This window comes from Mobula hypostoma, chromosome 3 (genome assembly GCF_963921235.1).
Source record: "Mobula hypostoma chromosome 3, sMobHyp1.1, whole genome shotgun sequence".
Lineage (NCBI taxonomy): Eukaryota > Metazoa > Chordata > Chondrichthyes > Myliobatiformes > Myliobatidae > Mobula > Mobula hypostoma.
Window position 1 is genome coordinate 53004522 of NC_086099.1, and position 245351 is coordinate 53249872.

Here is a 245351-nt window from a genome sequence, read left to right on the forward strand (position 1 = left end):
GAAATGATGGGAGACCAGGAGAAGCAAGGCCACTGGAAAGGTTTCAGAAGATCGTATCACCCTTGATCACTAATGCTGCTGTGCCTGCAAGACCCTGATAAAACATTGATCTGAATGCTGTAATTAATTAGCGGCAAGGTTGTAGAGAATAAACAAAAGAATAAAGTGCTGAAAGGCTTTTCCATGACTGTCTGTTCTGCAGTCATAGTTTTTCTATTCCCATAAAATTATACAGGTAATTTTAACTGCACTTACTGTCACACTGAAGTAGAAGAAGATGGCACTGCAATACCGAAACGGGATGCTCGAACTCTTTTGGCAACATTTAATGAGCAGCTTGAACCAATTTATGCACTTTTACAAGAAGCTGAAGATATCGCTCTTCCACAGGAGCTCCTGGAACCACAACCAAGTGAGATTCCAGAACTGGCAGTTGGGTAACGTATGTCTGATGAATCTAAAAGTGAAATTCTTAAGCTTTTCTATCCTCTGCCACAATATAATAGATTACATTTCAGCCTTTCTGGTAAGGGATAGGTAAGTTTTATTTGATATCCATGCTTAAATCTCTTTGAAATGGTGACACTTCAGTGTCCCTGTAAACCTGAAGCAAGTTCCACATGTTACCAGATTTAGTTTAAAATTAGTGTAGGGACCAGCTAAATAGAAACACAGAAAACCTACAGCACAATACAGGCCCTTCGGCCCACAAAGCTGTGTCGAACATGTCCTTACCTTAGAACGACCTTGGCTTGCCCATAGCCCTCTATTTTTCTAAGCTCCATGTATCCATCCGGGAGTCTCTTAAAAGACCCTATCGTTTCTACCTCCACCACTGCCGTCAGCAGCCCATTCCACGCACTCGCCACTCTCTGCGTTTCTTTTTTTTAAAAAAAAACAACTTGCTTCTGACATCTCCTCTGTACCTACTTCCATGCACCTTAAAAATATGCCCTCTCGTGCCAGCCGTTTCAGCCTCTGACTATCCACATGATCAATGTCTCTCATTATCTTTTACACCTCTATCAGGTCACCTCTCATCCTCCGTCGTTCCAAGGAGAAAAGGTCAAGTTCACTCAACCTATTCTCATAAGGCATGATCCCCAATCCAGGCACCGTCCTTGTAAATCTCCTCTGCAGCCTTTCTATGGCCTCCTGTAGTGAGGTGACCCCAAAATCGAGCACAGTACTTGGAGCAAGAAGGTTGCGAGTGAACGGCTGATTTTCAGAGCCAAGGCAGTTTTTACCACTCGGGGTAAAAGAGAGGCAAGGCTGCGCAGGCGTGTGCTGCCAGCCAGTAGAGCGCGAAAGATTCAAAAAGAAGACCGCCATATCCAGCGGGCAGCGGAGTGAGAAGCAGGCAGAATGATAGGGGCTTGGCTCAACAATCTCCCAGCCTCCGGGACGGCCATATCTGCTCCAGGCGTGTCAAGCTGCAGCTCCTAAGGAACCGAGTTAGGGAACTGGAGTTGCAGCTCGATGACCTTCGCCTGGTCAGGGAGAGAGGGGGTGATAGAAAGGAGATATAGGCAGGTGGTCACACTGGAGCCACGGGAGACATGAGGGTCACAGTCAGGAGGGGGAAGGGGAAGAGTCAGGTACCAGAGAGTACCCCTGTGGCTGTACCCCTTGACAATAAGTACTACTGTTTCGGTGGGGGGGGGGGGGAAACAGCCTACCTGAGGGAACCGACAGTGGCTGTGCCTCTGACACAGAGTCTGGACCTGTGGCTCAGAAGGGTAGGGAAAAGAAGAGGAAGGCAGTAGCGATAGGGGACTCGATAGTTAGTGGGTCAGACAGGTGATTCTGTGGACGCAGGAAAGAAACTCAGATGGTAGTTTGCCTCCCAGGTGCCAGGGTCCGGGATGTTTCAGATCACGTCCAAGATATCCTGCAGTGGGAAGGAGAACAGCCAGAGGTTGTGGTACATATTGGTACCAATGACATAGGTAGGAAAAGGGAAGAGATCCTGGGAAAAAAAAAGTACCGCGAGTTAGGAAGGAAGTTGAGAAGCAGGACCGCAAAGGTAGTAATCTCGGGATTACTGCCTGTGCAAAGTGACAGGGAGTATAGGAATAGAATGAGGTGGAGGATAAATGTATGGCTGAGGGATTGGAGCAGGGGGCAGGGATTCAGATTTCTGGATCATTGGGACCTCTTCCGGGGCAGGAGTGACCAGTACAAAAAGGGCGGGTTGCACTTGAATCCCAGGGGGAACCAATACCCTGGTGGGGAGGTTTGCTATGGCTACTAGGGAGAGTTTAAACTAGAATTGTTCGGGGGTGGGAACTGAACTGAAGAGACTGAGGAAGAGGAGGTTAGCTTACAAATGGAGAAAGCTTGTAGACAGTGCGAGAGGGAGGATAGACAGGTGATAGAGAAGGGACGCGCTCAGACCGAAGGTTTGAGATGAATCTATTTTAACGCAAGGAGTATTGTGAACAAAGCAGATGAGCTTAGAGCGTGGATCAGTACTTGGAGCTATGATGTGGTGGCCATTACAGAAACTTGGATGGCTCAGGGACAGGAATGGTTACTTCAAGTGCTGGGTTTTAGATGTTTCAGAAAGGACAGGGAGGGAGGCAAAATAGGTGGGGGCGTGGCACTGTTGATCAGAGATAATGTCTCGGCTGCAGAAAAGGTGGACGCCATGGAGGGATAGTCTACAGTCTCTGTGGGTGGAGGTTAGGAAGAGGAAGGGTCAATAACTTTACTGGGTGTTTTTTGTAGGCTGCCCAATAGTAACAGGGATATTGAGGAGCAGATAGGAAAAAAGATCCTGGAAAGATGTAATAATAGAGTTGTCGTGATGGGAGATTTTAATTTCCCAAATATCAATTGGCATCTCCCTAGAGCAAGGGGTTTAGATGGGGTGAAGTTTGCTAGGTGTATTCAGGAAGGTTTCTTGACACAATATGTAGATAAGCCTACAAGAGGAGAGGCTGTACTTGATTTAGTATTGGGAAATGAACCTGGTTGGGTGTCAGATCTCTCAGTGGGAGAGCATTTTGGAGATAGTGATCATAATTCTATCTCCTTTACAATAACATTGGAGAGAGATGGGAACATGACAAGTTAGAAAAGTGTTTAATTGGAGTAAGGGGAATTATGAGGCTAACAGGCAGGAAATTGGAAACAGCTGTTCTCAGGGAAAAATACAGAAGAAATGTAAATGTTCAGGGGATATTTGTGTGGAGTTCTGTATAGGTACGTTCCAATGAGACAGGGAAGCTATGGTAGGAACAGGGACCGTTGTTTACAAAGGCTGTAATAAATCTAGTCAAGAAGAAAAGAAAGCTTACAAAAGGTTCAGAGAGCTAGGTAATGTTAGAGATCTAGAAGATAATAAGAAGGAGCTTAAGGAAATTAAGAATGCCAGATGGGGCCATGAGAAGGCCTTGGCAGGCAGGATTAAGGAAAACCCCAAGGCATTCTACAAGTATGTGAAGAGCAAGAGGATAAGACGTGAAAGAACAGGACCTATCAAATGTGACAGTGGGAAAGTATGTATGGAACCGTAGGAAATAGCAGAGGTACTTAATGAATACTTCACTTCAGTATTCACTATGGAAAAGGATCTTGGTGATCGTAGTGATGACTTGCAGCAGACTGAAAAGCTTGAGCATGTAGGTATTAAGAAAGAGGATGTGCTGGAGCTTTTGGAAAGCATCAAGTTGGATAAATTGCTGAGACTAGATGAGATGTACCCCAGGCTACTGTGGGAGGTGAGGGAGGAGATTGCTGAGCCTCTGGCGATGATATTTGCATCATCAATGGGGATGGGAGAGGTTCCGGAGGATTGATGGGTTGCAGATGTTGTTCCTTTATTCAAGAAAGGGAGTAGAGATAGCCCAGGAAATTATAGACCAGTGAGTCTTACCTCTGGTTGGTAAGTTGATGGAGAAGATCCTGAGAGGCAGGATTTATGAACATTTGGAGAGGTATAATATGATGAGGAATACTCAGCACATGGCTTTGTCAAGGGCAGGTCATGCCTTACAAGCCTGATTGAATTTTTTTGAGGATGTGACTAAAGACATTGATGAAGGAAGAGCAGTAGATGTAGTGTATATGGATTTCAGCGAGGCATTTGATAAGGTACCTCATGCAAGGCATATTGAGAAAGTAAGGAGGCATGGGATCCAAGGGGACATTGCTTTGTGGATCCAGAACTGGCTTGCCCACAGAAGACAGAGTGGTTGTAGACAGGTCACATTCTGCATGGAGGTTGGTCACCAGTGGAGTGCCTCAGGGATCTTTTCTGGGACCCTTACTCTTCGTGATTTTTATAAATGACCTGGATAAGGAAGTGGAGGGATGAGTTATTAAGTTTGCCGATGACACAAAGGTTGGAGGTGTTGTGGAGGGCTGTCAGAGGTTACTGCGGGACATTGATAGGATGCAACACTAGGCTGAGAAGTGGCAGATGGAGTTCAACCCAGATAAGTGTGAAGTGGTTCATTTTGGTAGGTCAAATGATGGCAGAATATAGTATTAATGGTAAGACTCTTGACAGTGTGGAGGATCAGAGGGAATCTTGGGGTCCGAGTCCATAGGATGCTCAAAGCAGCTGCGCAGTTTGACTCTGGTTAAGAAGGTGTACGATGTATTGGCCTTCATCAATTGTGGAAGTGAATTTAGGAGCCGAGAGGTAATGTTGCAGCTATATAGGACCCTGGTCAGACCCCACTTGAAGTACTGCGCTCAGTTCTGGTCGCCTCACTATAGGAAGGAAGTGGAAGCAATAGAAAAAAGGGTGCAGAGAAGATTTACAAGGATGTTGCCTGGATAGGGGAGCATACCTTATGAGAATAGGTTGAGTGAACTTGGCCTTTTCTCCTTGGAGTGACCGAGGATGAGAGGTGACCTGATAGGGGTGTATAAGATGATGAGCGGCATTGATCGTGTGGATAGTCAGAGGCTTTTTCCCAGGGCTGAAATGGTTGCCACAAGAGGACACAGGTTTAAGGTGCTGGGGAGTAGGTACAGAGGAGATGTCAGGGTAAGTTTTTTTTTTTACTCGGTGAGTGCGTGGAATGGGCTGCCGGCAACGGTGGTGGAGATGGATATGATAAGGACTTTTTAAGAGACTTTTGGATAGGTACATGGAGCTTAGAAAAACAGAGGGCTATAGGTAAGCCTAGTAATTTCTAAGCTAGGGACATGTTCGCACAACTTTGTGGGCTGAAGGGCCTGTATTGTGCTGTAGGTTTTCTATGTTTCTACTCCAAGTGGGGTCTGACCAGGGTCTTGTATAGCTGTAACATTACCTCTTGGCTCTTAAACTCAGTCCCACGATTGATGATGGCCAATGCACCATATGCCTTCTTAATCACAGAATATTGCAAGAACATTGAACAGATTTTAATGTTGCCGGTTAAACATAATACTTCCATGACCTTCAATGTCCTTATTTAAGAGCAGTCAGAAGAAAAGGCCTTTCTACTGATGGAAACATTTTTGGACTATTTCCACCCAGTGTTGTCCACGTCTAGGATTAATATAAATGAATAAGGTGTATTTCTAGCCAGAATGGCTGTGGAAGTAATTCCTTAAGACAGCACCATAAGTAAAACATAAAAGGCTTGAGACTGATCTCTACCACCAGTCCTCCCTGTTCCCCACAAGCCTTAACTCCCTAAACAATGTTTGAATTCAACTATATCTATTTATTGGTTTATGTCGATTATCTTAAGCTAAAAAGAACAACAACTTTGCAAGTCTGTTTTGTATGTACTTGCAACCTAGGTATGTAAAGACTCTGGCTATACTGTATTTGTAGTTAATTAATAAAAGATGCTCAACATGAATACTTACAGCTTTTGTTATGATTGCATTTTTTTCCTCAGTCAGGGACAAAAAATGCAATGTCCTGCAAGTTATGCACATCCAGAAAGATGGTCAAATAAAACAACTTGCAGTGACCTCTATGAACAAAACATTATGGTGAATGCCCAGGAATTTGAAGCAAAAACCAAGAAGCAACCCATTAAACCGCAACCCATCTGGTTGACCACAAGCACTGTTGAAAGAACTGGTTTGGATGTGGCAGAATGTTCAATTGGTGAGTCCACTTTGCATTTTCCATAATGTATACAACACAGGAATGTAACAACACAAAATCACATCTTAGAGCTTTGGAAATTATTTGAAAATGTAGGCTTATTATTTTAGCAACTTTAAAGGAAGTCTTCAAATGTTCCAAAAGAAATCGAGACCCAATAAATTAAAGGGTATAAGAGTTGAACTTAGTTAAATCACTTCCTTATTTAGCATGTAACTTTCTGATACAACTTTCTTCTATTACGATTTCTGAGCGGACAGACACTTGACGACATCAAAATATTTCTGTTATATCACTACAGGAGAGATTCAAAGCATTGGAGATGCTACTCCTGAATCTGCTCCAAAAATGATTAACCAGCATTTGCTGAACACTTACAAACTATCCCCTCCCCATCCAATTTGTAACCATTCAGTGTAAGGGGGGAAAAAAAATCCTTTTGCTTCCATGCCCAAATGCCAAAATGGCATGATTTAGAAAGTACACACATAAAACAGTATAATACAAGAATGTGCTTATTGGCTAATAATGTCTATATCAAGCATGATGGTAAAATAAACTATTCCCTTAGCCTGCACATAATCCATTTCCTTCTGTTCCTTGCATATTCATGTGGCTATTTAAAAGCATCTTAAACCATTCCATTATAATTTTCTAAGCTCCTATCTCTCTTTTAGCTGGGGAGAAACTCTGTGGCTTTCTATTCAATCCAGCTTCTCAAACTTTTTAAACTTCTATCAGGTCTCCACTCAAATACAAAAGAGGCCAGGAAACAGGAATCAGGATGACCAAAGGAGGCCATCAGATGTTCTTGCCAAATAAGATTAAAGACTTTGTGCATATATTATAACAAGTATGGTACAAGAATGTACTCCTTGGCCCACAATTTCTATGCCATGCAAATGGTAAAATGATAAAATAAATTGTGCACAAGATGGCAATGAGGGAGGCAGTTGGATCACTCAAAGACAAAGGAGGGAATTTGTGCCTGGAGCCAGAGAAAGTGGGCAAGGTACTTTTTTTTTAATTAAAATGATTCTGTAGATGCTGGAAATCCAGAGCAATACACAAAAAGCTGGAGGAACTAGGCAAGCCAGGCAGCATCTATGGGAATGAATAAACAGCTGATGTTTCAGGTAGAGACCCTCATCAGGACTGGAAAGGAAGTGAAAAGATGTGAGAATAAATAGCTGGGGGAGGGGGGAAGGAGTACAAGCTAAAAGGTGATGCCAGGTTGATTGGGGGATGAAGCAAGCAGCTGGGAAGTGATGGGTGGAGATGTAAAGGGGTGGATAAGGAATCTGATGGGAGAGGAGAGTGGACCATGGGAGAAAGGGAAGCAGCAGTGGCACCGGGGAAGGTGATAGGCAAGTGGTGCTAAAAACATTCTTTTCATTAGTGTTCATGATGTGGAGTTTAGCAAGATCGGTATGGGTTATGTTTACATTCTAGGGCATCTTGTTACCAAGGAGCAGATGCTGGGTCTCTTGATGAATAAGACCCCAAGGTCTGATGGGATCTATCTCAGATAGAGAGACCAAGAGAGGAGATTGCTGTGGCCTTGCGTCCCCTCTTTAGCCACAGGTGAGATCTGAGGACTGGACAATAGCTAATATTGCCCCTCTGTTTAAGAAGCACAGTAGCAACAAACCAGGAATTCGTAGGCTAGTAAGCCTTTCATCAGTGGTAGGGAAATTACTGGAGAAGATTCTTGGAGGTGGAATTTATTTTTATCTGAAAAACAATAATTGGCATAGTTTTGCATGGAGAAGGTTATGCCTTACAAACTTGATGTTATATATTTTGAATTTAATCATACAGATTAAAATCTGTATGGCAAAAACTGTACCATGTTAACCAAGATTCCCATCCATTTGCCCATACTTTGTCCATATCCTATAAACCTTTCTAATTCATGTACTATCTAAGTGCCTTTAAAAGTTATTAAAGTACCCTCTTCAACCATTTGTTCTGGCAGCTTATTCTGTATACACACCACCCTCAGGGTGGGGTGGGGGAAGTTACCCCTCAAGTTTTTTAAAATCTATCTCCTCACCCTAAACATAAGCCTTCTAGTTCTTGAATTTCCCCGATGCTGGGGTCAATGTGTAGTCTTTTTTCCCCCATCTATGGCCCTCATGATTTTATACATCCTGTTAAGTCACATTATTTGCCTACATTGACATGGGGTAAAAGGTGTGTAGAAGTCTCAACCTGCTGAATCTCTCCATAAATTCAGTTTCAAGTCCCAGCAACATCCTTGTAAATCTCCTCTATACTCTTTCCATTTTAATATTTTTCCTGTAGCAGGGTGAATAAAACTGAACAAAATATTCCAAACGAGAAATTCTGCAGATGCTGAAAATCAAAATAATACACAAAATGCTAGAGGAACTCAGCAGGCCAAGCAGCATCTATGGGAAAGGGTAAACTGCTGACATTTTGCACTGTGACGCTTCATCAATATTCCAAATGTGGCCTCATCAATGTCTTGTACAATTGTAACAGAAAATCCTAACTTCTATACTCAATGCTTTCACTAATGAAAGCCAATGTACCATAAGCTCTCTTCACTACCCTGTTACATTACAGTTGTAATATTTGTTTCAGCCAAGTTGGAGGTTGTGGAGCTCTGGAGAGGGAGCAGGAGGAGGTCACCAGGATATTGTCTGAATTAGAGTATTGGCTATAAGGAGAGACTGGACAAACTTAAAATGTTTCCTCTGGAGTGTCAGGATGAGACACCTTCTATTAGAAATGTATAAAATTGTCATACTGGAGGGCATGAATTTAAGGTGAGATGAAATGCTTGAAGGAGATTTATACCTGTACATGTATATGTACACACAGTAGTAGGGATCATGCTACTTGGGGAAGTGGTGGAAGCAGACATAATGGCAGCATTTATCATGCATTTAGACAAGTACATGAACATGCAAATAATTGAGGCATGTAGACCATGAGGAGGCTGATGGGATTAGTTTAAACTAGCAACCATTGTGAGCTGAAGTTTCTATGCTGCTTTATTTTATCCAGTATTTCTAATATGTAAACTAGCTGGTATTGCATCATGCCCAGCTCTTCAGGTGGGCACGCTGACAATCAGAAAATAAGGTTTTAATTGGATGGCATTACTTTGTGAAGATCAAGTAATCACAGTAACATAAACCTAGTAATGGTATGATACTGGTATGGACTACAAGTACAATAATCTCAGAGCACTGGCACGTAACCTTTTTCCAAGCTTCTATTTTCCCTTATTGGTTAACAAACAAGTCTTGTGATGTGCAATAGCTTTAACTGTACCCCAACATAGTGATTGGTGGTGGGGGGGGGTGGGGGAAGAAATAGTCTGGTTATGTTTTCTGAACAAAACTCCCAACAGGTTTAGATGGCTATGGGCCAAATATGGGTAGATGGATCTAGCTTGCTGGGCAACATAGATGTCATGGACAAACTGGTCTGTAGGGCTTGTTCCCATATTTTGACTTTGATAGTTAGTTTCTTCCTCATGCCAATGCAAAATACAATGAATACTGTGTGATTTTTTTAAAAAAAAAAGCTAGCTCTGCCTTGAAACTGAGTTAATCTTTGATTTTGATTTCTCTCCCCCCCCCCCCCTTTTCTTCCAAAGAAAAGCCAGGCACTGTGTGACACCAGGTTTACTTTGATAATTTTTGCAGATGGGTAGGGGGAAAAAAAATGAATTTGGATTGTTATTAAGTATTGGGAATGTGCATGTGCTATCCAACTTTTTTTGAGACTGATGAGTCAAATTCACTTTCAAATATTTTAGAACATGCCAAAAATCTTCAAAATACAAAGAGAGAGACTCTCAATTGTGAAGTAATAAAAACACTTATGATTCATGAGAAAAGACAACCAACTGGAGCAACCTTCACTTCCAATCAGACTGAACCAGACAGTGATACTAGTGAATCTGGAGAAGAGTTCAAGAACAGAAAACAAGCTACACAACGAGAAATTCTGAAAGATGAATCTGAGTTGGAGAAACCCATGGTTATGGTTGCTGGAAAACTATATCTCTATAGTGAAGTTAGTCAACAGCCTGAATTGGTATCTTTGATGACTGAAGAAGAGAGGGAGAAGTACATTTCTACTTGCCAAGAAATGTTCCATTTAATGTATGATTAAATACTAGCATTTAAATTTCATTTGTAATGTGCATTTATTTTGACTAGTTAGCTCTTATAGGGGGGAGGGGAATTTCAAAAGTAAAACTATACTGTAAAGCTGGTTTGCCCAAGTGCTGGACTTCAGTGCTATGAAGCCACTTGTAATAGTGGAAAAACCTGAAGCTGTAGAATTTGAAATGTCAGATTATACTCTGAAGGAATACTTCCTCTGAATTGCTAAAATGATGCTATAATCAAGAAGTCAGTGAATCAAAAAATAAATATCTACTTTAACTTCCTTGGTACACTGAGCTGAAGGGTTATCTACTTCAGATAGGTTAATTTTATGGATTTCCTGAAAAATTGTTAAATTTTGCCATGCCAAGGTTTCCTCCTGGTAGGAGCTCAATGTTAATTCTGTTGCAATCTATACAAAATTTCTAATCAGTACTACTTATTGAGTTTCGTAGGGCCTTTGAAAAGGTTCTGCATGACAAGCTGACCTGGAAGATTTGGGTCCAAGGATTTCAGGGATAGCTACTTGAATAAATTTAGAACTAGCATGTTAGGAAGCAGAGGATGATGAGAGGTTGATTCTCTGGACTACTTGCCTGGTACAAATGGGGTGGCACAGGGGTCCATATGACATAGGAGATGAATTAGGCCATCTGGCCTATCAATTCTGCTCCCCCAATCATGGCTGATCCTTTTTTTTTTCCCCTCAAACCCAGTTCCCAGCCTTCTCTCTGCCATCCCCACCAACAGCTGGTGTCATGTCCATTCAAGAACCTATCAATCTCTGCCTTAAATACACCCAATGACCTGGCCTCCACAGCTGCATGTGGCAACAAATTCCACAAATTCACCACCCTCTGACTAAAGAAATTTCTCTGCATGTTTTAAAAGGGTGCCCCTCTAGCCTGAGGCTGTGCCCTCTTATCCTATACTCTACCACCACAGGAAACATTGTTTCCACAACCACTCTGTCTAGGCCTTTCAACTTTCAAAAGGTTTCAATGAGATCCCCCTTCATCCTTCTGAGTTCCAGTGAGTACACACCCAGAGCCATCAAATGTTCCTGCAATCCCTTTCATTTTTGGAATTATCCTTGTGAACCTCCTCTGGACCCTCTCCACTGCCAACACATCTTTTCTAAGATGAGGGGCCCAAAACTGTTCACAATACTCAAGGTGAGGCCTCACCAGTGCCTTATAAAGCTTCAGCATCACATCCTTGCTCTTGCATTCTAGGCCTCTTGAAATGAATGCTAACATAGGATTTGCCTTCCTCACCACTGACTCAACCTGCAAGTTAACCTTCAGGGTGTTCTGCACAAGGACTCCTAAGTCCCTTGGCATCTCAAATGTTTAGATTTTCTCCGTTTAGAAAATAGTCCACACATTTATTTCTACTACCACAGCGCATGATCATGCATTTTCCAACATTCTATTTCATTTGCCGTTTTCTTGCCCATTCTCCTAATCTATCTTTCTGCATCCTACCTGCTTCCTCAACACTACCTACCCCTCCACCAATCTTTGTATCATCTGCAAACTTGCCAACAAAGCCATCTATTCCATCATCTAAATCATTTATATACAGCGTAAAACAGTGGTCCCAACACTGACCCCTGCGGAACACCACTAGTCACTGGCAGCCAACCAGACAAGGATCATTTTATTTCCACTCGCTGCCTCTTACTAATCGGCCAATGTTCTAACCATGTTAGTAACTTTCCTGTAGTACCATGGGCTCTTAATTTGGTAAGCAGCCTCATGTGTGGCACCTTACCAAAGGCTTCAAAGTCTAAATATACAACACCCACTGCATCCCCTTCATCTCTCCTACCTGTAATCTCTTCAAAGAATTTCAGCAGGTTCATCAGACAGGATTTTCCTTGAAGGAATGCATGCTGACTTTGTAGTATCTTGTCTTGTGTCACCAAGTACTCCATCACCTTATCCTTAACAATTGACTCTAACATTTTCCCAACCACTGAGGCCAGGCTAACTAGTCTATAATTTCCTTTCTACTGCCATCTTCCTTTCTTAAAGAGTGGAGGGATATTTGCAATTTTCCAGTCCTCTGGCACCATGCCAGAGTCCAATGATTTTTTTGAAAAATAATTTTTAATGCCACCTCAAGCTCTAACGCTACCCCTTTCAGAACCCTAGGGTGCAGTTCATCTGGCCTGGGTGACTTGTGTACCTTTAGTTCTTTCAGCTTTTTGAGCATCTTCTCTCGTAATAGTAACTGCACCCACTTCTCTTCCTTCACACACTACAACATCAGGCATCCTGCAAGTATCTTCCACAGTGAAGACTGATGCAAAATATTCACCTAGTTCATCAGTTATCTCCTTGTCCCCTGTATTATTTCTCCTGTCTCATTTTCTAGTGGTCCTATATCCACTCTCATTTCTTTTATTTTTAACTTGAAAAGAACTTTTACTATCCACTTTGAAAGTAAGCTAGCTTCTTTGTTCTCTGTAGGTTTTAAAAAATATCCCAATCCTCTATCTTCCCACTGTTTCTTGCTTTGTTGTATTTACTTACTTTTGCTTTTACAACAGCTTTGACTTCCCTTATCAGCCATGGAGTGGTGTTGGGACCTTCTGTTATTCATTATGTGAATTACACTGCATGATTAGGTTGATGATACTAAATTAAGATGTCTTGTTGATAGTGAAGCAGGTTAAACTGAATTACAAAGAGATCAGATAGGGAGATGGGTTGAGGAATAGCAAATAGACTTCAACTTCAGTGAGGTGATACATTTTGGATTTACTAACCAAGTTCAGACTTGTACTGTGAATGAGTGCTGCAGAACAGGCTCGGGAATACATGTGCACAATTTGTTAGAAGTAGCCATATGAGTGGACAGGGTAGTGAAGGAAGTTAGCATGTTGGCCTTCAGTTAGTATTGAGTACGAATTAGTACGAATAGGGACATTATGTTGCAGTTACATAAGACATTGGTGAGGCTACGCTTAAGGTACTGCACAGAGTTTTCTGGTCACCCTTTTACAGGAAATATGTTATCAAACTGGAGGGTAAAAGACAAGAGGTTGCTGCTTGGACTAGAGGACCTGAATGATAAGAGATTTGCTACACTGGATCTTTATTCCTTGGTGTAGAACCACCACCTATGGTTACTTTACTAAGCAAGAAACTATCAAACTTTGCTTTAAATATACTCAGTGACGTGGCCTCTACAGCCAAAGGTAGCAATGAATTTCACAGATTCACCACCCTCTGGCTAAAGAAAATTATTCCTTATCTGTTCTAAAAAGACCCCCTTTTGAGCTTGTGCCCTCTGGCCCTAGACTCACATTATTGGAAATGTCCTCTCCAGTCCACTACATCTAGGCTTTTCAATAGATGCTAAGTTTCAACAAGATCCCTCCACCCCAGCCATTTTTTCTTTACTCTAGTTAGTACAGGCCAAAGAGTAATCAAATAGCCCTTGTGCATTAATCCTTTTATTCCCTTAATACTCTTCTGCATCCTTTCCAATACCAGCACATCCTATGGGGCCCAAAACAATAATACGCCAAATGTGGTCAACGAATGCCTCAAAGCTTCAGCATTTCATCACTGCTTTTATATTCTAGTTTTCTTGCAATGAATCCTAACATTGCATTTGCCTGCCTTATTACCGACTCAACCTGCAAGTTAGCCTAAGGGAATTGTGCACCAAGCTTTCCAAGTCCTTTTGCACCTTTTAAATAGTCTACATCTTGAGTCCTTCTACCAAATTGCACAAGCCTGACTTACAGGGCACAGAGCAAGACAGAGATTTAAAGACCTGAAGTGAGTAACTGTAATGAGCTGCCAAAGGAATGGTTGTGGTGTGCATTAAAAAGCAACATCTGAGGCATTTGGATAGGTACCTTCTGGGTGAACACAGGCAACTAAATCCAAGAGGGAGGATACTGTGGTCAGCATTGACCAGTTAAGTCAAAGGGCCTGTTTCTATGCTATATGACGCTATAGAACATAGATTCAATCATAGTCATTTCCCCACATCATAACTCAACATTCATATTTACACTACACTCAGTGGCCACTTTATTAGGTACCTTGTACCTAATAAAGTGGCCACTGAGTACGTTTATGGTCTTCTGCTGCTGTAGCCCATCCACTTCAAGGTTTAACGTATTGTGCATTCAGATGTTCTTCTGCACACCACTTTTGCAATGTGTGGTTATTTGAGATACTGTCGCCTTCCTGTCAGCTTGAACCCACCTGGCCATTCTCCTCTGACCTCTCTCATTAACAAGGTGTTTTTTTATCCACCAGAACTGCTACTCACAAACTGTTTTTTTTGTTTATTGCACTATTCTCTATAAACTGTAGATACTGTTATATGAAAATCCCAGGAGATTCGTTTCTGAGATACTCAAACTTCCCTGTCTAGCACCAACAACCACTCCATAGTCAGTCACTTGGATCACACTCCTTCCCCATTCTCTATGGTCTGAACAATAACTTACCCACTTGACTATATCTCTGCTTTTATGCACTGAATTGCTGGCCCAGAATTGGCTGAATAGAAATTTGCATAAACAAGCAGGTTTAGTTAATAAAGAGGCCACTATTTGACAGGAATTATACGAGCCTGGATGCAACACTTCCATCTTCAGAAGCACTGTACATTTGTATAATCTTACAGTACTGAATCTCACTGAACTGGCACAAATGAAATTTGATTTTATTTTGAAATTGCATAGTAAACATTTTAAAATTGTACATTAAAATGCCGATTAAGAATCAACTACACAACACAGCAACATGCCTGTCAAACCAATTAAATTAAAATTAAATGCAAAACATTTAAGACACAAAAATGCAATGTGCTGAAATAGGGCTGAGCATATGTAATTCTACAAAAATGTTTTGTGCTGCCACTAGCAGAAATAGTATGTCTATTCTAAATGAATAGTGTCAGAAACAATTTTTAAAATCCCATTTCATGTAAATTCTTTTACTGCGAGTCATTCCTGATCATGCTCAAAAGTCCCCAGAAATAAAAGCAAATCTACTCCAACTAGTGTAGTTTAGCATGCTCTAGACTCTAAAATTTTGTTTGCCATTTTCATTATAGCAAACTTTTTTTTAGAAAAATTCAAGGATGGAAGGATGATTATGAATGGAATTTCTAGGAAACTGCAATTATTTTCAGCATTTTTTTTTAAACAGTGTACCAAAGAGAACAGTTCCATTTAAAATACATTCAAGATACATTGCGCAAGACTTGGCAAGGTTATGAACAGTGCTCCAAACTAAAATTAATTCATATTTTATTACAATCTCAGATAAATACATCTTAAAAGGGTGCATGTCATCAAAGCACAAGCCTCTTTAATGACAACTGAGAAAGCATTTATCAACACTGCAAACATATAAAATGCATTTTTGTTAGTTATTAGTCATTATAATATATGGAAATATAAAGAAATTTGTTTACATGTGACTTTCAATGAAAAATAATACAAATTTGTTTAAAATTGTTTGAAATACTGCTTACCATTTGGAATTAGCTTTCCAATGATGCCAAATATAGAACTAAAATCTGGCTTTGGACAAACAGCCTTTGGTATTAATGTGCTGAACAAGCATAAATGTATTTGAGTGGCTATAAATGAATCTCACCTGCTTAGGGGACCTGCTTAAGGGTCTGCTGACTTAAGTGAGAATCTCAAGCAAATGCCAATACAAGAATGGGGAGTCAAATTTCTAAGTTCCATTTAATATCAATTTTGGTGTCTGTACTGTACGTAATTTATTTCTATCGTAGAATATGAAAGCCAAAAATCAGTAATTCTATATGAGATCAATTAAAGTAATTTTTACCTACAACATCTGCAAGTTCTAGGGATTTCTATTTTGCAATCGAGTCGTCACAAGCAACCTATATAATCTACTTACCAATGACATGTACCAAATTTACAGTTTAAAAATTGTATATATAATTAGTCTAAAGGAGTTTAGCTACAACAGATGAATCCAGTAAATTTAAAATACTATTTTCAATGTCAAAACACTATTCAGCATTTTGACCAATCAAAGCAAAAATATTGGAGGTGGATCTCAAGTCTGAAGATAGCAAAGGGTTGTTACAAACAGCTTGTATATATGGTACAGAGTCACAAAAAATTGCTACACCTTGGACAAGCACAATTAGGCTTCATCTTAAATGGCAATGGTTGATAAAGGTCAAATTAGTGTAGGTAAATCAATGATAAGTCTCAGAAGATAGTGATGTACTTATTAGTGGCAAAATATAGCAGTATTAGAATCAGAGTCTCTCATTATAAAAGAGAATATATTTCAATATAAAACAGAACTACATGTGTAATTTTAAAAAAATCAGACTATAGCCAATTCAGAGATAGAAATATTAAGTTACTATGATGTATTGCCACAATACTAAATGTGGACCAAGAAATGCTGGTCAGATGAGCAATGTAGAATAGACAACAATTCTACTGAAAGTCTACTCGAAAAAATAACTATTTTATCAATTAACAGGAATAAAATTATTAACTAATTCCAAACAAAAATGGGAGTGATGAACATCAATATGTTGCCATTCATGCACTTCGGGCTCCACTGTTTTCTGTAACAAAGGGGGAAAAATCAACATCAATGCCACTGTATAATCATCAACATGAATAAATATTGGGCTAAATACACATTTAGTTACTGAATTTAGTAGCAAAAATTATTCTCACCCCTACTGTTAGACCCCTCCGGTTAAAGTGATATAAAAACAAAGCTGAAAGACTATCCTGAAATATTATGGGTCCTATCAGCTCCAGATTAATTCACAATGAAAACCTCAGTGTAACACAGTGAGCCAATCCATGGTATATTTTTCACAATACATGACAAATTAGAGCTTTACTAAAGCAAAGGAAGGCAAACAAAAAGACACCATTGAGGCTAGAAATTTATACTTTACAAGTTAAAAAGTTAACTTTATTTATATCTTGTGTCATAAAGACTTTTAAATTTTTAAACAAAAAGTATTATCCCAAGACTCTTTTCCCAATATACCACACCTCTAGAATTAGATCTTAATTTCCGAGTTTTTAGAGGAATGTACTGAGTGTGCAAATCTTCCAAAACAGCAAGATTAAAAACTGAAAACATCTTTTTTAAAAGTGTAAATGTATGATTAGTTTTTAGAATTATAGGGAAGGAAAATAAGTTTGTTTAAAAAAAAATTAACTGCTTTAAGAACTATTGTCACCAAGAATTAAACCCACTTCCTTTTATTCCAAATATTGCACATTCTGCCCTCAAAATAATTCTGTAATTGCAGGTTCCTACAATATGTACAACTTCACATTTGTATATCAAACAGACGATACTATCTAGAATAGTACTGAATGATTAAATAAGGAAGATGTCAAACAACTGCAAGTCAGTTGTAATTTCTCCCAAACCTGGCTCTTTTAGAGTTTCCGAGCTGCCAGCAAGTTCTTGTGCTCCATCTGTATCCAGCAGCATACTGGTTAAATTGTTACTCTGTTCCTCTTCAGAAATTCTCTTCCTCAAATCATCCTGTGTAAGATATCATTAAAAAAAGATGGAAGAAATTATTCTAAATTCATGACTTCTTCTTAACCAAATGTACAATTTCTAAATAACATACTGTGAGAAAAATTGTAACTTCAGGACTGATTAAATATAAACCAAATATGAATGCTGATAGAACATCTCAGTCTGAAGCGTTAACTGCTTATTCCCCTCCATAGAAGTTGCTTGACTTGCTGAATTTCTCCAGCATATGTTGCTCAAACTTTTCAGCATCTGTAAAAATCCCTTTGGTTTACAAATCAAATATATTAGCTTTCAAGATAATATAAATAGTGTTAGAGTTATAGAGCATCAAAACCGGTCTCCTGCCCAACAAATCTGATCCAACCATTGAGCACCAATTCCATTTTCTCCCCACATTCTGTCAATTCTCCTAGTCTCTACCAGACACACACACTCTAGAGGCAATTTATATTGATCAATTAACCTACCAAAGCACATATCTTCTGAATGTGGGGGAAACCTGAATACCCTTAGGAAACATGCAGAAGGAACGTGCAAGTTCAATACAAAAGCACAGAGATCAGGATGTAACATGAGATGCTGAACCCGTGAAGCAATAACACCAGTAGCAGCTCCATTTAGCCAACAATTTATTCCATCCAAATGAAGTGCACATATAAGGGCAAACAGATACACAAACAATAGCAGAATCATAGCTAATAGGACAATGAAAACAGCAAGCAGTGAAAAGCAGTAATGATAACAGTAAGAAATCTTAGAATACTGTTTTCTCCATATTATCAATGCAACTCATACAAAAAAATTAAATCTTTTCCAATAAATCTTTTGGATTAAACAGGAAGATCCTTTCTCTGGAGAAGACATGAAGTAACCTGATGGTAGTTTATTATTACAAATGGTTATTGGGATAGATATTATATTTCCTTTTGTGTAAGAGATAAGAGGTAGAACCACATCGGCCAAAAAATATCAAAGGAAATTCAAATAAACTTCCTTTTCTCAGAATTGTTAGAATGTGGAATCAGCTATGGTGTAGTTGTGGCAATTAGAACAGTACAGCACAGGACTAGGATCTTCAACCCAAAATGTCTGTGAGCATGATGCTAAATTAAACAACAGTGCCTTGTAAAAGTATTCAGCCCCAAACCCCTTGTTCACACAAATGAATATTACAATCAGGGATTTTGAATGCTCTTTTGTCTTCATTTTGGTTTTGTCTGTTGAAAATTTATCATACTGTTGGACCTTAGAGAGAGGAGATACTTATCCTTATGAACTCATTGAAAACAGGTGATCTTCCAAATTTCTACATCAACAAATTGTGAGAGCTGGTAGGGTAATATATTGCTACTAAGGAAAGTTAGCGTAGTAAATACAAAGGGGATAAATACTTTTTCAGCCTCATTATTTTGGTTTTAAATTTTTAGTAAGTTGACAGGTTTTGGAATTTTTCTTTTGATTTGACATGATGCACAATGTTTTGTGGATTAGCTCAAAAATCCTACTTCAATATATTTTAAATTTAGAAAATGAGACAGTAAAATGTGAATAGTTGTGTTGGCTGAATACTTTTAAAGCATTGTAATCCCTTCTATCTACATATATTCAATATTCTGCCATTTACTGCATATTCATGTGCCTATCTAAAAGCCTCTTGAACACACACCACCATCACAACTGCTATCACTACTACAGTGGCAGCACGTTCCAGGAACCCACTACTCTGTATAAAAGAACTTGCCCTGAACATCTCTTCTTACTAAAAGCTATGCTCTCTAATATCCAAATTTCTACCCTGGGGGAAAATTCTGGCTGCCTACCTATCCTGCCTCCCTCTAATTTTATAAACTTAAAAGGTCTCCCCTTGGTCTCCAAAATGGGGAAAAATGGTGGCACAGTGGAGCAGCTGTTAGAGCTACTGCTTCCCATGTCTAGCATCCTAAGTTAATCTTGATCTCGGGTTCTTTTGCTTGCATAAATGCCTTTTAAAAGTTTAAAGAGCATGAAAACAAAAGGAAAGAAATAAAATGACAGGGCAGAGCGTTTTGCTTTGGCCATAAACAACTGTCAGGCCCTGTAGTACTGAATAATCAATTTCTACTGCCAAAAACATGATATAATCTCATTTCAAAATTTACCTCAGAAAGCACAGTGAGTCTTGAAGGCAAGTTTTCTACTTTAACAAAATCATCTTCATCTGATTTTTGACTCAAATTGCCTGATCCAGCCTCCTGTTGAGTATAAAAGAAAAATGAATTCTCTAATTTTGCTGGTCACAACCTCTGAGCACGAATGAATGCGGCAGGAAGTTTGTAGATTTTGGAATAGAACAACTTCGTTTCAAATCTACAATTTAACTTTAGCAATGGAAACTAAAAAAGAGGGACAATCTTGCATTAACACTCCATTTTTGACTACATGGAATACAAATCCCATTTTTAGTTCTATAAAGGAAACTAAACATTAATGAACTGAAGTGTAGATATCCTGGAATTTCAAAGCTGGTGATTTTCTTAATGAATCTATAATCATCTTCATATTTCATAATTTTTGATACTTTTCACTTTAAAAGAATGAGAGAAATAGCAAAATCAAAAGCAATTTTTAAAAGTAGTAGAGCCATACATTTTAGGGGAAAAATAGACTCTAGGTCATTAAAATTCTAATGAGCCAACACTGATGAAGTTTCCCAAATTATATAACCTATGTATATATGCATAGTAAAGCAAACTCTAACCCTAATGCATGGTACTGTTGAGCAGGTTATGTAATTAGGGTAACAATGAGCCACATCTAAAATTTGTAATCAGAGGTTTTCCTAAAAATGCTGGAACACTGTCAGGCAACAAAGGCCATGTAAAAATTAGAACCAAGTTATATTATAATCTTTGTTTCAAATGTAAAACCATCAGCTCTTGAATTTCACTTTATCACAAAAGAGTTGGGACTGCTTTGTCTAGAGTATGCCCATCTACGTTGAAACAGATTGAAATAGCACCATAGCAAGGACCATTGGACCCCAAACTGCAACACTATTGTTTCCACTCTGGATTATGAAATTTAGTTTAATGGTTTTATAATTCTTTATTTTACTTATTGTTTTTAATTTCTAGAATGCTTTCAAGTTTTTCATCCATTTACAATTTTAAAACTTATTTAAATATAATTGAATAGTTGATAAATCTTTCTGATTATTAAAGACATTAAAACTTTTTCTATGTCCCTTGAAAGCCCCAGGTGTCAAAAGGCTATTAGGGCAGCATAGAAACAGAGCCTCAAGATTCTGTACTGAATCCTCATTTAATAGCATCTGTACCTGGGCTAGTACAATTACACCCATGGCTGTAGGAAGAGCAGAGGTGAGAACAGGCTAGATCAAGTCCTGGTTTTGCAGGTAAATCTCCAGATTTCCCACATCCCACAATACTATGCATCAAGTACAGATGCAAACCAGCTAATACAAGTACCCCAAACTCTACTAGCTCAAGGATCATCAAACTTTGCAGCCTCCAGATTTTGGTTGATGCTCAGCATTTCTGCATACCAACCTAAATGCTATTTGTGAATAAGCAAGAACTAAAAATTTCAGTCATACCAAAGCCACTTCATCAGTTCACATTTTTTCTCTCTCATACTCCCTCCTCTCTCATGACATGCCAAGTACATCAAAACATGTTCTGCATTTATTTCAATCAGGTTTATAGTATCTGCAGCATTTTGCTTTTGTATTGACCCATTTAATTTGATTTTATCCTTGTGCTAGTACCAAAGTTTACTTTCCAACACAGCTCAGACGCTACCTTGAATGAAAAATATACCCCAGTATGCCAATGCATTTGTTTCTGGCTAACAAGACAAGGATTGTTTGATGGCTCTCCTGAATGCTTTTCCAGAACAAAAATATTCGGCATAACCCTTCCTGAAAGTCGGATACTCTCAGTGTTGACACCTTAAATTCCAAAATGACCCACAAAATATGGTTAAGTATTCCGCCTACTTGCTTTATCCTTTGCAGGCTAGTAACATGGAACTAAAACTTTAAGAGAACTGCTGAAAGTAATTAGGGAAAAACAAATAGCACTAACTGTTGAAACTTTCCGCAACAGAGACGTTACGTTTTGCATAGGTGGTGATGTAACATCCTTAGCTTTCTAAACTTAGCTGAATACTTATGGAAGATAGAGATGTGAAGGAAGATATTTTACATGCTTACATAATCATTAACCAGCACAGGGGACTCTGTGTCAGGGCTGGCAGCCAATGAGCTTTCCGGTGTCCCTTGCAAGTCATTTTCTATTTCCATCTGCACTGGTGTTCCTGGAATAGCACAGTCCAACAATGGTACCGGCAGCTTTAAATTCTCAATGTCTTCATTAAATAATACTTGATTTGATGATGTTAAAGCCTCAAAAGCAAGATTTGCAGTCTTGCTGCATTCATTTTCAGCTACAAAATTTTTAAAAATAGCAGTTGATTACAATTATATGTACAACAATCCTGTTTAAAAACATCTGATAATAAAAGAAACATAAATACGGTCAATTCCACTGTTGGTTACTTTCAATAAAAGAACATAGAAGGTCAAACTCTACCTGCAGTAACTGTGTTCTCAATTTGATTAACCGCATTATCTTGACTAGGTTTGGAAAGAACATCCTAAAAAGAGAAGAGTTCTGATTAGCATTAAGCACTATACAAAATCTTAGAATCTAAGGTGGCAGAAAATTATATGACCACTCAAGTCTGCTCTGCTGTTCAATAAGGTCATAGCTGGTCAAATTTTATTTATCACAACGACATCCACAACCTTTTGGGTTAAAGAATAACCTTGATATTTTACAAACCAGTGCAGAAAAATCTTTTTTTCTTTATAATTCTAATTGGCTGACCATGGCTCAGTTATAGATATTAAAGCCTGAAAAAATTGGTTCATGAGCCTATATCCTGTCAATTCCTTGCAGAATCTTAAAAAAAACACCCTCAAATCAACTTTTTCTCTCTCTCTTCTTAACTGGTGATTTATTTTAACATTACTTTTATTTTCAGTGAAGACAACTTTAATATATACAGTGAATTCCAGTTAATTGGGCCATCAGTTAAGTGGAGCAGTCGCTTTATTTTGGACAACTCTTAAAGAACAAAAACTAATCAAGATAATAGCCAGGCTTCCCTTCATTTATTTGGGACACAATGCCGTTTAAATGGGGCAGTTGACTGTTGCCAAATATTTTGTAACTAGCTTCACATCATGTGGCCATTAAGACATAACACCATGTTTAGACGAAGATTTTAGGTAGCATCATTTGTGAGTTTGTCACTGCAAAAAGCAGTGATTTTTGTCACTTGATAGTTGGTGAGTAATAAACAGCAAGATAATCCATAACTATTTTGTTCACTGTGTTTCAAGTATTCAGACTTGGAGATGCCAGAGATGGCCAGGAGTGAAAATGAAACGATCTCACAACTTCAACAAATTAGGAATTATGAACAATTTGAAGGCATTGACAATCATCTTGAATCTTACAATGAAAATGAAGATTTGGAGGATGCAGTCATCGAAAGCACTGTTTGAAAGCAGTCCATCAGGTGTTTGCACAAACTTTATTCATTTACCATCAATCAAAAGAACACGTCAGCGTACACTGAATGAATCCCTCTGTCGATGACTGTTAGGAACTAATACAGTTTTATAGTGCTGTAGTAGTTTTGGTAGTGTTCTATTTTTTTCTGTATTTCATTTAAATACATAATTTGTTACTCAGTTAAATGGTAGCTTACTTTTTTAAAAAAAAACATCTTTTTAATTATTTCTATGATATTTCGGCTAATTGAGGCAGCCGCTTAATTGGGCCAAAAGGTACTGGTCCTGATGTGTCCCAATTAACCAAAATCAACTGTATTTGGTTTTAAGATTTGCAATCAATGATAGCAAACATGGGCTTTTGAATAGAAATGTTCCATCATAGCAACAGTGTGAAAGCAGCAAGTTGCTATGACATAAAACACTACGATTGACTGCTTCAATCATTACAAAAATCTTCAGTTCAGAAAAAAAAACAATTGACAGAAAATAACGTTCTGACCTATAAAGGGATGGAAGCTTACTGTTGGGTAACTAATAAAATTTGAGCAGTCATAACACTAGTAGCATTCAACAGGAAGGAAATCTAAAAAAAAAAATGCAAAGAGATACCATATTTTTATGTGGAAAAAAGACCTTTGCAGCTAGAGACCAAATTATATGTACAAACTTAGAAAAGTTGTTGTTATAGTCCCTCATTAATAAACACACAAATTTATCCACAGGATAAATAAGCATTACTTAATGAAAGGTGAGAGCCCCAGTTCTCAATATTTCAAATAGGTTGTAAATTAAAATTAAAATGAAGTATCATTTGAGAGTAACATGATTTCAAATAAGTTAACTAACATTTTTATGGTTAATTGCTTATATTAACAGGCAAAAAGGCTTTTACCTTGAATGTCACAATGCTGCCCCTATACCCAAATAATTATATATTGTAATTCTGAACAAACATAGAAACGTATAGTTTTTAATTTCAATTCAAATTATCAACTGATAAATGAAAATGTCTTGAGACATCCTCCTAAATGGAAATGATTAAATCTCAGCAGTTCTCAGACTTCAGAAGACATTTTAAAATCAACTCAAAACTACATAAATCAAAGACAACAATATTCATTAGAACAAACATTACCTGCTCATGATCAATCTCATCTGCAATTTCAGTATTAGCTTGAAGAGATGTCTGCACATCAATATTACAAGCATTGAAGTCCTCAATTTCCTCATCTTCAGTCTCATCCTCACCACTGCCATAATTTGTCAATGCTTGAGTTTCAGCTTTTGATAAACCTGATGGTTACAGTAAAAGAGCTCATCTTTATTTGCCTTCTATAATCTGAAAAAAATTGTTTGACAATTGTAAATTTGCACTATAGTTAGTTAACTATTGCGAGAACCATACAGGTGTTGAAACTTGGCTAATTGGATTCAGAATTCTTTGGGTTCTATTCAAGGGTGCAATTTCATTCCACAACCCAACCCAAATGGCCAAAATCTAATTTTTTATTTCTGCTTATTTACAACTAAAACAAAACTCTTCTCATAACAGTTTCACCAGTTTTTGCTTAATTTTCAGATCTGGGGACATTTAAATATAAATTAAATGGAATTACACACATAGGTGAGCTCAATCTCATTTATCATTCTCAGACTATTTTCATCAACTGATCATATCTATAATTGCAAACAACAGGAATTCTGCAGATGCTGGAAATTCAAGCAACATACATCAAAGTTGCTGGTGAACGCAGCAGGCCAAGCAGCATCTATAGGAAGAGGCGCAGTCGACGTTTCAGGCCGAGACCCTTCGTCAGGACTAACTGAAGGAAGAGTGAGTAAGGGATTTGAAAGCTGGAGGGGGAGGGGGAGATGCAAAATGATAGGAGAAGACAGGAGGGGGAGGGATAGAGCCGAGAGCTGGACAGGTGATAGGCAAAAGGGGGTACGAGAGGATCATGGGACAGGAGGTCCGGGAAGAAAGACAAGGGGGGGGGGTGACCCAGAGGATGGGCAAGAGGTATATTCAGAGGGACAGAGGGAGAAAAAGGAGAGTGAGAGAAAGAATGTGTGCATAAAAATGAGTAACAGCTGGGGTACGAGGGGGAGGTGGGGCCTAGCAGAAGTTAGAGAAGTCAATGTTCATGCCATCAGGTTGGAGGCTACCCAGACGGAATATAAGGTGTTGTTCCTCCAACCTGAGTGTGGCTTCATCTTTACAGTAGAGGAGGCCGTGGATAGACATGTCAGAATGGGAATGGGATGTGGAATTAAAATGTGTGGCCACTGGGAGATCCTGCTTTCTCTGGCGGACAGAGCGTAGGTGTTCAGCAAAGCAGTCTCCCAGTCTGCGTCGGGTCTCACCAATATATAAAAGGCCACATCGGGAGCACCAGACGCAGTATATCACCCCAGTCGACTCACAGGTGAAGTGATGCCTCACCTGGAAGGACTGTTTGGGGCCCTGAATGGTGGTAAGGGAGGAAGTGTAAGGGCATGTGTAGCACTTGTTCCGCTTACACGGATAAGTGCCAGGAGGGAGATCAGTGGGGAGGGATGGGGGGGACGAATGGACAAGGGAGTTGTGTAGGGAGCGATCCCTGCGGAATGCAGAGAGGGGGGGAGGGAAAGATGTGCTTAGTGGTGGGATCCCGTTGGAGGTGGCGGAAGTTACGGAGAATAATATGTTGGACCCGGAGGCTGGTGGGGTGGTAGGTGAGGACCAGGGGAACCCTATTCCTAGTGGGGTGGTGGGAGGATGGAGTGAGAGCAGATGTACGTGAAATGGAGGAGATGCGTTTAAGAGCAGAGTTGATAGTGGAGGAAGGGAAGCCCCTTTCTTTAAAAAATGAAGACATCTCCCTCGTCCTATCTATAATTGTAAATGTTTGCTCTTTGCACTAGTGATTCTGGTCACCTACATAGGAAACCGATGTAAAGTTAGTTCTTATCTTCAGTGTGTCGGAATAAAGAAAAAGACACTCTCACAATGAATTTCTTCATCCACCTATCCATGTTCCCCCTCACCTGGTTTTAGCTATCACCTTCCTGCCTTCCCCCCATCCCGCCCACCTTCTTATTCTGGCTTCTGCCCCCTGGAAGACAGAACACAGAAAAATGTCAACCAACCTTTGATGGGTTTCTGACAAAGCCTACTGAATGAACCGTTGGACAGAAAGCTTGGAAACTCATGTCTGTATTCATTCAAGATACAAGTAAAGCAAGTCTGACATACATAACCCTCAGTGATGTTTGTGGGAGCCATTAAAAAAAAAACAGGAAATTGGTCAGGGTCTCACTTCAAATTCTGTATCTTATTTGTAACTTAAGGTCACCTCCTGCTTTCATCTCATAGCAATTTCAGATTTCTCATCTCTAATAGATCAAATTTCAATTGGATAAGAGAAAGACCATTAGAACATCTGTACATACATGGCACAAACTTTTAAGGCACATGGACAGAATATCACCTAAGACTACTCATATGAAGAAATTCACAACAAAAGTTTTTAAATTATTCAAACTATGAAATTTCTTACTGATGGAAACACATTTAGCAGTTATGGCTTCACTTTCAGCATCCTCCTCCTCTCTGTCAGATAAACCACCTTTCATTAACTTCTCAGCTCCAACAGACTCATCTCCTTTGAGATCATCTGTAATAGCTATCTCACTTTCATCCTTGTCCTAAAGGTAGAGAGAAAATAATAACTTAAGATGGGAGCATATGAACGTGAGTTATCTGACATGAAACTATCAGTTAGAAGATAATGGTTTCAGACAATTTTTTTTAAAAATTCTGATCATTACAAACTTCCAAAATAAACCAACAACCTGGTGTACTATTTTAAATCAGGTAGTATTTAAAACCATTTGTGAAAGATCAACAGCCACACATGAAATAATTATTTCAATGGAACACTTGGAAAATTGGAATTGGAATCATTTTTTTTTAATGTATGAGAAAGGAACAGTGCAACTGCAGATTCTCTCCAGACCTCATACTGTTTTGTATACACTCAGACTTACTTTGTCTTCATCTTCAAGCTCTTCCACAGAGGATTCATCGTCTTTAGAATGTGTCTTCTCCTATTAAATAAGAAATTTCAGAACAAGGTTGTATTGAACAATTTTAACATGAAACACAACAATTCAAGTTGGTTACTTACAAACAATTAATTTACTAACTTTCCCTTCACATAGCTAGAAGAACATTTCAGCAACAAAATATACTTATGTGATTTGAACACCCACAAAAGTTAACACAATGGCAGTGAAAAAACTGCAGAGCTTGCACATCATACAGAGCTATTGCAACAATTACTGTTCTGTTTTTCAAAAGTAAATCACAGAATTTCTTACTTACTCATTAAGACATCAGAGACAGCTATTCAGCCCATTGGGTCCATGCCAGCTGCCAGCAAAGCAATTCATCAGCCATGTTTTTTTAACTTACATATTCATCAACTCTCAGTTGATTCTAATGTACATTAAGGGTTAATCTACAGTAGATAATTAATGTATCCCGTTTTTTGGGATGTGGCAGAAAATTAGATTAAAAAAACCCACATGTGCATGCAGAGAATGTACAAACTCCACATATACTGCACCCAGGTACTTGGAGATGTGAAGAAACAGCTTTAGCTGCTGTTCCACTATACTGATCCACAAACAGTGATTTTCTTATAGCTACTTCAAATGGTCAACAAAATTCACACTAGCAAATCATAATATTTGAATACTTAAGTATTTAACATATTACCCCACCTCTGTTGTACAATGATGTTTAAAAGATGCCACTTCTTTTAGTCTTCTTTTGCACCTTTGTTTTGCTGCAACACTGCTGTTATCCAGGTCTTGCATGAGCCTAAAGAATGCAAGCTCATTGAACAGGATCTCTGAAATCTCTACCAGCAAATCCTCCCCACATTCTTTGAGCTTTCGACCAGCAAACTTTGCCAGAGAATCCTACAAGGACAAAAATCAAAGCCTCAATTACAGAAGAGATGATCAAGAATGGGCTAATGTAGCTGCTCAAACATTTCACTGAACTTTCCCTCAGTATCAACAAAAGAGCTGCACCACTTCAGGAATCTGAGTGGTGCATATTCTCCTGTCCATACCAATAGTGTTAAGGTTGAGAGGGTTGACAGTTTCAAGTTCCTAGATGTGAACATCACTAACAGCCTGTCACGGTCCAGCCACATAAACACTATGGCCAATAAAGCTCACCAATGCCTCTGCTTCCAAGGGAGGCTAAGGAAATTTGGTATTTCCCATTGACCCTCATCAATTTTTATTGATGCAACAAAGAAAACATTTTGTCTGGATGTCTAATGGCTTAGTATGACAGCTTCTCAGCATGTGACCACAAGAAACAGTAGAAGTTTGAGGACACAGCTCAGCATATCACAGAAACTAGGCTCTCCTCCCCTCCTGCCTTAGCAAAGCAACCAGCATAATCAAAGGTTCCACTCACTTTCTCACATTCTCCCTTCTCCCCTTTTCCAACAGGCAACAGATACAGAAGCCTGCAAACAAGTAGAACTACCACCAGGTTTGAGGACACTCTTATAAGATTATTAAGTAGTTCCTGAGTACAATCTATCTTTTAGCCATGTCCCTTTTGCACTACTATATCTGTTTGGCCCATGTATCCTCCCTTCCTCATCTCACATTTTGGTTTACAGCAAGGATTTAGTACATCAACCAGAATAACCCTAATGAACATACTAGCACGTCTAAAAATAAAAATTCAGTTAAGTACAAACCTGAAGTATGGCACCTAGTTGTTTATGAAAGAACTTGACAAATTCCTTGCTTTCATCATTCTGCTGTGTAAGTTCTAACACCATGCGCCCAATAGTTGTGAGCAACTGTGGAGAGCAGACATCATCCATGTGTTCCTGAAAAGAATCAACCAGAAGTAGAACACAAATTTTCATTTTTTTGCTAATTAGATGTGTTGTTTAGTTTGATTAGTTCTATCTGGTTTTTCACTGTCCTCCCTTCCAACCCACTGTTCCTGGAGCTTGAGCATAATTCTCAGATCTACATCACATTCATCAGGACAGAATTGACAATTGGGAACAGTGCTGACATTTTTTCTGGACTCTAATGATTTGAACAGCACAAGTTAGCACAAGTGATTAAAGAACACTGACTCAAAGGAAAAACACAGATTTCATTAAGGTACTATGGATGGAAAAAGAATAAAATGAATGGCAATTCACAAATGTTCTCCCCACAAGGAGTGGTGATTGAAATTTCTCCCTTTAGACAGTAGACATTGCAAGCATGTCAATTTGCCTGTACTGCAGCTTATATTAGGCAGGCAATGGTGTTGGATAGACTGTTGGGTCCGAAGGCTGATAAGTCCCCAGGGCCTGGTGGTCTGCATCCCAGGGTACTTAAGGAGGTGGCTCTAGAAATCGTGGACGCATTGGTAATCATTTTCCAATGTTCTATAGATTCAGGATCAGTTCCTATGGATTGGAGGGTGGCTAATATTGTCCCACTTTTGAAGAAAGGAGGGAGAGAGAAAACAGGGAATTATAGACCGGCTAGACTGACGTCAGCGGTGGGAAAGATGCTGGAGTCAATTATAAAAGATGAAATTAGGACACATTTGGATAGCAGTAACAGGATAGGTCCGAGTCAGCATGGATTTACAAAGAGGAAATCGTGCTCGACTATTCTTCTGGAATTTTTTGAGGATGTAACTTTGCAAATGGACAAGGGAGAGCCAGTGGATGTAGAATACCTGGACTTTCAGAAAGCCTTTGATAAAGTCCCACATAGGAGATTAGTGGGCAAAATTAGGGCACATGGTATTGGGGGCAGAGTACTGACACGGATTGAAAATTAGCTGGCTAACAGGAAACAAAGAATAGCGATCAACAGGTCCCTTTCAGAATGGCAGGCTGTGACCAGTGGGGTACCGCAGGGTTCAGTGCTGGGATCGCAGCCGTTTACAATATACATTAATGATTTAGATGAAGGGATTAAAAGTAATGTTAGCAAAGTTGCAGATGACACAAAGCTGGGTGGCAGTGTGAAATGTGAGGAGGATGTTATGAGAATGCAGAGTGACTTGGACAGGCTGGGTGAGTGGGCAGATGCATGGCAGATACAGTTTAATGTGGATAAATGTGAGGTTATCCACTTTGGTGGCAAGAACAGGAAGGCATATTATTTTCTAAATGGAATCAAGTTAGGAAAAGGGGAAGCACAACGAGATCTAGGTGTTCTTGTACATCAGTCACTGAAAGCAAGCATGCAGGTACAGCAGGAGTATTGTGTGCAGTTTTGGTCTCCAAATTTGAGGAAGGACATTCTTGCTATTGAGGGAGTGCAGCGTAGGTTCACAAGGTTAATTCCTGGGATGGCGGGGCTGTCATATGTTGAAAGATTGGAGAGACTGGGCTTGTATACACTGGAATTTAGAAGGATGAGAGGGGATCTGATTGAAACACGTAAGATTATTAAGGGATTGGACACGCTGGAGGCATGTTCCCGTTGATGGGTGAGTCCAGAACCAGAGGCCACAGTTTAAGAATAAGGGATAGGCCATTTAGAACAGAGTTGAGGAAAAACTTTTTCACCTGGAGAGTGGTGGATATGTGGAATGCTCTGCCCCAGAAGGCAGTGGAGGCCAAGTCTCTGGATGCTTTCAAGAAAGAGATGGATAGAGCTCTTAAAGATAGTGGAATCAAAGGTTATGGGGATAAGGCAGGAACTGGATACTGATTGTGGATGATCAGCCATGATCACAGTGAATGGCGGTGCTGGCTCAAAGGGCCGAATGGCCTACTCCTGCACCTATTTATTGTCTATTGAATGCTGAGCTGTTCAATGATGGCAAAATCTAATACTTCCAAACTCAAGAATAGTGTATTAGGAAAATATCTTCATAGTGATAACTAAGCATCCATTAAGCATACAAATGCCTTCATTTTTAGACAGTCTGCTGTGGTCACCATATTTCATCTGATATACCTGACTGACTGATTGTCTTGACAGGTTAACCATCTGGCCTTGATCCTTAAGTTCTAATCAGGCTCCTAGACATACTGTGAAGCACAATTACAGGAGCTGCCATACAGACACTGGAATTTGGCACAGAATGCCACCCAGTGCCTTTTGGTTCATCCTGTACAGGAAAATCCAAGAGAACAATATTATGTTTCACTGTTGACAGAGATACTTGCATCGCACCTTCAGAAATGGGATTACTTCCGTCATGATTGCCTTTATTTGCTTGTCCAGTTGTTGAGTGTCTATGCGAGGGCAATTAATGTCAGAAGTGTCAGTGTTGTGATCCATCACAAAGCTACTTCCAGCTACATATCCACCTAAATTCATAAAGGAAAATAAAAATTTGATATATTGCATATACAAGCAGTTACCAAGAACTCAAAGCAATTGAAAAGATTATTTCCAAATTACACCTGTACAAAATCTGCTTTTACTGATCCAGAAAGTGACCCCAATCCTATTTTTATGCATATAATCTTGACACCTCACCACTTCTGCACTCAACCCCATACATCATCATTAGATTGGTATATGGCTTTTCTAATGTCCAGTACCGGGTGAACCGGAATTTCCTCAACATAACATAGGATGAACCAGACCATTAGTTATCTTGGTATCCAGCTGATTACAAGTTTTGAGGAAGTCATGATGTGAACTATTGACTACTTTCTCTTCCCACAGATACTGCCTGACTGGCTGAATTCTTCCAGCACATCTGCTTTTGATCCATAATGGCACCCTTCTCTCCCTGCGTCAACTCTACTGCTTCTGAAATGACTACTCCAACAGATTCTGAGATCCAATGGTGCATTTAAGAAGTACAAAAGCAATTTTCAGAAATCATCATAGTTGTGCTTAGTCTACACAGATTCCCAGTTCATTCACACCTCAGTTGTAAAATCCATATCTTTCCATTCAAATTACTTCACCCTTCTGCTCCACAGCCAAAGGGCACCCAGTGAACTCTGCAATTTTCCAATTTTGGGCTCCTGCACAAAGCTGCCAATTGTAGAGCAATTATGACCAGTATGCTTTCAGCAGTAAGGGTATCAAATTCTGGTACTTTTATTTCTTCCATCAAAACACCCTGAAAACAAACATTTTGTTTTATTTGGATCTTCAGTATAGATCTTGTCCAATGCAGAATCCACGGAACTATTGAAAAGCCTGGTGGTATCACCAACAGAAACAAATTAACACAGCCTAAAAAATTTGTTTGTGTGTGGCCTTCCTATGCTCTTGGAAGACAATAGACAATAGGTGCAGGAGTAGGCCATTCAGCCCTTCGAGCCAGCACCGCCATTCACTGTGATCATGGCTGATCATTCACAATCAGTACCGTTTTCCTGCCTTCTCACAATATCCCTTGACTCCGTTATCTTTAAGAGCTGTATCTAACTCCTTCTTGAAAGAATCCAGAGAATTGGCCTCCACTGCCTTCTGAGGCAGAGCATTCCACAGAACCACAACCCTCTGTGTGAAAAAGTTTTTCCTCAACTCCGTTCTAAATGGTCTACCCCTTATTCTTAAACTGTGGCCCCTGATTCTGGACTCCCCCAACATCGGGAACATGTTTCCTGCCTCTAGCGTGTCCAATCCCTTAATAATCTTACATGTTTTAATCAGATCCCCTCTCATCCTTCTAAATTCCAGTGTATACAAGCCCAGTCGCTCCAATCTTTCAACATATGACAGTCCCACCATCCCCGGAATTAACCTCGTGAACCTACACTGCACTCCCTCAATAGCAAGAATGTCCTTCCTCAAATTTGGAGACCAAAACTGTACACAATACTCCAGGTGTGGTCTCACCAGGGCCCTGTACAACTGCAGAAGGACCTCTTTGCTCCTATACTCAACTCCCAACATGAAGGCTAACATGTCATTAGCTTTCTTCACTGTCTGCTGTACCTGCAGGCTTACTTTCAGTGACTGATGAACAAGGACACCTAGACCTCATTGTACTTCCCCTTTTCCTAACTTGACACCATTCAGATAGTAATCTGCCTTCCTGTTCTTGCCACCAAAGTGGATAACCTCACATTTATCCACATTAAACTGTATCTGGCATGCATCTGCCCACTCACCCAACCTGTCCAAGTCACACTGCATTCTCATAACATCCTCCTCACATTTCACACTGCCACCCAGCTTTGTGTCATCTGCAAATTTGCTAACGTTACTTTTAATCCCTTCATCTAAGTCATTAATGTATATTGTAAATAGCTGCGTCCCAGCACCAAGCCTTGCGGTGAATGGCAGGCACTAGTCACTGCCTGCCATTCTGAAAAGGACCCATTAATCCCTACTCTTTGTTTCCTGTCTGCCAACCAATTTTCTATCCATGTCAGTACCTTACCCCATTTGCTCTAATTTTGCCCACTAACCTCCTATGTGGGACCTTATCAAAGGCTTTCTGGAAGTCCAGGTATATTACATCCACTGGCTTTCCCGTGTCCATTTTCATAGTTACATTCTCAAAAAGTTCCAGAAGATTAGTCAAGCATGATTTCTCCTTCGTAAATCCATGCTGACTAGGACCTATTCTGCTACTGCTATCCAAATATGCCGCTATTTCATCTTTTATAATTGATTCCAGCATCTTCCCCACCACTGATGTCAGACTAACTGCTCTATAATTGCTTGGATTCTCTCTCCCTCCTTTCTTAAAAAGTGGGATAACATTAGCTACCCTCCAATCCGCAAAAATTGATCCTGAATCTATAGAACATTGGAAAATGATTACCAATGCGTCCACGATTTCTAGAGCCACTTCCTTAAGTACCCTGGGATGCAGACCATCAGGCCCTGGTGATTTATCAGCCTCCAGTCCCATCAGTTTACCCAACACCATTTTCTGTCTGATGCGAATTTCCTTCAATTCCTCTGTTACCCTAGGTCCTCTGGCCACTATTACATCTGGGAGATTGTTTGTGTGTTCCCTAGTGAAGACAGATCCAAAGTACCTGTTCAGCTCGTCTGCCATTTCCTTGTTCCCCATAATAATTTCACCCATTTCTGTCTTCAAGGGCCCAACTTTGGTCTTAACTAATCTTTTCCTCTTCACATACCTAAAGAAGCTTTTATTATCCTCCTTTATATTCTTGGCTAGCTTACCTTCGTATCTCATCCTTTCCCCCCCGTATTGCCTTTTTAGTTATCTTTTGTTGCTCTTTAAAAGTCTTCCCAATCCTCTGGCTTCCACTCATCCTTGCTATGTTATACTTCCTCTTTTATTTTTATACTGTCCTTGACTTCCCTTGTCATCCACGGTCACCCCTTACTCCCCTTAGAATCTTTCTTCCTCTTTGGAATGAACTGATCCTGCACCTTCCGTATTATTCCCAGAAATACCTGCCATTGTTGTTTCACGGTCGTCCCTGCTAGGGTATCTTTTCAGTCAACTTTGGCCAGCTCCTCCCTCACGGGTCCACAGTCCCCTTTGTTCAACTGTGATACTGACACTTCCGATCTTCCCTTCTCCCTCTCAAATTGTAGATTAAAACTTATCATATTATGGTCACTACCTCCTAATGGCTCCTTTACCTCGAGTACCCTTATCAAATCTGGCTCATTACACAACACTAAATCCAGAATTGCCCTCTCCCCGGTAGGCTCTAATACAAGCTGCTCTAAGAATCTATCTCTGAGGCATTCCATAAACTCCCTTTCTTGGGGTCCAGTACCAACCCGATTTTCCCAGTCTACCTGCATGTTGAAATCCCCCATAACAACCGCAGAATTACCTTTGCGACATGCCAATTTTAACTCTTGATTTAACTTGCACCCTGTATCCAGGCTACTGTTTGGGGGCCTGTAGATAACTCCCATCAGGGTCTTTTTGCCCTTACGGTTTCTCAGTTCTATCCATACTGACTCTACATCTCCTGATTCTCTGTCCCCCTCGCAGGTGACTGAATTTCATTCCTCACCAACAGAGCCACCCCACCCCCTCTGCCAACCTGTCTGTCCTTTCGATAGGATGTATATCCCTGAATATTCATTTCCCAGCCCTGGTCCTCTTGCAGCCATGTCTCTGTTATTCCCACAACATCATACTTGCCAATTTCCAACTGAGCCTCAAGCTCATCCACTTTATTTCTTATACTCCGTGCATTCATATATAATACTTTTAATCATTTTAAAGTAATACTTTTACTCCCCCTCACCTTTCACATCGATTCCTATTGCACTTGGCCATACTCTCCGATCCGTTCCTGAGCTTTTTGTCCCTTTAATTCTGTTGTCTTTCTTAACTTTTCTTATTCTCTTTCCCTTTAACTCCATTCTTATATTTCCAGTTCGTCCCCTGCCCCCCACTACTTAGTTTAAACACACCCGTGTAGTCGTGGCAAACCTGCCTGCCAGAACACTGGTCCCCCATCTGTTAAGGTGCAACCTGTCCCTTCTGTACAATTCATCCTTACCCCAAAACAGATCCCAGTGGTCCAAGAATCTACATCCCTGCTTCCCGCACCAGCTCCTCAGCACACATTCAGATCCCCTATTTCCCTGTTGCTGCCCTCACCGGCACAAGGAACTGGAAACAAACCGGAGATAACCACCCTGGAGATCCTGCTTTTCAGCTTTCTTCCGAGTTCTCTGAAGTCTCGCTGCAAAATGTCTCTTCTTCTGCCCGACGTCATTTGTGCCGACATGCACCACCACCTCCAGCTGATCACCTTCTCCCTTGAGGATGCCCTGCAATCGGTCTGTGACGTCCTGGATCCTGGCACCAGGGAGGCAACACACCATCCTTAAATCCTGCCTGTTGCCTCAGAAACCCCTGTCTGAACCTCTCACTATAGAGTCCCCTATTACCACGGCTCTGCCTGACTTCTGTCTCCTTGGCTTTGTATCAGCGCCAATTTTTGACTCGCAGACACGTTCGCCTCTCAGATTGGCACTGTCTTCTGTCCCGACAGCTTCCAAGGGGGTGAACCTGTTTTCAAGAGGCACATCCCCCGGGGTCTCCTGTACTCCAAGCATCCATCCCTTCTTCATCGTCGCCCCCCCCTTCTCTCTTCCGGTATCTTCGGTGTAACAATCTCTCTGCAGGTCCTGTCCAAAAAAATCTCTGTTTCCCGGATGAACTTGAGGTCATCCAGTTGCCTCTCCAGTGCCTCAACACAGTCCTTCAGGAGCTGAACCTGGACACACTTTCCACATTTGTAGCAGCAAAGGCCTATTTGAAGGCCTTTCCTGTAATAATGTCTGAATCAAAGTCAACAATACAGCAAGCAAATACCTTCCCAAATTTGATAACAAGTGAATTCTGAACTCTTCTAACTTCAAAATCACCTCAGTTAGCTTCTGGTATTGTTCCTTAACAAATTAGTCAGAATGGATCACATCCTGCTCCAAATTCTCATGTGACAAAAGACCCTCAATCTTATGACTTATATTTTCCAATGGAACATATCACATTTCTAAGATTTATACCATTCTGCTCTATCAATATACTCAGACAATTGATATCTAGGACCATTATTCCAATCTAGGTTTATAATCCTATTTCAAAGACATGAATATGACTGAAATGATGCCAGGACAACTAAATTACTTACAGATGGCTGGAAACAAGAGGCCATTTACAATTTAAAGCTACACTGGCACCAAACAATACCACTTTTGATTTACAGACACTGCCTGAAGTTGAGTTCTGCATGAAGAAGGCACTTAAGTAAGGGAATTATTAAACTTCAATAATTCAAGGGGCCACCAAAGTCAGCATTATATTCTAGATTATGACACTGTCTCATCCCAACATTTCTGTCTAAATGTCATTAAATGGAATATATTCAATGCTACCCATGTTGTTACTTTTACTTCTTTCTCTCACCTATTTTTGTTCACACCACTTTGAGACAGACCATTTGTGATTAACAAACCTTCGCAACCCTCACTCAGCAAGCACCAAAAGTGTGGGTCACTCACGCTTGGTCTCCATCTTATCAAACATCTTTTTCATAGTCTCCACCACCCTGCAGTCCTGTCCCTTACTCTTTTCTGCAACATAAAACATGTTATTGTTTCTTCATTCACTCACTGAACAAGTCCACTAAAGTCTAGTATTTACCAAATGCCCAACTAATTGATGAAATGAGCATAAATGACTGCATATTTTTCATTTGATATCATTTTATTCTTTCCAGATTACCGTCAGCACATTCAATGGCATTGGTGCAGACTTCTGCATTTTGATTATTTTGGCCTTCAAATTTCACACATTCGTACTCCTTTATCCTGGACAGGGCCTTGTCTAGGTGTATGACAGTATTACCTGCATGCATAAAAAGCACAGTATAAGAAAGGAGGAAGTGAACATTTCCACCTCTGCATATATTAAAAATCATAGAACATGGAACACAGAAAACCTACAGCACAATGTAGGCCCTTCGGCCCACAAAGCTGTGCTGAACACATCTCTACCTTAGAACTACCTAGCTTTTAACCATAGCCCTCTATTTTTCTAAGCTCCATGTAGCCATCCAGAAGTCTCTTAAAAGATCCCATCGTTTCTGCCTCCACCACCGCCAGCCCATTCCACGCACTCACCACTCTCTGCGTAAAAAACTTACCCCTGACATCTCTTCTGTACCTACTTCCAAGCACCTTAAAACTACGCCCTCTCATGCTAGCCATTTCAGCCCTGGGGAAAAACCTCTGACTATCCACACGATCAATGCCTCTCATTATCTTGTACACCTCTATCAAGTCACCTCTCATCCTCTGTTGCTCCAAGGAGAAAAGGCTGAGTTCACTCAACCTATTCTCATAAGGCATGCTCCCCAATCCAGGCAATATCCTTGTAAATCTCCTCTGCACCCTTTCTATGGTTTCCACAGCCTTCCTATAGTGAGGCGACTAGAATTGAGCACAGTACTCCAAGTGGGGTCTGACCAGGGTCCTATATAGCTCCAACATTACCTCTCGGCTCTTAAACTCAATCCCACGATTGATGCAGGCCAATGCACTGTATGCCTTCTTAACCACAGATTCAACCTGCGTAGCAGCTTTGAGTGTCCTATGGACTCGGACCCCAAGATCCCTCTGATTCTCCACACTGCCAAGAGTCTGTCCATTAATGCTATATTCTGCCATCATATTTGACCTACCAAAATGAACCACCTCACACTTATCTGGGCTGAACTCACTGAAATCGTTGAAATATGTTATTTTATCAAGATAGAATACAAATTGAATGGTAGTGAATTTATACAAACAGTTAAAAAATGTTTACCTAGATCATCATTGGCAAAAGGCTCTAAATTAGAGGAAGTAGACAATGAACTGGCATTATCGAAAGATTCAATGTACTCTACATTTTCATTCTGCTGAATCCCTGCCAGAGGTTGTTGCTCAGTAGTCTTGTCACATATCTCCTAAAAATTTGAAGAAGAAATTAAAGATCTCTCAAGTGCAGGTATTATGTAATAATTGAAACTATGTACATCCTATTTAAGATGCAAATAATCCCTTTGTGTTTTGGCTACAAATTTGCTCTCATCTATTATCAAAACAGATCAAAATAGTTAATTTAACTGAATGCTTGAGACTTTGCTATACATATATCCGTAGGTTACAGCATTTGTCCAAGTAAAAAATAGATTATGAGCTAAGAAAATCAAAAACTGCAGACACTATAGGTCCACAATAAAAACAAGTGATGTTGAAAGGAAATAGAAAAAGAAAAATCTGTGGAAAGACAAGCAGAATTAACAATTCAGGAGACATAAAAGATTGCATATACATGAAGCACAGAAGAAACTGCTGGAAGAATTCAGCAGGCCAAGTAGCCTCTGTGGAGATAATAATAAAAGGGTCAAAGTTTCAGGTTGGGAACTTGCATCAGGACTGGAGATATCAGACTTCAGGATATGAGGAATTAAGGTTTCAGTTTGAGACCCTTCGTCTAATTTCAAAACCTGTTCATTTAATAATTTAGGACAGAAATGCAAACTTACTTTTCTTTTCTGCTCCAATCCCCTGTCCTAAGGCACCCCTATACAGACACTGAAGCAGATTTTCAAGGAGATGTAGAAATTCCTTTCTTTCTGCCTAATTTCTTGCCTTTTGTTGGAATATTATAATAATTTATTTCCATTTTCCCTATTGATAGGTTTCCTTTCATTCCTCCCTGCTGCAGAGGCTATATATTGCTGACTACGCTAGACTATCATGACACATTCAAAGTTTTCTTTCTTTAATGCATCCAGTTTATCTGCAGCACACTGGTAAAGTCATGTTCCTTTTTCACTGATTTTTAGTTGCTACCTTTACTTGCAGTTCACATGTTTTCTTCCATTCAGTTTTCTTTATCCCCCATTCGTTTTCAGCTGATAGCTTTTATGTTGTTGTTTTCCAACATCATATCAATTCTTTACAATCCTACTATGAAATCTTCATCTGTGAAGCAGCTGCTTCTACAAACTTAACTATTCCAATGCTCCCAAGTTTAACTTTTCACCCTTCATAAACAAAATCACCAAAAATTCTATTGTCACTATGCTAAACTTGTATTTCTGTATGCTCATCACTTCTCTGCTTAACTGATCTGATAACAGCTCTAAATTCCCATCCACATATTTAAACCCACCTATAACCATATCCATTCCCCTACCTTCAGCAATAATAAAAAAAAATGAAAATTATAGTGTTTCTTCAACTGAAGATTGGAAATGTGCATCACAGCTCGGGTATTTCTCTAATAACAATTGGGTATTAATGAGCTCTAAACCATAGAATTCTCACTTTCTCCGTAATAACACTAATAAGCATCTTGAATTATTTATTAACATGGAAGACATTATTATTGTACCCTCATTATTGCTTCAAATTATTTTCTCTCTCTAATCCCATCTCTTGATTACTTGGCTTGCTGTTTTGTGCTCCACCATAATTGATTTTATCCTCTGAAATATTTCTTGTTTCAGTTAAACATTTCTAACCTTCTCCTTTCCACTAACACATAACTGCTGAAAAGTTGTCCTTTGCAGCAGTCAGCTAAAATCTAAAGCACAGTTCACAGCGGCTAAGCACAAAAGCAGCTATATACATTGTTCTTTGCTTTTACTGCTAGCAAAGGTGCTTTCTTGCACTGTTAAATGCAACCCATAGATAATTTTACTAAAATGGCCTGACAATAATTGTTCAAAGATACCAGGAAGCAAATATGTAGAATTTTTGTCATCTTAAAAAAAGTCCCCACAGTAGACTTGCAAGAAAACCAATGGCCATTTAATCTTTTCAAAGCAGTATCTTCACTTTAAAACAATTAATTAATCACCTTATATTTTTTGGCTGTCATCATCTATATGTGTCCCACACAAGGATCCAAGATCAGTGACACAAATCTTAAACTCAGCATAAAAGTAATTTATACAGAAAACTAATGCAGACTTTTGTGTATTTCTGGTATTCACATTAGCCTTGTATTAGCCGGGTGTTCTGAGTAAGGATTCTGATTCTGCTTCTGATTCTAAAGCATTTACTTTTCTGTGGAGTGGAACTTGGAGACAGAAGCAGCAAGGGAAGCTGTTTTATTTTTTCAATACGATAGATTGACCAAAATATTAAGATTTCACCCATAACAGCAGAGCTGTTAACTTTTTCATGATGGAAAATAAAATATTACAGGTACTTTTGGGTGTTTTCAGTAAGTGTTAAAACCTATTGATTAGGAAGTAGCAAAACTCATTATCTTTTGCTTAAATTACAAATTGCATATGATTTCTGATAAAGTAAATTTAATATGCTGATTTTTCTTCTTTGCTCCTAACTTTGTTACATAACCAGCAATGTGAAACAAATTTAAATTTCAATAAAAACACTTCTGAGCACCCAAGGAAAACCAAGAAAAAAAATGCACTGTGATTTATTTTAGTGCTGGATTCCCAAATCCTAATGTTGAATTCAAAAAGACTCATTTCAAAACCTAAATCATATCACCTTATTTAACTCGATCAAACTTGGCAATGTTGGTTCAAGACATCTTCACAAACCTCATCATCACTTGTAGCCAAACTTTCGCTAGGAGTCAGTTCTGAATTGCATGTCATCCATATAGGTGAACTCTGGGATAAAGTATGCCCTCCTCCTTTGCATCTCTTCTCTGAAAGATGTTGTGTTACTATATCCTAGAACGAAACAACTTTTTAGAAAGAATGAAGTATTATAATAATAACGTAGGATTCGTTATTTAAATATACTGTACCTGTAAGACATAAAGAGCCCGCTGTCGAAGATAATCAGTATTAAGCAACTGAAGTTCATGGAACAGTTCAATGAGAAAATGGGGCCTTGATTCATTCTGGGAAATTAAAGTTGCCACTTCAGAATATATATTATCACGCAGAGCTTCAAAAAGTGAAAAGTCACTACTAGTTTCTACAACAGGAAAAAAAAATCAAAATTTCACTGAATTAGGAAAAAAAGACAAATTAGGGAATTATTATTCAAAAAATTGTTGATCTTAATTTTACTCAGTAACTGATTTCCACATTAAAAGTTTGATATTTTAAACCTTCAAAACAAATTAACCAGATTAATATTTTCACATCAATGATTGTTCCTTGGAACTGTTATCAGTTCATCAAATTTTACATGCTTTGCTAAGTTTTACAGATATTTTAATTTCAGCATTTTCCCCATCTGCCATACTCCATTATTGCAACAGATCTTTCAAATCAGTTTTACTTTGTGTACTTCACATCAAATTGTTGCTACCAATTAATTACAATTAATTACAAGACCAATATAAATTTTGCTCCTAAAAAAAACTCAGCTCCTGGTTAAACATACAGTCATTAGCAATATGAATGAATGCCAGTGGTCTTGATATTTAGCAAAAGAGAAGGTGCCCACCTTTAAACAACTTAGTAACCTGAAGATATCAGCTGGATATATTTCAACATCTAGTAAGCACTTGCACAGTGTTATTTATAGTGCCCTATGTATTAAACATTCAGAATGACAAAGGCAGGAGATGCAGGGAACAACTAGGCCAAATTACCACAGGTCATATACCATTTTAATTTGGGAAATCTACCGTAGCTGTGACAGAGTCAAAATCAAGGAGAGTGCTATACCACATAGACTCAAGGCGGTGGCTCATTACCATCTTCTAGGATAAATAGGGATGAGCACTAATGTTAATGACATCCTTATGTCAGGAACAAGTTAAATTTTGTTTTAGTAGAATAAGCATTAATATCAAAAATCTATGGAATTCCCTGCTAATTCTGTTACTTAAACAACTCAAACAAAATTAGAAGCCTATTTAATCAAGCCTCAAGTTTAAAAATGGTTTGATGCAGCTGCTAGTCATAGAAAAAATAGTACTTCCGTGTGAGGTGGAACTTCATTTACTATTGAACACATTTATTACAAGCAACGTAACTAAAGGAAAACAGAACAGACCACAACCTAAAGCAGCTACTTTCTTCAGTTATTTGCTTAAAAGGTAAATTACCTGGTGCTTCACTGCATGCATTTCTGTTAGATTCGAACAGTGCTCCCCTAGCATGTGCTGTAGGAAAGGGGGACATACAGGTAGTAATTTGTACTAAACACCATGTACTTATTGGAAAAATTATTGCAATACAGAAAAGGGATCAAGAGTGCAAAATAAACCCTAAGCAAAAGAAAATTAGAAACATTACATGCACACACAAAATTAAATGAAGCTTGACTATTCATTTTGAAAATTATGCAGCAACAGGAAAGAGCTTTTAAATAATAGTCTTTAAACATTCATTACAGAACATTGTCCAAGTGCACTGTTGGTAATACATATTTCCTACCCGAGTATAAACTACCAAGTAATTTTTAAGCTAAGCCCATTCTCACACCTCAAAGTACCCATTTTCTTCAATTTCATATGCGAATTATGAATTAAGATGCCACTTTTAAGACACTTAAATTTGAAACTTGCCAAAATATTTCAAATTAGTTAGATATACTTCTTAGTGTAAAGAGGATGAAATGAAATGCAACATTCCTTATATCTTTCTTCCCATCTTTGTTGAAGTGCAGAATTCAGTAAGAAGACATTTTTCAGTCAGCCAGATATGAACAGAATGGACTTTTTGTACGAAGAGATTGCTAATGACAGACAGGAACAACTGCTAACATTTAATCCACCTTGCCTTTTGCACGTTTTAAGTCTGAGCTCACAGGATTCCCCTAAAAGTGGGTGTGATCTTTATTCTCGTTTTTAAATACAAAGTTCACATTTTTAGCGTTAATCACTTTAGCGTAAGACACTCCACTGAAGTGTTTTATTGAGGATTTGCACTAAGAGATAAAGCAAACTGTAGAGTCTACATACTCAAAACAATGTATTTTTAAAAACAGCGATGAGACTATTTTGAACATAATGTACATTGCTGGATTTTTTTTTACCCTTTCATATTATTGAAATATAAAATCTGTAATGAAGTACAAATGTAACATTTATCCCATCAACTGTTTCTATTGATGGGCATTAACACACATATGACATTCTGACTAAAGCTACTCATCAATTACATTTCAACTTAACAGAAAAATCAACCTGCTGTAATTACTCAAGAAATTTAGCTTGTTTTTAAGAAGTTATCCAGAGCATGCACAATGCATATTTAAAGATAGAGTAGCTTATGCAAATTTAACACACTCTCTCATTGAGGCATTTTTGTTTCCTTTCATGAAATTTTGGAGCTACACAACTTGAATTACTCAAATGACAATTTCAGCAGAGCTTCAGATTGCATGGGACATTGCTTGTGATGAGAAAGCACCAGAATTAAGAAGAGAGCAGAGGCTGTCAGGTCTTGCTGCAGAGCTTAAGAGCCAGTTTCTGTGCTGTACTGCCCTATAATTCCAACAGATAGAGGCACACTTCAAAAATGGCAACCCCTGACGCATGTGGGAAGGCATCAGGTCCATCACTGACTATCAAAAAAATATCTATTTATCTGCCACACTAGCTGAGGAGCTAAACAACTTCTTTGCTCGTTTTGACAGGGACAATAATGAAGTCTTGACACCTGAGGAGGTCACAGCACTGAAACTGAGCACACGAGGTGAAACGTACTTTCCACAGTATCAACACATGCAGAGCAGCTGGACCAAACGGCATACACATGAGGGTCTTCAAGGACTGCGCTGACCAGCTGGCAGATGTTTTTACTGAAATCTATAACTTTTATCCATCCCTTGCTGTGGTCTCTGCATGCTTCAAAACACCAACCATCATACCAATCCCAAAGCAGCTAGTGGTAATGTGCCTCAACAACTACAGAGTGGTAACACTCACCCCCATTGCCACCAAGTGCCTGGAGAAATGCCATCCCTGCTACTCTGGACCAGCACCAGTTTGCCTATAAGGCAAACAGATCAATCGAAGACACCATCTCCATCACTTTCCACATCATACTGGAACACCTGGAGTATAAGGACACCTATGCCAGAATGCTTTTTAAATTGACTACACTTCAGCTTTCAACACCATGTTCGCTAACAAGGTAAATGACACAAGCAGGTACTGAATACATCAGTTTGCAACTGGATTCTGAACTTTTTTACCAATCACACCCAGACAGTCAGACTAGACAAGTACACATCAACCTCCCTGACCCTGGACACTAGTACACAACAGGGATGTGTACCGAGCTCACTCCTTTACACTCTTTTCACTCATGACTGTGCCCCTGCCTATGTCACCAATTCCATCACCAAATTTGCTTTCGACACCACAGTGATTGGATTAATTACAAATAACAATGAAACAACATACAGAGAGGAGATGCAGAAACTGTCTGAATGGTGCAAGAACCACAACCTTTCACACAACGTTGAAAAAAAAACAAATGATTATTGATTTCAAGATACCAAAAAGGTATGAACAAGCTCCACTACTCATAAATGGTGAAGCAGTGGAAAGGATCTCCAGCTTTAAGTTCTTGGGAGTGAACATCACAGAGTAGCTCTCTTGCACCTCCTTGATAGTGAGGAAGGCTCAGCCACACCTATAGTAACTGTCCCAAAATCTTTATTGATGTGTAATTGATAGCATACCTACCTACTCCATGACAGTATGGTACATTGGCTGCAACAAGATTGACTGCACAGTACATCATTGGGACACAACTACCAGCTATGGAAACCATCTACAACACACGATGTCTATGGCAAGCTTGCAAAATCATGATGGACTCATCCCACCCTAATAGTTACCTGTGAAATCTCCTACCCTACGGCAGGAGATATGGAAGCATCTCTCCACAGACATCCTGAAATACAGCTCCCCCCAACCCCAGGACTGCCATGCAATTGAACAATGCCGCAACTTAGAGTTGATTGTTTTTAATTCAGTTGCAACTTCGATGACACTCTAAATAACTCAGACATTATTTTAAATTTAGTCGTCGTGTTTTTTAGTAACTGAATTACCAGCATACAGTTTGCACCAAATGAAGTAGCACTGCAATCTCAGTGTCCTCAGCAATGACAATAAAGCTTTAACTAATAGAAAGATACTTAGATACTGCTATGTATTTGCAAAAGATCACTGAAACAACAATCAGTAACTTAATGTGCTGAAGTACTTTAATGCCTATATCACAAAATTTGAGAAAAAAATTTTTTATAAACCATCAACTTATACTAAATTTATAAACATTTCAAAATCAACATCCGTTAAATAGTTTTTGCACCAAAAACTGCCTTCTAATGTGAAGGTTTCAGTTACGGAACTTATTGGTTTTAAAATGCCATGAACATTACCATGTGGAATTGCTACAAAAATAATTGTATTTTTGACTGTAGAAATAATTTCATAACATTTTCCAATTGAGACTGTTGTTACAGTAGTTATAAAACTTATTTTTACAGATTAATACAAGCAAATATTTTAAACAATTATATAGGATCTTTAGAAATATGGATAAAGGAAATATGAACTGACACCAGAAGGCCTGTCATAATAACATACCAGAGGAGCCATCATCTGATTTCTTTCGCATTGACTTTTCTTGCAATTCATCTTTGGTTGTACTGGAGGTTCTAGGTTTCAATAACTCTTCTGTCTGTGTGGCGTGGCAGACTTTTTCTCTACAACACTCACTAGCACTGGAAATGCTCGCAGATTCAAAACCTAATAGAAGAGAAATACATTTAACAATGAAAAACCAGGAAAAAAACAAAAAAACAATTTTCCCACAAAGTCTTGCAATGTAGCATTTCAAAAGAAGTTGTGAGTTTTCCCCTGGTGCTCCTATTTTATTCCACATCCTACGATATACTGCCCCCAGTATGTGGGTAAATGGTGTGTGGGGGGGGGGAAGGTGGGGAGAGAGCTGAATGTAAAATGGGTGTTTGATGGTCATTGTAGACTTGATGGCTGAAGGGTTCGTTTCCATTCTGCATCTTTCCACAACTATGATAAAGAGAAAAAATAATAACTAGCTTAAGTATTTAAAATATTAGCCCTTTAGAACTGGCACAAGTTATACAAAGGGCATTTTATACAAAGTTGTATAAAATGCAGTGACACAGAAAACAATTTTGTTCTTAATTCACTCAATTCATCCATCCTTTAGTGCTCACTAAAACTTAAGACCTGGCTTAAAACTGAACACTGGAAATTAAGCACAATTTTGCTAAAATAGCTTTGCTGGGATTTGAGCCGTTTTATTATTATGAAAAAGAATTAACACCAATACAAACAATGTTTGTTTGCTCCATTTTACTAGATTAGCATTGTTCAAATGAGATCAATTTCATGTTCTAAAATTCTAATGTATAAAGAGGAGCAATAAAGTAAACTGGCACAAAAATTAGCCCTGTGATTTGAACACATTGAAAAGAACTAAAAGAATTTCCTCAAAAGTCAAAAAGTAAAAATGCAATTCATCTTTGAATCAGTTATTCTATTTTAACATGTATATGAGATTGGATTCTGCCAAGGCTAGACCAAATCTAAAGCATATTACAGATTTCCTACTTCAAAATTCAGGAAAGGATATTCCTCTACTACAAACAACAAACAGTGAATCCACCAATCAATCAACAGCATAATACCTTCGCCTATTTCCCAATGGTTCTTCTGATAAAAGGCCTTTTTAATTTTTGATTTTGGAGTTTTGTCTTTTGAAGCTAGATTGGCCTGTGCACAGGCTTTTCTGGATTTAAATGTTTTTGTTACAGTTGTAGGATCAACAGGATCTGGCATACTACTAAAACTTTCCAAGGATTCTTCTTCAAAATTCTTCCTATTTTCCCCTGGAGCCTGTTGCTTTGGGTTGTTTACATTTATTTGTGGTAGAGAAGTGGGTGGCTGCCCTTGTCTGGGTGATTGTCTCAATCGATCTTTTGTATCATTCAACCATAGCATTTCACTCTGCTGTCTTCCATCATCAGCCTGTTTCTCGATCCTACTTCAAAACAAAAGCAATTAAGTTTTTGCAACTGATAGGTTAAGTGAAAAATTACTTTTAATTGTTAAATCTGAAACATGTATTACCTCTATGATCTCAAATTAATGTTCACAAATAAAGGTAGGTCAAAATGCACAAATGGGATGAATTATAAGAATACACGAATTTGGAACAGTCATTGACAATTCAACCCTGTTCTCCCATTGATAATAACATGATTAATCTACAGTCAGAGTCATACAGCATATGAGTAGGCCTTCAAACCCCACCATGTCTATTCCTGACACTATGTACACATTAGGTACTTATCTCATGTCCCAGCCCTTGGCCACAATTTGCAAGACTTCATCTATATATTGATAGTTTGAGAAAGAACTGGTCTCTAACAAGTCCTCAAGATCCCAATCACTGCAAAACTGAAGTGTTACAAGGTGCTATTAGCATTGCAATCAAGTGCTACTTACTCACAGTAAACTCCTTATCTATTATAAAACCAGAACTACTCAGCTCCAAATGTCAGACTTGGTTCACAATTTCCTCCACAAACATTCCAATCTACTCAGTTATCTTGATTCAGACAAACCAGTCTACTCTTTTCATCAAATCTTTGTGCTATGCAACCATCTTCTTTCCTGCCCAAGATACCCCATCAATAAATCCCCACAATTAGCCTTTGCCCCATTTTCTTCCCTCTAGAAGATTAATGAGACAAAGCCACAAATTTCAGGCAAAGCAGGGAATGTAGATTCAAACATAATAATTTTAAGATATATAACTAAATGAGTGTCTAGTGAGACTATGAGAAAGGACGGGCAAATGACAAGGCAAAATTGCAGTCAGTGGGATGAGTTAAGCTGTACAGGGGGTCAAAATCAAAAAGGGAAATGAATACAGGAGATTATCTTATAACGCAGTTAGATTGACATGTATGATGTTGTGGGCATCTCCGTGCTGTGGCTTAAAGAAGATCACAGTTGAGAGCTTAACATCCAAGGATACACATTGTATCAAAAGGAGGGGAAGGGGTGGGTCTGTTGGTAAAAAATGAAATCAAATCCTTATAAAGAGGTGACAGAAGATATAGAATCCTTGTGGGTAGTGTTAAGAAACTATAAAGGCAAAAAGACCCTGATGAGAATTATATACAGGCCTCTGAACAGTAGCCAGCATCTGGGCTACAAATTACAACGGGAATTAGAATTAGGGAGATCAAGGTAAAGGAACCCGTTGGAGACAGTGATCATAATAGGATAGAATTCCCCCTGCAGTTTGAGAAGGAGAAGATAAACTCAACATATCACTATTACAGTGGAGTAAAGGGAATTACAGAGGCACGGGAGAGGAGCTGGCCAAAACTGATTGGAAGGGAACACTAGCAAGGATGACAGCAGAACAAGAATGGCTGGTGTTTCTAGGGGAAATTCAGAAGGTGCAGAAAAAATTCTAAAGGGAAGATGAGGCAACCATGGCTGACAAGGGAAGTCAAAGACAGCATAAAAACAAAAGAGAGGGCATATAATATTGCAAAAACTAGTGATAAAGTAGAGGATTGGGAAGATTTTAAAACAACAGAAGGCAATGACAAAAGCCATAAAGAGAGAAATGATGATGCATGAAGGCAAGCTTAGCCAGTAATATAAAGTGTTTCTTTTCCAGCTATATAAAGAGTAAAAGAGAGACCACACTGGATATCACATCACTGGAAAATGTCACTGGAGAGGGAGTGACAAAGAAATAGTGGACAAACTTAAGTATTTTGCATCAGTCTTCACTGTAGAAGACACTAGCAGAATACCAGAAATTTGAGAGTGTCAGAGGCCAGGAGTGAGAGTCATTCCTAACGCTAAGGAGAAGGTGCTTGGGAAGCTGAAAAGGTAGCCAAGTAACCTGAATCAAATGGACTACACACCAGGCTTCTGAAAGCCGTAACTGAAGAGAACATGGAGGCATTAGTAATAATCTTGCAGAACTCACCAGATTCTGGAATGGTTCCAGAGGACTCAAGAATTGCAAATGTCACTCCACTCATTATGAACGGAGAGAGGCAGAAGAAATTATAAGCCAGTTAACCTAACTTCTGTGGTTGGGAAGATGTTGGAGTCCATTATTAAGGATGAAGTTCGGGGTACATGGAGGCACGTGACAAAATAGGCCAAAGTCAGCACGATTTTCTCAAGGGGAAGTATTGCTTAACAAATCTGTTGGAATTCCTTGAACAAATAACAGGCAGGATATACAAAGGAGAGTCAGTGAATGTTTACTTGGATTTTCAGAAGGCCTTTGACAAGGTGCCACACATGAGGTTGCTTAACAAGGTAAGAATCCATGGTATTACAGGATAGGTACCAGCATGAACAGAAGATTGGCTAACTGGCAGGAAGCAAAGAGTCGCAATAAAGGGGACCTTTTCTGGTTAGCTACGACTAGTAATATGCTGCAGGGGTCAGTGTTGGGACTGCTTTTCACATTATATGTGTGTTATATGTGAATGATTTGGATGAAGGAATTGATGGTTTTTTGGGCCAAGTTTGTGGATGTTACAAAGATGGGCAGTGGGGCAGGGAGTGTTGAGGAAGCAGGGTAGCTGCAGAAGGATTTGGACAAATTGGGGGAGTAGGCAAAAGAAGTGGCAGATGGAACATAGGGTAGGGAAGTGCACGGTCATGCTCATTGGCAAAAGGAATAAAGGCATAAACTATTTTCTAAACGGGGAGAAAATTAAAAAATCTGAGGTACAAACGAACTTTGGGGTCCTCATGCAGGATTCTTTAAAGATTAACTTGCATGTTGAGTTGGTGGTAAGGAAGGCAAATACAATGTTCACATTCATTTCAAGGGGACTAGAATATAAAAACAAGGATGCAATGTTCAAGTTTTACAAGGCTTTGGTCAGACAACATGGAATATTTTGAGCAGTTTTGGGCATGTTATTTAAGAAAAGGTGTGCTGGCATTGGAGAAAGACCAGAGGAGGTTCATAAGTGATCCCAGGAATGAAAGGGTTAACATATGAGGAATGTTTGATGGATGAGGACACCTCTGAAGTCCAGGGTGAGAAAGCCTCATCCTGGGAACATATGTGGCAAAGATGAATGATCTGAGAAAGGGAATGGCATTTTTACTGTAGACAGAGTGAGAAAAGGTATAGTCAAGATAGCTGAGGGAATTAGCAGATTTATAAAAGATGTTGGTAGACAGTTTGTCTCCAGAGATGGAGACAGAGAGATTGAGAAAGAAGACAGAGGTGTGAGAAATGGACCTTGTGAATTTAAGGGCAGGGTGGAGTTGGAAGCAAAGTTAATGAAATTGACAAACTTAGCATGGGTGCATGAAGCAGCACCAACGTAGCTGGCCATGTAGCACAGAAAAAGTTGGGGATCATTACCAGGGAAGGCCTGGAATGTGGACAGTTCCACATAGCCCATGAAAAGGCAGACATAGCTGGGCCCCATGCGTGTAGCCACTGCTACCCCTTGAGCTTGGAGAAAGTGGGAGGCGCTGAAGGAGAAATTGTTGAGGGTGAGAACCAGTTCTGTCAGACGTAGGAAGGTGGTGGTGGAGGGGAACTGGTTGGGTCTTTTGTTGAGGAAGAAGCAGAAAGCTTTAAAGCCTTCTTGATCGGGGATATGTGTACAGCCATGGTGAAAATGAGGCAGTCAGGGACAGAGAATTGAAAGTTACTGAGGAGTCAATAGCATGTGTTGATGTGTTCAGGAAAGTTTTCTAAATCAATATATAGAGGTACCAAGTAGAGGGGATGCAATATTGGATCTCCTGTTAGGAAACGAATTAGGACGAGTGACAGAAGTGTGTGTAGGGGAGCACTTTTGTTACAGTGATCATAACGCCATTAATTTCAACTTGATCATGGACAAAGATAGATCTGGTCCTAGGGCTGAGGTTCTGAACTGGAAGAAGGCCAAATTTGAAGAAATGAGAAAGGATCTAAAAAGCCTGGATTGGGACAGGTTGTTCTCTGGCAAGGATGTGATCGGTAAGTGGGAAGCCTTCAAAGGAGAAACTTTGAGAGTGCAGAGCTTGTATGTTTCTGTCAGGATTAAAGGCAAAGTGAATAGGAATAAGGAACCTTGGTTCTCAAGGGATATTGCAACTCTGATAAAGAAGAAGAGAGTTGTATGACATGTATAGGAAACAGGGAGTAAATAAGGTGCTTGAGGAGCATAAAAAGTGCAAGAAAATAGTTAAGAAAGAAATCAGGAGGGCTAAAAGAAGCCATGAGGTTGCCTTGGCAGTCAAAGTGAAGGATAATCCAAAGAACTTTTACAGGTATACTAAGAGTAGAAGGATTGTAAGGGATAAAATTGGTCCTCTTGAAGATCAGAGTTGTCGGCTATGTGCGGAACCAAAAGAAATGAGGGAGATTTTAAATGGGTTTTTTGCGTCTGTATTGACTAAGGAAACCGGCATGAAGTCTATGGAATTAAGGGAAACAAATAGTGAGATCATGGAGACTGTACAGATTGAAAAGGAGGAGGTGCTTGCTATCTTGAGGCAAATTAAAGTGGATAAATCCTCAGGACCTGACAGGGTATTCCCTTGGACCTTGAAGGAGACTAGTGTTGAAATTGCAGGGGCCCTGGCAGATATATTTAAAATGTCGGTGTCTATGGGTGAGGTGCCGGAGGATTGGAGAGTGGCTCATGTTGTTCCGTTTGTTTAAAAAAGGATCGAAAAGTAATCCGGGAAATTATAGACCGGTAAATTTGATGTCGGTAGTGGGTAAGTTATTGGAGGGAGTACTAAGAGACAGAATCTATAAGCATTTGGATAGACAGGGACTTATTAGAGAGAGTCAACATGGCTTTGTGTGTGGTAGATCATATTTGACCAGTCTACTGGAGTTTTTTGAGGAGGTTACCAGGAAAGTGGATGAAGGGAAGGCAATGGATATTGTCTACATGGACTTCAGTAAGGCCTTTGACAAGGTCCCACATGGGAGGTTAGTTAGGAAAATTCAGTCGATAGGTATACATGGAGAGGTGGTAAATTGGATTAGACATTGGCTCAATAGAAGAAGCCAAAGTGTGGTAGTAGAGAATTGCTTCTCAAGAGTGGAGGCCTGTGACTAGTGGTGTGGCACAGGGATCAGTGCTGGGTCCATTGTTATTTGTCATCTATATCAATGATCTGGATGATAATGTGGTAAATTGGATCAGCAAATTTGCTAATGATACAAAGATTGGAGGTGTGGTGGACAGTGAGGAATGTTTTCAGAGCCTGCAGAGGGACTTGGACCAGCTGGAAAAATGGGCTGAAAAATGGCAGACGGAGTTTAACACAGACAAGTGTGAGGTATTGCACTTTGGAAGGACAAACCAAGGTAGAACATACAGGGTAAATGGTAAGGCACTGAGGAGTGCAGTAGAACAGAGGGATCTGGGAATACAAATACAAAATTCCCTAAAAGTGGCGTCACAAGTAGATGGGGTCGTAAAGAGAGCTTTTGGTACATTGGCCTTTATTAATCAAAGTATTGAGTATAAGAGCTGGAATGTTATGATGAGGTTGTATAAGGCATTGGTGAGGCCAAATCTGGAGTATTGTGTTCAGTTTTGGTCACCAAATTACAGGAAGGATATTAATAAGGTTGAAAGGGTGCAGAGAAGGTTTACAAGGATGTTGCCGGGACTTGAGAAACTCAGTTACAGAGAAAGGTTGAATAGGTTAGGACTTTATTCCCTGGAGCGTAGAAGAATGAGGGGAGACTTGATAGAGGTATATAAAATTATGATGGGTATAGATAGAGTGAATGCAAGCAGGCTTTTTCCACTGAGGCAAGGGGAGAAAAAAACCAGAGGACATGGGCTAAGGGTGAGGGAAGAAAAGTTTAAAGGGAACATTAGGGGGGGCTTCTTCACACAGAGAGTGGTGGGAGTATGGAATGAGCTGCCAGACGAGGTGGTCAATGCGGGTTCTTTTTTAACATTTAAGAATAAATTGGACAGATACATGGATGGGAGGTGTATGAAGGGATATGGTCCTTGTGCAGGTCAGTGGGACTAGGCAGAAAATAGTTCAGCACAGCCAAGAAGGGCCAAAAGGCCTGTTTCTGTGCTGTAGTTTTTCTATGGTTTCTATGTGAAGTGTCATGGATGTAAGTGGGAAGAGACTGAACCAAGGGAGGAACTCAGCAGGTCAGACAGCATCTATATAAATAAACAGACAATTGCTGTTTCAAGCAGAGAACCTAAATGCTATAGCTCATAAGCAGCTGAACATAACAAAAAAGTTCAAAGGAGGTAATTAAAGTCTGCACAAGAGGGAATATAATTCTACAATCTCCATAATACTACAATTTGACACTATTCATGCTGTTGTTTTGAACCATCGCTCATGTACGAATGGCCAACAGACACAACTTACACAATTATTAAAAATATAAAACTTTTTTAAAAATCACTGACCTATAAATTCTATTGCACAGTACAACATCCTTATACTCCTCCTCCGTCTCTCTCATTCAAAGATTCATCAAAAACCTAATCACATATGGTATGCATTTGCAGAGGTTTGACCTGGATCCTCCACACATGCTGGGAATCTGCAGAACGCTTATTTGACCTTACTTGAATGGCATCTAGGACACAGATGCATGTCTTAACTACAAGATTAAAATCTACTTTGACTCATTTAAGATGCAACAGGCCCGAGCTACTACTGGTGAATTTTATGCATTCAACATCAAGGAAAGCTCTAATTTTTATTCTTATTCTTACCACTCCAAATTCCCATCTCAGCCGTGTCTATGCCCTTATTGCCCCTCAACTCTCTCCCGAACCATCTTCACCCTCAGAATCCTCTCCCTGTAGATAACAATCCTTTTCTCAATGCACAATTCCCACTCTCTATTCTCTGTGATGGAAGAAAAGCAATATTTCTTGCTCAGTTTCATGAAAGGCCTATGGCTTTGGTGCTTTTCTTGAAGGATGTCCTCAGATTGAGCTACTTCCCGAAACATGCATATTTCTTTAGCTAACATACACATTTATGGAAAAGAAATTCAACCGTATCCATTCTACACCAAGTAAAAATACAATATTTTTATTACCATATGTGGAAACAGACTGAAATTAAATACATACCACTTATTCTCTCTGCATTTTGGAGAATTACTTTCAAACGGCTTTGGAAAAGCCAAATACTCTGTTTTTCCAGAGACATTGTTCTCATTTACAAGTGGCTGCTGATCACCACTTTGGGCACTGACATTTTGTGAAATATCACTAAACCCAGGAGGGAATATTGGATTAACATTAAAACCTGTTTGAAACAAAGGATAGATTTATTATTGAGAACTTAACTATAATGTCGTCACAAGGTGAGTAATAGAAAATAGAAAATAACGTTTTTTTTGACTACTTTGCTCACTTTTTACTCTGCTAGTTTGTTAGAAACAGCTAGACTCACCCCATTATTTTCTTGAATTAATTGTGCTTTGACTATTAAGAGCACTGGGGGACATGTGGTTGAAAAGATTAGGGACCTTTGAAATGAGAGAGAAACCCACTGCCACAACTAAATAATTTGATAAAAGACAGATTCATGCAGGGAAGAGTTCTCTATGCTAGAATCCACTTAGGTCTCCTCTAAGGAATGAAGCAGCAGGCATTGCAGGAGAGGTCAGCTTCTCAAATCATGGAAATAATGTTAGGTGGGGTAGTAGGGATCTTTGAAATGAGAGAGAAACCCACTGCCACAACTAAATAATTTGATAAAAGACAGATTCATGCAGGGAAGAGTTCTCTATGCTAGAATCCACTTAGGTCTCCTCTAAGGAATGAAGCAGCAGGCATTGCAGGAGAGGTCAGCTTCTCAAATCATGGAAATAATGTTAGGTGGGGTAGTTGATGTAAAGATAAGATTCGGGACGTAGAGAGACTGTGTGAAAGGATAAGCAATAAATAGGGCATAGTCAGTTAGATGTGTTGACACGTGTCTATTTTAATGCAAATCATATCAGGAACAAGGGTGATGAACTTAAAAACATAGATCAATAGATGGAACTACAACATTGTGGCCATTATGGATACTTCTCTGCCACAAAGGCAGAAATGGTGGCTGGATATTGCAGAGTTTAGGTATTTCAAAAGGGACAGGGAGGGAGATAAAAGAGGTGGGGCAAGTGGCATTGCTAATCAGGGATAGTATCACAGCTGCTGAAAAGAGAGGACGCCATGGAGGGATTCGCTACTGAATCAGTATGGGTGGAAATCATAAACAGTTAGACCTATTAGACCTCAGTGGAACAATCATTCCACTGAGGTCTAATAGTAGACAATGAACCTGGTCAGGTGACGGATCTCTCATTTCAATGCTGGACATTTCAGAGGAAGTGACCATAACTCCCTGATCTTTAGATCTTTAGACAGGGATAGGGAGCAGATGGTATGGTAAAGTATTTAATGAGGGGAAGGCTATTAGGCAGGAAACTGAGAGCGTAAACTGGGAAATGCACAACGGAAATGCAGAGGCTACTTAGGGAGTATTTGCATGAGGTTCTGGATAAGTTTCTCCAGGTGAGACAGGGAAAGGATGGTAGGTGGAGGGAACCATGGTTAACAAAATACGTCAAGCATCCAGTAAAAGGGAAGAAAGAACATAGCTTAGGAGGCAAGAATCAGATGATGCTTTGGAGAGTTTACAAAGTAGCCAGAAAGGGGCTGAAGAATGGACTTAAAGAGAGCTAGTAGGGGACATGAGACGGCCTTGGTGAGGAGGATTAAGGAAAACCCCAAGGCATTATACCTATATGCAAAGAACAGGAGGATGACTAGAGAGGGTGTAGGACAGATCAGGGATAAAAGAGGGAACATATGCCTGGAGTGGGAGGAGGTAGAGAAGGTCCTTAATGAAGAAATTGCCTCAGTATTCACCTGTGACAGGTACCTTGAGGACAATGTATAACAGGCTGGTACATGTCGACATTAAGAAACAAGATGTGCTGGAACTTCTGAAAAGCAATAGATCAGTCCTTAAACTAGATGGGAAATGTACCAGTTTACTACAGGAAGTGAGGGAAGAGACTGTTGCACCAGTGAAGATGATCTGTGCATCCTCACTGGCCACAGGAGTAATACCAGAAGATGGAGGGTGGCAAATGTTATTCCTTTGTTCAAGATTGATAATAGTGATAACCTAGGGAACTATAGACCAGTGAGTCTTACTTCAGTGGTGGGAAAACTATTGGAGAAGATTTGGAGAGGCAGGATTGACAAGCATTTGCAAAAGCATAGTCTGACTAGGGATAGTCGACATGAGGCAGGTGGTGCCTCATGAGCCCGAATAAATTCTTCAAGGGTTAAAGTAGAGCAGTGAATGTGGTGTATATGGATTTTAGTAAGGCATTTGACAATGTTCCCTACGGTAGGCTCATATGGAAAGTCAGGAGGCATGGGATCCAGGGAAACTTCACTGTGTTGATTCAGAATTGGCCTGACCACAGAAGGAACAGGGTGATAGTAGATGAAGCGTACTCTGGAGATCGATGACCATTGATGTTCACAGATATCTGTTCTGGGACCCCTGCTCTTTGTGATTTTTATAAATGACTTAGATGAGGAAGTAGAAGGGTTGGTTATTAAGTTTGCAGATGACACAAACTTGGTGGTTTGGTGGTGTGGATAACATAGAAGGTTGTTATAGGTTACAATGAGACATAAATAGAATGCAGAGCTGGACTGAGAAATAGCAGTTGGCGCTTAATCCAGAAAACTGAAGTAATACACTTCAGAAAGTCAAACTTGAAGGCAGAGTACAGGGTTAATGGCAAGATTCTTAGCAGTGCAGAGGTTCAGATGGATCCTCCGGGGTCCACCTTCATAGAGCTCTCAAAGTTGCCAGGCAAGTTGAAAGGGTAATTAATAAGGCGCATAGTATATCGGCCTTCATTAGTCAGGGATTAAGTTCAAGATATGTGAATTAATGCCGCAGCTCTACACTTGGAATATCGTGTTCAGTACTGGGAGCTTCATTATAGTAAGGAACCTTTAGAGAGGGTGTAGAGGAGATTTACCAGGATGCTACCTAGATTAGAGAGAATCTTATGAGGCCAGGTTGAGTGAGCTAGGGCTTTTCTGTTTGGAACAAAGGAGGATGAAAAGTGACTTTATAGAGGCATACAAGATGATAAGAGGCATAGTTAGAGTGGACAACCAATTATTTTTGGAAATAATTCAGTAAGTGTGTAACTCGAGCAATCGAAGGTTGAGTTAAGTTGTTCAGCAATCTTGGTAACTTACTTTAGTTAGCATATGAGAAGACATTATCAGTGCGCTGTTAATGGTGTTCTCTGAATGCTTGACCTTTATATTTATCAATCAGCTGATTGGTCGTCATCAGAGACATTTTCCCATAGCGGAAATGGCTAATAAGAGGGGGCATAATTTTAAGGTGACTAAGGAAAATATGGGACGGGAGAGTCAGAAGTAGTTTTCTTCATTATAGAGAGTGTATGTGGAACGTATTGCCAGGGCTGGCAGTAGAGATGAATATATTTTTTATTCTGAATTTAAACTCTGCAATGCAGAAAATCACTGGACTATGCCGTCCAATTAACAACACACATCAAAGTTGCTGGTGAACGCAGCAGGCCAAGCAGCATCTATAGGAAGAGGCGCAGTCGACGTTTCAGGCCGAGACCCTTCGTCAAGACTAACTGAAGGAAGTTAGTCCTGACGAAGGGTCTCGGCCTGAAACGTCGACTGCGCCTCTTCCTATAGATGCTGCTTGGCCTGCTGCGTTCACCAGCAACTTTGATGTGTGTTGCTTGAATTTCCAGCATCTGCAGAATTCCTGTTGTATGCCGTCCAATTTCTGGGTTTGCAACTTCAAGCATTAACTTCACTTTGAAAATTTTGTTGGAACTGTCTAAATGGAAGCCAAGTATTTTTAAAGGTCATTCTTTGGCCAGTTTAAAAAAAAAACTTGAGAAAACATTCTTTACTCGCTTTTTTTAAAATCAAATGTTATTCAATCAGAATGTGGAGCTCAGTCTACACAAAAACAACTATTTCTTCTAACACCAACACTTACCATGAACAAAAGGAGAACAAGTTGGAAATCTTGAGGTGCTTAAAGTGTTAAAGGATGGAGAAGGAAAAGTAAATGGAGGGAAGACAAAACTGGGAGAAGGAGGAGGCACACTACTATCTCTTTGATTTTCTGACTTCTTGTCTTGCTGTTGTTGCTGCAGAAGGTCATTCAGCATCTGCCTTAGTCTATCACGATAAAACAATAAGCAACTATTTAGTATTTGCCAACAACAAATCAGGTAGATTACAATGGTTCTCATCTTATTTTAGGCACAAGGGCAAAACAAAAGTCTAAAATGCAAATAGCTTTCAGCTTTAGGCAACAATAACTTTGAAACTGGTTTGTTTAATAAAGGGTTATTGATATTAGTCTCTTGATGCTTGCATTTTAGACAGTAACAATTATAAAACTAATAAGACAGCTTTTTTGAAAATCCCTGTAGTTTTATTGAAACAGCAAATCCTGCTGAACATTTGTTGCCTAGTTTCATAAAGTCAGCATAGCAAGAAGACTAAAACAAAATATAACTGAAAACACAATACTCCCACAATAACATTAGATATGGAAGGTCAAAATATGACCCATCTGCCATGAGAAGTGACCCATGGTGCATAAATATTCAATGAGCAGAACTGTTTACTTAGCAAGATCTGGCAATATTTAGGCTTTAATGTTAATCAGTTCATTGTAGCTGAACAGTAGAACTGTCAGTTAACAGTTCTGCTCATTGAATATTTATGCACCATGTACAGAGCTACGTCAGCAACCTTTGTATAAAGAAATTTATCCCAATTTCCATCCTAGAGCTGGACACAAGTCTGTGATTGTGTTCTGCAGTTCAGTAAAACTCAGTCAAAGTATTTATCTTTTCAGTATCTATACTAACTAAAAGTAGCCAGCCTCCTAATCAGAAAGTACAAGAAGTCAATCAGGAATGCAAGACTGGAGTTAAAACAGGGCAGACTAGCCAGGTTCCCTTTCCTGAAAGACAGCTGTGGAGCTGTGAAAATAATCAATAAAATCAACTATTTGAAATTTCATACTCCAATGCACAAAATGATCAGAATTTTCTCCCTGCAGATCGCAAATGCTTCTTCTTAGCTCACCATAGTCAAAAAGTAAATCAAGTAAAAGCTCGTTCATAAGAATCTTTAGTCCTACACACTTATTTGGCAAAATAATTTATTTTATTATAAAATTGTAGCATATTGCATTTTCCAGTAAGTATCATAATAAATAAATCATTTTGATCATCAACACACCTTTGCACATGGTTCTGTTGCCAGGCCAACTGAGTGTAACATTGATTTAATTGATGCATGATGATGTGAACTTGTGGCGATCCAACATTGCTGGGCATTACACTGTAGGGGGCAGTAAGAAATGTCTGCAGAAGATATGAGAGTGCCTGGACAGAAATAGAAACATTATTTGTATTTATACTAAACAACATACATCATCCTTCAGCCAAACATAAAAATCTACAGAAAAATACAACCAACCTCTTAGACATGCATCTCTCACTCAGCTGAATTTAAAAGTTTGCTGTCCTTTTAGGACCCAAATGACTCACAGCATGGCTTCATTATTTCCTTGGTTAAGTTTATCATAATCTTTCTGCTCTTCAAACATATGGTCTTTATTATAAGGATCTTTGTACTGTACTGCTGCCACCAAACAACTAATTTTGCATTACACAAGTCAGCAATAAACCTGATCTTAAGTCTCTTCCAAGGAATTTTATAATTTCAAACATTCGGTGCTTAGAACAATCCCTCAGTGCTTTGCTGCTGCAGAGATACCCCACTTATGGATCATTTCTCCAAAATATACGGAGAAGCCTCTCTCATCTGATTGTATTTTCTACAAAAAAGTCCCATATTCTTCAGCAGTTGACTACAGTTTGCTTTCGTTTACCAGATAATTTGGAACTATTATTTCTCTCAATTCTAAACCATTAAAAACATTCATCATTCTGTTCTCTCTCCAATCCCCATCTATACTCTAAATCAAATGACAAATTGGAAGTTGCTGGCAAAAGCTTGCCTCTGCTCATGGATAAGCATGATTTCCCAAATATATTACCTGCTGATCTTGCATCAGGCTCTGGCACATATTCGTACTAAATTCTAACTGCCTGGTAAGTTGGTTAACTTGTTCTTGCCAGTGTTCTCTTTCTTCCACATAGGAAAGATCAGCTGCCCATCGAAGATTCTCCTGTCGACGCACACCAACATTCTGTTGTTTATATTTTAGAAATCGATGATACTTCCCATCTGCAGATGTTCGTTTATCCCTGCATCTACAGAAATGATGCAATAGAAAATTATGCATCATAAAGCTCAACATTTGTTGGAAGTTTAGACTAAAAATTTTACACTTGAAGAGTCAGACATAGGAACTAACTTAACACTGCGACTATACTTCAAAAGTACAACACTGAATGAAAAATACTCCAGAGAACTCCTAGTTTGTGAAAAGCAAAATAAAAGCCTTCCACCATTTCCTTCTTCCTTAAAACCGTAAATAATCAAGAACAATATTGAGTGTATTAACATTCTCTGTGCTAACAGATAATAGTTCAATTTTAAGATAATTTACTGAGAGTATGTATTTAATTGGTAAAATCAGTTTCTGGATTTGAAAACTTGAGGAGTAGATCACTTTACCAAGTACAGGGAGAATTGCATTCATTCCTTTTGCAACAAATTATTACTGTGGCACTGGGTAAGGAATTTCAGAAATATTGATTAAAGTGTAAATCACAATAGTGTCTGATCTACAAGGAGTATATTCTTCCCTCAGTAACTTTGCTAATATTCTTGTTAAAAATTGAGATGTTGTCAAAATTAACATTGGCAAGCTGCTACAGTGCACCTTTTGCATGACATTCCCAAGACAGTGAATGACTTACTTCCGCTCTAGATTTGTGTGTGTGTGTGTCCCAAAATGACTACTGAGGCTGATGTGTTAACTGGGCAGGTGGATGCCCAATTAGTTTGAGAGGTGATCCTTTCCTTTTGCAGGGCACAAGTGCTCCTGAATTCCTTAAGACCATCTGAAATGCTCCTTCTCCACTTAGTGGTCATTGGATTGAAATTCACAGGAGTCAGCATGGATACTGCATTTCTTCAAAAGTTTATGTATTGAGTCTTGGCACCTTTGTAATTTATAGACAGGGTAAGCAGCGTTTAATTTGGTCATTTGAAGATGGAGTGGTGGAATTACTGAGTTCAGAAGAGAAGATGTAACAAAAAGATTTCTTTTCCCTGGATCCTATCTGAAGGGATTATTGCATGCAGACTCCCAGCCTGAGGTTTGCAGACTGCACGGGCAAGAAAGTCAATATGGGCTGCTTTATTATCCAAGTAGTTGTATATAGAGTTCAGCATTGTATAATTATTTGCATAAAGCACACTTTTTTTTGTTAAAGAAAATACCTTATGACACAGAAAATAAAATCTTCATTGAAGATGCTAAAATTGTGAGCATAATTCCCTAAGAAAATGGCCTAATATTTATGATATATTTGATGACTGCTATGAATTCAATTTTCTCTGATGTTCATGTTTCTCATGATCATCGCCATTGTTAGTTAAATGCTGTGATAAAAACAGGGAGAATGCCTCTCATTTTGCCTCACACCTTCCATCTAGATCATGGCTATGGAAAATTATCCATTTGGAAATTTCTAACAGAACACGGTTTTATTTTCACACACCAACTGCCCTCATTTCTTCACTTTGTTTTGTATTGTGTGCAAAAGACCAAGTTTCCTCTCGCTATCTGCTCCCCTTAATCCAGTGGCCAGATGACCGTTTTCAACCTTTTCCTAGATTTTACCCTGGAGATACTCCCTTTGTCTCATTCCTCCCCAACCCTCCCTGTAACTTGATAATATAATAAACAATTACAGAGAAAAATAATTCCCTACATTTTTCATTTTACCAATAAACACATTTGAATGAAAGGGGCCATGCTTGCGGCAATCATGATTGGCATAAAGATGAGGATGTGTTGAGGACTCCGCAAGGGAGCAAGGGGAACAAAAGATTCTCTGCATCTGACCGTGCACACTGTACTTCTGTTCCAATAACTCATTCCAGTCCGAGATTTTTACATAAACAGTGAAAATCAACTGTGTCATTCTTTGTGGTAGGGCTGTAAAATGCTATCTTGAATTAATGTATAATTTTTTTTTGAAAATCAGAATACTACAGCATTTTAAAAATTGGAAGTGTGGTAAATAAATTAAATATGATTGAGCGGGCAAAATACAGCAAATTAAAATGGCAACATATATGACAGCTGATATTATCTTGTATACCTAAAAACTTAATCTTTAGGGCAAGACTAACTTAAGACAATTTAGGATCTTAAAACAGCATTAAGTTAGATTACACCAGGAAAAGTTAAGCATTCAAAATACTGGAACTATATCCTAAATTTTTAATTAACTTTCTGTGAATTAATTTTCAGACAAAATAAGTATCTTCCTCTAAATTTTACTTTCTGGGTCATCAAGGGAATGGCGGCGTAAGGAAAAGGTCTCTCGACAAAAAAAGAAAGTAAACTGCCCCAAAATCGAATTTAGACAAATACTTAATATTGCATAACTATATTAATAAAAGGGGCAAGGATGATGTCTAAGAACAAGAATAAAAAGTCCGCTTCGAAGGCTGATAAACATAAAGAGAAACATAAAGAGATGCAGCAAGGCGACGGGCCTAGCTCCCCCACGGCAAGCCAGGACGGAGATAATGAGGGGGAATCGGTGACTCTGTCTTTGATTCTCGGAGAGATTCGCGAGTTCCGACAAGATAACAGCAAACAGCTGGAAGATATTAAAGGAGAAATAGTAAAAACTAACTCGCGGATAGATGAAGCCGAAGCAAGGATTGTTGGAATTGAAGAGAAGCTACAAAACGCCGAGGAAGTGATAGCAGAAATGCTGAAGCTACAAGACCAGCTCCAGTGGAAACTAATAGATCAAGAAGGCCGCTCGAGAAGGGAAAATGTGAGGATCTACGGAGTTCCCGAAGGAACCGAAGGTAAACCCGGATTGATGATTCCCTTCGTGGAGAAGCTGCTTAGACAGAACCTTGATATACCGGCCGCAAAAGACCTACAGATAGAAAAGGGCTCACCGCGCGTTGGCACCACAGCCTCCAGCAGGCGCCCAGCCCAGATCGATTCTGATCAGATTTCTCAGTTACAGAACGAAGGAAGAGGTGCTTAAAAGAGTATGGCAAAAGAAAAGTTTCATGTGGAACAACTGCAAAATCAGTTTAGACCACGACTACGCACCGGGGATTCTTGCCAGACGGAAGGAATATACGGAAACACAGAGAGTCCTGAAGGAAAACAACATCAGATTCCAGACCCTGTATCCAGCTCGGCTGAGAGTCTTTTACGACAAAGGGACAAAAACTTACGCTACGGTGGAGGAGGCAACGTTGGACCTGGCGGACCGGGGACTACCTATTAAAGTTATCACCCAACCAGAGTCGCTACTGGAGAGGATTCGGCAGAAGTCGTGGCAGTTAGTGGGGCGAGGACGCTCCACTCGAACCAGAGTGTCAAACTACAAGGAAAAGCTGCAAATATTCAGACGCGAATGTACAGAGAATACAGATTAATTAAGAGAAATGACTGAAAAGAGTAAATCGGACTTAAAAGTAAAATGAAAACTGGTAACTGAAAATAAACTAGGCGGAATAACTTGAATGATAGCAATATGGTCGAGACATAAATAGGAGAAAATTCTCTATGATTATTCAAACTGCTGAGGGCCCTCTAACACAGGGTGAAGATAGAGGTTATCCCTCTGAACTGAGGCGGGTCGGTGCTCAGGCCTCACTGTGGGAAGTCGGGAAAAATTTTCAAATGTTATATACTCAGAAATGTCTAGGGTGTGGTTATATGTCTTGGTTTACTGTTGAGAAGGGATTGCTTATTGTTTGGTTAGAAAAGGAGAGTGCTTTTTTTCTACTAGAGAAAAATGCAAACTGAATTGGTAAAAATAATTTCCTATAATGTTAATGGGGTTTTGAATCCAATTAAAAGAAATAAGATTATGTCTAAATTGAAAAAAGAGAGGGCACAAATAGCTTTCCTCCAGGAAACACATATGAGCCAATCTGAACATGGAAAATTAAAAAGAATGGGCTTTAAGCATGTATTTTATTCATCATATAAATTGAGTCACAAAAGAGGGGTAGCTACTTTAATATCAAGTACTCTTAATTATGAACATATTTCAGAGACTAGAGACAAAGAAGGACAGTTTGTAAAAATCACAGGAAGAATAGAAGGTACAGAAATAACATTGCTGAATGTTTATGCTCCTCCAGGTAGTGAATGGTCATTTTATAGACACATTTTTGACCTAATGGTCAGTTCTCGAGGGGTAGTAATTTGTGGAGGGGATTTTAATATGAGATTAAATCCTATATTAGATTCTTCAAGAATAGTTACTCAGAATAAACCTCTGACTCGGAAAGTGAATTCATTGATGGAGGAGTTGGGAATTATAGATGTCTGGAGGGAATTACACCCTACTAGTAAAGATTATACATATTACTCTTTCCCTCATTCAGCCTATTCAAGGATAGACTATTTCTTTATCTTTAATACAGATAGACTCAGGATAAAAAACTGTAATATTGCAACAATTGATCTGTCGGATCATAGCCCAGTCTCTATGTCTCTAATCCTGGAAAGGAAAATGAGGAAAACACTGTGGAGGCTAAACTCACATATACTCAATAACCCGAAAGTAATGGAGAGATTAAGGGGAGAAATCAAAGAATATCTAGACCTTAATGACACGGGAGAAACATCACCAGTGATTTTATGGGATACATTGAAAGCTGTACTGAGAGGGAAAATTATTTCCATTACTACTCACATGAAAAAAGTCAATGCACAAAAATTAGCAGACCTTCAAGGAAAATTAAAACAACTTCAAGTTGTAGATAGCAACAAAAGTAATTCAAATCGAAAACAGGAAATTAGGAAATTGCAAAGTGAAATTGATGATATTTATACGTTGGAAACTCAAAGAAATTTTCTTTACCTGAGACAAAAGAATTATGAAGTAGGAGGTAAATCAGCTAGATTATTAGCATATAAATTACGAAAACAACAAGCAGACAATACAATTCATAAAATAAAGAATCCAAAGACAAAGCTTGTGGAGAGTACAATAGGGAAAATTCAAGAGAGTTTTGAAACATATTATCGAGAGCTGTACTCCCAACCCCGGGCCCCCAATGAGCCCTATATAGACAGTGTATTGAATTTTCTAGATCTATCTAAACTTACAGATTTACAAAATGAAAGTTTATTAGAACCAGTAACTGTCAAAGAACTGAACGTGGCCATCTCTAGGTTAAAGGCTGGAAAGTCCCTGGGTTCTGATGGGTTTACCTCAGAGTGGCACAAGTCCCTGAAGACACAGTTAGCCCCATTACTACTTAACACCTTTAATTGGATCTTGCAGAGAGGAGAAACTCCACCTTCCTGGAGAGAAGCGATTATTTCAGTTATTCCTAAAGAGGGTAAAGATAAACTAGAATGTGGCAATTATCGGCCAATTAGTGTTCTTAATTTAGATTACAAACTATTTACATCTATGTTAGCGCGCAGATTGGAAAAGCTTTTACCTGGCCTAATCCATTTAGACCAGACTGGATTTATTCAACAAAGACAAACACAGGACAACATAAGGAGAACTCTGCACATATTAGAACAGGTTAATAAGAACGAGACAGAGACAATGGTAGTAGGATTGGACGCTGAGAAAGCTTTTGATTCGGTTAGTTGGGCATTCCTATACAGAGTGTTAGGAAGATTCGGCTTTCAAGAAAGGTTTATTAAAGTAATTCAGACTCTATATGACAGCCCTATAGCCCGAATTAAGATAAATGGGGACCTCTCTGACTCCTTCAATTTAGAGAGAGGCACTAGACAGGAATGCCCAATTTCTCCTCTCCTTTTTGCGCTATATATTGAACCACTTGCCCAACTAATAAGACAGAGCGAAATCGTAAAAGGTATCAAGGTGGCAGGGATTGAACAGAAAGTGGCGTTATTCGCAGATGATGTTTTGGTCTATCTGAGTGAACCAGAAAAATCATTTATAGGATTGTTTACACTGTTGGATGACTTTGGGAAAATATCAGGTTATAAAATAAATGTAAAGAAAACGCAGGTTATGTCCCTAAATTATACACCATCCAAAAAATTGCAGGATACATACGATCTTAAGTGGGAAGCTAAATCATTAAAATATTTAGGAATAACCCTGCCGAAGGATCTTTCAACACTGTCACAGGTAAATTATCGGCCATTAATCTCAGAGATAAAAGCAGATATGCATAGATGGAATCTTATCCCCTTTTTAAGTTTAAATTCAAGGATAGATACTATAAAAATGAATATTCTTCCTCGGTTATTATATCTTTTCCGTACTTTGCCAGTGGAGGTGGATGATAATCAATTCAGGGAATGGGACAAATGGATTTCCCGCTTCATTTGGCAAGGAAGGAAACCTAGAATTCGATATAACACCTTACAGTTAGGGAAGGAAGGAGGAGATATGGTTCTTCCTTGCCTGAGAAATTATTTTTATGCCTCACAGATAACCCCTCTGTTATATTGGTGTAATAGGGAATATAAGGCGAGATGGAAGGAAATAGAATTTGGATTAGTTGACAGTTTTCCTCTTCAGGCCTCAATAGCTGACAAAGGATTGATGGCCCAGTTGGAAAAATTTAATAATGCTTGGATAAATCTTACATTAAAAGTATGGCAGAAGGTGGTTAATTCATGTGGAATTAATAACATGTTAAAACTCTTTAGATGGTGTGCATATGATACCAAATTCCTTCCCAACCGAGGAGATAAAAGATTTGAGCTATGGATAAAGAAAGGTCTTACAACCTACCTCTCATTTATAGATAAAAGAGTATTACAAAGTTTCCAAATCCTGCAGGACAAACATGGCCTAGAACATAATGACTTTTTTAGGTACCTTCAAATACGAAACTATGTTAACCAGAGTTGTAGATATACAGACCTATCAACAGTAGAATTAGAATTTTTCAAGATTCTGAATTCGGCTTGCAGTTCAATACCTAGTAAATCAGTTTCTCGCCTATATAATGCACTCTCCCATGCTAAAAATGTAAATACACTGTTTATTAAAGAGAAGTGGGAGAAAGAAGCGGGGTTGGTACTTTCAGAGGAGGCTTGGGGGAAAATCTGCAGCTTTCAATGGTCCTCGATTAATTCTTTGACTTGGAGAGAACATTGTTGGAAAAACATTATAAGATACTTCAAGACCCCATATCAGGAAAAATATAAAGATACAAATGTGATGTGTTGGAGAAGGTGCGGCTCCAAGGAGGCAAATCATTTTCATATTTTCTGGGATTGCCCTAAATTAAGTCTATTTTGGGAAGGTATTCATAGAACATTAGTTAAGGTACTTAGGTCCCAGATACCTCTGAACTTTGAGACGCTCTATTTGGGGCATGTATTGCTCCTTGAACAGAAGGAAGATATAAAGTTGCTGCATGCCCTCTTAGCGGCAAGTAAGAAATCAATCACTAGAAAATGGCTAAATCCAATACCACCTACATTAGAAGATTGGTACGAAATTATCTTGGAAATATTTAAAATGGAAAAGTTGACTTACTCCCTGAGAACTCAAAAAGAAACATTTTATCAAATCTGGAATAAATGGATTGAATATATAACCCCAATGCGAGCAGACTTTAGATGACTCTCCTAATGATTTATATTGCTCTTCTCATCAACACAGTAATATTGCTAACGTAAGCACCCCTAGTCTAAATGTTTGTTTTTTTTTTGGAAAATAGAGAATTAACACAAGTAAAGGGAAAGATTTGGGAAAGGGATAAAAAAAAATGAAAAAATCAAGTAAATAAGTACATAGGGATTGGATAATTATGCCCGCAGGCAGGAACAAGCACGAACAAATTGGGATATAAACACCTACAATGGTTGGTATATAGGCTTGTATGCAACATTTTGGACCAGTGGAAATGGTCCAGAAGGGTTGTATGGAAACTATTATTACCAATTTTCTTAACAACTAATTTCATTACTTAGCCTAATAGGTTAGATTTACCACAGTACATAATTATCTATTTAAATGTTTATTTTCCTTTTATATCATCTCAATGTTGTGACGAGAATACACATAAAATTAAGATGTTTGCTGGCCTGGGTTAGCATCAGTGACATCAGCAAGTGGTCTGCCACCTGTCCTCAGGGGAAGGAGAGATAAGGAACAATGGAGCAGCGTCTGGAGATGTGTAATGAAGGGACGTGGGAGAGAGCTGTCTGGAGCGGCTCCCCCTTTGAACCCTGAACTGTTTGAAGTGATGGACAGGCGATACCCCAGCAGGGGGATAAAAAGGGACCGGTTCGCTAAGGCAGCACACACACGCCACCCGAGGTAACGAGACCCTGGAAGCGGTACGCTTCTCACGAGTCGGTGAGAAGTACCAGACAACGGCCAGGGTGGAAAGGTACGATCAGCGGGAACCCGGTGTGTGTCCGCCCTTGCCTGGGTGCCGGGTTCACTGCAGAGGATCGACCGCATCTGGAGGAGGGGTCACAGTCGGTGACCTCAGGTGACATCACCAAGGACCCGCCCAAAAAGCTGTTTGTGAGCCATATCGCCAGTCTGTGAGTGAAGCCGTGTCTGAATGATCAGTTGTTCCTGTTCTCTCTCTCTCTCCCCCCACGCTGTCCATCGCCATGGCAACGATTACTGCGAACTGAACTACTAAACTGGACTGAACTTTGAGTCACTTTGAAATTTGGTCATTTACCCCTAGACAACGATAGAGCTTGATTGATGCTGTTATCTTAATTCTGTGCACATGTGTGTTTATAATCGCTGAACTGTTGCATTTATTATCCTTTCGATTACTGTGTTGCTTGTTTCTTTAATAAAACTTTCTTAGTTCTAGTACTCCAGACTCCAACTGAGTGATCCATTTCTGCTGGTTTGGCAACCCAGTTACGGGGTACGTAACAATGTGTACTTAAGAATGTATAAATAATTGTAGTTTTATACATATAAAAAAATGGAAAAGGTTATATGTGTGAAAAAAGTACATGATAATTGTGAATTCCTTATCCAAATAAAAATAAAATTAAAAAAAAAATAAATTTTACTTTCTGAAAGTTACATTGAACAATAAATTAAATATAAGCTGTATTCCATGATGAATCATAATCTCATGCAGATCTAGCTGGAAAACTGTCAACCTTCTAATGACATTTACAAAATGCACAAGTATTGTTAACCCTTCTCTCTTTTCAGAAGTGAAATTCTCACGATTCTTTTGTACACATTTCATCAAATAGTTTTTAGAAGCAAAGGAGTCATCCTATATCCAACTTAATAAGATTTGTATTTACAGTCCGATGATTCACTACAAAGTTTTTTAGGCTGTTCCATGGTTAGCAGACATTAAAGCAATATAATTTTTTGAGGTAAGTTAAGATTCTCTTAGTTATATGCAGCGATTATTTATTTGTTAATGTGCATTGTTTTTAACATATTCAACTACAACCAACCTGTTCTTGCTCTCTCGTGCATTGTGTGTTCTTTGACATCGGCTACGATTGGGATACGTTCTATACGTTTCATGGGAAGTTGTCTCAAGAACTTCTTCTGGTTGTGTGATCCCATCAGATTGATATTCATTATCATCTTCTTCATCAACATCGTTATACACCTCCTCTTCATTGTCATCCTCCTCATAATCCAATCCACCTTGAGTAGAGCCACCCCAAGTGGCCATTGTCCTGTTAACATTAATGGCCTTAAGATTATCTGGAGTTTAAATCATAACGTAGAAAATCCATTCAATATTCAAGAGAAGCTCTCACGGCATCAAAAATTATGCCAGTAGAGACTATCCCCCTGCACTTTTCACAATTTTCTCATACAGATCTCGTACAAAGCAAAAAAGCTAATTTTTCCTGAAATTTTGGGGCTTCACCTTCATTGGACGGAATGGTGAAATGTCCTGAGCATTTGGGTATTGGGATCTGGTTCATGAATTAAGCCCAATATTATCCTTTAAAAGCCACTTTCTTCTTCTGGTCACAAAAGTTCCAAACAAAATTTCCGGTTTTCAGGCAGTTAACGATTCACTGGATAGATGAACTCATTTCATGAGAGCAAAAGATGCCAATCATCTACACAAAGACTTACAGTAAGAAATGAATTTAATTTGACTCAGTTTCTAATGACTGACTAAAATCCAGAAGTATTGAATTCTCACATTTACCTAATTTCTTAATGCTTAGTTCAAATTATTGACAATTTAGAATTTCTAAAAGATATGAAATAATATAGATGCAAGTGTTTTTAATTACTCAACTTTATACTTCCAGTACATAAAAAACTAGCTCAGTGTCCATGTCAAGCTATATTTAACAATGGCAAAAATATACATGTCACTGACACTGTGATCAAAAAAAAAGTCAAGAATTTTTAAAAAGTGGAATACCACATCAACACCATCAGCCCACACAAGAGTTAATCGTTGGTAAAATTAAATATACACCTATTCTATTTACTTCTCAAAATGACATGTTTATTTTAACTACAATTAGCAAAACAGATAATACTTTTGATGGTTTATTTTCAAAAAATTGTATCTTCAGTAGAGTGATCAAATAGTTAACAAGCAATTTTCAATGACTGGGAATTATTCAAAGTAGAATACTGCAAATGTTCTTAAGTATCATGATCTAACCTTTCAGTTCTGCTAAGCTGATGTGTGCCCTGTGTCTCCGTCTCTTCACTCCTGACAGATGCAGCAATAATGGAGTTACTATCAGTCAATGTTTTTTGTCGTTGATGCTCAGCCATCAATGCTTCAAGTTGTTTTCTTCTCTGGCGCAATTCTTCTCGTAGAATTTGGTGCTTACGCATCTCCGACCACAGCTAATCATAATTTATAAAAATAAATGCAACAGTAGTCACTCAATACAAAGCTATTTTATAACCATCTTTTAAAGAGAAAAACATTTCAGATGCACATGAACCCGAGAGGAACCAATATTCTCGCCGACAGGTTTGTTAGAGTTGCTGGGGAGGGTTTAAACTAATTTGGCGGGGGGGTAGGAACCGGAGTGAAGGGACTCGGGATAGGATGGGTGGTTTAAAAAAAAAATCAAATTTTTACATGCAGTCAGACTGTCAGGAAGGGCAGGCAGATGATAGGACATAATTGTTGCCAGCAGGATAAGCATTTGGGATGCAGCATCAAAAAGGGTAGCAAATACAGTACTCGAAGTGTTGTATCTCAAAGAATGGAGTACAAAAAATAAGGTGGATGACCTTGCTGCACTTTTACAGATTGTCAGGAATAATGTTGTGGCCATTGCTGAATCATGGCTGAAGGATGGTTGTAGTTGGGTGACGAATGTCCAAGGTTACACATTGTATCCAAGGGATAGGAAAGTCAGCAGAGGGTGGCGTGCTCTGCAGGTAAAGAATGGCATCAAATCAGTAGAAAGATGTGACACAGGATCAGAAGATGTTGAATTCTTGTGGGTTGAGTTAAGAAATTGCAAGGATAAAAAGACCCTGATGGCACTTAAAAACAGGCCTCCTGACAGTAGCTAGAAACATGCAGGTCGATTGGGAAAATCTGGCTGGAAATGGATCGCAAGAGAGTGAGCTTGTTGAATGGCTATGAGATGGCTTTTTAAGAGCAGTTTTTCACAGAGCCTACGAGGGGATCAGTTATACTGGATTGGGTGTTACGTAATGAACCAGAGGTGATTAGGGAGCTTAAGGTAAAAAAAACCCTTAGGAGATTGTGATCACAATATGATTGAGTTCAACTTGAAATCTGATAGGAGGAAGTATAGTCTGATGTAGCAGTATTTCAGTGGAGTAAGAGAAATTACAGTGGTAAGAGAGAGGAGTTGGCCAAAGTAAATTGAAAGGAGGCAGTGGCAGGGATAGCAACAGTGCAACAATGGCACAAGTTTCTGGGAAAAATGAGGAAGGTGCAGGATAGATGCATTCTAAAAACAAAGAAATACTCCAATGGCAAAATAGTACCAACCATAGCTGACACGGGATTTCAAAGCTAATGTAAAAGCAAAAGAGAGGGCATACAAAGCAAAAATTAGTGGGGAGACAGAGGATTGGGAAACCTTTAAAACCCTACAGAGAGCAACTAAAAGAATCATTAAGAGGGAAAAGATGAATACAAAAGCATGCTGGCAAACAATAACAAAGTGGATAGTAAAAGCTTTTTCAAATACGTAAAAAATAAAAGAGATGAGAATGGATATAGGACTGCCAAAAAAAGAGAGCAGTGAAATAATAATGGGGGACAAGGAGACGGCAGGTGAACTAAATTAGTATTTTGCATGTCTTCACTATGGAAGACACTAGCAGTGTGCCAGATGTTGAAGAGTGCGAGAAAGAGAAGTGAGTGTAGTTACTGTTACAAGGGAGAGGGTGCTCAAAAAGCTGAAAGACCTAAGGGTACACAAGTCACCAGGACCAGATGAACTACACCCTAGGGTTCTGAAAGCGGGAGCAGTAGAGATTGTGGGAGCAATAGTAATGATCTTTCAAAAATCATTGGACTCTGGCTTGGTGCCAGTGAACTGGAAAATTGCAAATGTCACTCCACTCCTTAAGAAAGGAGGAAAGCAGCAGAAAGGAAATTACAGACCACTTAGTCTGACGTCAGTGGTTGGGAAACTGTTCGAGTCAATTGTTAAGGATGAGGTTATGGAGTACTTGGTGACATTGGACCAGATAGGACAAGGTCAGCATGGTTTCCTTAAGGGAAAAGCTTCTGAGGCAAACCTGAAGGAATCTTTGAGGAGGTTAGATAAAGGAGATGCAGTGGATGTTGTATATTTGGACTATCAGAAAGACTTTGACAAAAGTGTCACACATGAGGTTGCTTACCAAGTTAAGAGCCCATGGTATTACAGGCAAGTTACTGGCATGGTTAGAGCATTGGCTGATTGGTAGGAGACAGTAAGTGGGAATAAAAGGACCCTTTTCTGGTTGGCTGCCAGTGACTGTGGTGCTCCGCAGGGGTCAGCATTGGGACTGCTTTTTATGCTGTATATAAATGATTTAGATGATGGAATAGATGGCTTTGTTACCAAGTTTGCAGATGAGACAAAGATTGGAAACAGGTAGGCTACAGAAGGACTTAAGACAGATTAGAAGAATTGGCAAGAGAGTGGCAAATGAAATACAATGCTGGAAAACACATGGTCATTCACTTTGCTAGTAGAAATAAATGTGCAGACAATTTTCTAAACGGGGAGAAAATCCAAAAATCTGAGATGCTGAGGAACTTGAGAGTACTTATGCAGAACATCCTAAAGGTTAACTTGCAAGAAGAGTCCGTGTTTAGAAAGGCAAATGCAATGTTAACATTCATTTCAAAAGGTCTTGAATACAAAAGCAGGGATGTGATGCTGAGGCTTTATAATGCATTGGTAAGGTCTCATCTTTGGTAAGGACCCGGATCTGGGCCGTACCCTCCAAATATCCGGACCTGCCTCTCGGCTTTTTTTTGCACTACCTTACTTTCTCCTTTCTATTTGTGATTTATAATTTAATTTTTAAATATTTACTACCGATTTGTACTCCAGGGAGCACAAAGCGCAGAATCAAATATCGCTGTGATGATTGTACATTCTAGTATCAATTGTTTGGCAACAATAAAGTATAAAGTATCTTGATTACTGTGAACTGTTTTGGGCTCCTTATCTAAGAAAAGGTGTGCTGGCATTGGAGCGGGTTCCGAGGAGGTTCACAAGAATGATTCCGGGAATGAAAGGGTTATCATACGAGGAACGTTTTGATTGTTTGGGGTCTGTACTCACTGGAATTTAGAAGGATGATGGAGGATCACTTTGAAACCTTCCGAATGTTGAAAAGCCCAGAGTAGATGCGGAAAGGATATTTCCCATAGTAGGGGTGTCCATTCAAAACAGAGATGCAGTGAAATTTCTTTAACCAAGGGTGGTGAATTTGTGATTTGTGGAATTTATTACCACAGGGAACCGTGGAGGCCAGGTCATTGTGGGTATTTGACACAAAGCATTACAGATTCTTGATTAGATATGGCATCCAAAGGTTGTAGGGAGAAGGCTGGGGTGTGGGGCTGAGGAGGGGAGAAAAGGATCAGCAATGATTAAATGGTGCAGCAGACTCGATGGGCCAAGTAGCCTAATTCTGCTCCCATGTCTTATGGTCTGAGTGTTACAGCATATTACAATCCATCAACTCCCCTTTAATTTTTACCTTGTATATATCAAGCATGTTTTACACAATTACCATACCAAATCTGCTACTCCTGCCACAAGAAACGTGCTCCACCCCTTTATGCCCTAACCCACATTCTTAAAGCTTGAAAATTGATAAACTCCAAGGACCTGATGTCATATCATAGGACAGAAAGTGGCTTTAAAGATACCACATGCCCAAACTATCATCATCCAAAATTTTAGAAATTGTGGAATAGCTCCTGCAGGTTGAATTTTAGCAAATATGACCCAGCTGTTTCAGAATGAAGGGAGAGGAAAAAAACACTAAAAATACTAGTCTGTTGTATCAGCAATTGGGAAATAATAGAACCAATAAAAGGCTCTTGGGAAATTATATATTTGAGCTAACATTTCTGATTCTACTGGAGTGCTTTGAGTGTATATCTCAGAAGAGACTAGAGAAAAGCAGTGAGCATGTTATATTTGGAATTTCATCAACCCATGCACACTACCGCAATGTTCCTTTTTTTTGCACTATATTTATTTATATTTCTAATTTTTAGATTTTTATGTCTTGCACTATACTGCTGCTGCATAACAAATTTCATGTCATATATCAAAGATATGCCGAGGAACAGAAAGAGCTACAGAATGTGGCGGATACAATGCAGTCCATCACAAGCACTCCCCACTATTGAGTACATCTATGTGGAGCACTGCTACAAGAAAGCAGAATCCATCATCAGACTCCCAGCATCCTAGCCATCTTGTTACTACCATCAGGCTGGAATTACAGAAGCCTTAGATCTCACACCACCAGTTATTACCCTACAACTATCAGGCTCTTGAACAGGCATGGGCAACTTTCGTCACACTACTCTGAACTAATTCAACCTACAGACTAACTGTATTCTTCTGAATACAAGCCCCGAGCCATCAAATGCTCCTCATAGGACAAGCCGTTTAATCTTTGAATCATTCGTGAACCTTTGAACCCTCTCCAGTTTCAGCAAATCCTTTCTAAGGCAAGGGACCCAAAACTGCTCACAATAAGTGAGGCCTCATCAGTGCTATATAAACTCTCAACATTACAACCTTGCTTTTACCTTCTAGTCTTCTGGAAATGAATGCTAACATCACTTTTGCCTTCCTTACCGCAGACTCACGTTGCAAATTAACCTTTAGGGAATCTTGCACAAGGACTCCTAAGTTCCTTTGCGCCTCAAATTTCTGTTATTTTCTCTCCATTTAGAAAATAGTCAACCCTTTCATTTCTTCTACCAAAGTGAATGACAATACATTTCTCGAAACAGTATTCCATTTGACAGTTCTTTGCTCATTCTCCTAATCCGTCTTAATCATTTTATATTTCCCTCGGGATCAATAATGTCTATCTATCTATCTACTCAAACTACCTGCCCTTCCACCCATCTTCATTTCATCTGGAAACTGTGCAACAAAACCACCAATTCCATCATCTAAATTATTGATATATAACGTAAAAAGTATCAGTCCCAACACAGACCCCTCACCGTCACCGAACTAGAAAAGGCTCCCTTTATTTCCTCCCTTTGCCTCCTGCCAATCAGCCACTACTTCATCCATGCTAGAATCTTTCCTGTAATACCATGGGGTTGTAGCTTGTTAAGCAACCTCATATGTGGCACCTTGTCAAAGGCCATCTGAAAATCCAAGTACACATCATCAAATGAATCTCCTTTTGATATCCTGCTTGTTATTTCTTCAAAGAATTCCAACAGATTTGTCAGGCAAGATTTTCCCTGAGGAAACCATGCTAACTACAGCCCATTTTATCATATGCCTCCGAGTACCCCAGAACCACATCCTTAACAATTGACTACAATATCTTCCCAATCACTGAAGTCAGACCGACTGGCCTATAGTTTCCTTTCTTCTGCCTCTTTCTCTTCTCGAAGAGTGGAGTGACATTTGCAATTTTCCAGTCATTCTGAACCATTCCAGAATTTAGTGATTCTTGAAAGATCATTACTGATGCCTCCACAATCTCCTCAGCCACTATCTGGACCAGGTGACTTATCTACCTTCAGACCTTTCAGTTTCCCAAGAATCTTCCCTCTAGTAATGGTAACTTCACACATTTTCTTACCCCTGACATCTAGAACTTCTACCATACTGCTAGTATCTTCCATAGACTGATGCAAAATGGCTGCCATTTCCTTGACTCCCATACTACCTCTCCAGCATCACTTTCCAGAGGTTGGATATCCACTCTCACCTCTCTTTTACACTTTGTATCTGAAGAAACTTTTGGTATCCTCTTTAATATTATTGGCCAACTTACTTTCATATTCCATCTTTACCTTCTTAATAACTTTTTAGTTGCCTTCTGTTGATATTTAAAAGCCTCCGAATCCTCTAACTTCCCACTAATTTTTGCTCTATTGTATGCCCTCTCTTTGGCTTTTATGTTGGCTTTGACTTCCCTTGTTGGTTATGGCTGTGTCATCTTACCTTTAGAATACTTCCTCTTTGGATGGTGTATATCCTGTGCCATCCAAATTGGTTCCAGAAATTACAGCCACTGCTGTTCTGCCATCATCCCTGCCAGTATCCTTTTCCAATCAATTCTTAAACTCTGCTTTTGAAATCTCAATCGCCACCCTGATTAAAAAGTAGCTCTTTTCACACGCCCCTGGTGTGGATTGTCCAACTGAATGTACATGATGTATTTATGTAGTTTTTCACAAGATGTTATTGCATTTCTTTTTCCTCCCATTGATGCCTTCAAGAAAATTAATCGCAAGTAGTATATAGACCAAGTAGACCATCAAACATTGACACCAGAACTTACCAATCCTGGGGTTTTGAACTCCAAACTTGCACTGACCTGGAGGTCAACAGCGCCAACCTGAGTCAATCACTGGCATTCTACTGTGGAGCACTCAGATCTAGCCTCTGGCCCGTGCCCTGACTCTTAATTTACTACCCCTTATCTCTATCTTCCCTCCCACCCCATCCCTGTCTTTAAACTCTAATCTGTCTCCCGTGCTGCCCCCAAAAGCATCCCTACAAACCTAAAAAGCAACTAATTTTCAGCTGCAACTTTGACACCATTGTACAATTTTTGTTCTTCTCACCAAAGGATGCACCTTTTATGCATCAGTGCCTTTTATCCATAGTTTGAAAGGAAGAATAAAACTTCAGACATGAGGATCTCAGCAGCACCCAGTGACTCTGTGATCTCTATCAAACTGTCCTTCAAGAGATTGAACTCTTGGAAGGCGACAAGCCCCAGTGGAGCATCTGGTAGGGCTCGGAAAACATGTGCCAACTAACTGGCAGGTGTATTCAAAGGCATTTTCAATCCGCACTGCTATAGCTGGAAGTTCCCGCTTGCTTCATCAGGGCAACAATCATACCAGTGCCCAAGAGCAGGGCGAGTTGCCTTAACGAGTAGTATCCAGTAGCACTCACATCTAAGGTGAAGTGCTTGAGAGGTCGCTTATGGCTTGAATCAACTCCCATCTCAGCAAGACCTGGACCCACTGCAATTTGCCTATAGCAATAATATGTCAATTGCAGATGCAATCTCACTGGCTTTTCACACTGCCTTGGATCACCTGGACAATACAAATATCTATGTCAGGCTGCTGTTTATTGACTATAGCTCAGCAATGCAATCATTTCTACGAGTCTGATCAAAACCTTCAAAACCTGGGCTTCTGTACCTCCTTCTGCAACAGAATCCTTGACTTCCTCACTGGAAAACCACAGTCTGTGCGGATCAGAAATAACATCTGAACCTTGCTGACAATCAACACTGGCACACCTCAGAGATGTGTGCTTCACCCACTGCTCTACTCTCTATACCCGCATGACTATGTGGCTAGGAACAGTTTGAACCATCAATAAGTTCACTGATGACACAACAATTGGCAGAATTTAATATGGCGACAAGAGGGCATACAGGAATGAGATACAGAGATACATCAGCTAGTTGATTGGTGTCCTTGCATTCAATGTCAGGAAGAGCAAAGAACTTACTGTGGACTTCAGAAAGGGTAAGGCGAGGGAACACACACCAGTCCCCATAGAGGGATCAGAACTGGAAAGAGTGAGCAATTTCAAGTTCCTGGGATATCTCTTAAAATCCATCTTGGACCCAACATATCAATGCAGCTGCAAACAAGGCACGCCAGCGGCTATACTTCATTAGGAATTTGAGGATATTTGTTATGTCAACAAAGACACTTGCAAATTTCTACAGATGTACCATGGAGCATTCTAACTAGCTTTCCATTTTCCTAAATACAATTCAACTTCCATTTCAAAACAGCCATCTTCCCAAAGTAATTAACTCTAATCTCTGCAGGACTACCATCGCAAATCTCATACAATCTGTTGCTCTATGATATTCCTATGTGTGAACTTGTTAGTTCGCAGCTCAATGCTGCAAACTTCTTCATCATCTTCAGAAGTTTTCAGATGACTCTGCCATAGTTGGATGCATCAGCAAGGGAGATGAGGCTGAGTACAGGGCTACGGTAGGAAACTTTGTCACATGGTGTGAGCAGAATTATCTGCAGCTTAATGTGAAAAATATTAAGGAGCTGGTGGTAGACCTGAGGAGAGCTAAGGCACTGGTGACCCCTGTTTCCATTCAGGGGGTCAGTGTGAACATGGTGAAGGATTACAAATTGACAATAAACTGGACTGGTCAAAGAACACTGAGGCTGTCTACAAGAAGGGTCAGAGCTGTCTCTATTTCCTGAGGAGACTGAGGTCCTTTAACATCTGCCGGATGATGCTGAGGATGTTCTACGAGTCTGTGATGGCCAGTGCTATCATGTTTGCTGTTGTGTGCTGGGGCAGCAGGCAGAGGGTAGCAGACACCAACAGAATCAACAAACTCATTCATAAGGCCAGTGATATTGTGGAGATGGAACTGGACTCTCTCACAGTGGTGTCTGAAAAGAGGATGCTGTCCAAGTTGCATGCCATCTTGGACAATGTCTCCCATCCACTACATAATGTACTGGGTGGGCACAGGAGTACATTCAGCCAGACCCATCCCGCCGAGATGCAACACAGAGCGTCATAGGAAGCCATTCCTGCCTGTGGCCATCAAACTTTACAACTCCTCCCTTGAAGGGTCAGACACCCTGAGCCAATAGGCTGGTCCTGGACTTATTTCATAATTTACTGGCATAATTTACATATTACTATTTAACTATTTATGGTTTTATTACTATTTATTATTTATGGTGCAACTGTAACGAAAACCAATTTCCCCCGGGATCAATAAAGTATGACTATGACAATGACTAAGACAACACTGTTTGGTGAAAACTTAGTGCAGTGGATTAACTGGAACACATCGAGACCAGTACATTTTGGCCCAATTAAGTGGCTGCCTCAATTACCGTAAATTCCAGTGTATAAGCCCAGAATTTGGCCCTAAATTTTGGTCCTAAAATTAGGGGGTCGGTTTATATAGAGGGTGCCAACTTTGGAAAAACAAATACACGGAAGACAGGCTATTTTTATTGGCTGTTTTTGAGTCAAATATAAAAGAAAATACAAACGCTTATGAAACCTACACAAAAGAAAAGATCTACAAAACACATTCTGTTCTCAATTTACTTGTACACACTGTTGTTGTCAAACGTTCAGAGCTTGAAACTCTCACACTCTTCATTATCTGACTCTCTGAAAATTGCGTCCCATTCTTCGGCAGTCACCATATCATGACTGCAATGTCTGTATTTTCAGCTTTCAATGCTGCTTTTGTCTCACCTGACAAGTGCACTTTGAACATGTCCCAGACAAGTAGCGACTTCTCCTTCCTGAAGCCTTTCGGGACGTCGACGCCACATCTCTTTAACCCACTTCAAGCAACCTGCTTCGTCCATCCAGCCATGTTCTTGAACGTAAACAACCCGTGGGAATTTTTCTTTCTTTAGGAATGTTTTCCTCCTAAAAATCACCATCGGTGGTAGTTTGGTCCCATCAGCCATACACATTAACACAACAGTAAAATGTTGCTTCTTGTGTCCTGTTGTTTTGACAAGGACTGTTTTCTCTCCCTTCTGATTGACGGTGAAGTTGCCAGCAAAATCAAAGAACATTGGTGTCTCGTCCATGTTACTAATCAGTGAGAGCAGGTAAGAATGTGCCTTTTGATGCTTGATTACAAACGATTGGAAGGCCATAATTTTATTCTCAAGGTCACTCGGAAACTTCTGAGCAATCTTTGTTTTTTGTCTCAACACAAGATCACGTCTATTCATAAATCGGATTCACCAACTTTGCGTAGCTTTGAAATTTTCGCTGACCTCACGGTGTTTTTCGGCTCATTTCAACGCTTGAACTCGAATCATTTCTCTGGTAACAACGTATCCAGACAATCGCTGGTGATTCACCCACTCTAAAACTTTTTCTTCCAGCTCTGGCCACTGGCATGTTTTCCCGCGGTTTGCACATTTCGTCTTTGGCATTTCCCTCAGAGTGTCCTCTGTCTTTCTCCACTCTCTCACTCGTTTCTCGTTTACATTGATCTTCTTAACAGCTGCAGAATTATTCGTTCCTTCAGCAAAATCAACAACCTTCAGCTTGAAGCCAGCATCATATCGTATTCATTTTAATCATTTGTACATGGTGGTCACAAACTCAATACTGAGTACACATACTGATCCCGTCACCCCGTGTTATGTTTTAACGAGATTATGATGGGCGCTAAATAGTTTCACGGGGGTTACATTTCAGAGGATTCTTTACCATTGGGAACCTAATCCAAAACTTCCCTCCCTGATTTATTTATTAAGAATTCACTTTTAACGCTCTATAATGTGTAGGTCTATTTTCTTACCAGGTACTGGTTCACAAAATTTTGTTACTGCATGAATTTTGTTACTAATCATGCAGAGACCTACAGCAACGCAGTGGACACTTAAATGCACTCTAAATGAACCTAGCAAGGTTCTCACACCAAAGATAACAACAAATAGGCATTAAATACCAATATAGCAAATAACACACAAATGCAATGAACAAAATATAAATAATACTTGTTTTATATTATATTACAAAATGAGAATCCATGGAGTTACAAAAGAAAGCTGCAAACTTTACAGGACGAGACCTTCAGTCAAGTTTAAGCTGCATATTTAATTAAACATCTAAGTTTAATCCACTGGCAAAGAGAAAAACATAAATCACCTTTCTACAGACCAGTAACAAAATTCATACTGAGGCCATCATATGCAAATTTTTACCTGCTTTAAGACAACCACATTCATCCCAGAGCCAAAGAAAAAAGGTAATGTGCCTTAATGAATATTGCCTGGTGGCTCTGACACAAGTCTTCATGAGGCTCATCATGGCACACAACAACTCCAAGCATCCCGGGACCTAGACCAACTGCAATTCACCTATCACTGAAACAGATCCTTGGCCCTACCATCATCTCTGGAACATTGGGATAACAGACCTCTTGTACAATTATAATGCATTCTTGACCCCTCAATCTACTTTGTGATGCTCTTGCACCTTCATTAACCATTTACCTTAACTGTACTTTCTCTCATCTCCAACACAATATACTCATTGTTATTTTTATTCTTTCTGTACTCCCTTATGTACTTGCGTATGGAATGTTCTGTTTTATGGTGTATAAACAAAGCTTCAACTCACTGTGTCTCAATACATGTGACAATAATAAACCAATTACAAATTACCAGCTGCTTCCCATTTCACATCCCACATAATAAAACATCCTTGGCAGTTAGTTCCAAGGAGTCCTTCCTTAGTGTGAACATTTGAAAGTGTTCACTCATTTACCACTACCCATATCTTTAATCCTTAGTCTGCATCAATCTTCCCCATCAAAGATCCAATAGATGCTCTCAGCTTACAACAGTGGTATAATGATGATACACATCTCCACCATTAGGACTCTGGACTTAAATACTTCTACTTGAGGCTCTTTCTGTTACCCTTCTCAGCTCCTAGTGTGCTTTAAAAAACAGCACATATGTTTTAAAATTAATTTTTCAAAATTTTCTCTCCTATAAAGATCAGAAGACATTTTATTACTTCAAAAGAAATAAATGAACTTCAAATTAATGTTGTACTGTTCCTCTTAATACAAATAAAGATGTTCCTCGTAATTACATAATCAAACAAGAATATATTTACAGCTATTACCTCACTATCAGGAGGTGGGGCTGCAACTGGGTCCGGCAATACCTTTGCTGTTGCACCCTGAACACTAACCGCTGGAGTAGATGTAACAATGGGGACTTTTATTTTTGACAGATTTCTTGCACTTGATATTGGTAGCTGCACATAAACAAAGACAATATGTGTTTATATATGGATCCAAGCAATCTGTAAGAGACACCAGTAGTAATCCAAACCATGAATTTTAAACACTATAATAAAAGCCAAGAACCTTACTGTATTTTCAGAAAGCATTATAAAAAATGTAAATGATTGATATCAAATAATGACTTAAATAACAATTTTCCTTTTATACAAAGACAAATGTTTTGAAATTCAGTAACAGAGCAAAAAGTTAAAAACTTAAGCAACATAAATATTTTCCTTTTTTCTTACACAGTAGATAAGAACATTTTTCCCTATTCCAAAATAATGTAAACAAACTCCAACACATGCACTCCCCATGCTGCACAAAAAAAAAATCAACCTGTAGATGAGGGCATGATCTCTGTAGATGCTTAATCTTCTCTTGAATTTCAATTAAGCGTTCCCTTTCTTCTTGTAATTGCTTCAGTTCATGCTGTTGTTGCTGAAGTTTAGCCTCATAGAACTTCTCTCTATCACAGATACCCACATTCAGAAGTAAAAAAGATGCTGCATTAGTATCAACATTTCTAAACACTATAAGGACAATTACTCTGCACATGTACTAAAATTCAGAAACTACTGGAAACACAAACAGACTATAAAACACTGTCAGACTGTTATAAATAAAATAAATGGAATGAAACATTGCAACGCACACAAATTGCTGGAGGAACTCAGAAGGCCAGGCGAGTGTCCAGTCAAAGAGTACGGTCAACGTTTTGGGCTGAAACCCTTTGGCAGGATTCTTGTACTCTTTTCCTACATGATGACTGGCCTGTTGAGTTCCTCCAGCATTTTGTGTGCGTTGCTCAAATTTCTAGCATCTGCAAATTTTCTCCTGTTTGAATGAAACTTTACCGCTTTGCTGGGCAAATGCAAACTTTTGAACACAAATAGAACATAGCACAGTGATAAGTGTCTTGCTGAAGTTCTACTCATTCACTGCATCAAGCATTGAAGATACAAAATATTTTGCTTTCTAAGAAGCACAGTCAATAAAACGCACAAGTTTCAATCTTGGTTTCAATTGCGTTGAATTGACCAATTCAGTAATAATTCAAAGTTTAAAGTAAACTTATTACCCAAGTACATATAGGTCACTATGTAACAACCCTGAAATTCATTCTCGCCTTTGCAGTTAAAAGCTGCAAGTTTATTTTTGGATGAAAATATAACCATTTTTATTTTGACTGTTATTTAATAATTCTAACGAAGGAACACTGCAGTGCTAAATGTGTTATTCTTTGGAAAGAGATATTAAATGAATGGTGCCACTGTAGGAATCAGAAAAAAAAAATCAGTAATGAAACGTTAATGTTTGCCTGGGACTGTCCTATCACAACAATTGATCTTGGCATTTTATTGTTTTCCAGTGCTAACCTAAAAACTTATTTCAGTCAAAGATTTTCACAAGAATTTCATGGTGTGACTTGAACAGGTCAGAAAGAGAAATAACATACCAAGGACTTGTCTGCCGTTTTCCAGCACTTGTCTCCCATTTAAGCCACCAAATCAAACTGCTATAAATAAAGCCTGATACCAAATGCTGTTGGTAATAATGTCTGCTCAAAACAGGTGGTTATAAATTCCTGACTGCAGATAATAAGAATAATTGTGGAAGAAAGTATTTTAAATGTAGATAACCTGAATGAGACTGACCGGCCTACTAACATTTTTTTTGGCTGTTCTTGAGGCAATCATGCCCAGGCATTAAAACATATTTTAAATAAAGCCTTGAGAAATTGGAAAGAGAAGGCAAATAAATCTTAGTTTAATGTCCCCATCTAAGACAATGCAGCATTCTCCTTATTTCTACGCCGGAGTAAGTCAAAATAAAAAGTTATCCTGCATCCAAAAATCAAACTTGCAATCTTCAAAAAGTGTAACCAAATAAAGCAGACTGCTACTGTTGATACTGTGGTTTAGACTATATAACAAGTCACAAGTCTGTTTTTGTGCTTGAGGCAGTAGGAGAAAGCTGACAGTTCTTACCTTTCTTTTTCATCCAGTGCTAACTCTCTTGAATTTCTAGATGCATTTGTTCTTGTATTATTTGGTTGCTGCCCATGTTGATCATCTCCAGTCAATGATAAGTCAGAAAAGTTAGATACATCAATACCAACTCCATCTGGGACTTCCTGCAAATACAATTGGACACATTTTGCCACAAGAAACATACAAATTGGGGACAAAAATATGTTTCAAATCCATGCTTAAAGCAATGCAACACTTGAAATGTTGCAGATTTGTAAATGCATCATTACTTTCGAAAGTTTTCTCATTATCCCCATTTTGACTACTGGCTTCCTCCTTGTTTAGAGGCATACATGGGGGAAGGAGCCAGAAAGAAAGTGGAAAGTGATCAGAATGGGAAAGGCACTCAGACTGTGGCTCCTCACCGTACATATGATATTCACCACAATGGACAGTTGGCAAATTATATATTTCCTTTATATCTATTATGAAGTTATATTGTATCAAAGGACTTTCAACTCACTTAGATGAGCAACATTATTTGTACACTGTTAAAAATGTACTTACTTGTACCATGGCTACAAGCTCCTGCAATTGTTTAAGTTTCTGTTTGGCAGCATTTAATCTGTTTATTTTCTCTTGAATTGCAAAGTCCTGTTCAGTTTCTTCCATAAAACTACTTCGGCGACTAGACATAGTACTTTCACTTGCACCCCCCTCTTGCATCTCGTCTTCTTGTATAGCATCATCATTCTTCCCTTCATCTTTCTCGTCACTGTAGTGAGAACCTGCATAGTAATCAATCAGTTGTTTCACATCAACATTATATTTTGCTAATAGATAGAGAGCAAAACAAAATCAAGATCATTAATAGCATTGCAAAAATATTGCACTTCTGCATGTACAAACTATTTCAGATTAGAAACATAGAAAACCTACAGCACAATACAGGCCCTTCAGCCCACAAAGCTGCGCCGAACATGTACTTACTTTAGAAATTACCTCGGGTTCCCCATAGCCCTCTACTTTTCTAAGCTCCATATACCTATCCAGGAGTCTCTTAAAAGACCCCATCACATCCGCCTGCACCACCATCCAAGCATTCACCACACTCTGTGTAAAAAACTTACCCCTGACCTCTCCTCTGTACCTGCTTCTAAGAACCTTAAAACTGTGCCCTCTCGTGTTAACCATACACGATTGTTTAAGTTGTTCTTGGTGTCAAATCATTTCAAAGCTTTTACTTACAATATTTAGCTCCTCCCAACCGACATCATCAACATTGTACAAAGAAGGCAAGGTTGCTGACATATTGACAAAAAGTCACCCAGGCAAAGCCTCTCAAATAGCACATTCTAGCACTTCTTTAAACACCCCCACAATCCCAAGACCACACACATCTTTCATATGAAGCACATTTCACTTGTTTTATGTATCATGGTATACAATGCGGTCTCTTTTGCATTGGAGAAACCAAACAGATTGTATGACCTCGTTGAAGAAGACTTCTTTTCTATCTGCGAGATTGACCTCAGCTTCCAGTTACCAGTCACTTGAATACTCCATTCCAAACCCAATCTGACCTATACCTTTGGCCTCTTACACTTTGCTGCTTGGCCAAATTAAGCTCAAGAAGCCACATATTCTGACTAGGCATACTACACCTGAGGAGTAAACAATGCCTTTCCCATTTAGATCCAAACTGGCCAGTTCCGATGCAGAATCTTCAATTTCTAATGCAGATTCCACACAACGTCCCCATTGGCTTACTAAATACTTTGGGCATGTTCTGCTTCTTCCCCACACCCCTCTCCAGATTTTCAACAACCAGTACTTTTCCCCCTACAGATTTAGCATCCACCTCCCTTTTAAGCTGGTCTATCACAGCAAAAGGAAGCTAACTGGGATAAAGACAAAGATACAGAATGCATCTTAATTCTGTTTTATTCACTAAACTTTCTCAACCTCTTTCAGACAATTTGACTATTTTTTATGCCATTATCTTTCTCCAGATCTCCACCTTGTCACAGATCTCACCACTTGTTCACTGCCACTGACGGTTGTATTGTTTATTTTTTTCCTCTTCAAATAAGACTGTTAATCTTACAGATAATATTATTTATATCCAGAAACACTGCCTGATCTGCTAAACATGTCAGTTTTTTTTCTAGCTTTAAATTTTGTATTTTGTTTTATATTGAGTGCCAGTTTGGTTTGGGTTTTTAAGAGCTCCTGTCATTATAGCTATAAGAGACAAAAGATTAATTTACCGCATAGTCAACAAATTAACTCACTTTCATCATAGCTTATATGAGCCTCAGCTGATGGAGGTAGCACGTTCAAAGTCTGTACATTTGTTGGTCTATTATTGACTTCGCAGTCTGTGTTCAGCAATCTTCCATTCCGGTTATTGGATCCATTTCGTGTCACTATCCTGGAGTTACTGCCAAAATCTGTCCAATTACCCCTTCGTGGGTTTCTACAGTAATGATATAACAGATACTAGATTATAAATGTAAACAATGCTTAAAATACTTCGTCAACATCGATATACAACCTTAAATCAAAGCCAATAAGCATAGTACTCTATTGTTTCAACATCAGTGAAACAGCACTTAGAAGGGAAATACAATTGGCAAAGGATACTGTCTCATGCATTCTTGGCTGAAGACAAATTATACCATCACAGCGTCCAATGTAGTTTGTACATCCATTTTTTTTCTTTTGCGGTTTTTGCTAAATGCCACATTAAACAGCAACACTTACCCTAATATTTATATCTTCCCACCTGATGTTTGTGCCAGTTTCTGGATTCTCCTGATCAGAACAGTACATAGACTCTTCCTCAGTCTCATCTTCATCCTCTTTCTTATTTTCATTAACAGCGTCAGTCATCATATCTGAAGTCTGCTGATAGTAATCAATTAATTCACGTAATTCATTCAGTCGCTTGTGAACTTCCTTTAGTTTTCTGAAAAAAATCATTTTATATTGAATATGGCATAACTTTATTACAGCCAAATAAATTTGTTTGCAACTTAAATAAAGCTAGATAAATACTAATGTGTCAGTGTCACAATCAATAGTCCCAAAAGCTACAATCCAAAGCTTGTACTAGATGGCAGATCCTGGATTGGATAATTGACAAAAAATTATAGAGAACATGAATGGGCTATGGTCACTTATCTAAAACAGCCATATGTGGAGTTAAAAAAATTAGGGATTCAAACACTAACATAATGGGTAAAAATTAGCACTGATCCAAGATTTCTAGGTGCCTGCCTTTGGACATGCAGTTGTTTTTTGTGTGGTTCCTGCTGCTGCTTTCCACAATTCCAATTTGTTAGCTCACCCTGGATACTATAACTTACTGGTCCATCTTGCCATGCAGGATCCACAATTACAAATAGTCACTGTCATACTTTATTGATCCCGAGGGAAACTGGGTTTCGTTACAGTTGCACCAACTAAGAATAGAGTATAAATATAGCAATATAAAACCATAAATAATTAAATCGTAATATGTAAATTATGCCAGTAAATTATGAAATAAGTCCAGGACCAGCCTATTGGCTCAGGGTGTCTGACTCTCCAAGGGAGGAGTTGTAAAGTTTGATGGCCATAGGCAGGAATAACTTCCTGTGATGCTCTGTGCTGCATCCCGGTGGAATGAGTCTCTGGCTGAATGTACTCCTGTGCCCACCCAGTACATTATGCAGTGGATGGGAGACATTGTCCAAGATGGCATGCAACTTGGACAGCATCCTCTTTTCAGACACCACTGTCAGAGAGTCCAGTTCCATCCCCACATCACTGGCCTTACGATTGAGTTTGTTGATTCTGCTGGTGTCTGCTACCCTCAGCCTGCTGCCCCAGCACACAATAGCAAACGTGATAGCACTGGCCACCACAGACTCGTAGAACATCCTCAACATCCTACCTCATCGACTATCGACCATTAGCACTTACATCCACTGTGATAAAGTGATCTGAGAGGTCAGTGATGAAACACATCAACTCTTGCCTAAGAAGTGACTTGTATTCACTCCAATATCCTACCGCCACATCAGAGCAACAGCAAATGCCATTTCATTGCTCTTCATTCAATCCAAGAACATCTGGTCAACAAAGATGCACACATCAGGATGCTCTTCGTTGTCTACAACTCAGCATTCAATGCTATCACCCCTTCAAAACTCATCAATAATTTTCAAGTCTTAAGCCTTAATACCTCCTTGTGCAACTGGAATCTCAATTTCCTCAACTGCAGACCCCAGAAAGTTTGAAAGGACAACAACATCTCCACCACAATCTCAGGGTTGTATACGATAACTTTGATAGTATATACATTAATAATAAATTTATTTTGAAATTTGTAGATGTTTACTGTCATGCCCTTATCAATCCCATTGGTCGAATCTTCTAAAAACTCAACATTCATGAGACATAGAACATAGAAGTTTACAGCACATAACAGGCTCTTCGGCCCACAATGTTGTGCCAACCATGTAACCTACTACAGAAACTGCCTAGAATTTCCCATAGCTCTCCATTTTTCTAAGCTCCATATACTCATCTAAGAGGCTCTTAAAAAACCCTATTGTATCCACTTCCACCACTGCTGCTGGCAGTGCATTCCACACACCCACGACTCTCTGTGTGAAAAACTTACCCAACATCCCTTCGATACCCATTTCCAAGCACCTTAAAACTCTGTCCCCTTGTGTTAGCCATTTCAGCACTGGGAAAAAGCCTCTGGCTATCCACACAATCAATGCCTTTCATCATCTTATACACCTCTATCAGGTCCCCTCTCATCCTCTGGCACTTCAAGGAGAAAAGACCAAGTACACTCAACCTATTGTCATAAGGTATGCCCTCCAATCCAGGCAACTTCCTTGTAAATCTCCTCTGCACTCTCTCTACAGTATCTACACTCTCCCTGTAGTGAAGCGACCAGAACTGAGTACAGTACTCCAAGTGGGGCCTGACCAAGGTCTTATACAGCTGTAACATTACCTCGCGGCTCTTGAATTCAATCCCACGGTTGATGAATGCTAACATACCATACGCCTTCTTAACAACACTGTCAACCTACTCAGCAGCTTTGAGTGTCTGTCAAAGATCTCTCAGATCCTCCACATTGCCAAGAGTCTTATCATTTATACTATATTCTGCCTTCAAATTGGACCTCCCAAAATGAACTATTTCACACTTGTCTGAGGTGAAGTCCATCTGCCACTTCTCAGCTCAGTTCTGCATCCGATCGATGTCCCGCTGTAACCTCTGACAACCACAACACAACCTCAGACTACCCACAACACCCTCAACCTTTGTGTCATCAGCAAACTTTCCAACCCACTCTTCTACTTCTTCATCCAGGTCATTTATAAAAATCAAAAAGAGAAAGGGTCCCGAAACAGATCCTTGCGGAACACCACTGGCCACCGACTTCCATGCAGAATACGAACCATATACAGACACCCTTTGCCTTCTGTGGATCCTGTGCCTCCTTTCTTTCTGAACAAGCCTTGCACGGGGAGCCTTATCAGATGTCTTACTGAAATCCATATACACTACATCTACTGCTCTAACTTCATCAGTGTGCTTTGTTACATCCTCAAAGAATTCAATCAGGCTCGTAAGGCACGACCTGCCCTTGACAAAGCCATGCTGACTATCCTTAATCAGATTATGTCTCTCCAAATGCTCACAAATCCTGCCTCTCAGGATCTTCTCCAATAACTTGTCCACCACTGAAGTCAGACTCACTGGTCTATAATTTCCTGGGTTACCTCATTAAATACCTCTGCTACCGCCTCCGACTCCAAGCATATGTTTGCACTATCGCAGCTGATTGGTCCTATTCTCACACGGCTCATTCTCTTGCTCTTCACATACTTGGTAGAATGCCTTGGGGTTTTCCTTAATCCTGCTCACCAAGGCCTTCTCATGGCCCCTTCTGGCTCTCCTTATTCCATTCTTAAGCTCCATCCTAGCAACCTTGTAATTTTCTAAAGCTCTAATAGTACCTAGTTTCTTGAAACTTTTGTAAGCTTTTCTTTCCTTAACTAGATTTTCTACATCCTTTGTACACCATGGTTCTTTAACCCTACCATCCTTTCCCTGCCTCAAAGGAAAATACCTATGCAGAACTCCATGCAAATGTTCCCTGAACATTTGCCACATTTCTGCCGTGCATTTCCCTGAGAACATCTGATCCCAATTTATGCTCCCAAGTTCCTGCCTAATAGCATCATATTTCCCCCTACCCCAATTAAATGTTTTCCCAAATTGTCTGCTCCTATCCCTTTTCGGTGCTATGGTGAAGGAGAAAGAGTTGTGGTCACTACCTCCAAAATACTCTCCCACCAAGAAATGACACCTTACCAGGTTCATTTCCCAATACCAGATCAAGTACAGCCTCTCCTCTAGTTGGCTTATCTACATATTGTGTCAGGAAACCTTTCTGATCACACCTAACAAACTCCACCCATCTAAACCCCTTGCGCTAAGGAGATGCTGATCAATATTAGAAAAGTTAAAATCTCTCATGAGACGCGCCTTCCCACGCAAATCAGAACTTCCCTAATCAGAATTTTCATTTCTAATGCAAATAAATTGTCTCAGAATTCCTTCTGATAACTTCCCCATCACTGATTTAAGGCTGACTGGCCTGTAGGCCCCTTGCTTATCCCTGCATAACATTCCAGGACCTTAACTCTACATCAGAAAAATAAATGAATGGAGTATGTTACTTTCCTGGAGTAGACTAAACAATCACAGCTGGAGTGGCAATTGTAAAAATTCAACTGAATCTTTGTTGTGAAACTGTAGAAAGAAAAAGATTGGTAGCACAAGCTACAACTTCATGATAAATTCCTTTTTTAACTCATGGGAATTGAGACAAGGTTTCAAGGAAAAAAAATTGAAGAGAAGGGGAGAGTAGAAACAGATATGAATGTGGCAATCCTACCAAAATTAAGACATCATTCTGTTCCACTTAATTTCACACCAGCAGCTGACTACATAATTAAAGAGAAATGCAAAAGGCCCAAGATTGGCTGTGGGACAGTTCCTGACAATCAGCAAGCTCTGGCTCATTGATTATGGAATGAGTGTCATTATATCGACAGTGCAGGAAATTGTGGAAATCTACAATGGGGAGGGAATGTTAATAAATGAAAACCTATATTAATAATTAAGTAGGGAAAGGGTTGGTGTTAGCCAAGAAACATTAGAGGCATTTCTTAAAATAGTGCCACAAAAATCTTTTATTTGATCTTTCTTCTTAATCACTTCAATGATTTCAAGTTCCCTGGCCCCCATCATCTTATTTTTACTATGAATGTCCAGTCCCTATACACCTCCATCCCCCACCAGGAAGGCCTTAAAGCTCTCCATTTCTTTCTGGACAGCACACCCAACCAGTTCCCCTCCACCACCAGTCTCCTACATCTGGCAGAACTTGTCCTCACACTCAGTAATTTCTCCATTGGCTCCTCCCAGTTCCTTCAAACAAAAGGTGCAGCCATGGGTACTCACATGGGTCCCAGCTATGTCTGCCTTTTTGTCGGCTACCTGGAACAATCGATGTTCCAAAGCCTACACTAGTGTCACTCCCCAACTTTTTCTACACTACATTGACAACTGCACCCATGCAGAGCTCATCGATCTCATCAACATTGCCTCCAACTTCCACCCTGCCCTCAAATTTACCTGGTCCGTTTCCAACACCTCCCTCCCTTTTCTGTCTCTATCTTTGAAGACAGTTTAAATACTGATGTCTTTATGAACCCACGGACTCTCACAGCTACCTGGATTATACCTCTTCCCACCCTGTTACTTGTAAAAAATGCCATCCCCTTCTTCAATTCCTGTCTCCACCACATCTGCTCTCAGGATGAGGCTTTTCATTCCAGAACGAAGGAGATGTCCTCTATCTTCAAAGAAAGGGGCTTCCCTTCCTCCATCATAAATGCTACCCTCAACTGCATCTCTTCCATTTCATGCATGTCTGCCCCCACCATACCTCCCACCACCCCACCAGGGATAGGGTTCCTCTTCTCCTCACCTACCACCGCACCAGCCTCCATATCCAGCAAACAATTCTCCAGAACTTCCACCATCTCCAATGGGATGCCACCACCAAGCACATCTTTCCCTTCCCCCCGACTTTCTGCTTTCCACAGGGATCACTCCCTACACGACTCCCTTGTCCATTCGTCCCTCCCCACTGATCTCCCTCCTGGCACTTATCCTTGCAAGTGGAACATGTGCTGCATCTGCCCCTACACCTCCTCCCTCACTACCATTCAGAACCCAAAATTGTCCTTCCAGGTGAGGTGACACTTCGCCTGTGAATTTGTTGGAGTCATCTACTGTATCCGGTGCTCCAAATGTAGCCTCCTGTGTATCAGTAAGATCCAACGTAGGTTGGTATCGGTAAGATTCGACGTAGGCTGGGAGGCCATTTCACCGAGCAACTATGCTCTGTCCACCAGAAAAAACAGGATCTCCCAGTGGCCAACCATTTTAATTGCATTTCCCATTTCCATTCTGACATGTCAGTCCATGGCCTCCTCTATTGTTGCAATGAGGCCACACTCAGGTTAGAGGAGCAACACTTTACATTCTGTCTGGGTAGCCTCCAAATTGATGGCATGAACATCAATTTCTCGAACTTCTAGTAATGCCCCCCCCCCCCACCATTCCCACTCTCACGTTATCTCCTTACCTGCCCATCACCTCCCTCTGGTGCTTCGCCCCTTTTTCTTTCTTCCATGGCCTTCTGTCCTCTCCTTTCAGATTCGCCCTTCTCCAGCTCTGTATTGCTTTCACCAATCAACTTCCCAGCTCTTTACTTCACCCCTCCCCTCTTCCCAGTTTCACCTATCACCTTGTGTTTCTTCTTCCTCTCCCTTCACCTTCTATCTCTTGACTGCTCATCATTTTTTCTCCAGTCTTGATGAAGGGGCTCGGTACGAAATGTTAACTATACTCTTTTCCATAGATGCTGCCTGGCTTGATGAGTTCCTCCAGCATTTTGTGTGTACTTATTTAAGTACCTGCTTCGTGTATTGTTTTTAACCATGTAAATTTAACACTAGAGAGCATTAGCTTTTTAAAAAAAATCAGACTCAGAAGCTAACATCCTGATATAATGGAATAACGGGCATATTTATGGCAGACCAGTCAGACACTACATATTTATTGTTTTAACTCCACTGCCTTTCTTCTCAAAGTGGAGCCTGATCTTTAAAATTCTCAAACTCAGCCCTCTAATATGTGCTTAATAATGAATGCATAAAAAGATATAACCACTACATTATTTCTAATGACAAGATTCAACCACAACATAAGTTATCATGGTGAAAACAACACTCTAAGTGTTCCATAATGAAGCAAGCTATTAGTTTCAAATGCATGCAGTTTTGAATCATACTTCAACTCCTTTCTTGGATTAGCTTTATCTTCTGCATCACTATTATGCTGTGAGGGAATGGAATCCAAAACACATGCTGAGGAGGCCAAGCTGTTGGGTTCCCTGTTGATTGTAACATCTTTTGCTGCAGAAACAGGAACACTTTGATCACTTCTGTGAGATATGCCAGACATGCCAGGGGCACTAGAGGAAACTAAAAAACAAAACTGATTTTTAGGCCCTCACAATTTTATTCAACAAGACTATCTGTACATTGGCTCCATGTCATTATGACAATGGTGTTGTGAAAAAAAAATTGTGTCATCACATTCAGGTTTCTAAATGGAAAACATATCATGTTAAACTAATAGCTGTAAGCTTGGCATACAGGCAAATAGTTATTTGGAGCAATGTACTTATTATAACATACACTTAATGTATAGTATTCGCAAACAAGAAATAAATATTTGAGAGTTACCTTTTAAACAGATAGACTAAATCACTTTCAAAAATGACTGTGTGCCTTTATGTAGAAAAAAAAACTAGATATACCGTATTATCAGGGAAAAAAGGTGAACTGTCAAGAAACACAATACAGCATGCTAAGAAGTCAAGGCGTATAAGAAATTGCTTCTTCAATGTTTCAACCGGAAATATTTACAAGGTAATGTGGAAAGTGCATGAAAAAGTCTATTTGAATAGGTTGTTCTTAAAAAGCCAACAAGGGCATACTGACAGCTTCATGCACCACATCATTACAAGGTTCTTTTGTAGGTGTTACGAGAATACACATAAAATTAAGATGTTTGCTGGCCTGGGCTAGCATCAGTGGCATCAGCAGTTGGTCTGCCACCTGCCCTCAGGGGAAGGAGAGATAAGGAACAATGGAGCAGCGTCTGGAGATGTGTAATGAAGGGATGTGGGAGAGAGAGCTGTCTGGAGCGGCTCCCCCTTTGAACCCTGAACTGTTTGAAGTGGTGGACAGGCGATACCCCAGCGGGGGGATAAAAAGGGACAGGTTCGCTAAGACAGACACACACGCCACCCGAGATAACGAGACCCTGGAAGCGGTGCGCCTCTCACGAGTGGGTGAGAAGTGCCAGACAACGACAAGGGTGGAAAGGTACGATCAGCGGGAACCCGGTGTGTGTCCGCCCTTGCCTGGGTGCCGGGTTCACTGCAGAGGATCGACCGCATCTGGAGGAGGGGTCACAGTCGGTGACCTCAGGTGACATCACCAAGGACCCGCCCAAATGCTGTTTGTGAGCCATCTCTCTGGTCTGTGAGTGAAGCCGTTCTGAATGATCAGTTGTTCCTATTCTATGTCTCTCTTCCCCCACCTTGTCCATCGCCATGGCAACGATTACTGCGAACTGAACTACTAACTGGACTGAACTTTGAGTCATTTTGAAATTGGTCATTTACCCCTAGACAACGATAGAGCTTGATTGATGCTGTTATCTTAATTCTGTGCACATGTGTGGTTATCATTGTTGAATTGTTGCATTTATTATCCTTTCGATTACTGTGTTGCTTGTTTCTTTAATAAAACTTTCTTAGTTCTAGTACTCCAGACTCCAACTGAGTGATCCATTTCTGCTGGTTTGGCAACCCAGTTACGGGGTACGTAACATAGGAAATCAGAGAGATGGGCAGACTAGCAAGATAATTCCCTGTAATTCACTCACCAACAATGGAATAGAGAGAGAGTGCACAGAAAGAAACAGAATTAAGGCAATTAAAAGACTGAATGGGCATGAGGGGGCTGGAAAAATGGGTCAAAATTATCAAGCCTAAACAGACTAATAAGAGCATAATTTTAACAATGATTAAACTTAAATTTAAAGAGCATGAGTCTAAAGTCTAAATTAGTTGAAGTCAGAACAATGACATAAGATGGCAGGAATATCTGTTTCAAATGATTATCCACAATCTAATCAACCAATGCATTTATCCAATTCCAAAGAGCATTCTACATTAAGAATATTTCAGTTTTGTGAGCATGATGAATGTCACTTTAAAAAAAGTAAATGATAAAAGTGTTTCTGAAGAAACAAAATGTTTTGTCTGCCAATATTTTAATTGCAAATCAGCCAAACTTCAGCTTCTGCATCAAAATACATATCTCTGCCAATCCTCTAACAATAGTAATTGCCTTAACTGCGCATTGTAGCTTAAGTGATAAGTGACATGACATGCAACAATTTCCCTTGAAAAATACCTCTAACAAAATTTTGCTTTGAAATTGTCGACCTTACATTGCATTCATACTTTAAAAATAATTCTGCTTCTCTGCATATGGGAATGACAGAAAGTTATGATTATTACTTTAGAGACCCAACAGAAGCAGCAAAGCTGCCTAATATGCCATATGTTAAAAATATAGCTACAGAATTTTCTATGTCACTGTCCTTATAGAAAATAAAGCAACAAAAATAAAATTGACTATAAATGGATGCCTTTGAAAAAGCTGGGAAGTTATTCATCTTTACACAGATAAACCAGAGTAAACAACAGCAGACTTTAGTACTGGTTGATTATAGGCCAACTTACATGAAGAACACTTTTGAAGCTTTTATCAATCACTATCTTACATTTTATTTTCAAAATTGCAACCTTGCCACTTACCGGAGCTGTTGTTGATATGATGATCTCTTAATGTGTGCAACTCATCAAGGAGTTTATCCATTCTCTCCTTCTTTCCTTGTAAAACTTGCAGTTTGTTCACCAGCTGTGCTTTTTGTTCTAACAAATGTTCCGAAGTTGAGGAATCCTGACTCCTGGCAACCTCTTGTGTCAATGAAAGACTCTCTGCTTGTCTCCTGTTGTCTGGAACAGACTGCAGTTGCAAAAGGATATACATTGCTCAGATTCAATATGTCACAAAAAATCCGAATTGCTTTATTTCTAAGACCTTAAATTTATTCATAAACATCCAAATAAAAAGAAAAACTATTTGGTATAAAGAAATACAACTTCATGCTAAATTTCTGGCAAGTGAGAGAGGGAAGATGGCAGCAAAAAAAAATGGTACCTTACCATAGTCATCATGGTCTCTTCTTAGCCTCTCATTATTTCCACCAACCAATTTCAAATTCTAATCTCTCCTTCACATCTATCTTCTCACCCTATTGTCTTATTCCTTCTTTCTCTTGTGTATTTTCTCATGACCTCTACTGCTCTCTATGCTTTATCTTCTTACCCTCTCTACACATATTCCTTCTTCCCTTTTCTTCTATTCTTGAAAATTACAAGATAAAGTCAAGAGCAACTTAAGTAAACAATTCAATACTTCCATAAGCACTCTTCTACAAAGTTTAGTACCTGCGAGTTTTGTAGCTGGTTGTGGAAACGCTGGATCAAGTCATTTAGTTCCTCGTTCAATTCTGATGTAATACTTAGTCCTGAAACACTACTGGTTGCTTCAGTTACAACTGTAAGAAGAAAATATTATTTTTAATGTTAACAAATACGTATACAAAATCTGACTGATTTTGCGACTTCCTATTTTTATGTAACACATTAATTGTTCTGAAGTACATGAAAGCAAATGAACAAGTTGCAGCTTTGTTCAAGAATAATGAAATTAAAATAAGATTTTGCTTTGGAAAAGGGAGCTATATATAAAAAATGCTAATGAAATGATAATTCTTTGACATTATCCCATGTAACAAGTACCGTATTATTCCTCTGTCTCAGCTAAGTTGATACAAATGACTAATTATTTAGCTACTAAAACTATTGGAAAAAGGGCATTCCTACAGTTGACTCGTGTTCCAAGATCATTACTAATACATCAAAAAATCTCATGTTCATTATGAAACTTCAGATTCGTGAATTTCTAGTGAAGTTAACATTAAACACTTAGGTCCTGCCTGTTAGTAATACTCTAAAAGTATTTTTTCCTCAGTCATCTCTCTCCAGAACACAAAGGCAAAGTATGTAAATACAGCACACTATTGAAAAGGAAACTTGGCAAGTAAAATAATTCCAAGAAATAAACAATTTTTTTAATATTTAAATCAGTGGGTTAATTTGATTGGATTATTTTCTTCCTCTTTCCCTTTCCTAAAAAGAATCTGCAGTTGCAGATGTATCGATGCTCAGAAAAGGAAGCATTTGGGTTTCTTTTCAGGTATTTCATATGCACTTTGTGGTGCTCTGTGGGGCATTAGGGTAATACAAAGTAGTGCCAAATTCTTGTTTAAGGAATAGTTACTATAGAAACAGTCACGTGTTTTAAATGTCAGTAAACAAACAGCACAAGTTACACATAAACCTAAGTGCAAAAGAAATAACAAATAGTTCAATAGTTCAAATACATGGCTAAAGGTCTAGTTTTAGACCCAAACATTGGAGCATGAATGACAGGATTTCCAACAACAACATAGTGGATAAAAGCTAGTTTTCATTTGTGTGCTATATTATGGCTTAACTCAACTGTACTGTTTTAAAAAAGCAAAGAATAACCCAGCAATTTCCTTAGTTTTCCAGTTTCATTGTTTGTGATTTGTTGGCCATAAAAACTGGGGCAATTGTGATGCACCCTAAAAGACTCAAAACAACTTAAGATGTCAGACATAGTGGTAAAAGGCAATTCCAATTAATCCAAACACGAAAACACATCAAGCGTAATTCACTTCATGAAAAATTAAGGCTGAAATTACTCTATTTTTCTCTTTTGTCAAATTCACTTTCTTCATACTCATTAACACAAGTAAACAGGTTAATATTTGTGTTATACCAGAATCATCCATTCCAGCTACAGTTTGTTCTGCTTTCTGCTGCAATGCCAGAAGTGCTGCCTGTCTTCCTTGAAGAGTCTTTAACTGTTCCTGCTGTTCCAACATTCTTTTCAAAAGCTCATGTTGCTTTTTCAGATTTTCCAACTCTTCTTTTGCTTCTCGATGTTGATCGCCTTCCTGTAAAAAAGTGAATGTACATTTACCATAAAAGAGTATTGACATAATACTTAGAATATTCACTAACCTATGATATATTGTATCTATGATAGATTTTGTCAAAATTAGGAGTTCCATATTCAAATTTTAATTATTTTTTGCTCAGCTTAATATATTGCAATACATATTCCTGTTGTGATAGTGTGTATGAGGAACAGGGGATAGATGGCAAAAGATGAATCATCAACTTCGAAAGGAAAGGTAGCATGAGTGTGATTATACATCCTTCAGCAGTCGTCAGATCAAACAGTTCTGTGAGTCAGGCACATTTGCCTACCCTAACTTTTCACTTGACTCTCAAGCACATATCTTCCTTTGTCTCCAAAATATTCAAAAACTTTTGCTTTTACCAACAAAAAAATAACTAGCTTCACCTCTACTTGACTTTTTTCCTTTTAGAAATAGCAATTTCTAAATCTAGAGTCGCCTTCAAGGCAAATTATTCTCTCATAAGGAACATGGACACAAGGCTGTTTCATGGATAGGAATTGTAAATAATGGTGTCGTTATATTCAATGGTCTGGAACAGTGTATATCTTCAGTATGAAATGAAAACAAACATCAGGGTAAACAGTAATACACAGTAAGAGGGTCAAACTGGTGCACTTAACAGAAGAAATTGATAATTGCAAAGTACAGCATATTAACATACAAGAGTAAGGGACAACATAAACAACGTGGTCTAATTTTGAGGTGAATGCTGGAATGGGATGGGATGGGATGGAGAACCTTTACAAATGTGAGTGTAGGCAACCTCTAAGAGACATCTGCTTTTAAAAAAAGAGCATACAAAGCACACTTGGTTAATTAATGTATGGCATGACCCACTGCGACTCACCTACCGCCAAAATAGCTGTACAGCATCTTCCTAGGCCTACACTCATCTCTGGAGCATCTGAACAGTAAAGACACCTACGTTAGACTTTTTTCGATTGAGTACAGTTCCGCCATCAATAATATGATTCCAAGCAAACTAAATTCCAAGCAAACTAAACTCCAAACTCCTAGATCTGGGATTCAACATCTCTCTTTGCAAATAGATCTTTGACCTCCTGACAAATAGACTGCAATCAGTAAGAAAAGGTAGCAACAACTCTGCTGTGAATATCCTCCCTTAGTCTACTTGCTGTACACTCACAAATGCATAGCCAGATTCTGGTCTAACTCCATCTACAAGTTTGCAGGTGACATCACCATGGTGGGCCCTTATCTCAAATAAAGGCAAGTCAAAGTACAGAAAGGGAATATGGTGACATAGTGTCATGACAAGAATGTCAGCAAAATAAAAGACTTGGTCATTGATACCTGATTTGGGTGGGGGGTGGGGGAGAAGAGAGGCAGAGGCAGTGCACATACCTCTGTTTACATCAACAGCGTTGAGGTCCAAAGGGCGGAAAGCTTCAAGCTCTTAAGAGTGAATGTTATCATGACCACGCCCTGGTCCAACCACATTGATGTCATGGTCAAGAAAGCTCACAATGCAGAAATCTGGAAATTTCCTTTGATCCTCACCAAATTTTAATCGACACACTAGAGAATGTATCTTACTTGGATGGAAACAGCTCAGCCCATGATTGCAAGAAACTGCAGAGTTGTGGACACAGCTCAGCACGTCATGGATCAGTCTTACCCTGATGGACTCTGTTGACATTTCTCATTGAGGTAGTTAAGAAAGCCAGAATAATCAGAGTCCATCCCTTCCCATCAGATAGAAGATAGCAAGGTCTGAAAACTGAAATCATGCACCACCAGGCTCAAGGGCAGTTTCTACACGGCTGTTATAACATTACTGAATGGCTCCGTAATATGAAAAAAATGGATCATGAATTCACAATTTACACTGTTATGACCTTGCACCTTATTGTCAACCTGCACTACACTTGCTCTGTAGCTGTAGCACTTTATTCTACACTTTTTTTAACCTCACTCTATATAGTACTACTTCAATGTACTGTTGTAATAAATAGAACTGTATGAATGGCATGCAAAATTAACCAGAAAGAGGAGACTTGAGGAAATTATGGTTTTCATAGATACAGTAAATTGTTATCCCTTTTAGATCCAGGATACACTGTCCTAAAAGGGTGTGAAAAGCTGATTCAGTAACAATTTAGAGGAGGAAATGGAGACAAGAGTACAAGAGAGGAGCAAGTACTAGCGCATACACAATGAACTAAGTGGCTTCCTTCTATGTTGTCATGCTATCACTCTAAAATTCGTCAGAAAAAAAATGCTGTGAAACACAATGCTACAGCTGAACAGAAAAATTGCTGCAGAATTTCAAATCCATAGTATAATGTAAATAATATAATCAAAAACTTAATAAATAACAATAAGATACTTTTCTTTGTGTCCTTTTAGATGGAGCGAAAAATAATAACTTTTCCCCAGATGCAGAAAGCCTGCGAGACTTGCAAATATGCTTCTTCCATAAACTAAGTCCTGATTATAATATTAAATTACTATAATATCAATTTACAATATGATAAAACAAAGGACAAATTCACAAATGTCACAAATGCCAGGACAGTCCTGGTAAATTCAAATGTCACTAATTCATTATCCATAATGAACAACTCCTATTGTTTATAATAACTTCAGCACAATAAGCAATTTTGGTGTTGTTTTACCGGGGAAGAATTTCCTCTGAAATTATTAGATGAGGAAAATTACAACTCTGCTCTCCATCATGATTTTTTTTATGGTCAGGAATTCAATTTGAGAGGACTGGAATATAAAAGCAAGGATGTAATGCTAGGTTTTACAAGACATCAGTGAGGCCTCACTTGGAGTATTGTGAGCAGATTTGGACCCCCATCTAAGAAAGGATGTGCTGGGATTGGAGAGAGTTCAAAGGAGATTCACAAGAATGATCCCAGGAATGAAAGTGTTATTGTATCAAAAGCATTTGACAACTCTGCACCTAGACTTGCTACAGTTTAGAAGACCGAGGTGAGGGGGGAGGGCTCTCATTGAAACCTGTTGAATAATGAAAGGCCTAGATAGAGTGGATATGGAGAGGATGTTTCCTGTAGTGAGGGAGTCTAAGACCAGAGGGCACAGCCTCAGAATAGAAGGGCATCCATTTAGAACAAAGATGAGGAAAAATTTCTTCAGTCAGGGGGTGTTAAATCTGGAAAACTCATTGCCACAAACACCTGTGGAGGCCAAGTCATTGGATATTTTTAAGGCAGAGGTTGACAGATTCTTGATTAGTAAGGGTGTCAAATGTTACAGGAGAAGGCAGGAGAATGGAGTTGAAAAGGATTAGCATTAATGGAATGGCGGAGCAGACGCAATGGGCCAAATAGCTCAATTCTGTTCATATGTCTTCCAAAGATTATTATTAAAAAAATTGATTCTCACAAAGGTGATACTAACAATCATGATGGCGTGTCAGCTGTCAAGCAAAGCAAATAAGAACTGTACTACTGCTTTAGGTCTGATTAAATATTAACTCTGTTGTTTCTCTTTCTACAGATGCTACTTCACCTGCTAGATGTTTCCAGAATTTTCTGCTGGAAATTTTCAGATTTCTAACAACTACAGGTTTATCCACCTTCAAAATGTATCCCTCACCTAACTGAAAAGCAAAAATTGGCAATACAGCTCTCAGACTGTCCTTTACCATTCAAATCAGATCAAGTCAGGCCTTCTACATTACCTCCACTTTCTATCAATGCCACTGCAAGCCTACTTCCCAAGTGCGTAAAAATCTATCAGTTTTAAATATTCTGAACAACTAAGGATCACATGGATAGGGAATTCCAAAGATCCATAACCTTGAAGAGGGTCACTCTCCTAAATTCAATGTTAAAAGTCCTCTGTATTTACATATTTAAGCCCATTACCCCCACTAGCACACAGACCACTAGCAGCAGCTCGCCAGAGTTGTTGTCATCGCTGCTGTCGTTGCTGTTTTCAAAAATGGGATGCGGTTGCTAGCCCCATGCTCAAACCTTTGCCTTTCGCAGCCAGGCTTGAAACAGTCCATAGCTAAGTTCTATATTTAAATCCAAAGGCTATAAAGCCATATTTCTACACTTTTCAGAGAAAAATCCTTTCAGCGAAAAATCCTTTTAGCCTTTGTTACATCAACACATCGGTGACTCTTAAGAGCTTATAACATCAAACAGTACAGCATGGGAACAGACCCTTTGGCCCACAATGTCCATGCTGCCTATGATGCCAAATTAAATTAATACTTTCTGTCTGCACATTATCCATATCATATGCCTACGTAAGAGCCTCTTAAAAGCCATGACGATATCTATTTTTACCATCCCCCGGCAACATATTTAATGCACCTACAATTTGGTGTTTTAAAAAAAAGCTTTCCCCTTTCACCTTAAAGCTATGCCATCTAGTAATTCACATTTCTATCCTGGGATTCTGATTGAAAAGATTTCTAGATCTCCACCTATATCTCTCACTATTGTACTAACTTCTATCAGATCTCCCCACCGCCTTCAACACTCCAGAGGAAACAATCCAAATTAGTCCAACCTCTTAAAGCTAACATTCTCTAATCCAGGCAGAATCTTTATAGACCTCTTCTGCACCCTCTCTAAAACTGCCACATCCTTCCTGTAATAGGGTGATCAGAACTGTAGGTGAAATTTTTCCTTTCAATTTTAGAAAAAATGCAAAGGTTCAAAACATGATCAACAACAGATATTCTTCCCTCATTTTCAACACACACACACACACACGAAGTTTATGCACATTATTATTGTAACATAACCAACCTCTCCCAAACTAAAATCTGAGAGGATCACAAAATGGCTTCAAACACCTAACAACATTTAAAATCTACTTGGATGCTACGCATCAAGAGATCAACATAGTTAAACTTGCTTCTAGGGATAGAACCAAACAAATGCCACCTCGTTTATCAATAAACTTTGGATTCCACATGCAATCAAAATAGTAAATATAGGTCCCACCTGAATATCTGTCACAGTTATTAAGATTTCACGAAGAATCTTCAGATTCTCCCGAACTAATTTAGTATAAATAGATTAGCTGGTTGAAAATGAAAACTACAGAGTGCACTTAACAACTTAACAGACAAAATTAAAACATTTAAGGGTGGGGGAGATGTTGGGGTGGGGGGAAGAGCAAATTAAGCAGAACACCGCAAACTAATATTTTATGAAATAATAATAAAATTATTGCTTTGATTGGGCTTAGAGTTTTTAGGATAGACCTTAATAGTAAGCCCACTTTTCAGTTTGAAACAAAATTTCAAACTAAGATATACATGATTGGTTCCATTTATCACATGAAGCACACAAACTTGAATCAAGGTTATTCCAAATTCTTCTCCCACCCCAAGAAATATTAAACCTTAAAGTTATTTAATTCAACTATTACAGTTACAAGTATTTTTAACAACTGCCAAGAATCACAAGTACCAAAGAAACAATGGGATTAATTTAAACTGAAACACCACAAAAACAATGTTGATCACAGAAAGTGAACAGATTACAAGTTTCAAGGACTATGCAATGAAATGGTACCTTAGAGGAAATTCCATGCTCCTTGCCATTACTCCCACTATGAAAGACTCGCCTGTCATTCAGACCAAGCCTGTCAGTTTCCCCTTTTGGTGTTGATGTTATTGAAGAGCCCTGTGCTGTATTTCCTAGCTTGTCCTCAATGCGGGGCCGAACTCTCAGACTACGAGATGCCTCCTTTATCAAACAGTTTAGTTAAGACATTTATGATTAAAATGCTAATGAAACCCAAAACAAACAGCTTTTAAACAAATTCTGCTCTAACTTCAATGTGCTTCTTTTTGAGGATAACATTAACAATGTCTCAAAACTTAAAACCCAGTACCTAACATTTTCTATCTGTATAAATGAAAGTTTAATTTACAAAAGCAGCTTTTGTAATCAAACTTTTATTTGCACTATAATCAACTTACCGTTGCATCTGATGCTTCAGACTGAACATCTAAGTTTAGGGAAGTGCTATCAGCAACAGAACCAGATCCTACAGCAGAGTCAGTTGTGCCAACTTCATCCTCCTCATTCTCTCGAGCCTGAAATAGTTTTAGCGAAGAAAAATATCAGCAGGAGTCCAAACCTTATTATAATCAAATTTGTCTTTTAAAAGTACATTTAATATGTAAAACACTCCAGTTGTAATATAGCAAAAAAAATCAAAATATCTATGAATAAAAACATTAGATATTTAATTTAGAAAAGATCAATTCAACACTATCTTGTAGTTTCATTGGTGCAATTAAAGTCTAATATTTTAGCATCAGTATCACAACTAATAATCTCTGATAAATAACTAAAGCATGAATGAATGTTTAGCTTAAAATGTTCCCTTGCCTGATCTACAGATATTGGTATAATATTCCATTTTTCTACAATCTACTAAACCAAGAAATGTTTGAATCTCTCTCTCCACTCACTGTTAGTATTAAATTTGTCACTTATCCTCTATTTCAAACAAATTATTTCATAATTACCAAAATATCTCTTGAACCCCTATATTCCCAATGCTCCTGTGGAAATATGACCAGCAGTAAAAATTGCCTTCATTCCTCAAGTTTCACATACCTGACAAATTTCTATGAATTTCAGACCTGTTCAATAACAATTCAGCCTAAGCTAAATCTTACACTGGCACTATAATGATACCCAAATCACGATTTCCCTTTCACTTGTATACACTGACTCCATTTACCAGATTCAATAATTTGAAATAAGGTGTAGGATTTATTTACAAACAATTATCAAGTAACTTTCTATTGGAGTGTGGCTCAGTCAGCCATTCATCTTCTGCCTCTTAACCATTTGTAAATCACAAGTTATGAATTTGAAAAATTTAGCTATAAGTTGATAGGCTATGCATTCAAATGCGAAAGCAGCAAATACAAATTACCTCCACAATCAAAAACTATAAACAAAGAAAATTATTTGGTCCTTGGTGAGATATCAGACCAGCGAATTGCTTCATACTTAAATTGGTTCAACAAGAGAAATATTGATACAAGAAACAGAAAGACTATTACCCTGCTCTGGATTTTATGGTAAATGAAATCAAATTGAATACTTAGTCTGGAAGACCACAAATAAAATAATTAAGTGGTGGTTCCAAAAACATACCAGCATTTTTTGTAAAAATTTCATGTATGACTTTTCCTGTTCTTTTAAGTGATCGATCAGGTGAGTCAAACGCTCAACGTTAGCAGATCTTTCATTTTTCTCCATAAGGTCATCCCGCATGCATCGAGCCTTGTTGATGTAATCCCGAATCTGGATAAGTCTGCTCACAACCTATTGTTAATACAAATATGGGAACCACTTTCTGTATAATTTCTGTTTTACTGTGGATTAGGTATAGCATGTACACATTTAGATGCATTTCCATGTCAGAAATATTTTAGCTGCCTTACCCAGAGTCAGCAAGAGTAGCAGGGACCAAAAAGCTCAAATTAATCAGAACTACTCTGAACACAAATATCCCCAAATTAGCCTTAAATGGCCAACAACACCCCTACTCTTGGCCTCTCTAGCTGGAAGAAACAACAATCTTTCTGCATAAAAACTACCCTCTATAAAAAAATTCTGCAAAGGAATGAACATCACCAATAGTCTATTTTGGTCCAAACATGTTGGTATGATGGCCAAGAAAACTCAGAAGTGTATCTACTTCTTCAGGAAATTAAAGAAAAAGGCATTTTCCCCGACACTCGCCAATTTTTTTTTTAAAGTCCATGTACCATAAAAAGTATCCTATCCTGAGGCATCACAGCTTGGCATGGCAACTATACTGCCCATGACAGCAAGGAACTGCAGAAAGATGTAAATATAGTTCAGCACATTATGGCAACCAGCCTCTCTTCCATGGCTCTGCACTTCTCATTGCCTTGGTAAATCAGCTGGCATAATCAAAGAGCCCACTCACTCCAGATAGAAACATAGAAACATAGAAAATAGGTGCAGGAGTAGGCCATTTGGCCCTTCAAGCCTGCACCGCCATTTATTATGATCATGGCTGATCATCCAACTCAGAACCCTGCACCAGCCTTCCCTCCATACTCCCTGATCCCTGTAGCCACAAGGGCCATCTCTAACTCCCTCTTAAATATAGCCAATGAACTGGCCTCAACTGTTTCCTGTGGCAGAGAATTCCACAGATTCACCACTCTCTGTGTGAAGTTTTTCCTAATCTCTGTCCTAAAAGGTTTCCCCTTTATCCTCAAACTGTGACCCCTCGTTCTGGACTTCCCCAACATCGGGAACAATCTTCCTGCATCTAGCCTGTCCAATCCCTTTAGGATTTTATACGTTTCAATCAGATCCCCCCCCTCAATCTTCTAAATTCCAATGAGTACAAGCCTAGTTCATCCAGTCTTTCATCATATGAAAGTCCTGCCATCCCAGGAATCAATCTGGTGAACCTTCTTTGTACTCCCTCTATGGCAAGGATGTCTTTCCTCAGATTAGGAGACCAAAACTGCACACAATACTCCATGTGTGGTCTCACCAAGGCCTTGTACAACTGCAGTAGTACCTCCCTGCTCCTGTACTCGAATCCTCTCACTATAAATGCCAGCATACCATTCACCTTTTTCACCGCCTGCTGTACCTGCATGCCCACTTTCAATGACTGGTGTATAATGACACCCAGGTCTCGTTGCACCTCCCCTTTTCCTAATCGGCCACCATTCAAATAATAATCTGTTTTCCTATTTTTGCCACCAAAGTGGATAACTTCACATTTATCCACATTAAATTGCATCTGCCATGAATTTGCCCACTCACCCAACCTATCCAAGTCACCCTGCATCCTCTTAGCATCCTCCTCACAGCTAACACTGCCGCCCAGCTTCCTCTAGCGCCAACATTGGGCAGAAGATACAAAGGTCTGACAATAGAAGTGATTAAACAAAAATACTTACTATACTTCTACACATTTTCCACAATCTCAGGATCTCCCAAGCATACCAGAACAAATTAACTAGTTTCAAACTGTGATCACTGTTGTATGAAAATATTGCAGCTACATTACAAATTGTAATAATCAACAAACTGACCAGAGAACCATATTTTAATGATTGAGATAACAACTGAACTGGACATCTGTAGACTCTTCTGCATTTTGTTGCTGGGCGCCAGTTCTACGAGTCTGTGGTGGCCAATGCGATCATGTTTGCTGTTGTGTGCTGGGGCAGCAGGCTGAAGGTAGCAGACACCAACAGAATTAACAAACTCATTCGTAAGGCCAGTGATGTTGTGGGGATGGAACTGAACTCTCTCACGGTGGTGTCTGAAAAGAGGATGCTGTCCAAGTTGCATGCCATCTTGGACAATGTCTCCCATCCACTACATAATGTACTGGTTGGGCACAGGAGTACATTCAGCCAGAGACTCATTCCACCGAGATGCAACACAGAGCGTCATAGGAAGTCATTCCTGCCTGTGGCCATCAAACTTTACAACTCCTCCCTTGGAGGGTCAGACACCCTGAGCCAATAGGCTGGTCCTGGACTTATTTCCTGGCATAATTTACATATTACTATTTAATTATTTATGGTTTTATTACTATTTAATTATTTATGGTGCAACTGTAACGAAAACCAATTTCCCCCGGGATCAATAAAGTATGACTATGACTAATGACATGCTATTGATTTGTCAACTAAAACCATACACTTTAGTGCTGAACCTGCACATCAGCCAAGATGACGTGCTCAAACCACAGCTTTCTATCTCAAACACAAAACAAAATTCACAAATGTGGAATTCCATGGTATATCACTTCTGATTCAATAAATCAACAATTTGAAGTTTGGGATGAGTGGATTCTATTCAAAAATATAAACGTAACATTAATTTTGTTCTGGAACAATGGTTCCCAAACTTTTTAATGCCCTAGAGAGCACTGCCATTAACCGAGGGGTCTGTGGACCCCAGGTTGGAAACCCCTGTTCTAGAATCTTCCAAAGATTCCAGAACAAAATTGATGTTCTGTTTATATATTCAGTGGAAGGTTCTAATTTGACACTAGTGTAGGCTGTATCGTTAAATGGCAATTTTCAATTGAGATACCATCCCAAAATCTTCCTTCTCTCTCATTCCACAGCATTAAGTAACAGAAGCATCAGTTACTCGTGATGTCTCAACTAACATTTATCCCTCCACTAACACAAAAATAACTATCTGGCTTTACTTGCTTGCCACTTGTTAGATCTTGCTGTGTGCAAACTGGCTGCTATGATACTGTAGCATACATCAAAAACATGTTGTTAGCTTATTTTGCTTCTGGACACCCAAAGGTAAAAAGTGGATAAAACAAGTGCATCACTGGACCACAAGTTACAAGTAGGCTGTAATTCCAGAAAAATACTTACAAAAAAGGTACGATATGTACTGTTATTGGCAAGATTTTGTGCGATACTCAGCACTTGAAGGAAATCAGCAATGTTCAATGCCTGAACATTGACTGACATAGTTGAGGAATTTAACTTTGAAAAACTGCAGAAAACAAATTTGGAGAACTAGGTTTCAAAAGTTTGTTTCTACATTTAATTGTGGCAAGTTGTTGTTCCTATCCGCACCTTGTAGTGCATCGGGTGGCAACCTTGCTGCTTCTTTAGCATTTCTCTGACTTTACAAGGCCGAGTTGCTAGATTGACACTTAACCAGCACAGATGGAAAGTGTGCAAGGAGCCAGCGGATTTGAACCCAGGACCACTCGCCTCGAAGTCTGGTGCAGATGCCACTACACCACTGGCCGGCTAATTGTGGCAAGTAGAATCATTTTATATGCAACTTTAGAAATTCTTTCATGTGGTCACACTGTCAGGTATGTTTGAGCTAGTTTATCTCAAACATACCTGACAAAAAAAATGCTGTTCAACTTAATTAAAAAATCATTCTTTCATATCAGTTAAATTACACCAAATTTTCACAGATAAACATATTAGCAATGCTTTCAAATATCAACAGAATTTGTCTAGGTATGAAAATTGCTTTTTGTACATTTTTCCACCAGCAAACCATTAGGTGTCATAATAAAACAAGAAATCCAGCTTCTCACCTGACTACACTCTATTTCAGATTCTCCTCTGATGTCTCCAAGGAAGACTTGATCACTTTGCAACGAATCTTTGTTTATTATAGATGCAAACAAATCTACTCCTGAAGTAACCAACTTGGTTTCTTGTCTTTGTGGATTTAAATCAGAATCCTTGCTTTTGTTGCTATTGATTTGCTGCTGAAGAAAGTTGAATGGCTTCCTATTTTCAACAGGTGGGCGTTTGTTGTTTGCAGCCATGGCTCTGCCATGAGAGTCACTCCCAATGCTCCTCTAATCAAACATCACAATGTTTAGTAGCAAGAATATTCATGTATTGTTGCATTCAGATCACCACATTTAGAAAAGTGACAACCCATTATTTTGATCAATTAATTTCCTGGATAATTTACAAGGCAAGAAGATAATAGCTTGCAAATTCTTAGTACCTCACCAGTTAAAAAATAATGAACAGTTTTGAATCAGGCATTCTACTATAGATGTGGCAAAATTTACAAATTGGTATCTTCCCTTTTCTAATCTGATACTGTGTTTAAGGACAAGCACAATCAAATGGAATGCTAGCCTACAAAATTAGATAAAAGAAGTAGAAATTATTTTACAACTACTTAACCTCTTGTTACTCTGCATGAGACTAGCTCTGGGTAATTGTACACTAATCCATTTTGGCAAGTTAAACTTGAGTAAGACTTACAGTAAATGCCAGACCAATGGAATGCATCGCAGATCCAGAAGTACATACCCCACTGAAAGTGGTTACACAGGTAAAATGAGCAGTCAAGAAGATATTTGACACACTTGCCTTCAGTGGTCAGAGCATTTAGTACAAGAGTACAACTGTACAAGACTTTGGTGAGACTGTACGGAGATTGCACTGATCACCCAGCTATAGGAAGGATGTCATTAAGCTAGAAAGGCTACAGAAGAGGTTCACAAGAACACTTGTCTGGAAGTTGTTTGGAATGACTGGATAGGCTAGGACGTTTTCCTGCTGGAACAAAGGACACTGAGGAGATGACCTTCTAGGTCAGGGGTAGGCAACCTTAAGCACAAATGATTTTCTAGCATGCGTTATTCATTAATTTGAGGCAAAACATAACTAGATATATTTAAATAGATAATTCCCATATTTCAAGCTTTTTATGGCATTTATCTGGCCCACCGTCCGCTCATTAACACACTATCCAGCCCACAGAGGCAAAAAGGTTGCCGACCCCTGTTCTAGATGTTTTTAAGAATCATGAGGGTGCAAATAAAGTAAAAGGTCACAGTCCTTTTCTCACACAGGGTGGGGAAGTCTAAAATTAGAGGGCATATATTTAAGGTAGAGAAATTTGAAGGGACCCAAGGGGCAACTTTTCCACACAGAGGATGGTGGGTATATGGAATAAGTTGCCAAAAGAAGTGATTGAGGCAAATAAAAACGCAACGTTCAAAAGAATTTGGACTAGCATGCGCATAAGAAAGTTTATGTGCCAAATGCAAGCAATTAGGACTAGCTCAGGTAGGAAACTGGTTGGCATGGATGAGTTGGGCTCAGGGTCTGATTCTGTATATAACTCCATGACTTGCTTGGATGTCTATGCAACAAATTGATACAAATTAACCTTAAGCTACAAGAGCTAAATTGTTGGAGAGGTCAAACAAACTATTTATAAACTATACCCAAGTGTAGGAGACGTGCTCTTGGACTATTTCAAAGTTGCAGTCAAGCCTTTCAGAAGTAGTGAGGAAAAACCTTTATACAGAGGCAGCATCTGAACTGCCTTTAACCAAATGGCAAATGATGATGTTCCAATTAATATCCTATATTTGTTAACAAAAATGTACTAAATGCAAAGTTATTAAGGAACATAGGGAAAAGCTGCAAATGGAGTCTGGATACACAACCTCGGACAAATAGCTTGCTCTGGTTCTTATTAAAGTAATAACACTAATTTTCTTAAAAAAATACAAAATTCCTTCATACTTTTCAGTTATAGACATTTGTTAAGACTGATAGTTTATACTCAAGAAGCCTCATCCATAGTTAAATAAATATTTCTTGTTAAAATAGAACACTTGACACGTGGACAACATTGCTCTAACCACAGCAATAGAACAATCATATTTTACCTTTGCTCTGTAAGTACACTTCTTTCACCGTAGCAAAAATGCAAGATGAACAAACACAGCATTTCCATACAGCAATAAAGAAATACACGTTCAAGAGACATTCTGTGATATGAATGGCAATAAACTGAAATCTCTTTAATCTTAATACCTATTTTTTCAGACCCAAATTCTAAAAGTTTTAATTTGCTATAAGAGGTTATAGTTTTAATTTTCGTATAAGAAGCAATTCAGTCGATCAAACAAAGGAATGCCTAAAATTTATTTCAGCATCGCAGATGCGTCTATTCCCCGGGGTCGGCTATAGAGGGTTCCCAGCAAATTCGGCATGAAGGTTGCTGTCTGCCCTGGGCCTTGATGAAAAGAGCAAGAACCATGCAACTCGCAGAATGGGGAGAAAGCAGAAAGAGCCTCTTGCTGGATATGGAGCAGGCAAGAGGAGTTGAGCTGGAAGTCAGCAGCAGATGGGCAGTGACTTGGCCACCACTGCTGTTCCGCCAACTGGACAGCGTAGTGGTTAAGGGTCAAAACTCTCCATGAAGGTTGGGCACCATCTGATGACATCTGTTACTGGCCAAAGGCTACGGTTACTTCAACAGGTAATTGTAGAGAGCACCTCGGTGTATGTGATTGTACCATAACTAAGACTCTCATTCCAAATATGTGAGTTTCCTGCTGCACAACAACAATTTTAAAAATTATAAACTACTCTACACAAATATATCATTCACAATGCGACTGTTAAAGGTTAGAGAAAAAAATAGGAAACTTACATTTCTTAAGCATTTTTCTCAGATGGGCTGAAGTTCAGCAGGAGAACACAATAATTTAACTTAATCAGTTTCACTCATTTCTTGTGGTTCTGGAATTTTGCAAGGTTTCCCCATAAAGGCCAGTATTTACAGACAATTTAAGCACTAGGACAGTGATTGCTTTCTAAATGTAAAGCACATGTACTTTTTCATTATACCTTGATTTTTCAAATTAAGAACTACTGCCTCACCTCATCCAAGTCACTAAAGTTTATACGTTGTTTCAGCCTCTCAAGTTCTGCAGAGTCTGGAACAGAGAAACGATAAGCATGCTTTGTGGGAGGGTAACTCTTGGGTGTTTTAGTCCTTCGACGCCCAACACCTGGGGAGGATTCAGGAGAGATGTCATTTGTAAGTCGGCTCTCACTTCCTGCACTTAATCTTTTCTTGTTCTTCTCAGATGACTTGTTAGCCTTCTTGTACTGAAGACTCCAATCCTGCAAAAAGAGTGCAAAAGTTTAATGTTGGATGATAATGATTTTTATGTCACTTACATAAACTATAATGCCTGGCAAGATAGTGCATATTGGCACTTGCCTGTCGAATACTCATGGTAGTACTTACACTTTGACTCTCGATGTGCTGAAAGCCGCACTTGCTGCAATTCTCGCACAAAACAATTAAGCCCCAAATGAAGCACACTGTGCAGGTCAAGTGTAAAGTGCTTGAAGCCTTCAGCTAAGTGCAGAGCCCAGGAACAGAGCTTGCACTGTAAATGCACTGGCACTGTACAGGCACACAAGTTCAAAAAGTGCTGATGATTGCACTGCAACCACCTGGCACAATCCTATCAGATTTCATAAAGTTGGACACACTACCTTGAAAATTTAAGTACAGTAAAACTCCAATAACCCACTACTCAACTATTCAGAAATACCACTTGTTCAACATCTGGCTAACCAAGTAATGCTCGCTGCATTCCTTTTCCACTTACCTGGATCCCAGTTCTGTGCTCCCCTTTGAGCTACTTTGTTTATTGGTATATCTATCACACTGTGTAACATCTAAAAAGAAAATGATCAATTGCTGAGGTATTAGTAGAAATAACATCTCCTCATGAACAACATCTGTCAAATCTGGGACCAGCAAAACCCCAAACATGCCAGAGCACTGAAGCATCTTTGAAGCTGCAATACCCATTCTAAAAATGTCACTCAGGCATTCAGCGAACTTCACTGACCCAGACTGATGAAAACAAGAGGACCACTAAGTTATAATTGCGATAAATAAAGGTGAACAAAAGTTACCAAAATGGATGCAAGAAAGGGTCAGTCCATGAGCCAGTCATCATTAGGTGATCAGAGGTGGAGAGTGTCTTAAATTCCTTGGCTTATCATATCAGAAGACCTGTCCTGGGACCAACCTTTAAGTGACATTACAAGGAAGGCATGACAACGCCCCTACTTTCTTAGAAGTTTGCACAGATTTGGCATGTCATCTAAAGCTTTGACAGACTTCTATAGATGCACAGCAGAGAAATATCCTGACTGGTTGCATGATGGTCTGGTATGGAAACACCAATGCCCAAGAATAGAAAAGCCTACAAAGAGTGGTGGATACAGCCCAGTCCACAAGAAAAGCCCTTCTCACCACTGAGCACATCGACAAGCAGACCTGCCACAAGAAAGCAGCATCCATCATCAGGGACCTCCAACATCCAGGCCATGTTCTCTTCTCATTGCAGCCATCAAGGAAATACAAAAGCCTTAGCTTCCATTCACCAAGTTCAGGAAGTTATTACTCTGCAACCATCAGTCTCCTGAACCAACATGGATAAGTTCAATCACCTCAACTCTGAACTGATTTCAAAACCTACGGACTCATTCAAGGACTCTACAACTCAAGTTCTCAGTATTTATTGTTTATTTATTATTCGGGTTTTTTTGTATTTGCATAGATTGTCTTTTGTACATTGATGGTTTGCCAGTCTTTGTTAGAATTTTGATTGTATTTCTTTGTTCTACTGTAATTGCCTACAAGAAAGTGAACCCCAAGGTAGTATATTGTGACATATACATACTTCAATAAAAAGTTTACTTTCAACTTTGTGTACTTTGAGAAAGACCACTTGTCTAAAGCCCAAGACAGCGAGAACAGGTCCATGTTCTTGAATTGCAAGGCAACTCAGAATATTGGTTTAAGAGATTGAAGCCTTTATTCAAACATATTAAGGATCTCTTGAGAAATTGACTGTTAGATCAGAAGTACAGAGGAGAAAACAGCTTTTGCTAAAATCAGTAAAGGCAGGCAAGGTTCTAGATTAAGGAAAATAGTACAAGTCAAGTAAACAATACTGTTGACAAATTGTATCAGATTGCTGAAAGGGAACCAATAGTTCAACTTTTTTTAAAAAGCAGGCAGCAGTAAACTAGAAAATCAAGCCAGATGTTGGCTTACAATTTCATTCTGGGTCAACAGCTCTTTGGCAGTGGCTACACATTCTCCTCTACTTTTGAAATATGGTTCCACTGGAGTGCAACACCAGCATCTACCACTATACAGTACATTTAACAGTTAACTGGGAACACAAGAGAAGCCATGTGTATGCAAGTAAAAAAGGAGAACTTCATATAATAAATAGTACATCTACCCACCCCTTCAGCCACCTACTGCCCCATGCATGAGAAGGCCTGCAGTTTACAGTCTAATTAGACACCTCATTACTCAGAAAACTAGGACAGAAGCAAGTCACCATCTCCATCAAAGATCTCCCCAAGAGGAAGATATTTAACAGGTCAGAACTTTTCTTAGAAATTTGCTCATATTTTATTGGCAAAAATAAATCTAATAATGATAAAATCACCAACCACGAGTAGATACAGATTGAATAAAGTCAATCTTCATGAATTTCTGAATGGCAAGGTGTGTGATCAAAATTAAGAATTATATTTCCAAAGATAAAAATTAGAAAAATATAGTGCTTGATCTTCTCAAATGTGTAAATCTGTCATCTATAGCTTTAGACACAAGAGATTCTTCAGATGCTGGAAATCCAGAGTACACACAAAATGCTGGCGGAACTCAGCAGATCAGGGAGCATCTATGGAAAGGAGTAGAGTACAACTTTACCTCAGTTTTTCCTCTTCTTGCCAACTAGGCCATATCTACTTGGCATTCTTTAAAACTCTGCATTTCATTTCACTATGTTTTCACTCTATCCAACTGTCTTCCTCATGTAGCTTTTAAGTTTATATATTCATACCATCTCCAATTACATTAATTAACATATCAAACTAATTAGTTCAATAAATAATCCTCATGATCCTTTCAAAAATATTTCTTTTGTCCGATCTACTCTACCCCACATCAGCCACTCTACAATTTAAAGAAAACTTAAAGGATTTTTTGTCTTGAAATATTAACTTAATTTCACCTTCTGCAGACACCACCTGATTTGCTGAGTATTTCTAGCATTTACTAATTTTATTATAGGATCTTCAAACTCTAGTTTTTTTAATCTAAATCTGTCATTAGAAATAGCACTAATAAGACAGGAATTTGTTGTTAATATCTAAATGGATGAAGGGGGTAGAATGGGGAAAGAAGGGAATAAACAAATACAAAAACCAGATTGTGAGAGGCTCAGGATAGGAAAGGTCAAACGCAGTTCAATGCAGAAGAACTTTTTTTTTCCCCCTGTGCATCTCACTAGTTTCTCAATGTTTAAAACATCTCAGAGTTTTGCGAACTGGACTATTTCTTGCATACCCAAGCATACCTGTATAAACCAAAAAAAAAACACAATGATCTCTGAAGAATAGACTGCTGTATGAAGAGAACCCCAAATCTTAAATTTAGACTGATGGAATATAAAGGTACATTGATCTCATATTCATTCAAAATCTTAATTTAGCTGCTGTTGGAATATTGTATATGGTCCAGGGCATCCATCACAGAAAAGATAATAAGTTATTGCAAAGAATCATATTTCAATAGCAGGAGCCAATTTAGAAAATCATCCACATATTAGCACTTGATTCTGCTATGCTGCCTTTTCCTCACAGCCGATTGCCCTTTCAACATAACGTTCAATTTTGTTTTTGCCACCCTTTCAGGCAGTAGTTACATCAATGTTTGTTTACTATAAAGTTAGTTTTGCATACTCCCCCCATTTTCTGCGTTTTTAGGTGGATGCTTTAAAGGAAATGAACAAACTTATTTTCGCTCCATCGCATGCTGTCACCTCCGGCCCCAAATACTCCTTACAAAGTAAATTATCAATTTACATCTTATTTGGATTTAGTACACTTCATTCTTGCTCACAATGTGGAATGACTAGCAATAAGATGACAACTTTATGAAACATTCCTATTTAATTTGCAGCAATAATGCCAAACTTCCTTTTATTTGTAATTTTGATTTTCTCTTTTGCTCCTAATCTAACCACTCTGTCCTTAGTTTACAAACAGTTCTAATTAAAGCTGAATCAGAATCAGGTTTAATATCACTGGCGTATGTGGTGAAATTTGTTGTTTTATGGCAGCAGCACATTGCAATACATAATAACAAAAAAGTATAAGTTACAAGTGTGTGTGTGTGTATTTTAAATAAGTAGTGCAAAAAGAGAAAAAAAAGTGATGAAGTGTGTATGGGTTCATTGTCCATTCAGAAATCTGATGAAGAATGGGAAGAAGCTGCTCCTGAAACTTTGAGTGTGTGTCTTCAGACTCCTGTATCTTCTGTTCAGATGATAATAATGGGAATAGGGCACGTCCTGGAAGATGGGGAGGGGGAGGGGGGTCTCTAATGGTGAATGCCACCTTTTTGAGGGATTACTTTTTGAAGGTGTCCTCAATGCTAGGGAAGCTGATGCCCATGGAAGCTGGCTGAGTTCAGTTTTCAACGATGCTATGCAGCAGCCCCTACATAGCAGACAGTGATGCAACCAGTTAGAATATTCTCCATGGTACAACTATAGAAATTTGAAAGAGTCTTTGGTGACACACCAACTCTCCTTGAACTCCTGATGAAATATAGCTGTTGTCATGCCTCCTTTGTAACCGCATCAATATGTTGGGACCAGGATAGATCTTCAGAGATGAGCACACCCAGGAATTTGAAACTGCTCACTCTCTCCACTGCTGATCCCTCGATGGGGACTGGCATGTGTTCTTTCGCTTCTCCTTCCTGAAGTCCACAATCAATTAATCAATCTTACTGATGTTAAATGCAAAGTTATCATTGTCATGCCACTCAACCAGCTGCTCTAACTCACTCCTGTACACCTCCCTGTCACCATCTGAAATTCTACAAACAATAGTTGTGTATTCGCCAAATTTATAGATAGTGTTTGAGCTGTCCAAACCACACAGTTGTGGGTGTAGAGAGTAGAGCAGAGCTAAACATGCATCCTTGAGGTGCGCCAGTGTTGATTGTCAGCAAGGAGGATATGCTATTTCCAATCCACAAGCAAATTAAGTATTTGGAAATACAGATCAGTACTCCGTAACAATCCAGTGGATTCATCAATGACTACAGTATCAGATAATGATTCAACTGTTCACATCTTCGCCTTCTGTAGAACCTACCTCTTTACTTGTCCCACAATCACCTGTTAGCCATATACAATCATCCAAGCTATTTAACTCATCACCTTTTTTACAATATCACGGACCTTCTTCTGTTCCTTCCGTCACTGCTTTCAAAATACAGGTCAACCTTCACTAATCCGACTATCTGTAACCCGGTTCCTTCGATTATGCTTAATGTGATCCTTCTGTAATTCAGCATTTTCACTAATCCGGCACTCCTCAGGTCCCAATGGTGCCAAATTAGTGAAGGTCGACCTGTATATGTTTTGGATATCAGCTGTGGTTCCATTAATGACAATTCCATCCAAGTCCAACTAGGATACTTGAATACACACAAAAAACTAGAATAGTACCCCTCTCACTCCCAAGTGCTACCACAAGATTATATAACTGTTTTCACAAAAAAAAATTAAAATTAAACCTCAGTCTACTCTTTAATAATGTTTTAATGATTGAAATATGTTCGCACAGGTACTTGTTTAGAAAGTGGAGAGAGATATGGGCCCAACGTAGGTGAATTGTGTAAGTGTACACGATCAGCATAAATGAGCTGACCTGGAAGGATATATTTCTTAGCTCCTTTCTTTTGTCGATCTCTCTATCTCTGTCTCAGGAGACCAGCTAACCACTAAAATCAACAAAAACACTTGGATATCCAAAGCTACCTCACAACACCTCTTCCCACCCTGTCTCCTGTAAGGGCACCTTCCCTTTTTCTGATTCTCCATCTCCACTGCATCTGTTCACAATTCAAGGCTTTCCCATCTAAGTCCTGATATGTCCTCCTCCTTCCAGAAACACAACTTCCTCTCTGCTACTGTTGGAGCTGTCACATACATTTTCTCCACTTCTCACAGATCTGCTCTCTGTCACCCCCACCCCACTGAACTCCCCAGGTAGCAGAACAGAGATAGAGCTGAATTGGTCCTTTCAGGCCACTAACGTCCATATCCAGCAGATACTCCTCAGCCCCTTCAACCAGAACAAGTGGAATCCTCTTTTCATCACATCTTCTCCTTGCCTCTCCCCTTTGTTTCTGCCCGCTCCTCACAAAACATCTCTTAAAACCCACTCAGCCCTCCCCATCACCTGACAAGCTCAACTGCAACCACTGGAGGTGCTAAGTTTGCCCCTTCACTCCTCCCTCACTATCATCCTGGGAACCTAAAGCTTCCAGGCAAAGGTGAGATTCACAAGCAACTCCTCCAACCTGCTCCACTGCATCTGGTGCTGACAATGTGGACTCTTCTACATGAGGAAGACCAAGAGTAGACACAGTGACTGCTTTGCAGACCACCTGAGCTCTGTTCACAATGACAGCCATAACCTTCCAATTGATTGTCACTTCAACTCCCCTTCCCATTCCCACATAGGCCTGCTGTCCTCAGCCTCCTCCACAACTCCGGTGAGATCAAATGCAAACTAAGAGAATTACACTTCAAATGCTACTTGGGTAATCTATAGACCAATTTTTGTAAAATTAAACATTCCAATTTCAGGTAACCTATATCCAATGCACTCTTTTCCAACTCCCACAAATCCACTCTAATTTTGTTCACCTTTTCTATCCCCTCAATATCAAAACTTATTAGCCTTCTCCACCAGCTTCCATGTAACCATCTCTCACATACCTATCCAAAGGAGAAGAAACTTATGTTTCTTCTCCCTTGGTTTCTCTTCCTTGATCCTCTCCTACCCATTTCCATCTGTTATCTTCCAGCTTCTGTCTCAACTCTATCTTTGCCCACCTTATTGAATCTATGTAACTTTCACCCACCAACTGTATCTGTTTCCACCGATCAACTTCTGTCTCACCCTGCTCTCAAATCTACATACTAAACATTTTCCTCCTACACCCCAGCCCTGATGCAGAGCTTTGACCCAAAGCATCTTCTATCCCCCGCTTCCACGGATGCTGCTGAACTTGCTGAGTTCTTCCAACAGTTTACCTGTTGCCCCAGACTCCAGCATCTGCAGCCTCCAGTTCCCATTTCCATACATTTCTATAATTCCATAAGTAGAATTCCTCAAAAGGTGCATCAAGATTTTAAATATAAACAAACTGATGAATTCCCTAGTATTGTCCCACCAATCATCACAGCATTCAGTGGTCAGGCATTACCCATGCTTTCCATGACTTAACTGGAATGACATCTTACCCGATTATTTAACTGATCATCCAGACTTCCATTGTTCACAATATGATTGGCCAAGTCTTGATCTTCAGTACATTCCTCAAACATTGGAACACCACCAGTTGCCATCTTCAAATACTAAAGTCAAAGAGAGTTTAAGGCTTAAGCTGTTGTTAGCACAGTGCTTGAACACCACTATCTAATCTAATCACTTAACTAAAAATATCTAGAAATCAGGACACAAAAGTTGGACTGACATTCCCACACTCTACAGTCTTTTTGTTGTGTAATTTTGATATTAGGGCAACAAATAATTTCAGACAGATGTAAACTTTTACTGGGCAAAAAAGTACGTCAACAGTTATGCCTCAAGCTCTTAGACATTTTAGTTGTTATTTTGGTTGCCATGCTGCTCAAATTACAACAGTAGTGAAGCAGTTCATGACTTGTCACAGCCAAGATTAGGGGAAAACAATACAAAAAAATATATAAGTAAATATAATCTTTTCATTTAATGCAAAACAGTTGACGAAGATTTAAAGAAATCTGATGAAATGAAATTGCTACAGCTTTCAAATTTAACAGAACAAAAAATATTTTCAAAATTACATGAGAGTTTTCCAAATATGTCAATTTGCATCAAGTGATATATTTTATTCAAGGGCTTGGACCTAATGATGGAATCCAAATACCAAAGTAAATCCTGTGATTCCCCTGCGTCGGGAAGTAGGTTTTGTTCGTTCACTAAGTCGGTGAGCTCACCCGAAACCCGGCTGAAGTAAGGGTGGGAGATCTAAGCCATCCCTGGGACGGGAGGTTAGACGAAGGGGATGGAGGGCGATCCCCAGCTCCGCTCACCTTTAGACCGCCACCACCAACGCCGCTGGACACCCAGCTGAGGTCCAGGGCCGGGCCCGCCGCTCTGCTGGACTGTAGGAGAAGAGTACAAGTTATAAAGAGAAACGGGACTCACCTCGGAGGAGACGACGCTGAGCGCGGCCGGACCGTGGACGAGGCGGCGAGGCGGCGAGACCGGCGCTTCACTAACGGAATCGCCGCTCGCGCCTTTTCCCACACTCTCCCGCGGAGCTCCGAAAGCCCTCTCGAGCCGTTACTGAAACCATAGCGATGGCGCCGGAAGTTACGCACCGCAAGACACAACAAACATGATCCCTCCGCCAGCCGGCTCATTGAGCGCGGGTTCCCTCCGCCTAGTCCTTCCGGGTCCTGGATGTTGCTCTCACCCGCGGTGTTGGTTTGGTTTTCGCTCCGGGTGCTGGCTGATAGAGACTTTAGTTCAGCGTCGTAGTTCCAGAATTGCTGGCAGTTTACCGGTAACTAAAGGCACAAGAGAATGCTGATGCTGAAATCTAGAGCAACACACAAAACGCTGGAGGAGCTCAGCGGATCAGGCAGTATCTAGGAAGAAAAATGGCCGATCGTTGTTTCGGGTCAAGACTCTTCATCAGGGATTCGAAGACTGATCCTGATGAAAAGTCTCCAACCGAAACGTCGACTGTCTATTTTCCTCCATAGATGCTGCCTGACCCCACCAGTTTCACCAGCTTTGTGCCAGTAAAAGTTCAAAGTTTATTTATCAAAGTATATATAGCTGTGTCACCATCTACAACTCATTTTCTTGCGGGCATTCACATTAAATACGTGAAACACAACAGAATCAATAAAAGACTGGCCCCGACCGAATGGACAATCAATGTGCGAAAGACAACAAACCACAAAAACAAAAAAATAAGCAGCGTGGAGATACAGTGGTGCTAGAAAGTTTGTGAACTCTGGAATTTTCTCTATTTCTGCATCAGTGTGAACCAAAATGTGATCAGATCTTCATGTAAGTTCTAAAACTCAATAAAAGAACCCAATTAAATAAATAACAAAAAATTGTTCATTTATTTATTGAGAAAAAAAATCATCCAATATTACATGTATTTGTTGGAAAAAGTTAAGTGAACCTCTGGGGTAATGCCTTCTACAAAAGCTATTTGCAGTTATGTGTTCCAATCAGTGAGATGAGATTGGAGGTGCCGGTTGTAGAGGTGCCCTGCCCTTTAAAAAGACACACAAAGTCAGGTTATTGACAGAGTCCGTTCTTCTCAAGAATAATCTGTTCATGTGCACCATGCTTTGACCAAAACAACTTTCAGAGGACCTTTGAAGAAGTATTATAGAGATGCATGGAGCTGGAAAATGCTACCAAAAACCTGAGTGTTCATCAGCCCACAGTAAGAGAAATTGTCTACAAATGGAGGAAACTCAGTACTGTTGCTACTCTCCCTAGGAGTGGGCATCCTGCAAAGACACCAAGAGCACAACGTGCAGCGCTGAAGGAAGTGAAAAAGAACCCAAAGGTAACGGCAAAAGACCTGCAGAAATCTCGACAACTTGCTAAAGTCTCTGTTCATGTGTCCATTATGAGAAAAACACTGAACAAGAATGATGTTCATGGAAGGACACCATGGAAGAAACCACTGCTGTCCAAAATAAACATTGCTGCATGTCTGAAGTTTGCAAAAGACCACTTGGATGTTCTACAATGCTTCTGGAACAACATTCCGTGGACAGATCGGACAAAAGTTGAATTTTTTGGCAAAAATGCACACCACTATGTTTGAAGGGAAAAAGGCACTGCACACCAACACCGAAATCTCATCCCAACTGTGAAGCATGGTGGAAGGAACATCATGGTTTGGGGCTGCTTTACTGCCTCAGGGCTTGGACAGCTTGTAATGGTTGAGGGAACAGTGAATTCAAAATTGTATCAAGACATTTTACAGGACAATGTCAGGGTAGCAGTCCATCACCTGAAACCTAGTAGAAGTTGGAAATGAGACAAGACAACAATGCAAAAGACAAGAGCAAATCAACAACAGAATAGCTTAAAAAGAAGAAAAATTATGTTTTGGAATAGCCGAGTCAAAGTCCTGACCTTAATCCTACAGAAATGTTGTAGAAGGACCTGAAGCAATCAGTTCATGTAAGGAACCCCACCAACATCCCAGAATTGAAGCAGTTTTGTAAGGAGGAATGGCCTAAAATTCCTCCAAGCCGATGTGTAGGTCTGATCAATGGTTACTAGAAACGTTTGGTTGAAGTTATTGCTGTACAAGGGGGTCACACCAGTTACTGAAAGCAAAGGTTCATATATGATTTCCAACAAATACTTGTAGTATTGGATCATTTTCTCAATAAATAAATGAACATCTAAAATGTCTTTTTGTCTTTTCAGTGCAGAGTGGCCAGTGAGTGAGTGGGCCAGTGAAGGAGTGGAGCTTTGAGGTTTTGGCTCAAGAGGCTTTGGCAAGCAGAGGCCAGGTAAGTTTCTTCAATTAATTTAATTAACTTCGGAGTTGGTAATGGAGGCAGTAGATAGGGTAGTCCAGTGCTCTGATTGTAAAATGTGGCAAGTCAGGGACAGTACAATTGTCTCTAATGACTACACCTGCAAAAGGTGCATCCAGCTGCAGCTTCTATCAAACTGAGTTAGGGAACTGGAGCTGGAGCTGGATGAACTTCAGATCATTCGGGAGGGAGAGGCAGTAATAGATTGGAGTTTCAGGGTGACTGTCACCCCTAGAAGTCAGGAGACAGGTAACTGGGTGACTGTCAGGAGAGGGAAGGGGAATAGACGGAAAGAGCAGAGCACCCCTGTGGCCGTTCCCATCAACGATAAGTATACTGTTTTGGATACTGTTGGTGGGGGCGACCTACCAGGGACAAGTTGTAGTGGTCGCGTCTCTGGCACCGAGACTGGACCTTCAGCTCAGAAAGGAAGGAGGGAAAAGAGAAGAGCAGTAGTGATAGGGATTCAATAGTTAGGGGGACAGATAAGAGGTTCTGTGGGAGAGATTGAGAATCCTGGATGGTCTGTTGCCTCCCTGGTGCCAGGCTCCGCGATATCTCGGATCGAGTTCTCGGTGTTCTCAGGAGAGGCGATGAGCAGCCAGATGTCGTGGTCCACGTGGGGACCAATGACATAGATAGGAGTAGGGATGAGGTCCTGAAGAAGGAATATAGGGAGTTAGGAAAGGAGTTAAAAAGCAGGACCTCAAGGGTGGTAATCTCAGGATTGCTGCCTGTGCCACGAGACGGAGAGGGTAGGAACAGGAAGTTATGGCAGATGAATGTGTGGCTGAAGAGTTGGTGCAGGGGGCAGGGGTTCAGATTTCTGGATCATTGGGATCTCTTCTGGGGAAGGCCTGACCTGTACAAAAAGGATGGGCTGCACCTGAACTGGAAAGGGACCAATATCCTGGCGGGCAGGTTTGCTAGAGCTGTTGGGGAGGGTTTAAACTAGTTTGGCAGGGGGGTGGGAATCAGAATGTGAGTGCAGAGTTTAGGGTAGAAGGACAAGGCCATGATGCTACGTGTTCTGAGTTGGTGAAGAAGGACAGGCAGGGGACAAAGCATAAATGTAGCCAGTTAGAGGGGTTGAAATGTGTCTATTTCAATGCTAGGAGTATTAAGAATAAAGGGGGTGAACTGAGAGCATGGATCAGTATGTGGAACTACGATGTTGTGGCTGTTACTGAACCTTGGCTGGAGGAGGAAGGGGAGGATTGGCTGATGCAGGTATCGGGGTTTAGGGTTTTTAAAAGGAATAGGATGGCAGGTAGAAAATAGGGGAGGGGAGTAGCGTTACTGGTCAGGGATAGTATCACGGCTATAGAAAGGGAGGACGCTGCAGAGGGAGTGTCAACTGAGTCAGTGTGGGTGGAAGTCAGAAATAGGAAGGGATCAATCACTGTGCTGGGAGTAGGCTATAGGCCCCCAAATAGCCCTCGGGACACCGAGAAGCAGATAAACAGGCAGATTTTAGAATGTTGCAGGAAATACAGGGTTGTAGTTATGGGTGATTTCAACTTCCCTCATATTGACTGGCACTTCCTGACTACAAGGGGGATAGATGGGGCTGAATTTGTCAGGTGTGTTCAAGAAAGATTCCTGAAACAGTATGTGGACCGACCGATGAGAGGAGAGGCTATATTGGATCTAGTTCTGGGTAATGAACCTGGTCAGGTGGCAGACCTCTTGGTGGGGGAGCATTTTGGTGAGAGTGACCACAACTCCCTTAGCTTCAGCATAGCTATGGAAAAGGATAAAAACAGACAAAATGGGAAAGTGCTTAACTGGGGAAGGGCTAACTATGAAGGGATGAGGCAGGAACTAGCGAGAGTAAATTGGAAACAGATGTTCAAGGGTGAAAGCACAACAGTAATGTGGAGGAAGTTTAAGAACCACTTGTGCTGGGTTCAGGATAGGTTTGTCCCACTCAGACAAGGAAAAGATGGTAGGAAAAGGGAACCGTGGCTGACAAAACACGTGAGGCAACTCGTCAAGAGGAAGAAGGAAGCATATGTTAGATATAAGAAGCAGGAAGCAGGAGGGGCTCATGAGAAATATAGGGTAGCCAGGAAGGAGCTTAAGAAAGGACTTAGGAGAGCTCGAAGGGGGCATGAGAAGGCCTTGGCATAGGATTAAGGAGTTCTATGCGTATGTGAAGAACAGAAAGATGACAAGAATGAAGATGGGGCCGCTAAAGGATAAAGAAGGCAACATGTGCCTGGAGGTGGAGGAGGTTGGGGAGGTCCTAAATGAATACTTTGCTTCAGTATTCACAAGTGAAAAGGACCCTGATCAGGGTGAGGTCGAAATAGAACAGGCCTGTGTGCTGGACAATGTGGAGATTAAGGAAGAAGAAGTGTTGGATCTTCTTAAAAACATCAAGATTGATAAGTCCCCAGGGTTGGATGTGATATACCCCAGGTTGCTGTGGGAAGCGAGAGGAGAGATCGCTGGAGCAGTAGCTATGATCTTTGAATCCTCTTTGGCTGCAGGGGAGGTGCCGGAGGACTGGAGAATGGCAAATGTAGTTCCTTTGTTTAAAAAAGGCAATAGGGAGAATCCTGGGAACTATAGACTGGTGAGTCTTGCGTCGGTGGTCAGCAAACTATTGGAAAGGATTCTTAAGGATAGGGTCTATGAGCATTTGGAGAAGTACAGTCTACTCAAGGATAGTCAACATGGCTTTGTGAAGGGAAGGTCGTGCCTCACGAGCCTAATTGAGTTTTTTGAAGAGGTAACAAAAGAAATTGATGAGGGTAGGGTGGTAGATGTGGTCTACATGGATTTTAGCAAGGAATTTGACAAAGTCCCCCACGAGAGACTCATCCAGAAAGTCATGAGGCATGGGATCAGTGGAACCTTGGCTGTTTGGATAAAAAATTGGCTTACGGGAAGAAAGCAGAGGGTAATAGTGGAAGGAAAGTATTCTGCCTAGAGGTTGGTGACTAGTGGAGTGCCGCAAGGATCTGTCCTGGGACTCCTGCTCTTCGTGATATTTATAAATGACCTGGATGAAGAGGTGGAAGGATGGGTGAGTTATTTTGTGGATGACACGAAGATCGGAAGAGTTGTGGATGGAGCTGTAGGTTGTCAAAGGTTACAAGAGGATATAGACAGGATGCAGAGTTGGGCAGAAAAGTGGCAGATGGAGTTCAATCCAGATAAGTGTGAGGTGATGCATTTTGGAAGAACAAACCAGAAGGCTGAGTACAGGGTTAATGGTTGGTTACTTAAGAGTGTGGATGAACAGAGGGACTTTGGGGTTCAAATCCATACATCCCTCAAGGTCACTGCACAAGTTGATAGGATAGTTAAGGAGGCCTGTGGGATGCTCGGCTTCATTAATAGGGGGATTGAGTTCAAGAGTAGAGAGGTCATGTTGCAACTCTACAAATCTCTGGTGAGACCACACTTAGTGAGACCACTACTACCCTCTGCTTTCTTCCCGTAAGCCAATTTTTTATCCAAACAGCCAAGGTTCCACTGATCCCATGCCTCATGACTTTCTGGATGAGTTTCTGTGTTCAGTTCTGGTCACCTCATTATAGGAAGGATGTGGAAGCTATGGAGAGGGTGCAGAGGAGATTTACCAGGATGTTGCGTGGATTGGAAAACAAGTCTTATGAGGCAAGGTTAACAGAGCTGGAACTTTTCTCTTTGGAGCATAGAAGGATGAGAGGAGACTTGGTAGAGGTCTACAAGATTATGAGAGGCATAGATAGGGTGGATAGCCAGCACCTGTTTCCCAGAGCACAAATAGCAAACATTAGAGGGCATATTTACAAAGTTAAGGGAGGGAAGTTTAGGGGAGACATCAGGGGTAAGTTTTATACACACAGGGTTGTGGGTGCCTGGAATGACTTGCCTGGGATGGTGATGGAGGCTAAAACATTAGGGGTATTTAAGAGCCTCTTGGACAGGCACATGGATGAAAGAAAAATAGAGGGTTACGGGGTAGTGTGGGTTTAGTACGTTTTTTTAAAGGAATATATGGGTTGGCACAACATTGAGGGCCGAAGGGCCTGTACTGTGCTGTAGTATTCTAGTGTCTAGTGTCTAATTTATTTAATTGGGTTCTCTTTATCTAGGTTTTGGACTTGCATGAAGATCTGATCATATTTTAGGTCTGTCAGGATGCTGAAGCAGGGACCCAATAGCAGACCAAGTACTGTGCACACTGTGATATTTCTTGAGTAGCAAATCCAGAGAGGCAACAAAATCAGCATCAAAGTACAGGCAGAGATCAAAAGTTCCAGGGAAATCCAAAAACCAGAATCAAGAAACAGGCAGAGTCGATATTCAGACGGACAGAATTCAGATACGAATGCAGGAAAGGCTCAGGGAAACTCACTGACACAATCTGGCAACAAACAGGTGAAAACACAGGACTGAAATACACTGAGCAAAAAACAGAGAGGCAGATGATAGGTAGAGCACAATGGGACAGAAGTGGCAGCAAAACAGGTAATAATGAGAAATGGGTGAGAGGTGGAGTAGAACAGGAGCGGGGACATGGGGCATGAAAGCAAACAAGAGCACATGGCAATACAAAACCACAGACTGACAGCTAGGGAGAAACATACAGAAAGACAAGGTCATATTTGTGCAGAAATAGTGAAAATTCTATAGGTTTCACAAACTTTCCAGCACCACTGTACATCTCTGTGAAAGGAGGTGTAAGATGCTCCTTCCCTTCCTCCTTCTAGCCTGCACATCACCCTTGGGCAATGTGTAGTACCTGCTTCCTGCCCCCCCCCCCACCGGATCAGGGTCACGTGAAGCCATGGGGGCAGGAGGTGGATGGTCATTTGAACAGCTAGGGCATATCACAAATCCTGGTTTTGTGACCACTGAATTCTGACAAAGTCAGGAAACAAAAGGTTGAGAATGGTGCAACTAGTGTCCTAAGCTGTGTATATTTCAATGCAAGAAGTATTGTGGGTGTGGTAACTTCTACTCTGAAAAAGGCACATTCGACAACTTCATGCCAAAGAAACATCTTTATCTTGAACCTCAAAACCAGTATGCATGTACAGAGACTGAGTTCTGTCTTGCAGTTGGCATAAGGCCTCAGTTCCTCTCCTTCCACGACTCTGGGCCAACCTTGTAAAAGAAAAGTCTTGACTTGGGACAGGACTGGGTCCCTCTCTGTCCACTGCTTGATCTGGGTCGCCTTTACAGGTGTCTCTGACAGCCTCTCCAATGAAAACACAGTCCCTAGAGGTGCATATGCAGTAACAGGTGTCTCAGGTAAAGGTAGTCGACTCAGTGCATCGGTGTTTGCATTACTCCCACCCGCTCTGTACACTATAGTATACCGGTAGGGTGACAATGTAAGAGCCCAACGCTGTATCCTGGCTGAGGCTAGCAGTGGGATGCATCTACTCTCACTGAACAGGCTCATCAGTGGTTTATGGTCCTTATAAATTGTAAATACGCGTCCATAAAGGTACTGATGAAAGTGTTTGACTGCAAAAACAATGGCCAGACCTTCTTTGTCTAGCTGTGAATATCCCTTCTCAGCAGCTGTCAGGGTACGTGAAGCAAAACCAATAGGCTTCGCTGATCGGTCCTCCATTACATGTGAGAGAACTGCCCTGACTCCATAGGGCGAGGCATCGCATGCAAGGATGATCTCCTTGTCTGGATCATAGTGAACAAGCAGCTTTGCTGAGTGGAGGAGTTCTTTCACTTCCTTGAAAGCTTTCTCCTGCTCTTCACCCCACTGCCACTTAGTGTCATTGTGAAGCAGCTTATACAGTGGGGTCAAAACCCTTGAGCGATCAGGAAGAAACTTGCCCTAATTCACCATGCCTAAAAATGATCTGAGTTCTGTGACGGTCTTAGGGCTTGGGGCCTCCTTAATAGCTCTCACTTTGTCCTCCACAGGGCAAAGCCCCTCTGCTGTGATCTTGTGTCCCAGGTAAGTCACACTCAATGCCAGGAACACACAGTTTCCGCGTTTCAACCGCAACCCTGTGTCTGAGAGCCTCTTCAGCACCCGTTCTAAATTAGCCAGATGCTCCACCTCTGTAGTCCCCGTGATCAAAATATCATCAAGGTACACTGCTATGTGTGGAATCCCCTGCAGCAAAGTGTCCATTGTCCTTTGGAGAATGGCAGGGCTGGACGCCACTCCAAACACCAGGCGATTGTACTTAAATAATCCCTTGTGTGTATTAATTGTGACGTACTCCTTTGAATCCTTGTTGAGCAGCAGCTGTTGGTAGGGCTGGCTCATGTCCAGCTTTGTGAACAGCTTACCCCCTGACAGGGTCGCAAACAGGTCATCCACCCGTGGCAATGGGTACTCCTCCAGCCTAGAGACCTGATTCACCGTCAGCTTATAATCCCCACATATCTTCACCGTTTTGTCTGCCTTCAAAACTGGAACAATGGGAGCCGCCCACCTTGAAAACTGGACGGGCTCAATAACGCCCAGCCTCTGTAAACGTCCCAGCTCCTCCTTAACTTTGCCTTTCATGGCATAGGGCACCGACCTGGGCTTTAAAAAACGTGGTGTAGCCTCAGGGTCGACATGGAGTTTCACTGTCACACCCTTCAGTGTTCCTAGCTCGACCCTGAAAACGTCACTGTACCGCTGCAGAATGTCCTCCATCGTGTGTGCATACTTAATTTCATGCCAGTTTAGCCGGATTTTGCAAAGCCAATCACGACCCAATAGACTGGGCTTAGCTATCACTAGCCTGGCTTCAGCCTTCTGACCCCTGGCTGAAATGTCCACATATAACACCCCTAAATGAGGTAATGAGATATGGGCTGCTCCGTATAGGTCCTAAGTTTGAGCTTTAACGGTCTAATGGGAGGCAGATTGGACCCCCATGTCCTCCTGTAGGTTTCCTCACTAATGACCGATGCAGTAGCCCCTGAATCAATCTCAAACTTAATGTCCTTTCCCCTGATAGTGACTGTGGCATTATACGGTTCAGGTGGTTCCTCATCCGTTTCCACTACAAACATGTTGTAGGCACACTCTGCCTGTTCTTCTGCTTCTTCTAGATGGTGTGTGGCTGCCTGAGCCTGTTGGGCTTTCCCCTGCCCAGGCTTAATCGTACCCTTTGAACTTCTGCACTTTTTAGATAAATGTCCCTTTTTGCTACAAGCATGGCAGACAGTATCTTTGAATTTGCAATCATTTGCATAGTGCGTCCCTCCACACCAGAAACATTCCAACCGCTTTGCCTGTTTACCAGTCTCCCTCCTGACTTGGTGCACTGCCACCGACTGCAATTCCCCTCCCCCCCATGTCCTTTCTGGATATCCTTGACATTATTAGCAGCCATCTCCATGCCTTGGGCAATCTCTAAGGCTTTCTTGAAAGTCAACAGTGGGGTTTCCCCTAACAGGCGGTGTTGTATGCCGTCATTATTAATGCCGCATACCAATCGATCACGGAGCATGTCTTCCAACACTACTCCGAAATCACAATGCTCCGACAGCTGCCGAAGCTCGGCCACAAAATTGGCCACAGACTGACCTGGCTTCATGAAACAGCTATGAAACTTACACTGTTGGACTATTACAGAAGGTTTCGGATTGTAGTTGTTCCCCGCGAGCTTGACCAGTTCGTCATACGGAATGTTCTCCGGTTTCCGCAGTGTGGTTGAATTCCTTATTAGCTTGTAAGTCTTCGCCCCACACACACTCAGGAGAATAGAGCACTTCTTAGCCTCCTCAGTAATTCCATTAGCACAGAAAAAGTGTCCCAACCTTTCCTCATACTCCAGCCAGTCCTCCGTAACCTCCACAAATTCAACGATAGTCCCAAACGTAGCCACCCGAATGTGAGGCCCCTTATCAGCGCTGCTGCTCCCGTTGGAAATGTGCCAACACGTCCACAAAACCAGTTCACCTCGTCGCCAAAAATATGTGCTAGCTTCTACTTTGAAAAAGACACACTTGACAACTTCATGCCCAAAGAAACAACTTTATCTCGAACGTCAAAACCATTATGTATATACACAGGCTTTCACAACCCGTACGGCATGGCAGGAACACTATATACAAAGCACACCGGAAGTAAAAAGAACGGAAATAAAAAACCCCCATTATCCTAATTAGTATTAGCTTACTTTTAATAATGCTCACATTACAACAGTAGGAAAGGCAGATGAGTTCAGGGCATGGATCCACACCTGAAATTATGACATTGTCGACATTAGTGAGACTTGGTTGCAGGAGGGGCAGGACTGGCAGCTTAGTATTCTGGGGCTCCGATGTTTCAGATGTGTCAGAGTGGGAGGGATTAAGGGAGGAGTGGTGGTGTTATTACTAGCCAAGGAAAGTGTCACAGCAATACTCTGTCAGGACAGACGGGAAAACTCGACTCGTGAATTTTGACTATGGGTGGAAATGAGAAATAAGGAAGGTATGACCATGTTAATGGAGCTATATTACAGACCGCGCAACAGTGCAAAGGATTTAGAGGAACAAACTTGTAGACAGATCACAGACTGTTGCAAGAAACATAAGGTTGTTATAGTAGGTTATTTTAACTTTCCATATATTGACTGAGACTCCTGTACTGTAAAAGGACTAGATGTGATAAAGTGTGTCAAATCTGTTCAGGAAAGTTTCCTTCATCAGTGCTTAAAGTCCCAATGAGAGGACATGAAATGCTGGATCTGCTACTAGGGAATGAGATAGGGCAGGTGTAAGAGGTGTGTGTAGGGAAATACTTTGCATCCAGTGACCACTATGCCATTCGTTTCAAAGTAAATATGCAAAGAGATAAATCTGGTCTGTGGGTTGAGATTCTAAATTGGAGAAAGTCCAATTTTGATGATATGAGAAATGATCTGGTTTGTGTAGATTGAGACAGGCTGCATCCTGGCAATGATATACTTGGTAAGTGGGAGGCCCTCAAGAATGAAATATTTGAGGGACCAAAGCTTGGATGTGCCTGTCAGAATGAAGGGTAAAGATAACAAGTGTAGGGAACCTTGTTTTTCAAGAGATTTTGAGGCCCTGGATAAGAGAAAAAAGGAGGTGCATAGCAAGTATAGGCAAGCAGGAACAAATAAGATGCTTAAGGAACATAAGAATTGCAAGGGAACACTTACGAAAGAATTCAGGAAGGCTAAATGAAGGCATGAAATCGCTCTAGCAGACAAGGTGAAGGAGAATCCTAAGGAATTATACAGATAGAAGATATAGGAGCAGAATGAGGACATTTGGCCCATTGAGCCTGCTCCACTGTTTCATCATGGCTGATTTAATTTTCCTCTCAGCCTCAATCTCCTGCCTTCCCCCCATATCCCTTCATGCCCTGACCAATTAAGACTCTATCAACCTCTGCCTTAAATACACATAAAGACTTGGCCTCTACAGCTGCCTGTGGCAAAAAAATTCCACAGTTTAACCACTCTTTAGCTCAAGAAATTCCTCCTCATCTTCGTTCTCAAAGGATGCCGCTCCATTCTGAGGCTGTATCCTCTGGTCTTAGGAAGCATCCTCTCCACATCCACTCTGTGACGTCCTACCATAGGAAGCATCCTCTCCACATCCACTCTATCAATGCCCTTTCACCATTTGATAGATTTCAATGAGGTCAGCCCTCACTCTTCTGAATTCCAGTGAATACAGGCCCAGAGCCAACTATTGCTCTTCATATCTCAAGCCGTTCAATCCTGGAATCATTTTCGTGAGCCTCCTTTGAACATTCTACAGTTTGAGCACATTCTTTCTAAGATAAGGGGCCCAAAACTACTCACAATACTCCAAGTGACGCCTCACCAATACTTTAAAAAGTACATTGCGTCCTTGCTTTGAACTTCTAGCCCTCTTGAAATGAATACTAACATTGCATTTGCCTTCCTCACCATAGACTCAACCTGCAAATTAACCTCTAAAGAATCTTGCACAAGGATTCCCAAGTCCCTTTGCACCTCAGGTTTTCGTATTTTCTCTCCATTTCAAAAATAGTCAATCTTTTCATTTCTTCTACCAAAGTGCATGACCATACACTTCCCGACACTATATTTCATCTACCATTTCTTTGCCCATTCTCTTAAACTGTCTAAATCCTACTGGAGCCTCTCTACTTCCTCAAAACTACCTGCCCCTCTACCTATCTTCATATCGTCTTCAAATTTACAACAAAGCCATCAATTCCTTCACCCAAATCATTGACATATACTGTAAAAAGAATCTGTCCAACACAGGCCTTGTGGAACACCACTAGTCACTGGCAGCCAACCAAAAAGGCTTCCTTTATTTCTACTCTTTGCCTCCTGCCAATCAGCCACTATTTTATCCATGCTAGAATCTTTCTTATAATACCATGGATTTGTAGCTTGTTAAGCAACCTCATGTACTGGCACCTTGTCAAACACCTTCTGAAAGTCCAAGTACAAAACATTAACCAATTCTCCTTTATCCATCCTGCTTGTTATTTCTTCAAAGAATTCCAACAGATTTTTCAGGCAAGCCTTTCCCCTAAGAAAACCATGCTGATTATGACCTATTTTATCATGTACCTCCAGGTACCCTGAGACCTCATCCAATACCTTCCCAACCACTAAGGTCAGACTAATCGGCCCAAAGTTTCCTTTCTTCTGCCTCTCACCCTTCTTGAAGAGTGGAGTGACATTTGAAATTTTCCTGCCTTCTGGAACCCTTTCAGAATCTAATGATTCTTGAAAGATCATTACTGATCCCTTCGTGATCTGCTCAGCCAAGACTTTTAGAAGTGTGCACCATCTGGTCCAGATGACTTATCAATCTTCAAACCTTTCAGTTTCCCAAGAACCTTTTCTCTAGTTATGGTAACTTCACTCACTTTATGAACCTTGACACCTGGAACTTTCACCATACTGTTAGTTTCTTCCACAGTGAAAACTGATGCAAGATACTTATTCAGTTCGTCCTCCATTTTGTTGTCCCCTATAACTATCTCTCCGGCATCATTTTCCAGTGGTCCAATATAAACTTTCACCTATCTTTTACACTTTATGTATCTGAAGAAACATTTGGTATCCTCTTTAATATTATTGGCTAGCTTACCTTCATATTTCATTTTTACCTTCTTAATGACTTTTTTAGTTGCCTTCTGTTGGTTTTTAAAGTGTCCCAATCCTCTAACTTCCCACTAATTTTTTGCTCTATTATATGCCGTCTCATTGGATTTTATGCTGGCTTTGACTTCTCTTGTTAGCCACAGTTGTGTCATCTTTCCTTCAGAATACTTCTTCCTCTTTGGGATGTATGTATTCTGTGCCTTCATAGTCATACTTTATTGATCCCGGGGGAAATTGGTTTTCATTACAGTTGAACCATAAGTAATAAATAGTAACAAAACCATAAATAGTTAAATAGTAATATGTAAATTATGCCAGGAAATAAGTCCAGGACCAGCCTACTGGCTCAGGGTGTCTGAACCTCCAAGGGAGGAGTTGTAAAGTTTGATGGCCACAGGCAGGAATGACTTCCTATGACGCTCTGTGTTGCATCTCGGTGGAATGAGTCTCTGGCTGAATGTACTCCTGTGCCCAACCAGTATATTATGTGGTGGATGGGAGACATTGTCCAAGATGGCATGCAACTTGGACAGCATCCTCTTTTCAGACAGAACCATCAGAGAGTCCAGATCCATCCCCACAACATCACTGGCCTTACGAATGTGTTTGTTGATTCTGTTGGTGTCTGCTACCCTCAGCCTGCTGCCCCAGCACACAACAGCAAACATGATAGCACTGGCCACCACAGACTCGTAGATCATCCTCAGCATCGTCCAGCAGATGTTAAAAGACCTCAGTCTCCTCAGGAAATAGAGACAGCTCTGACCCTTCTTGTATACAGCCTCAGTGTTCTTTGACCAGTCCAGTTTATTGTCAATTCGTATCCCAGGTATTTGTAATCCTCCACCATGTCCACACTGACCCCCTGGATGGAAACAGGGGTCACTGGTACCTCAGCTCTCCTCAGGTCTACCACCAGCTCCTTAGTCTTTTTCACATTAAGCTGCAGATAATTCTGCTCACACCATGCGACAAAGTTTCCTACCATAGTCCTGTACTCAGCCTCATCTCCCTTGCTGATGCACCCAACTATGGCAGAGTCATCAGAAAACTTCTGAAGATGACAAGACTCTGTGCAGTAGTTGAAGTCCGAGGTGTAAATGGTGAAGAGAAAGGGAGACAAGACAGTCCCCTGTGGAGCCCCAGTGCTGCTGATCACTCTGTCGGACACACAGTATTGCAAGCACACGTACTGTGGTCTGCCAGTCAGGTAATCAAGAATCCATGACACCAGGAAAGCATCCACCTGCATCGCTGTCAGCTTCTCCCCCAGCAGAGCAGGGCGTATGGTGTTGAACGCACTGGAGAAGTCAAAAAACATGACCCTCACAGTGCTCGCTGGCTTGTCCATGTGGGCGTAGACACAGTTCAGCAGGTAGACGATGGCATCCTCAACTCCTAGTCGGGGCTGGTAGGCGAACTGGAGGGGATCTAAGTCTGGCCTGACCATAGGCCGGAGCAGCTCCAGAACAAGTCTCTCCAGGGTCTTCATGATGTGGGAGGTCAATGCCACTGGTCTGTAGTCATTGAGGCCGCTGGGGCGCTGCGTCTTCGGCACAGGGACGAGGCAGGACGTCTTCCACAGCACAGGAACCCTCCGGAGCCTCAGGCTCAATTTGAAGACATGGCGAAGTACTCCACATAGCTGAGTGGCACAGGCTTTGAGCACCCTGGTACTGACACCATCTGGTCCTGCAGCCTTGCTTGGGTTGAGACGTTTCAGCTGTCTTCTCACCTGTTCGGCTGTGAAGCCCACCGTGGTGGTTTCGTGTGGGGAAGGGGTATAGTCATGAGAGCAGGGTGGGGGACTGTGAGAAGGGGTAGGAGGGGAGAGTGGAATATGTGTTAGTGGGGGCCGACAACAGATGACTCATGTGGGGGATGGGCAAATATGTAAAAAGCAAAATGATTGCAAAAGACAAAATTAGTTCTCTGGAAGGCCAGAATGGTAATACACGTGTGCAGCCAAGACAGATGGGAGAGATCTTAAATGAATTCTTTGCATCAATATTTATTCAGGAGACAGACTCAGAGTCTATAGAAGTGAGGCAAAGCAGCATCAACTTCATAGACCCTGTACAAATTACAGAGGAGGAGGTGTTTGCTACCCAGAGGCAAATCAGGGTGGATAAATCCATAAGGCCTAACAAGGTGTTCCCTCAGACTCTACGGGAGGGAAGTGCAGAAATAGCCGGAGCCCTAGCAGAGATATTTAAATCATCCTTAGTGACAGGAGAGGTACCAGAGGATTGGAGGATAGCCAATATTGTTCAGCTGTTTAAAAAAGGCTCTAAACAGAAACTAGGAAATTATAGGCCAGCAAGTCTGACATCAGTTGTGGGAAAGTTATTGGAAGGTATTCTAAGGGACCGGATATGTAAGTATTTTGATAGACATGCACTTATTAAGAATAGTCAGCATGGCTTCGTGCGTGGTAGGTCATGCCTAACCAATCTTATTGAGTTTTTCGAGAAAGTTACCAGGAAAGTGGATGAAGGTAAGGCAGTGGATGTTACCTACATTACATTTGACAAGGTCCCACATGGGAGACTGGTCAAGAAGGTTCAGTCACTCAGTATTTAGGATGAGGTAGTAAATTGATTTAGACATTGGCTTTGTGGGAGAAACCAGAGAATGGCAGTAGAGGGTTGCCTCTCTGACTGGACGTCTGTGACTAGTGGTAGGCTGCAGGGATCTGTGCTGGATCCTTTAGTGTTTGGCATCTATATCAATAATATGGATGATAATGTGGTTAACTATATCAGCAAATTTGCAGATGACACCAAGATGACACCAAGCCATGCTGACTATTCATAATCAGTCCATGTCTATCCAAATAGTTATATATCCAGTCCCTTAGAATACCTTCCAATAACTTTTTCACAACTGATGTCAGACTCGCTGGCCTATAATTTCCTGGTTTCTGTTTAGAGCCTTTTTTAAACAGTGGCTATCGTCCAATTGGCTATCCTGTGCAGAGCGAGGAAGGCTATCATCCAGAGAGATCTGCATCAGCTGGAGAAATGAGCTGAAAATGGCAGATGGAACTTAATGCAGTCATGTGCAAGGTTTTGCACTTTGGTAGGACCAACCAACGTAGATCCTACACAGTGAACGTTAGGGCATTAAGGAGTGTGGTAAAGCAAATAGATCTGGGAATACGGGTTCATAAACCATTGAAAGTGGTGTCACAGGTAGACAGGATCGTAAAGAAACATAAATCAATGTATTGAACATGTTAAGTAACCGGCAACAATGAATATCAATCGAGACAGGTTATATAAAAACAACCAAACATTTATTAAACACAGATGAACAATAAAAAAAAAACAAATGAAAACCTTAACCGGAAGTTAACCGCTATGCAGCCGTTCAACAAATCGTCACTCGGCACTGGTTCTTAAAGCGTTAAGTGCAAAAACAGTTCTTAAAGCGGTAAAGTCAGATATAGTTCTTAAAATGGTAAATTCGAAAGTCCAACAGATTTATACGTTCAATTGGGAGAGACTTCTCTGGAGAAGGATTTCTTTATAGACGCGACTTTCCTGTTGGTTCTGTCCAAAGGATTCACGATGCAGAAAATAAACAGTTTAAAATAACTGACCTTAAATTCTAGAGAGCACCTTGCATGAACTCTTTTCTCTTTTGGCAAGAGTTATCTTAGGTGCAGGTCACTACTCCTTCAACAAAGACACAATAGGGTCGATCCTTTGTTAAACTGCCGAATGATACCAACTCCTCTCAATCCTTCGGGTCCTGTACTTCGATAAAGTCTTCACTCTCCCGTACTACTGCTGGAATAAGTATATCAACACATCTACCACCGGAGTTCTCTGGGGTCATTTTGGTAGCAGTTTACATTCCACCTCAGGCCAATGTCAAGCAGGCTTTAGATGATCTGAGTAATAGGATCAACATGCACCAAACAGCACACCCTAATGCCATCATCATCGTTTAGGGAGATTTTAACCAGGCCGTTCTGAAAAAATCACTAAGCAACTACCATCAACAGATCACTTGCAATTCCAGAGGAAATAGCACACTGGACCATTGCTACACCACCATCAAGAATGCCTACCATACTATTCCACGCCCTCACCTAGCTGTACTCCTACACCCTGAGTATCGGCGGAGATTGAAGACTACAGCACCAGCAGTGAGGACCAAGACGGGATGGACAAGGGTGGCCTAAGGGACTGCTTTGAATTGGTGGACTGGACTGTATTCAGGGATTCATCTTTGAACCTGGATGAGTATGCTGCATTTGTTTCCGACTTCATTAAAACCTGTGTGAATGAGTGTGTGCCCACAAAGACTTACTGTACATTCCCAAACCAAACGCCGTGGATGAACCAGGAGGTATGTCATCTGCTGAAGGCTAGATCTGTGGCATTCAAGTCTGGCAACCCAGGCCTGTACCAGAAAACCAGGTATGATTTGCGGAGGGCTATTTCAAGGGCAAAGAGACAATTTTGAATGAGGTTGGAGGCGACATCGGATGCACGGCAACTCTGGCAGGGTCTGCAAGACATTACTTCCTACAAAGCGAAACCCAATAGCATGAATGGCAGTGATGCTTCACTACCAGATGAACTCAACGCCTTCTTTGCCCACTTTGAAAGGGAGAACACAACTACTGATGACCCTGTGATCTCTGTCTCGGAGGCTGATGTTAGACTGTCTTTAAAGAGAGTGAACCCTCGCAAGGCAGACGGTCCCATTGGAGTACCTGGTAAGGCTCTGAAAACCTGTGCCAACCAACTGGCGGGAGTATTCAAGGACATTTTCAACCTCTCACTGCTATGGGCGGAAGTTCCCACTTGCTTCAAAAAGGCAACAATTATACCAGAGCCTAAGAAGAATAATGTGAGCTGCCTTAATGACTATCACTTGGTAGCACTCACATCGACAGTGATGAAATGCTTTGAGAGCTTGGTTATGACTAGACTGAACTCCTGCCTCAGCAAGGATCTGGACCCATTGCAATTTGCCTTTCACCATAATAGGTGAATGACAGATGCAATCTCAATGGTTCTCCACACAACTTTAGACCACCTGGACAATACAAACACCTACGTCAGGATGCTGTTCATCGACTGTAGCTCAGCATTTAAGACCATCATTCCCACAATCCTGATTGAGAAGTTGCAGAACCTGAGCCTCTGTACCTCCCTCTGCAATTGGATCCTCGACTTCCCAACTGGAAGACCACAATCTGTGCGGGTTGGTGATAACATATCCTCCTCACTGACGATCAGCACTGGTGCACCTCAGGGGTGTGTGCTTAGCCCACTGCTCTACTCTCTGTATACACATGACTGTGTGGCTAGGCATAGCTCAAATACCATCTATAAATTTGCTGATGATACAACCATTGTTGGTAGAATCTCAGGTGGTGACAAGAGTGCGTACAGGAGTGAGATATGCCAACTAGTGGAGTGGTGCCACAGCAACAACCTGGCACTCAACATCAGTAAAATGAAAGAGATGATTGTGGACTCCAGGAAGGGTAAGATGAAGGAACACATACCAATCCTCATAGAGGGATCAGAAGTGGAGAGAGTGAGCAGCTTCAAGTTCCTGGGTGTCAAGATCTCTGAGGATCTAACCTGGTCCCAACATATTGATGTGGTTATAAAGAAGGCAAGACACCGGCTATACTTTATTAGGAGTTTGAAGAGATTTGGCATGGCAACAAATACACTCAAAAAAAAACTCACAACACGCTGGAGGAACTCAGCAGGTCGGGTTGCATCCGTGGAAAAGATCGGTTGACGTTTCGGGCCGGAACCCTTCATCAGGACTACACTTATAAACTTCTCTAGTTGTACCGTGGAGAGCATTCTGACAGGCTGCATCACTGTCTGGTATGCAGTAGCACAGGACCGAAAGAAGCTGCAGAAGGTTGTAAATCTAGTCAGCTCCATCTTGGGTACTAGCCTACAAAGTACCCAGGACATCTTTAGGGACCAGAGTCTCAGAAAGGCAGCGTCCATTATTAAGGACCTCTAGCACCCTTTTTCTCACAGTTACCATCAGGTAGGAGGTACAGAAGCCTGAAGGCACACACTCAGTGATTCAGGAACAGCTTCTTCCCCTCTGCCATCCGATTCCTAAATGGACATTGAAGCTTTGGACGCTACCACAATTTTTTTTAATATACAGTATTACTCTTTTTGCATGTTATTAAAATCTATTCAATTATACGTAATTGATTTACTTATTTATTTTTTATTATTATTTTTATTGCATTTATTATTTTTTCTCTCTGCTAGATTATGTATTGAATTGAACTGCTGCTACTAAGTTAACAAATTTCACGTCACATGCCGGTGATAATAAACCAGATTCTGAAGACTGAGTGGAGCTTTGATAGTATATAAAATGATGAGTGGTATAGACAGGGTAAATGCAAGCAGGCTTTTTCTACTGTTTTTGGGTGGGACTACAACTAGAGGTTATGGGTTAAGGGTAAAAGATGAGAAGTTTAAGGGGAACATGAAGGGAAACTTCTTCAGTCAGAGGATCGTGAGAGTGTGGAATGAACTGCCCACATAGGTGGTGCATGCTAGTTCGATTTCAACATTTAAGAGAAGTCTGGATAGGTACATGGTTTATAGGGGTATGGAAGACTATGGTCTTGGTGCAGATTGATGCGATTAGGCATTTAAATGGTTTTGGCATGTACTAATATCAGTTTTAATATCACTAGCATATGTTGTGAAATATGTTGTTGTGCAGCAGCAGTACAACACAGTCATCATCATCATCGTCAGGTGCCACGGCCAGTTTGAGCTTTGACTGCCATGGCCCACACACTCCTGTTTCGGGTCAAATGGATCAATTCATTGGTATTCGTTTCCAGTTCTCTGGCTGCTGCCTCCATCATCATTTGTCTTTGTCTTCCTCTTGCTTTCTTCCCTTCAATCGTTCCCATAATTACCGTGCATTCTAACTCCTCTTTCCTAATCACATGTCCAATGAAGTCACATTGCCTTTTCATGATCTCATACATTATTTCTCATTTTGTGCTTGCTCTGTTCATGACATCCTCATTAGATATTCGTTTCATCCATGATACTCTTTGCATCCTCGTCAAAAACCACATCTCTGCTGCTTCAATTCGTTTCCTCATGTTACTGGATATTGTCCAACATTCTGAGCCATATAACATAACTGGATAAACGCAACATTTCAGTGCTGTACAAAGCAATACTTAATAAAAATCAATAAATTACAATATGAAATATAAATTAAAAATAATAAGAAAAATCAATTTCAAAAAATTAAATAGGTAGTGCAAAAAGAAAGCAAATGTGAAAAAAGTAGTCAGGTAGAGTACTTAGTGTTATTGTCCATTCCGAAATCTGATAGCAACGTGGAAGAAGCTGTTCCTAAAGCATTGAGTGAGTATCTTCAGGCTCCTGTATCTCCTCCCTGATGGTAGCAATGAGAAGAGAGCATGTCCTGAGTGATGCAGATCCTTAATGATGGATCCCGCCTTTTGAAGATGTCCTCGATGCTGGGGAGGCTAGTGCCCATGATGGAGCTGGTTCAGTTTGCAACTTTTTGCAGCTTTTTCCAATCCTCTGCAGTGGCCCCTCAAATCCAGACATGATGGAACCAGTTATAATGCTCTCCACAGAAAACTGCAAGAGTCTGAAAAACTCCTGATGAAATAAAGCTGCTGTCTTGTCTCCTTTGTAATTGTATCGGTATGTTGGGCCTCGGAAAGATCTTCAGAGATGTTGATACCTGGGAACTTGAAGCTGTTCACCCTTTCCACTGCTAATCCCTCGATGAAAACTGGTGTACGTTCCCACTTCCTGAAGTCCACAATCAATTCATTGGTCTTACAGACACAGAGTGCAAGGTTATTGTTTGGACACCACTCAACCAGCAGATCCATCTTGCTCCTGTATGCCTCTTGTGATAGGATCCTGAATTACCCCTATGAACTGTTGTTTTGAAAAGAGAGAGAGAGAGATTTAACACCGACTTGTTTATAAAAGAGAGAGAGAGAGAGAGATGAAGACTAACAGTTGGACTGTCACTTTAAGGCACTGGAAGTAACCTTGGATTTCTACTGAGATGGAGTTGGAGACAGCACCAAGCAGCTCATAAGTTGCTATGGTGACCGAAGGCGGTGTTATTTAATGGACACTCGATGTTATGATTTTCGGCAGGTTGTTGATACTTCTTCAAGTACTTTTTGCCTGCTTACATTTCTTCACAGAGAGAGGAAGGAGGAGTTATTTGAATGACAGTTGATGCTCAGCGCAGGAAGATAAAATAGATCAGGTGATAGACCTCAGACATGTGTTCTGGACACTGAATGAGCATTATTGTGCCCGCAGAAAGAGTGAGTTTTGGAGGATTGATCAGGCGGATCGATCCATCGCTCTTGCAGTGGATAGAAGGAAAAGGGGTTGACTGGTGGGGAGTTGTCCATGTGTCCACCCTCGCCTGGGGGATAGCTCCACCACAGAAAATAGGTGGAAGAGACAACGGGTCACAGTCAGTAACTTTTAAAGGATTTTGAAGGATGACGAGAAGATCGACGGCGTCAGCTCACCTGAAGACTCAAATCTCTCCCTCTCTCTCTCTCCACCACTACTCAACTCAATACCACGAACTGAACTGAACTGAACTTTACTCATCATCGTCAGACTGTATCTTTTTACCCCTGGACTTAAAGAAGCTGGTTTTTCATACATATATTTCCACACTTACTGATATACTTACTTATATATATAAAATCATTGCTAACCTGTTTGATTTATCTACATTTATATTACTGTATTGCGTAGTTACTAATAAATACTATTAGTTTATAGTAATACTGGACTCCAAAGTGTTTTCCATCTCTGCTGGTTCTTTATTCCCGTCACAGGGTTCGTGACACTCCTCATCACCATCTGAAATTCTGCCAACAATCATTGTGTCGTCAACAAATTTATAGGCAGAGCTTTAGCTGTGCCTAGCCACATAGCCGTCGGTGTAGAGAGAGTGGAGCAGTGACCTAAGCACACATCCTTGAGGTGCACCAGTGTTGATTGTCAGAGAGGAAGAGATGTTGTTTCTGAACTGCACTGACTGTTGTCTTCTGATGAGGAAGTCAAGGATCCCGTTGTAGAGGGAGGTACAGATGCCCAGGTTTTGGAGCAGATATAAAAAGGTAGAGGAGGGGCAGGTGCACAAACTCCTGAGAGAAGGTGAAGGTGAAGGTGGATGGGTGGAGGAGGGGTATGAAAAAAATGATGTGCAAAAGAAGGTGATAGGTGGAAGAGACAACGGGCTGAAGAAGAAGGAATCTGCCAGGAGAGCATAGTAGACCATGAAATAAACAGGAGGTGAGAAACCAGAGGCAGGTGATGGTCAGGTTATGAGTGCAGGGGAGGGGAAGAAAAGGAGAGATAGGGCCACATGAATGAGGGAAAGCAAAGGGGGGATGGATAAGGACAACAGAGGGGAGTGTTTACCAGAAGTTAGAGATATCAATATTAATTGCTTTAAGAGTATATTCTTTCCATATTTAATGGCACTTTTAACAAAAAATATTATCGATAACATGTTTTAAGATTTGAATCTGCAATGTATAGATTTTGATATAATCTACACCTTTAGGAAAACTAAAACATTTTTTCCCAAATTCATTGCTTTATGTGTATGTTTTTCCATATTTGATGGCTCTTGTCAGACTCGTCATTAAAGATAGAAATTTATTTAATAGTCTTTCTTTTCTCATTTTGAAATATATTCAAATTTCCCTGAAATGAATTGCAGCTACTTTTACATTCTGTTAATTTATCTGTCTTTGACTGCAGTCTTTAACTGTCCTTGTCACAATTTGCTCCATCCTGTCTAAATTAGTTTCTTTGCCTTATTTCTTTCATTACTTTCATTGTTAAGGTGATATCTTTCATGTGGCGTTCTAACAAAGTATAAACCCAGCACCTGGCTCCAAAGAAAATTTCAGTATGATGAATTCTAATTGCACAGTCTCTGTAATCAGTACTGTACATCTTCCCTTAAGTAAGGAAATCAAACAGCACCATATAGCTGAAATGTAGTCTCAGCAAGGTCCTTGCCCAAAAGTGGCCTACAGCGAAAACTAACACACAATTTGCCTTCTTAACTGCCTGCTGCACTTGTATGTTTGCTTTTGGGGACTGGTATATAAGGGTATGCACATCTTTATCATATCAACATTTCCCAATCCATCATCATAAAACTACACCCCAAAATTTCTTTTCTACCATAATGGATAGAGGATCTAGTGTTTTCCCGGTGTATATGATGAATCAGCTCTTCTCAGGCTCCAGCCCAGTACAGGTACCAATTATAACCAACGTTTTGATGACAAACTCTGCCATTTTCATCAGGGATGATGCTGGGGCATGTACTGTCTGGTGGTATTTATCCTCTGTCATCCATCCCTCATGATTGGTTTGTCCTCATCCTATCAGGTTTCTGCTGTCCCACTTTGTTTATAATCAAATTCACTTCTTACTTGATGCCAGACCTTCATCTTTGTTAAAATTCTTTTCTTCTAGTTTTATTTCAATGGCTTCCTTCACCAGGCAGTCCCAAAAACCATTGGCATGGCACATTAGTTTTGTGCCATTGAAATCAATCCTATGGCCATTGTGAAGGGCCAACGGAAAAACTAGGAAACCTAACAACGACGAAGAACCTGTTGTTACTGCCTGTATTCTCTATATTTCCACGGTTTCTGGAATGTTTACCAGGATCCTGAAGAAATACCAGATTAATACCATACACAAACCTGTAAGGAAGCTCAGGTCACAGCTTATACCTGTCAAAGATGACCCGGGACTCAGGATGGCTGGCGTTCACAGCATTCCCTGTGAATACAGAGCAGCGTATATTGGCCAGACAGGACACATGGTGGAAACCCACATCAAGGAGCACAGGTGGTGTACCCATTTGGGTTACCCGGAGAAATCAGCGGTAGCAGAACGTTGCATTGACGATGGCAGAGTTTGTCATCGAAACGTCGATTAAAATCGATTCCTGTACCCATCTGGAAGCCCGAGAAGAGTTTATTCAAAATGGATGGTTTCACAATTATCCATGTTACCCCGTATCTGCCCCTTCACTTCACATGACAAAATCACTTAAAGCCTTTTTGCATCTTGCTAAAAATTCACAATCCCATCCAGTTTGGTGGCATGAGCCTAACATTCAATTGAACAGCTTCAGCTCAAGCAGTGATTCTTGATATTTCTCGATATTTCTGTCATTTGTGCCAGCCAATTTCATGTAAACTGGTCACAACTAATATGTTAACTTAATGATTTACTGTTTTTCTTCTCTTTAATGTGTTACTAACATCCCTTTTACATAATTTTCAATTTAAGCAGAAGTGTTTATTGTTTATGATTATAGCTCAGCATAAGTATACATTTTTTAGTTTATCAGATTTTGCAAACTGATAGAGTTTCATATGTTTGTGTAATCGTTCCTATTGCAGCTGCTGGCTCTGATTGAATTAGGTATATCAGGTTTTGTGTTTTAACAGATTCATTGTTGGCTGCACAGTTGCTGTGAGAAGACAGTCTATTTCCATGCTATTGAAATCATGCAGTAAACATAAACTGAATGCTTTCATGGGGGTCTTTTCAGGGACCTTCCTGTATATTAAAAAACAATAAACATAATTCCAGCAGAATTAATGATGGCAATAAAGCAGGGATGAACATAATTTTATATATTATGATCCTACAGCAGTTTCACCACTGGATGGCTCCATACCATGAATTAGTTGTGAAATAGTTCCATTCTGTTGTTTCAGCTCTTAAAATTTCTTCAAAAACTTTTCCTCAAAGCTGGTGACCTGAAGCACTCCAAAAGACAAAAATAAAATGTGGCGATTGAGCATTCAGATAAGGAGAGTCAAAAATCAATCATGAATTTATTTTTATAAGTGATGAAGGAAAACATTACACAATGCATAGAATTTTTGTCGTGTTTACGACTGCAATGTATAATGGTAGAAAGAGGAAAAATTAAATACAAAATGTCAGATCTCCTTCTCTGAGGATAATGCTGATCAGATGATTAATCACAACCTACTATTTTCATAGTTTCCATTTCTGATACTGTGTTTTGCTCCAGTTGCCTTTAATTCTAGACTTACAGGGGACAGACTGAAGAGAGGAATAAGCCAGGGTCAGGAGGTGAGGTGGGCTCATGGGGTCATATGGCCGGCTCCTGGCCTCATCCCTTTTACTGTAATAAATGGCATCGATTGATCATTAGTTCCAGTAGGAGGGATGCTCAAGAGGTCAGAGAAGGATCAGAATCTCATTTATTATCACTGACTTAGATTATATGAAATGTAACTTGTTGTTTTGCAGCAGCAACATACAGTGCAAAGACATCAAATACTCTAAATCACAGATTAAATAAATAGTGCAAGAAAGTAATAACGAGGTTGTGTCACGGGTTCACAGACTGTTCAGAAATCTGATGATGGAGAAGAAGATGTTGTTCCTAAATCTTTGAGTGTGGGTGTTCAAGATCCTGTACCTCCTCCTTGATGGCAGTAACTAACGGACAGCATGCATTGGATGGTGAAGACCCAAAGTGGTGGATGCATGTTCTTGTGTCAGGAGTCAGGTGTTGTCAAAAATGAGTAAGGTAACATATTTCCTTCCCTGAGGGTAGTGCTGGTCCAGACGAGTACTTAATCACAATCTTGTAGTTTCATGGTTGCCATTACTGATACTGCAGTTTTGTTCCAGGTGCTTTTAATTATTGAATTTAAATTGTCCATTTGTCATGGTGCGATTTGATAAAATATTTCTGATTCAATACTTGAGGCATTTTAGTGCTAAAGCAGTAATTTACACACTTTGTTATCATTTCCTCAAAAAGCATGAGAGAGCAAAGAAATCCTGAGTAGCATTCAAAAGGAAAATTCGATGGGCCAGGATTTCCAAATTGCAGCAAGACACCCACATTCAACATTGATCATACCAACAGTACAACTTACTATTTTGCAGAACTGATATTGCCAACTGCCTGACTAGATTAACCTAATGCTCAGGGAAAGGGGTTTGCAGAATGTGAGAATTTTGTGATTTCTAGTGGCATCACCTGAGAGGATGAAGGAAAAGGGTTAGAACAAACCCCACTCACCCAGCAGCTCAAAAATTAGACACCAGCAGCCAGCTAAGGTTAGCAAAGCCCTCACTGGAAAACAGTCAATTAATTTCAAATATTTTACGTCTTTTAAGAACATTTAAAAACGATCAAAAATCAATCAAATAATGAAAGCATTTTGAATAATTATTTTTTTTTTACCAGCAGAGCCATCCCACGCCTCTGCTCATCTGCCTGTTCTTTCAAAACAATGTGTATTGTTGGATGTTAAGCTCCCAGCTGTGATCTTCTTTCACCCATAACCTTGTGATGCCCATAAGGCCATAACAGCCAATTTCTGAACTACAGAATAATTTGCCTTATTTCATATACTGCATACATTCAAATATAACACTTTCAGTCCTGCATTCACCACCCTTCTTGACAACCTTGCCTCCAGGATGCCTGAAATTAAATTCTTATCCCATTCTAAACTTTTTGTCTTGTTCTTTATTCAGTAACCTCTCTAGCACTTTCCTTCTATTTTACTTTATCCTTACATTTCCAAGCTGTTGAACTGACACCCTTGCTCTTTAGATTAAATTCCTATCCACGGCCCCAGTTATGCGATTTGCCAGGAACCAGGTCCCAGCATGGTTCAGATTGAGCCTGTACCATTAGGAACAGACCCCTCCTTCCCCAATACCAGTGTCAATATCCCACAAGCTCAAACCCGTTTCTCCCACATCAATCTTTGAGCCACACATTTAACTCTCTGCTTTTATTAATCCTGCTCCAATTTGCATGTGGCTCAGGTAACAATCCAGAGATCATTACCTTTTAGGTTCTGTGTTTTAATTCAGTTCCTAGTTGCTCAGATTCCCTCAGCAGAACCTCTTGCCTTGTTCTTCCTATGCCATTGGTACCCATACCCATCTGGATCACAACAACTGGATCTTCCAGAGGAAAACTGTCGTCATTGGAGACTCTATAGTCAGGGGAGCAGACAGGAGATTTTGAGGAAGTGAGACGGACACCCGCATGGTTTGTTGCCTCCCGGGTGCCAGGGTCTGGGATGTCTCTGATCGGGTGCACGACATCCTGGTACGAGAGGGAAAGCAACCAGAGGTCATGATACATGTTGGGACCAACGACATAGGCAGGAAGAGGGATGAGGTCCTGAAGTGTGAGTTTCGGGAATTAGGCAGAAGGCTGAAGAACAGGACCTCAAGGGTGACGTTCTCAGGATTGCTGCCAGTGCTACATGACAGAGATGGTAAGAATTGGAGGAGATGGCAGTTGAATGCATGGCTGAGGAGTTGGTGCAGGGAGCAGGGTTTTAGATCTTTAGATCGTTGGGATCTCTTCTGGGGAAGGTGGGACCTGTACAGATTGGATGGGTTGCACCTGAACTCGAGGGGGAGCAATATCCTTGCAGGTAGGTTTGCTAGCATGGTTCGGGAGGGTTTAAACTAATTTGCGAGGGGGATGGGACCCAGCGCGATAGAGCAGTGAAAGAAGTGCATGGAGTAAAGCCAGATCTAACATACAGAGAGGCTTTGAGGAAAGAGAAGCAGAATAAACGGTGTAAAGACAGTAAGGTAGAAGGGCTGAAGTGTGTGTACTTCAATGCAAGAAGCATCAGGAACAAAGGTGATGAACTGAGAGCTTGGATACATACATGGAATTATGAAGTAGTGGCCATTACAGAGACTTGGCTGGCACCAGGGCAGGAATGGATTCTCAATATTCCTGGATTTCAGTGCTTTAAAAGGGATAGAGAGGGCGGAAAAAGGGGAGGAGGGGTGGCATTGCTGGTCAAGGATACTATTACAGCTACAGAAAGGGTGGGTAATGTAGCAGGATCCTCTTTTGAGTCAGTATGGGTGGAAATCAGGAACAGGAAGGGAGCAGTTACTCTACTAGGGGTATTCTATAGGCCCCCTGGTAGCAGCAGAGATACAGAGGAGCAGATTGGGAGGCATATTTTGGAAAGGTGCAAAAATAACAGGGTTGTTATCATGGGTGACTTTAACTTCCCTAATATTGATTGGCACCTGATTAGTTCCAAGGGTTTAGATGGGGCAGAATTTGTTAAGTGTGTCCAGGATGGATTCCTGTCACAGTATGTGGACAGGCCGACCAGGGGGAATGCCATACTAGATCTAGTACTAGGTAATGAACCGGGTCAGGTCACAGATCTCTCAGTGTGTGTGCATCTGGGGGACAGTGACCACCGCTCCCTGGCCTTTATAATTATCATGGAAAAGAATAGAATCAAAGAGGACAGGAAAATTTTTAATTGGGGAAAGGCAAATTCTGAGGCTATAAGGCTAGAACTTGCGGGTGTGAATTGGGATGATGTTTTTGCAGGGAAATGTACAATGAACATGTGGTCGATGTTTAGAGATCTCTTGCGGGATGTAAGAGATAGATTTGTCCCGGTGAGGAAGATAAAGAATGGTAGGGTGAAGGAACCATGGGTGACAAGTGAGGTGGAAAATCTAGTCAGGTTGTAGAAAGCAGCATACATGAGGATTAGGAAGCAAGGATCAGATGGGTCTATTGAGGAATATAGGGTAGGAAGAAAGGAGCTTAAGAAGGGGGCATGAGAAGGCCTTGGCGAGTAGGGTAAAGGAAAACCCCAAGGCATTCTTCAATTATGTGAAGAAAAAAAGGATGACAGGAGTGAAGGTAGGACCGATTAGAGATAAAGGTGGGAAGATGTGCCTGGAGACTGTGGAAGTGAGCGAGGTCCTCAATGAATACTTCTCTTCGGTATTCACCAATGAGAGGGAACTTGATGATGGTGAGGACAATATGAGTGAGGTTGATGTTCTGGAGCATGTTGATATTAAGGGAGAGGAGGTGCTGGAGTTGTTAAAATACATTAGGACAGGTAAGTCCCCAGGGCCTGACGGAATATTCCCTAGGCTGCTCCACGAGGCGAGAGAAGAGATTGCTGAGCCTCTGGCTAGGATCTTTATGTCCTCGTTGTCCACGGGAATGGTACCGGAGGATTGGAGGGAGGCAAATGTTGTCCCCTTGTTCAAAAAAGGTAGTAGGGATAGTCCGGGTAATTATAGACCAGTGAGCCTTACGTCTGTGGTGGGAAAGCTGTTGGAAAAGATTCTTAGAGATAGAATCTATAGGCATTTAGAGAATCATGGTCTGATCAGGGACAGTCAGCATGGCTTTGTGAAGGGCAGATCGTGTCTAACAAGCCTGGTAGAGTTCTTTGAGGAGGTGACCAGGCATATAGATGAGGGTAGTGCAGTGGATGTGATCTGTATGGATTTTAGTAAGGCATTTGACAAGGTTCCACACGGTAGGCTTATTCAGAAAGTTAGAAGGCATGGGATCCAGGGAAATTTGGCCAGGTGGATTCAGAATTGGCTTGCCTGCAGAAGGCAGAGGGTGGTAGTGGAGGGAGTACATTCAGATTGGAGGATTGTGACTAATGGTGTCCCACAAGGATCTGTTCTGGGACCTCTATTTTCATGATTTTTATTAATGACCTGGATGTGGGGGTAGAAGGGTGGGTTGGCAAGTTTGCAGATGACACAAAGGTTGGTGGTGTTGTAGATAGTGTAGAGGATCGTCAAAGATTGCAGAGAAACATTGATAGGATGCAGAAGTGGGCTGAGAAGTTGCAGATGGAGTTCAACCCAGAGAAGTGTGAGGTGGTACACTTTGGAAGGACAAACTCCAAGGCAGAGTACAAAGTAAATGGCAGGATACTTGGTAGTGTGGAGGAGCAGAGGGATCTGGGGGTACATGTCCACAGATCCCTGAAAGTTGCCTCACAGGTGGATAGGGTAGTTAAGAAAGTTTATGGGGTGTTAGCTTTCATAAGTCGAGGGATAGAGTTTAAGAGTCGCGATGTAATGATGCAGCTCTATAAAACTCTGGTTAGGCCACGCTTGGAGTACTGTGTCCAGTTCTGGTCACCTCACTATAGGAAGGATGTGGAAGCATTGGAAAGGGTACAGAGGAGATTTACCAGGATGCTGCCTGGTTTAGAGAGTATGCATTATGATCAGCGATTAAGGGAGCTAGGGCTTTACTCTTTGGAGAGAAGGAAGATGAGAGGAGACATGATAGAGGTGTACAAGATAATAAGAGGAATAGATAGAGTGGATAGCCAGTGCCTCTTCCCCATGCAGACTGTCCCTGATCAGACCATGATTCTTTAAATGCCCATAGATCCTATCTCTAAGAATCTTTTCCAACAGCTTTCCCACCACAGAGGTAAGGCTCACTGGTCTATAATTACCCAGACTATCCCTACTACCTTTCTTGATCAAGGGGACAACATTCGCCTCCCGCCAATCCTCCAGTACCATTCCCATGGACAACGAGGACATAAAGATCCTAGCCAGAGGCTCAGCAATCTCTTCCCTCGCCTCGTGGAGCAGCCTGGGGAATATTCCGTCAGGCCCTGGGGACTTATCCATCCTAATGTATTTTAACAACTCCAACACCTCCTCTCCCTTAATATCAACATGCTCCAGAACATCAACCTCACTCATATTGTCCTCACCATCATCAAGTTCCCTCTCATTGGTGAATACCGAAGAGAAGTATTCATTGAGGACCTCGCTCACTTCCACAGCCTCCAGGCACATCTTCCCACCTTTATCTCTAATCGGTCCTACCTTCACTCCTTTTTTTCTTCACATAATTGAAGAATGCCTTGGGGTTTTCCTTTACCCTACTCACCAAGGCCTTCTCATGCCCCCTTCTTGCTCTTCTCAGCCCCTTCTTAAGCTCCTTTCCTCAACCTCATGTATGCTGCCTTCTTCAACCTGACTAGGTTTTCCACCTCACTTGTCACCCATGGTTCCTTCACCCTACCATTCTTTATCTTCCTCACCGGGACAAATCTATCCCTTACATCCTGCAAGAGATCTCTAAACATCAACCACATGTTCATAGTACATTTCCCTGCAAAAATATCATCCCAATTCACACCCGCATGTTCTAGCCTCAGAGCCTCATAATTTGCCCTTCCCCAATTAAAAATTTTCCTGTCCTCTCTGATTCTATCCTTTTCCATGATAATGTGAAAGGCCAGGGAGCAGTGGTCACTGTCCCCCAGATGCTCACCCACTGAGAGATCTGTGACCTGACCCGGTTCATTACCTAGTACTAGATCTAGTATGGCATTCCCCCTGGTTGGCCTGTCCACATACTGTGACAGGAATCCATCCTGGACACACTTAACAAACTCTGCCCCATCTAATCCCTTGGAACTAAACAAGTGCCAATCAATATAAGGGAAGGTAAAGTCACCCATGATAACAACCCTGTTATTTTTGCACCTTTCCAAAATATGCCTCCCAATCTGCTCCTCTGTATCTCTGTTGCTACCAGGGGGCCTATAGAATACCCCCAATAGAGTAACTGCTCCCTTCCTGTTCCTGACTTCCACCCATACTGACTCAAAAGAGGATCCTGCTACATTACCCACCCTTTCTGTAGTTGTAATAGTATCCCTGACCAGTAATGCCACCCCTCCTCCCCTTTCCCCCCGTCTCTATCACTTTTAAAGCACTGAAATCCAGGAATATTGAGAATCCATTCCTGCCCTGGTGCCAGCCAAGTCTCTGTAATGGCCACTATATCATAATTCCATGTATGTTTCCAAGCTCTCAGTTCATCACCCTTGTTACTGATGCTTCTTGCATTGAGGTACACACATTTCAGCCCTTCTACCTTACTGCCTTTACACCGTTTATTCTGCTTCGCTTTCCTCAAAGCCTCTCTGTATGTTAGATCTGGCTTTACTCCATGCACTTCTTTCACTTCTCTATCGCTCCGGGTCCCATCCCCCTTGCAAATTAGTTTAAACCCTCCCGAACCATGCTAGCAAACCTACCTGCAAGGATATTGCTCCCCCTTGAGATCAGGTGCAACCCATCCAATCTGTACAGGTCCCACCTTCCCCAGAAGAGATCCCAATGATCCAAAAATCTAAAACCCTGCTCCCTGCACCAACTCCTCAGCCACACATTCAACTGCCATCTCCTCCAATTCTTACCATCACTGTCATGTAGCACTGGCAGCAATCCTGAGAATGCCACCCTTGAGGTCCTGTTCTTCAGCCTTCTGCCTAGTTCCTGAAACTCACACTTCAGGACCTCATCCCTCTTCCTGCCTATGTCGTTGGTCCCAACATGTATCACAACTTCCGGTTGCTTTCCCTCTCGTACCAGGATGTCGTGCACCCAGTCAGAGACATCCCGGATCCTGGCACCCGGGAAGCAACAAACCATGCTTGTATCCTTCTCATGTCCACAAATTCTCCTGTCTGCTCCCCTGACTATAGAGTCTCCAATGACGACAGCTCTCCTCTTCTCCGTCCCACCCTTCTGCGCGACAGGGTCAGACTCAGTGCTGGAGGCCCTGCCACAGTGGCTCACACTTGGTCAGTCATCCCCGACAACAGTATTCAGGATGGTAAACTTATTATTCAGGGGAATGGCTACAGGGGTGCTCTGCACTACCTGTCTGCTCACCTTCGCTTTCCCCCCTCTGACTGTCACCCAACGACCTGCTTCCGACAGCCTAGGTGTGACTATCTCCCTGTAGCTCTCATCTATGACTGCCGCATTCTCCCTTATGAGTCAAAGGTCAAATAAGGAGCCCAAAACTGCACACAGTACTCCAAGTGAGGTCATACCAGTGCCTTATAGAGCCTCAACATCACATCCCTGCTCCTATACTCTATTTATCTAGAAATGAATGCCAACATTGCATTCGCCTTCTTCACCGTTGGCACAGGGATGAGGCAGGACGTCTTCCACAGCACAGGAACCCTCTGGAGCCTTAGGCTTGTGTTGAAGACATGGCGAAGTACTCCTCATAGTGAAGAAGGACAAGCCAGAGAGCACTGTGAGGGTCATGTTTTTTGACTTCTCCAGTGCGTTCAGCACCATCCACCCTGCTCTGCTGGGGGAGAAGCTGACAGCGATGCAGGTGGATGCTTTCCTGGTGTCATGGATTCTTCATTACCTGACTGGCAGACCACAGTATGTGTGCTTGCAACACTGTGTGTCCGACAGAGTGATCAGCAGCACTGGGGCTCCACAGGGGACTGTCTTGTCTCCCTTTCTCTTCACTATTTACACCTCGGATTTCAACTACTGCACAGAGTCTTGTCATCTTCAGAAGTTTTCTGATGACTCTGCCATAGTTGGATGCATCAGCAAGGGAGATGAGGCTGAGTACAGGGCTACGGTAGGAAACTTTGTCACATGATGTGAGCAGAATTATCTGCAGCTTAATGTGAAAAAGACTAAGGAGCTGGTGGTAGACCTGAGGAGAGCTGAGGTACCAGTGACCCCTGTTTCCATCCAGGGAGTCAGTGTGGACATGGTGGAGGATTACAAATACCTGGGGATATGAATTGACAATAAACTGGACTGGTCAAAGAACACTGAAGCTATCTACAAGAAGGGTCAGAGCCATCTCTATTTCCTGAGGAGACTGAGGTCCTTTAACGTCTGCCGGACAATGCTGAGGATGTTCTACGAGTCTGTGGTGGCCAGTGCTATCATGTTTGCTGTTGTGTGCTGGGGCAGCAGGCTGAGGGTAGCAGACACCAACAGAATCAACAAGCTCATTCGTAAGGCCAGTGATGTTGTGGGGATGGAACTGGACTCTCTGAAGGTGGTGTCTGAAAAGAAGATGCTGTCCAAGTTGCATGCCATCTTGGACAATGTCTCCCATCCACTACATAATGTACTGGTTGGCACAGGAGTACATTCAGCCAGAGACTCATTTCACTGAGATGCAACACAGAGCGTCATAGGAAGTCATTCCTGCCTGTGGCCATCAAACTTTACAACTCTTCCCTTGGAGGGTCAGACACCCTGAGCCAACAGGCTGGTCCTGGACTTATTTTCTGGCATAATTTACATATTACTATTTAACTATTTATGAGTTTATTACTATTTATTATTTATGGTGCAACTGTAACGAAAACCAATTTCCCCCAGGATCAATAAAGTATGATTATGACTATGACCATCGACTCAACCTGGAGGTTAACCTTAAGGGTATCCTGCTCGAGGACTCCCAAGTCCCGTTGCATCTCAGAACTTTGAATTCTTTCCCCATTTAAATAATAGTCTGCCCATATATTTCTTCTACCAAAGTACATAACCATATACTTTCCAACATTGTATTTCATTTGCCACTTCTTTGTCCATTCTCCCAATCTATCCAAGACTCCCTGCAGACTCTGTTTCCTCAGCACTACCGGCCCCTCCACCTATCTTTGTGATGCAAAATACTCGTTCAGTTCCTCCGCTATCTCCTTATCTCCCATTACAATTTCTCCAACATCATTTTCTAACGGTCCTATATCTACTCTCACCTGTCTTTTACTCTTTATATACTTGAAAAAGCTTTTAGTATCCTCTTTGATATTATTTGCTAGCTTCCTTTCATAGTTCATCTTTTCCCTGTTAATAACCTTAGGTTCCTTTTGTAAACTTTTAAAAACTTCCCAATCCTCTGTCTTCCCACTAATTTTTGCTTCCTTGTATGCCCTCTCCTTTGCTTTAACTTTGTCTTTGACTTCTCTTGTCAGCCACTGTTGCATCCTTTTCCCATTTGAAAATGTCTTCTTTTTTGAAATATATCTGTCTTGCACCTTCCTCACTTCTTGCATAAACTCCAGCCACTGCTGCTCTGCTGTCCTTCCCGCTAGTGTCCCTTTCCAGTCAACTTTGGCCAGTTCCTCTCTCATGCCACTGTAATTTCCTGAAATACCAACAGGTCAGATTTCGGCTTCTCTTTCTCAAATTTCACAGTGAACTCAATCATGTTATGATCACTGCCTCCTAAGGGTTCCTTCACCTCAATCTCTCTCATCACCTCTGGTTCATTACACAATACCCAATCCAGTACAGCTGATCCCCTAGTGGGCTCAACAACAAGCTGTTCTAAAAAGCCATCTCGCAGACATTCTACAAATTCTCTCTCTTGAGATCCAGTGCCGACCTGATTTTCCCAATCCACTCAAATGTTAAAATCCCCCACAATTATCATAACACTTCCCCTCTGACAAGCCTTTTCTATTTCCCGTTGTAATTTGTAGTCCACATCACTGCAGCTGTTAGAAGGCCTGTATATAACTGCCATCAGGGTCCTTTTACCCCTGCGATTTCTTAGCTCAACCCATAAAGATTCTGCACCTTCCGATCCTATGTCACCTCTTTCTAATGATTTCATATCATTTCTTACCAATAAAGCCACGCCACCCCCTCTGTCTACCTGCCTATCCTTCTGATACACCGTGTATCCTTGGATGTTCAGCTCCCAGAGACATGCATCCTTTAGCCACGTCTCAGTGATGGCCACAATATCATACCTGCCAATCTGTAGCTGTACGACAAGATCATCCACCTTATTCCTTATGCTGTGTGCAGTTAAGTATACTGCCTTAAGTCCAGTATTTGGTACTTTTTTCTTTGATTACACTGCAACTCATCCCAATGGCTGCAAATTTGCCCCATCACTTGCCTGTCCTTCCTGACATCTTTACTGCTCACTATCTTAGATTTAGTTCTGTTTTCCCCCTTCTCTGCTCTATCATTCCAGTTCCCATCCCCCTGTCAAATTAGTTTAAACCCTCCCTAACAGCTCTATTAAACCTTCCCGCCAGGATATTGGTCCCCTTCAGGTTCAGGTGTAACCCGTCCTTTTTGAACAGGTCATACTTCCCCCAGAGGAGATCCCAGTGATCCAAGAATCTGAAGCCCTGCCCCCTGCACCAGTCTCTCAGCCACGCATTCATCTGCCTGATCCTACTATTCTTGCCCTTGCTAGCACGTGGCACAAGTAGCAATCCTGAGATTACTACCCTGGAGGTCCTGCTTCTCAGCTTCCTTCCTAACTCCCGGAAATCTCTCTTCAGAATAAGTTAGAACTTTAAAAAATTAGCAGGGATGTCAAAGACAAGGGTGAAATTGCAATTTTGATGAATTATTTGTTGATGGAAAAAGACAGAAAATGTTTTAAAAGTTGTTGCTGGAGCTGGGGGTTGGATTGCAGTGCAGGATTTGCAGAAAATATGACAATGGATTGAATTCCTGCCACTCCTAGTGAATTGCAGGCTGCAATGTGTGGTAATTCAGCTAAGGAGACAATAAAGTTCAAAGTGGGGTGATGCAGATTGTAAAGCTGTAGAGGACAAGTCCAGAAAAGGATCAAGGCAGGGAAGGATCAGTTAACGTCAGCAAGGGCAGGGGGCAATAAGTAGAAGTGATTTAACTGGATAGAATCCCAGAATGAGTGGTAATTTTAACCCTCTTTACTCCTTGCAGTTGTCCAGAGGTAAAATTAATCAAGCTCTAGGACATTTCTCATATCCCTTATTTCACTTCTTCACTGTCTCACATACACCCAAATTTTGCTCTATGTGCAGTTTTGCTGTGTAACCTCACAGCACGTCCCATACTGTCATGATCCTAGATTCGGTGTTCAAAATATAAACATCATACTAAACTAAAACATTTAATCAGTGTTCTTTAACTAAATGCTCCCAGCTATTTTTTTTTGCAAAGAGGATGGTGTTAATCTTGACAAGTAAACCAAAAGAGGAAGATTGTGCAACACGGAGAAAAATCATTTGCACTGATTCAGATGGAAATAAAAATCTATTTATCAGGAGCCAATCTCCGTCATCCAGTACTGTATCTAATCAAATAAACATTTTGTTTATTTCTGGCCTGCAATTTGACTGGTCCTAGACAATCAACATCAGCTGACTATCTGATCTTCTAACTCTTCGACATCCATTGTTTTTGCTTGTGAATCCTCCAATACTGTTTTTCTCAGTTTTTTCATATTGTCCTCAGAGAACAGGATTACTTTCATTTAAACATTGAGAAGACATAAACTGCTGTCAGTAACTTGTATTCTTGACATTAATTCCATTCCCTGCCCCTTAACTTAGTTGGAATGTCACAATCTGTTCAAACTTCCAAATCCAGCTGCATATGCTTCCTTTGCAGAGAAGTGCTCCCCCATCACATTAGCATTATGACTTGAGTCCCAGCTCATATGCTGTTGAAACTCTTTGAAATCTCCATTACTGAATACTTTGTTATTCCCATCCTGCATGCTTTGTGAGCCTCAGTTTATACTAAACCTACCTTAAACGACACTGTCTCAATCAGCTATTACACGTGACCAAGGAACCAAATTAGCACACAGTACTACAGGTTTTCAAATCTATCAAAAGATAATTATCATGTTAAACCTCTATTATGTACTTCTCACTCCATATCTCCGTAACAAGATCATTTCTTACAAACCATTCTTACAATTTCTTATTATGCAGTGTTATTGTGTTTGCTGACCACGAAGTTCTAAACTCAGATGAAGACCTTAAACCCTATCCAATATATTATAAACAACCAGGAGTACTCTCACTAAGGGGAGGTTATATTGTAACTACCCTGTCTGCAAAAACTAGTTCACTTCCCCGTTTGTCCTCCATGGAAAATTTAGCTTCCAGTACCCACACCTCCCCCCTCACTACCGCAACACCTGCCCCTACACCTCCTCCCTCACTACCATTCAGACCCCAAGCAGTCCTTCCAGGTGAGGCGACACTTCACCTTCTGAGTCTGTTGGGGTTATATACTGTGATAGATGCTCCCCGTGTGGCCTCTTGTATATCAGTGAGACCCAACGTAGACTGGGAAACCATTTCAACAAGCATCTATGCTCCGTCCACCAGAACAAGCAGGATCTCTTAGTAGCCACCCATTTTAATTCCGCTTCCCATTCCCATACCGATATGTCCATCCATGACCTACTCCACTGTCGGGATAAGGCCACACTTAGGTTAAGACCATAAGACCATAAGATATAGGAGTAGAATAGGCCATTTGGCCCATCAAATCTGCACCAACATTCAATCATGGCTGATCCAATTCTTTCAGTCATCCCCACTCCCCTGCCTTCTTCCCATACCCTTTGATACCTTGGCTAATCAAGAACCTATCTATTTCTGCTTTAAATACACCCAATGACTTGGCCTCCACAGCCACTTCTGGCAACAAATTCCAGATTTACCACCCTCTTACTAAAGTAATTTCTCCGCATCTGTTTTAAAAGGACGTCCTTCAATCCTGAAGTTGTGCCCTCTTGTCTTAGACTCCCCTACCATGGGAAATAACTTCGCCATATCTAATCTGTTCAGGCCTTTTAACATTCGGAATGTTTCTATGAGATCCCCCCTCATTCTCCTGAACTCCAGGGAATACAACCCAAGAGCTGCCAGATGTTCCTCATATGGTGACCCTTTCATTCCTGGAATCATTCTCCTGAATCTTCTCTGAACCCTTTCCAATGTCAGTATATCCTTTCTAAAATAAGGAGCCCAAAACCGCACACAATACTCCAAGTGTGGTCTCACGAGTGCCTTATCGAGCCTCAATATCACATCCCTGTTCTTATATGCTATACCTCTAGAAATGGATGCCAATATTGCATTTGCCTTCTTCACTACCGACTCAACCTGGAGGCTAACCTTTAGGGTATCCTGCAAAAGGACTCCCAAGTCCCTTTGCATCTCTGCATTTTGAATTCTCTCCCCAACTAAATAATGGTATGCCCATTTATTTCTTCTACCAAAGTGCATGACCATACACTTTCCAACATTGTATTTCATTTGCCACTTCTTTGCCCATTCCCCAAAACTATCTAAGTCTCTCTGCAGGCACTCTGTTTCCTCAACACTACCAACTCCTCCACGTATCTTTGCATCATCAGCAAACTTAGCCACAAATCCATTAAAGTTAGAGGAACAACACTTTATATTTAATTTGGGGTGCCTCCAACCTGATGGCATGAACATCAATTTCTCAAACTTCCAGTAATGCCTCCCCCCCATTTCCCGTCCCCTTGTCCCACCCATCGCCTCCCTCTAGTGCTCCTCCCCCCTTTCTTCCTTTTTTCCATGGCCTTCTGTCTTTTTCACTCATCAACTTCCTAGCACTTTGCTTCATCCCTCCCCCTCCAAGTTTCACCTATCGCCCAGTGTTTCTCTCCCCCTTTTCCCACCTTTCAAATCTACTCCTCAGCTTATTTTCTCTAATCCTGCCAAAGGGTTTCAGCCCAAAACTTCGACTGTACTTTTTTCCACAGATGCTGCCTGGCCTGTTGAATTTCTCCAACATTTTTTGTGTGTTGCTCGGATTTCCAGCATTTGCAGATCTTCTCTTGTTTGTGATTTGCCCTCTATTTGTGCAGTGGGTTCCCCTTCCCTATCAAAGAGAAGATATGCCCAGCTAAAAAAGGCAGGTTAAGCACAGTTCGTTTATTTTCAGTGACAAGCATTGTCTGTTTTAAAACAAATCAAATGGAATAAACTGTTGTCTTATACTGCAGCTCTTTAGAAGTCAGTCCAGATACTGTGACCCAACATCCTGCGTTCTATAGATAGTACATCTATTTGCAAAACTGTCCTGTTCCTTTTAACTACAAACCAATAACATTAAAAACTGAAGACTGGTTCACATTTATAACCAGATGCTAAACAAAGAGTATTGGTTGGAAGTTTAACTTATTTGAAAACAATACTTAGATCTTTAGAAGTGTCAGCTGCTATGTTTAGAAAGCTGAGCTTGGCAATAAACAAGGCCACCTTGCCCAAGACAGTAAATATCCATCACAATACCAATTCTCTATTGCCTCCAGTGATAGATCTATCTTCTCATGCCAGGAGAGAGTTGGGGGCGGGATTGGAATTTTATTTTAGGGACCCAGTGTTTCAATATATATTGATAATGTATTCAACTTTCATTAGCTACAACAAGACAAACAAACTTGGGGTTAAGCAACAACTTTCACCTCTTTGTTTTTGGTTGTAGTTCCTATGAGATTTTTGCATATCCACCTCCTTTAGTATATCACTGATAACCATGTCTTTAGGTAACTCATCCCATGTTCTGGAATGGTTGGTCTTAGGCCATGTAAAATTATTTGGAACTTAGTGATCCTTACAAATTACTGTAGGAACATATTTTTGTTATAAACACAGCAAAGCAGTTTTTCATCTGGAGTCCAGATTGATAAATTGGCAAATGTTTTATTCTCAAGTTTTGAAGAAAGTAATTTCACAACATCAGCTGCCTCAACTAAATTTCATCCCTTCCTGCTCTGATACTCCCATCCTCACCCCCACTTCCACCCCTAGGGTGAACAGCAATAGAATTCCCTTGTCCTTGGCCTTTGACCACACCTGTTTCCAAATTCAGCATGTCATCTTCCCACCAGGTTTGGCATATTCCCACCATCAGTCATAGTTTCCCCTCAATATCCCCCAACCTTTCTGCTTTCAGCAGGGACCACTCCTTTTGATGGGAAGGGATGGGTAGACCACTCTGTTGTCAGCTCATTCTTCTCCATACACCTGTCCCTCCTCCCTGTTCCAGGCGTTTTCCCTTGCACCCAGAGCAGGTGTAACATTTGTCCACCACCCCCAACTCACCACTGTCCAAGAACGTAATGTGGAACGCCATGGTAGCATAACATGGTAGCTCAGGGCATTGGAGTTTGGAGTTTAATTCTGGCGCCGTCTGAACGAGTTTGCACATTCTCCTGGTGATTGTGTGGTTTTCCTCTGTCTGCACCGGTCTCCTCCCACAGTCTAAAGACTTACTGGTTAGTATGTTAATTGGTCATTGTAAATTATCCCATGATTGGACTAATGTTAAATAGATGGGTTTCTGGGTGGCACAGCTTTTTCTCTCCAACAATAACCTCTTCTACATTGGCGGACTAAAGGATAAATGAGGCAAACACTATGTGGAGCACCACCTCCCTGTTTGTAATAGCCATCTCAAGTTTCCAATTGCAAACACGAGGAATTCTGCAGATGCTGGAAATTCAAGCAACACACATCAAAGTTGCTGGTGAATGCAGCAGGACGAAGGGTCTCGGCCCGAAACGTCAACTGTACCTCTTCCTAGAGATACTGCCTGGCCTGCTGTGTTCATCAGCAACTTTGATGTGTGTTTCCAATTGCAAGTCATTTTAACTTTCCGTGCCACTCCCACACTGACCTGTCTATCCTTGGCCTTCTCTATTACTATGCACAGACCAAATACAAATTGAAAGAACAACTTAGATATCTTACAACCAACGATATGAACATCAAGTTTTTCAATTTCTGTTAACTCATAGCTCTAGTGCTCTTCTTACACAGAAACCCTCTTATCAAACACCCCCACCTCCCTCTTTGTTCCATTTGTCCATTATCACCTCCTTGTCGGGCTCCATCTAGCACCGACCAGCCTCTGCCGTAATCCCCAATGTCACCCTCCCCACCCCCTAGATTCCATCTATCAGAGTTTAATTCTGGCACCATCTAAAGGAGTTTGCGCATTCTCCCTGTGATTGCGTAGGTTTCCTTTGTGAGCTCTGGTTTCCTCCCACAGCCTAAAGACTTAACGGTTAGGATGTTAATTGGTCATTGTAAATTAATCTTTGCAGATTATTATTTAAATGGTAAAAAAACTGCAGCAAGCTGCTGTGCAGAGGGACTTGGGAGAACTTGTGCATGAATCACAAAAGGTTGGTCTGCAGGTGCAGCAGGCTGTCAAGAAGGCAAATGGAACGTTGACCTTTTAAGAGCAGGGAGGTTATGCCGCAACCATACAGGGTACTGGCGAAAGTGCACTTGGAGTACTGCGTGCAGTTCTGGTCTCCTTACTTGAAGAAGAATATATTAGCTTTGGAGGTGGTGCAGAGGAGGTTCACCAGGTTGATTCCAGCGATGAAGGGGTTACACTATGAGGAGAGATTGAGTCGCCTGGGATTGTACTCACTGGAATTCAGAAGAATGAGAGGAGATCTTATAGAAACATATAAAATTATGAAAGGGGTAGATAAGATAGAGGCAGGCATGTTGTTTCCACTGATAGGTGAGACTAGAACTAGAGGACGTAGCCTCAAGATTCGGGGGAGTAGATTTAGGACAGAGATAAGGAGAAACTGCTTTTCCCAGAGAGTGGTGAATCTGTGGAATTCTCTGCCCAATAAAGTGGCTACCTCAGGAAATATATTTAAGAGAAGGTTGGATAGATTTTTGCACAGTAGGGGAATTAAGGGTTTGGGGAAAAGGCAGGCAGGTGGAGATGAGTCCATGGCCAGATCAGCCATGATATTATTGAATGGTCAAGCACGCTCGTTGGGGCAGATGGCCTACTCCTGCTCCTATTATTTATGTACTTATCCATTATCTGCTCCCTATCACCTACCAGGTTTTGCCATCCGCCCCCCTCCCCTCCCCGTCATGCTATAAACTGTTCTCCATCATTCCTGATGCTGGGTCTCAAACCAACATTTTATTTTATACTTTTTGTCTCCACAGATGCTGCATGAATGTGCGAGTCCTTCCAATGTTCTGTTTGTTCCTCCCAACCTTCTTCCCATAAGGATTTCATTTCATTCTTCCTAATACTCTACCTCCATTATATCTACCCTGATGAGATCTTCCACAGAGGTATTTCTGAAAGTCTTCCTTTTTCTTTACTGGTTACCTCCCCTCTATCATAATTGTCACAGCTCACTACCATATCTCCTCTATTAGCCTCACAAACTAACCCATTGTGATCTTGCACTTTATCATCTACCTCCACTGCACTTTTTTGCTAGCTTTTATACTTTGTTCTTCTTTATTTTACCTTATTCTAGCTCAATGCACTGTGTAATGATCTGTATAAACAGTTTTCCAAGACAAGCTTTTCACTGTATCTTGGTACAGGTGACAATAATAAATCTATACCAATCTCCTCCCTAACAGATGAAAGGTTCTTCACCTTCCACCTCATCAATAGATCACCCTTTGCAATTCCCATCATCCTTAATGAATTCTCAGCACTAGATACAGTACTTCCTGCCTTCTCCCCCCGCCCCGCATCACTTCAAAGGAACTGCTCTCTCCGCAACTTCCTGGTTTGTTTATCCATCTCCACCTTGCAACCACAAAAGATATAACTCATGCTTTTTCACCCTTTCCTTTGCCACTATCCTTGCATCCAAGCAGTTCTTCCAGATGAAGCAGTAATTCACCAGCACCTCTGCCTATTTAGCGTATTCCATTCAGTGTTTATCTTGTGGTCTCCTTTACACAGAAGAAGCTGAAGTTGGATTCCTATCTGCTCTGCTAAATAGTCTGCGGGGGTGATCCTGAAATTCTTTTTTCCCTTTCTCTTTAATTCCTCATCCCTGTTCCACTCTAAACTTCCAGTTGGTTGCTCCTGCACTCTACCAACACAGATCAAGGTAAACTTGAAAAATGGAAGAGCATTTTCCTTCTTGGCCACAATATTGATTCAATTTCACATGACATGCCTTTCCTTCTTGTATTACAACTGATTTGTTACACTGTAAGGGTATCCATCTATAATATTAACACCAGCTTTTTTCACTGATCCGCCGGTTATTTCGAGCATCCTCTTTTAGCTTTCATATTTCAGGTCTGACCTGCATTTCACAGCTTTATCGTGCGGTTTTGTTTGTTTCCTCCCTCTATTTGCACAGAGTACTTATGCATGTGTCATGACTTCATAACCGAATGGTGTGTCTTATTAAAGGGGTGAATTCTTATACAATCAATTATATTGGGCTTTATATTTGCAATTAATTTAGATCATTTTGTAGAGATCTGTTTTCACTTTGACAAGAAAACAATCTTTTCCTGTTGTTCAGTGTCGAAAAAGCCAAATTAAATCCACTGTGATTCAATGTTGTAAAACAATAAAACATGAAAATTTCCAATGGGGGCGGGGTGAATACTTTTTATAGGCATTGTATATTTAAGACACAGATAGATTTTTTTGCATGGTAGCGGAATCAAGGGTAATAGGGATAAAGCAAGTAGGTTGGATGTCTTGGCTGAATCAGCTATGGTGTTACTGAATGGCAATACAGGCTTAACTGGCCAGATGCCTACTCCTGCTCCTATTTCTTATGTTTTTTCTCTCTCTCTAACGGGCTTTTATTATCTATTAGCCAAACATCTCCATAAACATTGGGAGATGTTTGGCTAGTGTGCCTCTGCCTGTCACAGATATTCCCATTGTCCTATTCATTCCCTCACCGTCTTAAAACTGACATATTTTCTCTGTTTCCTGCTTATGATGAAAGAGTCATTAATCTGAAACCTTAACTCTATTTCTCTTACAAAAGATACGACCTGACCAGTTGATTGTTTCTTAGTTTCTGTTTTTAATTCAGTTTTCCTGCATCTGCAGTTCTTTGATTATATTTAAATCTTCCTGGATATCATCTCCAACTGGACAGAAATTACAACCAAATAAACAGGAAATGAAAAGGATTAAACAGTTAGTTGATGTTGCCAATTTATTAGTCCATGAACATTCACTGTGAAGTACAGAGTAAACAATGTCTGGAAATGGCTCTGGTGCTGCAAATAATTGTGGTCAGGGATCAGTGGAATTTGGATTCCCCTCCCAAAGCACCAAGTCATTGCCATTTCTCTGCCTGCTATTAGTTTGTAAACAAGAGATGAGTGGATCATACCTGTATTACATGGGTTCTGGGATATTCAGTCTATCGGGGCAAATATCTCAATTTTAACTGGCTTATTTCCTGAAAGCAATTATTTGCAGATTGAGCAAATCCCTGGAGTTGTTCCACTTCCACAAAAGTGAAACTGGAGCTCCTTTCTAGTTATGGAAAGTACTTTTTAAATTTAATGATATGTCAGAGATCTGCATCATATTCCGATACACTTTACTTTCTGATCCCATTGGATTCTCGACACAGCTATTTCACTCACAATATTTTATTTGATTGAATTTACTTATTGTGCTCTTAATCTTATCAGGACAGCAATTTTTACTTTGAGATTGGAAAATAACATGTGGGTGTGCCTCTACTATTGCTTCCAGTTGGCAAAAATAAATGAAATAAAGGCCCTTCACCAATGGTTCATTAAGTTTATTCATTTTTGCTAAGATGAACTTCACTCATTTCTCCAGAATTCAGCATCTAGACTCTCTTGTGACTTCACAAATTACAAAGTTGTCTGATTTGTTTTTGATACCATGCTGCTTTAGTTCATTCCAACTGAGACAATGATCGTCATGCAACTATTGGTCTTTGCCACCCATGGAGAGAAAAACTGGTAATGTTTACTGCTCCAGGTTGTTGTTAAACAGTCTCCGCTGAACGTGAGTGCAGAACTGAAGAGTGGAAAGTTGGAATCAGCAATAGTGTTCCCTGCAGTCATTGTGAAATCGTTGCTACCTGGCTGAGGTAAAAAAGGCGTAATTCTGAATCAGAATTAAATTTATTATCACTCACTTAGTTGACATGAATTTTTTTGTTTTGCTGTGGCACTATAGTGGGGGGGGGCATGGCTCAGTAATGTAGTGGTTAGCGCAACATTTTACCATACCAGCGATATGGGTTCATTTCCCGCCACTGCCTATAAGGAGCTTATACATTCTCCCAATGACCAGGTGCTCCAGATTCCTTGCACAGTCCAAAGTCGTACCAGTTGGCAGGTTAATTTGTCATTGTAAATTGTCCTGTTCTTTGGCTAGGATTAAATCAGAAATTGTTGGGTGGCTCGGCTGAAAGGGCAGGAAGGGCCTATTTCATGTTGCATCCCAGTAAAATAAATAAAATTACTGTAAATTACAAAAAGACATAAATAGTGGATTAATGAGACAGTTTTCATGGGTTCATGGACCATTAAGAAACCTGATGACAGAGAGAAAGGAGTTGTTTCTGAATCAATGAGTGTGGGTTTTTGGGCTCACATAACTCCTCCACGATGTTAGTAACCAAAGCAGAGGGTGTCCTGGATGATGAGGGCACTTAGTGATGGATGTCACCTTCGTGAAGACGTCCTTGATGGTGTGGCTGGTTGTGCCATTGATGGATCTGGTTGTATCTACAAAGCACAGCAGCACCTTATAATCCTGTGCATTGGAGCCTCCATACCAGGCTGTGATGAAACCAGTCAGAATGCATCTATAGGAAGTTGTAAGAGTCTTTGGTGACGTACCAAATCTCAAAATGCTAATGAAGTAGAGCTGCTGGTGTGCCTTCTTCATGATTTCATCAATGTGTTCGGCCCAAGATAGATTCTCCAAGATGTTGACATCCAGAAACTTGAAGGTGTTCACCCTTTCCACCACTAATCCCTCAATGAGGACTGTTGTGTGTACTCCTAAGTTCTCCTTTCTGAAGTCCACAATTGATTCCTTGGTCTTGCTGACATTATGCACTAGGTTGTTGTTGCAACACTACTCAGCCAATTGATTTATCTTACTCCTATACACCTCCTAGTTGCCAACTGAGATTCCACCAACAACAGTGGTGTCACCTGCAGATTTATAACTTGCACTTGAGCTGCGATGAGCCACATAGCCATGAGTGTAGAACGAGTACAGCAGTGGGCTAAGCATGCCTGTACTGATCCATTCTGATTGTGCTCTCTCTAAAAGGACGTCAATGATCCAGTTGCCCAGGAAGGGACAGAGGATCAGATTTTGAAGCTTGATGATTAGTACTAAGGGAATGAAGGACTGTTTTGCAATTAGGTGTTCCAAAGGATTGACATTGTGCCTGCTATAGACCAGTTGTGCAAGAAGGCCAGTTCCAGGTCCTTGCTTAGACAGTTGTTACTTCTGTCCATTACCAACCTCTCGAAGCAGTACATAATGGCAGATGTGAACGCTACCCACCAAGAATCACAAAGGCAGCACTCTGTCTCTTGTTGGGAACTGGTATGACTGCTGCCCCCTCGAAGCAGGTGGGAACCTCACACCACACCAGGGAGAGGTTGAAAATGTCATTTAACACTCCAGCCAGCAGATTGGCACAGGTTTTCAGTACCTGGCCAGATGAATTACAGAGGTGTGCCACTTTTGTGAGGGTTCAACTTCTTGAAGGATATAATGACATTGGCCCCTGAGACGGACACCAGAGGGTCCCAGAAGCTAGGGGGATTCTCTCATTTAAGTTATGCATAAGTAAGAATTGGAATTTCTAGTGCCAGCAGAAGAGGTAAATTGGGAAAGGAAATAAACTTTTATTCTGAAATAAAAATGGAATTTTGACACAGTATAATTGTTCTTCAATTTTACACATTTTAGGGGATTAGGAGTTAGTAGTTCTATAATTGCCGATGAAGTAATTTAAATGAACAATGAAATGTTTGTGCATGTAAGTTTGCATGTGTTTTTCTTTCTTCTAATTAACCATCAAAGTAATAAAGAATGAAGTGTAAACACAGTGACCATGTTTGACATGACAAAGGAAAATAAGAACAAGATAATTCACTACAGCTGGAGTGGCTCTCATCATGTTCAGTTATTAAATGTTTTTTTCTGGTTACAGAGTCATTGTCTCATATGACTCATAGAGTCATAGAACTATGCAGCACAGAAAGCAGCCCAACTCCTCTATGCAGATCAAGTTGCCTTGCTGAGCTGGTCCCATTTGCCTGCATTTGGCCCATATCTCCCCTTTCCAGTCCATGTACCATTCAAAGTGTCTTTTAAATATCAGACTTGTACCCATTGCTATAACTTCCTCTGGCAACTAGTTCCATATACACATCACCCTCTGTGTGAAAATCTTATCCCTCAGATCTCTTTTAAACCTTTCCCTTCTCACTTTAAATCTACGCCCTCTGGTTTGGTATTTCCCTTCCCTGAGGAAAAGACTGTTGCTATTCACCTTATCTATGCCACTAGTGATTTTGTAAACCTCTATAAGGTCACCCCTCGGCCTCCTACACATTTCCAAAAAGATCCCAGTCCGAAATGTTGACTGTTTATTTCCCTCCATGGATGCTGCCTGACCTGCTGAGTTGCTCCAGCATTTTGTCTGGCTTGCTTAAATCCTAGCATATCCAGCCTCTCCTTATTTCAACACCCCCTTCCCCTCCATTCCTAGTACTATCCTCATGGATCTTTTCCTTTTCACCCATTCTAGTTCAATGACTTCCTTCCGAAAGCAGGCAGACCAGAATTGTACATAGTACTCCAAATGTTGCCTTACCAAGTTCTCGTACTGAGTGTTGTGAATATGGAATCTGGTTTTCTAGATAATAACTTCAGGAGGAATAATATTGTGGGAATATGGACAGCGTAAGGAACTTCACTGGAATGAATAGAGAAAGATCTTTTTTAAATCTCCCTGATAAAAGATTTTCTGACTTCTTATTTTATACCAAAGTATGTGTTCAAAGGTTCCTTCTCATTGTCAATCAGGGAAAGTAAAATGATCGCATGATATATCTAACAAAGGGATCACTGACTACCAACTCTTGAGCTGGATGTAAATTGGCAAAATTCCCAGTTCTTGATGCCAGGCCTGGAACCTGAATACATTTCAAAATCTGATTACTAATGAGGACTTAAGATGCAACCAATATCATGTTTTAAAGCTGCGTCTAAGCAAGGTGATAGAGAGACAACACGAAAAGAAGCCTCAATCATAATAATTAATTGCAACCAAATGGAATTGGAATCATTGTATCTTAATCAACCTTTTGACTTCAAGAATCATTTCATTCAGAACTCATTTCTAACAGTAATTGATTTCTCCACAAGAAAATATTCCTTTTGATTGTTATTTTTTCAATTTACTGGATAAATATTTTATTTCAAAAAGCTTTCACCAGTATCTATGTCACAGTTTTAGCCCTCACATTCTGTGAAAATTTAAGATTTGTGCAGTTTCAATTACTGCTTTTCTTTTATATCTTGTGTCAAATGTTTTAATTTCCTTCTCAATATGAGACCATAAGACTGAAATTACAATCCCAGTTTACATTAGATTTAACAGGTTATTCTTTTTTTTATTTTGTCATTTATTCAATTGAACTTTAAAATATATCTAACTGAAAACATGCCAACTAAGAAAAGCATACTTTTGTTTAACGTCGAGTTAAGATAGAAGCAAGAGCTTAGTGTAAAGAGTTAAGCCCCAATGGAGAAGGATGTTGTACAGGAAAATATTCAGTGATTTGATCCTGATGGGTGTCCCAACAGAGTGCATGAAAGGGGATTATTGCAATGCATCCCCTTCATTCACCTATCAGCAATCTTATCAGTCAGGACTTGTACCAAACTTCAAAGGGCCCACCACACTCCCATACCTTCACCTCTTCAGGACTTACATCTACATCTCGTTGCCAAGTAAAATTTAAGCATCCAATGAATATTTTCTTCATTGGAAAGGTTCAAATTTGACAGATGAATCACTCAACAATACCAGAATGGATACATTAACACCTTTTGCATCAGAGTAGAATATAGCAGAAAATCAGCCGAGTGACTCCAAATGGCAGGAAGCAATTTTAGTTTTTATTATCTGAAAGACTAAAGGAGAAATGGCGAAAAGGTCCTTAGCCAGTACTTATGCTGAATTGACATTACTTATCACACTTTTTCACACATTCCTGTTTGCACAACACTGTTACAGCACTGGTGTTCAATTCCCAATCACTGCCTGTCAGAAGTTTTGTAAGTTCTCCCTGTGTCCACTGGGTGCTCTAGTTTCCACCCACATTCCAAAGATGTATGGTTAGGGTTAGAGAGTTTGACATTGGAAATGTGGTGACACTTGTGGGCTGCCTAATTCTTGCTGATTTGACTTGACACAAACAACACATTTTACTGTATGTTTTGAAGTTTTGGTGTACGTGACAAATAAAACTAATCTTTTCTCTTCTGTGGATCTGTGGAATGCTCTGCCTCAGAAGGCAGTGGAGGCCAATCCTCTGGATTCTTTCAAGAAAGAGTTAGATAGAGCTCTTAATGATAGCGGAGTCAAGGGATATGGGGAGAAGGCAGGAACGGGATACTGATTGTGGATGATCAGCCATGATCACAGTGAATGGTGGTGCTGGCTCGAAGGGCCGAATGGCCTACTCCTGCGCCTATTGTCTATTGTCTATTCATCCCTATCCCACAGTGTGTTGTGATGACACGATATAGATGGTATATACCTCTTACTTCGGTTATTCCCTTCACCATAACCCAATTATTACCTCTTTCTCCTTTCACATAGACAAGAACACCATCTGGTCAAGCAGTACAAATGGACAATAACAAACCTGAGATCCCCTTCAGTCAAAGTAAGTAAATTTATTCTCAAAATACATATATGTCACCATATACAACACTGAAATTCATTCTCCTGTGGGCATACTCAACAAATTTATAGAATAGTAACTATACCAAGATCAATGAAAGATGAACCAGAGTGCAAAGTACAATATACTGTGGAAATGTAAATATAAATAAATAGCAATCAATAACAAGAACATGAAATAATATAAAGAGTCCTTGAAAGTGGGATCATTGGTTGTAGGAACATTTCAATAACGGGGAAAGTGAGTGTAGTTATCACCTTTTCAAGAGCCTGAACGTCCAGGAGTAGTAACTGTACTTGAATCTAGTGGTATGAGTCCTGATGTTCTTTTGCCTTCTACCTGATGGCAACAGCGAGAAGAGAGCACAACCTGGGTGATGGGGATCTCTGATGACGGATGCTGCTTTCCAGTGACAGCGTTTCATATAGGTGTGCTCAATGGTTGGGAGGGCTTTACCCATGAAGTATCCACTACCTTCTGTATGATTTTCTGTTCAAAGACATTGGTGTTTCCATACCAGGCTGTGATGCAGCCAATCAGTATACCCTCCACTACACATCTATAGAAGTTTGTCAAAGTTTTAGGTGTCATACAGAATCTCTGAAGTCTCTTAAGGAAGTAGAGGCACTTACCTGATGGGTCCAGGACAGTTCCTCTGAAATAGTAACAACCAGGAATTTAAAGTTGCTGACCCTTTCCACCTCTGATCCTTCAATGAGGACTGGCTCATGGACTGCTGGCTTCCCTCTCCTGAAGTCTATAACCATTTTCCTGGATTTGCTGACATTGAGTGCGGGGTTGTTGCTGACACCACTCAGCCAAGTTTTCAATCTCCCACCTGTATGATGATTCATTACAACCTTTGATTTGGCTCACAACAATCGGTCTGGTACTTGCAACCATCAGGTTTGCAAACCATTGAGGCTGGTCTAATATCCTAGCAGGCAGGTTTAATACAGCTGTTCGGGAGGGTTTAAACTGGATGGGACTTAAGGGGGATGGGAACTGGAATGATAGGGCTGAGGAAGGGGGAGAACAGAAATAAATCAAAGAAGGCATGCAACAGAGATGATAGAAAGGACAGGCATGAGATGAGGCATAATCACAGCCAATGGGATGAGTTGCAGGGCAATAGAGGTGTGGTGCAGATAAAACAGAAAGCAACAAATACTGGACTTAAAGTGTTATATTTGAATGCATGCAGCACAAGAAATAAAATGGACGATCTTGAAATTCAGCTATGGATTGGCATGTATGACCTTGTGGCCATCTCTGAAACTTGGCTAAAGGATGGCCGCCATAGGGAGCTGAACGTCCAAGGATATACGGTGTATCGGAAAGATAGGCAGAGGGGGTGGTGTGGCTCTGTGTATAAGAAATAATATTTAATCATTAGAAAGAGATTACAAAGGATTGGAAGGTATAGAGTCTCTACAGGTTGAGTTAAGAAATAGCAAGGGTAAAAGGATTCAAATGGCAGTTGTATACAGGCCTCCAAACAGTAGCCAGGATGTGGATTACAAATTACAGCAGGAGATAGAAAAGGCGTGTCAGAAGGGCAATGCCATGATAATCATTGGGGATTTTAACATGAAAGTAGATTGGGAAAACCAGGCCAGTACTGGACCTCAAGAGAGAGAATTTGTAGAATGTATAAGCGATGAATTTTTAGAACAGCTTGTTGTTGAGCCCACTAGGAGACCGGCTGTGCTGGATTGGATGTTGTGCAATGATCCGGAGGTGATAAGAGAGCTTAAGGTTAAGAAATCCATGGGGAACAGTGATCACAATATGATCGAGTTCTCTTTGAAATTTGAGAAGGAGAAACTAAATTCCAATGTGTTGGTATTTCAGTGGAATAAAGGAAATTACAATAGCATGAGAGGGGAATTGGCCAAAGTTGATTTGAAAGGGACACCAGCAGGAAGGACAGCAGAGCAGCAATGGCTGGTGTTTCTGCGAAAAATGTGGGAAGTGCAACACAGATATATTCCAAATAAGAAGAAATTTTTGAACAGAAGAAGGACACTACCGTGGCTGACAAGTGAAGTCAGAGCCAAAGTAAAAGCAAAAGAGCAAAAACAAAAGTAAAAGCAAAAAGCAAAGCTAGTGGGAAGATAAAGGGTTGGGAAGCTTTTAAAAACTTGCAGAAGGAAACCAAGAAGGTCATTAGGAAGGAAAAGATGAATTATGAAAGGAAGTTGGCGACTAATATCAAAAAAGATACTAAAAGCTTTTTTAAGTATATAAAGGGTGAAAGAGAGTTGAGGGTAATAGAAAATGACACTGGAGATATTCTAATGAGAGATACAGGGATGACAGAGGAAATGAATGCGTATTTTGCATCAGTCTTCACAGTGGAAGACATCTGCGGTATACCAGACATTCAAGAGTGTCGGGAAAGTGAAGTATGTGCAGTGAACATTACGACTCAGAAGGTGCTCAGGATGCTTAATGGTCTGAGGGTGGATAAATCTACTGGACCTGATGGAATGCACCCTTGGGTTCTGAAGGAAGTAGCTGGAGAGATTGCGGAAACATTAACAATGATCTTACAGGAATAGGTAGATTCTGGCATTGTACCAGATGACTGGAAAATTGCGAATGTTACTCTGCTATTTAAGAAGAGTGGGAGGCAGCAGAAAGGAAACTATAGACCTGTTAGCCTGACATCAGTGGTTGGGAAGTTGTTGGAATCGATTGTTAGGGATGAGATTACAGAATACCTGGAGGCACATGACAATCCTACTGCAATTTTTTGAGGAAATTACAAGCAGGGTGGACAAAGGGGATGCAGTAGACGTGGTGTACTTGGATTTTCAGAAGGCCTCTGACAAGGTGTCGCATATGAGGCTGCTTAGCAAGATAAGAGCCCATGGAATTACTAGGAAGTTATTAGCTTGGGTGGAGCATTGTCTGATTGGCAGAAAACAGAGAGTGGGGATAAAGGGATCCTATTCTGGCTGGCTGCCGGTTACCAGTGGAGTTCCACAGGGGTTAGTGTTGGGACCACTGCTTTTTACGATGCATGTCAATGATTTAGACGATAGTATTAATGGATTTGTGGCTAAATTTGTCGATGATACAAAGATAGGTGGAGGAGCGGGTAGTTTTGAGGAAACAGAGAGCCTGCAGAGAGACTTAGATAGTTTAGGGGAATGGGCAAAGAAGTGGCAAATGAAATACAATGTTGGAAAGTATACGGTCATGCACTTTGGTGGAAGAAATAAACTGGCAGACTATTATTCAGATGGGCGTGGAATTCAAAATGCAGAGATGCAAAGGGACTTGGGAGCCCTTGTGCAGGATATCCTAAAGGTTAGCCTCCAGGCTGAGTCAGTGGTGTAGAAGGTGAATGCAATGTTGGCATTCATTTCTAGAGGTATAGAATATAAGAGTAGGGATGTGAAGTTGAGGCTCTTTAAGGTACTGGTGAGACCACACTTGGAGTATTGTGTGCAGTTTTGGGCTCCTTATTTTAGAAAGGATATACTAACATTAGAAAGGGTTCAGAGAAGATTCATGAGTATGATTCCAGGAATGAAAGGGTTACCATACGAGGAACATCTGGCAGCTCTTGGGCTGCATTCCCTGGAGTTCAGGAGAATGAGGGGGGATCTTATAGAAATATTCCGAATGTTAAAAGGCCGAACAGATTAGATACGGCAAAGTTATTTCCTATGGTAGGGGAGTCTAGGACAAGAGGGCATGACTTAAGGATTGAAGGGCGTCCATTTAAATAAACATAGAACATAGAACAGTACAACACAGTACAGGCCCTTCACCCCACAATGTTGTGCCAACCCTTAAACCCTACCTCCCACATACCCCCCCCACCTTAAATTTAGAACAGAAATGTGGAGAAATTACTTTAGTCAAAGGGTGATAAATCTGTGGAATTTGTTGCCACAGGCAGCTGTGGAGGCCAAGTCATTAGGTATATTTAAGGCAGAGATAGATAGGCTCTTGATTAGCCAAGCATCAAGGGGTATGGGGAGAAGGCAGGGGAGTGGGGATGACTGGAAGAATTGGATCAGCCCATGATTGCATGGCGGAGCAGACTCAATGGGCTGAACGGCCGACTCCTGCTCCTATATCTTATGGTCTTATGCCTTCAAAGCAGATTTACTTGCAGTGAGTCATTGGTTATTGCAGCAAAGGATGGGGATCAAGACATCCAGTGTTTATAGTCACTGAAAGACAAGATGGCACACAAGTTTAACTGTAGAGCATTCCAATGGGACCAGGGAAGAAGGATGATGAATATTCATAATTAAGGACTATGTGCATTGGAAGAAGATAACATGGAGGAGAGGGTCAGGGAAACAAGCAAGCTCAGGAATTAGTTTGAAGGCAAATTTATGGAAGCATTTAATTTGTGGTGCTGGAGATTATGCAGACAGGATTCAGAATCAGGTTTATTATCACCGGCATGTGATGTGAAATTTGCTAACCTAGCAGCAGCAGTTCAATGCAATACATAATCTAGCAGAGAGAGAAAAATAATAATAATAAATAAAATAAAACATAATAATAAATAAACAAGTAAATCAATTATGTATATTGAATAGATTTTTTAAAATGTGCAAAAACAGAAATACTGTATATTTTTTAAAAAGTGAGGTATGTGTCCAAAGATTCAATGTCCATTTAGGAATCGGATGGCAGAGGGGAAGAAGCTGTTCCTGAATCACTGAGTGTGTGCCTTCAGGCTTCTGTACCTCCTACCTGATGGTGAGAAAAGGGCATGCCCTGGGTGCTGGGCGTCCTTAATAATGGACAAGCAACACACATAAAAGTTGCTGGTGAACACAGCAGGCCAGGCAGCATCTCTAGGAAGAGGTGCAGTCGACGTTTCAGGCCGAGACCCTTCGTCAGGACGCTGCCTTTCTAAGACACCGCTCCCTGAAGATGTCCTGGGTACTTTGTAGGCTAGTACCCAAGATGGAGCTGACTAGATTTACAACCTTCTGCAGCTTCTTTCGGTCCTGTGCAGTAGCCCCTCCATACCAGACAGTGATGCAGCCTGTCAGAATGCTCTCCACGGTACAACTATAGAAGTTTTTGAGTGTATTTGTTGCCATGCCAAATCTCTTTAAACTCCTAATAAAGTATAGATGCTGTATTGCCTTCTTTATGACTACATCAATATGTTGGGACCAGGTTAGATCCTCAGAGATCTTGACACCCAGGAACTTGAAGCTGCTCACTCTCTCCACTTCTGATCCTTCTATAAGGATTGGTATGTGCTCCTTCATCTTACCCTTCCTGAAGTCCATAATCAGCTCTTTCGTCTTCTGACGTTGAGTGCCGGGTTGTTGCTGTGGCACCATTCCACTAGTTGGCATATCTCACTCCTGTGCGCCCTCTCATCACCACCTGAGATTTTACCAACAATGGTTGTATTGTCATCAAATTTGTAGACACACACACCCCTGAGGTGTGCCAGTGTTGATCGTCAGTGAGGAGGATATGTTATCACCAATCTGCACAGATTGTGATCTTCCAGTTAGGAAGTAAAGCATCCAATTGCAGAGGGAGGTACAGAGGCCCAGGTTCTGCAACTTCTCAATAAGGGTTGTGAGAATGATGGTATTAACTGCTGAGCTATAGTCGATGAACAGCATCCTGACGTAGGTGTTTGTGTTGTCCAGGTGGTCTAAAGCCGTGTGGAGAGCCATTGAGATTGCGTCAGCCATTGAACTATTGTGACAAAAGACAAATTGCAATGGGTCCAGGTCCTTGCTGAGTCTAGTCATAACCAACCTCTCAAAGCATTTCATCACTGTTGATGTGAGTGCTGCCAGGTGACAGTTATTTAGGCAGCCTACATTATTCTCCTTATGCACTGGTATAATTGTTGCCTTTTTGAAGCAAGTGGGAACTTCTGCCCGTAGCAGTGAAAGGTTAAAAATGTCCTTGAATACTCCCACTAGTTGATTGGCACAGGTTTTCAGAGCCTTACCAGGTACTCCATCGGGACCGTCTGCCTTGCGAGGCTTCACTCTCTTTAAAGACAGCCTAACATCAGCCTCTGAGGCAGAGATCAGGGATCATCACAGCTGTAGTTGTGTTCTCCCTTTCAAAGTGGGCATAGAAGGCGTTGAGTTCATCTGGTAGTGAAGCATCACTGCCATTCATGCTATTGGGTTTCGCTTTGTGGGTAGTAATGTCTTGCAGACCCTGCCAGAGTTGTCGTGCATCTGATATCGCCTCCAAACTCATTCAAAATTGTCTCTTTGCCCTTGAAATAGCCCTCCGCAAATTGTACCTGGTTTTCTGGTACAGGCCTGGGTTGCCAGACTTGAATGCCACAGATCTAGCCTGCAGCAGATGACGTACCTCCTGGTTCATCCACGGCTTTTGGTTTGGGAATGTACAGTAAGTCTTTGTGGGCACACACTCATCCACACAGGTTTTAATGAAGTCGGTAACAACTGCAGTATACTGTTATGAACCAGCAACAATGGATAGGAAATGAAGACAGGGTTCATACACAAACCACAAGATTTATTAACCTCTGCTCAAAACATCGAAAAGTAAACGAACGACTAACTTAACTGGAAGTTAACAGTTAGGTGGCTATATCGAACAAACAGACAAACTTATAAACTGTTCTTAAAGAGTTCTCATCGAAGCGCAGACTTAAAGTGGTAAATTCAAAAGTCCACGTGATTTATACAGTCATTGAGGACAGACTTCCCCGAAACAACGATTCCTTTGAAGAAATGATGAATCTGCCGATCACAGCCGAGAGATGTTCTGTCCGAAGAAATCACGAAGAAATAAAGGAACTGACCTTTTGGCTGGAGGGTGGTCACTGCACAAACCTTCCCAACCTTGCAGGGGTTTCACTCAAATGTGCATGCCACCATTCCCAAACGAAGATTCAAGAAGGTCGATCATTCCCAAGATGCTGAACGACATTAACTTTACCCAATCCTTTTCTCCGATAACTCTGGTAACATCTTCACTCTCCGATACTGGACTGTAATAGAACATAGAACATAGAATAGTACAGCACAGTACAGGCCCTTCGGCCCACAATGTTGTGCCGACCCTCAAACCCTGCCTCCCATATAAGCCCCCACCTTAGATTCCTCCATATACCTGTCTAGTAGGCTCTTAAAATTCACTAGTGTATCTGCCTCCACCACTGACTCAGGCAGTGCATTCCACGCACCAACCACTCTCTGAGTAAAAAAACCTTCCTCTAATATCCCCCTTGAACTTCCCACCCCTTACCTTAAAGCCATGTCCTCTTGTATTGAGCAGTCGTGCCCTGGGGAAGAGGCGCTGGCTATCCACTCTATCTATTCCTCTTATTATCTTCTACACCTCTATCATGTCTCCTCTCATCCTCCTTCTCTCCAAAGAGTAAAGTCCTAGCTCCCTTAGTCTCTGATCATGATGCATACTTTCTAAACCAGGCAGCATCCTGGTAAGTCTCCTCTGTTCCCTTTCCAATGCTTCCACATCCTTCCTATAGTGAGGTGACCAGAACTGGACACAGTACTCCAAGTGTGGCCTAACCAGAGTTTTATAGAGCTGCATCATTACATCGCGACTCTTAAACTCTATCCCTCGACTTATGAAAGCTAACACCCCATAAGCTTTCTTAACTACCCTATCCACCTGTGAGGCAACTTTCAGGGATCTGTGGACATGTACCCCGAGATCCCTCTGCTCCTCACACTACCAAGTATCCTGCCATTTACTTTGTACTCTGCCTTGGAGTTTGTCCTTCCAAAGTGTACCACCTCACACTTCTCCGGGTTGAACTCCATCTGCCACTTCTCAGCCTACTTCTGCATCCTATCAATGTCTTTCTGCAATCTTTGACAATCCTCTACACTATCTGCAACACCACCAACCTTTGTGTCGTCTGCAAACTTGCCAGCCCACCCTTCTACCCCCATATCCAGGTCGTTAATAAAAATCACGAAAAATAGAGGTCCCAGAACAGATCCTTGTGGGACACCACTAGTCACAATCGTCCAATCTGAATGTACTCCCTCCACCACCACCCTCTGCCTTCTGCAGGCAAGCCAATTCTGAATCCACCTGGCCAAACTTCCCTGGATCCCATGCCTTGTAACTTTCTGAATAAGCCTACCGTGTGGAACCTTGTCAAATGCCTTACTAAAATCCATACAGATCACATCCACTGCACTACCCTCATCTATATGCCTGGTCACCTCCTCAAAGAACTCTATCAGGCTTGTTAGACACGATCTGCCCTTCACAAAGTCATGCTGACTGTCCCTGATCAGACCATGATTCTCTAAATGCCTATAGATCCTATCTCTAACAGCTCTTGAACAGCTTTCTCCTATCTCCAATAGCTTTCTCACCACAGACGTAAGGCTCACTGGTCTATAATTACCCGGACTATCCCTACTACCTTTTTTGAACAAGGGAACAACATTCGCCTCCCTCCAATCCTCCGGTACCATTCCCGTGGACAACGAGGACATAAATATCCTAGCCAGAGGCTCAGCAATCTCTTCTCTCGCCTCGTGGAGCAGCCTGGGGAATATTCCATCAGGCCCCGGGGACTTATCTGCCCTAATGTATTTTAACAACTCCAACACCTCCTCTCCTTTAATATCAACATGCTCCAGAACATCAACCTCAGTCATATTGTCCTCACCATCATCAAGTTCCCTCTCATTGGTGAATACCGAAGAGAAGTATTCATTGAGGACATCGCTCACTTCCACAGCCTCCAGGCACATCTTCCCACCTTTATCTCTAATCAGTCCTACCTTCACTCCTGTCATTGTTTTTTTCTTCACATAATTGAAGAATGCCTTGGGGTTTTCCTTTACCCTACTCACAAGGGCTTCTCATGCCGCCTTCTTGCTTTTCTCCGCCCCTTCTTAAGCTCCTTTCTTCCTACCCTATATTCCTCAATAGACCCAACTGATCCTTGCTTCCTAAACCTCATGTATGCTGCCTTCTTCCACCTGACTAGATTTTCCACCTCACTTGTCACCCATGGTTCCTTAACCCTACCATTCCTTATCTTCCTCACCGGGACAAATGTATCCCCTGCATCCCGCAAGAGATCTCCAAACATCGACCATATGTCCATAGTACATTTCCTTGCAAAAACATCATCCCAATTCACACCCGCAAGTTCTAGCCTTATAGCCTCATAATTTGCCTTTCCCCAATTAAAAATTTTCCTGTCCTCTTTGATTCTATCCTTTTCCATGATAATTATAAAGGCCAGGGAGCGGTGGTCACTGTCCCCCAGATGCTCACCCACTGAGAGATCTGTGACCTGACCCGGTTCATTAACTAGTACTAGATCTAGTATGGCATTCCCCCTGGTCGGCCTGTCCACATACTGTGACAGGAATCCATCCTGGACACACTTAACAAACTCTGCCCCATCTTATCCCTTGGAACTAATCAGGTGCCAATCAATATTAGGGAAGTTTACTCCATGCACTTCTTTCACTGCTGTATCGCTCTGGGTCCCATCCCCCTCGCAAATTAGTATAAACCCTCCCGAACCATGCAAGCAAACCTACCTGCAAGGATATTGCTCCCCCTCGAGTTCAGGTGCAACCCATCCAATCTGTACAGGTCCCACCTTCCCCGGAAGAGATCCCAATGATCTAAAAATCTAAAACCCTGCTCCCTGCACCAACTCCTCAGCCACGCATTCAACTGCCATCTCCTCCAATTCTTACCATCACTGTCACGTAGCACTGGCAGCAATCCTGAGAACGTCACCCTTGAGGTCCTGTTCTTCAGCCTTCTGCCTAATTCCCGAAACTTACACTTCAGGACCTCATCCCTCTTCCTGCCTATGTTGTTGGTCCCATCATGTATCACGACTTCTGGCTGGTTTCCCTCTCGTACCAGGATGTCGTGCACCCAGTCAGAGACATCCCGGACCCTGGCACCCGAGAGGCAACAAACCATGCGGATGTCCTTCTCACGTCCACAAAATCTCCTGTCTGCTCCCCTGACTATAGAGTTCCCAATGATGACAGCTCTCCTCTTCTCCGTCCCACCCTTCTGCACCACAGGGTCAGACTCAGTGCCGGAGGCCCTGCCACCGTGGCTCACACCTGGTCGGTCGTCCCCGCCGACAGTATCCAGGACGGTAAACTTATTATTCAGGGGAATGGCTACAGGGGTGCTCTGGACTACCTGTCTGCTCACCTTCGCTTTCCCCCCTCTGACTGTCACCCAACAACCTGCTTCCGACAGCCTAGGTGTGACTACCTCCCTGTAGCTCTCATCTATGACTGCCGCATTCTCCCTTATGAGTCGAAGGTCATCCAGTAAGGGAAAAATAAACGAGTAACAAACAAAACCAGTGGCATCTCCAGACATTCGACCGACAACAACAACATTGCACCAAAAATAAAAATGGGAACTGCGACACAGTGGCAGAATTTGTTTAAATACTGTTTACAATATGCCATCACGTGACATCACATCACCCCGCCACCAAGAGACAATTCCATCATGCCCATCACGAGATAATGACATAATGCTGACAAGATAATTACGTCAAGCTCACAGGATATGTAACAATACTCATCCAGATTCTAAGATGAATCCCTGAATACAGTCCAGTCCACCAATTCAAAGCAGTCCTGTAGGCGCTTCTGTGCTTCTCTTGTCCAAACCTTCTTGGTCCTCACTACTGGTGCTGCAGTCTTCAGTCTCTGCCTATACTCAGGGAGTAGAAGTACAGCCCGGTGATCAGACTTCCCAAAGTGAGGGCATGGAATAGCATGGTAGGCATTTTTGATGGTGGTGTAGCAATGGTCCAGTGTGTTGTTTCCTCTGGTATTGAAAGTGATCTGTTGATGGTAATTGCTTAGTGATTTTTTCAGACTGGCCTTGTTAATATCTCCCAGAACGATGGTGAAGGCGTTTGGGTCCACTGTTTCGTGCATGTTGATCCCATTACTCAGATCATCTAAAGCCTGCTTGACAATGGCCTGAGGCGGAATTTATTCTGCTACCAAAATGACACCAGAGAACTCCCATGGTTGGTAAAAAGGGCAACACTTTACTGCGAGATATTCCAGGTCTGGTGAGCAGAATTGGGACAGCACTAATATATTTGTGCACCAAGAAGAGTTGATCATGAGGCATACTCCTCCACCTCTGCTCTTGAGAGGCTCTATAGATCTATCCTGAAGGTGTACAGTAAACTTGTCAATCTGAGTTATGGGTTAAAGTTATGAGTTTGTCACGGCCCTATCGGTTATTCCCTAGGTCCCTTTAAATTTACTTTGTGTCACGATCAGGACCGTTGACTCCTTGTTTTCCTTAATTCATTGTTTCCCTGTGTTTCTTGGGCTCTGTAATTAAAGGCACTTGAGTCTCAGCTGAACGAGCAGTATTTAGTGTCGGGCTTACAGCTGCTCAGGGCTAGATCGTCATTGGACGTCACCAAAGCAAGTGCAAGCAAATCATCCTGCCGGAAAGAGCCAAGTTACATCACCGGAGCTACTCAAGTCTTCTCCCCGAAGCGAGTGCCAGTAAGTTGCCTCAACTTGACAGAGCCAGCCTGTTAAGTTACCGCGCCTGATCGAGCCGCTAAGCTACCTTGCCAGAGCGGGTCCATCAGGTTAACTCGCCCAAATGAGACTAGAGCTGCTGTCTGTAGTTCCTGGGCCGTGTCAAGGGCTTGCCCTGCTTGGGGCTGTTTCGTGTCAAGGTATGAACTGTCTATTGTTGTGTCCTCTTCGTGTCCTCATCTCCGCTGAGTAGGTCCAGCTGTTTTGCCGCTACTCTGAGTTAGGAACTGTCTCCTCATGTCCTCGTCTCCGTGGGGTAGGTCCGGCCATTTTGCCGCTACTCTGAGTTAAGAACTGTCTCCTCGTGCCTTTGTCTCTGCGGGGTAGGTCCGGCCGTTTGCTACTACCCTGAGTGGGGAACTGTCTCTTCATGTTCTTGTCTCCACTGAGTAGGTCTGGCCGTTTGCCACTACTCTGAGTGGAGTAATCCTGTTTCTCAGTGTTCTGCATTCTGTGTCTAAAAAGAAGAGTCCCGGCTGTATGTCCTGTGGCCAAGGAGGAGTCCTGGCTCAGTGTTCCATGTCCTGTGTCTAAGAAGAGTCCCAGCTCTATGTCCTGTATCCATGGAGGAGCCTCGGCTCAGTGTTCTGCATCCTGTGTCTAAAAGAAGAGTCCTGGTTTCATGTCCTTTACCCAAGGAGGAGCCCCGGCTCAGTGTTTTGTGTCCTTTGTCTAAGAAAAGTCCAGGCTCTGATATTTCAAGTTCCAAGTCAAGGTCCCAATGTTCCAAGTTCTGAGTTCCAAGTCCGGGTCCCCAGTTCCAACTTCCGAGTTCCAGGTCTGGGTCCCGACTTCCAAGTCCGGGTCCCGAGTTCCATGTTCTGAGTTCCAAGTCCAGGTCCCATGTTCTGAGTTCCAAGTCCAAGGCCGGGTCCCGAGTTCCAAGGCCGGGTCCCGAGTTCCAAGTCCGGGTCCCGAGTTCCATGTCCAAGTCCAGGTCCCGATTTCCATGTTCCGAGTTCCAAGTCCAAGTCCGAGTCCCGAGTTCCATGTTCCAAGTTCCAAGTCCGGGTCCCGAGTTCCAAGTTCCGAGTTCCATGTTCCAAGTTCCAAGTCCAAGTCGGAGTCCCAATTTCCATGTTCCAAGTTCCAAGTCCAAGTCCAAGTCTAGCCACGCTTATTCCCGCTTCTGTTTTGCCCACTCCTTGATCTCCCTCTGAACAATCCTTGCTTCCCTGCTAGTAACAATTAATAAACTCTATTCTTGTTAAACCACAAAATGTGCTTATGATCTGCTTTTGGGTCCACCCACGCGCCGCACTTGTAACAGAGTTAAATATTTACATGCAAATTTAAAAGTGAAGTTTTAATTTCATTGGAATTTTGAAAAATGTTGCAGCATAAAATCGGATATTGGGGCCAATAGATCCACATAAATGTTTACGCTCCTCAGAGGCTACATCACATTTTCATCTCAACGTATTAAGTAAAATATTGTTTTTTTTACCTTTCTTCTTCACAACTCAGTTGAAACCATATTGCCCTATAAATATGTTTGCTCAATTTACCTCAATGTAGTTATGATAACTTTTAGAATTTTACCCTCTCTCAGTTACAGAAAAGACTTTTCAGTGGGAACGTGAACGTGGGTCACCTTGGACACAGAGCAAAAAAAATTGAAATGCCTACAAACCACAATCTCCACACTAGCATTTATGATCTTTCTGTGTATAGCAGAAACCAGCAATTATAAACTGAGTTTGCTGTAGGTAAGCCTTCAATGAATTGTGTGGATGGTAGCCTGTGTTATTATGGTTCATTATTTGATCTGTGTTACTGCATTCACAGGCAGAGAAGCACTTGATTTGCCATTCATACATTAAAAGCCCTTTTGCAAAATGATGTCTGAACCTGCTTCAGATGAAGGTGTAAGACACAGCCTAAAATTTCACATGTACAGTACTTAGAAGTAGTTCCAAGCATGGGAGCCTGAGACCTGCTGTTCAACATCCTGCAAGTGCTCTGATCATATCCTAAATTATGGGCATATCTGCTTAATATCATATCTACTTCGGCAGAGCAGAATTGCCTGGCCTGATTTATTAGCAGAAAATTGAAATGAAACCCTATTCCTTACTGAGACAAAAAAAATTACTTTGTCCCAAATTCTTTTTATATTTACTTGTCACCACTCACCTCAATTTTACTTTTTCCATTTTATTTGTAATTTATTGATCGGGCTGTAGCTTTACTTCCAATGTCCTAAAGTAAACCCATTTAGAACTCTGAACAATGGACACTATCAATCCTGAACAAAAATCATAATGTTGGAAGAACTCAGCAGATCAAGCTTCATCTGTGGTGGCAAAGGGTGTAAGCTGACATTTTGGGTCTCGGGCCTGCATCGGGAACAGCAAGTCTTTCTAGTGTATACAGTAGCAAAGGGGAGAGGAGGGGCAGAGGCTGCTAGGGGATAGGTCAGTCCATTTTCCGAGGTGTAAAATGGTGGTCAGATGGGTGATGGGGAGGGAAAGAGGATGAGGAAAGTGAACAAATCTAGGTGGACAGAGAGGATAACACCCGGTGTGTGGGTTCCAACGCCTACAGTCTCTCTTGTCCTCCTACTGAAAATTGTCTTCAAGGCATGTCCACTTTGAAGAAGTTTTCCTCTTCTTTACCACAAAACTTCAGAGAATCTCACTCTCCCAAGCTGTTCTCTCTGTAGATCTTGTGCTTTTCATTCCTGGATAAGGTGCTCACACCTATCCCGTCTCCCCTCTTTGCCCCCCCCCCCGTTCAATCAGTCCACCCCCACCCACTCACCCCCTCCCCAATCCGGTTGCACCTATATCCACCACGCTTTGTCCCGCCTCTCCCCGGTACTAGTCATATTTCTTCTTCTCAGTCCCGATGCAGTTTTGACCCGAGACGTTAATTTACACCTTTTGCCTCCATAGATGCTGCTTGACCTCCTGAGTTCTTCCAGTGTTTGATTTATTTTTGTTCCAGCTTCCAGCATCTACCGACGCTATTGTTTTCATACAATCAATCAATAACTCGCTTTTAAATGAGCCCAGTATGTACAAAGTGTTAAACCAACTGTGGCTGCCTTCCCGCGTAACAAGCGAAGTTATTATTTTCCGTCTTTTGTCTTTTCTTGGGGCCACTGCAGTTTCCCTACTCTGCTGACTGGTGTGTTTTTTCCTCTTGGAAACCATCTCATTGGAAACATTCCTGATCACCGACTCACCCGAGATAAAAATCTCCAACTCTGAAAACAACTGAAATCTTCTGATTCGCAAGATACTTGTTAGCCACTTGGAGTCACAGTTTGCTACTTCAGTTCTCAAAAAGGAAGTAAAAAGGTAAGTTCTTCTCTTTAGCTGCTCGTATCGTTTGGGGTTATTTTCATGTTATAGATCGAGAATCTTGGTCTTCTCTAGCTGGCAAGAAAGGATATTTTATTATTTTTCTCTCATTTTGTGTCCACAAGCAGGAATTGAAAAATGCGGCGCCCTTTGGTTTCACTGCGTTCGCTGCTCGTATGCATCTCGATGCTGAGCTGCAGCCGCTCGGTGAGTCAGTTCACTGCGATATTTAAAAAAAAAGCGGCGCGATCACTGCGATTTACTAACTTTCGTCGAAAAAGCCCCAAACACGAAAGTTGTAATTTGAAAACCAGAAGAGACAGCGAGTAAATGTTTTAAAAAATTTGTCAAAACGATTGGAAAACTGAGTATAAAGTGATGGTGGGATGTCGCTTTTACAACAAGGGACTGGGTGTGTAGAGAAATCTGTGCTGTGCCAGATGTTTTCTATTGTGCTGTTGAAATCAGGCACTCACATTCCACTTCCAAACTCTGCCTTCCACTGCTCTTTCTGCACTGTCTAAATCCTCCACTCCATCTGCAAGGAAAGATTCACTCTGATAGTCCAGGTTCCTGAGAAGCGACTTTGTCAGAAGTGCGGAGACCAATCGGATCTGCATTATTATTGTCTTAAAATGTTGGGCAAAAAGACCAATTTGCTGCAGGCACTGTGATGGTGAAGTGCGGAGGAGTAAGAGGGAAACATGGATTCAAATCTTAATAGGGCAGCTGGGAAATTGAAATCTAGATAAGTGAATACTTAGCCGTCGTGGTGTCCATGAAATGGCTGGGTTGTTTTAAAACTTCATCTGGTTTGTCAGCATCTTCCTAGAAAACATGTTTACGGCTCAGTCTTGCTTGTGGCTCTGGACACACCAGTGACACAGACATGCTGGATCCCTTGAGCTTGCTTCTTGAAGAAAGTCTACAGGTGTGTGGCTGCAGTGCTCCCAGCTCTGGCCTGGGTTGCTGCAACCCTTCCTGCGAGGCATAGTCGTGTGCAAGTGGCATCCTGGCCGCTGGTGGCTGAGGCTAGGTCCTCGCATTGGCACTGCCCTGGTGGCCTTCCCATAGCCTGTGCGGTCAGAAAGCTTATTCAGCTGATTATAAATGTCTTTGCTGTGCCTGCATCTGACCTCCAGCCTGATTGATATTTCAGTGTGTTGGGGGGGGGGGGGTCTGGCTGGAAGCCCTAGTAGGTGGCACTGCAGCTCTTTGAAATTCTGCGTGGAACAGTTGGTAGCCCAAGTCAATGTGGTTGACTTGACTGCACTCTGCCATTGGAGATGGGCAGTAAATGTTGTCTTCAACATAGTGCTGTGGCTAACAAAAATAAGTGGCATCCGTTAGTCTCACGAGACCATGGATCTGCACCTGGAAGTTTCCTGGGCAAGGTTGTATGGAAGACCAGCAGTTGTCAATGCTGCAAGTCTCCCTTCTCCACAACACCGATGTTGTCCACGGGAAGGGCAAGGGCCGATACAGCTTGGCACCAGTGTCATCGCAGGAGTTGCCGGAACGAGGTTGAAGACAACGTCGGACTGCCTTAGGGACTCCAGCTCCGGATTTGTCCTCGGGGTTTACTCCCGAAGCCTTTCCCATGAGTGGGTATGGCCGCAAGGCAGCGGAGGTTTGAAATCAGAGTTTTCCCTCCCTTAGACAGACTGCCTTCCCAGACTGACAAGCTCCATCTACCCGAATAATAGCAGTTATGTAATATTGACTATAAATTAGATCAGATTTCTCACTTATTACAAAATCTTGGAACAGTTACTTGTGGGACAATTACTTGTGGAGAGTATGCGGCAGATTTAAAGCGAGTGGGGCCTGTCAGAACTGGGAGCTTGAGATTGTTTGGGTTATTAAGGATTTGGTAAGGGCCAATAAAAAAGAAGTTAGGTGTAAGTGGGTGCCCATTGTTGGAGTGGGATAGAGTTAGAGTGGGAAACTTGCACTTTGGCTCAAGAGGCTTCAGTGATAAGAGACAGTGGCTAGGACAAAGTTCTTGTCAAAAATCTCTTTCTTTCTTAGTGGCTAGCTAAAGTAGCAAGAATGGATCCCGGGTCTGTGGTGTGCTTCTCATGCAAGATATGAGATCTGGAAGACCTCTGTCTCCCATATTACTATACCTGTGAGAAGTGCATTTGAATGCAGCTGGGTGTTAGGGAAATTGATTGGAGCTGGATGGCCTTCGGATCATTTGGGAGAATAAAAAGATGATAGATAGGAGCTACAGGGAGGCCGTCACACTGAAGTTGCAGGAGGCAGGTAGATGGATCACTGTCAGGAGAAGTAAAGGGAATAGGCAGGCACTTTGGATACCGTTCAGGGAGACAACCTTCCAGGGGAAAGCTGCAGAGACCAGGTCCCCAGCACTGTCTTGTGTGGCTGTAAGGAAATTGAGGGAGGGAGAAGAAGAGGAGAGTGGTGATGATAGTTCGATGGTTAGGGGAACAGACGGGAGATTCTATGGACATAAAAGGGACACCCAGATGGTATGTTGCCTCCCAGCTATCAGGGTCAGGAATATCTGAGATTGGGTCCACAACATTCTTAAGAGAGAGGGTGAGAGCCATGGTACATATTGATACCAATGACATAGGCAGGAAAAGAGGTCCTGAAGAGAGAATATAGGAGCTATGCAGCAAGCAGAAAAGCAGGACTCAAGGGTAGTAATCTCTGGATTGCTGCCTGCACCATGCACCTTTGAGGGTAAGAATAAACTGATTTGTTAGTTGAATGTGTGACTGAAGAGTTGCTGCAGGGGGCAGGGTTTCAGATTTGTGGATAATTGTGATACCTTCTGGGAAAGGTATGACCTGTAAAAAAGGATGGGTTACACCTAAACTCAAGGGGAACCGATATCCTTGTGTGCAGGTTTGCTGTAGCCATTGGGGAGGGTTTGAGTGAGTTTGGCTGGTGGATGGGAAGCAGAAAGATTGCTCAAAGAATGCAGCAGTTAGTATACAGGTAGACGCAACATGTGTAGAGACTGTGAGGAAAACACAGGCAGTGGATAGGGCATAATTGCAATCGGTTGGATGGGTTGAAATCTGCCTATTTTAATGCAAAAAAAAATCAAGAACAAGGGTGATGAGCCAAGAGCATGGATCAGTAAATGGAACTTTGACCTTGTGGCTATTACAAAGACTTGGCTGTCACAAGAGCAGGAATAGCTGCTGGATTTTCAAAAGGAGTGGGAAGAGGGGTCAAAGAGATTGAAAGAGCAGCATTGCTAATCAGGGATAGTATCATAGCTGCAGAAACAGAAGATATTAGGGAGATATTGTCTGATTGATTCAGTGTAGGTGGAAGTCAGAAATAGCAAGGGAGCAATTACTCTAATGGGGGTATTCTATAGGGCCCAATAGCAACTGAGACACTGAAGAACAGGTCAGGAGGCAGATTTTGGAAGGATGCAAAAATTAGTGTTGTTATCATGAGTGACTACAATTCTAATATTGATTGGCACCTCCTTGGGGCAAGGGGTTTAGATGGGGGAGAATTTGTTATCTGTCTCTAAGATGGATTCCTGATACAGTATGTAGACAAGCCGAGGACATACTGGATCCAATACCAGGCAATGAACCTGGTCAGGTGACAGATCTCTTGGTGGGTAAGAATTTCAGAGACGTGACCACATCTCCCTGACCTTTACCATAGCCTTGGGCAGGGATAGGATAAGATGGTATTGGAACCGGGGGAGGGAGAATTATGCTGCTATTAGGCAGGAACTTGGGCTAATAAATTGGAAAAAGAGGTGTTCAGGGAAATAAACAATGGAAATATAAAGGTTGTTTCGGGAGCACTTGCTTGAGGGTTTGGAAAGGTTTGTCCCACTGAGGCAGGGAAAGGATGATAGGGTGGAAAAAACCATAATTGACAAGAGATGAGGAATATCTAGTGAAGAGGAAAAAAGAAGCTTACTTAAGGTTTAAGAAGAAAGGATCAGACAGGTCTTTACAGCATTACAAGGAAGCCAGGAAGGCGCTTAAGGATGCCTTCATAGAAGAGCTAAAAGGGGACATGAGAAGACTTTGGCAAGTCAGAATAAGGAAACTCCCAAGGTGTTCTACATGTACATGAAGAATAGGAGGATGACTAGAGTGAGGGTAGGACCAATAAGGAATAAAATAGGAAATATGTGCCAAGAGTCAGAGAAGGTAGAGGAGGTTCTTACTGAATACTTTGCTTGAATTTTCACCAGTAAGAGGGACCTTGACGAATATGAGGATTGTGTAAAACAGACTGATATGCTGGAACATGTTGACATTAAAGAGCGGATGCACTGGAACTTTTGAAAAACATTAGGGTAGATAAGTCTCCGGGGCTGGAAAGAATATACCCCAGGTTACTATGAGAAGCAAGTGGAGGGATTGTTGTATCTCTGGCGATAATCTTTGCATCCTCATTGGCTGCAAGAGTAGTATCAGAAAATTGGAGGGTGGCAAATGTTATTCCTTTGTTCAAGAAGCATAATCCTGGGAATTATAGACCAGTGAGTCTATAATTCCCAGTGGGTAAACTATTGGGGAGGATTCTTAGAGACAGGATTTAAAAGCATTTGGAGAAACATGGTCTGATTAGGGATAGTTAGCATGGTTTTGTAATGGGTACATCGCCCCTCATGAGCCTGATCAGAAGAAGTCACAAAACAAATCGATGAAGGTGGAGCAGTGAGTGTGGTGTATATGGATTTTAATAGAATGTTTAACCAGGTTCCCCATAATAGTTTTATACGGAACATCAGTAGGTATGGGATCCAGGGAAATTTGGCTGCGTGGAATCATAATTGTAAACACAAAATAATCTGCAGATGCTGGGGTCAAAGCAACACTCACAACACGCTGGAGGAACTCAGCAGGTCGGGCAGCATCCGTGGAAAAGATCGGTCAATGTTTCGGGCTGGAACCCGTCGTCCGTCCTGAGGAAGGATTCCGGCCCAAAACGTCAACCAATCTTTTCCACAGATGCTGCCCGACCTGCTGAGTTCCTCCAGCGTGTTGTGAGTGTTGGATTCATAATTGGCTTGGGCACAGAAGACAAAGGGTGGTAGTAGATGAAGCATATTCTGCCTGGAGGTTGATGATCAATGGCATTCCACAGACATCTGTTCATCGACACCAGTTCTTTGTATTTTTTATAAGTGACTTGAATGAGAAAGTGGAAGTTTGGGTTAGTAAGTCTGCAAATGACACAAAGGCTGGTGGAGTTGTGTTTAGTATAGAAAGTTCTTGCAGGTAACAATGGACTTTGATAGAAAACAGAGATGGGCTGCGAAGTGGAGTTCAATCCAGAAAAGTGTTAAGTGATGCACTTTGGAAGGTCAAACTTGAAGGCAGAGTTATGGGTTAATAGCAGGATTAGCAGTGTGGAGGAACGGAGTGAGCTTGGTGTCCACATCCATAGATCTCTGCAAGTTATCACGCAAGTTGATAGGGTGGTTAAGAAGCCATATGGTGTGTTGTCATTCATTAGTTGGGGGGGGGTTGAGTTCAAGAGCTGCAAGATAATGTGGCAGCTTCGTAAAACCCTGGTTAGACTACACTTAGAATATTGTGTTCAGTTCTGGTTGCCTCATGATAGAAACAATGTGGAAGCTTTAGAGAGGGCACAAAGGGTACTTGCCAGATGCTGCCTGAATAGACAGCGTGTTTTATAAGGAGAGGTTGGGTGAGCTATGCTGTACTGTTCTATGTTCTATGTTCTCTCTTCCCTGATAAATCTTCCTCTGAGGTTTAAAAAGTAACACGGGGGAAATTCTGTTCATCTGGATTAAAATGCCTCCCTAAACAAAGCAACAGCAGTTACAATGGAGCCCATAAGAAATAAACAAATTCAAGGAATATTAAATGCCACAAGACAAACTAGAATATAATAATCAAGTTATTTGTTTAAATTTTGCATTAACTCTCGAGAAACTAATATTTTAATTAATTCAAGAGTCAGAATTCTGTTAGATGATCATTGCTGTATTGAATATGCATTAGTTAATTCCAAACTGAGGACAATGAGATTAATTCATTGCAATTTATGGGATTTTTCTTGGCATGTTAGGTAATCATATTTTGCAGTACACATTCCGAAAAAATACAAATGCTGTTTATTTTACTCTTCTGACTATTTTGTGATTTAGCACCATATAGTTTCCCAGAAGTCGATAGAGACTAATGTTAAAAGTACAAAGCTGTTTGCATTAACAAATGAAGGTTACCAGAGCTTGAAATAATCAATCCAATTGACAGGTGAGCATAAAAATTAATTTAAAAAATTGACCTTGAAGTGTATCAACTTATTGACATTTTTCATTATAATGAAACAATGACAAGACTATCAATAATATTGATTCCTTTGCAGGTACAATACTTCATTTGTGCTTCAACAAATTACTTTGATATATTAGGAATTGAGTGCCTTGCATATTTACCATATAGAAATGAGTGCCTCGATCTAGGCATCTGGAACAGAAATCCTGTATTTTCCAATTTTTCATGGCAGTTTGTCAAGAAATTATACATTTGCAATAATAATTGCAAGAATATTTAATAATAATTGCAAATTCATATGTTTGATTTTAAATACTCTAGTTGATTGTCAACATGAGAAAATATGTGTAAGGGATCTGGTTCAACATCAATGACAACATTTTCATAAATGCTTAGAAGAGCAATGACTGGAAATCTGAAAGAAAAACTAAAATTGTTGGAAACATTCAGCAGTCAGGTGACATCTCTGAAAGTGGAAATGACTGACGATTTTTTACCAGGATCCTTTGTTAAAACTGGGGAAGAGAGAATATCATGTTCATTTTTAGCAACTAAGTAAGCAAGGGAGGCATGAATTGAACTAGGGAATACCTCTGATCGAATTGAATTGAATTGACTTTATTTCTTACATCCTTCCAATACGTGAGGAGTAAAAATCTTTGTTATATCTCCATCTGTGCAAATTATAGTAATTTGTAATAAATAGTATGTACAGTAAGAGATACAACAGAACAGTCAATATAGCTTAGAAATACAATTGTATCAGTGTGAATTAATCAGTCTGATGGTCTGCTGGAAGAAGCTGTCCTGGAGCCTGTTGGTCCTGACTTTAATGCTGTGGTACTGTTTCCCGGATGGTAGCAGCTGGAACAGTTTGTGGTTGGGGTGACTCGGGTCCCCAATGATCCTTCTGGCCCTTTTTACACACCTGTCGCTGTAAATATCCTGAATCATGGGAAGTTCACAACTACAGATGTGCTGGGCTGTCCGCACCACTCTCTGCAGAATCCTATGATTAAAGAAGGTACAGTTCCCATACCAGGCAGTAATGCAGCCAGTCAGGATGCTCTCAGTTGTGTCCCTGTAGAAAGTCCTGAGGATTTGAGGACTCATGCCAAACTTCTTCAACCGTCTGAGGTGAAAGAGGAGCTGATGGCTTTTTTCACTACACAGCTGGTACGTACAGACCACATGAGATCCTCAGTGATGTGTATACCGAGGAACTTGAAGCTGTTCACCCTCTCAACCCCAGATCCATTGGTGTCTATAGGGGTTAGCCTGTCTCCATTCCTCTTGTAGTCCACAACCAGCTCCTTTGTTTTTGCGACATTGTGGGGGAGGTTGTTTTCTTGACACCACTGTGTCAGGGTGATGACTTCTCTGTAGGCTGCATCATTATTATTTGAGATAGGGCCAATCATGTAATATCATCTGCAAATTTAATTAGCAGATTGGAGCTGAGGGTGGCGACACAGTCATGGGTACACAGAGAGTAAAGGAGGGTGCTTAATACACAGCCCTGAGGCGCTCCTGTATTGACGGTCAGAGGGTTGGAGGTGAGGGATCCTACTCTTACCGCCTGCTGGCAATCTGACAGGAAGTCCAGGATCCAGCTGCACAAGGCAGGGTGAAGGCTGAAGTCTCTGAGCTTCTTGTCAAGTCTGGAGGGAATTATGGTGTTGAATGATGAACTGTAGTCCAAGAACAGCATTCTCACAGGGGCGAGTCCAAATGGAGCAGCTACAAGCATAATATGGATCTTTGTCTGAGTAATGTGTTGTTACTAGTGAGAAAAGGGGACATGCCCAGCAGGGCAGACTATCTGATTAGAATAAGAAAAAGTGATCCACCCTGTCCCACGGTCTCTGCTATTCAAAACTAGCTGACTTTCCTCTCCTTTCGGGGTCTGATGAACTTCGCTGAATCTGAAACATTATCTGTTTATTTTTCTGCCTAACCTGCTGTGTTCTCAGCATTTTCTCAACACTTAAGTCACCAGAACTGGATGAGATGTGCCCCAGGCTACTGTGAGAGGTGAGGGAGGAGCTTGCTGAGCCTCTGATAATGATCTTTGCATCATCATTGGGGATGGGAGAGGTTCTGGAGGATTGGAGGGTTGCAGATGTTGTTCAATTATTCAAGAAAGGCAATAGAGATAGCCCAGGAAATTATATACCAGTGAGTCTTACTTCAGTGGTTGGTAAGTTGATGGAGAAGATCTTGAGAGGCAAGATTTATGAACATTTGGAGAGGCATAGTATGATTAGGAATAGTCAGAATGGCTTTGTGAAAGGCAGGTCATGCCTTACGAGCCTGATTGATTTTTTTGAGGATGTGACTAAACACATTGATGAAGGTAGAGCAGAAGATGTAGTGTATATGGATTTCAGCAAAGTATTTGACAAGGTACCCCATGAAAGGCTTATTGAGAAAGTAAGGAGGCATGGGATCCAAGGGGAAATTGCTTTGTGGATCCAGATCTGGCTTGCCCACAGAAGGCAAAGAGTGGTTGTAGACAGGTCATATTCTACATGGAGGTCAGTCACCAGTGGTGTGCCCCAGGGATCTGTTCTAGGACCTCTACTCTCTGTGATTTTTATAAATGACTTGGATGAAGAAGTAGAGGGATGGGTTAGTAAGTTTGCTGATGACACAAAGGTTGGAGATGTTGTGGATAGAGTGGAGGGCTGTCAGAGGTTACAGCGGAACATTGATAAGATGTAAAACTGGGCTGAGAAGTGGCAGATGGAGTTCAACCCAGATAAGTTTGAGGTGGTTCATTTTGGTAGGTCAAATATGATGACAGAATATAGTATTAATGGTAAGACTCTTGGCAGTGTGGAGGATCAGAGGGATCTTGGGGTCCGAGTCCATGGGACACTCAAGGTTGCTGCGCAAGTTGACTCTGTGGTTAAGAAAAAATATGGTTCATTGGCCTTCATCAATCGTGGGATTGAGTTTAGGAGCCGAGAGGTAATGTTGCAGCTATATAGGACCCTGATCAGACCCCACTTGGAGTACTGTGCTCAATTCTGGTCGCCTCACTATAGGATGCTGCCTGGATTGGGGAGCATGCGTTATGAGAATAGGTTGAGTGAACTTGGCCTTTTTTCCTTGGAGCGATGGAGAATGAGAGGTGACCTGATAGAGGTGTATAAGATGATGAGAGGCATTGATCATGTGGATAATCAGAGGATTTTCCCAGGGCTGAAATGGCTAGCATGAGAGGGCACAGTTTTAAAGTGCTTGGGAGTAGGTAGAGAGGAGATATCAGGGGTAAGTTTTTTTACGCAGAGAGTGGTGAATGCGTGGAATGGGCTGCTGGTGACAGTGGTGGAGGTGGATATGATCAGGTCTTTTAAGAGACTCCTGGACAGATATATGGAGCTCAGAAAAATAGAGGGCTATGGGTAACCCTAGGTAATTTCTCAGGTAAGGACATGTTCGGCACAGCTTTGTGGGCTGAAGGGCCTATATTGTGCTGTAGGTTTTCTATGCTTCTATTTCCTGAGGGAAACACTCCAGAATGTGCTATTCATGCTTAAAAAAAAACTATAATTGATGAATATTTCTTCATGTTTTGACTTAAGCAGTCTAGGCTGCCTTTCATATTTACTGTCCCAAACTGGGTCCCCTGCATTAGCTATGCATTCATAATGTTGTCATTTTTTAATTTTGAAGGAACCTGTTGATTGCCTTCAGGAACAAATAAGGCTGCGTGCTCAGGTGAAAGCTCTGGAACTTCGGATTAAACAGCAACAACTTCAGATTGAGCGCATCTTGAGAGAGAGGGAAAACTCGCAAAGCATTGACGCTTCAGAAAATGATGAATCGCTGAATGAACTGGAAGGAAGAAAATACTTTGCAGGTTACACTTGACTTATTAAAAGCTATTTTATGTGAGCACAAAACTACATTATAAGTTGGTGAGATCAAAATATAGAAGTGGCAAAATGGGTATCATATAAAGATGGCATATTTCAAAAATAAACAAGGAAAACATAAGAAACGTGGAAAGCCCACCAGACATGAAAGGAATGAAGAGAATGTTTCAAATCAAACTTTGCCAATTTATTGTGACCCGCATAACAGAACCAGCAATCTACTTGGAAAGCATTCCATTGAACATTACATTTTGAAGCAGATATTCATGATATTGCCATTCATTTAGGCAAAATCCATTTTGTCAGTTGTAACATGTCAACCCAGCCTTCTGATAACTAATTTACACATGCATATTAGCTGAAGGAATAGATTCACCTGTAACTTCTTAATGCAAATCACTATGTTACCTGCAATGCCACCCAAATCGTGCTAACAAAGTTTCCTCCAGAAACCATAGTAAGAGACAAACAGGCCAACTTTATTGATCTTGAACTGTAATTAGAATAATCCCAAAGGTGGTATAAGATTAAATACCAACTCTTGTGAAAGGTGTATCAGTCCATTCAACAGGACTTAGTTTTGTGCCCTAAAACATCCCATTCTATTGCTGCCTGTTCATGGATGCAGAGCTCCAGTCATTCTTCAGGCTACATTAAATAGCATTGCTTAAGTATCTATAAACCTAGATGCACTGCAAAGCAAAGTGACAGCAGAGGCATAGCTAGCATACAGCAAACAAAGAAACCATTCAGCCCATCTGGTCCATGCCAGCATTTAAATACCACTCAAACTTCCTCCCAACTTTGTCAACTAAATCTATCGACGTAACCTTTAACCCCCCCTTTCCTTTATGTTCTTGTCCAGTCTCCCCTTTAATGCATGAGTACTATGCTCTTTCCCTCAAGTGGAAACTTAACCTTTGAAGCCACTCTTTAAAAACCTTTCATAATTTTAAAGACCTCGATTCAGTAACTTCTCAACCTCCTTTTCCCAAGACGGAGTGACCCAATCTGTTCAACCTTTCCTTACTCTTCTCTTAAGTGCCCTCCCCTTCTTTTATAATGTGGCAACAGCCAGCTTGGCTCCCCGTATCCCAACTGTGGTCTCACCAAGACTTCAACACAGGTTTAGCATAAGTTATTTCTTTTCTCCATTCTTTCATTCTAGAAATAAACCATAATTCTTGATTTGCTCTTGGTTTGGCTTTACTAACTAGTGGTGCAATTTTTAACATATGGTGTATTTGCAGACTGTCGTCTCTTTGTTTATCTGCCCCACCTAGACCTGCATCTTGAAATTAATAAATGACACTTTGTTCCTCCTAGCAAGATGTGCAACTCACTTTTATCTATGTTGAATCTAATTTGTCAATTACTTGCCCATTCAGCATTTATTTATATCCTCTTATTATTTACTACCATCGTACTTGATATTGATTATTAATTCTGATTTGGTATCATCTGTAATTTTGAAAATTCTGTTTTTGAATTGAGGATGTAAATCATTAATGTAAATGTAAACAGCAGTCATTTCAGCACTGGTTCTTGCTGGACTTTCCACAGCCCATGTTCTAACACTGCACATTCTACCCTTTATCACCGGAGTCTGCTTTCTGTCCTGAAGTTAGCTAGCAATCCAATTCTGCTCTTTGTTCCCTGACTCCATGTTCTCTGGTGTTATTCTTTGCTTTTTAAATTATCAAAAAGTTTAAAATCAATATAAATAACATTTCACACATTTCCATTGTCTATTCTCACTGAAATCTGTGATGACTATTCTCCCTGAAATCTGTGATGACTATTTATTAGTATATTTTATTTTCTAAATAATCGTATACTCGCTCCTTAATAAGGGATTTCATTAATTTTCTTTTCATCAATATTAAGCTGACTAAGTTTACAATTCCCTGGAACTCATCTATTTCCCGTCTTATAGTTTATGCATCATCTATCTGCCTTAAGCACCCCGCAATTCATCATGTATTGTTTTGCCGTTACACTCTACCTATTCTTTAGTTCTGCATGTATTTAAAATGAAACAAAGACTTGAGTGTGGCTTTACCGACAATCAGTCTGTAATTCCACCTAATTTTGAGAGAGCATCCAAGCAGCAACACACATCAAAGTTGCTGGTGAACGCAGCAGGCCAGGCAGCATCTCTAGGAAGAGGTACAGTCGACGTTTCGGGCCGAGACCCTTCGACTACTTTATGCCCCTAGCTTGATTGATGGACTCTGGGGGGGAAAAGGCAGTGAAACAGACTATTTTGATATCCCTTTCAGAATGGCACAAACTCAGTCTGAATGTTGAATGCCCTCCCCTGTGCTGTATCTCCATGTTCTGTGTGTACATTATCCCTCCTCCAAGTGAGGTAGTTAGGTGAGTTAATCAGTTCTAATCATTAGATGTAGCTCCATTAATGGTGGAAAAACTAGTCCTGTCATGTGTCATTTTATATTAGAATTTTAAATGATTATTTAGTGTTTACAAATATTTTTAATAATTGTTATTTTTATATTTAAATTTGTAATTTTTCAGTAATTTAGAGAAATGTTAATAGATAGTAAATGTTTCTGAAACCTTTAACAAACTGTGAAAAAGTACCCTAGTTTTGACTTGCCTGCCTCCTGTCAATGACTAGCATGATACTCTGGCAGCAGAAGCTTAACAGTTCAGACCTGTGGTCTCAAATGGCTTTGCTCCCAAGGGCGAAGGGATTGCATATTCAGCCCTCTCAATCTGACCCCAAGTAAGTGCAGGTGGCTATAGGTTGTGTACAGTGAGTCAGGCCTCTGAGCCAGCTCCAGTTCAAACACCCCTTTTGCTTGCTCCTCTTCCTTTCCCTTGCCTACAAATCCATTTCTCCTTTATTTTTCTGTTTTTTTTCTATATCCTCCCCTTTTCCCTACCATTGCACTTATCTATGTACAACCAACTGTCCTCTTCAGAATGGCACTAATAAAAAAATCTCAAATTCTATTTTTGATGAAGATTGTGCAGAGGCCTACAACAGTAGAAAAAGGAAGAGTGGATTTTACAGAATTCAGCCGTTGTCTGCGCCTTCAAGCTTTCTCGTGTACTGTGACATGACGGAAGGAGGAGGCTGGACTGTCATTCAGAGACGGACTGATGGCAGAGAAAACTTTGACAGGTTTGGTGCAGCTTTTATACAAATTCTTTAGTTAACACACTCCAAATGTGTTTGCATAACTTATCTGATGGATGGAGCAATTCAATTGTACCACAGAGGTTACTCTGAGTAACCCATCCAAGTATTATTTTTCCTTCTTTATTAAGGTCGAAGCTTTCAGCATTCCATCTTAAATTAAGCTAATCAAATTATTTCACTAAAATCTGATTCAAGAGGTTTCTGTTATCAGGAATTAACTTTTGTGGTCATGATAAGTACGCTAAAACTTTCATAGTTTATGCATGTAAAAACGTTTCTTAAAATGTAACATTTCAGTCAAAACTTCAAGATAGCACCAGTGAACAACACAACCAATGGCAACATCCTGCAGACAATTCATGAAACTACTTCTTTTATTTCTTCTTTCAAATGTGATTCTGCTACTAAGCTGTGTGTGATTGGAACCTGTGATTTATACTTCAATGTGTTTTTGGGTCAGTTGAGTGATCTGGTGCTTTGCTGTCTCTGAGATAGTTCGGTGAGGTTTGGGGGACTTTAAGGTTCATGTTGCACCTATTTCTGGATTCTGGTTTTGATGTTTTTGAGTGGTTTGATCAGGGAAATCGATGCAATCTGGGGCACTTTGGCGGAGAATGGCCCTGCGGCCGGCAGCGGACTAGTGGCGTTGTGTTGAACTAAGCTGAATATTCCTGGACTCCACATTTGATATTTAATATTCTATGTGTTGTTCGCTTGCTTTTTGCCGTTTGAACAATTTGTTCTTTTTTCGCGCATTGGGTGTTTGATGTTTTCTTGAACGGGTTCCATGGTGTTTCTTTGTTTCGTGGCTGCCTGTAGGAGGACGAACCTCAGAGTTGTACTGTCTGTACATACTTGAACAATAAATGTACTTTGATCTTTGAAGTAAGCTCTGAAAAACAATTTGTTTTTTCAACAATGATACGCAAATTTGAAATTTATTGTCATTTTGTCGGTTCAGTGGCTCCATTTAATATCAGAGAATGTATACAGTATGCGACCTGGCATTCTTACTCTTCACAGACATTCACAAAATAGATAGATACTTCATTGATGCCAAAGGAAATTACAGGGTTACAGTGGCATCACAAGTACATGGGTATACAAATTTGAGAAGAGAAGTAAGAAAGAATAAAAAATAAGTTACCACGAACAGCCTAACAGGAGGGGATCATCACTTCCCCAGCTATAGGTTCACTCAAAATGGCCAAGGGTAAGAATTACCTCATATTGTGCTCTTTGGAGCACCACAGTTCTCTTAGTCTATTACTAAAAATGCTCCTCTGTTCAGCTGAGATGGCATGCAGAGGGTGAGAAACATTGTCCAGAATTACCAGGATTTTCTGTAGGGTCCATTGTTCTTCCCCAACCTCCAGTGTGTCCAGTTTGACTCCTGTAACAGAGCCAATCTTTCTAATCAGTTTATTGAGCCTGTTGTCATCACCCATGTTGATGCTATTGCCCCAGCACACCACAGCATACTGGCAACAACAGACTGGTAGAACATGTGAAGGAGAGGACTGTATACTCCAAAGGACCTCAGTCTCCTCAAGAAGTAGAGGCATCTCTGGCTCTTCTTGTACACAGCCTCTGTATTGGTGGCTCCAGTCAAGTCTGACATCTGAATAGAAGAAAACTCCAAAAATTGAATGACAGAAAAAAACGTTAGAACCCCAAAGTTCCCTCCCTCCTCCCACACACAAGTAGCAGCAAATCATCAATCCCCCTTCCCCCTACTTGTTCCAGAAGGAAGCATCAGCATCCAGCACCCACCAAGCAAGCAATAGTAAAAGCCCCAAAGAGAGCATGATATGCTGTCCAACAAAAACCATTGTTAATGCAGCAATTCGACATGCCACAGGCTCTCTATCTCTCTCACTAACAAGGGAGAGGGGAGACCAACAGATTGCTGTTTCAGTATTACAGTCTGAAGTGAGGTTTCTTCGAGCCCACCCGACTCAATAACCAGCAGACTTTCCCCCCACCCCGTCGAGAGAGAGAGCGATTGCTCGAGTGCAGAGGACTCCAACACCACACCCATTATCTCAATGGTCCGGTCTCCCACAATGCTTCAGTTGGTGACACTGGTGGGGAATTGGATCCACAGGGGCTGCTCGATGCCACATCCCAAAAGTGCACATCTTCCAGACTGCTCCTGGAGATAACGAAAACAGCCAGTTGGTGAGCTCCAGGAGCAGGAACTGGCCTGTAGTGCTGCAGTTTGAGTGCGGCTGTAGATCATGGACTCCAGCAGGACCCCAGCTACCTTAAAAAGGGGAAAAAGAGACATTAAAGAGAGGAATTTAAGCTGTTTCACAGATGACTTCGAAGAAGTTGCCCTCTGACTCCATCTTAGCTCTCCTAAGGAGGATAAAATATTTGGTTATTTTAAGTGTTCTGAACAGAGAAAAGAAACTCGTAAATATCTACCAAACCACTTTTCAGTGAAGTGGCATTTATGGAATATAATCCAGCTTCAACTAAGGTACAATTGCATATATTTTGCATTTTGTGTCCTATTTCACTTTCCCAAAACTTACAAAAGGAAGTAAAAATATAGGTTTATTTTACTTATCAGTAATACATATATGAAAATTGTACTTCACAATGTTGTTAATATTAAGCAGGTTTGGCAGACAGGAATAAACTATTTGTGTCCTTTTTGTTGTTAAAGAAACTTTATTTACCCATTCTCATCAGTGTGACTTTAGGAATAAGAAGCTGAAACACATTATATTTGACCAAGCTCTAAGTTTGAATTGTGGTTGATTTTTACAGTGCATTTAATACAACTGGGTTGGAGGTGCTTCAGGTGGTAAGAAATAAACATAAATTTAAAATTCTACAGCAATACTAACTGATTATTTGAAAAGCCCATTATAAGATATTTTCCTTAATGGACTGCGAACAGCACCAATTCACAGTGTTTATTGCTGAACTCTAAATGCTCTTGAGAAGATGTTAGTGAACTGCCTTTTTGAACAGCTGCTTGAACATCTGACAAAAGAACTGTTGGACTAAAGCCCAATTTATACTTCTGCATCAAATGTACGCCGTAGGTATGGTGTAGCCGCGTACCCTACGATATACTCTAGCTGAACCCTATGCTGTAGCCTTACGCGCACCTCTCCCAAAATGTAACTACGCGTCACGGTGACGCAGACCGCAACAACTGTGACTGGTCCGCTTGGTAGCATCGCATTTCCTGCTATGCATTTCTGGTTGCTGCTTCTTCTCCGCTATTTCAGAATTAAGAGAGAAGAAGAACGTGAGTTGAGCGTTCTTAGCTCAACATGAGTTCCAACTCCTAAATGATGCGCTCAGTTTCAATCGCCATTGTTTGAAGTACAGGAAGAAACTCAACACAGTTGCATAGAAACCCCACCACAAACTAGCGTTTTGGCGGTGAATTGAAGAGCGACACAGACACACCAACGCACAAGTATAAATGCTCACAACGGCATAGCCCACTTGCGTAGGCTATGGCGTAAGCTACGGAATAGCCCATACGCACAAGTATAAATCAGCCTTAAGAATCCCAGTATTTAAGACCACTAGCAAAGAAGTAACAGTGTCGTATCTTGAAATTAGGATTGTGTATGAACTTGTAAGAGAACTCGCAAGTGGTGGTATTTCAGAATCAGGTTTATTATCATCGGCATGTGACGTGAAATTTGTTAACATAGCAGCAGCAGAGATTAGGTTATGAGGACACTCAGTCCTCGTTTATTGTTATTTAGAAATGCATGCATTAAAAAATGATACAATGTTCCTCCAGAATGATATCACAAGAAACACAAGACAAACCAAGACTAAAACTAACAAAACCACATAATTATAACATATAGTTACAACAGTGCAAAGCAATACCGTAATTTGGTAAAGAGCAGACCATGGGCACGGTAAAAAAAGTCTCAAGTCCCGATAGCCCCATCATCTCACGCAGACGGAAGCGCAGCAAACTTGCCGATGCATTGGAAGCACCCGACCGCAGCCGACTCTGAGTCCGTCTGAAAACGTCGAGCCTCCGACCAGCCCTCCGGCACCGAGCACCATCTCTGCTGAGCACTTCGACCCCGCCCCGGCCGCCGAGCAACAAGCAAAGCCGAGGACTCGGGGCCCTCCCCTCCGGAGATTCTGGATCAAACAGAAGCAGCAGCAGCGAAACAGGTATTTTAAAGAAGTTTCACCAGATGTTCCTCTGTGCTCTCACGTCTGTCTCCATAAAATCAGGATTGTGCATGGCACCCTGCTTGACAGATAACAGATATCATTCACCGGAGTGGCCACTGCGAGCTGCATTGCGCCGCCATCTTTTCCTCCCTCCATGTCTATGGCAGTTCAATGTAATACATAATTTAGCAGAGAAAAGAAAAATAAAATAAAATAATAATAAATAATGTGTGCTATCTCTCCTCTTCCATCTGGATAGTAAAGGTAATCAGTTTGGGACGAAGTGTCAAAGTAGGTGACACTTCACTGCAGTGCAATTTGAGGATGGTACACACAGAAAACCTGAATGTTGTTGTGATGGGAGTGAATGTTTCTGGGTAGTGAACAAGAAACCCAAAAATAAGAGCATTGGAAATTAGAAGAGAAATAAAAAAGTTAGAATGTAAGAGCAAGGATGTGATGTTGAGGCTCTATTAGGTACTTGTGAGACCACACTTGGAGTATTGTATGCAGTTTTGGGCTCCTTATTTTAGAAAGGATATACTTGCATTGGAGAGGGTTCAGAGAAGACTCACGAGAATGATTCCAGGAATGAAAGGGTTACCGTATGAGAAATGTTTAGCAGCTCTTGGTCTGTATTCCCTGGAGTTCAGGAGAATGAGGGGGGATCTCATAGAAACATTCCGAATGGTAAAAGGCCTGAACAGATTAGATATGGCAAAGTTATTTCTTGTGGTAGGGGGTTCAGGACAAGAGGGCACGACTTCAAGATTGAAGGACGTCCATTTAGAACAGAGATGCTGAGAAATTACTTTAGTCAGAGGGTGGTAAATCTGTGGAATTTGTTGCCACAAGCAGCTGTGGAGGCCAAGTCATTGGATGTATTTAAGGCAGAGATAGATAGGCTCTTGATTAGCCAGGGCATCAAAGGGTATGGGGAGAAGGCAGGGGAGTAGGGATGACTGGAAGCATTGGATCAACCCATGATTGAATGGCAGAGCCGAATGGCCTACTTCTGCTCCTACATCTTATGGTCTTATGCAGATGGAGCATGCATATATGAATGCTTCTGAAGTAGATATGTTATGTAGGAGCTACACTCAATATACTGTACTCCTTTCTCCAACATGTGCTTTGTAAATTAGGTGACAGGAAACAAGCCACTTTTTGGAGGATACATAACTACAGTATTTGTTTACAAGTGTCTACATGGCCAGGACATTAAGTCTCTTGCCAAATAAACTTCCAGCATTTGTTGATACTGAAATGCCTCCTAATAGCGATAGTAATGTTGTTGAAAGTCAGATGGTGGTAGGTAGACTTTCTCTTGTTGGAGATGGCCTAATGTTTCTATGCTGCAAATATTGCCTGCCATTTATTGAATTGAATTAAACTAACTTTATTTCTTACTTCCTTCACGTATATGAGGAGTAAAAATATTTACGTTACATCTCTGTCTGATGTGCAATGTGCAATCATAGTAATTTATAATAATTTATAACAAATAAAACAGTCAATGGTAATATAAAGTACACTCAATTAAGTGTGAGTTAGTCAGTCGGATGGCCTGGTGGAAGAGGCTGTCCCGGAGCCTGTTGGTCTTGGCTTTTATGCTGCGGTACCATTTCCCAGATGGTGGCAGCTGAAACTGGAATGTTGTCCAGGTCTAATTTATGTCATTATTGAAAGAATTGCAATTCTATAAGAATTGGACATTCTATAATCATTAGCAAATATCTCCACTTTTGACCTTCTAGACAAGATTATTGATGAGGTGGTTGATGCAGCCAAGGACACTGTTCAGTGGGATGTCTGTATTGATATCCTGGATGGGGATAAGATGCTGCCTCACAGTGCCAGTGACCTGAGTTTAATATTAACCTCTGGTGCTCCTATGTGCGGTTTGCCTGTCCTCCAAATCACCACGTTTTCTTGTCTCTAGGTGCTCTGGTTTCGTCCCCTATCCCAAAGACATTCAGGTTGGTTGGTGAATTACACACACTTGCTCTTGCCTTGAGGGTGATTGGTAGAGACCAAGGCTAATTGTCGGGAGAGTAGTTTATAAGGGATAAAGTGGGAGAATAGGAATTGATCTGTGAGCCAGCGTATTTTCAGTGGGCTGAATGGCTTCTTTCCCCTTCAAACAGAAAATACAGCTATATTATTTTGCACCAGGGCAGTATAGTTTTTTTCTTTAATTCCCATTGATCAGTTTTACCATGATTGCTTGGGCTATGATGTCACTTACACCCACAGTAGAAGCTCACCTATTTTGTCAATGTTCGGACAAGGCTATCAAAGGAGAAGATGCTGAACAGTGCTGGTGAAATTCAAACTGATCATCAATAATAAAGTGCAGCGTTAAAGAGATTCATTTCACTACTTTGGATTCATACACTTGCTTGTAAAGTTCTGTCAGCACAATTAGATAGGATGTGAGCAATGAATTATTCAGTGCAAGTTTAAACAGTGGGAATATGAGTATGTGTTTTGTGAATGCAAGGCTCTGGAGTTAACAATGATATGCTTTATTTATTGAGAATAGGTTCATAGGTATGCAAAGTCACTTGTAATATATTAATTCAATCTCTGAAAATATTCAGGGTTCAATGTTGTTACAAAGATTGTGTGTTTATTAAAAGCAAATACAGAACAAGGAGATGGCAATGTATTAATAATTTCTTTACCTCCCTGATGTGGCACTTCTGATAACCACTTGTTCATTGTTAGGAAACAAAACAATTCTTTTGTAGAGGATCTAGAGTTTTGTAAAAACACTGACATTACTGTGTTTACTCTACAAACAACTCATTTGCTGTAAAGGTTTCAAGGTAGCTGATGGAATACATCTAGGTTTGATGATCAGAGGGAAGCAGGCCACTATGTTTACTCTGACCACTAATAACAAGTTCTCCCCAGGTTCCATTCCTGTGAACTGAGACTATCACAGCCATGAACAATTCCTACACGACAGCCAGTAAACACATCCTGCAGGTGTCCCAAAAGCTCATTTGTGTGTACAAGTTGAACATAATCTGAGCATTCTTAAACTAGGAAGGACATGTAATCTTTCAAGGCCTAGACCATAACCTTCTATGCCTTGGGAATTCAGGTGCTTGTTTAGAGACTTCTTCAATGTTGTCAGTGACTCTGCTCTCACCACTCTCGCAGGCAAAGGATTTCAGTCTCCAGTGAGAGGTTCCCCTCAGATCCTCTCTCTTGAAATCTCTTACCACTTAACCTAAACCTAAGTCCACTAACTTAATCTGCCTTTGACATGGGGAATAATTTCCTGCCGCACACCCTTCATAATTTTATATATCTCAATAAGTGGGTGACCGTCAGGAGAGGGAAGTGTTTTTTTTATAGACCTCCCCCCCCCCCCGCAATAGTAATAGGGATATCGAAGAGCAGATAAGGAGGAAGATTCTGGAATGGTCAATAATAATAGGGTTGTTGTGATAGGAAATTTTAACTTTCTTAATATTGATTGGCATCTCCTTAGCGCAAGGGGTTTAGATGGGATGGAGTTTGTTAGATGTGTTCAGGAAGGTTTCCTGATGCAATATAGATAAGCCAACAAGAGGAGAGGCTGTTCTTGATCTGGTATTGGGAAATGAACCTGGTCCGGTGTCAGATCTCTCAGTGGGAGAACATTTTGGAGGAAGTGAACACAACTCTATCTCCTTCGCCATAGCACTGGAGAGGGATAGGAGCAGGCAATTGCGAAAACATATAACTGGGGTAGGGGGAAATATGCTTTTAGGCAGGAACTTGGAAGCATAAATTGGAATCAGATGTTCTCAGGGAAATGCATGGCAGAAGTGTGGCAAACGTTCAGGGAACACTTGCATGGAGTTCTGCATAGGTATGTTCCATTGAGTCAGGGAAAGGATGGTAGAGTTAAAGAACCATGGTGTACAAAGTATGTAGAAAATCTAATTAAGAAGAAAAGAAAAGCTTACAAAAGTTTCAAGAAACTAGGTACTGTTGGAGCTCTAGAAAATTAAAAGTTGCTAGGAAGGAGCTTAAGAATGAAATTAGGAGAGCCAGAAGGAGCCATGAGAAAGCCTTGGTGAGCAGGATTAAAGAAAACCGCAAGGCATTCTACAAGTTTGTGAAGATCAAGAGGATGAGCCGTGTGAGAATAGGACCAATCAGGTGCGATAGTGGAAACGTGTACATGGAGTCAGAGGAGGTAGCGGAGGTACTTAATGAATTCTTTGCTTCAGTATTCACCAGGGAAAAAGATCTTGACAATTTTGGGGATGATTTGCAGCAGACTGAAATGCTTGAGCATATAGACATTAAGAAAGAGGATATGCTGGAGCTTTTGAAAAGCATTAAGTTAGATAAGTCACCGAAACCAGTTGAGGTATACACAAGGCTACTGTGGGACGTGAGGGAGGAGATTTCTGAGCCTCTTGCGATGATCTTTGCATCATCAATTGGGATGGGAGGAGGATTGGAGGGTTGCAAACATTGTTCCCTTGTTCAAGAAAGGCAGTAGAGATAACCCAGAAAATTATAGACCAGTGAGTCTGACTTCAGTGGTGGGCAAGTTGTTGGAGAAGATCCTGAGAGGCCGGATTTATGAACATTTGGAGAGACATAATCTGATTAGGGATAGTCAGCATGGCTTTGTCAAAGGCAGATCGTGCCTTACGAGCTAATTGAATTTTTGAGGATGTAATTAAACATATTGTTGAAGGTTGAGCAGTGGATGTAGTGTATATGGATTTCAGTAAGGCACTTAATAAGGTTCCCCATGCAAGGCTGCTTCAGAAAGTAAGGAGGTATGGGATCCAAGGAGACCTTGCTTTGTGGATCCGGAATTAGCTTGCATGGGGAACAGAAGGCAAAGGGTGGTTGTATATGGTTCATATTCTGCATGGAAGTCGGTGACCAGTGGTGTGCCTCAGCGATCTGTTCTGGGACCTCTTCTCTTCGTGATTTTTATAAATGATCTGGATGAAGAAGTGGTGGGATGGCTTAGTAAGTTTGCTGATGACACAAAGGTTGGAGGTGTTGTGGATAGTGTGGAGGGTTTTCAGAGGTTACAGCGGGACATCGATAGGATGCAAAACTGGGCTGAGAAGTGGCAGATGGAGTTCAACCCAGATAAGTGTGAAGTGGTTCATTTTGGAAGGTCCAATTTGAAGACAGAATATAAGATAAATGGTAAGACTCTTGGCAATGTGGAGGATCTGAGAGATCTTGGGGTCCGTGTCCATAGGACACTCAAAGCTGCTGAGTAGGTTGACAGTGTTGTTAAGAAGACGTATGGTATGTTAGCATTCATCAACCGTCGGAGTGAGTTTATGATCCATGAGGTAATGTTACAGCTATATAGGACCTTGCTCAGGCCCCACTTGGAGTATTGTGTTCAGTTCTGGTCACCTCCTTACAGGAAGGATGTGGATGCTATAGAGAGAGTGCAGAGGAGATTTACAAGGATGTTGCCTGGATTGGAGGGCATACCTTATGAGAACAGGTTGAGTGTACTTGGCCTTTTCTCCTTGGAGCAAAGGAGGATGAGAGGTGACCTGATAGAGGTGTATAAGATGATGAAAGGCATTGATTGTGTGGATAACCAGAGGCTTTTTCCCAGGGCTGAAATGGCTAACATGAGGGGACAGAGTTTTAAAGTGCTTGGAAATAGGTATCAAGGGATGTCAGGGGTAAATTTTTCACACAGAGAGTGGTGGGAGTGTGGAATGCACTGCCAGCAGCAGTGGTAGAGGCGAATACAATAGGGTCTTTAAAGAGCCTCTTAAATAGGTACATGGAGCTTAGAAAAATAGAGGGCTATGCGGTAGGGAAATTCTAGGCAGTTTCTGTAGTAGGTTATATGGTCGGCACAACATTGTGGGCCGAAGGGCCTGTAATGTGCTGTAAATTTCTATGTTCTATGTTATATGTTCAATCTTGCCCCCTCCACTCCAAGAAAAACAGACCCTGTCTCTCCTGATAACTGGAATTGCTTATTGCTAATTGATTATGCTTATTAGTATTAACTAGAATTCAGCTCACTCATTTCTCATATAAATCCATCAAATGCACTTTGAATGTATTGAAACAATCTCCAAAAATAGGCAGAAAGTTTGCTATTGTGGCGACCCACTTTCTAGCACACACGAACCGGCGCGCGCCAGCAGAGAGGCCGGCCCCAAAAAGGGCGCCAGGCTATCTTCATCAGCAGGGGGAAAATCCCGCGTGTGGGAAGGGTCTGCGAATATGCTTTCCCCACAGCAGTCCCGCCCAGGGAGGGCGGGAACGGGAAGGCTTTAAAGGAGGCCGCGAAGTTTGAATAAATCTTTTTTATCTCAATCCAACTCACCGACTACATGACATTATTCTAGCGCTGTGTGTAGCACAACGCTACAATTAGTGACCCCGATGGCCCAAACGATATTTGGACCAGAGATGACCAACGCCGCATCTATTCACGCAGTTTTGTTAAAACAGCCAAGCTTCTGGACGCTGTGACTCCGCTTATGGTTCGAACAAGCAGAAGCACAATTCCACATTCGGCAGATAACCTCGGAGTCCACTCGCTACTACTACGTGCTAAGCTCACTCGACCAGGAGACTGCTGCACAAGTTGAGGAGTTTATACAGTCGCCCCCGGAGGACAGCAAATACACAGCATTCAAAGCCCTGCTCATAAGGACTTTTGGACTCTCACGGCGCGAACGAGCTGCCCGCTTACTGCACCTGGATGGTTTGGGAGACAGGCCGCCGTCAGCATTAATGAACGAGATGCTGGCCCTGACTGAAGGACACAAACCCTGCCTCATGTTTGAGCAGGCGTTCCTAGAGCAACTGCCCGAGGACGTATGCCTGCTGCTGTCCGACGCAGATTTCAGCAACCCCCAGGAGGTGGTGGCTCGAGCAGATGTGCTGTGGAATGCCAAGAAAGAGAGAGGGGCATCCGTCGCACAGATCACCAAGCCGCGTGCCCGATGGCAGACCAGACCAGGTCCGGCAGCAGAGCCTACAAAACCCGGCAACGGGAGAGAGGAGCCCAGCGAACAATGGTGTTTCTACCACCAGCGGTGGGGCACAGAGGCCCACCGCTGCAAGCCGCCCTGCAAATTCCCGGGAAACGCCAGGGCCAGCCGCCGCTGATGGCTATGGCGGCTGGCCATCAGGACAGCCTCCTGTATGTCTGGGACAAGCAGTTGGGACGCCGCTTTTTGGTCGACACCGGAGCGGAGATCAGCGTCTTACCTCCAACGAGTTACAACACCCGCAACAGAGAACCGGGACCCACCCTGAGGACCGCAATTGGCAGCACAATACAGACCTACGGCACCTGCACGGTGTGGCTACAGTTCAGCTCCACCCGGTTCATGTCGGACTTCACACTGGCCGCCGTGGCCCAACCACTCCTGGGGGTGGATTTCCTGCGAGCCCACAGCCTGCTGGTCGACCTGCAAGGGAAGCGACTAGTCCACGCCAAGACTTTTCAAACGTTCTCCCTGGGTGAAGCCAAGTTGCCAGCCCCACACCTGGACTCCATCACGCTGTCCGACGACGAATTCACCAGGGTCCTGGCGGATTTCCCATCAGTACTGACACTGCAGTTCACGGCAGCCATGCCCAGACACGGAGTACAGCACCACATCCCGACCCAGGGACCACCCCTCCATGCCCGTGCTCAAAGGCTTCCCCCGGACAAGCTCCGACTGGCGAAGGAGGAGTTCAAGAAGATGGAGGAATTGGGGATCATACGACGGTCTGACAACCCATGGGCCTCCCCCCTGCACATGGTACCCAAGGTAACGGGGGCTGGAGACCATGCGGCGATTACTGCAGGCTGAATGAGGCTACAATGCCAGACCGCTACCCTGTGCCGCACATTCAAGACTTTACAGCAAACCTACACGGCGCAAGGATCTTTTCCAAGGTAGACCTTGTCCAGGGATACCATCAAATCCCGGTACATCCAGATGACATCCCCAAAACAACACTTATCACCCCGTTCAGCCTTTACGAATTCCTCCGAATGCCGTTCGGCTTAAAGAATGCCGTACAGACTTTCCAGCAGCTAATGGACGTGGTGGGATGCTACCTGGACTTTGCATTCATCTATTTGGACGACATCCTCATAGCCAGCAGTAGTTGTCAGGAGCATCTGTCCCACCTCCGTCAACACTACTCCTGCCTGAGCGAATTCGGCCTTACAATCAACCCAGCCAAATGCCAGTTCGGACTCAACACCATCGACTTCCTGGGCCACAGGATTACTAAAGACGGGGCAACCCTTCTGCCTGCTAAGGTAGACGCGATCCAACACAACCAAAGGCCTGCAGGAATTCATGGGTATGGTGAATTTCCACCGTTTCCTCCCCTCAGCAGCCCAAATCATGTGCCCCCTGTTCACTCTAATGTCGAGTAAGGGCAAGGACATTACCTGGGACACAGAGGCCACGGCCGCTTTCGTTAAAACCAAATAAGCCTTGGCAAACGCTGCGATGCTAGTGCACCCCAGAATGGACATTCCTACTGCCCTCACGGTGGACGCATCCAACACAGCGGTCGGTGGAGTGCTGGAACAACTCATTGAGGGTCGCTGGCAACCCCTGGCGTTCTTCAGCAAACACCTATGACCACCTGAACTCAAATACAGTGCTTTCGACCGGGAGCTATTGGCACTATACCTGGCAATCCGGCATTTCAGGTACTTCTTAGAAGGTAGGCCCCTCACCGCATTCACGGACCACAAACCGCTTACCTTTGCGTTCATGAAGGTGTCCGACCCCTGGTCATCCCGCCAGCAGCGACATCTGTCCTACATCTCCGAGTACACGACGGACATCCGGCATGTCTCGGGAAAGGACAACGTCGTGGCAGACGCACTATCCAGACCTACCATACAGGCCCTGTCCCAGGGGGTGGACTATGCAGCGCTGGCAGAGGCACAGCAGGCAGACGCTGAGATCCCCAGTTACAGGACTGCAGTCTCCGGTTTGCAGCTCCAAGACCTCCCCGTAGGCCCAGGTGAGAGGACCCTACTATGTGACGTAGCTACCGGCCAACCCTGCCCCGTCGTCCCAGCAGCCTGGCGCTGGCGGGTTTTCGAGTCCATTCACAACTTAGCGCACCCCTCCATCAGGACAACCATTCAGCTGGTCGCCAACAGGTTCGTGTGGCATGGACTGCGTAAACAGGTCAGTGAATGGGCCAAAACGTGCATGCAGTGCCAAACGGCCAAGGTGCAGCGGCACACCAAGGCTCCGCCGCAGCAGTTCAAACCCCCCTGCCGGAGGTTCGACCACATCCATGTGGATATCGTGGGGCCCCTGCCAGTGTGGCGAGGAGCGCAGTACCTCCTAACTATGATAGACCGGTTCACCAGATGGCCAGAGGCACTCCCGCTCACCAACACCACCTCCGAATCCTGCGCCCAAGCACTGATCGCAACCTGGGTAGCACGCTTCGGGGTATCGGCCCACATTACCTCTGACAGGGGCGCCCAGTTCACCTCCAGCCTGTATTCAGCTATGGCCAGTCTTTTAGGATCACAGCTACACCACACAACTGCCTACCACCCACAGTCGAATGGACTAGTGGAGCGTTTCCACTGTCACCTGAAGTCGGCACTCATGGCCCGCCTGGAAGGGCCTAACTGGGTGGACGAGCTTCCCTGGGTCCTGCTCGGAATCCGCACGGCGTCCAAGGAGGATCTGCACACCTCGTCGGCCGAGTTGGTGTACGGCGCACCCCTGGTAGTCCCAGGAGAGTTCATACCAGCCCCAAGGGGGCAAGAGGAAGAACCCACAGCAGTCCTTGGACAGACTACGGGAGAGGCTCGGTAACCTGGCCCCAATACTCACTTCACAGCATGGACAGAGCCCGACCTGCGTACCCAAAGACCTGCAGAACTGTAAGTTTCTTTTTGTACGACGGGGCGGACACCGGGCACCGCTACAGCGGCCCTACGAGGGGCCGTTTAAGGTGATCAGGAACAACGGGTCCACGTTCGTGCTGGACATTGGGGGGAGAGAGGAGGTTTTCACGGTGGACCGACTCAAACCGGCCCATGTGGACTTGGCGCAGCCGGTCCAGGCTCAGGCACCGCGGCACGGGGGCAGACCTCCCAAACAGAGGCCGATCCAGACTGTGGACATTGGGGGAGGTATCGCCGGTTCTGGGGGCGGGGGAGGGTTATGTGGCGACCCACTTTCTAGCACACACGAACCAGCGCACGCCGGCAGAGAGGTCGGCCCCAAAAAGGGCGCCAGGCTATCTTCACCAGCAGGGGGAAAGCGGAAATGGGTCTGTGAATATGTTTTCCCCACAGCAGTCCCGCCCAGGGAGGATGGGAACGGGAAGGCTTTAAAGGAGCCACGAAGTTTGAATAAATCTTTTTTATCGCAACCCAATTCACTGACTACGTGTCATTATTGTAGTGCTGTGTGTAGCACATTGCTACACTATATTTGTTAATTATTAATTTTTATTGAATGCTGACATTTCCTTTTAATCCAAATGGATTGGATTGTTCTGCAGTTATTCTTGACTTGTTTAATCTTGACTTCTGTATTTTCTTTTGATATTATTTGTCATTCCCATTGGATGAAGTTACTGTTAAGATATCACTGCTTGGCTATCCACATGAAAGCTCTTAGCAGAATTTGAAGGATCAATGTTAACAGCCCAAAATACCATTTGAGTTGCATCCTTTTCCAAAATTCTGCACCCTGACAAAACTTCAATTTATAATCCCAAGATCAAGAATTTGAAGTCAAATACCTTTACTTTGAATACAGTTAATTCAGATGTCAATTTTTCTTATCTAATGAATTATGGATATAGTAGGCGTAATTAATAATAGATGTACACATAATTAATAATGTAGTTCACTCGCTTGCTGGGTTGAAGACATTCAAGATTGCCACAGACAGTTCAGATGACATTATCTCCTTGTTACACCCTGACCTTTTCAGCAGCTGAACGCACTGTTTGATTTTTAGTTATGTTTTTCACGGTTCATCTAGGTTTGGTTCATTATCCATAGAAAGTATATTTTTAACATGACTATAAACCCTCTTTTGAAATAACCCTAGCTGAGAATTGTATCTACATTTCCGTTACAACTTAGCCCTTTCCACTATCGTTTTTTAGAGTATCTAGTCTTACTTTTAATAAATAAGTTAGATGTAGTTAATTCCCCATGTTTTCACAGGGTCTGGTCTGATTATAAACAAGGATTTGGAAACTTCCAATCAGTCAATGGAGAATATTGGATTGGAAATGACAACTTGCATTTTTTGACATCTCAAGGTAAACATTCCAGCGTGTTTGATTATTATGAGCCGCATCATTTTCTAATTGAAATATAAATTGATATTTAAGATTAAAAGAACTGCTTTAATTTTTTTTAGAGCTTTCTTAATAGAATAGAAAAGAAATGTACTGTCTTCAGAATTTAAAACAAGGAGAATAATGTGTGTAAGCATTTTGCTTGCTCCTGGAGACCCAGCTTCGCCAAGAACTGTGGAGGGGACAGATCCAGGCAGGTGATCTGCTCTGCTGCAGGTTTCTTATTCTTACCAGCAGAGAATATGATAGCTCTGTACCTTTTGATGGCCCCTGCAGGACATCAAGCATGACACCACCGAATCTGAGAGAGGCCCTAGCTAGTCTGGGTAACTCCCAAGTTTATCAAATATGCACCTTACCTTGCAATATTCAAAATGAAATAACAGTTGTGCGTCAGTATTGAAGTTGTAGAACAATGTGGTATGGGAACAGCCCACCTTGGCCTTGCTGACCAAGTTATTTATCAAAGCTAATCTTTTTTGCCCATATTTGGTAAATCGGTTTATTATTGTCACATGTATTGAGGTACAGTGAAAGACTTTGTTTTGTATGCCATCTATAGAGATCCTTTCATCGTGTCAGTGCTCTGACGTAGTACAACCTTTTATCCCTATCCATTCCTGTACCGGTGTATTGCATTCATCAGTATTGCATGATTGATTGGGAAATCTGGAATATGTTCATAGACTAGTTGAGTTAAATGTTCACTGAGAAACAGGCTACTGAAAGTAAAGCAAGCTGCTTACTGACAAGTACGGTTCATCTCCACCCACACCTCATCCCAAAGCTCCAAAGTGTAAATTCCTTCCTTTTTATATTTACCAATTAGGTTTGAGGGAGAATCTATGATCGATTATTTTAATATATTTATTATTTATAATCACTCAAGGTTTCAGATTAAACTAACCCCTCTTCAGTACTTATATTTCCCCAGTGTTTGAATTTCAAACTTGACTATCTTGCTTAAGATTACTAAGTTTTTATTATACAGTCAAACTTCGTAAGGATAGAAGAAAAAATTATATTTTCTTTCTTCTTTCCACCAGGAGACTACACAGTGAAAATTGACCTCACTGACTGGGAAGGTGAAAAACAGTATGCACAATATAAACATTTCAAAGTTCAAAATGAAGAGGTGAGGATAACAAATGATTGGGATGGTAAAAGCACTTTGAAAATATTATATTCGGCTTACATAAGCAAACGAGCAATATTCTTTCAGAATAAGACTCAAATTCTTTGTTGCCAAGCTGTTTAGAGTTGCCTATGAGATATTTGTAGCATATAAGTATATATTTTAATTATAAAATATATATTTTATAATTAAAATAGTCATCAATATTGGCCAACCCTTGGGCTAACAGCTTTATGAAAAGCAGTCAGTCTCGGAAAACCATTTTCCTCAACATGGGAATCATATTATTCTTGATCAGGAGATTAAATGTAATGAGACCTGTACAGATAAAAAGTTATCTTGTTATATGTTATACTAGTTATTGACTGGATTTCATGTGTTCATCGCCTGGTCTTTGTTCTGGACATCAGCGTCATCCCGAAAGGCTTTCTATCCTCTATGCTTGAATATATTACAGCCTTTGACCTCCTGATTCAATTTATAGGTGGCATGCAAAGCAAAGTGTCTCAGGACAGCGTGATTGCTTAGAGCAACACTTTACAGTTCCTGTTGTGTGATCGGCATTCAATTCTTGTAAGGAGATGGCATGTTCTCCCTGTGAGCACTGGGCTTCCTCCGGGTGCTGCAGTTTCCTTCCACGTTCCAAAGGCATAAGGTTAGGTTTAGTGAGTTGTGGGCATGCTGTGTTAGTGTGGCAACAATTTCAAGCCGCTCAGCACAAACTTCACTGGTGTGATTTGAAGCAAGTGATGCATTTTACTGTATGCTTTGATGTACATGTGACAGGTAAAGCTAATCTTTATCCTTGCATGTTATTTGAATCTCCCAATTCCTGCTGTGACGTTGAAGACACTCTCGTCATCTTTTGCAATCAGTTGACGGAGCATATCAAACTCTGCCTGCATTAGTCCAGTGCAATTTTATCTATCAAATAGTAATCAGTGAATCAGCAGTAAAGGCTTCACATATTATCTGGAGTGTTCCCAAAGAGCTGTCTCAGCTCTGACTTACATCCTGCTTGCATGCTGCTTCTTGACAACGTCACAACAAAACACAATGTCAATTTTCACATTACTGCTCTTGGTACCTTACTTTACCTCAAACCACAACTCTTACTCCCCCCCCCCCCCACTACACAGCCAAACGGTTGGTCTGATTTTCAACAATAGGAGCATACATTTCCTTCACCTAAAATTGTTAGGGCCAAAAGCATGATTTCTGGTTGCTTATAAACTTGATTTCCAGACAGGAACTCCTTCTCTCCGTCTGAATCATTTGAAAATGCATCAGACTCTTTGTAGCCTTAGTGTAATGTTTAACCTCTAGTTAAGCTTTAGACCTCATCTGTGATATTAGTAAAACTGATCAGTTCCACCTACATGGCACCGGCCAACTTTATCCCTGCCTTAACTCATCTAGTAATGCAAGACTTGCCCATGTTTTCAGAACTACCAGATGTAATAACTCTAATGTATCCTGGTTGCCCACCAACTTCCACAACCCAACCCACAACCCCCACCCCCATTCTACCCACTGAAAATTTCAATTAATTGAAAACTCAGCTGCACATGTCATTAGCCACATTACGTCCTATTCACCCAACACCTCAAACACGAGGAAATCTGCAGATGCTAGAAATTCAAGCAACACACAGGAAATGCTGGTGGAACTCAGCAGGCCAGACAGCATCTATAGGAAGAGGTACAGTCGACGTTTCGGGCCAAGACCCTTCGTCAGGACTAACTGAAAGAAGAGCTAGTAAGAGATTTGAAAGTGGGAGGGGGAGGGGGAAGATCCAAAATGATAGGAGAAGACAGGAGGGGGAGGGATGGAGCCAAGAGCTGGAAAGTTGATTGGCAAAAGGGATACGAGGCTGGAGAAGGGAGAGGATCATGGGACGGGAGGCCTAGGGAGAAAGAAAGGGGGAGGGGAGCACCAGAGGAAGATGGTGAGCAGGCAAGGAGTTATTGTGAGAAGGACAGAGAGAGGAAAAAAGGAAAAAATAAAGAATAATAAATAAATAAGGGATGGAGGAGTTGATGGAAGTTAGAGAAGTCAGTGTTCATGCCATCAGATTGGAGGCTACCCAGACGGAATATAAGGTGTTGTTGCTATATTTATTTATTATTTTTTATTTTTTCCTTTTCTCTCTCTCTCTCTCTCTCTCTCTCTCTTTTCTCTCTCTGTCCCTCTCACAATAACTCCCTGCCTGCTCTCCATCTTCCTCTGGCGTACCCCTCCCCCTTTCTCTCTCCCTAGGCCTCCCGGCCCATGATCCTCTTCCTTCTCCAGCCTTGTATCCCTTTTGCCAATCAACTTCCCAGCTCTTAGCTCTATCCGTCCCCCTCCTGTCTTCTCCTATAATTTTGGGTCTTCCCCCCCCCCCACTTTCAAATCTCTTACTATCTCTTCTTTCAGTTAGTCCTGATGAAGGGTCTCAGCCAGAAACGTCAACTGTGCTTTTTCCTATGGATGCTGTCTGGCCTGCTGCGTTCCAACAGCATTTTGGGTGTGTCACCCAACACCTCCACATTTTCTGGCTTGATCAGTTCTCAGTTAAGCAAAGTCTCACAGTTAAAGTTTTCCTCCTTGCTTTCAAATCTCTCCATGGTCTTGCTTCTTCCTTTCCTCATAATCTTCCAGAGCTCCACAAACATCTTGAGAGGTCTGCAATCCTGTGATTCCAATTCCTGTACATTCTCAAATTTTAGCTGTTCCCCTTGTGAACTGCCAAATGGTATTTTATTAACCAGGATAAATATTTACTATCAACAAAATCCTGGATTTGATACATTCCACAACACTGCATCATGCATCGCAGGGATTTGAATGGTAGTCATTTGAGCTTCATCTCATTCTTTCCCTCAGAACTTGTTTTGGAAGAGCATTTTAATGCAGAAAATACATTCTTTTGTTTTGCACAGAATTCATATGTTTTAAGCTTTGGTGCCTACAGTGGATCTGCAGGGGATTCACTGAGTGGCACTTATCACCCTGAAGTGCAATGGTGGGCCAACCATAATGGCATGAAATTCAGCACAAAGGACAGAGATAATGACCGTTACCATGGCAACTGTGCAAAAGAAGACAAGGGTGGATGGTGGTTTAACAGGTACTGGAGAAATTACTTTGTTTTACAAAATAAAGACCTTCATTTATTTTCAACTTTAGTATCCGATCTAAATTTGCAAGGGTTCATGTCTGCTGCTCTTTAGGAGGGTAATTTACATCCAACGTAGCTTACTTAGCTTTACTTGCAGAAACCTAATGCTTCAGTCACTCTGCAATTGAAGTAGAAAACTGCATGCTCGAGGGGTCGTTCTTTCCTTGTAAATGTTTACAGCATAATCTGCAATGAAATAAATGTAATTTGTCCCAGAGATTCTGTATCATGAGGATTTAAGCTGCTGATTTAAGATTTTAAAAATTGCGGATGGTGAAAATCTAATTTAAATCTAAAGACATGTAATAAAATAGAATATATGTGTGTTCCATGCTTGGCTCGGTATCAGAACAATCTAGAAACTGAAATTTTGCATCTATGTTGGATGTAGCATTGGAATGTGCTCTGCACTCCTAATATTTTTTTGGGGGAAAAAACACACCCGAGTTCCTCCATTGCCCATTGTTGAGATTTTTTTTCAGTTTCATTTATGAGCTACCAAGTATTTAGTGGACTTGAACTAAGTAATTTGATCTACCTAAACTACAAAGAGAAACTGAACATCTGTGCATCAAATACCAGCTACAATTTTATTCAAATTGATAAAATAACCAAGAGAAAGAACCAAATTCAGTGAGATACCAAAGAAAAACGTTAGATACTATTGCAGAGGTTGTTTACAATACCCAAGGAAATAATTTTTTGCTTGTTTTTGAAAGCCTCTGGTGAACAGAAAAAGCTATCCTTAAACTACTTTCGTCTAAAGTTCAAAGACAAAACATAATTGCCCTGGCTACGGCATTATCAGGCATTGCTTTATTGCTTTTGATATAAGGAAATGCTGCGCATTCAGCTTTTAAACTCCCTTTAAAATTAATAAATGTAGATCCTCCAAAATGTAACATTGGTCAGGGAACTTCAAAGAGAAAAAAAATTCTGAAAGAATGTAAACATGTCTGGGATGAGTGTACAATGATTCACATAACTGCCATATAACTGCAATTGAAGCATTAGAATGCATGTAGCAATATATTTAACACAATATTAAATTAATAGGATATGTTACTTTCATGCTAGTTTGAGATTTTCATTAAATGCTACCAGTAATTCTACAAGATACTAATGCAGATAAATTCATACTTTGTATTAAATCACTATATGTTTTGGAAACTGTTATACTTGAAAACTGTAGCTGATAGGCGAGCCACTTGAAGAGCTTGCTTCAAATTTGCTCAAATTAGGAAATTGAAGCTAAACACTGAGATTCCATGGGAATTGTTTTGATGAAAATTTTGAGCCAATTTGTTACATCACTTCGTGATGTGATGCAAGCTGTTTTCCCTAATGTCACTCAACATTATTAGATTCACCAATAACTGAATAAAAGCAAATTTAGCACCAAAAAAACACAGTGCAGCCCACTAAAAGAGACTTATTTTGGAACTTTCCAGACAATCTGTACAATGTAAATCCATTGATATCGTAACAGACTTTGAGGAGTTTGTACATTTGTATATTTTCTGATGTTTACAAATGCAGTATGTGAAAGTATTATCAAAACAGTAGAAAAGACTGGTATTTGTCATAAATGATAACCTTGTGTTCCTGATACTGGACTAAAAATTCAGTGACTGTGAGATAAAACTTTGGAATTAAAGTTGGATTTGGGAATTGCATTGCACTTGGAGAGCCCTGAGCCAAGAGACCAGTGTCAAAACCCAGAAATCTTCTTGGATCTCACTACAGTTGCTTGAGTGAGCTGCAGGTAATGTGGCTCTGAGGGGTTTTCTCATTCTTGGCTGTCTTGCCTTACAATGAAGTTCAGGTATGCAAAGGAAGGCAATGGGGGAGGCTGTAGGGGACAATAGGTAGTGAATTTTAGGAATGCTGTAGAGCCTAGCAGGTTTTCTTTGAAACGTACTTGAAATTACTAATCAACAGTGGCTGCTGACTAGATTGCATCCAAAGACCTGACAGCATGTTTGATAGCAACACACACAAAATGCTGGAGGAACTCAGCAGGCCAGGCAGCATCTATGGAAAAGAGTATAGTTGACGTTTCAGGCTGAGACCCCACTCTGACAGCCAGTTTCTCAGATTATCACCAAATTCTGGGAATCTAGTCATCTGAGCAATGTCTCCAAGGCATACAAGTGTTGAACAGCTGTGCTGGATCCTTGCAAATTTGCCAAAAAAAATCAAGTTAGATACTTCCCTGGGATCATTTTGGACACAACATTATTTTTATTAAGTTTGTCTTTCTAGTTCTCATTTCATATAAGTAAACATCATTTTGTATAAGTAAACAGAGCAACTGGAACTACTCATCATGTGAATCAACATCTGTGCAGTTAAGGTTTGAGGCTGTTGGCCTTTCATTAAAATGCAAAAATGTAACTCTGTTGTACTGTCCACAGATGTGGCCTGAAATGCAGACCAGTTTCAGAATTCTCTGTCTTTTTTAAACTTTCTAGCATCTGCAATTTTTTTACTTGAAAAAATCTTCTCCAGTTAGTGTAAGTTCCACTGTAGGAGACAATGAAACTGAATTTAATACATCTGTCAATTTGAGACTGGCACCAGAAAATGACCATGGAGACTGTAGGATTGTTAGAAAATCTAAACAAGTTGATAATATCTTTTGTGGAAGGCTAATCTTCTTGCTCTGACCTTACTGATTACAATCATGCACTCTGTGGTTGCCTCTCAATGTCCTCAGTTCCATCAATGAAGGGCAATAACTGCTAACTTGTTTGTGTCATTCCCTCCCATACTTTAATGAAATAAGTAAATAAAGCAGATAATTATCAATGAGTTGGTGGACCAGACTTTTCAAAAGGCTGATGGAGTTATGCTATATAGTTCAAGTGGATTACAGGTGCATAAATGATAGAATATTAACCAAGGCTAAAATATATCAAATTATTGTCTAGACTGCACCCTGCTATCGAGATATATTTGAAACATGCTTACATGCTTTATGTGACCTAAATATAGCTGAAGGCATTGGGGAGGGGGGTGGAGCTGGTATGCTGGGAATGAGGCTGAGTAATTTCATCAGCCCGGCTATCTTTATCATGAGGCATATTGTGTCCTGGATGAACTTGATTAATGGTGTTCTCAACAGTGAAACTGAAGCTGATCTTGACAATTCTGTAACAGGTACACATTAGATTTGATTTTAGTTCTAAATATTCAACAGCCCTGTTGTTTCATGAAATCACCTCATATCACTAAATAGTCTTACTTCTCGTCAAATCCTTCCCTCCATTTAACTCTAACTTCAGACTTCGTGAAGCACAATTTATATCCTGATCATCAGCATTCACAGCTTCATCAAAAAGAGGGATGTAAAATTTAAGAATGTTTGTCAAATAATATAACAAGATTTAAGGTTTGACCTACATTTATTATCAAGTACGTATGCAGTATACAACTCTGGGATTCATCTTCTCCAGACAGCCAGGAAAGAAAGAAAACCATGGTGGCCATTCAAAGAAAAATATCAACCCCCACCCCATCCAAAAAAAACTACAAATAAATCATGCAAACAGCAAGAAAGAATGGGAGAAAACAGAGAACATAAAACACAAACCTGAAAGAGTCTAAATGAGTTGCAGTCCTATTCATAAATCATTGACCCAGAACTTTGGTATCATACTGCAACAGCACCTCGGGAGAGAGAGACCACCTAAACGCAGGGGCCTACCCTCAGAAGCAGCAAGTGAGACACCTTCCTCGGTCAGCTGTGAGTGAGAAACAAAGAAAGGTTACAGCATTCATAGTAAAAGAGGAAGAGAGAAACAAATGATGGCACAGAATAGATGAAAACAGAATCATTGCTGGTGTTACATACTATTACACAAACCTTGCAGTTGGTGCCCAGTTATTTAATTTTACAAAGAGCACCTCAATACAAACTATTTGCATTATAAATAGACTTCAAAATAAGGAATATTTGGATGCAATCTTGCACTGCATTTACAGGTTCTTAATTTAAGTTGACTGCATTACATCAGTATTATTCATAACCTTTTAGTTTTCCAGTTTCCTTAAAAGTTGTAATATGTTGCTTTTACAGATGTCACTCCGCGAACTTGAATGGACATCACTACAATAAAGGGCCTTTCAACGCAAAGACGGATGATGGGATTATATGGTACACCTGGCATGGGTGGTGGTATTCACTAAAGTCCACGGTCATGAAGATTAGACCTTCTGAATTTGTACCAGCTTCAGACTGAATGTTCCAACTTTTCATGCAATTTGACTCAATTTATATTATTGTACTATTCTGATTCCTCTCAGTAATATATATTACAATATGCTAACACTGAACACTATTCAGCATAATTGTTCCCCAACATTTTCCTTAGAGCAAACATTTAATGGTAAAAGAATAATTGAGTCCATTCTGGTGATTTCAATTAGTAGCAATATATAACATTTAGCATGTATCATAAAGTGGAGGTGTCATATTATCTGAATAACATTACCTGATTTTGGTGGGTGGAGTAGTTTGTTTTATTGCCAGGTATATGTTACTTTATTCTACAGCATAATACGTAAGGTATATTGTCTCAACTTATCTGCTTTATTTTCTTAAATATATTTTAATTCAAACAGTCAGAATATTTTTTTTAACTGGTGAACGGTTTTCCTGTACGGCTTGCATTCGAATTTTCTTGTATGGCTTGTGTTCCAACAATTATTCCAGTTTTGTATCACTCAAACAGGAAATGTGGGATCAATGCTGGTTATGAATCGTTATGACATTAAATGGAAACTGCCTTGATGTTTTGAACAGTGAAAGTATTATGCTTGCTCATTGAAACAGACAATAGGACCTAGAGCAGGCGATTCAACCGTTTGGACCTGCTCGACTATTCAATATGATCATGGTTAATCATCCACTTCAGAATCCTGTTCGTAACTTTCTACTTATCTGTTAATCTATTTCATATTGAGTAATACAGTATATTTTGTTCCCTCCTTTATAGATTTACTGACTTGGCCTCCACTTTTGTAACAGAGAATAATTGGTATTTCTTCATGTACAGACTCTCCATGTCTGGGTGAAGACTTTAATTCCTGATTTAAGTTTTCAGTAGCATACCCAGTATCCTATGTTTGTGAACCCATCATTCTGGACTGTCAAGTCATCAGGCTTGTCTATTCTTGTAAGACTTTTACAGGTCTTTATGAGATACCCACCTATTCTTCTAAACTCACTGACCCAGTCTATCTTCTTCTAACATTCCTGCTATCCCGGGAATTAATCAAGGAAAACATTGGCACACTTCCTCCACTGTGAAGAATGTTCTTTCTCTGATATGGAGACCAAAACTGCACAAAAAAACTCCAAGGCCTTGTACCAAGCCACCCTTGCTCTGGTAGTCACCACCTCTCACAATAAGGCCAACATGCTATTTGCCTTCCATATCCTTGCTGTACCTGAATGTTTTCTTTCAGTGACATGTGTACACGGACGCCCAGAGCTTGATGCATTCCTCCAGTGTTCTTGTCATAAGCTTTCTGTCTGTGACAGTTTTCTCTCTAATATTAGATTGAGTTGCAGCCAAAACAAAATCATCATTAACTTTATTTACTGTCTACAGGCTTTCAGTGCTTTTTTAAAAATCATTAACTTTTGTCAGTCGCTGACACCCACATTTCATTTCACAGTCATCCTCTCCTGACTTTTCTCACCGCCATTAGCTATTCAGATTGCCATTCATCAAGCTTTCTTCTCTGGCATACAAAGAGCAATGCAGAATTGTTTGCAGGTAATTAAGTTATTTGCTGAATTAACACATGGGTTTATACTCCAAATAAGCTTCCTCCTCAGTAATTACTCATTTTTGTTCTGTGAAGTTATAATGCAGGAGGAAGTACAGCAGCAGTATTCTGTGAAGATGAGGGTAATTGGGCTGAGTATCAAGGCACATTGAATGTGCAAAAATGATCACTCATCATTGGGCATTTGTTGGCTTCATTAGCTATAGATACATCCAGAGTCACGATTTCTCTCTCCATGCCAAATAAAGTGATGTGTGTCTTCGTATTTAAGGTTCCAGAGCTTTCCAAAATTCCAAAAGCATTATGTGCCAATGTCTGGGAAGCTGTTGGGTTAAACAGCTAGCAAGGGAACCCTTTTCATAGAGCAGCCTACTTTATACAATGTGGCCTTACGCCTGTAAATCATAGTCAGCTCTGTAGGAATCAAACAACCAGCTACCAATGCACATTAATAGAAGAATCAGATGAAGGAATCAGCTGTGGTGTGACAAGCCAATGTTTTCCCTCGCTGCGGCAAGAAGAACCTGAGACAGATTCTGTAGAGTTCCTTCACTGACTGGTGGACCATGGTGGAACCAATTAAACTATATCTCCTCCAACACGCTAGATGACGTAAAGAGGATTAACTTGGTTTGTAAAGATCTTTCTGGAAATCCCCACCCATATGAGAATATCCAAATCTGCTAACTGGTTTATAACATGAAATATATGCCCAGGCCCAGCAGCATCTTGGTCTTACCAGAACAACCATGTCCTGATGATTGTTCTAGTATCCTGGTGTACATGAGCTTTATTTATCACACGTACGTATGTTGAGATACCAAAATATGCAGTGAAATGCATAGTTTGTGTCAATGACCAACACAGTCCCCTGGGAGCAGCGCGCAAATGTCGCCATGCTTCCAATGCCAAAATAGCATGCCCTCAACTTACTGACCCGTATGACTTTGGAATGTGGGAGGAAACCAGGGCACCCAGAGGAAATCCACGCCACCACAGGAAGAATGAACAAACTCCTACAGACAGTGGTGGAATTGAACCAAGTCACTGGCATGGTAAAGTTTTAAATTAACCATTATGCTATTGTGCTGCCTACCGAAGCTTTCTGTCTCTGACAGTTTTTATCACTTATATCAGACAAGTATGATTAAGGGCCCTTAAAGTAAAACTATCGTCAACTTCATTCACATGTTCCTTTCTGTGCAGCGCTAGTGCAGATCTGATACACTTCTTTTGCATGTTGAAGGTGGAGAAAGAGTTAGCAGGCACCATTACATCATTGTTATCTCATTTATATGAGATAAAATTATTTCTGATCCATACTGCTCCCCACTCAAAGATGACTCAAGAGATCTAGAAAAAGTTGGGAGACTCAGTATCAAGACCTCTGATACATTTTCCCCTGCACTTGCAAATGGCAATTGAGCATTGCTTTGAGCAAAGCAGTTGCTGGTTTTGTTGACTAACATAGAACATAGAAAACCTACAGCACAATACAGGCCCTTCGGCCCACAAAATTGTGCCGAACATGTCCCTACCTTAGAAATTACGAGACTTCCCTATAGCCCTCTATTTTTCTAAGCTCCATGTACCTATCTAAAAGTCTCTTAAAAGACCATATCGTATCCGCCTCCACCACCGTTGCCGGCAGCTCATTCCACGCACTCACCACTCTCTGAGTAAAAAACTTACCCCTGATGTCTCCTCTGTACCTACTCCCCAGCACCTTAAACCTGTGTCCTTTTGTGGCAACCATTTCAGCCCTGGGGAAAAAAACCTCTGAATATCCACATGATCAATGCCTCTCATCATCTTATACACCTCTATCAGGTCACCTCTTGTCCTCCGTCGCTCTAAGGAAAAACGGCCAAGTTCACTCAACCTGTTTTCATAAGGCATGCTCCCCAATCCAGGCAACATCCTTATAAATCTCCTCTGCACCCTTTCTATGGCTTTCACATCCTTCCTGTAGTGAAGTGACCAAAACTGAGCACAGTACTCCAAGTGGGGTCTGACCAGGGTCCTATATAGCTGCAATATTACCGCTCGGCTCCTAAATTCAATTCCTTGATTAATGAAGGCCAATACACCGTATGCCTTCTTAACCACAGCGTCAACCTGCGCAGCTGCTTTGAGCGTCCTATGGACTCGGACCCGAAGATCCCTCTGATCCTTCACACTGCCAAGTCTTACCATTAATTCTATATTCTGCCATCATATTTGACCTCACTTACATACAATCTAGCAAAATCTCTAGAATAACGGCAGAAGTAATCTAACCCTGATTAATGTGAGGTGATGCATTTTGGCAGGACTCACATGGGTAGAATGTGGAAAATTATTAGTATGCAACCTAGGTTGTTTTGAAGAACAGAGGGACCCTGATGTACAAGTCCAAACATCCTGTAAGGTGGCCACACAAATACCTGGGTAAGGGGGATTAGCATGCAGTATCCAGAACACAGAAGCAGGGAGGTTCCGGAAGAACTGTATTTATCATTGGTTAAGCCACAACAAAAATACTACATGCAGTTCTCTAACTGTTCACGAAGAGGGCAAAATAGAAATGCAATGCTGCATTTCAATGCAAAGCTAAATTAACAGTTTTGCAGAAGACACTGCATTTAAATCACAAAGGAGTCTTACTTCAAAGTTCAAAATTCAAAGTAAATATACAGAATATACAGTATATGTCACTCTGAGCGTCATTTTCTCATGGTCATTCATAGTAAATACAAAGAAACACAATAGAATCAGTGAAAACAACAAACAAACAACAACAACAAACAAACAAACAAATCAGTGAAAAACCCCACACAATAAGACAGACAAACAACCAATGTGCAAAAGTTAAAAGCTGTGCAAATATAAAATGGTTGGCTGGCATCCATCTGTCTTGAAGGACAATAGGTAATTATGATCATCATCACAAGCCTGGGTGGAAGGTTTAGAGATCCTGAGATGCCCAGTTGTCAAGATCCTGGTCTCGCTCTCACCAGTGTAGTCCAAAGGAAGGATTATGAAGCTATATGATTGGCACCAGCTTGGCTGCAGGAGCTGCCGGAAGGATGTTCAATGACATCCAGCCGCCTTAAGGGCTCCACTCTGGATTTGCCATCTGAGTTTAGTCCCATAGCCCTCGTCTCTCCTCAGGTTGCCTACAAGGCAGTGGGGCTATTTACCCATAGCTGTGTTCTGGTTCACGAGCACCAGGGCATGTCCATACACCAGTGGATCTGTGTGCTACCTGTGCAGGGGCCAGACCTCCTCCGTGTCCTCTGTAGTTCAGCCTGACTCTGAAAGGAGTTCAGTTTCCGTGTGTTGCCAGCGAGGAGGCACTACATAAGCTTTGCTGTTGGAGAGGCTACATACCGGCAGAGAGAGACTTTCACATTCAGCTCTCCTTTTCGCAAGACTGCTAGCCAGCGATGGAAGCTACAAGTGAGAGCGACAAGCACTAACCAGTACACTACTACACTATAAAACAAAAAATATTGAATAAATAAATAAGCAATAGATATTGAGTACATGAGATGAAGACTTCTTGAAACTGAATCCGTAGGTTGTGGGGGCAGTTCAGTGTTGGGGTGAGTGAGGTTGAATTAAGTTATCCTCTCTGGTTCAAGAGCTGATGGTTGAGGGGTAATAACTGTTTCTGAGCCTGATGGTGTGGATCCTTAGGTTCCTGTATCCCCTTCCTGAGGCAGCAGTGAGACGACAGCATCGCCTGGATGCTGGGGTCCATACTGATGGATGCTACTGTCCTGTGATAACGCTCCGAGTGGATGTGCTCACGGTGAGGAGGGCTTTACTTGTGATGGACTGGGCTGTATCCACTAACTTTCCGTTCAAGGGCATTGGTGTATCCATGCCAGACCATGATACAACAGTCAATACGCTCTCCACCACACATCTATAGAAATTTGTCAAAGATTTAGATGGCATGCCTAAGAAGAATGTGGGAACCTACCCCATTGAATATCGTCCAGTAGCACTTGCATCCACTGTGATGAAGTGCTTTAAGAAGCTGGTGATGAAGCACGTCAACTCCTGGCTGAGAAGAGACTTGTGTCCACTCCAATATGCCTACCATCACAACAGGTTTTCAGCAGATGCCATTCCAATGGCTTCATTCAACCCTGGAACATCTGACAGCGATGATGCATACATCAGGATGCTCTTCATCAATAACAGATCAGAATTCAATGCTATCATTCCCTCAAAACTAATCAATAAACTTCAAGAACTTGCCTTCAATATCTCCTTGTGCAATTGTATACTCAATGTCCTCAGTTGCAGACCCCAGTTAGTCTGGATTGGCCAAAACAGTCTCTAACAGCACAGGCGCACCACAAGGCAGGACATCTACAACTTTGGCAAGCATCTATAGATGTGTGGTGGAGAGTATATTGACTGGTTGCACCACACCCTGGAATGGAAGCACCAATGTTCTTGAACGGAAAATCATACAAAAAGTAGTGGATAGGGCTCAGTCCTCACCACCAATGAGTACATCCATACGTAGCATCCGTACTGCCTTCAGGAAGAGGGTACAGGAGCCTCAGGACCCACACCACCAGGTTCAGGAACAATTATTACATTTCAACCATCAAGCTCTTAAACCAAAGGGGATAACTTCACTCAACTTCACTTGGCCCGTCACTGAACTGTTCCCACCGACCCATGAATTCACTTTCAAGAACTCTTTCATCTAAAGTTCTGGATATTAATTGTTTATTTATTTATTATCATTATTTTCTTTTGTATTTTCATGGTTCATCTTTTGCACTTTGGTTGTTTGTCCATACTGTCAGGTGTGGTGTCTCATTGATTCTATTGCGTTTCTTGGGTGTACTGTATATGCCTGCAAGAAAATGAATCTCAGGGTTGTATGTGGTGACATATATATACTTTGATTAGAAACGTATTTTTAATTTCGAGCATGCAGAATCTTTGCAAATTTTGAAGAAAGTAAAAGCTTCGCCAAGCTTTCTTTGTAATGGTACCTCCATGCTGAACACAGGACAGCTCCTCTGAAGTGATAATGTCAAAAAATCCACGTTATCTGGTGACCCTCTCCATCTCTGATCTCCTGATGAGAACTGGCTAATAGACCTCCGGTTTCCTCCTCCTATAGTCAATAATCAGCTCTTTGCTTTTGCTGACATTGAGTGAGAGGTTGCTGTTTTGACACCATTCAGCCAGATTTTCAATTTTCAATTTACGTCCTAAATGCTGATTCATCATCAGCTTTGATTTGACTAACAGAGGTGTCGTCAGCACCTCCTGTACCTAATAAAGGGGTCACTGAGTGTATGTTCATGGTCTTTTGCTGCTTTGGCCCATCCTCTTCCAGTTCAACATGCTATGCGCTCAGAGATGCTCATCTGCACACCACTGTTATAACTCATGATTACTTGACTTACTGTCACCTTACTGTCAGCTTAAACCAGTCTGGCCATTCTCCTCTGACCTCTCTCATTAATAAGGCATTTTCGCCCACAGAACTGCCACTCACTGGATTTTTTTGTTTTGTTTATCACACCATTCTCTATAAACTCTGGAGAGTATTGTGTGTGAAGATCCCAGGAAATCAGAAGTTTCTGAGATATTCAAACCACCCCTTCTGGCACCAACCATTCCATTCCATGGTTAAAGTCACTTAGATCACATTTCTTCCCCTTGCTGATATTTAGTCTAGGGTTGCCAGCTGTCCCGTATTAGCCGGGACATCCCATAATTTGGGCTAAGTTGGTTTGTCCCATACAGGACCGCCCTTGTCCCATATTTCCCCGGCCAAGTTAGAGTGTTCCTATGAAACCTTTCGTGCCAAAATGGCGTAAAGCGAAGAAGCAATTTATATGGGAAAAATTTTTGAGCGTTCCCAGACCCAAAAAATAACCTAACAAATCATACCAAGTAATACATAAAACCTAAAATAACACTAACATATAGTAAAAGCAGGAATGATATGATAAATACACAGCCTATATAAAGTAGAAATAATGTATGTACAGTGTAGTTGGGAAGATTAAGCCAAATCCGATTTGTAGAACAAAATTGGCACATACATGCATGCGCACACAGGTGCCCGCGCAAGGCTTCATGGTCATGGTAGTCTTTCTCGGGGTAAACACAAGTGTCCCGTATTTGACTGCTACTTTTGTCCCTTATTTGGGAGTGAGAAAGTTGGCAGCCCTAATTTAGTCTGAACAGCAACTGAACATCAAGACCTTGTCTGCATGTTCAGGCATTAAGTTGCTGCCACATGATTAGCTTCTTTCATATTTACGTTAAAAAAACAGGTGTACTGGTGTACCTAATAAAGTGGCACTGTGTGTCCATGTCAATAATGGTGCTCTACCTATTGTACTGACTTCAGTCGCTTTCTGTGCTAGATTAAATGCAACCTGGTATTGGGAGTAGCAGTGATATTTGGCTGCTCTATGATATCATGACCTTCATTTCAACATTTCCAAGTCCAGGGAATGATCTACTGCAGACTGGAATGACAGCTGCATGAAAGGGCAGCCTCTGACTGCATTGTAACATGATATGGAAGGACTGACTAAAAAGATCAATAAACAGTCACCAAGAGAAACAGAGCGTCATTAAAGTGCACTCTTGGTGAATTATTTGAGTTGGCTCCTAATACCTGCTGTTCAATAGGAGGCCAGATACAGCCGTATTCTTTACACCCTATTCCACATGTTGATAGGCCTAATTAACATTAGGTGGTTGGGTGTGGGGGCCTGGCAAAAGTAGACTGGGAGCATCTATTTGTAGGTAAGTCACTGTGTGAAACATTCAAAGGAGAAACAGCAAGAGTTCAAGGCCAACATCTTCCTTTGGGATGAAAACCAGGAGTAACAAGGGAAACCTGGATGTTGAGGGATATTGAGGGGTGGATAAAGAGAGAAAACAGTTGATATATCGGGCTGAGGCCCTTCATCAGCACTGGAAAGAAAGAGGAGAAGTCAGAGTAAGAAGGTGGGGGGAGGGGATGAAGAAGTACAAGGTGGGAGGTGATAGGTGAAACTGGGAGAGAGGGTTGGGGTGAAGTAAAGAGGGAGTGCTGTCCTTGCCTGACTGCATGTCCAGGCCAAGACTACATGCTGCCGCTGCAATCCTAGTCTCCCTTTACCCCAACACCACTGTTCTTCAGTCCTGTGTTTCTCTGGCCCCACCATCAGCTCTTGGGTCCACAAGCCTCCATCATCCTCCCACCCCACCTTCCCTCATCTCTCCTCAGACACTACTAGCCCTCCTTCCCCGCCGCCCCCCCCCCGCCAACCCAGCTCTCATCCATGTTGGGTCTTCGCAATTCCCTCTGACCTTCCCCCCTCTGAGGTAGACTGCCTGTCCTCAGTCAGGGCTTCACCCTTGTCCCGCTGTGCCCACACCTCAGTCAGTTCCACGCCTGCCATGCGCCAAGCTCTGCTTCCATTGCCTCGATCTCCATGCCTAATCTTTGGCATAGACTCTCCAACCTGCACCAATGACCCCTTCTCCCAACAGCAACCCTCCACCTCTTCCTAGATATGCCCACTCTTATGCCTGCTCTGGATCTTTTTATTGTTAACTGGTGAAGAGACATCAACTGCCTCGACTTTAACACACCTGTCTCCCATCCTAGCCACTCTCTGCACTAATCTGAGCTTCGACGTTAACACCCTCTCTCCCATCCTAGCCACTCTCTGCACTAATCTGAGGCCAGGGGACAACTCTCAGACATATTGTCTTACTTACCCCTTGAGCAGGATCCCACTAAGGAGCACCAGGCTTTTGGCTCCCACACCATTACCAACCTTATCAGCTCTGGGGATCTCCCATCCACTGCCATCATCCTCATGGCTCCCTTACCCTGCATCTCCGATTTCTACCTCCTACCCAAGATCCATAAGCCTGCCTGTCCAGGTAGATCCTTGTTCCTGCCCCACCAAACTTACGTCATCTGCATATCCCCTCTTGGTGACACTTCACACACTCTTGATCTTTTCTATGACTTTACGTTTCTTGGCCCTGATTGTCTCATTTTCACTCTGGATGTCCAGTCCCTATACACCTCCATTGCCCATCCCAAGGGCCTTAGAGCTTTCTGCTTCTTTCTGGACAACAGACTGAACCAGTCCCCCCTCCACCACCACTCTCCTCCATCTGGCGGAACTTGTCTTCACCCTCAATAATTTCTCCTTTCGCTCCTCCCACTTCCTTCACATCAAAGGTGTAGCCATGGTTACTTGCAAGGGTTCCAGATATGTTGGCCTTTTTGTTGGCTACGTGGAATAGTCTGTGTTCCAAGCTTACACAGGCATCGCTGCCCAACTCTTCCTATGCTGTATTGACAACTGCATTGTTGCTGCTTCCTGCACCCATGCTGAGCTCGTCAACTTCATCAACTTTGCCTCAACTTCCACCTTGTCCTCAAATTTACTTGATGCATTTCCAACACATCCCTCCCCTTTCTCAATCTCTCTGACTCCATTTCTAGGGAGTCTATCTACCGATATCTTTTATGAACCCACTGACTCTCACAGCTTCCTGGACTGTACCACTTCCCACACTGTCACTTGTAAAAATGCTATCCCCTTCTCTCAGTTCCACTGTCTGTCGCATCTGCTCTCAGGACGGGGCTTTTCATTTCTGAACTACAGAGATGTCCTCCTTCTTCAAAGGAAGGGGCTTTCCTTCTTTCACCTTCAATGCTGCCCTCACCCCCAGCCTCCTGCCACCACACCAGGGATAGGGTTCCTCTTGTCCTCACCTACCACCCACCAGCCTCCGTATCCAGCACATAATTCTTAGTAACTTCTGCCATCTCCAACAGGATTCCACCAGCAAGCATATCATTCCCTCCCCCAAATTTCCACTTTCCAAAGGGATCTCTCCTTACGTGACTCCCTTGTCCACTCGTCTCTGCCTACTGATCTCCCTTCTGGTACTTACTCTTGCAAGCAGAACAAGTGCTACACTTGCTCCTACACCTTATCCCTCACTACCACTCAGGGCCCCAAACAGTCCTTCGAGGTGAGATGACACTTCGTATGCGTGTCTGTTGGGGTCATCTATTGTATCCGGGGCTCCCGGAGTGGCCTCCTGTATATCAGTGGGACCCGACACAGATTGAGAGACCACTTCACCGAGCTCCTTCTCTCTGTTCACATTAAAAAGCGAGATCTTCCAGTGGCCACCCATTTCAATTCTATTTCCCATTCCCATTCCGATATGTCAGTCCATGGCCTTCTCTATTGCCAGGATGGGACCACACTCAGGCTGGAGAAGCAATACCTTATACTCTGTCAGGTTGCCTCCAAACTGATGGCATGAACATTGATTTCTCGAACTTCCGGTAATAGCTCCCCCTTGACTATTTCCCATTCCTGTTTCCCTCTCTCACCTTATCTTCTTACCTGCCCATCGCCTCCCTCTGGTGCTCCTCCCCCTTCCCTTGCTTCCATGGTCTTCTGTCCTCTCCAATCAGATTCTGCTTCTCCGGCCTTAATCTCTTTCACCAATTAACTTCCCAGCTCTTTACTTCACCCCCTCTTCCTCTCCTGGTTTCACCTATCACCTACCACCTTGTACTTCTTCCTCTCCTCCCCCCCCCCCCACCTTCTTACTCTGACTTCTCCTCTTCCTTTCTAGTCCTGGTGAAGGGTCTCAGCCCAAAAAGTCAACAGTTTATTCTTTTCCATAGATACTGCCCAGCCTTCTGAGTTCCTCCCATTTTGTGTGTGTTGCTTTGGATTTCCAGCCTCTGCAGACTTTCTTGTGCTTGTAAAGAGAGAAAAGGAACTTTTTTAACAGATGTAGGGAACTAATGATAGCAAAGGCCCATTAAGAGTATGGAAGTATAGGGAAGTGCTTAAAAAGGAAATTAGGAAGGGTAAAAGGGACCACAAAAATTCACAGGTAGACAGGATTGAATCTGTAGGTAATCTACAGGTGTATTATGAGCAAAAGAATAACCAGCAAAAAAGCGGAGCCCATTAGAGACTACAGGCAATCTGTGCAAGGGGCCATAAGTTAGAGGTGAGGTCTTCATCAATATTCACACAGGAAACTGACTTTGTAGTTGCAAAACTCAATATTGGAGTAGATGAAAATCTTGTGCAGGTCTCTATAAATAAAGATATGGGACTCAATGGGCTTAACAGTGGATAAATTCCAAGGACAGGATGGGATTTATTCCAGGCTTCTACAGGAAGCAGGGGAAGAAATTGCTGGGGCCTAGATAAGATTTCCAAGTTTTCACTGAATACAAGTGAGATACCAGATGACAGCAAATGTGGTCCCCTTTTCAAGAAAGGAATCAGGGAAAAACCTGGTAACCATAGACATGAGCCTAACATTAGTGGTGGGGAAGGTACTGGGAAAAAATTCTGAGGGACAGGATTATTGGAAATCACTTGCAATCATTGGAAAGCACAGCCCCCTCAAACGTTGGTGCATGAATGAAGTCACTGGAGAAACGTACTAGTAGGTATGAAGTAGCCTCTTTATTCGACAAAACAAGGTTCCACAGGCATCCTACTGAGACACTTCTGGTGGAAAGTTCTGTCTGGCCCAAAGCTACCAGCATTTTATATGATAAAGACCAAAGAATATTCAGGACAATACAAACAAATCCATATTTACAATGCCCTCTTGAACTACACATGTAAGTTTAAAATGTCTGTATCTGCCACCCTCACACCCAAAATAAGTGTTAATTACTGTTGTATCTATGCAATGGGATGTTGATTGGGTTCATGCATATGTAGTTAAGTGCTTATTTCCTGGTCTGTCTGGTCGGCATTTTAAAATTTAATCTTCAATGTATATTCAAATCTGAAGACTAGTAGCGGAAGTCAGTTGTTAACTGCTGCAGGTGCTAACCCCCAAAATTGCTCTGACTGTCAACATGAATTCATCAAGGGCAAATTCTAACTAATTTGATTGGATTCTTTGAAGACGTAACAAAGTATATCAATGAAAGAAGAACAGTAGATATGATTTACATGGTCTTCAGCAAGACCTTTGACAAGCTCCCACATGAGAGAATGGTTCACAGCTTTATGTCCATGATATCCAGGGAAGTTGGCAAAATAGGTCTAAAATTGGCTTGGCAATAGGAGATTCTGATTGGTTGCCCATGACTAGTAATGGGCCATAAGGAGCTAGGACCCTTGCTGTTTTTGATATATATGAATAAATTGGATTAGTATACAGGAGTCATGATCAATAAGTTTGCAGAGAACTCAAGGATTGGCAGTTGTTGATAGTATGGAAGGTATTGTTGGTGTCAGCCTGCAGAGAGATATTAGTGTGCTGGTGAAATGGGCTGGAAATTGGCAAATATAGTTTTATCCAAACAAATGTGAGGTGCTGCATTCTGGGAGTACTAAGGAGATTCAGGCATACATCATAAATGATAGGAGTATTGAGGAAAAGAGGGATCTTGGATTACAAGTCTTGAGAGCGCTGACAGTGGCAATGCAGAGTAACATATTTAGGAAGGTACATGGAATACAGGTCTTCAATAGTTGGGACAGTGAATACAGATTATGCTCAACCTTATAAAGCTTTGGTCAGATCTCAGCTGAAATAATGTATGCAGTTTTGGTCACCATATTGTAGGAAGGATTGGATAGTGCTGGAGAGGAATAATGCAGAAGAGACTCACTGGAATGTTGCCTAGGCTGGAACTTTCCAGTTATGAGGAGAGACTGGAGAAGCTAGGTTTGTTCTTCCTGGAGTGGAGGACGCATGGTTGGTTAAGGGGGGGACATGATTAAGGGGTATAGATAGGGTAGAGTGCTGAAAACTTTCCACCATATCAGAGATAAATAAGACTATAGGACGTAAATTTAGAATAACAAGTTTAAAGGAAATATGAGGGTGATCTTCCCAGAGGGTGGTAAGTACCTGGACTGGATTGCTGAGAGAGTGGAGGAGTGCCTAGACGAGCACTTGAGTAGCTCAGCGAACAGAGGGCCGTGGGCGTAGGGTAGGGCTAATGTGCCCACTGGTTGCTGTGGCCAGTTGCGCCGAATGGCCGATTTTCAAACTTCATGGTTCTATGATTGTATGGCAATCATGACAACTTCTTTATAAGCCATATTTCTATTAGTTGATCTGCGTTGGGATGAACTGATATTGGTTTAGGAGCTAACTACGGCATGTCAGAGAACAGCATCAGGGATATTTCCATTTCTCAGTTTTCATCTTAATTCAGCCTGCAATTACCACTTCAGAAAATAGCTGGTAATTCAGTTGAGGATTTATAAAAAAGGATTTTAAAAAATCATTCAACCAAAAAAGTTATTTTCAGAAGGACTTTTGAGATGATCAGAACACAGGCATAAATATTAATAGGGTATGGAAATGATCTTGCATTTCCAATTGAAAAAGGCTCTGAAATGCTACAGTCCCGAGCTGGAATTAGAAATATAAAAAATTCCTCCGAAATAGTGATATTAAATATGTAATATTAAATCGCAGAGATACTGAAGAATCATAGCACCGAAGAAACCTATTGGAAAACACAACATGCATACTGCTAATTAACTAATTATTTAATTTATTATGCAATTTAAAAAGATTGCATGTGTATATAATGCATAGATAGCAGCAGCATAAAAACATTCAAGTGTTCCTTGGGTGTATTTCCTGCAATGTTTGGCCACTGATTCTTCTGAAGCAGCACAGCAGCGCCATCTACTGTTGATTCATGTCTGGTTCTAACCACCAAATTTCAAAACTTTAACCATCTCAAGTAACACACGCAAAATGCTGGAGGAACTCAGCAGGACAGGTAGCATCGACAGAAGTGAATAAACAGTCAAAATTTCTGGCCAAGATGCTTCTTCAGGACTGGAAAGGAAGGGGAAAGGTGCCAGATGGAAAAAGTGGGTGGAGGGGAAGTAGGATAGCTGGAAAATGATAGGTGAAGCCAGTTGGGTAGGAAAGGTAAGGGGGCTGGAGAGGAAGGAGCTTAATAGGAATGGACTATTGGAGAAAGGGAAGAAGGAGGGGCACTGGGGGAGGTTGTAGGCAGGTGAGAAGAGGTAAAAGACTAGAGTGAGGTATAGAAGAAAAGGGAAGGGGGAGAGAAAAAATGTTTTACCGGAAGGAGAATTCCATGTTCATGCCATCAGGTTGGAGACTACCCAGATGGAATATGAGGTGTTGCTCATTCACCCTGGAGGTGGCCTCACTGTGACACAAGAGCAGGCTATGGATTGACATGTCAGAGTGGGAATGGGAATAGGAATTTAAATCGTTGGCCACTGGGAAACTCTGCTTTTGGCAGATGGAGTGGAGGTGCTCGACAAAGCAGTCCCCCAATTTATGATGGGTCTCCCCAGTGTAGAGGAGGCCACATTGGGACCATTCGATACAATAAACCACCCCAACAGATCTGCAGGTAAAGTGTTTCCTCACTTGTACAGACTGTTGGGGGTCCTGAATGGAGGTGTGGGCAGAGGTGTAGCACTTTGGCTGGTTGCAGGGATGAGTGCCAGGAGGGAGGTTAGTGGGGAGGTGAATGGACAACTGAACCATGGAGGGAACAATCCCTGCGGAGAGCAGAGAATGGAACGGAGGTGAAGATATGTTTGGTGGTGCAATCCCTTTGGAGGTGGCAGAAGTTGTGAAGTTGGATGCAGAGGCTCCTGGGGTGGTAGGAAAGGACAAGAGGAACCCTATCCCTGTTAAGGTGGCGGGAAGATGGGGTGAATGCAGATATCCGGGAAATGGATGAGAGGCAGGTGAGGGCAGATTAAATGGTGAAGAAAGGGAACCCCTGTTCTTTGATGGAGGACATATCGGATGTCCTGGAAAGGAAAGTCTCATTCTGGAAACTAATGTGGTGGAGACAAAGGAACTGAAAAAAGGGAATAGCATTTTTACAGGAGACAGGGTGGTAAGCAATATAGTCAAGCCACCTCAAGTCATGTCTATTGTTGTATGCTGAAGTACAGTGAGGAGCAGATACAATGAAAATCTGGCTTACAGCATCCTCACGGACACATACATTCAGATAACACACAGAGCATAAATTACACATAAACCCTCCCAGAGAGTGACAAAAAGCACTGTGCAAAACAAATCAGTGTTTAGATATTTGGACATTCAAGCCAAGGAAGTAACTGTTCTTGATTAACTAATCTATGCCATTTGTAACAAGAAAAAAAATCCTTTGTCTTTTTATTTAAAAATGTGTAATATTAAAAATAAACTCAGAATGGCTTTACCTTTTACGACAGCAGTGTGAGAAGGAACTCTGCCTACTGTACCCATAATAGCTACCAAGAATATAATTCTATCATTCCCATTCTCCTTACCCCTATAGCCTGCAATTCTCTCAAATGTCATTGACTCATCTTTACCCATAGTAGCCATTTAATCTGCCAGCACATTTTTGGGAAAAACCACTGCACTCAGCAGAAACCCATACAGTCATACAGAGGACGGCAAACACCATGAGGGGGCATCACCTGACCCTTTCTTGAGAAATGGAACTGGGCAAATCTCTGGTGTGTCAGTAGTGAAGCAGTTTGGGAAAGTTGACACAATTTTATTAGAATGGGAAAGAGAGCCAGGGATTGACAAATGGGAAGTTAAACAACTTTATTAGAAAGGAAGTTCAATCAGATCTGGACGTACATAATGATTGGCTGGAGTTAGAAAAGCGTGTTTCTAAATATCCAGGTACATAGGCCCCAGAAAGTGAAGACACATTTCAATAGGGTGGTGAAGCAGGTTTCAGGCACACTTGCCTTCATCAGTAGGGGCATTGAGTAGGGGTTGGGATTTCATAGTACAACTGTTAAAAATGTTGGTGAGACTACGCTTGGAGTTATTGTGTACAGTTACGGTCACCATATTGTATGAAAGATATGATTAAGCTAGAAAGGTGCAGAAATGATTCACAAGAATATTGCTGGGACTGAGGGGGCTTGAGTTATGAGGAGAGACTTGATATACAGGATTGAAGGAAGTGAGGGGGTGACATGATGGAGGATACGAAAATTATAAGGGGTAGATAGTTAGCAGTCTTTTTCCCAGAGTAGGAGAGTCTAAAATTAGAGGACAAAGGTTTAAGCTGAGAGGGAAGAGATATCCTGAAGGACATTTTTTTTACACAAAGGTGGTTGATGGTAAAGGACAAAATTGGTTCTCTGGAAGATCAGAATGGTAATCCATGTGTGGAGCCAAAAGAGATGGGGAGATCTTAAATGCATTTTTTGCATTTGTATTTACTCAGGAGACAGACACAGAGTCTATAGGAGTGAGGCAAAACGGCATCAACTTCATGGACAGATACAGATTACAGAGGAGGAGGTGTTTGCTGTCCTGAGGCAATTCAGGGTGGATAAATCCCCAAGGCCTTACAAGGTGTTCCCTCAGACCCTGTGGGAGGCAAGTGCAGACACTGCAGGCACTCTTAACAGAGATATTTAAATCATCCTTAGTGACAGGTGAAGTACCGGAGAATTGGTGGACAGCCGATATCGTTCCACCATTTAAGAAAGGCACTAAAATTAAACCAGGAAATTATCGGCCAGTGAGCCTGACATCAGTAGTGAGAAAGTTATTCAAAGGGACAGGATAAATGAACATTAGGATAGACATGGACTGATTAAGGATTGTCAGCATGGCTTTGTGCATGGTGGGTCATGGCTAACCAATCTTATGGAATTTTTCAAGGAAGTTACCAGGAAAGTTGATGAAGGCAAGGTAGTGGATGTTGTCTACATGGACTTTAGCAAGGCATTTGACAAGTTCCCACATGGGAGGTTGGTCAGGAAGGTTCAGTCACTCGGCATTCAGGATGAGGTAGTAAATTGGATTAGACACTGGCTCTGTGGGAGAAGCCAGAGAGTGATAGTAGGTGGCTGCCTCTCTGGAGGCCTGTGACTAGTAGAGTATCATGTAAACAACAGGAATTCTGCAGATGCTGGAAATTCAAGCAACACACATCAAAGTTGCTGGTGAACGCAGCAGGCCAGGCAGCATCTGTAGGAAGAGGTGCAGTCGACGTTTCAGGCCGAGACCCTTCGTCAGGACTAACTGAAGGAAGAGTGAGTAAGGGATTTGAAAGTTGGAGGGGGAGGGGGAGATCCAAAAAAAAATCTCCCCCTCCCCCTCCAACTTTCAAATCCCTTACTCATTCTTCCTTCAGTTAGTCCTGATAAAGAGTATCATGTGTAGTTTTGCTCATCTACCTACAGGAAAATTGTAAATAAGTTTGAAAGAGTACAGAGAAAATTTACAAAGATGTTGCCCGAACTAGAGGACTGGAGTTATGTGGAGAGATTGGATAGGTTAAGACTTTATCCCAAGGAACATAGAAGACTGCAGGGAGTTTTGTTGGAGGTGTACAAATTTAGGAGGGGTGTAGAGATATATGTTAAATGCAAGCAGGTTTTTTCCACTGAGGTTGAATGAGACCACTACTACAGGTCAGGGGTTAAGGGTGAAAGGTGTCCGGCCTATGGTTAAGCCACACTTAGATCCCCTCCAGTTCGCCTACCAGCCCCGACTAGGAGTTGAGGATGCCATCATCTACCTGCTGAACTGTGTCTATGCCCACCTGGACAAGCCAGCGAGCACCGTGAGGGTCATGTTTTTTGACTTCTCCAGTGCGTTCAACACCATCCACCCTGCTCTGCTGGAGGAGAAGGTGACAGTGATGCGGGTGGATGATTTCCTGGTGTCATGGATTCTTGATTACCTGACTGGCAGACCACAGTACGTGTGCTTGCAACACTGTGTGTCAGACAGAGTGATCAGCAGCACTGGGGCTCCACAGGGGACTATCTTGTCCTTTTCTCTTCACCATTTACACCTCGGACTTCAACTACTGCACAGAGTCTTGTCACCTTCAGAAGTTTTCTGATGACTCTGCCAAAGTTGGATGCATCAGCAAGGGAGATGAGGCTGAGTACAGGGCTACGGTAGGAAACTTTGTCACATGGTGTGAGCAGAATTATCTGCAGCTTAATGTGAAAAAGACCAAGGAGCTGGTGGTAGACCTGAGGAGAGCTAAGGCACCGGTGACCCCTGTTTCCATCCAGGGGGTCAGTGTGGACATGGTGGAGGATTACAAATACCTGGGGATACGAATTGACAATAAACTGGACTGGTCAAAGAACACTGAGGCTGTCTACAAGAAGGGTCAGAGCTGTCTCTATTTCCTGAGGAGACTGAGGTCCTTTAACGTCTGCTGGAAAATGCTGAGGATGTTCTACGAGTCTGTGGTGGCCAGTGCTATCACGTTTGCTGTTGTGTGCTGGGGCAGCAGGCTGAGGGTAGCAGACACCAACAGAATCAACAAACACATTCGTAAGGCCAGTGATGTTGTGGGGATGGAACTGGACTCTCTGTCGGTGGTGTCTGAAAAGAGGATGCTGTCCAAGTTGCATGCCATCTTGGACAATGTCTCCCATCCACTACATAATGGACTGGTTGGGCACAGGAGTACATTCAGCCAGAGACTCATTCCTCCGAGATGCAGCACAGAACGTCATAGGAAGTCATTCCTGCCTGTGGCCATCAAACTTTACAACTTCTCTCTTGGAGGGTCAGACACCCTGAGCCAATAGGCTGGTCCTGGACTTATTTCCTGGCATAATTTACATATTACTATTTAATTATTTATGGTTTTATTACTATTTAATTATTTATGGTGCAACTGTAACAAAAATCAATTTCCCCCTGGATCAGTAAAGTATGACTATGACTATGACTACTACTATGTTTAAGGGAAACATGAGGTGAAACCCCTTCACTCAGCGGTTGTGAGAGTGTGGAACGAGCTGCAAGTACAAGTGGTGCACATGAGCTCAATTTTAACTTTCATGAGAAGTTTGGATAGGTACATGGACGGTAGGGGTATGGAGGGCTGTGATCCCGAAGCAGGTTGATGGGAGTAGGCAGTTTAAATGGTTCGGCATGGACTAGATGGGCTGAGGAGCTAGTTTCTGTGGTGTAATTTTCTATGACTCTATCTACATGTGGATTGAGCTGGGTATACTTATGAAGTTTAAAAGATTTGGAGAAGTTTAAAAGAGACAGAGACCAAGATCAGGCAAATGGTACTAATCCAGGTAGGCACCATGGTAGGCATTGTTGAATTGAACTTGTTTCCATACTCTTATAACCCTGACTCCAAAAATTGTCATATTTAGAACAGATGTCTAAGTATTCAAATGTAGATCAGAATGTTGCACTTTAAATGCAATTCTGATATTTTTTATTGCAAATGAATTGTTTTGACAATTTGAAACTTAAATAAAAGTTTGAGAACAATTCTGAAATACTGTTTTCCTAGTTAACTCAAATTCTTCAATTCA

The 245351-nt window shown here is 41.3% G+C and overlaps 3 protein-coding genes across 9 annotated transcripts in view; 2 read left to right on the forward strand and 1 right to left on the reverse strand.

Annotated features, from left to right (window-relative positions):
• The window catches only part of LOC134343696 (general transcription factor IIE subunit 1-like), an 11121-nt gene extending 902 nt beyond the window's left edge, over nt 1-10219 (forward strand). The window contains exons 3-5 of the mRNA XM_063042450.1: nt 236-437; nt 5850-6064; nt 9861-10219. Coding sequence (XP_062898520.1) covers nt 236-437; nt 5850-6064; nt 9861-10219 — 776 coding nt within the window. The remainder of the gene's footprint in view (nt 1-235; nt 438-5849; nt 6065-9860) is intronic.
• A 4653-nt stretch (nt 10220-14872) lies between these two features.
• Nucleotides 14873-122671, reverse strand: pcm1 (pericentriolar material 1). Of its 6 annotated transcripts, none has more exons than XM_063043032.1 (41): nt 122517-122671; nt 121568-121681; nt 114069-114314; nt 110957-111226; nt 107017-107187; nt 105822-105938; nt 105412-105585; nt 99673-99850; nt 98253-98362; nt 97557-97767; nt 94950-95073; nt 88293-88475; nt 87799-87983; nt 86072-86292; nt 85523-85668; nt 83871-84000; nt 83369-83503; nt 71677-71867; nt 70487-70717; nt 60950-61166; nt 60127-60272; nt 58865-59049; nt 54916-55093; nt 47458-47813; nt 46370-46531; nt 42866-42922; nt 41609-41781; nt 41397-41531; nt 38636-38777; nt 37553-37675; nt 31573-31709; nt 29127-29261; nt 28123-28323; nt 27385-27444; nt 26895-27042; nt 24491-24648; nt 22364-22427; nt 21985-22217; nt 19910-20002; nt 17654-17771; nt 14873-16821 (listed from the first exon to the last, which is right to left on the reverse strand). In XM_063043032.1, the coding sequence occupies exons 2-41, from the start codon at nt 121670-121672 to the stop codon at nt 16796-16798; spliced, it is 6375 nt and encodes a 2124-aa protein (XP_062899102.1). In that variant the 5' UTR covers nt 121673-121681; nt 122517-122671; the 3' UTR covers nt 14873-16795. The 6 variants fall into 6 exon arrangements, with proteins under 6 accessions (XP_062899102.1, XP_062899100.1, XP_062899103.1 ...); XM_063043030.1 differs by having other exon boundaries at nt 47458-47810; nt 94950-95142; XM_063043033.1 differs by having other exon boundaries at nt 21985-22088; nt 94950-95142.
• Nucleotides 122672-123252: 581 nt separating this feature from the next.
• fgl1 (fibrinogen-like 1) lies at nt 123253-226039 on the forward strand. Of its 2 annotated transcripts, XM_063043040.1 has the most exons (13): nt 123253-123392; nt 124788-124873; nt 173140-173206; nt 184576-184743; nt 186335-186491; nt 187895-188087; nt 188219-188297; nt 198038-198224; nt 201232-201391; nt 216777-216874; nt 217960-218048; nt 220973-221160; nt 225293-226039. In XM_063043040.1, the coding sequence occupies exons 7-13, from the start codon at nt 188229-188231 to the stop codon at nt 225453-225455; spliced, it is 954 nt and encodes a 317-aa protein (XP_062899110.1). In that variant the 5' UTR covers nt 123253-123392; nt 124788-124873; nt 173140-173206; nt 184576-184743; nt 186335-186491; nt 187895-188087; nt 188219-188228; the 3' UTR covers nt 225456-226039. The 2 variants fall into 2 exon arrangements, with proteins under 2 accessions (XP_062899110.1, XP_062899111.1); XM_063043041.1 differs by lacking the exon at nt 184576-184743.
• Nucleotides 226040-245351: the final 19312 nt, after the last annotated feature.

What these genes read in the sequence shown, in the direction of transcription:
- pcm1 (XM_063043029.1), bottom strand. Translation starts at nt 121,672, where the DNA reads ATGGCAACTGGTGGTGTTCCAATGTTTGAGGAATGTACTGAAGATCAA. An exon ending in GCCTGATGCAAGATCAGCAG is followed by an intron (nt 60,273 to 60,949) that starts GTAATATATTTG and finishes ATTTCTGTCCAG; the next exon opens with GCACTCTCATATCTTCTGCA. An exon ending in TGAGAACACAGTTACTGCAG is followed by an intron (nt 22,218 to 22,363) that starts GTAGAGTTTGAC and finishes AAAATTTTGTAG; the next exon opens with CTGAAAATGAATGCAGCAAG.
- fgl1 (XM_063043040.1), top strand. Translation starts at nt 188,229, where the DNA reads ATGCGGCGCCCTTTGGTTTCACTGCGTTCGCTGCTCGTATGCATCTCG. An exon ending in TGCTGAGCTGCAGCCGCTCG is followed by an intron (nt 188,298 to 198,037) that starts GTGAGTCAGTTC and finishes TTAATTTTGAAG; the next exon opens with GAACCTGTTGATTGCCTTCA. An exon ending in GGCAGAGAAAACTTTGACAG is followed by an intron (nt 201,392 to 216,776) that starts GTTTGGTGCAGC and finishes ATGTTTTCACAG; the next exon opens with GGTCTGGTCTGATTATAAAC.